This window comes from Peromyscus eremicus, chromosome 17 (genome assembly GCF_949786415.1).
Source record: "Peromyscus eremicus chromosome 17, PerEre_H2_v1, whole genome shotgun sequence".
In the NCBI taxonomy this organism is placed as follows: Eukaryota; Metazoa; Chordata; class Mammalia; order Rodentia; family Cricetidae; genus Peromyscus; species Peromyscus eremicus.
In genome coordinates, this window is record NC_081433.1 from 49,467,442 (window position 1) to 49,755,799 (window position 288,358).

General features: G+C 40.4%; 2 protein-coding genes and 1 long non-coding RNA gene across 12 annotated transcripts; 1 reads left to right on the plus strand and 2 right to left on the minus strand.

The window, feature by feature from the left end:
• Positions 1-2,073: 2,073 nt before the first annotated feature.
• On the minus strand, positions 2,074-95,894 carry Clcn3 (chloride voltage-gated channel 3). Of its 6 annotated transcripts, none has more exons than XM_059244965.1 (14): positions 95,778-95,894; positions 70,735-70,910; positions 33,923-34,080; positions 30,311-30,410; positions 28,403-28,590; positions 25,950-26,072; positions 24,635-24,841; positions 21,915-21,995; positions 20,276-20,821; positions 18,445-18,631; positions 13,361-13,759; positions 8,548-8,764; positions 3,918-3,993; positions 2,074-2,304 (listed from the first exon to the last, which is right to left on the minus strand). In XM_059244965.1, exons 2-14 carry the CDS (start codon positions 70,892-70,894, stop codon positions 2,146-2,148), a joined length of 2,601 nt encoding a protein of 866 aa, XP_059100948.1. In that variant the 5' UTR covers positions 70,895-70,910; positions 95,778-95,894; the 3' UTR covers positions 2,074-2,145. The 6 variants fall into 6 exon arrangements, with proteins under 6 accessions (XP_059100948.1, XP_059100947.1, XP_059100951.1 ...); XM_059244964.1 differs by lacking the exon at positions 95,778-95,894 and adding an exon at positions 82,802-83,328; XM_059244968.1 differs by lacking the exons at positions 70,735-70,910; positions 95,778-95,894 and adding an exon at positions 82,802-83,328.
• Positions 95,895-102,202: 6,308 nt separating this feature from the next.
• On the plus strand, positions 102,203-226,442 carry Nek1 (NIMA related kinase 1). 5 transcript variants are annotated; one of them, XM_059244859.1, is made up of 33 exons: positions 102,203-102,349; positions 102,737-102,833; positions 107,217-107,314; positions 111,693-111,776; positions 113,622-113,689; positions 113,810-113,896; positions 114,733-114,787; positions 116,676-116,876; positions 120,750-120,810; positions 125,042-125,193; positions 133,537-133,596; positions 134,070-134,129; positions 134,211-134,258; positions 134,413-134,487; positions 141,044-141,207; positions 154,913-155,015; positions 170,692-170,775; positions 171,213-171,296; positions 172,080-172,157; positions 172,828-172,923; positions 180,841-180,969; positions 183,659-183,724; positions 183,798-184,026; positions 195,813-195,965; positions 198,670-198,834; positions 202,234-202,354; positions 203,607-203,695; positions 204,562-204,800; positions 216,962-217,113; positions 220,479-220,687; positions 221,293-221,423; positions 221,990-222,122; positions 226,368-226,442. In XM_059244859.1, exons 1-33 carry the CDS (start codon positions 102,233-102,235, stop codon positions 226,379-226,381), a joined length of 3,702 nt encoding a protein of 1,233 aa, XP_059100842.1. In that variant the 5' UTR covers positions 102,203-102,232; the 3' UTR covers positions 226,382-226,442. The 5 variants fall into 5 exon arrangements, with proteins under 5 accessions (XP_059100842.1, XP_059100844.1, XP_059100843.1 ...); XM_059244861.1 differs by lacking the exon at positions 170,692-170,775; XM_059244860.1 differs by lacking the exon at positions 134,413-134,487.
• Positions 223,851-224,968, minus strand: LOC131894569 (uncharacterized). The gene is made up of 2 exons (XR_009374950.1): positions 224,900-224,968; positions 223,851-224,039 (listed from the first exon to the last, which is right to left on the minus strand). It is a non-coding gene; the product is annotated as an uncharacterized LOC131894569 (long non-coding RNA).
• Positions 226,443-288,358: the final 61,916 nt, after the last annotated feature.

Consider the following 288,358-nt stretch of genomic DNA (forward strand, 5'->3'; position numbering starts at 1 on the left):
GTGAATGCTCTACTATGTATCCTGAAATGTCAATCTCTGAAGTAAGATGGGTCATGAGAGCAGAATCTGAAAAGGAAATGTGGAAAATAGTCATGTTCAGTTTCACTGGGTGAAGCGGCCAAGAAACTGGCCTCTCCTTTGAAGACTTGGAACCCAGAAAGAATGGGAGGAGTCCCCATCGGCCATGCGAAGGAGTGGTACCCCAGCAGTGCCGTGCACACTGCAAATACACTTGGAGATCTCTGGAACTATCATTAAAAATGAGTTTACTCTTTATCCAAAGAACAATGACGGCGCTATGAAAAACCTTGAAATCTGCCAATGGAAGTAAAAATATTGTTGGCAGACAGCACAGCTGAGAAACCCTAAAATCTGGTGAACTCTGGATCATTCTAATATGGCTTCCTGATCTTTAAAGTTGTCAAGACCATACAGATCCAACATGATCTCACAGATATTAAAAATGGCTCATTGCCAGTTGTTTCAGAAAATGTCTGTCTGCACAAACGCATCTGCCTTTCAAAATGCATACTCAGATATCTGGGCCTGTCTAGTGAGTGAACTGACTTTGCCAGTAGTGAATTAAGACCATGATTAAAACGGGCATTTCCAATAACAATTCCAAATACTCTGAGGTATCCTATAATTAATCCTGCAAAACTGTGCACCATAGCTATTCACATAAATCATCACTGAACACTTCAGGTAAGGTTCTGACCTACTCAGTGATTCAAAGGTTATACTCAGATTATGATTATTGTTCTCATTTTTGTTTGATTTTTCTTTTTAAAAGGTTTGGTTTTAATCTAGTAGTCATTTATGGTATTTTCACCTTTCTAGTTTGTGAACCGGAAAGACCAGGTCAGAGGGCATAACCCAGGAGATGGCAGTGAGAACTCAGAAGGTACTGTGCGCACTGTGGATCACAGAGCAGTGACCACCTCTTCTTCAACCCTTGTGCCCACTGTAAACTTCCTTCATACCTCCATATTTGTAAGTCAGAATTAGTCTATTAAAAAAATCACATTAAAAAGGTAAAATTATTTAAGTGCAATATTAACTGATCTGTATTTTATAAATTTTAATCCATAAAAATATAAATAAGAATGGTAAATTTTTAAGAAAAGAAATATACATTTAGTGCAAGTTATGAATTACATTTCATCTCCAGTGTCAGCAGTGAAACATCCTGAAATAAAAGAATCATCTAATTTCAAGAAAAAAGTTCCAGTGTTTAACATGCAGTTGATACCGGGTACAGCTAAACAGAGTCCTCCCTTCTCTTCACTGTCGCAGCAGCAGCATTTGTTTCAGTTTGCTAAACAGCACTTTTATGTCATAGTTGTAATTTAGAAATAGAAAATTGCATAAGACTAGGTCACATTATCCATAAAGTCTGAGAGGAAAAAATAAAACTGATTAGAGTCAAGTTTCTTTGTGTTTGATTCTGAACCACACATCACACAAGCTGGGGGATTTCATTCACATCTCAAGATTTTACCTGCTTGGCCAGCGGTGGTGTGTGTGTGCACGTTTCCAAGCCTTTAGTGATGGTACAAACTACATGGTTAATGGCACAAGAAACATTCCCTTCTTGTGATGAAACCTCAGGAAAATCACAGTACATCTCAATATGAGAAAGGACTGCTTCAAAAGGACAACAATTTAAAGAGGTTTTGTTACAGCTCAGAAAAGGGGAGGGGGGGAGGAGGAGAGAAGCTCTTTTGGAATGTAGAAAGGTAATGCTTAACTATACATTTCATGAGTTCAACAGAACAGTTCTGATATAAAAGGGCAAGACCTTGCAGTCTTAATAGATGGCTCAATTCAAAGTAATCCCTCCAGAAACAGGGACTGATAATGTGTCTCTGTGGTGCTGAAGTACAGCCAGAGGCTTGAGGATTCCAGTGAAGGCTCCATGAAGGCTCAGGCCTGCACGCTCACTGCATAGCCTCAGTGAATGCAGCCAGTGCAGAACAAGAGATGAATTACTGCTCCAGTCAGTCAGGGAAGTACCTCACTCCTTTGCCTTCTCCCTCCCCTTAGGTCTCCCAGCATTATCTGCAAACCGGGTTGCAAAAGCTCCGCTTGTATTTCCTTTCCTTTTTTTTTTTAAAGAAGAAAAAAGTGGACGAGTCCCTCATATTAAAGAATTGTGCTATTCAACAAACGAACTTCCTCTTCTGTCTCCTCTCTCTCCTCATCTACAGAACTCAGTTGAACATTATTGAAGCGGGGTCTTGGTTTGCCGTCTGGGCCATATGACGGAGGATATCTTTTTTTGTTATAATGCCAAGGAGGCGCCTGAAAAGGATAAACAGAAAAGATCTATTAAACTAAAAGGGGAAAGAAAACAGGAGCTAAATCTATAGATAAGTTCTTTTTGTTGACAGGAACAGAAAGCCAAGCAAGCAGACTGATTATGCATTTTAAAGTGTTTTACTGGTAAAGACAATGAAATTACCCAGCAACCGTCCTGTGACATAAAAAGTACTGTGGTCACTCAGGTGTGAGGACCTTCCCACTGGGACTGAGGACTTCAAGCCTCACTGAAGCAGAGCTATTTTAATTCAAGAATGCCAACAAGTAACAAAAACTGGAAAGATGTATGAACAGGAAATAATTCTGATCCAGTTTGAAAAAGGAACCCATTCCCATTATATTAGGAAATAATTTAAAACTTCAACATTTTGTAGAAACAAAAATTGTAAGAGAATTTTCAGATTACCCAGTTGTATGCAGAATATTCATGAAAGCACATACAATTGAGATGAAATATATAAGCAACAGTCAATACAAAGCTTCACCTCCCAAACTTCAGAATGCAAGAATAAAACTATAGCACAACCCAGGTTTCTGAAAGCATACTTATGTTCTCTGTTTAATTTTGTGCTCCCCCAAAAGAAGATACAGTGCTTTTATGAAAGTCTTGGGTGTTAATGCTTACATTAAAAAGGTGAAAAATCAAGAGGCAATCCTAAAAGAGTATTACAGAGAAGCAGGAAGCAGAATGAATGAGTAGCTACGATACTGAGGTTAGTAGTTTTAAAAAGGATGCATGAAACACTTGTGAAATATTAGCATACAACAGGAATACATACTCAGTTGTGTACTTAAACAAATGGGGACAGGGTTCATATAAGTAGGACAACTGCGGGGCAAAATAATTTAAGGCAGTAATTGTTAAAGCCGGACAACTGGTTATGCATAAATCAAAATTTATCTGCAATCAATCACACCACTAAGATATAAAGCCCGTTAACACATAAGCTACTTAATGACAGTCTAGAAACATACAAAAGGGGCACATACATGACCTAGGTACAATACACTAATGAAATGGCAGGACACACATTCTACCTCTGAACATATGCAAGGGGTAGCAGAAAAAGAACTAATGCTATGAACACAGATATATATACACAGTGTGCTCTGGTTAGTGTGCCCATTAAAAAATTAATGGTCAGCATTTCTACTTGCTAAGCTCAGTTAAAGTCACAAAAGAGCTTAGATTTCCCACAACACTACCACAGATGAGGAAGCATAAACGAGGGTGAAGGGCTGGGGGTGACAGCACAGGCATTTTTTTAGCCAGTCAGGAGTCTTCTGAGACGGGTGAATCCACTAAGGTAGACAGACTTTCCATGTTTAAGCATGCCCAATAATGTCTCCTCATTCAAGCAGCAGACTCTGCAGTTGTTACAGTTTACCTAATTCTGACGACTGTCACCTGCGGCTTCCTCTCTAAGAATGGGGTTTAGACAGTCTATCTATTTCTCTCACAGACATCTGCTGAGAGACGGGTGACTGACAGCATGGTGGGGCTGCTGTTCAGCAGGTGTGGGAGAACTGAACATTCACAAGTTTCATGCCTCCTGACTTAAGGTGTCTAGTGAGGAGAGCTGACAGCTAATCACCAAGGGCTCCACGTGCTGCTTTAGTTGCTCGAGATGCTCTAAAATGTTCTTCTTTGTGATGATCCCCAAGACAATCCTGAAACAGATTATTATGCTAATAACTGTGAGAAATTAAATTGAAAGAGGTTCCAATCATAATGATAAAGAATGAGAGGAGATAAAACATAAACCATAAGAATGCTTCTCATGAACTTGAGATAAAAATAAGATTTAAAAATCTAGGTTCCATTTTCAAACATTCTAACTTCGAAAGTGACATAATACTGTTTCTAATGGTGGGGTTTATTTTTTAAAAATCAAAATAATGAAAGTATAACTAAAATTTTAACTATGAAGATGGCCCAAACTAAAAGTACAAAGTAAAAGTACTAAAAGAAACTTAATGATACACAGCTACGGACCTCTAAACTTGGGAGGTGGCTTTCGGTGTTCTCTCCTTGGATGAACACGTTTTTCAGTTTCTAAGAGCTATCTGATCTGCCTTAGCATTGTGTGTATGAGGGACGGGGGGGGGGGGGGGGGGGGGGGGGGGGTGAGGGGCGGGGGTGAGGGGCGGGGGTGAGGGACGGGGGTGTTGGTGGAAGTGGCTGAGTTTGAATGCCCTAAGAAAACTTAAATCTACTATATTTTTACTATTTATTTGGAATTCCAATTCAGGAAGAGCACATGTAAACACTACTGACCTCATTTTCAGGAACTAAATCCCATTTCTTATAATATGGTAATAAAACATGAGTAGAGGTCAAAATGACTTTTAATGTATAGTTTTCTAAATAATTATTTCTCAGTTTACAGTTATCACATCTTACAAAGTGATTTTCATAAATTCTCATAAGGATACCTGAAACTAGACTACTTTTAATTATTAAATATTTTGATACTCATTTTACAACAAATAAATGAATTTGACTGTAATATGTAGTGATATAAATTCCAAAAGCCCATCTTAAATGTCTTTAGAATAATCAGGCATTTCCTGGTGATCTATCTGCTTTAGGTAACTTTCCTGTTAAGCTGCCTTAGAAATTCTGATTTCTTTTGTTTTTTTTTTTTTTTTTGGTTTTTTTTTTTTTTTTTGGTTTTTCAAGACAGGGTTTCTCTGTGTAGCTTTGCGCCTTTCCTGGGACTCACTTGGTAGCCCAGGCTGGCCTCAAACTCACAGAGATCCGCCTGGCTCTGCCTCCCGAGTGCTGGGATTAAAGGCGTGCGCCACCACCGCCCGGCTTCTGATTTCTTTTGTTGTTGTTGTTGTTGTTGTTTTGGGTTTTTTTTTGTTTTGTTTTGAGACAGGGTTTCTCTGTGTAGTCTTGGCTGTCCTGGATCTCTCTCTGTAGACCAGGATGACCTCGAACTCACAGATAGTCCCCTGCCTCTGCCTCCTGAGTGCTGGGATTAAAGGTGTGCACCACCACCACCCAGCCTGATTTCTTAAAGAGGGTCAGTACAGGACTTGAAAGCAGTCTGGTTTACAGATATCTCCCTCATAAAACAGTAGTGGCTGGTGTTGGAAGGGCAAGAAGGGCGGACAAACTTAAAAGCAAAACCAGGTTCATGTATTCACATTCTTTAAAACACTGTAGTGGAGTTTTAGATTATGGGAACAACCTCTCCAAGAGGCTCAAAAACTGTGCTGCATAAAATGAGTATTTGATCACTAGAGAAATTAGGAAAATATTTGAGGGTTCTTTCTTTTTTTTTAGTAGGGTTCTTTCTTTTTTTTTTAGCTTTGGGTGGTGGTGGTGAATATGTGCAAAGTGAACATTGTATACATGTATGAAAATGTAATCCATGATTTTGTACAATTACTATACGCTAATAAAAAGTTTTTTTAAGCTATAAGCTCAATAGGTTTTTATGGTGGCACTTAATTAAATACAATAACATCAGTGTGACTCCTGTGCATGCTTTGTTTATCCAGTTAAGTAGAATGATTCGTTTCAGTTTATCACAGTAAGCTCAGTCACTGTGGCAAATGAGGAGAGGGGCACTTCTGCAAGGACCAGCGGCCACCTTGGGACTCCAACACCCGCAGACAGACAGAGTACAGGACTTTTAGGAAGGCAGAGCACACCGCTCCTCTGTAAAGACCTGAGAACAGGAAGCCAGTTTCGGGGTCACTCTGAGTTTTAAAGGGTGAAAGGAATATCAATGCAAAACGTTTGTTTAAGAACAATCTGATGTTTCATTTTGAGCTCACAAATAATGATGTGAAAATTAACAGGTCAGAAACTGACATTTCCCCAAGTGTATTCCAAGAAACAGTAATCCCAAGAGCGCAACAAAAAAAAAAAAGTTGGCATTCGCAGGCAAGCCAGGTAAGCTATGATTCCATTACTGAGAGTTGGGGGAATCAAAAAACATCAACATCTTCAAAGTCCTGAGAAGTTCCAAAGTAAACCTCAGCTGTAATTTAATTCAGTACTTCTCAAACTGAGTCAGTCACAAAAAATTCTAGCAACTTCTAGCAGCTGTTTGTTTTGTGAACTCATGGATTCTGAGAAGTTCTGTTACTATAAAATGTGAGACAGCACTGAGCTGATACCATAGTTCAGATCCGTTCTCATTGCTTCTCTGTTCTTTTTCCCTCTTGCACCTATGGCCCCAAGTCTGCTGCATTTTCCTTCCCCCCAATAACTGTTTTTCACTGCAAAGGTACTACATGAAGCTGGAAAACACACGGCTACCTAGAACTGTATGGTCTTTACTTTCAAACATGCTGCCTTTTCTTAGTTTTAACCACTGAACTTTGAGACTAAAACACCCTCCTGCTTAAGAGTTCACAGGCAATAAAGTCAAGCGTTTCCCCTCCATATGATCTTTTTTCTTTCTGAATACTTATTTTCTGTGAAGAAATAAGGAAAATATGCTCAAGGCTGTGAAACATGACCCCCCCTGGAAGAAGAAAGCTCCTCACTTTATATATATATGCCAGCGGCAGCGGCAAATAAAATTGTATGTAACTAATTCTTGTCCCCCTAAAAAGCTAATTTATTCCTCAAGTATTTTCCTTTCTAGTCTCTATACTGCCAAAATCCTGTCAATTAAGCAGTAAGGTGAAATATGAAAATTAACCTACACAGCAGGGCTTTGTGGTCACAGCTATTCACTGCTTACAGAATAGCACTGGGATTTGTCAGTACAGAAGAGAACCTAGGTCAGGCACAGAGAAATCAAAGCCAACAGTAGCTATGAAAACTTACTTTAGTTTCCAACTGAGTCATATGACTCAAAGGGCCCAAGATGAAGCTTTGTGAAAAGATACACTGTTTAACCAATATTTATTAAGTCTAAAACAATGAAGTTTGGTAAATTAGACAATAGTAAACAAAACTGTAGACCATAGTATTTTATGAAACACATCTTTGATATATTTATATTATATTCCAGAAGCTAAACACCCACCATGGCTCTAATGTTGCCACTTTCTGCTTCACTTGTGTTTTAAATAGAAGTATAAATATCTATGATACTGCTATTCCTAAGCCAAAATGGTCTACTGTGTCACCCAGAAAATGTTTTTAGAGATGAAAAGATCGGGAAGAACAGTAGCAGAAGTCTGGGTTTCTGTGAGCTGATATGCTAACATGAACAAGACACGTGTCAAATACAACCCCTCTTACTGCAGAGCTGCAGAATTACGTGAAAAAGTATGAAGGTATTCAGTAAATTACCTTTGTTTTTTTATGCCCCCTTTCTCTAAAGAGTGGTCGTGTTCTGTTAACCACATGTTTTATACAAATTCTTAAAAAGATAAAATTTGTTGTGATTGTCTGATGTGTTTGGGACAGTATTTAATCAGCTTCACGCTATTCAGGGTGAGCCTTCAGTCCATAACAAATCTAGAAAACCATCTGTTTCCTTTTCCTAGCATTTCTGATACATGACTTCACAGGAAATAATATTCTAAGAATTCTAACAGTTACCAGCAGGGAGGCGCATGCCTGTAATCTCAGTGCTCATGAGGTTCACAAGGATCACAAACTCCAGCTGCCTCCAGCTACAGTGAGGCCCTGTCTCCGCAACAGCAAAAATAATTAAATACAAAAATTTAAAATTCTACTAAGAAAAATAACATAATGGAAATAAAAGGCTCTAAATATATGAATGTTTGTATGCCATTAGCAGTTCAGTTTATGGGTCAGATCTGTTTTGGCGAAGGTAGGGGGAAAAAAAAGAAAAAGAAAAACAGTATCATTGAGGATTTTCAGTTAAACCACAAATTTTCATATGTTACTTCATTAATGATAAATACTGGCTCAAACAGCATATAGCAAACTATCTAGAAAAAGATATACAACAAACCTATCCACTAGAAATGAAACACAAAAAGAAAATGGTTCTGCAATGCTCCCTGAAGGCTGAGCCCAGTATCCCCAGGAAAGAGACAGCTGAAGTTCACCAAGCTCTTCACTGCGCTCCAACTCTGAAATACAGTATCCTTGACAACGAGCACAGAGCTGACATCCTCCTTACTCTCAGGCAAGTGTGGAGCTTGACTGATCCTCAAGTTATTACAAACTAAGTCAGACAGTCCCACTGGGACCTGACTCACACTCTGCCCTGAAAAGGTTCCACTAATAAGGACCAGTAATTGCAGTGAGTGAACTGATGTCTGTTGAGCTAAACTTACCCGTTGTGAGTTACAAGGCACTGCCTCAGACCCAGCTTTCGGAAGATGTCCACCACAATCTCCATTGGGGTGTGGTCTGTTACTGTAAAAGGGCTCATATCAAGAATGCTTCTCAGCTTTAACGGCCGAGGACTTTCTGCTGGAAGAGATGGGGTGTGCTGTGCAAAGCACACCCGAGAACTGCCAACAATACCTTCTTGTTTTTTCCTGGCACTTTCTGAAAAGGAGATAGAGAAGAGCAAACATTTTCAATGGATAGATTTTCTTTTCTTACATGCAGCTCTGCTCATTTGGCATTAACAACAGTAAGTGTGTTCCATGATTTCTGGTCCCTTTCCTTTTCCTGTCCTTCTATTTAAAAGAGAATTAACTGATAAGCCATTTGGGAGTTTTTCCTATCTGCCTGAAATGGAACCTGACAATAATTTTCTATAATCATATCATGCTGTGATTTTCTTTAATGGCACTGAACTGTTTTTAACTGTGGAGACAGGAAGCATGTTTGAAATAATGAATTTTATTTAAAACCTGTACACATCACAAAAGCTGTTTACTACAAAATCTGTCATCAGATGAGGCCCGCCTGTACTGAATGGGACTTAGTTCTGCACTGGAGACAGGATTAAAACGTTCACTCTTGCTGTCTCTGCTCTGCACTCCACCACTGCGAATGGGCTGGCTCTTCCTAACTACAATTACACTCCCGAGACAGGGTTTCTCTGTGGAGTCATGACTGTCCTGGAACTAGCTCTGGAGACTAGACCAGGCTAGCCTCAAACTCACAGAGATCTGCCAGCCTCTGGGGTTAAAGGTGTGTGCCATCATGCCCTACTGGGCTGTGTTATTTATCAATTTCTATCAATTTCTCCTCCCCTCCAATGTTCTCTGTCCAGCTGCCTGTTTCTTCTCCCACCTTTGAGAGTGCAAGACAGAAAGTAGAAGAGGCCACACACAGGAAAACAGAAACCCATAACATAGGCAAAATGTGCAAATGAAAGTCATCCAGCTTTATGCTTGGTTTCTGAGTAAATATTCACTGAAAACTATGTGTGTATAAATATGGCATTAGTTATAGTGAAAATATTTTGCATATCAATTTGGCTACAAAAATATTTAAGCCAAAATAATAAACACCAGTCTGACTGGAGAGAAGGGAGTATTACTGCTTCTAAATGAAAGCTTTTGTGCTTTTTAGTCTTTCTGACCACTGAACCTGTATTTAGCAGTGCTAGAAACATCTTGACTACCAGGGCACTAAGTGAGATCCTAAGGGCTCGTGGATAGGCCACCTGAAAAGTATGGTCATGGTATGGAAAAGACATCCATTAGTGAGCAACATAGACGGTTTTTGAAAAATGCTTACTAAGTTGCTTTCAGCCCATAAAAATGCAACATGTGCATGACAACTGAATGTACAGTATGAACAGTAATAGTATATAGCCTTAATGGATACACAGAATAAAATGATGGAAAATGTGACATCAACAATATCAAAAAGAGGAGTATGAAGAAAGGCTTCCTCCAGCAGCTGATGGGAGGGGATGCAGAGACCCATAGCCAAACATTAGGCAGAACTCAGGGAACCCCACAGAAGAGGTGAAGGTTGTAGGAGCCAGAGGGATCTAGGACACTAGCAGAACACAGCCCAGAGAATCAACTAAGCAGGGCTCGCAGAGACTAAAGCAACAATCACAGAGCCTGCATGGGTCTGTGCTAGGTCCTCTGTCTATATATTGAAATTGTTTAGCTCGGGGTTTTGCGGAACTCCTAAAGTGGGAGTGGGGGTATCTCTGACTCTTTTGCCTGCTCTTGGACCCTTTTCCTCCTACTGAGTTGCCTTGTCCAGCCTTGAAATGAGGGTTTGTGTCTAGTCTTAATGTAACTTATGCCGTGTTTGGTGGATATCCCTGTGAGGCCTACTCTCTGAAGTGAAAGGGAGGAGGAGTGGATCTGGAGGAGGGGGGAGTAGAGAAAACTTTGGTTGGGATATATTGTATGAGAGAAGGATAAATATAAAGAAAAAAAGAGTGTGAAGAGTAAAAGTTTTTACATGCATCTAAGTTATCAGAAGTAGACAATCCAATTTAGCATACTGTAATGGGGTGTACATATCATTTAAAACTGCAGTATAAAAAGTAAAAGTGTCTTAAAGAACTGTAGCTACAATACTAACAATGTGATATGTTAAATAAACAACAACAAATATATCACCAATGAAAATAACTAACTACTCAAACATTTAAATGTGGTGATACATTTTAGGAAAGTGTCTCTCATGTTCAGAGACTGGAACTTCTGAGTTAATAATACACTGGAGGTCACTTAAGCCTGTGTAATTAAGCTGATTTCCTGTTGTGTACTCAGCCTATTTGCTGAAATCCTCTTTAAGAGAACAACGTAACAAACAACCTTACTTGCCTTGGATTCCCCATGAAATCTTAGCTTTTAAAAGCTGAGCTAATCGATAGCTTTACTCTTAAATTACATACTTTTCCATGCTCCTGACCCAGAGTGACATATGCTTGTATGTGTGTACTGTGGTAATTGCTGAAAACAGCAAACAATTCAAAAGCGACTCTATATAGGCAAATATTTGCCATAAATGCTGGGAACAGATATTACTTGATAACAGTACATTTGCAGTTAGGCTTGCTTTTCTGAGTGCTTCTAGGTCAGGTGAAGTAAATAACTTAATCCGCTGTGAAACTCTTAACGATTTCTATAAAGTATCCCTCAACCCTTTCCCACGCCATGTTTTCTGTGCTGTTCAATAAACATAGAACAAAGGCCTTTGTTAGGGACACTGACACAGAGACAGATCTACAGCAACACATAGCAAGACGGGCAGTTAGACACAGAACAGAATTCAGGCAGACACAGATATATATACATACACAGATGACAGACAGCCCAGAAACTGTAAGCTACAGACAGACTGAAGACACAGGGAGACAAGTAGATATCGCAACCATGACCTTGCTCTTTGTCAAACTAATCCAAGTTTGAGATTTTACTCCTTAATACGACACCAAAGCATTCTGGTGCCTCTGTTTATGACTACACAGTTTTATTTTGTTTTTGTTTTTACTTATTGCAGTGCTGGGGAGCAAACCTAGAGCCTGGTGCTAGACACGTTTGCCAACTGAGCTGCATCCTTATCTAAAATGCTCGATTGTAATATATATATTATATATATATTCTTTGGACTGTTCCTCTGAAGTGAACATCCAGCCCCTTTGCCTTCAATGTGTCATTTTAAGAAATGGCATTCTTCATTGTGGGAGTGGAGGGAGGATGATCAAGAGTTAAAAATCATCCTCAGCCACATACAGATTACTGAGGCCAGCCTGGCTAAAAGAGACTCTGTCTAAACCTCCTGCACCCCAAATAAAAAACTGTCACTTCCACTTTTAATTTTCATTTGAAACTTAAAGAGATTTTTAGTCCTCACCATGAAATAAGCATGTGCGGCGACAGATTATCAAGCAGCTTAACATTCCACAATGCAGTTATCAAAACATGACACTAACATTAGTTTCTATTTGTCAATGAAAAGAATGTTTAAGATAATGACTAGTATATGAATGCAGAATTTACTTTAAGGAGCATCATGTATTAGACATATAATGTGCCGTGATATCTGCTAAGTTGTTTCATTTTTAAAATTATTTTAATGTCATTCATTCCCAGGCCTTTTAAGTAAAAAACAACAGATTTCATTTTCTTTTTCTCCTTTCTTTTTAAAGACAACTTCAAACATGCATTCCCTTTCTGCTTCCACCTCCAAAGTAACAGGATGACAGGTGTGTGCCAGGCCAGATTTCGGTTCCAATGCCACCCAGAAGACTTTTAAAAGAGTTTCAACACTTTCCTTTTCATGATTTTAAATAATCTGAGACTTCTCATTTGGATTTAATATTCTAAAAACTTGTTCTCTGATTAATTCTCTATTAAGAAGGAGAACACATCTATTTGGTATTTCAAAGATCGTATTTTGTAGAGCACAAACAAATTTATCCTTCAATAATGTATAATTATGTATACATATAATAATACATTGTGTAATAACACACACACACACAGAGAAATATACTTACTGTACAGGATTTTGTCAAGTAAAATATTTTAAAAATTACAGAAGTACACACTGGCAAATATTTAAGATGTGTTCAAAAGTCATCTTGTGACTTAACATTTCTGATGCCACGATCTTGGTATTTCATGTATCCAAAGTACCATATTCCCTTAAACTAACATTATTTCCTATGCAATAGTCTCTGTGAAGTGACCAAAGTTTAAAACAATATCTATCTGCAGTCAGTAGGAATATGAGTTATTGAAAAGTTTAGCATTGTTTTGTCTTCAAACCTGACCATTTTCCTTTACCTTTCTATATTAATTCCACAACTGCTCACCTTTTCCCTTTTCTCTGGCTGGCCACTAGCAACCCTAGAGAATGGGAAGGGTGATGACAAAGGCCGGAAAAGACAAGTGTTTGGACATCTCTACCTCAAGGTACTGCCCAGAAAACTAGGGGCAGCAATTCAATGGTCTAATGAGTCTCCTCTCTCACCTTTGCATCACAGGCAAGAGCTGCTGACAAAGACTAAAATTCTCACTGGCCTTACCCCACAGAGCAGAAAAACAATCACTGAAGCATAACCCCTTTCCTGGAGAACACAGACTGTAAAGCACAGAAATGAACACCACTTGCCCCTGGAAACCAAACCAATTAAACGCCAATGCTTTCTCCCCTCCCATAAATTTATTACAGCCAAGGTGTAATTCATGACGGTGTTTGCAGAAACCATACCTATTGCAATTGTCAGGTCTCTTCTGAGGGCAAATCCCACTAATCGCTGAGATTCTTTTGACATTATAACAGGAAAGCCATTGTAGCTGGTTTCATTAATCATGTTTTCTATGTCATCTACTGTCATATTGTCCTGTGTCAAAACAGCTAAGGGAGGATCACTTCTTCGAGGTCTCATGACGTCAGCAGCCAGGGTTGTATGAGTGAATTCTTCTTTTGCATCCAGGAAAGGGTACCCATTTAGTCGGATATGTGCTTCATAAATGCCTTCCCTACCAAAGGCATCGCCAACCCATTTACTGGTCATCACTGCAGCCATAAGAGGAACGATATATTCCAAGCCTCCAGTGAGTTCAAAAACAATAACCACCAGGGAGACAGTCATTCTTGTCACACCACCTGAAAGAAATAAACACCACTGGTCAGGGAAGACAAACTCCTCCCAGCACCTCACTAGAGTCTTCCACTAGGCAGGTGAACATGGAATAAAGCCAGACCCTGACCAGTGAAAAGCTTATCCCCAAAAACAACTGCTCTTAGGATAAAACCATTACTTCTAATGTGATCTAGAGAGATACCAACCAGTTACAGCACAGAAGATGATTAAAGCAACATTCCTAAACCTTTTATAGACAAACCAACCAACCAACCAACCAACCAACCAACCACAGTTGACCAAGAAAGACAACTTAGTCATTTTGATTTACTACTGCAGCAAAGTTAAATTTCCCTCTCATAAAAGCTTACTATAGCCTCTTAAATATAAATAAGTACATCGTGGCTCTTTCTTGCTCGATTACCAATTTATAAATTAAACATATAGGTAGAATACTAAATAAATGTATTTCCTCTATGTCTTTTCAAAATGTGTAAAATATTTGGAAGCCTTGATATTTACTAACAATGTAAGTGATATTGTCGGGTAGAAACTTCTTCTGTTCTGGGGCTGGGGGCAGGGTTCTAACACAGTGGGAGAGTTCTTGCCTAGCAGGTACAAGGACCTGGGTTTGAGGCCATTATCCCAAGGAGGAGGGATGGAGGAGAAAGGGAGGGAAACACATCCATTCATTTCCTCGGAAAATCATTGTCGGCTGTGAACTCTGACATGCCAGCCTAATCTATTCCCACTTACTGGAGCCTTTCCGTGTTTCTGTCATGCACACCACACCTCACTGCTTGCTTTGTCAACTATAAAAAGAATTTCAAGTGGCTGTCAAAGAAAACAACACACACTTGAAATCCAAACGTCTCTTCCTCACTAAGAGGGGTCATTTCAGCTTCCCCGATCCCACATTTCTGCACATATTCTTCCTGACAGTCTAGGTGATTGTTTTCGGAACCTTAATTATATTGCACTACCTTGACTATCACCTCTACAGATCTGAATTCTTCTGTAAAATACCTACCTATGAGTCCTTTTCTCAGGATTCTCACTGTTACCAACCTAGTCCAGGACCCAAATTATTCTTTCATTAAAAAAACTAAAACAAAACAAACAAATGGCAGGTTCTTTTAAATTTACTTTTAATACTTATTATGTATAACCGTTTGCCCACATATTATATCTGTGCGAAGCCAGCAGAGGCCGTCTGCTACCCTGGAACCGGAGTTACAGACATTCAGAACCGCATGTGGGGTCCTTTGGAAAAGCAGCCATGCTCTTAACTGACAGCCATCTCTCCAGCCCTGTGCTCTCATTTTAATACACTTTCTCTTTCCTCCTTGACTCGTAGACCCCGTTACTTTCAACCTACTTCCTATGCCACGTAGTACTTTTTGTCTTATTCTGCAGCCTAGGCTGGCCTCACACTGGCAACCTCACATGTCCACTGGGGGACAGTCACTCACTGGCAACCCTCAAATGTCCGCTGGGGGACAGTCATGAACTGGCAACACTCACATGTCCGCTGGGGGACAGTCTTGAACTGGCAACCCTCACATGTCCGCTGGGGTGACAGTCACTCACTGGCAACCCTCACATGTCCGCTGGGGGACAGTCATGAACTGGCAACCCTCATATGTCCGCTGGGGGACAGTCACTCACTGGCAACCCTCACATGTCCGCTGGGCTGACAGTCATGAACTGGCAACACTCACATGTCCGCTGGGTGACAGTCACTCACTGGCAACCCTCATATGTCCGCTGGGGGACAGTCATGAACTGGCAACACTCACATGTCCGCTGGGGGACAGTCATGAACTGGCAACACTCTGGGGGACAGTCATGCACAGCCACAGTGGCTTTAGCATCATTTCCATCATGCTGTTCTTTTGGTCAAAAGACTTAATAGCATGGGCCAGCTGGATGGCTTGGCAAGTAAAGGCACTGGATGCCAAGCCTGATGACCCGAGTTCAATCCCCACCAAGACCCACACGGAAGTAGAGAACTGATTTTCATAAACTGTCCACTGACCTCCACATACAAATGTGACACTTATTCTGAAACCCCTCAAAGTAAATAAATAAATATAATTAAAAAAACTGACTAGTTCACAAACCTGTCAGTTCATTTCGCTTTTTTGTTTCTTAACCTAAAAAAGGAAGGATCTACTTACTATGCATTATGTATCTACATTATGTCAGCATGTCTCAGTCAGTTTATAAAGACTTTTTCTTGTCTTTAATGACTTATTTTACCCGGAACCATGCTAACATCCATATGTGCATGTTATGTCATACAATCCTCAAAATAATAATGAACAAGCTAGTATTTCCATTTCATAGATGAGAAAAGTAAATTATCAAAGAACTAAAGGAACATTTCCAAAGTCATTCAGCCAAAATGGCAAATCCAGAACTCTGCAACCAATCTGAACAATTTCAAATATAAATTCATCCTGATATAAACTCAGATACTAATCTTTTTATAGTCTACTTCTTACCAATTCAACTTGTTTCCCAAAATATACAAAATGTACTACATAATAGTTACAATTCTTCAAAGCATGAATTCCAAGTATGTTTTCAGATGAATTTATCTTTGCATAAGATTCTTCCTAGCCTATCAGATTACTCTAAAAACACCTCAGAGAGTAAGTCTATGGCTCTGACTTACAGGACTATTATGGAGGTCTATGAGAAAGAGCTACAAGACAGTAATGAAAGTATAGAAGACCGTGCGTGCATGTGTGTGTGTGTGGTACATGCATGTGGGTGCACAGGCGGGGCCACAGGAGGACACCTGCTGTTACAGAAGACCGTGCGTGCATGTGTGTGTGTGGTACATGCATGTGGGTGCACAGGCGGGGCCACAGGAGGACACCTGCTGTTACAGAAGACCGTGCGTGCATGTGTGTGTGTGGTACATGCATGTGGGTGCACAGGCGGGGCCACAGGAGGACACCTGCTGTTTTCCTCCACTGCTCTCGGCCTTATTCCTTTAGAGAAGGGCCTCACACTGAGCTGAAAGGTCTCCCCAGCCAGTGAGCTCCCAGGATCCACCTATCTCTACCCTCTAATGCTGGGTTACAGAAATGCACAGCCAAGCCTGGCTTATGGGATGGGAGCTGGGGATTAGAACTCAGGTCCTCATGCTTGCATATCAAATGTTCTTTCTCACTGAACCACCTTGCCATCCCTCTATTACATCTTTATCTGAGGTATCAGCATGATTGCAGATACAGATACAGATCCCAAAAGTCTGTATGATTCTTCATATAACAGCTTTAAAAAACATGAATATGACTTGAACTCATTCACGTTTAAACATGGTTTTAGGAATTGAGAACTAGACAGATCTGTCTGATTGAAAAACGACCTTAAAGTTAATTGCCAGAAAAAAAATTAGATGCCAAGAGCCGTGGGTTTTTAATTGTCATTAGTGAGCTCACACTTTAAATGGAAAGAAGACATGCCCAAAAGAAAGAACTGGGGACTCATAGTCTTCAAAGACAGCTGCCTCAAAGACGAAAGCTTTCAAAGGATGAAGGTGACCTGTACAAACTCTCAATTAAAATTTAACTTAAGGGCGGTGGTGGCGCACACCTTTAATCCCAGCACTCGGGAGGCAGAGGCAGGCGGATCTCTGTGAGTTCGAGGCCAGCCTGGTCTCCAAAGCGAGTTCCAGGAAAGGCACAAAGCTACACAGAGAAACTCGGTCTTGAAAAACAAAAACAAACAAAAAAATAACTTGAAAACAGTAAAACTGCAATCCTCCCTCCTCGAACACTGAACCCTCTGTTCCCTCTAAGTCCTTCACTGCACTCTCTCAGGCCATGGACAGCGGGCTCACTGTTGTCTTCTCAGTGTTGGGGGTATCAGCCAGAGGCCGGCCCACATTTCACTCTTCTCTTATCATTCATTATACCTAGTGCAACACTAAAAAGAATGTGGAAGAAAGAAACGCTACTTGGATGAAAATGATTTTGTTATTTAATTTCACCTAGTATTACACTTCTGAAGATTTTGAGTCACTGAGCAAAAACAAAGTCAAATACCTACTATTACTAAATACTACACCAAAGTTTGGTAGAAATTTTAAATATAAAACCAAACAATTTTTTCATGTCAAAGAAAATAATAAATAGATTCTTGCAGATTTAGAGTCATTATTTTGCTTTTATTTCACTAAAATGAATAGTTACTATTTCTTACTTTTCTACAAATGTACCTTAGATGCTAGAAGGCTGAAAAATAAATCTTTTATTCAGGCTGATAAATTACTACAGAGTTTAAAGTGAAACTATTCTGAAGCTTCATTATAATGCTGATTTTAGGAACAGCAACTGCTATCAATGGTTACAGATAGGCTCAGGTCCTTAATAGTGAAAAAACTAACAGGCTCCTTGAACAGGTTTCAGATTAAGCCTACGTTGTTCCAAGATGGTCTCTGTCATAAAGCACTATGTGATATTACAAATATGCTATTATTAAATTTTTACATTAAACAAATGTTCTCAGACAAGTAAAACAAAATCCAGTACTACATAAGAATATTAGTGCTTCATCTCTTTTAAAATTATCCCTTCCTTCTATCACACATCCTTTCTCCCTGGCAACCAAATAAACAAGTCTCCACTGATGCTGGCTCTTTTCCTCCTCGGACTTGCAAATATCCATAAACAAGGAAACACGGTCACATTACCTAAGCACGCAGCAGCACCAACCATGGCATAAAGCCCAGGCGTGATGCAGTCGGCCCCAACCTCACACCATTCCTTGAAGATAAACCAGTCGTGGTGATAGTAGGCAAGCTGCTCCACAGCAATCCCCACGATTCTCCCTGCAATTGCTCCAATGGCCATGCTGGGGATAAACAAGCCTGATGGAACCTGGGACAGGAAGGAACACAGCTCTAATCACGTGACTGAAACTATACCCTATGGATTTGCTGCTAAGAATTGGCTCCCTTCATATGCTAATGAAATTCTAAAACCCTAGTATAAATTCAACCACAGTAAAATCCTGCTAAATGAAACAGTTCGTTAGTAATTCTCTGAATTCAGTAACAATGTAATAAAGTGAATTCTCTAAGCCAAAGAGAAAATAACTCACACTTTACTTATCCTTTATCATTAGTTAGTCTCTAACAAATTTTCAGTAGTCCGTAGTAAAAAGAAAACAAGAGACTAGTGTTTCCTGTAAATCTGTTCACTGTGCAGCAATAAGCTTCCAGTCTGACCTTCCCTTATACTTTTACAAACGGTAGAGACAGCAGATGCTATTTCTCAAGTGCTACAGCCTAAGTCAGGCAATGTTTCCAGAGCCCCCAATACTCTGAATGGAGTATACACGTGAATCAACTAAAAAGAGAAAAATCTTTGCTGGCAGAAATTCTTTCTTAGAAGTTAAGGAAAGTAGACACTGGCATGTACTGAGCTAATTAAAGGGATATACAATGCAAAGGATTAAAGCACATTTCACAATCTTCAGTTATAATCTGTCAGCCTGAGCCTAGGACTTAGCAAGGGCCTGCCATCTGCCTCCAACTTCCTCAGTGTTGGCCAGCTACAGCCACTGAGAATACTGGGTATAACTCTACTGATAGTAATGACACGGGGATTTATGAAAAACACCAAACACTCTAGTGGTCCTTTTAACTAACTCTGCTAAGAAAAAGAAGAATAAAACTGTAAGTTTTATTTTGTGATTTTGATAATTCAATGGCCTGAAAAGCAATCTTAAAACTTCCAGCCTTCCAATCTCACAGAAGTGAAGCTGTTACTCCACATGAGCTCAGTTTGTGAAAGTATGTCATCCCTGCTGAGTGTCAACTGCTACAGGAACCTCAGGTGTCGTGATCTGAAGCTTGTCTATGGCAAGCTGACATTCGCTTCTCTGTGTCTGCATCAGTGAGAAAGCTGTGAGTCCAGGAGAAGTGATGTTCCAGGGCACAGGATTTTAGATGCTTGATGGATAGCCACAGGATTTATAGCTCTAGCAATTTGATTCTGAGACCACAGTGTCCATTTAAGCTAACATACTACAGTTGTATAGAAAGTAGAATAATAGCTTCTCCTGAATGTATGAACATGTTACATGCCAAGGAAAAATTAAGGTTGCAGAGAATTAAGATTGTCAGCCAATTGACTTTTAAAACAAGAGGTTACCCTGGTATTATCTGAGTGGATTAAAAGTAATCCTGGGGGGGGGGGGGGTTTCATGTGAAATCAGGATTTATATTTCTAAGAGTTAAACAAGAGAGAGTAGCCAGCCAGCCATGGCTCTAAAAATGCAAGAAAGGGAACACAAGCCAAGGAGTGTATGCAGCCTCCAGAACATGGAAAATGCAGAAAAACAAACTCAGGCCACCGTCTCCAGAAGTCACCAGAAACCTCTGGATTTCAGACCAATGAGGGCTTTTCAGATTCTACTCTCAGAATTGTAATCATTTGGATAAAATTTCATTTCTCATTACACATAAATATTTTGGACATCTCTAAATTATTCCAGTATCATCTCACATGAGTACTTACCTTGATACCAAAAGTGAATACTGTCATTATTATTTTAAATATGAGTGCTAGACACAACTGCCAGATAGCTGAATACACTCCAACGCCTGCTGGACGGTCAGGAATATCGTCAACAATTTTACTGGCATTCATGTCATTTCTGTAGTCACAAAGAGAAGAGGATTCCAACGGGCCACAATCTGTAAACAGCTCTTTAATCAGTTCACTGGTGTTGAGCCTGGTGTAGGGATTGGGGAAGGCTATCACAGCAGTAATGGCAGCAACAATAATGACTTCGAGAACGGGGTACTTTCCAAACTTGGTGGACTTGCGTCGACGACACCAGGCAATATTTGCCCTAATAAAAAAGGCTCCCCAAAGCCCTCCAAACACCCCTAGGAGAATAAAAGGGAACAGTTCAAAAAGGTACCAGGGTGTATGATACTCCACATAAAAAAGGACCAGACGGCTGTTCCCAAATGGATTGATGGATCTCAAAACGAATGCAGCCACCAAAGCAGCAAAAAATGATCTCCATAAAGTTTTCAGAGGAAAATAATAGCTAACCTAAAAAACAGAAAGAAAAATTAATGCTATCATTTCTGATTTATTATAACAAGTATAAACTTCACTCTAGCTAGCTCAAATTTTGTTGCAGCTTGAATTTACATGATTTGCCCTAATTAAAAAAAATGATGCTTTTTCTTTGATTATAACTACAAATTCACAATAACTGATTCTGAATGTCTAATAATCATTTAGAATACCAAGAACTGTTTTTCAAACAGTTTTTAAAATATCTAATTTAATCATGTCAGCTAAAAAATGAATATCCCCTTAGGAACTCTTGTTAATTCATTAAAATGCAGTTGATTTGTCTCTTCTCTAAAACCAAAAGAAAAAATTTTACAGTCAAGCACTGGCATATTTTTATGTAAAATATGAAAAAAGGAGAACCAATGAGCAAACAAAACAATATATTCCACCAAAGCAATAAAATTATTTCCTTAAACATCAGTAACTGTTAAAGAAATAACCATATAAATTTTAAACAAGCAAATCATAAAACTTTAACTAAAAGTCAGCTTATAAAGTGATTTAAAATAGTAAAATAAAAATATGGACTATAATTTAGCCAGAGATATGTAGGTTTTAGTGGCTTCCATTAAGTAGAATTCTTATTTTGCTCGTTGTAAGATGTCAACAAAGCTCAGCTAGAACAATCACTAACATTCACACAGGAATAACAGGTTAAAGCAGGCAGCTTTAACTCGCAGAGATAGCTCAGCAGTCAAGTGTACACATACTGCTCTACGGAGAACCTCCATGCAGAGGCTCACAACCGTCCAGTCCTCCAGCTCCAGGGGAGTTGACACCCTCTTCTGACTTCTGTGGCCACCTGCACTCACATGAATACACCCACACACAGATGCATACAAGTCATTTAAAACAAATCCTTTTTTGAAAAATTAAAACACAATTTTCCGTAGTTGTGGGTTTTGTATAAAATATTACTTTTTATGTGAGAACTACTTTAAAACTTTCTAAAAATAAAGTCAAAACTTAAATTCTATTACACCAGCTATAAAAATTAAAAGCACACCAAGATACAATTTTAAATGTAATTCTGTCATTTTCAATGCTATGTTTTTGTACATACCTCCTCCAAACTAAAAAGAACTCCTCCAATGGGCGCACCAAAGGCCACAGAGACGCCTGCGGCGGAGGCAGCAGACAGGACCTACAAAGAGAACATGGTTTGGTTCTAGTCCCCTGATCAACCCAGACATAGCAGACAGACTTCATACTCCACGCTATTCCAAACGCCTTTTCTGATCCCAACCTACATGACCTCCTTGTGAAGCAAAGGGCAAGTATTCATTTCTTCTAAAAAGTTATTCTTTCTTTTCTGCTTTAATTTAAAACTCATTTGCACTCTTTCTACTCAGTTAAAACATTAACACCAAACATACAAATATGAGTGTATTGTAAAGAGAAGGAAATGGGGCTGGAGAGATGGCTCAGAGGTTAAGAGCACCGACTGCTCTTCCAGAGGTCCTGAGTTCAATTCCCAGCACCCACATGGTGGCTCACAACCATCTGTAATGAGATCTGGCACCCTCTTACTGTGTACATAATAAATAAATAAAATCTTTAAAAAAAAAAAAAAAAAAGAGAAGGAAATGAATACCGGCAACCTTCAACACTGAAGTTTTACCAACAGGGAAGAGAGGAACACGTGGAATGGGTAAATGTTTATTTATTTTTAAGTAGGCTATCATTTCTCCAGATTTTGGAGCTAACTGCTTTACCCTTAGTAATTACTCTAAACTTTGTGAAAGACATCAAACGTTTCTCTGTATTTTACTATCCAAAGCATTCTGAACATCCCGCCACACTTGGTATCGCTCTAAGCATGTTCCAAAGGCATCATTTTAAATACAAACAGCAGCCCCTTTGAGTCACTAAACAGTGAAGACAGTTCTAAGGAAGAAGGGACCCACACACATTCTTGGGCCCCCGGGGCACTTCCCTTGGGGCACTTATTGCTGACTCTCCACCTGCAGGAAATCAGCTACACTGTTGTTTCTTTGGAAATGGACTGAATTATTATTCTTAAGAATCTTTATCCTGGGGCTGGTGAAATGGCTCAGAGGTTAACAGCACTGGCTGCTCTTCTAGAGGTCCTGAGTTCAATTCCCAGCAACCATATGGTGGCGCACAACCATCTGTAATGAGATCTGGTGCCCTCTTCTGTGTGCAGGGATACACACAGAACACTGTATACATAATAAATAAATAAATAAAAATCTTTAAAAAAAAAAAAAAAGAATCTCTATCCCTTTTACTACTTTGATCCAGTAAATACCCGAGGGTACCCTAAGCGCTTGCTCAACTCATCCCAGTTTACACTTCTGTAAAGAGCATGGATTGTATCAAGCTGCAAGGCAGAAGTCCTAACTGCACAGGGCAGCTGTGCAACCATGGTAAATGTCTCAACCTCTCTGGGGCTCCCTGTTCTTTTCTCTGGAACGATCATGATAATGTCACTCAGTGAATATATATAAAGTGCTGAGAATGCCACCTAAGTCTCCATAATCCAGGATTTGGATATTTCACTTTTAACATACCTAGATATGCGCATACAATTATAGCAATAACATAGTAGATTAAAACATAAAAACGGTTTTTGGAATCAGAGAAAAATAAATTCAGATTCTGCTATTAACTCTATGCTACCTTGAGCACATCTGCCAGCTTTTTTCTTTTTAGAGGAGACCACACCTGACTTCCCAAGCCAGAACATGCAATAGTGTCAAAAACCAAGTGAATACAAACAGCAAAGGTATCTGAGAAATCAGCTGAAACCAAAGGGGCTCTGGCTAGTCTGACTGAACCAGCAGTGGCCGTCAATTTCAGAAGAGTACAAATTAGGAAAGGACAAAGACAGACGGGCTTCACCCAAGTTTCCATCTGAATCCACAGTTAGTCCGAGCGAGTTTCACAGATCTCGACACGGACGTCATACATGGAGCTTACGTAACACCACTGCCCTGTTACGGAGCTGCAGACATTACATGACACCACTGCTCTGTTACGGAGCTGCAGACATTACATGACACCACTGCCCTGTTACGGAGTTGCAGACATTACGTGACACCACTGCTCTGTTACGGAGCTGCAGACATTATGTGACACCACTGCCCTGTTATGGAGCTGCAGACATTACATGACACCACTGCCCTGTTACGGAGCTGCAGACATTACATGACACCACTGCCCTGTTACGGAGCTGCAGACATTACGTGACACCACTGCCCTGTTACGGAGCTGCAGACATTACGTGACACCACTGCCCTGTTACGGAGCTGCAGACATTACGTGACACCACTGCTCTGTTACGGAGCTGCAGACATTACGTGACACCACTGCTCTGTTACAGAGCTGCAGACATTACGTGACACCACTGCTCTCTTATGGAGCTGCAGACATTACGTGACACCACTGCTCTCTTATGGAGCTGCAGACATTACGTGACACCACTGCTCTGTTACGGAGCTGCAGACATTACATGACACCACTGCCCTGTTACGGAGCTGCAGACATTACGTGACACCACTGCTCTGTTACGGAGCTGCAGACATTACATGACACCACTGCTCTGTTACGGAGCTGCAGACATTACGTGACACCACTGCTCTGTTACGGAGCTGCAGACATTACGTGACACCACTGCTCTGTTACGGAGCTGCAGACATTACGTGACACCACTGCTCTCTTATGGAGCTGCAGACATTACGTGACACCACTGCTCTCTTATGGAGCTGCAGACATTACGTGACACCACTGCCCTGTTACGGAGTGGCAGACACCACTTACCTCTCTCTTTTTAGCTTCATTTGTGCTGTACTTTGGAAAGAGGTAGGAAAAGATGTTTCCACAGCAACAGGCAACGTGGACCAGGGGGCCTTCTTTCCCTAAACTCAGCCCTGATGCCACAGCCAGCACTAATGTGATGGTTTTAATCATTAAAGTCCACTTTCCCAAGTAACCTCGGATGATGAATCCACTCAGAATTGTTTTAATCTACAAAGGAAGGATGGAGGCAGTTTAAATTCCTTTAGGAAACATGAGAATTTAACTAGCTAAAACAATCTCATGTTTCACTCACCAAACTACCCACCAAACTTTGGCAAACTATAAAATATTTCGTAATTTAAAAAAACTTTATTTTTACACATATGATAAAGCTGCATCATGTAATTATATATGTAACCAAAGATAAGTGGCAACCCTATCTCAGGAACAAATAAAAATACTAGGTCATGATAAAGTAAATGCAGGGCCGTAGTGATACGTAATCAAAGGCCAATTTGAAATTTTCTGTTGTAGGAATAAACACAAAGTATTTAGATACATCTGTCCATCATGAATGAAGACATTATGCCTTCTCATCACACAGTAGTCACGTGGATGTTCTTACCTACCACAGAGGATGAGTGATAACCAAAACTGTAGGCACTGATTCCTTATTAAGGATATTTACCTACACAGCCTTTAAAAATCACAGTTCATTTCTAAAATATGTTAGAAGAAAACTTCATTTTTAAAAAGTAAAAAGGAGAATTAAATTCAAGCTTAAGTGTTACTCTTTTAAATTACGACTGATGAAACAAAAAATAAGTGTGTATACTACTGATCTACTATGGTCAAATTCTGTTCTTAAAATATAAAATGACCAAATTACGAATTATCAGCTTATTTAATATAGCCAACAGTTATAGAAAGGGAAGGATACATTACAATTAGAGTCGAACAGCAAAATATCAACTAATCCATCAAAGAACTGCAGGCCATAAAACATTTCTGATATTTTTGTTGTTTAAACTTAATTTTCTTATTTATGTGCTATATATTAGTGGTTGAGAGACGTGTGTGTGTGTGTGTGTGTGTGTGTGTGTGTGTGTGTGTGTGTGAGAGAGAGAGAGAGAGAGAGAGAGAGAGAGAGAGAGAGAGAGAGAGAGAGAGAGATTATCAACCTCTATATTACAGGCTAAACCATCTCTCGAGCCCCCAGCTTAAACTTTTTAAAAAAATTTTTATATTAAAAAATACTCTATTTTCTAAAAAAATACAACTCCTAAAGATAAAAGGCAGCATACAATTTCCATGCAATGAATATTATATGGCTTACCTCTGGAATTCCAGAGCCACAGGCATACGGAGCAAATACTTTCACCAAAGAAACTGCAAGAAAGGCAAAACTCAAAGCCCAAAAGATGTACATGATGTAGTTCATGATATAAGATCCCGGGCCCTAAAAAGCAAAACCAGCATGGAGTATGAAGATGAGTTTGACAATGTACCACTAATTCAAGTGCCTGTCACATAAGAAACTTCTGTGAAAGTTATCACTGCTGTTATTAGTATTTTTGGATCTGGATGCACCCAGGCTGAGCTCAAACTTCTAGGCTCAAAAAATGCCCTTGCCTAAGCTTCCTAGATAGCTGGGACTACAAGTACATGCCACCACACACACAACTGGGTAAAAGTTCTAACAGTCTCTTGGTTTATTTCCACAATGATAAAAGCTTTATGTGAACAAGGAACTGAATAGAATCCAAAAGCTAACCACTATCCATGCTAAGAAGCCTTAGTCCCATTTGGTAAACTTCCAACTTTTCCTGATTTCTAAGGTCTTGTTACAGAGACACAGGCACTGACCCATGCCTACCCACAAATGTTTTAGAAATCGGTGGTGGAGGTAACTTGTGCTGGCACTTGGATTTTTCCTTTATTTGTCTGCTTGTTTGTTTAATGTGTCCGTGTGTTTGGCTGTGTGGTTTACTGAAGCACAAGCACGCAGAAGTCCACAGAGTACTGAAAAGGACAGGGGGATTCTCTGGAAATGGAGTTAGAGCTATGAGCTTCTATGTGGTGCTGAAAATGAACTCTGGTCCTCTGCAAGACCAGTGGCCACTCTTAACCACTGAAGCATCTCTCCAGCCCCAGCACTAAGATTTCATTCTGTTTCAACTCTCCCGAAGATCGTTAAACTGACTTTAATTAAGCAAGGTAAGAAACAAAAACCACATGAAATATAATACCAAAAAATATTCTTTTTACCTAAACTTTGGCTATAATGAAAGTTTTTAAAATATATCCATGTGAAAATATAAATATCTGTATTTTAAAATATATTCATATGTAAATATATAAATATTGAATCTTATCCAAATTTAAGCTTTATTACAGAACATCACTGTAACTATATAATTAAATATTGAACTACTGCAAAGAAAAACATAGGACCTTCTACCATCTGCAAACATATAAGCCTAGTTCCAGTCTAAGGCCTGCTAACCCTTTTTGTTTGGGAGGCACATTTCCTGGCAAATGGAGATCATCTCAGAAAACTCTTCACTGTACATAATACAGAGGTCAATGGACAGTGGGGAGCCCAGCACCACTGGATACATCTATACCATAGTTCCTGCATCTATGGCTCAGGGGACAGGGGGCAGAAAGATTTTAAGGACCAAAACACCAGAAAGTCTACCTTAAACAGTATCTCCTAGAAAAGGGCAGCATAATCAAGGCCAGAACAATGGCAGTATTAACAGACCCATGAATGCGGAAGAGGGGCAATTTCACAGGACCCTACCCCTAGACAAAGAACTACACGAAGAACCAATGGCAGGCAGCTAGGGAAGAAGAATTAGCCTCTTCCAAGGATGAGCCCCCTTGTTAGCTAACCAACACAAGATGGTCAGCCCCTGCAAACAGACAAACAAACCAAAACCAGCAGCTCAGCAGGATGTATTTACTTGTTCATGCGCACACGCGCGCACACACACACACACACAAAATGTAACAATAAGAGACAGAGACTATCAATTTAAGAGTAAGAGGGGCACAGGAGGAGTTGGAAGGACAGTACCCAGGAGGGGATGGAGGGAGGAAAGAGAAGGGGAAAAGGATGTACTTCTATTTCAATTAAAAATCTATCTGGCCAGGCGGTGGTGACGCACGCCTTTAATCCCAGCACTTGGGAGGCAGAGCCAGGCGGATCTCTGTGAGTTCGAGGCCAGCCTAGGCTACCAAGTGAGTTCCAGGAGAGGCGCAAAGCTACACAGAGAAACCCTGTCTCGAAAAACCAAAAAAAAAAAAAAAAAAAAAAAAAATCTATCTTAAAAAACAAACAAAAAAAAGGCTGAAAAATTTAAAAATGTATGAATTTCTTTAAAGTATTCCAACCTAGAAAGGCTGATTTTATAAATTATAAAATATATCTTGCACTTCCATAATTTGTATGTTCCAATCTTAGAGACATGTTAATCTACTTCATTAACTTTACACAGCTCCTCTGCACTAAATATACTTCTCTGCCACAACTTGCAATAAATCTCTATCATAATCCATGTGACTCATGATTATGCATTAAATAACACAAAAGCTGCTTGAAACAATATGCCTTTGTTCTCACTGTATTTAAAGATTTTCCATTCCTCTCTGCTAAATACAGACTTTGTCTTTTTCTCCTTTGGTGCGGGTTATAATCACCTAATGTGTGGTTAATTCTGTAACTAGAGGAAGTGGATATACTTATCTACATCAACAGCTAACTCATCTTGAGCAAAGACTTACCTCTGCTTGACCTATGATTAACTCTGCCCATGTTTTCCACTGTGGACACTTATCCCTCTCTTCGAATGTCGTTTCATTGGACCCCCAACAACACTGTTCGTGGTTGTACCACAACGCGCTGAGGCAAATGCCCTCCTTTAGGTCAGTCATCCAGTCAGCAGCAATGTCTATTAATCCAGCCAGTGCTCCTGTAAGAGTGCATTGGAAAGGTCCAAATGTAAGTCTATTTAGGGAGCACTGAAACTATCTAGTGAAGAGATTAATAAAAAGCAAAAATCTTCCTATAAGCAAAGGGTCAATTAGGAACTATTACCTAAATTTAAGACTTAAAAATTTAAATACATGTTCTTTTATTTAAAATCAAATACAATCTTAAAAACTGTAAATAGCTCTATTTTAAAATAAAATTGATACTCTTTGGAATTAAAACCGACACATCATTAAAATTAATTGCAATTTTAAAAAGAGAAAAGGTTATTTTAAAAACACTAAACACCTTGAAAAGACAGCTACTTGACAGGAGCTTCACAACTCTGGCAAATGAAATCGGGACATTTAATTAGCATGTTTCCATCCCAAACTTAATCAGTAGACTTATGAACGAATGATATAGACCTCATTAGAATTTAATGCTCACAGCTAAGCGTGGTGGCACACACCTTTACTATCAGCACTTGGGAGGGAAAGTGACTCTCTGTGAGTTTGAGGCCCACCTTTGTCTACATATCAAATTCCAGTATAGCCAGAGTTACCTGGTGAGACTGTCCCAAAACAAAAACATAATAAAATAAAATGTTCATTAAATATAATTAAGGAAGTTCACATCATTCACTGAATTACTTCATAATAAATTTATTTTTTAATTAACAGAAAGCTATACATATGAAGGTTATCTTACTGACAGAATACCAAAAATATATAAAGTTATGCTAAAATCTAGATTACTTTTATCACAAGAAATCAATGGGTCACACAGACATGGGGTTTTTTTAAAAATATATATTTATTTTATTTTATGTTGATGGGTATTTTGCCTACGTGTGTGTGTGTGTGTGTGTGTGTGTGTGTGTGTGTGTCACATGCATGCCTGGTGCCATGGATCCTCTGGAACTGGAGTTACAGACAGTTGTGAGATGCCATGTGGGTGCTAGGAATTGAATCTGGGTCCTCTAGAGAAGCACTCAGTGCTTCTAACCCCTGAGCTATTTCTCCAGCCCCAGAACACAAAATTCTTATGCATGCCAGTCATCAATACTTTTTTCTATTCTCCACAAATACCTTACTTTTTCATGTTTTCTGCCGTACATGACAGAAGCTAGGAATGATTAAAACTATCCCTAGAGGTACTCAGACCATCAGCTGCTTTGTTCCACTCCACTCTCTGGGGACTTGGTGGCCACACTGGGCAGTGCAGTGCTAGAATAACAGACCATGAAGCGGGCCAAGCCACCTATGGCTCTGAGGGTGCAGCCAAGCCACTTCCGTCCCCTTGTGCTTTAGTCCCTCATCTGTAACATGGTTAGGACGGCATTAATGATGGAGATTGCCATGAGGCTTAAATATATGCAGAGCTGCTAGAATACTGCATGAGAACAAGTATTAGCTATTAATTATGTATTAAAGTACAAGATTTCATTCATCTAAACCATTTATTTTCACCGATATGGAAACTGAGTCAGCCAAGTTGGTGAGACAAAGTGCCAGAGCCAAAATTAGACTCAGAAACCTCTGTCTCCTGGTCTTATACATAACTTTTGTTTTTTGTTTTTCAAGAGAAGCAAACACTCTAAAAAAAAAAAAAAAAAAAAAAAAAAAATCTACTGTACCTAAAAATCGAGGAGAGGAAGAAAGTGTTACTCAGTTAACTTAAAAACAATAGTAAAGGTTGGTGGTAAACGTTTTCCTTACCTGATGCCAGTCCTGTCAGTGTGACTACAAGCCATCCTGACCAGGCGTCATACAGACTCTTTGTCATTTCCCATGCTGATTCTTTTTTTTTACTGTTGATCTGAAATTAAAAATATTTGTTTCATTTTTAAAATGTATTTCTACAGTTCTTGAGTCTACATTTCTCCAGGTATCACAACACAGAAAGTGCCTTGTAAACTAAATAATGACGTTGTTTATTTTAATCCTAAAAGCTAGAGGATAAACACCATTCAGAGATCTGTATTTTAAATAGGAACCTCTGGATTTGAGTGTGAGGGGCCCATAAGCCACATGGAAGTCTGACCTCAGCTGTTTCAAACTCCATCAAATCAAGCCGTAACTGCTCCACAGATGGCTTGCACATCAGAAGTTGGGTAACCTAGCGGGAAACGGCTGGCTTCAGGAGCCAAGTAAAATGCTCATGAATGTCATAGGAGTCACATGGGCAGAGACACCCCCAAAGTTACAGAACTAGGAAGACACAGGTGCAGAGCTTCAATCCCACTTGTAACAGCCTAAGACTCTTCCTTCACCATGCGAGCCAGAAGAAAAGTGTCCTCAACTGACTGAGGAGGAGCAGTTAGACATTACCAAGGAGGAAAGCTGTTACAAATCTCCCCTCATACCTGTCTTCCCAAGAATGGTTTTCTAAGCCCATCCCTAGCTAGTTTCTTTAGTTCTACTCAACTTAGCTTTAAGAAGCTCTGTTGTCCGTCCAGGACTTCACCACTCAACTATCCTCTAGGAGAACTACAGCTGGAATTCAATGGCCTCATCTATTTCAGATGGATCATCTATTCAAAAGCCACAAGGACCAATTGAAAAAACACAGTAGCCGGGCAGTGGTGGCGCACGCCTTTAATCCCAGCACTTAGGAGGCAGAAGCAGGCAGATCTCTGTGAGTTCAAGGCCAGCCTGGGCTACAGAGTGAGTTCCAGGAAAGGTGCAAAGCTACAGAGAGAAACCCTGTCTCGAAAAACCAAACAAACAAACAAACAAACAAAAAAACCACAGTAATTCTATGGTGAATGAGGAAATTATACTCCTTTCATAATAGAAGATTCCAAACACTTTTAGAATTGGAGGTAGGGTATGCCTTAAAAACAGTCACTAAGTTCCATTTTGGATTTCCTTAATAAAAATAAACATATTTTTAAAAGATAATATTAAATCATTTTCAGACAGAGTCTGTCATTCTTCTTGTTCCTCTGTTTGCATACAACAGTCATCTAATAAACACTTGCTAGGGTACTTTCAGTATAGAAACACTGTATGTGCATTGCCAATCAAAAAAATATAGAAATCACCTAAATGCTTACTAACATAGTATTGGTCAAATAAGCTGTAATGCATATAAAGACTTTTCTAAAGAAATCACTGGTGATACCTGTCACTTTGTAAAGCAAATTAAAAACAATGTAAAGTATTTTTACTCAGTGGTAGTTTTCTGATACTTATATTATGATACTACCTAATAAAAATTATCAATATGGGCTAGATAAAAAAAAGTTTCTCAAAGAAAAATTCACAGGCAACCTAAAAGGCCCATGAAACCCCCTGAAGTTTTACAAGAAAAACTATTTCCAGCGTAGTAAGATTTTACATGCTGGGGCTGGAGAGATGGCTCAGCGGTTAAGAACACTGGCTGCTCTTCCAGAGGACCCAGGTTCAATTTCCAGCACCCACACAACAGCGCACAACTATCTATAACTCCAGTTCCAGGGGATCTGATATCCTTACACCAATGCACATAAAATAAAATAAAATAAATTATTTTTTTTAAAAAAAAAAAAGAAGATTGTATGTGCCATGAGTTAAGTTCCCAGGACAAAACCCAACCAACCAACCACTGTCCACATCTGACAATATACATAGATCAGCAAAGTATTATTTTCCAAATGATAATTTCATGTGAAGAAAGTATATCCTCCAAGTTCAAGGTGAAGCAATGGATTTGAATGTAACAAAAGGCAGTGCTGATTAAGACAGCTTCAGAATGCACACAATAGCTAATCTTTTAGAAACTAGTACTTATTTTATTCTACCAGAAAATAGCTATGATAATCTAAAATGGCTATTGAAATAGTCATCGTTTTTCAAACTACAATTGTGTGAGGCTAGATTTTCTTTTTATTCTTTAAGCAAATAAACCTTAACATTAGAATGCAAAAGCAGATATAAAAACCCATCAGTCTTTTATTAAGCCAGGAAATCAAGAGGGTTAAAAAAAAAAGCACTCTGCAAATACTTTTTTATTTTAGAAAATGTATTACTTTAATATAATATAGTTAGGTTTACAAATAATGGGCTTGTAGTCATAATTTTTAAGTGAATGAGTATTTTTAAATGTTCTAAATTTTAGTACTTAACAGAGAACTATTAACTCATATAAACAAAAGTTTCTTGAGGCTCCTCAATACTTTTTCTAGTTCAAAGGACATTTTAAAAATAGCTGGACGAGAGCAGTGAGTTCATGTGCTTCTTTTCAGTTCTGCCCTCAGGTCAAAAGCATCTGAACAATCCGAACTTTCATACAGAGCACAATCTATTGCAAGCTCAGGCTTCACATAAAAACAGACACCAATACAAAAAATTACAACTAATTTGTATAAACTTATTTTGATAGTAAATTTCAGATACCAAACACATGAATGAATGAACGAACGAATGAATGAATGAATGAGAGGCTTTGACAATTTGGAATTTTAATATAAAAGAAATTTTCTTTCTCTTTTTTAAAAACTGTGTTTTAGATTAGACCAGTTTATATTCACTGTACTGTGGGATTCGGGGGATGGGGTTGTTTTGTTTGAGACAGGGGCTCCTGCTCCTCAGTTTCTTGGTTACTTGAATTATAGGCATGCACTACCATGCCTCAGTTTTATTTATGTTTTTCCTTTAAAAAATCAGGGGCTAGAGAGATGGCTTGGCAGTTAAGAGCACTGGCTGCTCTTCTGGGGGGCTCAGGTTCAATTCCCAGCACCCACATGGCAGCTCACACCTGTCTGTGACTCCAGTTCCAGAGAATCTGGTGCCCTCACAGAGACATACATGCAGGCAAGACACTAATGTACATGAAATAAAAGCAAATCATTAAAAAACAAAACAAAAAACCCAGTGGCTTGTTATGCACACAAAAAACTTTATCCAGGATCCAATTTGAGAAATATTTCAGCATTTAGTCCTGGGAAAGGGAATGTTAAGTAACAGCAAAATCCTCCAGAATCATTCTTTTTCTCAGTACATTGCCTTCCTTTTGCATTAGGCTTATGCAACAAGGTCCTTTCTGCTTTAGCTGCTGAGATGCTGAAAGCAAGTATCTTGGTGTCCTCACCCAACTCCTATGCAGCACTTCTCCCTTCCCTTCACATCTTGTCAACTGTATTTCCTTGTTTTTAAACCACCTCAAATCCTGCCCAGAAAAATACAGGGTATAAAGAGCTAAAGAGACAAACCAAGACAAAGGGGGGAAATGCATCATGTATGACATGTCAAATATATTTTAATGTGTATCATTTTGGTGAACTGAGATCACTGGCAGAAACATAATTTTAAATAGTCCATTTCGCACTATTTTTATAAAATACTTACACGTCTGTGCCTTTCTCTGTCTTTACACTTCTCTCGAACCCAGTCAATAGTATGGAAATCATCATATGTACCAACACCTGGGATCGGTTCGTCCAAAAGATCCAGCAAGTGTGTAGAGCTATTAATGCTGCCTCCATTTGTCATTGTATAATGAGTTCCTGCAGAACAAAAGAGGAAGAGATGATTTTAACAGTGAATTTTCCAACTTCCTTACAAACTGGTAACACAAAATCACTGAAAAGTAGAGGAAATGTTGATCATCCAAAATTTATTTCTAATTTTGGATAAATTAAAGTATAAAGGATACTCATGACCTTATAGTAACAAGCAGCCCAATGGTCATCTGGTACTCTGGCTAAGAGAATTTTGTGTGAACCACTACCATTTACTGCCGACAAAATAAACTCCAGTTAGAAGACTACTTGTGGAGACTGATAAACAGAAAATACTTTTCATCTGGTAAAATGAAAGAGTTGTTTTCCAGCAGGAAAGAAAACTCTCAGAATTGTGAAGGTCTGTGTTGTTGTTTGTTGTTTTACGTCTTAACAGGATTTTCTTTCCTTCACAGACTATATACATTTCTGTCTCCCATGTTCACTGAATCGGTTTTGTCATCAAGCTGGTTCCTTCATTAGGGTTAAATAAATCTCTGACATATATTTACTACATATTTTACATGTGTAAACAAATTTAAAAAAACAACTGGAGAACTGAAGAAATGCAGATAACTTTTAAATATGAAAATAAGTTCATTCTAACACATAAAATGAATGCAAATTTTTAAGTATGTAAATGCACTGAGCTGTCAGTTATGTAAAAAGAGGCCTTGACAAAAAGTTCCTAATTTAAATATAAGCCCTTTGGAAAGACAAATGAGAATGCCCTCACAGGCTCATCTATCTGCATACTTCGTCCCCATTAGAAGAACTGTTTGGAAGGATTAGGTGTGTCCTTGTTGGAGTAGCTGAGTGTGTTGGAAGAGATGTGTCTGGAGATGGGCTCTCAAGAGTTCAAAAGCCCAGCCAAGCCCAGTCTCTCTCTGCCTGCTACCTATGATCTCTCAGCTCTCAGCTACTGCTCCAGCCATGACTGTCTGCTTCCCACCATGATAATGAACTAATCCTAAGAAACTGTGAGCAAACCCCAATTAAATGCTTTCTCTCGTAAGAGTTGTCTTGGTCATGATGTCTCTTCACAGCAGTAGAACAGTAACTAAGACAAACCACAAGTTCACTATTAGGAATTTTTCTTTAAGCTTCTATCTGCACAGTCTCTGAGTAAATTAAAAATTATTCAGTGTGGGTAAAATTTCCTAAAACTTGTTACAGAAAAAAAAAAAAAAAAAAGAAACCAAAACCATGAATGCCAGAGTACTTATAATCTGATACAAAAGTCGGCAACAGTTAGAGGGCAAGTATTTGTGGCATGGAAGCCACACAGTTCCAGCTACTTAACTCTGCCACAGTACCACAAAATAAAGTACAGAAACACACACCAGTGGATGAACATGAAAGCATTCTAAAAAAAAGTTTAAGAAACAAGTGAAAATTTGTCTTTAAAAAAAAATAATGAGATGAAGGGTAGGATCTGTCACACTAGCCACAGTTTGGCAACCTCTAATCTACAGACCTTGTGCCAAAAATAAATATAAAATAAATTAAAACAAAAAATAAAAATGAGACCTATTTCTTTTTCCCTGACTTTTAAGGACTAAGCAAATTTTCTAGATGACCTTGCTTTGCTGTCTTTTTGTTTTAAACTGACTTTTATGTAAAGAGATAATCACAAACATATCAAATAAATTATCACATAGCAACACTGGAAACAGAAGTCTTCCCCAAACAGTAGGTAACACATCTGGATGTCAGCAAGAGGTTCTCCTACATACACTGGGTAGGGGAAGTAAGAGGACAAGGAGCTCCCACGCCAACCCAAGAACCTCAGCACTGTTAAGACATAAGCCAACAAAATACACCATTTCCTCATCATTCAAATGCCCTAGAAACAAGGTATGAAAATGGGACTATCTACTTCCTTTTCCTTAACAGGATTTTCTCATCCCCCTATTGAACACACTTGAACGTTTGCATTGGGAAGGTGTAACATGTCTACAAAGAGAATAGCACATTGATTTAGGTGTTCTGGCAGAAGTGCTCCAAGAATAAAAAACTAACTGGTATTGGCAGACAGTTTAAAGATACAATCTCTGCACTGCAATGTTCAAAATGGGAACACTCAAATCTAAGCTTTACATTCTTCTGTTTTGACAGAAACTACTTCAAAGGCTAAACATTTTCAAAAGAAAAGCCATTTATCAAATTATAAATGCATGTGCTATCTCAACAAATGTAAGAATGTCTACTTTGCTTTCTTTTGGTTTTTTTTGTGTTTGTTTGTTTGTTTTGTTTTGAAACAGGGTTACTTTGTGTAACCCTGGGTGTCCTGGAACTTGTTTTGTAAACCAGGCTGGCCTCAAACTAACAGAAATCTACCTGCCTCTGCCTCCCAAGTGCTGGGATTAAAGGTGTGAGCCACCACCAACTGGGTTTCTACTTTGCTTTCTATATGGTAACATTAAAACTGGTAAATTAAAAATATTTTTGGAGGGCAGTATCAAGAGCCCCTATGTGCAGTATTTTGTGGTATTTTAGGCAAAAACAAAGAAAGTAACTCTCACAAGAAAAAAAAATACACCCAAATTAAGGAAATTTTGCACAATAAAAGTTTGTTTGTATTCCCTAAAATGTTGAAATTAGCTGGATGTAGTGGTGGATCTCTGTGAATTTGAGGTCTTTATAGGAAGTTCCAGGATAGTCCGGATACACAGAAAGAGCTTGTCTCAAACACACACCCCCAAAATGTCAAAATTATAAAAGATAATGAGCAATGAATTGTCTTACGATTAAAAGACATGACAACTAACTGTAAGATGTGCTCTAGGATTAGATCATGAACCAGAAAAATATAGTATGGACACTGGCCTGCTGGAAAAGATGTAGATTATTATAAAAATGCCAATTCTGATTTTTAAAAATTGTAATATAATTACATACACATGTACTTTTTGTTCATTTTTCAAGACAGGGTTTCTCCGTATAGCCCTGGCTGTCCTAGATCTAGCTCTGTAGACCAGGCTGGCCCCGATGCAAAAGTGAGATAAACAGAAACCAATTACATGTGTATTAAATCTTTTAATAAGCAACAGACTGAACAACTTTATCTTTCAACATCATTTTACACATGAAGTAGACAAGTTTTAGGCATTATCCAAACACAAACTGAAGTTCTCTTACACTGAGGGTAAACTTCTTTTATACTAAAACAATTTCAAGAGTTGGTTAATATAGAAATGATAGCATGGCTTTTCTAAAACTGATATATACAAATAAGCTCTGGAAAATAAAGAGGTCTTCAAGGTTAAGAGTTGCTTCCTTGATTATGCATTTCTTTGTCTTCAGCAAAAAAAACAAAAAAAAAAGCCTCTCACAATTGGATTTTATTAACCTAAACTCACAGGATGCCAGTTCTCAATGCAAATGCTGCCGTCATTTGCTCATCTTTAAAGACAGTAATGTAGATGTAGGAGAATACCTTTTAAAACTACGAATGAAGTCCTGTGACCTTATTTCCTTATCCTGTCCACATACTTTCCCTGACCATCGGAGACATACATTACCAGGGAAAAGAGTAGAACAGTATTATTGGGGCTGGAGAAATGGCTCAGCAGTGAGAATCACTCACTGCTCTTGCAGAGAACCCAGGTTCAGTTCCCAGTACCCACGCAGAAGCTCAGAGCCATCTGTAATTCCAGGTCCAGGGTTTATGATGCTCTCTTCTGGCTTCCACAGGCTTTGCATACACATGGTACACATACATACATGCATGCAAAACACTCATACATATAAAATAAGAATTTTTATTCAATATTACTTCCAAGTTTCAAATTAATAATTCTGAAAGCCATACAAAGGAGATAGTCATAAAAGCAAATACTTTGAGCACAAGAGATGATTTTCTAGATTTCAACAGTCTATAAGGAAAATAAATGGCTAGAATTTCTGCAAGAAGTCATATGAAGAGCCCATCTTGCTCTATTACTTGAGATGTGCTGTGGGAAGTGTGGGAGAGAACCAATTATCCAGGAGAGTCATAACAGACCAGTGGTTGGCTTCAGCCTTTTCCATTTCCTGTAAGTGAAATATATAGACCGTACTTACTTACAAGTTGGCCATATCTGTTTTAGGTGAGTTTTTCATTCACACTTTCTGAAAGTTATATCATTAAATGGACACACGCATCATTTTTGATGAGCTGTTTAATATATTTTCTATGATGCACTATAACTTAAACATCTTAATCACTTGACCATTGCAAACAGTATCTGAATTATTATGTATATTCTTGGTCATCTTTTCCAATTGATTTCAACTTTCCCTTGTCCCCTTTTTCAAAGCCCAATTTCAAATATTTATTTTTAGTAACTAGGTATATCTTCAAACTTAAAATGATTAAATAATCAAGTAATTATCCTCATCAAAAGGACATTATTTGTGCAAAAGGCCCATATTAATATTGTCCATTTGGTGTCCCTTTACTTCTCTTCTGGTAACATACCTTAAGCTTTTTAAAGAAAACTTCTACCCTATGAAGTCTGCAGTCTTGATTTGGGGTTCTATCAAATCCATGCCTCAGTCAAGAAAAAAGGAGTGGAGCTCGCCTACCAAGCATGGGGCACTGGGTCTGAACTCTCTGAAGGACAGCGGGGAGGGAGAGAATGGAAGAAGGGAGGGTCCACCAAAACTAGCTGCTGGATATATAAAGTTCAAGCATACCAGTACAAAAAAACGAAACCAATTCATTTGAACAGCTAAACCTTCAAAAGGATGAAGCTGGCTCCTGCTACTTGGATTCCAAGATATTACATTATATTAAAGTTCGTTAGATCTCAAATTTAAGACCAATCCCCCCACGACCCTGCAATACACACACACACACACACACACACACACACACACACTTCTCTGGAGGTTTGACCACCAATATTTGCCTGCCAATCTAATGTCTGTTTATAATTACCTACCAGTTAAAATTCAGTAATAAAAAAGTCTGGACAAATATTTTCCTTCAGAGGAGCCTGAAAAAGAAATTCCATGACCTTCATATACTTTGATGGTAGAAGGTTTCAAATTCTAGCTTTGCTACCTATTAGCTTTGTGATCCAGCAAACATTGCTTATTAACCTCTTAGCCCATAGGTCCATTCTGTCACCTACTTTTAGCTTAGAGGCCAGTATGTAGACCAGAAGCAGATAAGTAATAAGAAAGATTAACATTTGACAGACAAAAGGAAATAAAACAAAGATGCAACTTTTAATTTTGTTCAAATGTTTTGGTGTCTAAGACTTCACTATATTGTATTATACTTTGATATTCATCTAATATGAGGGGAAAAAAGTATCTTCTACATTTTAGCAAGGAATCCTTCAACTTTAGAGGTGGTGAGGGGAGTCTCATATTTTTAACTAATCATAATTATGCTAACATATATACAAAAACAAATCGCTTACAAGTATGATCAACAACATAATTAGCGGTGATTTCACAGTTCAAATACCAGTAACCCTGAAAGACTTCCCTTAGCTAATGAACTGCAGACTGACCGGCAAGTGACTTCACCAATTAACTGTACTAAGAAGGCTTTTCAGCTTCATTTCACTCTTCTGTGGCCATAGACCTGTAAAACACTCCGACACCACGGAAATAAAATGCACTATTTACTAATTATCTGTAACCTAAACACTGATTTGTAGAAAATAAGTCTAACTGTTCATTGAAGAAATATATTTCCAATAGAGAAAGAAAAATCTTTTCAACAAGTGACGCTGAGGATAGCTACCCATGCAGAAGAATGAAACTAGACCCCACCTCACACACCCGCACGCACACGCACACGCACACACGCGCACGCACACGCACACGCACACACGCACACACGAACAAAAACTCAAATTAATCCAAAAACAAAAATTAAGATTAGCTAAAAGTGTAAAACCCTTAGAAGAAACCATAAGTCTTGTGACCCTGAGATAGGCAATTAGATGTAATACTAATAAAGCATGCGAAAAATGAGAAAGTGTATCAAGTGGACCAGTTAAAATTAAAATAACTTTTCCATGGAAAGGCTAGACTCTATTAAGTAGCTCAGAGCTGAAAACAGAAAAAAAAAAAAAAAAAAAAAAAAACAACCTACTAGCACTTGTTGAATACATATAGTGCAACAGACATTGTTCTTAGTACAGTTCATCCAATACAATAATATTGAAAAGTAAGGATAACCTCCCCCCCCCCTTTTTTTTGGTTTTTAGAGACAGGGTTTCTCTGTGTAGCTTTGGAACCTGTCCTGGAACTTGCTCTGTAGACCAGGCTGGCCTCAAACTCACAGAGATCCACCTGCCTCTGCTTCCCAAGTGCTGGGATTAAAGGCGGGAACTACCACCACCTGGCCTCCATTTTATGAATTTGAAAACAAGAATAGAATACTGTATGAAATAAGATCAAGGTTACAATGTAAGTAAGTAGTGGAATATGCACTTTTATTCCAAAGTCGCTGCCACTGTATTAACAGGATAAAACAAAAAATCATTTCATGATTGGTATACTTATATATTTTAGGGTAAGTGGACACCTTTGTCAAGAGTAGGTTCAGAATGATTAGTCAATGATTAATTCCCACGCAAACGTGCATATGCACTTAGCCCATTGACAACTGGTCCGATCCTATCCATAACAACCACTATGGGAACTCTGCCTTTACATCCAGGCTCCAGATCACTTTTACTGCATTGCTTAAAATACTACAATAAAGTCCTATGGGCTGAAGGGATGCCTCAGTGATTAGAACGCCTATATCACAAGCAAAAGGACCAGTGTCTGGATATCTCGAACCCACATAAATGCCAGGTAAGCCTGGCAACCAGCTCGGAATTTCAGCCTTGGAGACAAGAAATCACAAAAGCAAGGGGGCTAGAAAGACGAGCCCTACTTGCTTGCTGTTAGTGCAGAGTCTAACTGTTAGATCCAAATAAAGTTTGGGTCAAATAAAGTTTTCCTCAGCTAACAAGGTAAAGAATGATCAAGGGAGATTGCTAATATCAACCTCTGACCTCCATACTCACATAGACACACGTGTATGCATGTGCACGCACAGGCGCACACAGGCAGGATAAAAGAGAAAATGTTGTACTCAGTCATGGACAATGTTTTGCTCTCAGAATACACATTCCAATCTGCTGTGATAACGCATGCCCAATTCCACCCTCATGCCTTTACTTACACAAATTAAAACATGCCTCTAGGTAAATACGTAGAAGCTAGTTTTTAAGACCTTTTGACTGCAGCCTACAGCATTCCACACTGACACAGCTTACAGATACACACCTAAATAAAATCGAAGTTAATAAATGATACTATTTAGTAAGTTGTGATTTTTCACTTTTTGTTTTATCTTTTAAAAAATACTTGCCAATTTCATGACCAACATTTTAAACATGAAAATTTACACAAAAGTCGAGAATAATAAATATCAAGATTGTCTACTTTTCCATAAATTAAAGATCTTTAACCTCCTGCTAGCTCTCACTGTATAGTTGTTAAACAGTATTAAATGAAAAAATTACAAACTGCTACATCTTACTTACACTGGATTCAGTAATCAATTCCATAGTTATATAAACAGCAACCTAATTTTTTCTCACTAATAAACACTCAAATGAGATTCTTTCACAAAAAAGTAAACATACCATTGCTTAATAAGATTGTCATTTATTTCCTCTGGGCCAATTTCCAAAGTTATGAAGGAGAACTTGGCATTCCCACTGACATTACATATTGCTCTCACAGCAGACAAGCGTAAAGCATAGATGCTGAACATTACGGACAAAGGCGGGCAGACATCCATGTTTAAGTATTCCCTGCCACAGTCACTGCTGTCTTGAGAGCAGCAGGTCCAGCCACGCATGTTCTCTCCCTCTGGGAGCGTATTGATAAGGAATGGTCATCCTGGTAAGGGAGGAGAGGGTAAATGTAGCTTGATAACAGAGGTCCCTGAGTTTTGTAAATTAAAGGGGCAGTGCCAAGGGCTGTCAATGTGACTCAGTTGGTAGTATGTACAAATCCTAAATTTGATCCCCAGCACTGCATAAACTGGACATGGTGGTATACGCCTGTAATCCCAGTGCTTGGGAGGTAAGAGGCAGGAGGATCAGACATTCAAAGTCATCTTCAACTACATACTAAGTTCCAGGCTAGACTGGACCACATGAAACTGCTTCAGAAAGCAAAAAGGAGGGGCGGGGGCAATGCCCAGCATGGAGCTCTGCAGTCAGTAAGGGTCAGTTAGATGGGGGCTAGATCAATGACAGTATAAATGAAATACAGAAGATAGCGCTCTGAAAATCTGTTCAGGCATCAAGTCACATTTAAGTACTGAAACCGCAACACAGACTCTAAACACAGAAGCTAACACAGACTCCAAAGAGAAGGCATACAATTAGCCAGTGTCAGTGCAGAGCCCCGGCCTACTCCAATGTACTGTTTAGTTCTCTATCGTGTACCACCTCAATAGCAAAGACAGCACCTTCGACAGACAAGGTAGATGAAAGTTCCTATGCCTACTGGAAGCAGGTTAAACATGCATTTCTGATCTCTGCATAGACAATGATCTGTAGACAGCATCAGAACAAATAATAAAATCTGCAAAAGAGAAGCTGAAGTAAATTTTGGTCTGAGTTATAAAGGAAAGACCACACACACACACACACACACACACACACACACACACCTAAAAATTAAACACATATTAATTAAAAGTCAAAAATAAAATTTGAAAGTATAATTTAGGCCACTAGTCTCCTATGGAGGTAATAAGGTAGAAACCTCAACACAAGAAAAATGCCAAAATTACAAATTTAGTGAATGTGGTAAGAAGTCTGCTCACATCCTGAAAGATGAATATAAAAAGCATTTCTGATGTAGGATAAGCCATGAGATTATTTAAAATGAAGAACCACAGTAAAGTGTCTGTTGGTTACTTTTAGAAAATAGAGCTAGAAATAGTGAGATCAGGATTTTTTTTTTAATTGAAAATGTGAATACTATGGGCAATATACATCTGACAACAGGACCTTGTTTATAACAGTGCTTGAAATCAAACAACAGTGTAAAACAAAGCATCATGAATATCAAGTAATTTTCTTTTTTTTTTTTAACCAGAGCCTACAGGATGCCCTTTTGACAACAATATATTTTAACGCCTGGATTTTAAAAGTTGTACAAAAAGTGGAGAACTACTATGTTTTCCGGAGAGAGGAAAAGCAAACACATTCACCGAGTGTGACAGGGTAGGGAAAAAGCTTTAAACACATCATCACGTTCTGATGCAACAGAACCAATCATCATCTGACTGGCTCTGTACCAACAGCGTTTATTCATTCTAGACTCCACCACAAATGCCTGGCAAATCCCCTGGTTCCTCAGAAAATGGCCTACTTAGTAACACCTGCCAAAAGCAGACTTGTCTCTTCCTCTCCTAAAGAGCCATAGAACACTCAGTCTAACAGCAGTTACAAGAAATTAACATCCTTGGCGATTTGTTTTCAATATCAAAGCCTTAAGGGCCCACTAGACTCAAGCGCAGATCATTTGAGACTTGTACACGTGAGAAGAAGAATGTCTTATGATGGAAAGGACCAAATGCTCTGAATCAAATTCTGTAAGTTTTAGCTATTAATAATACTATCGTAGCTACCCTCAGTCTCCACAGTACCTAGTCATAATTTATATGAATGCAAGAGCTTCCTAAGTAATTCAAATAAAACAAGAGGCAGTCAACTATTTTTAAAGGCTTCTAACATGGAGTAAGTGGAATATTAACCCTGTCCCCTCCAGCCCCACAGAAAGTCCAGGGGCTGGTGAGACGGCTCAGTGCACTGAAAACTGCTGCCAAGCCTGACACCAGAATTTTGAGTCCCGTGACCACATGGCGGAAAGAAGAACTGATTTCCACAAGTGCCTCCACACACATGCCATGGCACATGTGACCACCGGCCTCCTAACACACACAAATAAAAGAAACGTAATACATACAGCTTTTAAAGTCACGATCACGAAAAGGCATTAGTAGATGAAAGGCATTCAACCCCCAAATGACTTAAACTTCATAAAAAAACTGAGAAAGCCAACCTAGTGAATAAAACTAGTACAAATAAAGTTTCTTTTCTTCCTGAAAAAAAAAAAGTAAGAAAGAGACCAATTATGAAAACCTGGTTGTTTCTACGTAGCATATTTACTTCCAAAGATGGCTATTTCTAAAATATCATTTTCATTTCTAATCAATAATATATAAATGATTTCTATCTTGAGTCTACTTGTTCTTCTAGCCACTACAATATGCACTTAAGTAAAAAATCTTCATTATTTTATTTTTATTCATTATTCATTTATTTTATTCATATTATTTTATTTATTTATGCTATTCATTTTTATCCCACCTTGAAAAGTGGTGATTAAGTCCAATTACCAACAGAGCTAATTCCTAGCTCCAGCTTTACTAAACATATGCATGCTTACTTTATCAACACCCTCTACAATTTTATACTTCAAATTTTGCCTCCTTCCTCCTTACCAGCCCAAAGATCTGCTTCTAATTATTGCATTTTGTCCTCATGGGAAAGCTGATTCCCTCTTCTTGATTTAAGTTACTTTCCTATGTCCATGTTACCAGTCCCTTTGTACTGATCTATGGTTTCAAAGGGTCATAAATTACAGAAAACAAACACCTTCTCGACCATAGACACTAGAACACTACAGTATGTTCTTAAAGTAAGACTAATATCCAGCGGGTTTATACTGCAAACACGCACTGCTTCCCCAAACCCTCAGCTCACGTCAACAGAGGAAGTCTCATCCAGAGTCAGAGTGACATGTGAGCTTCTAAGAGGGGTTCAGGCCTTCAGGATTATCCTCGGAAACTAAGGACAGGTCACAGAACTTTTTATTTTCTTTTTATCTCCTGGTAATATCTGTATGTCTAGTTTCGTGTAAGTTTTGACATTTCTTATTTCTTGTGGGTTTTACAGACAGTCTGTAAATTAGTCCTGCCAAAGACTACCAAGCCTAACATCCTTCTAGTTTATCATTACTAACAAATGGATGCTGTCATCACTCAGAGAAGTACGGCCTGTCTGATTTTACCATTTAAATATTGATTAGCAAATACTATGACATTTGAATAATCACTGTTCAATGAGATTATTACTAGAAAACTGATGATGGGAACAAAGAGAAAGGAAAAAGAAAAACAACGACCTCAGAGAGTAAAAAGACTAGAAAAAATCAATCTTTGTACTTTTAGTTATATTTCCTCACATGTTCTAACATTACATATATGAATACACATGTGGAAATGGTATATGGAAAGCAACTCATAAAGGAAAGCACAACATATGGGTCATGATCTTGAAACAGTTTTTTCTCAAAATATATAAAAAGCAACCTTTTACTAAGCACAGAATTCTATAGAAAAATGTCGCAACTGTTCAGAATTTAATTGTTGTTTTGCAGGTACAATATAACCAGCAAGTATCTGTTGAATGCATTATAATTCCTAAATTCTATGGAACTTAAAATCAGGATACAAAATGCACTTCAAATTTTCCTTATTTACCTTGTAAACATTAATAAAAGTTGGGATTAAACCATAAAGTCTATAACATCAAGCAAATAATTCAAACTAGTATGGTTCATATATGGAGTCACCTAGCTAAAGAATGTTTCTTGAATTTCATTTATTTCTAGAACAACAAATGCCAGCTAGTCTTTTTTAAAAAATAATCAATTTAAGAAAATGAGCAAAGGAGCAGTTTAATTAACTAACACCTAATTAGTTTTAAGGAGACCAAGGCAGAGCCTGCCAAAAGATTAACACCATTACATTGAGTGCTCATCTGTTCTCAAACTACTGGCTTACATTCTAGATGTATAAAAAGAACTCTAAATTGTTCTATCCTATCAAGTTGTACAAGATATGGGAGATGATATATAGTATGTCAATTAGCTAAGACATTAAATGAAAAAACATGCTAAATCAAAACATGCTCTTTCCTGCTATTTTTAAATGTTATAAAATGCAGCTAAGAGCTTTACTATTACTCTTTGGTGCAAAGTCTACCCGGTAATTGGCAGCAGCCAAACAGAATGGTATATGGCACTTGATTTCCCTGTGTAAACTAAAGAAAATGCAAGTTTCCAGAGGAAGAAAAACACTACTTTGCAGGTGCCAGCCACCCACCAGGACCTTAGCTAGCTGTAAAAGCAGCTTATTTTTGGAGTTAAACAGAACGGATTTTCACGCAGAAGATGGAGTCGGAGCCCTGTGTGATCTGAAGCAGCGCTAATCTGCAGAGAGCAAACAATCAGGGAGGCCCCAGCCCTGCTGGGAAGGCTGCATTCTCCCACACCAACGAGGCAGGGCAACTAAGCAGCAGCACACTGCAGCAAGAGGACAACAGACAGCCTGTTCCCAGAACCGCCCCGCCGCCACAGCCGCCGCCGCCGCCGCATGCACGGCAGCCAAGGGAGGATTCAGAGCAAGGGGATGCTCTTACCTCTTTTATGTAATTCCCTCAAGGGAATAGTGTCTCCTCCCCCGTCATAAGGCAAATAGGGATCGGAAGAATCATCCATGATCAGAATTTTTTTTTAAAGAAGAAAAAAAAGAAGAAGCAAACAAGAGAAGCTTGCTAGATTAAAAAGACGGTGGCATTTTTCCTCCCCCAACTATAGCAGGCAAGGGAGATGCCATATTTGATGAGGTTGGAACTGTATAGTTCGACTGGCTGAAGCAACTGGGTTCTTCCACAGGGGATGACGTCATCAAAGGGAAATTATTGCAGCCTGGTTGCTAGTGGCTACAATCTAGCCCGGCTTAGAGGCAGCACAGCCTTCTTAATCAGGTCCTGCTGTGCGCCACGATGACTGTGTGCCACGATGACTAAGCGCCAAGTCTAACAGACGAAACTGGTTTGGGAAATTTAAAGCGCTCACAACGTAGTTTTAATAGTAAGACGCGAGAGACGTTTATTGTTATTTTAAGAAAATATACGACTTGAAAAGGTAATTCTAAATGCAAACAATGACCCTTTTCATGTCGAATGTAGGGAAACAAATCAACACTAAAAAGGCTGGTTTATAAATGTACTAATTCATACATAAATTCATGAGTCATAACAGTGCAAACTAAAACATACCAACAAGTTTCTCCGAAGTCTTGGCTTTAAGATTATGCTTAATTTTCTTTTAATCCTTTTATAGAAAATTTAAATGCTGAGTCACTGAGTTGAATGAATGGTGTTTTATCTCCTTTACTAATCCCCTCCAGCAGCCTCCTGTTCCCTTCTTTCAAAGCCCAGCCAGGAAGACACTCTAGTTTAGGAAAAAGGTGAAAACTTACCAGTATACTAATAACTCTTACATGTACAAATTATGCAAAAAAGACATTATGTAGCAGACTATTTGGGTACTATTTTCTATCTTACAGAAGACTGTGTACTTAAGAAAGACTTTTAGTAGTAAAATGTGTATCAAAGTTAGCTCCTCCCACTGTCTCTCTGCTAGAAAATTTCAAGTGTAGGAATGTAACTTTTTGTTGTTAAAATGGCCATACCAAACGTAACTAGTGCTCATGTGTGACAGGGGTTCAAGTTTTACAGATTCTTCTAGGACGCACAGACGAGAGCATTCTTCTAAAATGCCTCATATGTAGTACACTTGTTAAATAAAAGGGTGATATCCACCATGAAAATTGTCTATGGAACTTGGGCATGAGGGTCTATAAACGGATTTTCCTCGGTCTTGAATGAGACGACCTCTAAGATCCAACTCTGTGTATCTGAAAACGGCATGTAAGAAAGGGACAATGTTTATTCATTTAGCCTGCTCTGTTTTCAGTTATTCTGGAGTCTGTTCTCTCCCAAGTTTGTTAAGTTAAATAGGTTTCTATATTTCAAAAGCTCAAAACTCAAACAGCTTACAAAAGTCCACAGGGAATTTGGAAGTCACGACTCCAGGAAAAGAATCCAGACCACAACTCATATGGCAGGGTATTCTATTTATTTAACCCTGATGTGAGCGATCAGCATTTAACAGGAATGGATGTGGTACTTTTTTTTTCTGTGCATTTCAAATTCTCTTTGAAAATTCTATTTTCGCGTAACGTCAATTCGGTCACTTGCTGTTCTTTGGTATGATACATACTGCAGAGCACTCAGAAATCATTTCCCCTGTAGGAGACCATTTTCTTCCCCACCTTAACAGAACATGAGAACCTTCCTATGAACCTCCCTGCCATTTGTGCTCACTCTGAACTTGCTCACAAAGAATGAAGAGGACAGCACTAGAGGAGGAGTATCGGACAGATCCGTGAAACGCTGACAAGGTCAAGGAAATGGTGCAGCCATGCTGACTTACTTTTCCTGCATGCTGAACAGGCGCTCTACCACTAGGCTGCATCCCTGCCTCTTCATTAGACTTTTTTAAATGAATATATTACTTTTATGATAATGAATGTGAAGGGTTTTATTTTATTTCAAAAGCAAATGTTTCATGCATAACAGGATGCACAGAAGACACTTTCTCTTCAGACACATTTGAAAACAGTAGGCACTAAACGTTAGTTGACAGCAGCCCTCTTCCCTAATAAGGAGGTGGAAAGGCACAGCCGAGCTTTCAGAAAGGCAATCCCTTAAAGCCACACAGAGATGGCGGCAAAGTTACCCACCACTAAACAAAGAAACATAGCGTCTAAGAAGTCAACCCTACAACAAACTAAACTACAAACCAGTTCTGTACTATTCCTACCTCATAAAGTTGGGACTGCTCGCCTAGGCAAACACACTCTCCAGTCTCACCTCAGAAGAGGACAAGGTACACCAGAAGGTGAGGCGGAAGGACTGTGACCAGGAAATTAAAATGAATTACAATCAGGGTGTGGTGGAAGCCAGGGCAGCAGAGAGCAAAGTCCAGAATTCTTAAACACAGCATGCAGGAAAGGCTCAAAGGGGAGACTCTGAGAACCAAAATCACCAACCAACCGGGTAGGAGCACACGCAGGACTTGCAAACCCCTGTCTAGTCAAGCACATCCTTGATTCCAACCTCAACCGCATGGAAGTCTGGATAGATCAGACTATGTATATTGTGATATCATGATGGTCCAGCCTGCTGGTCACAAATAACACTAATGATCCAAGAAAACTACCATCTTTTTGTTACATTTCAAACAGAGGACAAACAGCTGAGGTGCCTTTTTAACATATCAAAGCTGGAGCTGGCCCAGAGGTTCTCCCAGCATCCCTCAGTCCCTAGGGTAACAAGGTGTGACTGTCGTTCCCCACCCTCCACCCGAACTCTCCTGGCCTTCCCCTAGAGGCTCCTCCCTATACAGTCCAGGCATTTTGGTGACCCCAACCCCTTTCCCTTTTGTACTTTGGCCTCCTGGCTGCTGCACCTGGTTCCCCTCTCTCTTCCCCTCCCCCACATGTCCCAGCTCAGACTGGTCATGTCCACTCTGGACTTCCCAGAGATCCCTGCCTCTGGCTATGCTCTCCCACATATCTACAATAAACTTTCTCCTCCACCATACCTAGGAGCAGTCATGTCCTTTTCTTTTTATTCCTTTTTTTCATGTACTTTAAAAGACATATTATTTCAACAAATTAACAAGCATACATTCTCTCGCTCCCTCTCATGCCAGGTATTGAACGCTTACAAAAACGACTTTTCCTGAGTGACAGTGCAAGCTGAACACACTGAAATTATACACTGTCTACACTCGGATTATAATGCAACGATACTATAAAATTGCTTAGAAATAGAACCAGAAGCCAGACAGTGGTGACGCACGCCTTTAATCCCAGCACTTGGGAGGCAGAGGCAGGCGGATCTCTGTGAGTTCGAGGCCAGCCTGGTCCACAGAGCAAGATCCAGGACAGGCACCAAAACTACATGGAGAAATCCTGTCTCAAAAAAAACAAAAAAAGGCCGGGCGGTGGTGGCGCACGCCTTTAATCCCAGCACTCGGGAGGCAGAGCCAGGCGGATCTCTGTGAGTTCGAGGCCAGCCTGGGCTACCAAGTGAGTTCCAGGAAAGGCGCAAAGCTACACAGAGAAATCCTGTCTCAAAAAACAAAAAAAAAAAACAAAAAAAAACAAACAAAAAAAAAGTTCTCTTATATGTTCGAAATTATGAATTACACTTCTAAGTAACTCAAGGGCTACAGTAAATACCATCGTAGAAGTTAAAATGAAAATTAATGGTGATAACCAAAGATAACAGCATAAAGATTCAATAGTATCTATAGAGAAATTTATAGCCTTAAATATACTCAATTGAAATAGAAAACCAAAGAGCTAACCATTTACAGAAAGTAGAAGATAAAAGCAAGTCGAGAATCAGAAAACAAAAAGACAAACTGACTTGTTGGAAAGATTGATTGTTCAATCTATGATGACACAATTAGTTACGGAAGGAAGGAGGAGGAAGGGGAATGGGAAACAGGAGACAAAGAGTAAGAAAGGTGGGGCGAGAGACTGAAAAGCAAGGAACTAAAAGACGACACTACTACCCACTATGGGGGGAAATAAACCAAAGATACAGAAACAAGTGAGTCTGGAAAGACTTCCTCCTATACATAGGCCCTTCATCTCTACGAAAGCACAACACAAGAGTGGTGTTTAAAACTGGCTATCACTGCCATTAATGCTAGGGCAACTGGCTAGCTGCATGTTACAATAAATAAATGCACAAATACATACATCTTAAACACACATGCACACCATCATTCAGGTCTAAAGGTAAAAAGGTAAACAAAGCTCTTATAAAAATAATAGAGGAGAAATATCTTTATGACTTGAAAGTATAAACATTTTTCTCAAAATACAAGAACATGAATCATATAGGGGAAAATATCACATAGGACCCCATTACAATTAAACATCTGTTCCTAACATGACAATACCCATGCAGTAGAAAGCATGTACAACACCTTTATCCATTTAAGAGTTTGTATTGATAAAAAAAAAAAAATCTCTAAAATAGATAGGACAGTAGCGGGGAAAGGGCAAATAACCTGTTCTGTACTCAAAAAGGTTCCAAACAGCTACTATACATGCAAAGATCCCTAACCCCTTTGGCCACCAAGAAAATGCACATTACAATCACAACCTAAAATAAATAGTGTCTGGCACTAGCAAGTGGTTGGTGAAAGTGCAGCAATGGAAGCACACCTTGAACCACACCTATGGCAAATGTAACCTGCAATCAGTTCACGCCTAGAACATGAGATTGGTGCACAGATGTACGCATAATTCTGAAAGTAACAGTTTGTAACCACCAAAACCATAAAGATTCATCAAAAATTAAATGTGTTGAATTGTAGTAAATATAGAAAAAGAATGATCTCACTGTGTGGAGTAAAATCACAAATAGCTACTACCATCAACACATGAATGATTCTGGAAAACCATACCATAGGAAAGGAAGAAATAAAGGCATATGAAACAAATCATTCCATTTTTAACTTTCAAAAACAGGCAATATTAGGTTGTAATCTTAAGGATGGGTATACTTCAATGATCAAATCCCAAAGTGAATTAAGAAAGGGGACTAGGGAAGGAAAGCTCCCTCTGAACAGGAAGAGGTAGTGATCACACAGTCCAAGCATGAGCTTCTGGAAGAGGCTCTACTCTGTTTCTTTACCTGGGTGGACTGCAAGACCTTTGCCTTGTAATGACACAGAAAGCTCTATAGTTACAATGTATGCATTCTCTAAGTGTTTTGTGTCACAATTCAAGTCTCAGAGTTAGAAATGCATCCTAAATAGCTCTAGTTCTACTAACATCTAATGTGGATTTCAATCCTCCCCCTAACCAAATTCTTTTAGGGTAACATTACTTACCATTTCAAATAACAAGTGTATAAGTGGCTTCACTGACTTCCATACTTCTAAGCATTGCTTATAAGAAATTACCATTGTCCATAAATCTCCCAAGCAGTTCCTATGTAACCCTGCTCACTCAGTGGGGAAAAGTTAATTTGTTATGTCTGTTCCTTCACGTCCTCTAACAATGGGGTAGAGCAAGTGTAACACAGTACTCGTTGACTTACACTTTTTTGGACCTCTTAAAAATCTTACTGTTTTTGCAGGGTTAAGGCAACATTTGCAGATGGGATTTTAGGTACAAGTAGCCAGGTTGTATACTGTAATAAAAAACAAACTCACTTCTTTCCAGTGATACCAATTCAGTATTTTTAGGATTTCATTGATACTTTAGGCTTATTTTATCTAGGCAGGCACCAACAGATCAATATCATGTTCTTTTTCCTAGTACATTTAAAACATTCCAAATCACAGCACTGCATCATCAATTTAACATATTCTAATGCTCCCTAACTGTATCGCCTTACTGTTCCATAAAGGCACACATTTGGGCAGTCCTTTACTTCCCCTCACATTAAGAAGGCTGCTCTGACTAAACAGCCTGGGGATGCGGGTGCAGACAAGGTTGACCCCGGGGACTGGCAACAGAGCGAAGCTATCAAATGCACGAAGAACATGACCTCGCTTACAACACACCAGATGAACTTTGGAACAGTTTATTTCTAAAAATAATTCTGAGTAGACCATTTGAAAGCACCTGGATTTTCTCCAACAGGCAGCCATTAAATATAGTTACTAGAGTTGCTTTAGGGCAAAGCCCAGGGTCTGGGAGTCCCAAAGAAACAGGCTTGGTCACTGTGCTGCCTAATTTTATGTCACTTGACACACGAAAAAATACCTCCATGAGGCTGGGCTATAGGCAAGCATGTAGTACATTTTCTTAATTAGTGGTTGATGTGGGAGGGCTCAACTCATTGTGAGTGGTGCCACCCCTGGGCTAGTGGTCCTAGATAAGAAAGCAGGCTGAGCAAGCCATGGGCAACAAACCAATAAGCAGCATTCCTCCATGGGCTCTACATCAGCTCCTGCCTCCGGGTCCGGCCCTGTGTGAGTGCCTACTCTCACTGCTTTTAATGAACTGTTCTATAAAACTGAGAGAAATCAACCCTTTCCTCCAAGTTGCTTTGGTCATGGTGTTTCATCACAGCAACAGTCCCCTAACTACCTATCACAACAAGCCAATTAAAGAGAGAAGTGGTGGTGAGAAGCAGGAAGAGAGATTTGACAATGCTAAATGCTGTAGGGATCCCACACCTCTGGCAGCCAGGAGCATCTGCACTCACATGCACATACAACACATACATATAATGAAAAGCAAAAAGAAGTTTCTGTATTAGTCAGGGTTTTCTCGAGTCACAGAACTTATAGAATGAATACATTCATATATATAAATTGTAGAATGTGTGTGTATATAATATGGGAATGAACACACACACACACACACACACACACACACATTCCCATACTGGAGTGACTTATGGGCTGCAGTCCAACAGTGACTAGCTATGAATAAAAAGTCCAAGGATCCAGAAGTTGCTCAGTCCCATGAGGCTGGGTGTCTCAGCTGGTCTTCTGTATGTGATGAATCCCAAACAAGTAGATTCCAACGCCAGTGCAGAATGGATGGGGGTGACAAGGTGAGGGCAAGCAGGGAAGAGCAAACACACCACTTCCTTCTTCCACTGCCCTTCCAGTGAAGGTGTGGTCCAGATTAAAGGTGTGCCTTCAACCTCAAGATCCAGATCAAAGGCATGTTGTCTTCTTGCCTCAAGATTGGGATCATAAGTGTGCCCTTCATTTCTGGATTTATAGTTCATTCCAGATATAAAAAACTGACAACCAAGAACAGCTATCAGTATATAAGCCAGCCTTTACTAAAGATTCTCAATGCATGGCTAGTGAGTTTATGTTGCCCAATTTGACATTAGCATTTGATATGGTGCTGAACATCTCACTTAGTAGAAGAGTACCAGCAAGTCTATTGATAGACATCAAGTAAAATGATACAGTTAAAAGCAGCTTGCCAACTCTCAAAGTCAGCATGCATAAACAATCTTTAAAATGCTGTAGCCAAATACAAAGATTCTAACTCAGAATTTCTTCCTTGGATTTCTGAGCAACACCACAACTTCCTACTATAAAAATTTCCTTTGCTCTTCAACACGGACACTGTACTAAATGGCTACTCTTGGATTACTGTGTCCGAGTTTTCTACCTGAGGTGACAGCAAACACAGACTTTCACTACTATTCATGAAAGCAACCAACTCCAACTCCTAGCATTTCAACTTTCATATTCCAGCAACAATCGCTTCAACAGTGTCTTTCTTTTTTTTCATGTAATATATTTTGGTCATAATTCCTCCTCCCCTAATTCTTCCCAGATCTTCCCTATCTCACCACATACCCAAATTCTTTCTCAATGTATCTCTGTCTGTTTCTCTCTCTCTCTCTCTCTCTCTCTCTCTCTCTCTCTCTCTCTCTCTCTCTCTCTCTCTCTCCCAAAAATAAAGCCAAAAGCCCATAAAAATACATAGAGGAGTCCATTTTGTGTTGGCCAACTACTACTGGGCATGGGGCCCGCCCTGGAGTGTGGTTGATATATCCATTGACTCTCCATCGGGAAAAAGTGATTCTTCCCTTTCCTAGCAGGTGTCAACTGCAAACAGCTGGTATTCTACCATCCCTTTTAACACACTATACCAGGTCATGTCCTTCTTAGTACCTTTACCTTGTACTTCTCCCCATGCCGCAGCAGACTCCTTATATCACTGCCTAGCTTTAGTACCCTCAGTGAGTTCCTATCACTTTCAGGGGAAATCCCATGCTAAGTTGCAGGATCTTGGTTTTACTTTGCTACTTCTTCCATCTCAGGCTAGCCCTTTCTAGATGTTCTCTCTCTGCTCTCCAGACATTGTTCCTCCCTGGAGCTTGGAGCTATAAGGCTCCAGCACCAGCTGACTCTGTCTCCAAGTGCACACACACACTCACGCTCCCGTCCCTCAGTCCACGGCTCCTTTCTTTCACTTGCCTTAACTGTAGTGTTCTTCAGTTTTAACCTCAAACGACAGACGTGTCATTGGTTCTACCACTTACATGTTCTCACGTTCATCATCCCTAGATAGCACATCCTCTGTCCCTAGACAGCAACAACCTCAAAAGAAGACCCACAGCATTCCCACTCACTCCGCTAGCCTACGCACTGCTCATCTTGGCATCTGGTCCATAAAGTAGCCTAATAATTATTTGTAGACTGGAAAACACACAGTTAAAATTAAGTCTATAAAATAGAGTCTATATGTATGTAAAATTATTCCAACATAATTATGTCTGCATGGTCATGGAAACAAGTTAAATCTAAAAATAAAAAAATTAAAAAATTAAAAAAAAAACGGTCAAAACCAAAGATGATAACCAAGCTAGGTGCTTTGCATTTCAACTGTCAGGTCCAAAGGAAATAAACTCCAATTCCCCAAACACTAAAAGGCAGTCTATATATCCAGAAATGAGCTCAAACTGAACTATAGGATTTCTGGTAGTTAGATAAAGGACAGCATTCCTCAAGAACTTGGGAAACCAGTTCCCATCTGCCAAAAGGAGTCATTTTCCTTAGCCTTCCCTCTGGCAGGACTTAGGGCTCTCACTGACATACACCTGTGGCTGTATATCAACACCCATGTCAGCCTCCAGGCTCTGTCAGGATCATAAGTTACTTGTTAAACATCCCAAAGCCCCTCCCCAAATAGCCTCCCCTCCCCGACTCCCCAGCCACTCACTCTCTTAATAACCCACTATCCTCACTATTCTCTGCTCTTACTCTGATTGACTCTCTTGTTCATTCTCTCTCTCCTCCCCCAACTCACTCTCTCCCCCCCCCTCTGTCTCTCTCTCCTCCCCTTTTTAATTACATAATATTTTTATTGCTTACTCAGGAATTTCACATCACTCCCTAGTCATATCCACCTTCCAGTCCTCCCCACCTTTGTGACCTCCCCCTCAAAAAAAGAGCAATGAAGAAGGAAAAAGTCCAATCTGTGTTGTTCATTTAGTCACTGGAGCATGGGCAAACTCAGTGGTCAGCCCTTAGAGAAAACTGAGTCCTTCCGCGCCGCACCCCCACTAGAAGCCGTCCGTCACTGTGGAGAGCGTCCTTACCACACTTTCCAAGAGTTCTCTTCGCTCACCTTCTGTCTAAGCTGTTACTTTCTCGGGGATGGGGGGGGGGGGGGGTCACAGAAGCCGTCTCCGCCACTCCTTCTGAACTGTGAGTCTGCAGCCTCTCTATCTGGGTAGCTAGCCATCGACTTCCACTACTCTCTCCAACTCCCGCTTCCCTAGCCCTGGCCACATTCAGTCTGCTTCCTCTCTGCTCTGGACTCTTCCAGGTGCCCCTGGCTGTTCTGGATCTCCTATCTACAATAAAAACCTTCGTCATATCATGGAGTGGTCATGCTGGCAGTTTCATTATGTGCCCCCTTGCATACATCTTGTCCCATTTGGGGAACCAGAATTTCCTTTGGACCTGATATCAATCTTATATTTTTCTTAATTTCTCATATTCTCTACAAGCTTATTTAGATTTTATATTTAAAAGTTAACTATTTCCAACCATGGGGGGGGAGCATGAAGGATAGGGATATTGAGACAGGTTTTCACTTTTGCTCTAGCTAGACTGAACCTGGGTCTGCAAGCACATGCCATCATGTCTGTTAATTCTTCTGTGTGTGTGTGTGTGTGTGTGTGTGTGTGTGTGTGTGTGTGTGTATGTATATTATGTATGTATGTATGTATCTATCTATCTATCTATCTATCTTTGCAGTACTGGGACTTGAACCTAGGGACCTGGACATGCAAGGTAAGCACTCTACCACTAAACTATATCCCCAGCCTTTTCCAATCTATCTTTAAAAGTAAACTTTATTTCAGAATAGAAAGATCCTGAGTACTTCTTACTCATTTTCTCAACTGTTAATGTTTTTATATTTCCATGGTATATTAGAATATTTTCTCTACATGTCGTCTTTGTATTCTAGAGTCCAGTCAGGGTACCATACTTCACTTGGTTATCGTCTTTAGTTTTTGACCATTTTCAGATATGACTTGTTTCCGTGACCTTTACTGGTTAGGTATCCTGGAAAGTGTCTCCTATTCTTTACCTATTATTTTTTGTGGAGAATAGATTTGGGTTATCGATCTTTGGAAAGAATACAAGGATGACATCTTCAGGGGTATATCAATCTTAACTCATTGGTGACATTAATGTTTATCATTTGAATAACAACATTTGCCAAGGTTCTCCACTAAAACATTTCTTTTTCTACCTACTCCTGACTCTATTCTTTGGAACTGTCATTAAGTCAAGGCCACTTTCAAGGAAGAAAGATGTTGGAATTAAGCTCCTTCTCCATAAAGTTGCAAAGCTACATAAATTTTTGGAATTCTTCCTCAAGCTACACTTGTCTCTGCCCCCACCCCATTATTTATATCATTTATAGCACTTATGTGGGCTCACTTCATACTTAGAACAATAATCCACATTCTTGCCCTTGTGGTTCCTCTGATTCTCGCTCTGCCCAGTAGGAGCTCTTTCAGGTTCCTCTGACATGATCCCAATAGGTTTTAAAAGTATTTTCTTGTTTCTGACACTTGTAAGGTACTCCAGGCTCATTTTATATTTTCCCATACAAGTCCCAGAACCAACATTTTCCCCCACAGCAATCCAAATCATTATTAAATCTTTAAGTGAATCATAAAATACTTTTATTGAGTCCAGGATAAGCTATCGGAATATCATGACATAATCTATTTGATGGCTGGGATGTGTAAACTTTGGATACCCATGCCAAAATTGCCACAACGGATTTTCAGGTATAATAAAACACTTCTACAATTTCTTCTACCATAGTCTTTTTTTTCTTCCTAAACTAGTCTAAACCACATATAGGGGCACATGCTCTTAATCCCAGCATTAAAGGAGTAGAGGCAGATGGATCTCTGCGATTTCAAAGTGAGCCTGGTCTACATACTGAGTTAAGGCCATCCAGGACTACAGAGAGACCCTGTCTCAAAACAAACAAATACAACTAGTCTGAATTGAGTAGGCAGTCTAGATATTTTTCTCCTCATTTTTCAGATAAGGAAATTGAGAAGCAGGAGGGATAATCACTGACAGCGTCAAAAACCTCTTAATATAGCTATGCTCTGCTTCCCACCAAGGTCTCAATTCTGTCACTTTTCTCCTGATTGCCACTATCATTCTGGTGGGTTCTTGTGCAATGCAGTTATGACAGTGTAAGAATTACTGCCTCCCATTTGACTGAACAGTCTATCCATTTCTATAGGTAACTAGTTAAACCAAACTTTCCTCTATAAATTCATGATTCCAAATAAAAAGGAAAAAAGGCTCCTAAAAACTATAAAATATGAACAGCTAATGTACTAAATAGATGGCTGTTGAACAAAACTGCATTAAGGAGCTCCTCCTACATGCATACCTGTAGTGGGTGGCTGTTTGAGCCATGCCTTGAAGCACCCCCAGTGAGGTAGCAGGTAGCTGTTACACCTGCCTATGACCTTGAAGTACACACCCCTGGGGCGTGGCCAAGGGGACCCTTAAGACCTGGGATGCACATCCTGGGGCTCTCTCTTCGGTGCTTCAGGGCACGGCTCAAGCAGCCACCCACTACACATACCAATATTAGATAGTATAAGGAAAGGATAAATAGTCAGCATGTATGGTTGCCCATGATAAATTTATATATTCTTTTTTTTTTTTTTTTTTTTGGTTTTCGAGACAGGGTTTCTCTGTGTAGCTTTGCGCCTTTCCTGGAACTCACTTGGTAGTCCAGGCTGGCCTCGAACTCACAGAGATCCGCCTGGCTCTGCCTCCCGAGTGCTGGGATTAAAGGCGTGCGCCACCACCGCCCGGTAAATTGATATATTCTTGCCCATGAAGTTTGGAAATATGAGGAGGATCGGGAGTTCAAGGCCAGCCTCAGGTACATAGTGATTTCAAGACTAGCCTGAGCAACAAGAGACTCAAAAACCAAACAAGACAAAAAAGTCAATTAAATGCATCATGCATCAGTCTTAAGAGATTTATGTGAAGACCATAAACTACTTATAAACCAAAAGGAACAAGTAGGATGATGTCACTGAAAAAATAAAAAAATAAACACTTGCATACTGGAGTAGGACTAGCAATGACCAGCACAAACAAGGATGAGGAAAGCAGACACTTCAGAGGCAATGTAAACAGCTACCTTTTTAATTCTGTAGCTAAATTATTACTATTTGAAAACCCTAAAACACATAAAGAAAATGTAGTCAAATTCCACAGGCAAGATAAAAACAATTATTTTCAGCTATTTTTTTCCAGCCTTGTATATATAACTAAGAGAACTGGAATATTATAGAGAGTTGACACATAAAAACCTTGCTGTAGTCAGCCAGTGGCGTACGCCTTTAATCCCAGCATGCAGGAGACAGACGGGAATCTCTGTGAGTTCCAGGACAGCCAGGGCTACACAGAGAAACCCTGTCTCGGGAAACAAACAAACAAAAAACCTTGCCTGCAATTTTTAACAGATGGTAAGTCACTTTATTTAGCAACCCAGTATGCTTCTGGCTGCTAGTTTATCTTGAAATTCATTGTGTCAAGTAGGGTCCTTAGACCCTGGAGATCTGTAAGATCTCTTACAAAATGTCTGTAAAGTTAAAACCATTAATACTAACACACTTATCAAAATTATACTGCTACTGTAAAAAAAAATCAATATATATTTACTGAAACAACATAAACTCATTTACTTACAGTTTTAGATAGATACCAAAAGTCCAAGATCAAAGTGTCAGCTGGAATGCATTCCTCCTGTACGTTCTAAGAATAAAATCTGTTTCCTTGCTTTCTCCAGCTTCTAAAGCCTCCTCGGTTCCTTGATCATGGTCTCTTCTCGTATCATGCCAAAGTCTCAGCTTTCTCTCAAGTCTCCTGCCAATGACCCATCCACCTGCCTTCCTCTTTTAAAAACCTTTGTGATTACGTTGGCACCACCCAGTTATTCCAGGCTAATCTTCCTATCTCGAGATCTCCGACTCGATCACAAGTCCCTTTCATCTGCTGTAAGACATTTACAGGTGCCGGAACTAGGGTAAGGAGAGTGTGGGAAGGTGTGGGAGGGGCCATTACTCAGTCAATAGACACTTTCTTTTTCCTTGTACTGACCTTTGCATACACAGTTACAAGAGGAGCAAGAAACCACCATCTACACAAATCAAAGCTGTCACACCAACATGTACTAAACACCCTTGTGCTTCTCACAACTGTGTCCTTGTAAAAACACAAACGCCTGTTTTCCTTACAGATGAATGCCTGACAAATAATACTCACTTTATTAAATCACAACTCTTAGCCATATGCTCTATTTACTATTCCATGTGTGGAAACAGAAAATATATCCCTCTGCCACCCTTACTGTTCTTCCAGAGGCCCACCTGGGAAAGGATACTTGAGCTAATATTTGAGCTGGAAGGTAAACTTATTTCACAAACCCCAATTTGAAAGAACACCACTATAGTTGTTTAGAACTCAGAATCTGGCAGGCATTTTCTCTACAGAAGTCAGGTGAGCCTACCTCTTCAAGTCAAACAAACAGCAGTACTGTTACCAATAATAAATCCACTTTTAGGCAATAATAAAAACTGAACCTGTGATCCAGAGAACTTCCCAACAGTTCAAGACTGTCTCTCTGACACCTGTGGCTTCTTGATTGTGTGCACAAAGATGCAGAGAGATCACCATTGTTAGGGATTTAAATGTGTGCCCCCCAGCCCAAATTTGTATCTTAAAGGCTTTACCGCTTATCTTAGAAAATGACTGTATTTGGAGATAAGGTCCAAATTAACCTTTGAAAGAGTAATTAAGGCTAAACAAAGTTATTACTTTGGGCTCTAATTAGGGGCGCCTGGTCTCTTATGACGTGGATACACTGAGAAGAAAAATAATACAAAGACATGGGAAGGGCAGACAGCTATACACAAACAAGGACTCCTAAGAAATCAATCTGTAGCGCTAGAAAAGTGAGAAAGTGTGTGGCTTAAGGTACTCAGCCTGTAGTAGTTTTGTAAGGCTGTAACAGCAAAATGATGCATTAATAAGTACAATTTCCAAATTATTTATGTGTAATACTATAACATGTATGTGAGTAGACAATCCATTAAAAGTGCAAGGTGGACAAATGGATTAAATTTTACAGAGCACAAAGTATTCATTAATATGGTTTCAACACTGCAATTAGCCATTAAGAAAGTAACACTTGTCACATTCTAGTATAATATCAAAAAAGAATATCCACAATGACCTACAAGAAGATACTAAATTATGTTCTTTCCTAACTATGTATTTTCTAAGATGGATTTTCAGCATGTCATAATAAACACATTTGAGAATCTGTCTTTTACTAAGCAAAACATTAGGATATTTTTAATGCAAATCAATGCTGCTCTTCTCATTAAGTTTATTTGGAAATATATTTTTCATTAATATCAAAATACATTTTACATTTACATTTTAAATGAACTAAAGTTTTTACATTCTTCTTTAATTCATAATGGCAAATATTAATAATTAACTTTTTGAGGGGTTTTCAAGACAAGTTTCTCTGTTTAGTCCTAGCTGTCCTGGAACTCACTTTGTAGATCAGACTGGCCTCAAACTCAATCTGCCTGCCTCTGCCTCCCAAGTGCTGGGATTAAAGGTGTGCATCACCATCACCTGGCTAATAACTTACATTTTTAACAGATGCTACTAACTAGGTGTGGTGGGACATGCTTATCACCCAGCATCTGTGAAGCGAGCTCCAGGTCAGCGGGGCTACATTGTAACATTCTGTCTCACAAACATAAGGGCTGGGAAGCTATATCACATGGTAGATGCACAGGTCAGGACTCCTAATTATTTTCTTAATAGTATAACAGAAAGGGATCTGGGGAAGAAAAAAAAAGTGTCTACTTAAAACACATACTAAGAAGAAATATATCTCAATGATAGGTATTTTGTGAATTCCTGGATGAATTATTTATTTCACTTTTCTAAGGCGTCCATGGCCACTATTTTTTATAAAACTAACCATAGTTTAAATTACTGTGATTTGTCATACATATAGCATACACACCTGCCTTTTTCTCAGTGCTCCTTGAATGTCTCCTGACAGACACAAAATTCTTCCTTTTTAAAAGATTTATTTTTATTTTATGTGTGAGTGTTTTGTAGCATCTATGTGTCACATGCATGTAATGCCCACAGAGGCCAGAAGAGGACACCAGATGCCCTGGAACTGGAGTTATTGACAACCAGGAGCCAAATTTGAGTGTTGCGATCCAAACCCAGGACTAAAAGCAGCAAATGCTCTGAACCGCTGAGCCATCTCTTCAGCCCTACAAATTTCTTCTTTATGAAGAATTCTGATCTTGTGTAAGAACAATTTTTATGAATGGAACCTCTAGTGACCTCCATTTAGTCTCGTACTGTATTGAGCTTTACTGTTTCTTTTCTCTCTCTCTCTCTCTCTCTCTCTCTCTCTCTCTCTCTCTCTCTCTTTGGTTCCTCAAGACAGGGTTTCTCTGTGCAGTTTTGGTGCCTGTCCTGGATCTTGCTCTGTGGACCAGGCTGGCCTTGAACTCACAGAGATCCACCTGGCTCTGCCTCCCAAGTGCTGGGATTAAAGGCATGCGCCACCAGCACTTCACTATTTCTAAATGAAAGCTAACTGAATATAAATAATTCTAAGCCTAAAACCACACAAAAAATATCTCTGCATGAAATAATCACTGATGAATTCCTAAAACGTTATCTATACTGTCTATAGACATCTATCCCAAGAAAGTCTAAAGTGAGCTTGTGAATCCTGTCAGACTATTATAAATAATGCCTATATAGATGGAAGACTCTTACCCAAAATGTTAGGGACCAAGGTGTTCAAAATTTGTTTTTTTTGTTGTTGTTTGTTTAAGGATTTGGGGATAGTCATATATACATAATGAGATTCCATGGGGTGAGTCTAAACCCAAAACTCATTTATATGACATTTTGGGGCCATTACCATTTCATCATGGATAGAAGAGGAGCCTATAAGGTGCCACTCCTCCCTGAGGAATTAATGACAGTTAATGGTTGCTGGGGGAAGGTGCCATTTTCTCTAGTGGTGTAGTTATCTGTTATCTACAGTAATAACCTCCCACTCCTGTTCATGTAAGCAACCCTAATTAAATTAGTCATACAAGAAGCAGAAATCAAAGTTGGAGGAAGACTATTTGGGAGAGAAGGGTGTAGAATATTATTTTGAGATGTTACATTTGTTTTCTGTGGAACATTTGTTTAATAATGCAAAGATTGTTGCATTCTTTTATGTAGCATTTGTTTAACTCTGTGAAGCTGTGTTACTTTGCCTGCCTAAAACACTTGATAGTTTAATAAAGAGCTAAATGGCTAATAGCGAGGCAGGAGAGGGATAGGCAGGGCTGGCAGGCAGAGAGAATAAATGAGAAATCTGGGGAGAGAGAAGAAAAATCGAGAGAGAGGGAGAGGAGGATGCTAGGGTCAGCTACACAGCTAGCCACCACAGAGTAAGAGTGAAAGTAAGACATACAGAAGAAAAGGAAAAAGCCCAGAGGCAAAAGGTAGATGGCGTAATTTAAGTTAAGGACAGCTGGCTAGAAACAAGCCAAGCTAAGGCTGGGCATTTATAATTAAGATAAGCCTCCGTGTATGACTTATTTGGGAGCTGGGTGGCAGGCCCCCAAAAGAGCAACGAACAACAGAAGGTTTTCATGGTGGGGGAGGGGGAAGTAAGAGGAAAATGACTAAAATTATAAACATCCTGACATTTTCAAATAATGTACTTTTTAAAGTACATTGGTGGGCTGGAGAGATGGCTCAGCGGTTAAGTGCACTGGCTGCTCTCCCAAAGGACCCAGTTTGATTTCCAACACCCACGTGGCAGCTCGTAACTGTCTGTATATAACTCTAGTCCCTGGGGATCTGACTGACTCCCTCTTCTGGCCAGCTCAGGCACCAGGGATGCACATGATACACAGACATACATGCTGGCAAAACACTAATACACACAATAGAATAAAATGGGATATTTTTTTAAACGTTAAGTATGTTGGTAACATCTATTTCCTGGTCTCCTTCCTATTTTGTCACCTCAGGTGGCTTTCCTTTTGCTTCATTCTTGTATAATACTTAAGTTAATTACCGAATTCTATGTATCTTTTTATGAGCTACTTTGCTTCTTCTGTTGGAATAAAGTAGACCACTTTATTTCTCACTATACAAAAGAAATCTGCACTATGATTTTTACCCAGTAAGATCTAAAGGCCTGGATAACATGAGCCTACTTCTCAGATACCACAGTTTCACGATGTTGATGCCATGCTGGATCTGTAGGACTAAGGCTGGCATTTGTGTCCTCATCCTAAAGCGTGTTCTATGGGCCACCCAGTTTCCTGAATGGCCACACTGCATCTACTTTACCGAGCATTCCTTCTGAAATTTCTCATGGAGGAAGATTTAAGAATAGTCCACTCAAAAAGAATACAAGGTGGTGGCACATGTCTTTAATCCCAGCACTTGGAAGGCAGGCAGGCAGATCTCTCTGAGTTCAAGGTTAGCCTGTTGTACAGAGTAAGTTCCAGGACAGCCAGGGCTACACAGAGAAACCCTGTGTCAAAAACAAAAACAAAAAAACAAAAAACAAACAAACAAAAAAACCACACCCACACAAAAATAAATACAATGTAAAAAAAAGTATAAACATCTTTAATGAAGCTGAACCTAATGCTAGATATTTGAATGCTAATCTCTTTTAATAGCTCAGAACCTCCGAGCCTAATATCACAAATCATTTTTTAGCTCTAAAGCTCATGTACTGATAGAGAGATACAGCATCCCTAATCCAAACATTCAAAATCCAATGTGCTATAAAGTCTGCAGCTTTCTGAACCAACAGAACAGGAACAGGAAATTCTCCACCTGACTTCATGCCGGTCACAGCCAGGCACAGGCAAGGCACAGGCATACTGCAAATTCTGTACAAACTATCTTCAGGCTCTGTGTAAAGAAAGTCTGTGTTTAAATGAGTCCCCTGCCCAAGAAATTTCATGTTATGTATGTGCAAATACTGCCCCCCAAAGTTATAAAAAAAATCTGAAACGTGGTTCTAAGCATTTCAAGTAAAGGAAATTCAACCTGTATTTGAGAAATGAATAATACCTGTATTCCAATCCCAGATACCATATGTCCCAAAGTGTCAACAATTGAAGCATTTGTGTTTTAGTGTTTCTGAAAAATTTTCAAGAGTTTTCTATACAAAAGAAATTAAGACATTCAGTCTTAGACAATCTAAAAACTTCAAAGATTCCTTGAAACTGCCAGGCAAACATTTCAGACAAAATATATGCCAGACAAAAATATATGCAGGCTCGTATTTTAAACAGCATAATTACATTAGCAACACAGCCTAACTTTTTGGCCTTTTATTCACATTAGTACTAATACTAATTAATAGTCATCATTCTTAATAATACTTCTACTTCTGATAACTACGTATTCTAAAGTACTTAGTATTTACTTTTAGTAGACTTTATTTTTGAGATTAGTAAATATATTTCTTAAAGGATTTATAAACTATAAGCTATAAAAAAAAAAAAAAAAGCCAGCTATCTCACGGGGAGTGTCCAAGCAATTTCTCTCGTATAACTTAAAGCCTATTCCATATCTAGGTCTACATCCTTTTCATCAGAAATATTGGAAATGTAACTGGTGTCTTGCTTGAATGCTCTCATAAAGGGAATCTGCTTATATTTGGATGAAAGAGTTTAGCATATCCAAGCAAAAAAACACAGGAGAAAACAGAAACAGCCACTCATAACTGATTCTCTATCATTAACCAGCTACTCTTTTAATAACCCAATTTATATCACTCACTCCTACTGCTGGTCCTCCATGTATTACTTTGTTGTGGAATATTAGTTTAAGATGTGTTACATTCATTTATGCTGTGGAATATTTGTTTATGATGCAAAGATGTACTGCATTCTTTTATGTTGCATCTGTTTACCTCTGTGAAGCTGTGTTACTTCACCTGTCTAAAACACCTGATTGGTCTAACATAACCTGAATGACCAATAGCTAGGCCGGAAAGGGATAGGTGGGGCTGCCAGACAGAGAGAATACATAGGAGGAGAAATCTAGTCTCTAGAGAAAAGCGGGGAGGAGCAAGAAAAGAAGGAGAGGAGGATGCCAGGGGCCAGCCACACAGCCAGCCATGGAGTAAGAAAGAAGAAAGATATATAGAAGAAAGGCAAAAAGTCCAGAGGCAAAATGTAGTAAAGAAACACGGAATAATTTAAGTTAGAAAAGCTGGCTAGAAACAAGCCAAGCTAAGGCCAGGCATTCATAAGTAAGAATAAGTCTCTGTGTATTTATTTGGGAGCTGGGTGGTGGGCCCCCAAAGAATTAAAAAAGAAAAATTAAAAAAAGCAGTATTACAAATTCAAAAGGTATATTAAAATAAAATTCATTGAGACTGGTGGGTAAAGGAACTTATTAACAAGCCTGATGACCTCAGTTAGATTCCCTCTAACCTACATGGAGAGAACTGCCTCCAAGTTATCCTGACTTCCTCCTGTACAACATGCTATGCATACACACATACACAAAAAACACATGTAATAAAAAGCATTTAAAAGAAAATAAATTCATTTTTGAGACACAGTATTTAGAATATCAAACTTAAAAATATATAATTAACTTTGAGAACAAAATCTATACAGAAAACACCAGTGTCTGCTTCCCCTAAGGCCATTCCAACTTCTTCCTTGCTAATACAGCCTTAATTTCATTTGGTTGGTAATCACAGTGACATCACTCCCATTGCCAGTGGTGGTCTGGGTTAGGGTATGTTGTCAAGTTCTAGTCAGTCACATACAAAGAAGAATACTGGTGGGTTTAGTTGGAGGAAAATTAGAAGGTCATATTTTTGCACCCTTGATCTCCCTTTCTACTTAATTCTCTTTTTCAGAAGTTGGAGTAAAGGCATCACCAGCCCTTGCTGACAGTGGAAAGATGGGACGTGCTGGATCCGTCCTCCTGTTCCTTCTACTTCCTGAGTTAATTTTACACCCCGCATAAAAAAAACAAAACAAAAACCAAAGGGCTAAGAGAGGAGAAAGAAATGTTGTTCATGTCACTTGACTTTTTCAAATTATGAATGCATATATTCTAGTTCATAACTGTCAGTAAATGTCACTTTTAAATTAGGTAGAAAAAAATCAGTGATTATAAGAAAGCAACTGGCTAATAATGCAAGTACTGTCTTTTTAAATCAAAGAACATCCCAGGGAGGCGGCCTGGAGGTGTTACTATTCTGAAAAGCAATGAAACAAAGAGGTAAACACAAGAGTCTCCGCTGTTCTTGTCTTGTGCTGTTTCTAGACTCACAGACAGAAACTGCGAAGCCCACGAGATGACAGTGCAAGGGCTGAAACCTCAGACTCTGAAGTACAAAGCACCACAGCCATGAGAATCTGAACCGACAGATTCCTGGAGCAAAGAGACAGGGCGCTTCACTCCAGGCCACTCTACTCCTAAAGAGCTGACGATTCCCAAACAAGATAAAGACAATAGGAGTCATTGTAACAAAAAGTGAGCACTGGTGCCTACACCTGAACACTTCCGTAAATACAGCAGCTTCCTACAAAGAAACCTCAGGAGCAATGCTCTAAGAATGAAACAATTCTAAGAGACCAGCTAACGGAAAGCTAAAGCCATGTTGTAAATTCTCTGGCCAGATCCTATATTGCTGGTCTGCTGGAGAAAAATACGAAAGTACTCTGGGGCAGATATTGCCAGCAATTCCACTATTATTTGTATATAGTATCGAGTACTCAGCTAACAATTACAGGAGCTAAAGCCAAAAAAGATCCAGAAAGAGAAAAAAAAGGAGGCAACAGAAAAGGAACCAAAGATGACTCAGGCACTGAAGTCCTCAGACACAGATGTCAAGAAATGTGATTAATATGCCCAAAGGGCTCATAGTAACATGAAGACTCTCTCAGAACACCAAATACACAAATAAACCAGGATTCAGAGTAGAAATAACAATACATCACTGTAATACAAATGGCTATACTCCAGAACTCCAAATCACTGACACTACCAAATGCTGAAGAGAAGGTAGGCAACAGGAACTCTCAGTCAAAATGACAGACACTTTGGAAGACAGTTTGGCAGCTTCCTATAATATTAACTGTACCTTTACTGTAAGATTCAGCTATAATGCACCAAAAATATTTACTCCAGTTAAGTGACATATTCACATGAAAATGAAAAAATAAATAAAAAGATGGAAAATACAGAAGAGCCTGAGCATCACAGTGAGAAACTACCACATACAACTGAAATCCTAACAGAATAGAAATGATGTTTGTGATGGCTCATCTTGGTTATCAACTTGACACAGCTGGGAAGAGGGACCCTCAATTGTGGAGCTGCCTCCATCAGATTGGCCTGTGGGCATGTCTGCGGGGCATTTTCTTGATTAAAACTGACACAGGATGGACCAGCTCACTGTGGGTGGTGTAAAAGTGGCTGAATGAGAGCCTGGGGAGGGTAAACCAATATGCAGCACTCCTCCATGGTCTCTGCTTCTCTTCCTGCTTCAGCTCTGCCCTGGCTTCCCTACAGGATAGACTGTAACCTTTAAGATGGAATAAACTCTTTTCTCGACAACTTGTTTGATCGGCATTTTGTTAATGTAACAGAAAGCAAAGTAGAACAGAGGTAAACTATAAAAACTGTCTGAGGATGAGAAGAAATCAAGTCACACTAATTTTTAATTAATTAATTAATAATAACTAATCAAGTTATAAGTTTCTCTAATAACTCCCTCCACCAGAGAAAAGAACACTGGAGCATGTCCTGCTTAAGGAAATGTAACTACAAAACACAGACATACGCTGAGGGTCACTGGAAATAGGGCAAGTACTTCAGAACCGTAAGGGGGCACAAAGCCCAGGACGCACCCACAGAAATACATGGTACACAGAGATAACACTCACTGCAGGTCAGACCCTAGCACTAGTACTGTTTCTCACTGTGATGCTTGCTCAGGCTTTCCTGTATTTTCCATCTTTTACTTTATTGTTTTCATTTTCATGTCAATATTTCACCAAACTGGAGTAAATACTTTGGGCATTATTGCTGAATCTTACAGCTAATAGTATAGGAAACTGCCAAACTGTCTTCCAAAGTGTCTGTCATTTTGATTGAGAGTTCAAGTTGCCTGCCTTGGTACTGGACCAAGCAGTTATGGATATGGGAAAAAACAAATTTGAATTCTTACTCACATTACACACAATTAGATGCAAGCAGATTCTAGAACTAAATGTGAATGACACAAGAAGAAAACAGAATACTATCTTTGATCCCCTGAAGTATCTGAAATCTTTATTTTTAAGTAACAGTTTGGCTATGTAAATCAGGCTAGCCTCCAAGTCTCTATCCTCGCTCAATATCTGAGATTACATGTGTGTACCATCAGACTCAGTTAAGAAGAACAATTAATAAGAACACAGAAAGTAAGAACAACAAAGAAAAATACTAACTAGATTTCATTAGAATCAATGACTTCCCCAGAAGATCCTACTAAGAAAATGAAAAGACACACTTCAGAGTAAGACAAAACATTTCCAATAAATGTATCTGACAAATCATAATATATAACAGGCTTCTATAAAATAAACAGATTGATCTGGCACTTCTGGAGGCAACCTAAAAAGCCAAGTCAACATCTATAAATGCATTTCAACTCCCAAGTCATCAAATACAAACGCAAAATGAGAGACTTCTGCATACACAGAACAGTTAAGATGTTTAAAACTAATCATCCTTTGGTATTTGGTTTGGGTAAAGATGTACAATTAAATTTTCACACACAACAGACAGAGATAAGCATACCACAATGCTGGAGTATTTCAGATAGCACCTGATGATGCTGACGCATGCATACTCTAGATTTAAGCATTCCACACTAAGTATAACTCATGATGAGTTAGATTACTTCACTAAAACACATGCACTTACATATTTTAGCAGTACTAATAACAATGGCTAAAATCTACAATGAAATATATAGAATACCAACACTGCAGAGTATGTACACATGGAAAACTACACAGCAATGGAAATAATCACTGCCATATGCAACAACACAATTAAAAAAACTAGAGAGAAGAGCTAACACATTATGCCCCCACTTACATAAAATGCAAATAGCCACTAAACCAATCTAAATGGAAATCAAATAATAGTTATCTTTTAAGGTAAGGAGAAAGGATTCTAGGTAATGCTTTGTTTCTTAACTAAAGGGAAATTATATAACTTGTTTATTTTGCAGACATTCATCAGTTTTCACGAGCACCATGCAATGACTGCATACCTCTCTGAATTATACTTAAATTTAAAATTAAAAGTTTATTTCAATGTTGGAGACTTTGGAGGTCCTAAAAATATTTTAGGATAATACTATGAATAAGGCCACTGAGATGTATACTTTCCAATGGTTAAGTTTAAGTTCTGTGAATCTACCTTGGCTTTAAAAAGTTACCCCAAATGTTAGTCTCAAAAAAAAAAATCAAAATCAAAGTATATTTACGGGCAGATATTCATGACCACAGTTCTCAGCTGTCATGCTGCACTTACCGACTGCTGTGTCACCGTCTAACAAATTGTCATCCTCAGAAGTCTGAAAGTCCATAATAGCACCTGCCCCGTCTAGGAGCTCCTCATCGCTACTCGCGCTTGTTATGCTGTTGTAGCTGTTTCTATAGTAGCCTCTATGGAACAGCTGCTCAGACTCCATGGAGCTGTCGGGTTATCTGGAAAAAAGGGGAAAATGGCTTCAACATTTTCCCAACACTGAACAAAAAGCATGGACTCTAACATCGCAAAAGGAAAGCTGTGATCTTTGTAGGAAAAAATACTAAGTTCATCCGACCTAACAATGGCTCCCTCTCTTATGCTAAGTGGTGAGGGATGGTTCAATTCTTCTCACTATGCTGCTGTCAAAAAGAAAGGAAAACTCCTTCAAGCAGTACTGTTAAACAATCTTCAGATCCTCTAAGTTTCAATGTATCAAGCACAGAGCTGGCTTACAGTGTGCAGCTTCCTGCACAGGATGGGGAAGAACCACAGTATGCAATCAATCACTCGGGTATGCACGGACTGGACAGGGCTATGCAGGGAACAGGCCCACAGGGAAGGCACCCAATGGCTGAAATTCCAAGTCCACTGGATTTTACCTCAGACAAGTGTTACCTAACTTTTAAAATTAACATTCTAACTTAAAATTTTTTAAATTAACTTGAAATATTCACATATTTGGAGCCCAGAGTCAAACACTAACCAAAGAAAAACTGAAAATAATTAAAATTTTTCATTTTTTCAAAACAGCTAAAACTAAATTATTGTTTTCATTCTTTATATACCAAAAATATTACTCATACTTTTTTTTTTCCTGAGACAGGATTTCTCTGTGTAACAGCTTCTGGCTGTCCTGGAACTCACTCTGTAGACCAGGCTGGCCTCGAACTCACAGATATCTGCCTGCCACTGCCTCCCGAGTGCTGGGATTAAAGGTGTGCGCCACCACCGCCCGGCTCATTTTTGTAATACATCTACTCCCGTGCTCACTATCAAGATGCGGATTTATAAGTATGTTGACATGCATTGGACTCAACAACCATAGAAGCAGCCAAACTAGAAAGGCTTGTAAAGCCAGGCTGATCAGAAAGTCGCAGCAGGTACAAACAGAACATGAAGGAATCAAAGCTCCCTTCTTAGGCAATCGCGCCTCCTTGGTACTTTTCTTTCTGCGCATGAAAAACAAGCGTAACAGTGTCTTAACAAAGGCATTCAGAAACTACACTTCTGTTTTAGAAAATCAAACACTACTAAACAATAGCTATCTTTTTAAAACTAAATGACGATATAATTCCCTTAAAGATTCCTTCAAAAAAGGTGCTCATCTCTATTCTCAGCACCTAGCAATGACTCGAACAGAACACAAGCAATAAATACCAAGCTTCCTGCTCAGCTGAGCTCAAAGAGAAATGTGTTCAGTTTTCAACACATACACACCCTTTGAACGACAGCAGGCTGGCCTTGAAAAAAGCAAACTTTGAAATAAATGACAAAGACATATTTGCTGTTCTGCAACTTTATAAATGTTTTATTATTTCCTCTACCCAAAATGCCCTATTGTAATATACTAAGAGTGTTAATGTATTACTTAACAAGTTTGTATAGTAGAGGGTGGTAGCTTGCAAGCATATTTCCTACAGTTATGAAGACCAGACTCCCAGAGATCAAGTCTAGTGTGCTGTAATAAATTTCTAATGACCTCCGCACAAGCACCTTGTCTGCCTCTAACTTGATCTTGACCTTTGTACTGCAGCCAGCCATAAAAAAAAAAAAGGCTGCCTAGTAATCTCTCCCTACTCCGAGTATTAAAATACTTTAATTATTGTCACACTTCTTAACAAAGCAGAAAAGCCCCAGGTTGGCAGTCCCAGCCTAGGTCCCAGATTCACTTGCAGTGAGAACTTCTTTGAGACTCTAACCACTGAGCTTGCTCTCTCAGTCCCAGCCGGGCCTTCCCTGCCTCCTGGCCTTCAGTAGGCCTTTGATCTGGAACACACCCTCTCCTTTTCATCTAACTTTGCTACTCATTCTTCAGATCTCACATCAAATATCCATTAATTAGCTAGGCATCTGGCACATTCTTGTAGCCTCAGCTACTCAGGAACCTGAAGCAGGATTATCCAGAATTCAAAGCCAACCTCAGGAACTTATACTGTCTCAAAACATCAACAACTAGCAAACAGAAGTACTCCTCTAGTTGGTAAACACATCTCTCTAGCACTCTCATGACACTTTCCAAAAGGACATGTGTTAAATATGAGCCAATAATAAGGTTTGGGAGCTAAGATTCTCTCCACTTAACAGAGGAGAAATCTGAGACACAAAACGTTTAAATAACTTAACCAAAGCCATGCAGGTAGTTTTTTTTTTTAAAAAAAAAACAAAAAAACAAAAACAAAAACATAAAAGTCTACCCTAGTACCTGAGTCAAGTTTTGCCTATATCAAATTTTCCTATTAGTTCTTACAGCTCCCATTGTATAGCACTGACCACAGCTTTATGAGACTTTATTCATTTACTGATCTTCTAATCTATTTACTGATCTTCTAATCTAGAATGTATCTTGAGGCCTAGAATTGTTCTATTTTTGTTTTTCATTACACAGCCAATCGTTAGCAAAGTATGCAGCATATATATTAGGTACTCAATTTGAGTACTGTTTGGGTTTTTTTGTAAGATAGTCTCATTCTGTAGCCCAGGATGGTCTACCACATAACAAAAATATTTAATTTTGATGAAGTTCAATTCATCAGTTTTCTTCTATAAATATTACTTTCATTGTTAAAACATATAAATACTTGCTAGACCTATTTCCCAAAGACCCCTCAAGCAAGTAACTTAAGGGAGCTTTATGGTTCTCAGTCAACTTTTGTTTCTCCTAGAAAGGTATCTGGGCAGAGCTGAAGGTAATGGCTAAGCTCCAAAGGTGTGTCAGTCAGCTACGTGTCTGACTGCTAAGTTAAACAGAGAGGAAGTAGGTCACAGTGTGGAGAAAGCAGCACATGAAAACTCTGTGTCAGCAACCAGAAAGGACCAAAAGTCTCCAGAGGAACGATGGTGGAAAGCCTAGCCACCTGGAGGGAAGACACAGTCCATCTACATCTTTTCTAAAGCTTTACTAGCAAGACATGGACTACCTTTCCACCACTTCCTGGTCAGAGAGGCCCCAGGGCTCCAGGACACAGGCTACTGCCAACTGCCCTTGGTTACCCAACATGACTACGAGATCCTACTGCTGAAGACAGCATATTCTCTGAATCCCAATCTGACCGGGAAACTGCCCCCCTGGTAATTAGCTTTCACAGTGCTGGAAGGTGCTAAGAAAGTTACTGAGGCAGAGAAGACATCCATGGTCTCACCCAGCACTGGACCCCTCCCGCTGCAAAACCAACCTGCCAGGCAAACGTGCCCACTAGTGCAACAGTGGTATGATTTTTTTTTCTTCTTGAGACAGGGTTTCTCTGTGTAGTCCTGGCTGTCCTGGAACTCAATCTGTAGCCCAGGCTGGCCTCAAACATCAGAGATCCACCTGCCTCTGCCTCCTGGAGTCCTGGGATTAAAGGTGTGCACTGGCAATGGTATGACTTTTGAGGGCTAACCAAGCACTTTCTGATTAGATCTGGGACCTCCTCTGACAGAGGAAATCTCCTATCTGGTATTGAGTCCTTCCAGGGAAGTCAAAGGCCCAAGGGCAGAACCTGCTATTCTTATTTTGACAGTTGTGCTGTCAAATGGCCTTCAAGACATTTACGTTTATAGCCACACATGCTTCTTCTTGCAGGGGGCAGCAATCAATGGAGACAGGCAAAACTGAGTGCTGGGATGGGGGACTGAGTACTTAGCCCTCAACTGGACAGCTACATTAAACACACACACACACACACACACACACACACACACACACACCACACCACACCACCAAGGAAACATCAAAGATGAGGCAGAAATAATTTAAGAGCTGGAGGATGGGGAGGAGTGCGAGGAAATGCTTTCTTCTCTATAAGACATGCTAGCACACTCATGAACTCACAGGAGCTGTGATTACTTGCATATGACCTGTACGAGATCACAGAAGCCAAAATCTACCCAGTATAGATGAGATAGATGATCTCCAGGCCTCCTCCCTCACTAAGGAACTGTGGGCAGTAGGTGTGAATAGTTGCTGGGAGAAAGAGAACCATTTTGAGAGGATGTAGCCACTGGTAGATTTGTGCCATACTCCAGGAGATGGCCCCTCACCACACACATATGGGCAACACTAAGTGGACTCAGGGAGAGACAGAGATAAATCAGACAGATAAGACAGACAGACAGATAGACAGACAGACAGACAGATCCATCAACCAACCAAATGGGAGTAAAAAAAAAGAAGACAGACAGACATGAGGTTGGGAGGAACATTGGAAGGGACGTGGAGGGTGTCAGAAGGGTTAAATGAGGATAGGTATGATTATATTTTACTATATATTTTATATATAATATGTATACAAAAATTTCAAAAACAAAAAACTTTTATGTTTATACTAGGTCTCACATTAAAATGTGAATTATTTTATTGATTTCAAAATAGCCATTTAATCACAAATATTTATAGAACAGCTAAAAAGTATCAGAAGTTGATATAACTATAAATGCAATTTTACTGTATACCATATTTTTACAGGCCTCAGAGAGTTTAGTAAAATTCAGCATACAGTAAATACTATCTTCACAAGGAGATATAGAATTTTCTTATATAGCTGACCTGTATTCCTATAGTAAAAAGCAGAACCCAACCAACAGCACAACTTAACAGAACTCAGAGAAAAAGACTACATCTCACCATGGTAGATGACATGAAGCTCCCTGTGGTAGTTTGATTGTAATTGGCCCCCATAAGCTCATAGGGAATGGCACTATTAGGAGGTGTGGTCTTGTTGGAGGAAGTGTGTCACTATGGGGCAGGCTATGAGGTCTTCTATGCTCAACACACTGCCTATTATCTTAGACCACTTCCTGCTGCCTGCACAAGATGTAGAACTCTCAGCTGCCTTTCCAGCATGATGTCTGCCTGTGTGCCACCAGGTCCCACCATGATGATAATCGATAGAACTTCTGAACTGTAGGCCACCCCAATTAAGTGTTTTCCTTTATAAGAGTTTCAATGGTCATAGTGTCTCTTCTCATCAATAGAAACCCTAAATAAGACACTCTCCTCCCCCCACCACACCTCTCTCCTCTCTCCTCTCTCCTCTCTCCTCTCTTCTCTCTCCCCCCTCCCCCCTCCTCTCCCCGCCCCCTCCCCTCCTCTCTCCTCCCCTCCCCTCCCCCTCCCTCCCTCCCTCCTCTCTCCTCTTTCTCTCTCTCTCTCTCTCTCTCTCTCTCTCTCTCTCTCTCTCTCTCTCTCTCTCTCTCGATAGTCTTGTCAAAAAAAGTAAGTAGGATGGGGGTGGGGGGCCTTTGGTTACCTGAGGAAAAAAGTGGCATGAACTGAACCACCAAGCTGAGACAAGAGAAAGCATTTATAGGTAGGCATATGAACTTCTAGTTGTGGGAAAGGCTTGATGGTCAGTATGTTTGGAAAATCTACCATACAATATATCCTGTATTAGCTAACAGTGTTTTTAAAAAGTTCTTGGGAAAACCTATATGAACATTTACTTGATAAACAAAATCTATGAAATGTTTCTCAAATTTATTCTGTCAAGGAATGAGTCTTCCACACCATGCAACACTTGTAACAGTCTATGGTACCAGAACCTTAGAATACACGTAGAGGGGGCTGGAGAGATGCTCTTCCAGAGGACCCAGGTTCAATTCCCAGCACCCACATGGCAGCTCATAACTATGTGTACTCCAGTTCCAAGGGATCCGACACCCTCACACAGACAAATGTGCACATAAATAAAATCTTTTTCTTAAAGAGTACGTGTAGAGATGCTGACCCAGTGCAGAAGACACTGACGGAGCTCATGACAGGCTACAGAAGAGCTGCAACGAGAAACCACCCGACCACGAGGGAACGAGCGTGCCTGACTCAATGGCAGCACAAAGGGTGGAGCAATGCCACCATACCACGTTGGCTTCTGAGAAGAGTGAGTAACAGCCAGGTAAGCAGGGCAGCACCAAGGAAAACCTGAACACGGGGACAACACTTGGAAAAAGTTCTGCTGCTACTTCAATACCAAATTATAAATCCACTTGTGGGTGAAATTCAGGGCAGAGTCTAGCACAGTCCAGGCCCTGAGCTCAATCCCAGCACAGAACATATTAGCCACAATAAAGAATTTTAAACCATAGTAAAAACTGGAAAGTGTAGTAGAATATTATTTTAAGGTGTGTTACTTTTGTTTGTTACTGTTGTAGCCCACTAGGTTTCCTGTAGTGGGTAGCTGTTCCAGCTTTGACCTGGAAGTACTACCCCTAATGAGGCTTCTGGTAACTGCCACGCCTACCTATGACCTGCCCCTCAGGCAGGGCCAAGATGGGAGCCCTTAAGACCCAAGATCCGGATGTGCCAGCTCTCTTGGTTCCTGGTGATCCTGGATGCTGGATGGTAGACCAAGCAGAGTTCTCCAGAGAACACCACACTTCACTTCTCCCGGATCCTGTAACCAACCCCTTTACTGGCTGTAAGTTACCCCAAAATAAACCTCCTTTTTAACTACGTGGAGTTGCCTTAATAAATCCCCCAATAGTTTCCTAGTGTCTGTACCCAGCAGGACTGCATAAGAGGTTGACTGGACCACAGGCCTGGGTATCAGGTGTTTGTAAGAGTCTAACTAGCAAGGGGGAGGTCTTTTGCTCCACCCCCTGGCATTGTTATAAACAGACCTTTGGAATAAAGTTCTGGGCCGGTGGATAAGGATCCAGGCCCACCCGAGGCTATTCTGTGTTTTCTCTCTGTTTCTCTCACTTCTATTTCTAACTAAGTCTCTTATCCCTCATTCCTCAAGAGTTCCTGGGGTAAATAATGGTGAGGGCTGGTCCCCTACATTACATTTGTTTAATTCTGTGAAGCTGTGTTACTGTGCCTGTGTAAAACACCCGATGGTCTAATAGAGAACTGAACGGCCAATAGCAAGGCAGGAGAAAGGATAAACAGGGCTGGCAGGCAGAGAGAATATATAGAGGGGAAATCTGGGAGAAGGGGAGCTAGGAGCCAGAGAAGGAGGAAGACTCTAGGGGCCAGCCATCCAGCTACACAGCAAGCCATGGAGTAAGAGTAAGATTTACAGAAATAAAAGAATGGAAAAAGCCCAGCGGCAAAAGGTAGATGGAATAAGTTAAGGAACGCTGGCAAGAAATAAGCCAAGCTAAGGCCGGCATTAATAAGTAAGAATAAGCCTCTGTGGGAATTATTTGGGAGCTGGGTGGTAAGTTCCCCCCAAAAAAGAGTAAAAAAAAAATCAACAACAGGAAAGAATGCCTTTTAAGGTGTCACACAGAAGAAAGATCAATAAATCTGGAAATATTGAGAACTGGGAGGAAATGAAGCCAGAGCTCTAAAGTTTGTGTTTCTTTCTCCACACTGAAAAGATTTCACTCCTAGAAGTAGGAAGGTCAGTGAAAGGAGGATGCTGAAGAACAGAGAGAGGAGTAGGCAGACATGTTCACAGGTCACCAACCCAGGACATCTGAACAGAAACCTGGACACCAGGCAGCAGATCCACTGGGATCTCCTCCGGGAGGACACACCGCATTTTTTCCATCTGATTTCACACTGAGGGGAAAATCTTTTCTCCTTTTTCTATCAAGTGATTACAAAGCAAAGTGGGGAAGACATAACAAACTGAAATGAAGCGAAACTAATTATTAATCAATATTAGTTATTAATAAGCAAAATAATTAACCTTTACTTCCAAGTCAATAGAAAGTGGAAATTAGATGTAAAACACATTATTTAGTAAACAGTTTGAAACACATCAAACTGAAGAATCACTGAAGGTGACATTTATACACTAAAGTACAATTAAAATGTATATACATCAGAAGAAATTTAATAATTTGAATTAACTCAGAACTATTCTAATAAGTAATCGTTTTCTAATTTTATTAGTTTGATAGTTTCATCTATTTATATAATGAAGTTTAGTTGTTCTGAGGCCCCATTTCATTTTCTCTCCTCTATCTGGAGCCCCTCTTCTTAAGAAAATGTAAAAGATTTAAAATTGTAATGCATACATATGTGTGTGTTTATGTATGTATGTATGTATGTATAATATATATTACAATTTTTCCTATACATATATATAATTTTGTGTACTTATACATATTTTATATATAATACACACATACATACAAATATGCAATCTTTTGTGGGAAATTCAGGTCTAAAATAATCAGAAAGCTCACTATACAACAGAAATTCAATGTAATCTATTGAGAATATCAGCATTGGGTAGGGTTCAATTTAAAATAAGTACCCAAAGTAAAAGTAACCTCTCAAATTATTTTTATATAATTATTTTTCTTAGTCAGGTGTGGTGGTACATGAATTTAATGCCAGCACTCAGGAGGCAGAAGCAGGCAGATCTCTGTGAATCTGAGACCAGCCTGCTCTATACAGTGAGTTGTGGGCCAGCTAGTCCTATATACCTTCTCTAAAACAAAGATAAAAATGGAATATTTATCTTCTTTCAAATACAGTAACTTACGGCAGATACAGGCACAGCAAACATCTAAAGGCTGCATTATGGTTACTGATTTCTATCAGAAAAATAAACAAAATTCTAACTACTCCTTTTTTATAACAAAAATGCAAAAATGTTATTCTGTATAAGTCAAGTTTCAGTATATTATTAGAGTCCACCTACTTCTAAGAGCAGTGTAAGACATCACAGTAAAACACACACACACACACACACACACACACGGGGCTGGACAGATGGCTCAGCAGTTATGAATACTAGCTGTTCTTCTAGAGGTCCTGAGTTCAATTCCCAACACTCACATGGCGGCTCACAACTGTCTGACCTATAATGGAATCCGATGCAGATGTACATGCAAAGCACCCATATTCATAAATTATAGAAATAAATTTTTATAAAGCTAAAAAGTTTTAAAAACACAGTAGGATTTGTTGTAACGGGTGGGGGACAAAAGAGCAAGAATAAATTGAGGAGGGGGTTACTGATTGGATCCACTGGGTTATGAAGATAGAATTTATCACATTCCAAGATAAGACAATAATCTAACTAGTTTCTCCCAAAAGTAACATTACTTGGTATTTTTTAATCATCTTTACTGTTTACCTAGCATGTCAAAATTGCACCTTATATATTTTAGTTTAAAAAAAAACCCAAATAATTAGCTCCCTGAAGAATATTTCTTAAAGTTATAAATTATTTTAAGTTAAATACTAAGTGTCTATCAACAGATATAGTAAACAAGCACAGAAAAACACTGCATGATCTCACTTATATGTGGAAAAGAAGAGTAGAAATGGCGGTTCTCAGGGCTGGAAAGATGGCTTAGCCGTTAAGAGCACTGACTACTCTTCCAGAGGACCTGGGTTCAATTCCCAGCACCCACAGGGCAGCTCACAACTGTCTGTAATTCCAGTTCCAGGGGACCCTCACACAGACATACACAGGCAAAACACCAATGCACATACAATAAAAATAAATCAAATCAATTATTAAAAAAGAAAGAAGGAAAGAAAAAAGAAATGGCAGTTCTCAAGGGCTGGAAGGCTGGAAGGCTGGAAGTGGGGGCGGGGCTGGTCAAAGGGTACAAGGTTCAGCTACCTAGGCAATTAGTGACCTACTGTACAGTGCAGTGAGCAGAGCTACACATGACGAGCTGCATGCCTTTAAACTGCTACCTCAAACACAAGTGTTTCTACTACATACGAGAAAGACAAGCTGATCTATGTGGGTATGACTTAATGTTTCCACATTGCACACTTTTATCAAAGTACCACTTTGTACCTCAAATATATACACATAAGTACAATTTGAAAATTAAAGCAAACAAGCATCGAGAAAAGGGAAAATTAAGCACTGCAGAATTTTTAAAAGGCAGCAGGGGAAAAAAATCCACAAATTAAGGCTCATAATAAGAAGGGGGAAAAAAAACCAATAATCCAATTTAGAAGCTGCTATGGAAGGCTGAGGCTTTAAAACCAGTTTTCACGACTTCCACCACTCTCCTAAGAATGGGGAGAACTGGTTTACTTGGTTCCCTCCCAGCTGGGGCAAATTTCCCAGTTCCAGCAATGTGTGAGGCGGTGGGGGGTCTTCCTTCACTCTATTCTTAACTGAGGAACACTTATCTTTAGGAATCAAATGGAACTGTAGCTGCAAGGCTTATAAACAAATAAGAATGTGCACATGAAGACTGACATACAAGTTTATTGAAGTGGTAGGACTGGATGCTTTTCTTTTTAAAAACAACACATTAGAGTTTCTGCGATTCTCCATCCCTTTTATAAATTATAAATGAATGGACCTGCGGTGCCATGTCTCTCACACCGCCTTCCTCTGTCGAGTGTCACCTGGTAGAGCTTGCAGGACACTGCAGCCACTGAGGATCAAAGCATGAGCTCTGGAGCGACACTGCCCAGCTTCGGTCTCAGTTCTGACACACTGCTGTGGGGCCTTAGGAATGATAACTAAATGCTTTCTCAAATTTCCACACCTATTGAATGGATACAGTGAATGCATCTACTTTGTGTGATTGGTGAAAACTTGAGTGGGGTGTGTGTGTGTGTGTGTGTGTGTGTGTGTGTGTGTGACACACAGACCCTAAACTACAGAAGGTCCTCAGTTATGTGCATTATATCATATATATAGGTGGTGTCTTCTGACAGTTTTGACTACAAAGCAAGTTACAAATTACACAAAGCAGCGATTGTGGTCAAACCCCACAGGATACAGCTTTGATATATGACCCACCACAGAGATCAAATCTGGCTTCCTGAGAGGTCTGAAAATTATTACCAACATGTCACAACAGGAAACAGAAAGCCTATCACCAACATGACCTGGACAATTACCATTTTTCTACTGCAAACCCAAAACCTTAACAAATCTGTTCTTCTGAACGATATATATTCAAAACCAGGTTGTTGATTCCTTAAAGGCTTCATGAAGTACATAAGACAGCATTATTTCCAAGCAATGACTAAGTTATTCATGCTGACTTCTTAAAATAATTGGAGCTGCCAGTCAAAGTCTTTGAAGTAGCTGAGGGAGAGGAAGGGGTGGGGGTTGAAAGCTATCTGTAACAAATTCTGCCAACACCATATAAACATTTATAAGCTTATTCAATTTGAGAAAATACTCATAGTCATACACCTGATTTTAAAGCCATACAAGATAGGAGAGCAGAAGCAGCAGCACCTTTCAAGACTGGTTAACAACATACACATAAGCATTGGACTTCCTCTTTATACTCCTGAACTGAAATCCTGTTTTTTAGTAACAAAGGCATGTAAAACTGATCCAAAGAAAATAATCATCGAAATTTCTCACGGGCGAAAAGTACATCTACAAAGTGTCAATTATATTATAAGCTACAGTGGTCCTGCAGGAACTCTGAATACATGTGCTCAAAAAAGTTTGCAGAACTGAATTTTTGAATTCTATACACACACTCACACAGAGAGAGCTATTAAAAGGCATGGTCACCATTGGTCCAACTGTCATAAACAGTCATTGTTTCCAAAGGAAATAGAAATCTGGGCCTAGAATTAGAATACACCTGATGAATATGTAATGAACTTCCTTGTGCTCTAATTTTAAAACGCCATACTTTAAATAAAGCATACCGTAAGAGAAGCTCTCCAAAGCAACTTCTGGTCCAACAAGTTTACTACCAACACGCAAATATTTACACACACACACACGATTTGATGTACGTAAGTCTAAAGATAGAAAAACTAAATTTGGGCAAACTCTGTAAGTTCAAGATTAATCCTGTCCTGGCACCTAGTTCCAATTCTTACAGGTCCTTCGATGGTTCCTGGAGGAAATGGGGGCGATTTTAATGGGCTGGACACCAGGTAGGTAGGTACCACACTGTGCAAAGAGACGGGGACGCCAGAACCTGGCCGAGGCGTGACACCTGCCTGCTGGCGACTCACCTCGCAGCGCAGAGGCATAGCAAGTCGGGCGGCTGCTGGCTGCGCTGCCGGCGGACCCCGCATCTGCTTGAGATCGCGCGCCAGCCGCCCCGGGAGCTTCACCGGGACACGGCTGCCGGGTGCCCAGCCCGGCGGACTTCCCTGCTCCCCGGGCTAGGAGGGGAGGTGACGTAAATGCAAGCCAGGTGGGACTGGCGGAGGCTGGTTTCGGGGGGTTGCAGTTCAATCCTCCGGCTCTAGCGGGGCCCTCGAGCCCAACCTGCCTCTGCCGGGACTTGAGTCTCCAGCCTAGCTCACTGCGCTCCGGAGCAGGACGACAACTGCCTCGGCGGCGCTCCACGTCGGGGAGGACAGCAGCCGCGGGGCTCCGCCAGACCTCCGCCCACTCCAGCCTCCTCCTCCTCCTCCTCCAGACAGCCGGCCCGCCCGGAGCGCGCCCGCACTGAGCAAAGGAGGCTCTGCGATCCGGACCCGACCGGCCCTGACCCGGCTGAACTGGAGGGGAAGCGGCAGGAGAGTCGGAGCCCGGACAGGTGCGTCGCTCGCTCGCTCGCTCGCGCGCGCGCGCGCGTGACGTCACCGCGCTGCCGTGAACGGCCGTTCGGCGTCCGGCCGTCCCAGCACTTCCTCCCACGGCCGCCCTGGGAGGCACGTCGGCGCGTCGGCGCCTATTGGTCGGGATGGAACGGAGGCTGAGATGGGCGTGGCCGCGAGAAGACCCGCTGGGCGTGGCCGCGAGAAGACCCCCCCCTCCTGGGCGTGGCCGCGAGAAGACACCCCCCTCCTGGGCGTGGCCACGAGAAGACCTCCCCCCTGGGCGAGCCTGGGTACCCGCTTGGGGCGGCCGCAGAGGACGTCTGGTTGTGCAGGTTGTTCACGTCACTCACGTCTTCGCTTTGGCCCCGCCGGCAGCCCCCGGTGGAGAAGGCGCTTTCGGAAGCGAACGGTCCCCGGCATCGTGGCGAAGCCTGGCTTCCTTCCACTCGGCCCTGCCCGGACCGAGAGAAGCCTTGGCAGGCTGAAACCCCCGTGTGACCCCGCGCCAAATGCTGCGGGACCTGCGGTGGTGTGTGCCACCGTGTCACCTAGCCTTACACACCGTCGCACGATATACGCTGAACAAAAATACAAAAGGGGGAAAATCCTTATAAATCCAAATTTAGACTCACGCATTTCAAAAAAAAAAAAAAAAAAGTAATTCTTGGAAGAATCTTAAGGTACCTCTTGGTCTTACATATTAGGTTCCTGTCGTGTGTCACAATACAGAGGAAACCTGTTCCCTTTGCTCAAGGAGCTGTACTGTGACTCAAGCAGGAAGATGCATAAACGCCTGGCCTTTGCCAGATCTTGCCCAACAGCCTAGTGAACAAAAAGATGCAGAGTTTGTAACTGAGCGGGATCTGTGGGAGCAATATGGGTGTCGCCACTGGGTGGCAGAATTAAGACGTGTGATGGTTGAGTATCTCGTGTGTTTGGTATGTTAGGAAAATCAGTGTCCTCATATTTACTGCTTCTAAATATTAGGTGTGACTTGGGCTTTCACTGCAGGCATGTAGCCTAGTTATTTTGGGGGGAAGCATCTAGATTTTTATTAGACTACTCATAGCCATCCAATCAATCATGTGTTTTCTATAAATATGGCATAATCCTCCTGTACTGTTTTCTTTCATGGAAGATTACTCTTTTAAGTAGACAAGAAAATTCTACTTGTACATTTGCTTTTCTGTAATACGTTATACACTAACTTATGAGAAGGTTTATTTGAAACTTTGTCGGGGGAGGGCTTCATTGGCATACCGGAAGCACTGCATTCTACCTCCAGGTTGACAAAATAAAGTACTTGATTTCTGGCATACGTTCAACCACACTAGTCCTCACAGAAATTATTTTAACTGTTTCCAGGTTGGACTTAAGCCTTTCTGTATGCAATCCTTAAAAGTGTGAGGCTCAGTGAGAAGTACCGCATTGGACAATATATTTAAACAATGAGCTGTGTGGTAGCATTGTCACCAAACAATAGGTTACACCTAAAAATCACTTTCTTAGTGATTCCTCTGAGATTTTTGTCATTAAATCTCTTCTTTCATAGACTTGAGTGGAAAGGGAAGGCCATCCCTGGCACAATGGAGGGTAAGTGCTGTGACATGGATACTTGCAGCGTGAATGATCTTCTTAGAGCAGCGGTAATTCCCAATAAGGAGTTTTTATAGACTTTCCAATCTTCCTAGACCTTTAGTGGGAGTGTGTGCTAGTACCCTCCTGTTGTGCAGGTAGGTGTATTATATAAGAGTTCTAGAGGATAAAATCTGACCCAGGTCTCACTGTTTAAAATCAAGGTTGGCTAGGTTGTTTTCTTCTAGAGACCCTAGGGAAGAGTCAACCTTAGTGCTTTTTGTAGTTATTAGAAATCACTTGAGTTTCTTGGCTCATTTACTCCTCCATCTTCAAAGCCTTCAATGATAGGTAGAGTCCTCCTCTAACCTAATTTATTGACTAATTCTAGGGCTTAGACAAACATGGATGTCTTTTGGGGGACTGAATAGCCTGCCTGCTGTGGAATACTTAATTCAGCCCTTTACAGCATAAGGCCTTAGTATCCATGCTAGTATACTGGAAGGATTTGGAGACACAGAGCAGTAAGTTGTCCGCATGAGGTCAGTTTCTCTTGAAACTGGGTTTTGCTGTTGTTAGGACTGTGCTTAAGCAGTAATAACCAAACCTTATTAATATTCAGATTGGCTTTTCCCTTCCCTTACCAGCCATCTAGTTGGTTTGGGCCTCTAGGAAAGGAAAAGATGAACTCACAGTAAAAATGATTTCCACCACATGTAGTACAACCTGTTCACTAGTCTTGCTGGTACCTTGGCCAAAAGAAAGATAAAGTAATAGTGCCCATGACTTGTGAAATGGCCAAGGCTTTCCCATTGTTAGTTTTCCTGCTTTGAGAGTGACAGGTTGTGTTTTCTAAAAATCTGGCAAAAGAGGCCAAAAAGAGCACTGGGAAGCATATCTGATTCCTCTAGATTCTTCCTTTTCTCCTGCTATAGACTCTCCTTGCCCAGGCATTGTGATGCATGTCTGTAATCCCCAGTGCTGGGAATATATTAGAGTTCTAAAGGAAATGTCATCCTCTAGATAGGCCAGGCAGGCAGATACAAGCAGTATCAGGGAAGTAGTCACAAATGGCCTTTTTCTGTCCTTTGTCTTTTATCCCTAACATGAGTCAAGTTATCTTGAGCAGCTTTGCATGCTTGGTTACTTATGAGGCCTGTGAGTAGCAAATAATTTTCCAGTTTCATATAATTCTGCCTTGTATGTCAACAACATTTTCAAGACAGATATAAAATGATTTTCACATTTTGTGCTACTAAAGGCTCAGTATTTCTATGGTACATGATGGTATGTACCTATGACCTAAGCACTTGGGAAGCAGAGACAAGAGGATTGCTACAGGTTTCAGGGCAGCCTGGTCTATGTATAGTGAATATAGTGAATTCTAGGTCAACCAAGGATAGACAGTGCTATGGAATAATTCTCTTGTACCTTGTAAAGATTTGTCACTCGAATTAGTTTAGTAAAATGATGACTGGCCAGTAGCCAGGCAGGAAGTATAGACAGGGTGACCAAACTAAGGATGATGGGAAGGAGAAGAGTCAGGCATCACCAGCCAGATGCAGAGGGAGCAGGAGATAAGCAAGACATGCTAATAAAGGTAACTCCATGTGGCAAACAATAAATAGAAGTATGGGTTAATTTAAGTGTAAGAGTTAGCTAGTAACAAGCCTGAGCTATTGCCCGAGCATTTATAAGTAATATTAATCTCAGAATCAATTATTTGGGAAGAGGCTGTTAGGTATTTGTGAACCGGCATGTGGGGAAGAAATGTTCAAATACAAGACAGGGAGAGCCTACCTCAACTAACTAAATAACTAAATGAAATATTTAAAAATAAAATGAAAAAGAACACATTAATACTGAATTGTGTAACAGTATTAAGCATCTTTTCTATTGTTTCTGCTGCACTGTGTACTTCAGGACATCTGTCCTAAAAGCTTCCAGCCTGTTGTACTGTCACTGCCTCCCATCTCGCAGGATGAGTGCTGAGATGACAGAAGCATGCCACCACACCTGGGTTCTCAGCCTCAAACTCATTAAGTCGCAGTGATTACTTTTACCCACTCACCCACCTTGCTGGTCATATTATTGCTTTCCATAAATGTTTGTTTCAAGAAGGCTCTTCCCTTCTGAAGGGTTTTATGCTCTCACAAGGCTGGATTATTTCCATAGCAAGTTGTTGTAAAGCAAGGCCAAGTCTCATGTTTTGTCTCCATGCACCCACTTACATTTCTGTTCTTCTTCCATGTTGTGATGCAGTTTCTGTGTTATGACTAGCTAAATAAATTTTCCTTTATAAGTTGCCCACTGTCAGATATTCATTCCATAACACCAAGGGAAGATGGACCAAGACAGAGACCAAAAAAGATACTAGGGAGAAACATAGAAATAAATGCTTAGGACAGCTTTAGTGGCTGGAGCTGCAAAGAGGCAGCCCAACCCTGGAGGGCGTGGTATCCCGGACACCTCTTGCTGTTTAGCATAACTCTGCCCTGGAGCTGTTTAGCACAGCTCTGATGGCTGGAGCTGCAAAGAAGCAGCGCAACCCTGGAAGGGAAATTTTCTGACTGCTCAGGAGAGTTGTGCCTAGAACTGCTTCAGCAGGGAAGGGTATCCTGACTGTTGAGGAAATCAGGCCTGGAACTACTTCAGCAAGGAATGGTATCCTGACTGTTCAGGTAAGTCAGGCATGGAGCTGCCAGGATCTCTGCGTGGAAGGGTATCCTGACTATTCAGGAGTCAAGCTATACCTGGTATGATGGAGGATGGTCTCCCTACAGGATATAGCAATCCTGCTCCTCTCCTGGAAAGCAGCTGCAGCTGAGCTTTGCTCAGCCCCTACTTAAGGGGACTGCCTAACAGAGCTCTGCTTCTCCAGCCTAAGAAATTGCAAAAATGTAGCAATGTTCTCTGGCTCAAAAGAAAAGTGTTACTTTTTCAGTTCTTTCAGCTCCTTCTTGCTCTGTCCACTGAGGGACATCTCAGCGAGGGTCTTCTGTTCAGCTCCTCCTTGCTCTATCCACTGAGGGATGTCTCAGCAAGGGTTTTCTCTACACCAGTGAATGAAGATCTTCACACCCAAAACTCTTTTGAGAAATATTTATTTGGGAAGGAGGAGTCCAGAAGAGTAGCTGCCTCTACCAGGGTGGCCAGAACAGCTCTTTTTTTTTTTTTAACTGACCAGGCAGGGCAGTTTACATAAGATGTCTTGGGGGTGGAGTCAACCAGGGGTTGACTTGGAGCCCAGGGTTCTACTGTCCTGCTCTGTGATTGGTTGGTTTCACATGTCAGTTGGCCAGGGGCAGAGATGGTTCTGATTTGAGCCAAACTGTGTTTCTTTCACTGGCCTTACTTAGTTTTTAAACACTAATTCTAAGGCCAGGGCACATTTCTTTCACTGACTCTGATTCTAGGGACCAAGAATGTTATTTTGACACTAGTTTCAGAGTCAGGGCATGTTTCCTTGGTTCATTTCTTTGGCTCAGGTCCCAAACCCATGATGTGTTTCTTTCTCTGGTCCTGGGCCCCAAATTCTACAGTCCTGCTCTGTGATTGGTTGGATTCACAAATCACATGGCCAGGGGCAGAGATGGCTCTAATTTGAGCCAAACTATGTTTCTTTCACTGGTCTTATCTGAGTCATCTTTTCCTAGTTCTGGGCTCCAGGGTCAGGGTGGGTTTTTTTAGCCAGCCCCCTTTCCCTACAGTAATTACAGAAAATAATTTCAGATGGATTAAGGCTATTAAAGCAAATAAAATTTAGGTTATTTGGATAACTGGGGATTGAGAATCTGCATGGCAAGAGAGGAAACAGATGGACAGGACTAATCATATGCAATTTAAAATATTTTCTACATAGTCCAAGACACCATAAAGAAAAAGTCTTAGTGAGACCAGCAGAAACATTTGTTTACGGTATGGCAAATGGCTAATTTCTTTATTTCATAAATAGCTTATATAAACTGATTATATATCAGTTATATATGGCACATGTGTGGATATCAGGGGGAAACTTGTGGGAGTCATTCTCTTCTTCCACCATATAGGTACTTGGGATTGACTTCAGGTCATCAGTGGTGGCAGAAGGTACTTTTCCTTGCTGAGCCAACTCACCAGCCCTAAAGTAGCCTGCAGCAGCACAGCCCATGAAAGGCAACCCCCGGCAAAAATGCAAAATGTATACAAAATCAAGAGAAATACACAGAAACTCTGAGTCCACATCTAGGCACCTTTTCTTATAAAAAGGTAACCAAAAATATTGAACATAATTTCCAAATATGAGTGACATTGTTTTTTCCTCACTTAAATTTTGCCTCTCTGTATGCTTTTCTTCCTTTTCTTCCTTCCTTCCCTCCTTCCTTTCTTCCTTCCTTCCTTTCACCAAAAACATGGCTTGACAAGACGGTGTGTTTCGGTGAGAAGGCCCCTCAGTGTTGTGTTCTTTTGGTCCCTTTGGCAGTTAATCATTGGGACCCCCACTTCTTTCCTTCTTTTGTGTTGTCTGTCATGTTTGTCTGCCCATCCCATTAGAAATGCACATTTTTTTTTCCCATTTCAGTTTACCTGGCACCTCCACATAAGGACTGACCTCCCAGGAGGTAGAACCAAGGCTCAGCTCTGATTGCTGTTCCTTGTCCAGAGACACTGTGTGGGCATACAGTCATGGCCTAAAAAACCACAAAGGTCCCCCACTAAGCACAGGATATAAGGGTCCAATACAAATTTTCACCCTGTTGAAAAGATGGGTAATTTTTCATCACCCCCGCCAATTTCCTGTCAGATATCTCTACGATATCCAATGATAAGACAGTCAGTTTGGGCCCCAAGATAACTGTCAATTTGGGCCCTGAGAAATCTGTCAAGGAGAACATAACTGTCAGTTTGTGCTGTGGGATGTTGTATGCTGTGAATTTGTGTTGCTCTGATTGGTTGATAAAATGCTGATTGGCCATTAGCCAGGCAGGAAGTATAGGTGGGATAAGCAGACAAGGAAAATTCTGAGAAGAGGAAGGCTGAGTCAGGAGACACCAGCCCATCATCCAGGGAGCAGCATGTAATGGCACACAGGTAAAGCCACAGAACATGTGGTGACATATAGATTAACAGAAATAGGTAGTTTAAGTGTAAGAGCTAGTCAGTAGTAAGCCTGAGCTAATGGCTGAGCAGTTTTTAATTACTATAAGCCTCTGTGTGTTTACTTGGGTCTGAGCAGCTGCAGACCGGGTGAAACAAGGCAAAACTTCAGCTACAAGTTTGGACCCCAAGATATCTATCAAGGAGAACATAGCTGTCAGTTTGGGCCCCATGAAATCTGTCAAGGAGAACATAACTGTCAGTTTGCGTCCTGTAAAATCTGTCAAGGTAAATATAGTTGTTAATAGGGGGCTTCCCGAAATCTGTCAAGGAGAATGTAGCTGTCAGTTTGGGTCCCGCCAAATCTGTCCCAGACAAGGCAGCTGTCATTCAGTCATGTGCTGTTACCCCTCTGCTCCACCACCACCGCTGGCAGCTACCCCTCCACCACAGTATTCTTGCAGCAATCTACCCAATACCAGCCTGCCTCCGGAGGTGGCTACTCTTCTGTGGTGCCAGATGTCTTACAACACTCACAGCCTGTACCACCGTCAGTCCGTAGGCCCACGGAAGCTTTCCCAGTCAATGAGGGCCTAAACGCCTAAGACCAGCCCTGCATTCCCACCCCCATCGCTGATCTCTCCCTCATCAGGAAAGCAGCCAATGAGTCAGGCCCAGACTCCCCCTACTTTCAGCAGATCCTTGCTCAGTGGTCCATGCAGTTACAAACTTATTTTGATTGGTACCATTTGCTTAAAGCTCTGTTGGAGCCTGCAGTCTTTCTCAGTTGGAAATCAGCCTATGAGGATCAGGCAGAATCCCAGGCCCAGACGAACATCTTACTTAATGTCCAGGTGACCTATGATATGCTCACAGGGCATGGGGAATATGTCCATCCTGTGCACCAGGCACAGATTGGCTTGAATGTCTATTTTCAACAGGTCTCAGACCTGGCCCTCAAGGCCCTACAAGGGGCTCAGCCCAGCCTACAAGCACTAAATGTCTCTGCCAAGGAACATATCCCTGCCCCTGGTGAGATGAAGAGATCCTATCTCCCTCCAATGGCAGCTGACAGCTGTAGCATGAGTCTTAAAAGTTCTTATTAATAAAATCAAACCTGAGCCAGGTATTGGGGTGAAATGCTGGATGGTCAGAGAGACAGAACAAGCCACAGCTAACCTCACCTGGCCAACTTCTCAGCTGGTCTTGTTTCCTCAGACTGGAAGCCTCTGTGTCCTCATATCCGAATGAACTGTGCTGCTAGAAGTCTGAATGCTTAACCAGCCAAAATGCTTAACCAGCCAAATGCTTCTAGTTTCTGGTCTCCACGCCTTATATATCTTTCTGTTTTTGCCATCACTCCCTGGGATTAAAGGCTGGCTTTCTGGGATTAAAGGCATGAGTCACCATGCTTGGCTGTATCCTTGAACACATGGATTTCTGCCTCTGGAATGCTAGGATTAAAGGAGTATGCTACCACTGCCTAACTTCTATGTTTAATATTGTGGTTGTTCTGTCTCTGACCCCAGATAAGTTTATTAGCATGCACAATATTTGGGGGAATACAATACCACAGACAGCCCCCCTGCTAATCCATGGGAGAGGGTATGCTTGTGTTTTTCCTCAGAGTGACACTATGCCAATATGGTTCCCAGCAAGAGATGTGTCAATATGTATACTGTTAGATCAGCCTGCTTCCACCAAGGAGAAAATCACCCAGGATGGGTTATGTATATATTCCCTTTTCTTGCTCTTATTGCCCCTCTTAAGGCTGAAGACTTGTGGAGCCTTGGTTTTCCTCATTTTGTATGATGCCTTTTGAGATGAGGAGCATTAGTTTAGCAGGCCAGGAGCTAGCTAAATATATTAAGGGCCCATGGTCAGCTAAGTTTCTATATTATCCATTACAGCTAACACATGAAATTTTCCAATTTAAATCAGACAAGAGCACAGGTTATGGCCTTTGACTCTTTATTTTTTGAAAAGGTTTGGCATTATATAAAGAGGCTGTTAGATTCCCTCCTGGATTTCACTTTTGTTTTGATTGGAGGGGTGGTTCTTTTGATCTTGCTCCTTTTTTAAGTGTGTTCTACAGCACATCCAACAATAACAGGTGGCCCCTAAGGCTACTCTATAGGTATTAATGGCTCTTAGACATCCAACTCATAGGCCTCCACAGGAGCTTATGCATGCCTGGCTTTCTGAACTTCAAAAGGCTACTGTCTGACACTCCCCACCCTGGGTGACTCCCTTATGGATGGATGCTCTTCGAGGGCTGGTAGTCAAAGATGGGTAAGAGCTTGTTTGGCAAGACAACCTAAGACAGGCACAGTCCAGTTGCTGAGCCCCCCTGAGGTGGAGTCAACAAGGCATAGCAAAGAACTCCAACTCCCACTGAGTGCCCATGTAATAAAATTAAAGGGTGGATATGTAGTAGGACAGGCCCACAGTGTTGAGGAAATTGGCTCAGACCAGTTGCCAAGGCATGAACATAGCATACTCCTTAAGAGCCAACCTGGAGTCTGCCTGAAGGCCTAGCAACAAGAGCTGTCAGAGTTCCTGGTCACTGTCAGAGATCCTGATTGTGCCTAGTCTGCCTGAGAACCTAGCAACAGTCACTGTCAGTGTTCCTGATCGATGTTAGAGTTCCTGATTGTGCCCAGCCAATGAGCGATGACCACACAGACTGGGTGCTGGGAGGAGGGTATATAAGGCCTTCCCTATTATTGAATACATGAGTTCATTATTTGCTTTCAAAGGACTCCTGGTGTCTGTGTTATTGACATAGTGCCTTCTCCAAGCAACACAACACATCTATATCATGGGAATATTTTGCAAGTATATTTGTGTGTGGCACATGTGTTTGAATCTATGGGCACACGTGCAAGGGGTGTACATGTTCACATGTGGAGGCATGAAGTTGACATTATCTTCCTCAATTGCCCTCTGCTTTATCAAGGCAGGGTCTTTCACTGATTATGGACTTCACTGGTTCTGGCCAATTTAGCTAGCCAGAATGTCCAATGAATCTCCTGTCTTTGCTTCCTGAATGCCTGGGGTACAGGCATCCAACAAGCCTATCCAATCTTTTTACATGGGTTCTAGAGATCTGAACTCCAGTCCTCATGTTCATAGAAAACTCTTTATCCCCTTAGGCACTTCCTCAGTCTGCTGCTCATGGGATCCTTATATTGACAGGAATTTGGTGTTCTCTAGGGAGATGTTCAGGATCTACTGTTAAATTATTTATCCAAGTTGTATATAATATGTGTACAATATATCATAAAATGCATACTACATGAGTATTCTTTATAAGTAGAAGTGTAAGTGAGTTCAGAAACTATTCATATTGTTTGTGCACAGAAGTGAGCACTGAGGATGGAGGTTAAAACCTTTATTTTTGTACACTTAAGACTACTAGATTGTTCCCAGGAGCAAAACTACTTTTGTTTAGAAGGAATATCCAATGGAATTCTTAAGAATCAAAAATATTTATGCTATAAAAATGAAACATTAACTAGTATAGGCGTATATAAACCAAAAAGGGAAACCACCAGATATTGGTGAGGGTGGGGGTGGGGGTGGGGGGAAAGTAGTTAGTCACCTAGATGTTCAGCAGGTCTGGGAAGCTTAGTTGTTTGGCAAATGGTCTATAGTATTTGGGCACTCAAGAATTTCATAGCAGAAGACAGCTGAAATATTATAAACTGGATAACACCAAATATTTCATAATAAATGGCTTGCCTTTTGACAGACCCTTGGCCAGTCAAAGTATAGCTTTAATACACAGCTGAATCTCTATAATCTTTCAGCCCGCAAGAGGCAACCTCTGTGAGAGGGTTGTTTGACACCCCCCCTCAGGGGTCATGACCCATATATTGAGAACCATTGTTCTAAAGAATTATCTTCAGACATATCTGACCATTCATTCTTCATGCAGGCATTAAAAATGAATTTGCTTAGATTAGCAGTTGGAACTGTCTCCCTGTCACTTTGCTAGACAGTGTTGTGTGGGTAGAACTGGAATTGTACTTTAGACAGCAAAATTCCTGCTAGCTGAGGTTGGATGGGGCTAAAGATTAGAAGTAAAAGAGAGAGAGAGAGAGAGAGAGAGAGAGAGAGAGAGAGAGAAGAGAGAGAGAGAGAGGAAAAATAGTCTTTTGTAGCTGCATGAAAATTGAAGCGCTGAATGTCAACATTTATTTTTCTAGTGTACTATCTTGGGTGGTCACCATCTGGCAAAGAAGCCCCAAATCTATCCTTTCCCAAGTTAGAAATAATTACCAACTCCTGAACCTATTAAAGTTGTCTTGAGTGTGTAGGGTGGGGAAGGATGGGAAAAAATGGAAAGAGGTCTGGCAGTCTGTCCAGTCTCTCAACTCTATCTGCATACAACACACGAACACCAAGCTCAACATTCAGCAACTGTGATAATATACAAAGACACAATCTTCTTCCTGTTCAAGTATGGACTCTCTAACAGTTCCAGATTATCCTAGGAGGTACTAAGTACTGAGTAAAGCTACTCAGGATGACACTCAGTGTGTTCTCACCTGTTTCTGAAAGGTTTTTAGTCTATTGTACACCACCAGTCCCTTCAGTATAAAATTTAAACACACAGTAGATGTAAAGGTGTAGAAAACTGTATCATTGATTTGTATTTGAAAAATTAAAGACAAAAATGATTCCTTTTATTAATTGCACAAAGTAGCTTAAAGACATATTATTATTATTATTTGTTTTGTTTTTGAGACAGGGTTTCTCTGTGTAGTTTTGGTGCCTGTCCTGGATTTCCCTCTGTATACCAGGTGTGCCTTGAACTTACTGAGATCCTCCTGCCTCTGCCTCCAAAGTGTTGGATTTAAGGCACTGCTGCCCGGCTCAAAATAACTTTTTAAAGGCTTTGTATTTAAAAGAAAATTATTTGTGTAAATATGGCATCCTCAGTTAAGTAATGAGCACTCAAATTAAAGTGCCGTATCTGTGTACCGTGTGTGGGAAAGTTATGAATATGCTCTATTCAGTCTGAGATTCCTGCGCGAACTTCCCGCCTTCACTCAGCCCACTTCTTTCCAGTTTACATTCTTCTTCCCACACTCATCTCTCACACCCTCCTTCTGTATCACAGACTCCCTCCCTTCTTGGAGTGGCCACCCTGAAGCTCCGCCCCTCCCCCTCGCCCCGCCCCCTGTCCGCACCTCCCTGCTAGCATCTTTTCAGCCTTCTTAAGTCTGGGGGTAGCCTTGTCCTGGTGGCCCTAGCACTCTCCGATGGCCCCGCCCCTCCCCGATGCCCCGCCCGAGTTCCTTCGCTCCTCCCCGATCCCGCCCTACCCCCTAGCCACGCCCAATTCGTTTCACCACGCCCCCAATCCTTCCTTCCTAGCTTGCGCCTACCCTCTCGCTCCGCCCTCTGCCCCGGCTCCTCTCTCCTCTAGGCCCGCCCCTTTGACTCCCCCCTACCCGCTTACATTTACCCCCCTCCCACCAACTCCTCCACGGCGGCTGGCCCGATCCCACTCGCCTGCCTATTCCGTAACCCCGCCCTTCCCCGAAACCCCGCCCCTACCATCCCCGCTAGTTCCGCCCCGCCCTGCAGGTACCGCCCCGTTGGCTTTCGTCCGGCTAGCCCCGCCCCACCGCGCCTCCCGGCTCCTCCCCTGCAGCACCGCTCCGAGGCGGCTCCTGCGCGCTGACGTCACACGCCGGCGACAGTGACGCGCGGGCGGTTCCTCTCTCCACGGCGTTAGCCCCGGGGTTTTGGGGCGGCAACGTGCGGAGTCCTTTACCTTGAGCCGGTGCAGTTGCCCGCAGCCGGGAATCCAGGGTCACTGTGGCGAGGCGGGAGGACGCGGGCGGCAGGTAGCCTCCCAGTCCCGCACGCCGCGGCTCCGCGCCTGGCCGAGCCACCTCGACCCGGGAAGTTGGGGGCGGTACCCCGGCACTCCCCCTGTGCGGCTGCCGCCGCCGCCGCCGTTTCCAAGGGGTCAGAAACCGCTGTGTTTGTTTCGTCCGCGTAGCCAGGACCCGTGGCCCGGGCGCTGTGCCTGGCCCGCCTGACGCGTCAGTCAGAGACCCGTGCCCGGTGTAGGAGTCGCAGTCTGGGCTGCTGGGGAAGACAGACTTGTTTTCTCTTCCAGCAAGTCATTTTTCAAAATGCACCGTGCTGCCCCTGCCTCAAGTCCCCTAGGAAGACACTGCCGCATCTAGACCGGTGCTTATGGTCGCCACTGTTATTCCGACTCAATTCCCAGTGTCATTGAGGTGAGTGGCTCGTGGCGGGGAGCAGTGATAGGCGGAATGGTGAACTCAACTGGGAGCGAGGAGACCTGGAGGGGTACTCAGTGGAGGGCGTGCGTGGATGATGCTCACCCAAGTGTTTGCACGTGAAGCACCTTCATCTCATTAAAATGTTAACGGGGAGGACCTGTGTGTGGCTCGAAGCAGTTCTTTGATATCATAAAATGACAGAGCAATCACAGTGGGTGATAAGCAGTTATTTAATAGTTTAGATGCCTTTGATCTTACCTATATATTTTAATGAGAAAAATGAATAACAGCTAACCCTAAATAATAACCCTAAAACAATGTATCGCTCCTCTTTTCATGATTTGACACAGTTTCCGTGTGTAAAGTATTAAAAGTTTTACTACTTTAATAATTCAATGTAACTTTGGGGAGGGGTCCTGGGGATTGGATACAGGACTTTATTTTTGTTAGGCTGGTGAGCTGCCAACTGCGTTATATGCCTCGGGCAATTTTTTATTCTCTCCTGTAAGATCTCCGAGAAGCAGAAATATTTTTATTGCTACATAAATCACATCGGAAATGTTTGTGAAGGCTTAAAAGCCCTACTCTGTCTAACCTTTAGTGATGGGCTTTTCTTACAATTCAGCAAGTAGAGATGATGGGCCACAGCCAAACACAAAGAGTAGTTACTTGTTTCTAGTTTCAAGGATCTAGATGTCTACATTTAAAATGGTCTCTTCTGGTGAAACCTGAGTAATCTATTTTCTGGAAAAACTGGTTTTTACACAGAAAAAAAGTCTGTTAGAAATCTGATAAAGGCTGTGGAACTTAACCACAGAAGTTCTTTTGAGGTCGTATTAATAATACATTGACATTGTATTCCAAGTAGGTTTTACACTCTATTCTGTTTTCGTTTTTAAATCATGGACATGATGATAGCTTTTCGTGCATATAAAGTTTTTCTTTGTATGTTGGTAGTTTCTACTACAAACTCCTTGGATATTGTCTGGATATATTTACCGAGGAGAAAACACATACTGTGAAAAAAAAAAATAGTAGCAATCCCCAATTTTGCTTTCTAATTTATTCTCAGTAATGAAAAATAGAGAATTTTGCTCTCTGAGAGGTACACTCACCCTTTTCTGCAGTTCAGGTTGTTTCTGTTGTTTTGGAAGAACCGCGTGTATAGATTGTGCCTGCAGGCAGAACCAGACAATGTCTTGGCATCTGTGTATAGATTGTGCCTGCAGGCAGAAGCAGACAATGTCTTGGCATCTGTTGTCATCTGTTCCTAATGTTTCCTTCCCTCTGGAATAACCTGCCTATCAAATATCTGAAACAAGTAATGCTTAATGCCTGTCAGTGTGTGTTTGATTGATGCAGTACTCTCAATCCATGTACTCTGACAGTTTTCATATGTGGTTCATAGTATTGTGTCAAACATAGTTTATTTGTAATAGTTCTTAGAAAAATGGAAAGGAAGATACCTAATTTGACTAGAGTTGAAGTATATTTTTCTGGAGCATAATTGACATACTTAAAAAACAACATGATATTGTAGCAAAACTTTAAATGTTAAGGTGAAAAGTTTGAAAATGGGGAATTGTTCAAGTCCCCCTCTCCCTGCCCCCCCCCCCCACCGCCCCCAGTGCTAAGGATCGGTCCCAGGGCCTGGTGCATAATAGGCAGGTGCTTCTGCAGCCAAGCTATATGCTCATTCCTGTTCAGATATTTGAGTAGGGCCAGCAAGATGGACCAGCAGGTAAAGGCCCTTGCCACCAAACCTGAGGACCTTAGTTCAGTCTCCATGACCTACCTATATGTGGAAGAAAAGAGCCAACCCCCACAAGTTGTCTTCTTAGTGTACACACACACACACACACACGTTCTCTCTCCCTCTCCTTACCTCCATCCCCCTTCCCTCTCTCTCCTCTCTTTCTCTCAATACATACTTTTAAAAATTAAAGGAGGTAAAATTGATCTGCTCAGTATTCTTCCTACTTGTATCGGTATACACAGCTGATTAAATTTAATTTTGTTGTTTTGACTAGCTAATAAATTCTTATGGTTCAAAATTCAGACAGTACAAAAGATTGAAGAATTCTCAACTGTTCGTTTCCCTTCTTTGGAAGCAATATTACTAGTTTTGTGTGTGTGTGTGTCCTTACAAAATTACTTCTTATATAAATACTTCTGTGTGTGCATACATAGATATGTATATAAATAAATGTAAACATGAATATATACATATTTATTTCCTTTTGCCACACAAATAGTGTTTGTTAGTGTACAGATCTAGACATATCTTGGAAAAGGGACTCTCAATTGAAAGATTGCCTCAGTCAGATTGCCCTGTGGACATGTATGTGAGCATTTTCTTGATTAATGATTGGTGTGGGATAATGCAGCCTGCTGTGGGTAGTGCCACCCTTAGGCAGTTGGTCCTGGGTTGTGTAAGACAGCCAGCTGATTCAGGTGGTATATTTTATTATTATATTTTCTTTCATTTCATATGAAATTGTTTCCTAGTATAATAAATTAGTTGTAAAGTCTCACGGCTATGAAGTAGGTAGCTTATGTTTTCCTTCTGATGTACATTTCAGAGAAGGAGGGCTTGCATGTATTCTGAAACTTATTAACCATGAACCTTGATTGCTCAGAAAGGTATCTGTGTTTATCGTTGTTTGATGGCAATTGGAATTATCTCTCTTCACTTTTCTTCTTACCAAGGGCAGTAGATTGGCTTTACTGAATTAGGACCACAGTGCTCAGGATGTGGATGGCAGTAGAATGAAATACTAGGGACATTAATAGGTATAGATGTAATTCTGAACGGTTTTGTTAAATAAGAAACACAGAGCCAAATGCAGAGTTAAAAGCCCAGAGATCAGAGAGCAGTAGCCAAGAGCTGAGACCACCTTCTTACCACTTGCTGCCGTCCTTCCCCTGAGAAAGAGACCTACTTCCTGTGTGTCTGTATTTTTATTGCCTTTCTGTTCTGCCTTCTCATTCGTTGTAAACCCAACCACATGACCTCCTCGTCACTGCCTGTCTATACAGACCTCCAGGTCTCTATGGTTGGTATTGAGATTAAAGGCGTGTGTCTCCATGCTGGTGGTGTCCTTGAACACACAGAGATCTGCCTGTCATGTGATTGGAATTAAGGGCGTGTGCTACCACTGCCAGACTTCTGCTAAATGGCTGGCTATTAGCTCTGACCCCCAGGCACTTTTATTTATTGACATACAAATAAAATCACATTTCAGCACAAATAAAATATCACCATAAATAGGTTCTGCCGTCTTGCTATTGTTGTATCCAGAGTCCCCCCAAAGACCACCAAGAGACCAAATCTGATGCAAAAGTGAGTCTTTTTACTGTTGCGAGTTAATTCGGGCCTCTCTGTCCGTCTAATGTAGCAGTAGAGTAGGAGAGACCCCAGTAGCAATGGGGCAGGGTTTTTATATGGGGTAAAGCAAGGGGGAGGGGTCTTGGGGGGGGTCTACAGACTGCATAGGAACAGACTCAGGATTGGTTTATTCAAGTGGCAATCATGTTAGTAACTTTTAATTGGCTAGGGTTAGTTGGGGGGTTACAGTTTTCCATTTTTGGGCAGGCCTGGATAAGTCCCAGGTTTTGTCCTTGAGCAGGTAGGTATGGAGGGTGGCTGGCCTAGCATGTACTGACTGTGAGGGCTGGCTCCATGGCCAAGGCTCCGTGCATCCTATCTCCCTGTTCCTTCTGGCAGGGGCATCACTGATTGTCTTTTCTTCATGGCCCTCCTAGAAACTGCTTGCTCAAGTCTCAGGAAACTGAAATTGAGGCCTGATCTCTCAGAGAAGACTGAGCAGCCTGTTAGGGCATCTGCTTGGTCCTTTTAGTATAGTCCCTAGAAAGGACCTGGCAATTAAATTTGGAGGAGGAGCCATGTGGGAGCCCGTTTTCAGGTTCCTCTCGGCTTTACCTAGCAGGTCCTCATAGAGAGGATGATTAGGACCATGGGCCTGAGTGCAGGTGTTTGAGATGGTCTGCACTTGCCTGTGCTGGGGGGAGGTCTTTTGCTTCACCCCTTGGCATCTCTATAATTACCCTGGGGCAGAGACAGTCAGGGCCCTTTGGAATAGGTTCCAGGCTTTCTGGAGGCTATCCTTTATTTTCTATCTGTTTATCTCCACAATCTAAATCCTTCTATCTATTATTTCCTGCTGCTCTCACTCAAGAAAACTCTGGGGGACTGTGGGGTTGGTGGGTAAATGCCCCGCAGAGCCAAACTGACAAATTTTACTTTTTCCTTTCGGCAAAAAGTCACAAAACAATGACGGTTATCAAATAACCTCATTATGTAGTTATTATTTAATGTAATTTTATTTCATGGAATTGAGTCTTCTAAGGTGAATTTATCATGATTTGCTCTCTAAGTGGTGTAGTAATATGATACATTGAGCTTCCGTGGAGATAACATTAAATTGTGGCTGGCTCCCAGCTACCCATTACACTATGCTGTTGCTTCCATTGTAGACCATGTTTGGAATGACTTTTCCTTTCTACCTCACTATTGATGGCTGGAGTTTTATGATAATGTTTTAATTCTTATTCCTCTTAAGGTTACTGAAAGCATTATCATTATAGAAATTGAAATGGGAGCTGATTATTAGTTTTTTTTTTTAAAGTTGCGGAAGGTTCTTTTCACAAAATTTCATTGGCTATAATTATCAATTTTATTACAGGCTGGATTTGAACATTTATAGTTTTCAGAACTATAATATGAATTCAGTAATTTAAGAAAATTGAATCTCTTTTAGAAAAATTAAAAAATTTAGTATTGGTGGAGGAGATGGAAACAGCAGTTTATTAATATGATGAACTGTGGCAGAAATGTTAAGTTTCCTGAAAACTCACTTCCTAGAAGGGAATCATACATTGGAAACATGGTTGCTATGAATGGAAACAAAGTGCCACTTGGCTGGATAAAGCATTAGTGTCCGATTAAAACAGTGAATTTGTGTATGTCTACAGAAGAGGAGTTGTGCCCCAGCTGTGCTGATCTCGGCTTTTATGGCTTTCACATGCTTCCTTCCTTAAGATTTCATTACCTAGTGTTTTTTTTTTTTTTTTTCTGGCTTATCTAAAATTACAGTTGTTAAAGGTACTGTCTTAGTCACGGTTCTCTAGAGAAACAGAGCTAATAGAGTGGGTCTGTATATATCAAAGGGGGATTTATTAGAGTGCCTTACAGACCGTGGTCTGGCTAATCTAACAGTGGCTGTCACCAGATGGAAAGGCAAAGAATCTGGTAGTTGTTCTGAACACACGCTGGTTTTCAGTCCTGAAGAAGTAGGTTCTAAAGCCAGTGAGGGAGTGCTTCAGCAGCAGGACAGATGAACTTGCCAGCAAGAGTGAAGGCAAGCAGGCAAAGAGCAAAAGCTCCGTCTTCCACGTCCTTTATGTGGACTGTCACCAAAAGGTGTAGCCCAGATTTTAGGATGGGTCTTCTGATAAGTACAGAATTTTACCTGGAATTACTGAATTGTTGAAACAACTTTGAGAAATTGTGTCTTACTAAGCTTATATTCTTATTAAAGTAATAAAATAATGCTACTAATTCATGTAGAAAAAAGATTGCCTTTGTGTGCCTGTGTTGTAAATAGGTTCAGTATTAGATGTTTCAAAGCATTCTAATAAAAGTGAAACATCACTATTTCTTGTTTGTTTTGTTGTAAGTGTAAAATTTATTTGACTTTCAGTCAAGATGTTATATCCCCCCCCCCCCCAAACAGGGTTTCTCTGAGTAGCTTTGCGCCTGTCCTGGATCTCACGCTGTAGAACAGGCTGGCCTCGAACTCACAGAGATCTGCCTGGCTTGCCTCCCAAGTGCTGGGATTAAAGGCGGGCACCACCACAGCCCGGTTTAGATATCTTTTTGTTAAGACTTGCTTAATCTCTGTTAACTTTCTTTGTGTTTAGCTAACCTATAAAAATGCCTTAAGAAAGAACCATGGAGAAGTATGTTAGACTACAGAAGATTGGAGAAGGCTCATTTGGAAAAGCTGTTCTTGTTAAATCCACAGAGGACAGCAGGCATTATGTTATCAAGGAAATTAACATCTCAAGGGTAAGTATATTTTTACTTCAGTTGCACAAGTAATAATTTGGTTACCATAGGACTTTTTATTAGAGAAATGCATAACCTAATGAGAAAGAGTGCTATAATCCCACCAAGGACCACCGATTTCAGAGGAATCTGAGTGTCCATTCAGATTTTTTCCACTATGTTCCTGTACTTGCTTGTAGAAGCATATATTTATGGTGCTGTAACATGCTGTGGATTGGGTACCCTGAGAGGGTTTCACTTCTGGATTCAGTTCATTCCTTTTCCACTCACTGCTATAGTTTTAATTAATTTATTATGATTATTGTACTGGATTAGCACCATTTTTAACCACTCTCGTAGTGATGGACTTTTAACTTTATTGGTGGTTTTACTGTTTCCTCCGTTAAGATGTCCGGTAAAGAGCGGCAAGAATCAAGGAGAGAAGTTGCGGTGTTGGCAAACATGAAGCATCCAAACATTGTCCAGTATAAAGAGTCATTCGAAGGTCAGACGAGCATTTTGCAGACTTTTAGAATAAGCTAAGACACTTATGAATTTTGGGCGTTTTCCTGGTAAGGAATTATTTTGTATATGTATCTTTAGGGAAAAATGTTCCTTTTTGTTGTTGTTTAATAGATATGCTTGTAAGTATCAGTTTGATTCTAGGATAGTATTGATACCAGACTATCCCATCGTAGCTTAATATTGGTTCATTGTCATTAGCAGTTACTTAAAAAGAAGCACTATAGTACAGAAATTTGGAGTGGGCAAAATTATTAATAATTAACATTTTAAACTTAAAGCTCCATATAAGTATTCCTACCACTAAAACTGAGAAAGTGTTCTGATCTTGATTTTTTTCAAGCATTTCCTCCTCTTTTGACAATTTCATACACGTATGTAGTTTAATAATATTTCACACACACCCCATTGCTCTCCTCTTCCCAGCACTCCTTCCTACTTTGATATCTTCTCTTGTTAATTACCCACTGCCTTTCATTAGGGTTGCTTGCACGTACACAGATGTGGGGCACTTTCTGAATCTGGGGCAGTTTACCAGTGCTGACAGTCCTGAGGAAAACGGACTCCTTCCCCAGTAGCCTTTCACTGCTGTATCTATCTCCTCACCTAGGGGTGGGCCCTCACGGCCCCTCCCCATCTTCACCTAGAAGTAATCTGAGTGATTCAAATGTACTTCATTTTAAAGCAATACGTGCTCACAATAAAAGTTCAAAAGGTATAGGCAGGCATGACGACAAGTTCTCAGTTCCTCTAACCTCACCCTCATTGGAACTCCCTAGGAAGCAGGGTGGCTGACAACCCTGTGTGTATTCTTAGCCTGTTTTCTGTGCCTACACGACACATGCTGTGTCAGGGAAACACAGTGCTTGTTTTTTCCTTCTGCTCTTGCACACAGTGCTGAAGACTTCTGTAACTCAAAAGGTGTGGGAGTCTCTCCAGTAGCAAACAAGCAGCTCTACAGTGGACAGCAGCTAGAAACCCTCTCCTCCAGTTCCCATCAGACGCTGTACCTGCAGGTAGCGTCGTGTTGCCCAGACTGGAGACACTGTCCACACGTTCCCTATTTCAGACCCAGCAGCAAGTGCAGACCTGTGAATTCCTGCCAAATAAGCTACAAATGGACATTCCCTGACCTCCTTTCAGATCCAGTTAACTTGCTACAGCAGCTCACAGAACTCCAGGCAACACTGTACTTAAATTTATAATTAAGACATACATACATACGTACATACACATGTGTATGTCTTTTTTTGTTTTTGGAGACAGGATTTCTCTGTGTAACAGCCCTAGCTATCCTGGAACTCACTCTGTAGATCAGGCTGCCCTCGGACTCACAGAGATCCACCTGCCTCTGCCTCCCAAGTGCTGGGATTAAAGGCATGCGCCACCACCGCTCGGCACATGTATGTCTTTTGTAATGAACACAAATCCACACCCCAAGCTGGTAGAAAACAGTAATTAAAATATCTGGGGCTTTTTGGCTTCTGAACTTAGCTGTGGTGAAGGAAAGGGCGCCAGAAATAGCCAGGCAGTGTGCTTGTACTGAGTGTTCTAATTCATGGCCCCTTAATGTTTCTGTCATGCCCTTCGTTATTGTGATTGTCTTTGTCACTTCGCTTACCTGCTTTTTGTGCTTTGTTTTGCTTCAACCTCAAGCAGTTTCTAAGGTAGTAGTTTTGGGTTTTAGGTGGTCTTTAAAAACCTGTAAGTGGCCGGGCGGTGGTGGCGCACGCCTTTAATCCCAGCACTCGGGAGGCAGAGCCAGGCGGATCTCTGTGAGTTCAAGGCCAGCCTGGTCTACAAAGCGAGTTCCAGGAAAGGCGCAAAGCTACACAGAGAAACCCTGTCTTGAAAAACCAAAAAAAAAAAAAAAAAAAAACCTGTAAGTGTATTAGTGATAAAGGGGTTTTTATGTATCTGTAGTCTTATACAAAGTAATCTGACAAACAGGTGGTAATAATGTTAGGAGAATACAAAACAGATTATTACTTCTCTAACAGAGGAAGCACTTCTCTGTTAATTATATATTTAAGTATTGATTTACTACTGGGTATGGTGACACACACCTGCAGTACTAGTACTAGGGAGGTAGAATCAGGAGCACTTGTGAGTTTGAGGCCAGCCTGGGAAACACATGGAGACCTTGACAAGCAAGCATGCAAGCAGGGGGTAGATGGATGGGAGGAAAGAGAGGGAGGAGAGAACAAATGATTATTTTGCCTCTGGTAGAGATCTGAGTAGCAGAACATATAACTGATTCATGACCTAAATCCCCAACATTTCTCCAGTTTCTTTGTGTTCTATGTAACCTCCCATCGTCTCACCTCCCCGTCCCCATGTCCAGTGCTGGAGATCAAACACAGGGCTTTGTGTGTTCTGAGTAAACTCTTCCACCAAGTTATAGCTCCAGCTTTGACACAGGATCTTGCCATGGAGTTCAGATTAGGTTCAAACCTGCAAATCTTCCTTTTTCACCTTCCTGGCACCACACGTGGCTAAACAAAACACAGAAGGTTTGCTTTCAACTATCTTTGAAATACCACCTTTCTTTTTTGGAATTAACTATCTGTAGCATGAATCTTAAAAGATCTTATTAATAGAAACAAACCTGGAGCAGGTATTAGGGTAAATGCTGAAAGATCAGAGAAGCAGAACAGGCCACAGCTTCCTCACCTCGCCAGTTCCTCAGCTGATCCTGTTTCCTCAGACTGAAAGCCCCTGAGTCCTCATTCAAATGGATCTCAGCTGAACTGCTGCTAAAAGCCTGAAAGCTTAACCAGGCTCTAGTTCCTGGTCCTCAAGCCTTATATACCTTTCTGCTTTCTGTCATCACTTCTGGGATTAAAGGCTCACTTCCTGGGATTAAAGGCGTGAGTCACCATTCCTGGATGTTTCCAGTGTGACTTTAAACTCACAGAGATCCGAATGGATCTCTGCCTCCCAAGTGATAGGATTAAAGGCCACCATTTTCTGGCCTCTATATTTAGTGGCTGTTCTGTACTCTGACCCCAGATAAGTTTCTTAGTGTGCAGAAAATTTTGGGGACCACATATCACCACAACTATCGTTACTGCTCTTTGTTTCCTCCCAGAAATAGTCCGAAGTATTAATAAGTGTATAAATGAGGACATACTGTATGCAACTTGTGGATTCTATAGAGGTTTTTTTCTTCATATTGTCATTTTTAAGGTTTATTTCTATTTTATGTGTTTTTGCCTGTATGTATCTAAGTGCACCATGTACATGTTTGGTGCTCTAGGAGATCAGAAGGCAGCATCAGATCCCATGGAACTGGAATTATCAGTGATTGTGAGCCACTGTGTGGGTGTGGGAAACAAACTCAGGTCCTCATTGAGTGCTCTTAGCCACTGAGTCATCTCTCCAGCCCCATTTTATTTTGTCATTTCGAGCATGTATTAGATGATCTTTGCATCTCAGTCATAGTTATACAGATTCTTAATTAGTTTAATTCAGGTAAGTTTCTAGTTCTAAGGGTGTATTATAAACTGTATATCAGAAGAGCATATAAGAACCCTCATTAAGAATGCCCCCTCAAAGTGAGAGAAATGAGCGTTTTTAGAAATTTGGCCCCTGTACACATCATAAGGACACAAGAAGTAGGAACACCACTCTTCCAGGTGTGATGGCCTCCTTAGTGAGTCATGGTTCAGCAGATGTTACAAATCCTATTGATCACTCTTCCTTGCATGAAAAAAAGTTGGTAGTGGAAAGATGACTTGAAAGAGACACCGAAGATCCTTTCTCTGTGCATAAAGATATAAAGGTATAAAAATACAAAGTGATTGTGGCAGTGTCCCATCTTCACGTTTATTCACATACATGAGCAGTTTGTTTCAGAAGAATAAAAGAAACCCCTGGGGGCTTGGGGAGGAAGCTGTGCCTTACTCACTGTTGAACCTTCAGCTCATTATATCATTTATTGTTGTGTTTAATGAACAATTAATTCAAGTGAATAATTCAAAACTGAAAACTAGTGATCATTTCAATTCTAAGATATTCTGAAAGTTGGTGGGAAAACATTTTATATGTAATATTTAAGAAAATTGAGCAAAAGTATATTGTTCTGCATTTTATTTATGTTCTGGAAATATTAAGGTATGAACACCATTTTCTACTCAGATGGTGTATTCTTGGTAGAAAAATGGTCAATGATGGAGTTGCCTAAAACTTAAGTCATTGTACAACCTGTATAGGCAGAGTTCCTAGACTTTGTGCCCTAATTCTTTTGAAGATGGTCCACTCTATTGTTTAGCTGCTGCTTTTTAGCAAATCTTTAAGTACCTTAATTTAACTGTGCTTTTGATGCAACATTTTAAAAATGGAATTTGATGTTTATCTTTTGTAGAAAATGGCTCTCTCTACATAGTAATGGATTACTGTGAAGGAGGAGATCTGTTTAAACGAATAAATGCTCAGAAAGGCGCTTTGTTTCAAGAAGATCAGGTGGGTTAGCACAGAGGAACTTGATTCTTACTCCACTTCCAAGAAGCAACTCAAAGTGTGATTTCCTATGTATTTATTTGGGGGGGCGGGGTGGGAAACAGAGCACAGGATAGAGTCTCATGTAGCCGAGGCTGGCCTGAAACTTCTGATCACCTTGACGTTACCACTTCAGTGCTAGAACTGTAGACATGTGCCACCACACCTAGGTATGTGTATTCATTTTTAACTGTGGGTGCTAGTTGTAATTGCTAGGGCAGGCTGCTCTTAGGCCCAATATTTTAGTCCCATCTCTAATTAGCTGCCATCTTTATTTAGTTCCCTATCTTATTTCCTATCTATAATAGATTCTTGCATGTATAGTATAAGCTACATCCCACATGCATATGTATGTGTGCATATATATGTTAATAATTAATAATTAGGTTATAATAATGATAGTTAGGTTACATACATCTGTGTGTACATATATATGCATGTATGTAACCTAATTATTCATTATAACTGGTTAATTATTCTGTGTCCTGCCAATCTGTCTTATTGCTGCGAGATCATATCTTCCAAAAAATACAGCCTGGCTGAATAACTCTAGCTCTGGAAGCCTTGCATTTGCAGCTGCGTGAAATCTAATTTGACTCCCAGAGTCTCTGAAGTATGGCCCACCTAACCTAAGCAGCCCCATTTTTAGGTGTTTTGTAAACCTGTCTACTCCTTGACATTTATTTTAGCAGGTATTTTTTGAGCATGAACTTTGTTTTGTTGAGCCTTGTATTTGTACATCTGTCTCCTCTTTGTTGTATTTTATCATGATTATTTTCATAACATCTTCCCTCAACTGTCTTTTATTATTTTAAGTTCAGCTCAAGTCCCAACTTCTTTAAATTTTTCATTATTGGTTTTCTTTGGTCTTTTCTTTTTTTTTTTTTTTTTTTTTTTTTGGTTTTTCAAGACAGGGTTTCTCTGTGTAGCTTTGCGCCTTTCCTGGAACTCACTTGGTAGCCCAGGGTGGCCTCGAACTCACAGAGATCCGCCTGCCTCTGCCTCCCGAGTGCTGGGATTAAAGGCGTGCGCCACCACCGCCCGGCCTTCTTTGGTCTTTTCTGTCTTTAAATTCCTGCTGCCTTTCTCTTTACCACCCAGTCCCATTTTATATGCATGTTTTTGCATAGGAGGAGGGAGGGTTAGATTGGTTCTTTTAAATCTTATGACTTTTCCCCCTATGTAATAGATAAGAAATCTAACAGAAGTTAAGTAACTTACCTCCAGTAATATAGTTGGCTTTTGAACCTACTTCTGTTTAACTTCAAAGTCATACTATGAAGAACTCAGAAGTGGAAAGGCTTCTTTCCCTACTGTTCTGTCCCGAAGGTTGATACTTAGTTATTCACCTTGTTGGCTCTTTCATCCTCTCCAGGCTGAGTTGTTCTTCTGAGCTTTAAGACTGGCACATCACTGCTTTGGAATTTCTGAGTTACTTTGCTTATCTCTCTAAGTCTTTATAGCCCAAATCCAGCCCACTGTCTTTGTTTGTAAATGAAATTTTATTACAGCATAATTAAATCTGTTTGCAAATAACTTATGATTGCTTTATTACTGTGGTGAGAAAGTTAAGAGAAAGACCATATGGCTATTAAGCCTAAGCTTTGTATTCTGTACTCTCTTAACTCTCTTAACCCCTTTCTCTTTTTTTTTTTTTTTTTATTTGTTGTTTGTTTTGTTTTTTGAGACAGGATTTCTCTGTGTAGCCCTGGCTGTCCTGGAACTCACTCTGTAGACCATGATGGCCTTGAATCCAGAGATTCTCTTGCCTCTGCCTTGTGAGTGCTGGGATCAAAATTGTATGCCACCACCCAGCTTTTCTTACTGTTTACAGAATAATAAATTTGCGGACCCCTAATTTATGTGCTCTTTTTGCAAAGCTGATTGCTGCACATATCGTACAGCATTGACAAAATGATCAGGCATGGGAAACAAGGTAACCGAAGAACTCTGTACAGTGAGGTGACAAGACTCCGGATCGTTCCCTTTCTACTCCCAGTTCCCCAGCAGTAGGACTCCACTTAGCCTACTCGTTGTCTGTCCTTTTCCTGACCCTCCTGGGTTGTTCTTGTACTGATCTCTTTATTTAGATGCACATTTCATTCCGGGTATTTGTGAGTCTCTACCACTGTATGTACTCTGGAAGTCATTTTTCTACTCAAAATCCCTTATGTCACTATGGAAAGGCATTTCCAATTTTATGCTCTTTTCACTCAGTAAATATCTAAAAAATAATTAACTGACAGGGTTCTTTAGTTTTAGTGTTTGCTTTTACTGTTTTGGAAATAGGCTTTTTACCATGTGCCTCTCCTGGAACTAATGAGCCTTCTGCTGCCACCTCGAGTGAGGAGAATGTTTTGTTAGGGAAATTACTTTACAATTAATTTTCTATGACTTAAAATGTACTATCTGTTCCTTTAAAAATACTAAGAATGAGTGGAACAAGTAAAGCTTGTTACCCATTATTCTGCAGTCCACTTCTCTAGTGTTAAACCCTGTTTACTGGTCTCATTCTCTTCCGTTATTCTGTCTTTCTTGTACTCACACAGGCACACACTATAAGCAAAAATGCATGAGTGATACAGTTCAGATGTGACATAAGCATGTGCTTTTTTAAAAGTGGGAGTGCAGCATACATACTGTTCTGCAACTTTCTGTGTTCAGTTAACAGTGGTTAGTTCCATACATAGCGGTTCTTCCTCCTCAGAGGCTGCATAGTACAGGCTGGCATAATATATTTTATCAATCCCCTTAATGGGCATGTAGATTGCTTAATAAACAGTACTAAACCATACACCCCTTGTATACAGATTTGGCATTTCTGATACTATATCTGGAATAAATTTGAAATTGCAGTTACTAATTTGAGAGTCGTGTGAATTTTAAATTTTTGTGTTTTATCAAATGACTTACCACCTCCTCACAAATGAGGTATGAAAATAAGGTATGCATTATACCACATTCTGAGGAATCTTATGCATTATTTCAAGTTAAAATGGTCCCTTCCTTAGTTACTATTTTAATTTGAAAAGGTAGTATTTCTTGTGTGTTTATTGTCCTTTGTGCCATTTGTCTTTCCAGTCTCTGTCATCCCGTGTTCTAGTCACCAGCATTTTCCCAGGGATGTGAGGAATTTGAGAGTTAGCAACCTATCAATTATGCTCAAGCGTTTTCTCAAATTGTTAATAAGCTTGGCTATATATTTTGCTATGAAGATGTTTTAAATTTTATATAGCAGAGTTACCTTGGGACTTTGGAGAGGGTGTATTTTTTGTGTTCTGTTTTGAAAATCATGTATCAGTCAAAAAATTATTAAAATTGACCTATGTTTTATTTTATCGTTATATGTTAATGATGCTGTCTTATTGTAATTATATTGGTGTGGAGTGAGGTAGAAATTAAGTTGTTTTACATCTAAATTACAATTCCAGAGACTGTTTATATGTGGTGAATATGAATAGAGGTATTTTGGTAGATACATTCTAAATTTCTATCTTAATAATTTTCTTTTTGTAATTTTTATTTATATTGAAAAAATACAGAGAAAAGATAAACTGCAGCTAAAGTTTTTCCTGCCTGTCCCACAGTCAGGACAAATCTCTCTCACCTGCCAGCCCCACAGCCGCTCAACCGGACCAAGTAAACACAGAGACTTATATTGGTTACAAACTGTATGGCCGTGGCAGGCTTCTTGCTAACTGTTCTTTTTTTTTTTTTTTTTTGGTTTTTCGAGACGACAGGGTTTCTCTGTGTAGCTTTGCGCCTTTCCTGGAACTCACTTGGTAGCCCAGGCTGGCCTCGAACTCACAGAGATCTGCCTGGCTCTGCCTCCCGAGTGCTGGGATTAAAGGCGTGCGCCACCACTGCCCGGCTTGCTAACTGTTCTTACAGCTTAAATTAATCCATTTCCATTAATCTATACCTTGCCACATGGCTCGTGGCTTACCGGCATCTTCACATGCTGTCTCTCATCATGGTGGCTGGCAGTGTCTCTCTGACTCAGCCTTCCACTTCCCAGCTTTATTCTCCTCCTTGCCCCGCCTATACTTCCTGCCTAGCCAACGGCCAATCAGTGTTTTATTGATTAATCAGCAACACATTTGCCATACATCCCACAGCAATAAACTTGACAAACCTACCCACCTATCACCAGTCTATCAGAAAGTATGAATTATTTATATTTTTCATTCAGGTTTCTCCCCATATTGTGCCGTGTGTAACAGATTTAGTATGTGTTATACCTGTTTCTCTTGTCAGTTGGCTTGATACCCACTAGTGTTTGTGTCTGTAAAGTACAAAGAAATTGGAGCCCAAGTGTTCTGAATGTGATGTTTCTCTCTAGATTTTGGACTGGTTTGTACAGATCTGTTTGGCTTTGAAGCATGTACATGATAGAAAAATTCTTCACCGAGATATAAAGTCACAGGTATGCTCTTTATACTCTGTCACTAATAGCCAACCCCCCCACCTTTTTTAAAAGCCCAGGGTCTCACAGTTTTGTTGACGTTAGCCTGAAGCTCTATGTAGCCCGAGCTGTGGTCCTCAGACCCTAGCATCCCGAGGGCTGGGATTAGAGGTGTGAACCTGCATCACTTCCCCTGACTGGAAACAGCCGCCTCTGTCCTTCCGCCCTTCCTGTCCACTCCGACCCTTGATGTCCCCCGTGCATTCCCTGTGGTAGCTCCTCCATCTCTGTGCTCTCTGCTCTCTTGATTGACGCCTTCGTTGGGATAGAATAAATCAAAGAAAGGTGCGGGGAAGTTAATTTTGTTTTGAGATTTTGCATGTTTGTAGTTGACTTTATTCCCTTTTCTCTAATTAATGAAAATTTGGGTATAAATTTCTGGATAGGAGATTGTTTTCCCACAAAATTGTAAGATACATTTCATTTGTTTTTTGGTATCAAGGATTGACATTCAGAAATTTAAAGCCCACGGTACAGGAACAGAACTGACACCTGCAAGTTGTCCTCTGACCTTCAGGGAGATGCTACAGCAAATGCAGACACGCACGCACAGACGCGCGCGTGCGCACACACAGTGTCACTCTCTAAGTGTACAGTTTACTGATTTTAGTATATGTATAGAGTTTTTTCTCTTCAGAGGAGTACCACATGCCCATTCCCAGTCATACCTGTTCCTCCTCCATATAGACCGTGGTAACCACTGGTCTTCTTTCTGTCTGTATATCTATATTCAGTATATTTAAATGAAACTCAGATAATATGTGCTTTTAGGTATTAAAACTGGATTATTTGCCTGGTGGGGTATTCCACACATTAATCCCAGCACTCGAGAGGCAAAGGTGTGTGAATTTCTGTGAGTTCTAGGCCATCCTGGTCTACATAGTGAATCTCAAGCCAGCTAAGGCTACATAGTGAGACCCTGTCTGAAAAGCAACAACAAGGTGGATTATTTGTCACTTTTGGAGTTGGGTATTGAGATGTGTCTCAATATAGGCTTTTGAACCTAACATACAGCTATGGGTGACCTGGACTTTAGATCTCTTTTCTATGCTTCCTTAGTGCCAGGATTAGGGAAGCATGTTCCACCATGGCAGCCTGATTATTTGACTTTTTTTTTGTACAGTTGATTTGTAAATTCTTTTTTTTTCTTCATAAAATAAATTTTTTTTCAAATATATACCAGTTTTCAAGTACAGATAATTTTCCCTTCATTCTGTTGTTATCTATTCATTTTCTTTTATTAAAAGGTCTATTTGCATTGTGTATGTGTGTGTGTGTGTGTGTGTGTGCGCGCTCGAGTGTGCGCACACCTGCTAAGAAATGCAAGTGGAGGTTAGAGGACAGCTTTCAGGAACCGGTTCTCTTTCACCACGAGGATCCTGGTGGTTAGATTCAAGTTGCCGGGCTTGGCAGCAGCCACCTTAACCAGTTGAGCGATCTCACTGGCCCACATTTAGTTTATTGACAGTGTCGTGTGGTGCACAATTTTCTTAGTTTCAAGAAAGTCCAAATTTTTTTTCTTTTTGGTTTTTGTTTCATGTTATATCTAAGAAGTAGTTGCCTCAAAAGCATGACAATTTATTCCTGTCTATAGTTCCAGTTCTTAGAGTCTATAATTCATTTTGAGTTACTTTTGCATATGGTAAGATAGGCAGGAAGCTACATTTATTCTTTTTCATGGCGATATCCAGTTATTCTAGAATAATTTTTAATTGGATTAATTTTTCTGAAAAACATTGACTCATAGAAGTAACTGGACTGAAATGATATTTCTGTGTGTTCTCTCTCTCTCTCTCCTTCTCTTAGAACATATTTCTAACCAAAGATGGGACAGTGCAGCTTGGAGACTTTGGAATTGCTCGAGTTCTTAATAGGTAACAACAGCTTTAAGCATTGTTTTGATATAATGTCGTCAAATTGAATCTGGTATAGTGTATATGTAATAAATTATAATATCTCTGTCTTAAGCTTCTTTAACAATTTTATTGTTCTAGTACTGTAGAGCTGGCTCGAACTTGCATAGGGACTCCATACTACCTGTCTCCTGAAATCTGTGAAAACAAGCCTTATAATAATAAAAGGTATTTAAAATGATACTCCACACATGATATATTTGATTTAAATCTTTCTGTCACACTCTATTTAGTAGCCTTGAGAATACTATTCTAAAATCAGTAATGTGTGTGTAACCGTGTATCTTTAGATTGTTAGCATATGTAGAAGCACTCTTTCTTGCTGGGAGAACTTGGCAAAGAATCACTTTGTTGTTTATCATAGTTAGGGACAGAGTGCTCTCTTTGGTCCTTGTCTTTGTCATAGTCATCTCCTATGGAACTATAGCTAATAGTATAGAATGCATGCTAGGTTCTCAATAAAGAAACCAAGTTCAGAGGGAGATGGACTACCATCCTTGAATGCCTCAGCCTGCTAGTCATCTAAGCTGCTTGCTTGTAGATTATGTGCCACCTTATTGAGGACAGTCCCATAATTGAATAACAGTGACCTTTTCCTCTCTTTTCCAACTGAAGGGTCCCAACCAAGAAACACTGTGTAGTTTGCTGTCATAATTGATTATAGTAAATTAATATTTTTCATTTTGTAATATTTTTAAAGTTGAGTAAAGTATGTTGAATTATGCAAAATAAAAATAAATGGAATGAATTTTTTTTGCCATTCTTTTAAATATTAAATTTCCTTAATGAAATTTTGAAGTACTTGCTTAGGCAGCCCTTATTTTTGTAATTTGAGATAGCTGCTTTTATTATCTAGTTCGAAATTTTGAGGTTAAAAAAATGCTTTATATAGAGCACATATTTTCCCCATGTTTTCCATGCTTTTTTTTTTTTTTTTTTTTTTTCTAAAATGAAAAAAAAATATTCTGATATTAAGGAGAAATTTCTCACTTTTGTCTTCCCAGTGACATCTGGGCTTTGGGCTGTGTCCTTTATGAGTTGTGTACACTTAAACACGCAGTAAGTAAAAGTTCTGATGTCTCCAGGGCTGTGGAATCTTCCGGATAATGCTTACAGAGTAGAGGTTTTATTTTCTGAAATAGACTGATTTAGACTTACTACATATTTGTTCTTTCTATATTTTGTGCTCTTTCCCCCCAACAAACATTGTTTCTCATGCAACAAACAGATCTCACTCCCCTTCGTGTAAATTCATTTACTGTGAATTTGATGTTTTTCCCTAATACTTTTATTAGTTTCCTTCTAGCAAGGTCTTTGAGAACACCCATATTTATCTGGGTGTGATGGAAAAGCCTGTAATTCCAGCATTTGGGAGGCTGAGCACAGAAGAATTTCAAGTTCAAGGCCAGTCTGGACTAGATAGCAAGATTTTGTCTGAAAAACAAAACAAAAAATTAAGTTAAAAGCATCCAAATTTTTTGAGTTTGTTATTGGGAGTTGAAGAATTTTAGTTTTTGTAACAACCAGAGTGTTGTTTTTATTAAAAATAAACTGCCAACATAGAAAAGAAAAACAATTAAACATTTTTGTTTAGTGTATTCTTCAAGGGCTCTGTGTGTGTGTGTGTGTGTGTGTGTACTTGATAATGGGAGTACGCACACGCGCTGTGGGTGTTAGGTTGGAGGTACCCAGTGTGGCCCAGGCTTAGTGTCTGGTGTCTCTCCTTGATTGCTCTCCATCTTTTCTTCCTGAGACAGGTTTACAGAACCTGCTCATCATTTTGGCTAGGTTGGCTTTAGGGAGCTTTAGGGATCCATCTGCTTCTACCCACAGCTCACCCTAGTGGAGAGCACAGAGCCATCTGTCTTTTACATGTGTTCTGGGGTTCTGAACTTACATCTTCGTGCTTACACAGCAGGCATTTTACCAACTGAGTATCTCCCTAGCCTCTTACCAAGTATTTCTGTCACATTAAGTACCCTTACTTTATTTACAATTTTCACCATTGGCATAGTTTTGAAATAGTATGAAATATATTAAAAAGGAAGAATTTTTGTCAAAATATATTGAATCTTAACAACTTCATTTGTATACCCTCTTTTTTTAGTCTGTTTCTCTCACTGATTAAACAGTACTGTATTTTCAAACTTCAGAAAATACATAAATTTGTAAAGCAGTAAATAAGTACCACAAGCAGTTCTAACAAGAAACAACTGCTTATATTTGTTGTTTCCTCCAAGCTTTGCTCTAATTTAATTTATAAATTGAAATACTCATCTCCAAGAATTTGCTTATATTATATGGGCAACTTTATAGCCTGTCTTTTTTTTTTAATACTGTCTTTTATTATTGCTTGTTGAGGTACTTTTACATTTATATGGATGTGCATGCATATATGAAAGTGTACTGCATTTATATGAATGCACATATCATTGGAGGTCAGATGAATGTGTCTGAAGGCTTCCCTGAGCTAACTGATGTGGATGCCCAGAACCAAACTGAGGTTCTCTGGAAGAGCAGAAAGCCCTGGACATGGCCCAAATGCTTTTCTCTCAGTAGTTATTTTTTTCTTCAAGTTGTTAGAGCAGAGGCAGAGGAAGCCAGGTCTTAAAATGAAAATCACTAGGTTATTATTATTAACTATTATTTTAATTGTTATGTATTGTCAAATCTTTATTAATATTTATACCTCTCCTCTTGGCATGTTGCATAAACAGTTAGATTTTACTCTTACGGCAATTATACTTTTTTTTTTTTTTTTAAAGACAGCCTTTTGAAATTACAGGTAATTAGGTAAAGTTTGCAGAAAGTGTGCTGATTGCATTACCTGGGAGAGGATTATATTTCTATTCTGTATTAGTGGGAAAGGAACTATTGCTCATTACTGATAATTCTCATTTCAGTTTCTTTGTTTTTTATACATGTGCATCTATTTTCTGGATTTTAGTTTGAAGCTGGAAACATGAAAAACCTGGTACTGAAGATAATATCTGGATCCTTTCCTCCTGTGTCTCTGCATTATTCCTATGATCTCCGCAGTTTGCTTTCTCAGCTATTTAAAAGGAATCCTAGGGATAGACCATCAGTAAACTCCATATTGGAGAAAGGTTTTATAGCTAAACGGATCGAGAAGTTTCTCTCACCTGAGGTATGTGTCAATGTTAGCCCGAAAGTTAAACAGTCTGGTGCCTAACAGAAGGGCTGTAGCAGTCACTACAGTGCCTAGGCTGAGATGTCTTTCCCAGACTACATTGGTGCTTCTTTCCATACCCTTGGTTTCTAACTGAAATCATCAAACTTTTTCGTGCTTCACTCTTCTTACGTGTAAGCTGTGAGCTAAGAGATATAGCCATATTGTGGGGTGGCTGTGAGAATTAAATAATAATGTGCATACGGCGTTCAAGGTCTAGCACATACATGTTCAAAGTAATTACTATATATTACCACCACTATTATAGTAGATAAATATAATAGCAGCATAATTTACATGATTATGACTGTATTTGACAAAAGGGTTGGAAACCATGGTTCTATGGGCGTGTATAAGTGAATATACCATATTTTCCTCTAGTGTTCAAATATAGGTACAAAACAAATACTTGTGGAGATAATTGAATTTAATATGACAGGTTTTATAAAAAAAATTTGTCAAGTCAAATGGCATTAATTACTCAAAAATGTGATCATCTGAATTTGAAATTATTTTACTTTTCATGTTTATTGTGGCCTTTATTAATTTAATCAGCGTTAAATTCTTTTGTAAATAAGATATGTAGCAAAACATAACCCTATTGTTTATATATGCTTCTAGTTTAACAGGATATTCCTTAAAACAAATGCTCTTCAGAAAACAAGAGATGCACATTTAAATAGTAATACTAAAAGAATGCATTAGTAAGTCAGAAGGCTAACTCAGCTTGGAGCTTAAAAGATACTTGTATAAAACACAGCAACAATCTCTGAAATGTGGTGCTTTACAAGACTTCTTTGTTAAAAATCATTATTTCAAAGGCTGTTTAGCTGCAATGTACTGTTATTTTTTGGCAGCCTCCAGATAAGAAATAAAGACTTCATTTAATCTTGTTGAAGCGACCTCCAACTTGCAGATGTCGTTAGAACATATTCTCAAGGCTGAAACACTGGAATTCACCTTCCTGGCTATGAAAGGGGCATTGTTAGAGCCTCAGTTACCAAACATAATATGCAAAAGGGAGGCAGATTATGATGAATAACAAGTAGAGTATTTCACATTACTTGTTGGGTATGTGTAGCCCCCATTCCTTACTGGTATTTAAGCACTACTCGAATTTATGAAAACTTGAATATTATGCTCCTAAGATACATTTTCTATGTATCACTTGTTCAGCATTCAGATGAGGTGCTTTGTGCTAGTCTTTAAGGCTATAACTTTGAAACAATTCATGAGCTTTAACATCTGAGCTATTTCTTTTAGTATCATTATAATGATCTATATTGTACAAATTTACGTTTTCTTACCATGTTGCTGCAAACCTATGAGTCTTCTCCCTCAGCCTTGTGAATTCCTGGGTTATGGGGCAACTTCATTTTTGAAACCGTTGTACTTTCAAAATTAAAAATTACTAGGGCCCAGTCCTTATCCTTGTATCCTGATAGATTTTCATTAGGAGTACAGTCTCTGTCTAGTGGAGCTCTCTGTGAGGATGAAAGTCTTCTGTATCTGAATAGTCCAACATTACAGCTTCTGGTCACCTACTGAATACTTAGAATGTGACTAGTGTGACTGAAGAACTAAATTTTAAGTTTTTAATGGTAAGTGAGGTTTTAATTCAGGTAGCCACATACTGGTAATGACTCTTAAATTGGACAGCTTTCCCATAATATCCCAGAATCTTCTTGAATTCTGTATGTATTATCTTTAAATTCATCTGAACATTTATAGAGAACAGAAAGATCCATATTTGAAGAACTGAAGAAATTATTCAATTTGAGGGCAAGTTGAAGGGTGTTTTATGATCATTGAATCAGGCCTAGCATACAGTCCTACAGTCTCAGCTATTTAAGAACTCTTGAGGCAGGAAGCTCTCAAGTTCAAGGCAGCCTGGACAACATAATGAGTCCCTGTCTCAAAATAAAAAGCTTTAAAAATGAAGAAGTGACATTGGCGTGCCATATAGAGGACTCAGGATTTAGGTCACTGATAAAGTGCTTCCCCAGCATGTGCAAAGCTGGAGTCAATGCCCATTTTCACAGGAAATGGGACAGATCCCTCTATTTTTCTGAGAAACATAAAGGAAAAGAATGCCTGATTTGCCCTGAATTGACTTTGAACCAGACTTGTGCTCGTGTTTATCTTCTATTGCACTAGTTCATAAATGCAGCACCCACAATCTCCTGAAGGACTTTGGTGGGTTCGTTCATTACCATCTCTGTTGGGGATACTCATTTGTACACTGTGAAGATGTCTTTGTCAAGGCACCTTGGTTTGATAAAGAGCTGAATGGCCAACAGCTAGGCGGGAGAGGATAGGTGAGACTTCTAGGAGGAGAGAGAGGAAGAGGAGGAATCTAGGCATGAGGATTTTTCCAGCAGACTCAGAACAAGTTGGACATACATACTGAGGAAAGGTAAAAGCCACATGGCAGAACGTAGATTAATTAAGCAAGTTAATTTGAGTTATAAGAGCTAGTTGAGGACAAGCCTAACTTAAAGGCCAAGCTTTCATAATTAATAAGCAGTCTCTGTGTTATCTGGGGACTGGCCATCCAAAGATAGTCCGACAAGAAAGCTTGTTACGCTCCTCTGTTTCAGTAATTGAGGCATATCCATAGAATTCAGGTGTTGTTAACACCAGGTAGTATTGGTGGTGGTGTTCTGAGACTTTGAGTGCTGCTGCCATAGGGGATCTATAGAGAAACCATCTCAGATTGGAGATTTGTGCCTACTGGATGTCTTGTCTACTGTTGAATATTCTTTCCACTCTGCCTTACTTCTCTAGAAAAAAATGATAAAATTCACTTGGCATTTTGATCTCCACCAATAAGATAAAAATAAACTCTATTTGAGGTAAATCTTGGTTGATATCATAGTTTTACACTGGAAAAAATTAGTTAAAAGAGAAAATTACTTGTGGAAAATATAAATACTTGTTTCATGAAATATAAATGTTGAAGATTCAGAAATGGAATGTTTAATGTTTAAAGAGACACTGTAAAAGTATTTATCCAGTGACGTGTTTGCAGATGAGTATGCACTCATTGCAGGTGGGAAGGTGATTGACAGTAAACTTAGAATAATGGTGTTTCCAGGAGAGTGTCTTGGGAGTGACTCTTGAATGGTTTTGACATAAATGAGGGCTGTGGATGCATATAGACTACGTTGATCCCTCCATAGATGTTTTGTTAAGTTACTAAGAGATGGAAAAGGCCAATAACCCATGTGCTGTGTATTAGTCTAGCTTGAGAATGAAAGACTAGAGAAGTCATAAAAATATGTGAGTAAGATTAGCAGGGGTAACCAGCCGGCGGTGGTGCACGCCTTTAATCCCAGCACTCAGGGAGGCAGAGCCAGGCAGATCTCTTGAGTTCTAGGCCAGCCTCGTCTACAGAGCAAGTTCAGGACAGCCAGGACTACACAGAGAAACCCTGTCTCAAAAAAAACAAAAAAAGGAAAAAAAAAATTACCAGGGGTGTAGATGGGTAGCAAGAGGAGAATCTGCTGGTTGGATTACTGGATTTTAATTATTCAGTTTATTAACATCTTTATGACTGGAAGAAAAAATACATTGTGATTGATGGGTCATTTTTCTTTGCTTAGAAAACTGACTTGTTTTTGTTTGGTTTGCTTTTTCGAGACAGAATTTCACTATGTAGCCTTGGCTGTCCTGGAACTCACTCTGTGGACCAGGCTGCCCTCCAACTCAGAGATCTACCTGCCTCTGCCTCCAGAGTGCTGGGACTAAGGTGTGCACCACTACACTTCAGAGGTGATATCTTTTTAACATTGTTGTTTTTCTCTCTCTCTCTCTCTCTTTCAATCTAAGCTTATTGCAGAAGAATTTTGTCTAAAAACATTTTCAAAGTTTGGACCACAGCCTATACCAGGTAAATTATGTGTGACATGAAAATTTTCATCTGTTTGCAATACTCAAGATTATATATACTACAAATAAATACAGATAGAGAAAATAAATTGGGATGGTTATAGACTAAATTTAATCTAAAGGAAATAAATGTTAAAGCTCTTACATTTAGTTATACATAATAAATCACTGGCAAAGTTTCTATTTTCTGTCTTACTTAGATGAACTCATACTTGAAAATTTATCAAAGCTTAGTTGATGTTTTGAGAGTATTGTCTAGAATGTTATCAAATGCCCCACTAAGGTGTAGATCTTTATGTAAAACATTTTTCTTTGAGAAATGTTTTATACTTAAAATTTTTTTAAAGTGAATTATTAGGAGGGCAACTATTTTACTAAAGGTAGGCTTCATTTCAATTTTATCCATTGACAATAGAATATTTATAGTATTGTGTATGTTTCATTTGTTATGCATGCGCACACATCTTTTGTTCCTGCATAAATTTCTCTCCTTTCACTCTATTTTGGAACAGTACAAAACATGGTGCTCTACATTTTGAATTTGGATAAATTGATAAAACAAATAACATATTATAAAAACAACTCACGTAAACTGGAAATGGTACAGCAGTGTGTACTCAGGAAGGCCAGCTGTATTTAGATTTTCCCCTCTCAAGTGCTAGGGATTAAACCCAGGACTTAAATGGTGATCATCACATTCTTTATACTTAGTAAGCCTGTGTTGGAATTAGGAAGGAAAAAGTTGTTGTATAAGGAACTGGATAAATGAAATAGTCAGTAATATAGGAGTGAAATAAGAACGGTGTTACAGATGGGCTTGCAAATGCTTTGTGGGTTCCACCACCTTAATTAAGCTAGATGTGTCCTTGACATGGAAGCTGAGAAGTGATAAGGTGAGGTGGGAACAATTCATGTCTTTCTCTTGAGAACATTCATCTCTAGGCCTGGTGCCTCCAGTCCTTTTTTCTGGTGTACATAGCACTTCCTTTTGTTTTTTGTTTATTCAGTTTGTTTGTTTGGTTTTTTGTTTTGTTTTGTTTTGTTTTTAATGCAGGGGGAATCTTTTTTCTATAGGCAGATTGGCTTTGAACTCACAGAGATCCAATTGCCTCTGAGGTTAAAGATGTGCACTGAGCTCTTTTATTGTTTTGATAAAATTAGCCAAGCTACAGAATTGTGACTTCTTAAAGCTCTGTTCATATGGTTGAATTCCTCATACTTCCTATTTTATGGATTAAGATGTTTTGGAAAAACTTTACCCTCTCATAGAGTATCACATTATTATCAATATAAATTGCTTCTGAATCTCTACCATGACACCCAATGACTAATAATATTTTCTGTCTTAGGGTTTCCTACTACTGTGATAAAACACAATAACCAAACAACCTAGGGAAGAAAGGATTTATTTCCCTTATATTTCCACATTACAGTCGACCCTCTAATGAGGAAGGGCAGGAACTAAAGCAGAGCTGGAGCCTGGAGGCAGGAATTAATGCAGAAGGCATGAAGGCTTGCTGCCTATTGGCTTGTTCTCCGTAGCTTATGTAAGCTACTTTCTTATAGTTCTCAGTACCACTCGCCCAGAGGTGTCTTGGCCCACAGTAAGCTGGGCCCTCCCACATCAATCAAGAAAATGAAATAGAGGCTTGCCCACAGCCCAGTATAGTGGGAGCATTTTCTCAGTTGAGGTTCCCTTTCCCAAAATGACTCCAGCCTGTGTCAAGTTGGCATAAAACTAGCCAGCACAGTTTGATAAGAGTTGACTAAATTATATGAATAATGTGTGTTTATAAGGATTTTTTAAAAGAAAAATTACTTCAATTTTAATATATACTTTCATATTTGGTATATTTTTCTTGTCATAGCATATGCACAATGAGTTTGAGAATATAAACAGTTTTTTGTATACAATATAATATAGTGAACATTTTCAAATAATTTTTTCTTTGAGTTTAATGGTAGCTTTTCATTGTGAACTACTATTTAATATTTTTATTTTCCTCCTAAAAATGAATACTTTTTGTAAGGGATTGCTTTAAATTGTGTTAGCACATGACAAAAATCCTGAGTTAGAGAGTGGTATGGAAGCAAGAAAGCTGCTCCTCAGGCTATGGGGGACAACCAGAAGTGACCGTACAGAGGAGGGAAATGGAAGAGAAAGGGTTGGGGAAGGGGTAGGGATATACAGACTATTTGACTTGCAATATTATTTTTTTTTATTGAAGTTGAGGGGTGTTTTGTTAAGTTATTAAGCTCTTTGACAGTTTCGTACATGTATGTAATGCATCCTATAATTCTCATACTGTACAATTTATTCAGATAACTCGATTTTTTTAGCATATTCACAGATAGCTGCTACTGTGCTCCATAGGTGCATGTGTGCGTGCGTGCGTGCGTTGTAGAATATTATTGTTTATGCTCTGGAACGTTTATTTATTTATGCAAAGATGTGTTTGATTAAATAAAACTCACCTGTGGTCAGGAGGCTGAATCAGCAACTAGCTGACAGGAAGTGGTAGGGAGGAACCAGGGAAAATGGGTTTATAAGGAGGGGCTAGGAGAAGCATGAGGGCTTTTTGGAGGATGTGAGCAAGGAGAGGAGGTCAGCCTTTCTAAAGAGCATAATTCCACCTTAACCTTTGAATCTTGAGTTCTTTAGAGGGACAGAGGTTTAGTTAAGTTCTCTTTGTAGCTTTGCAAAAGTTGGAGCTGGAGGGAACAGAATTCCTTCAGGCTATGGGCCCTTGTGGCCTGAGTAGCGGCAGAGTTATAGTTGCTGATTTGGACAGCTGTGGCTTAAAAGGCAGCAACAATTTTAAAAAAGGACAGTTGGCACCCAACATGGGGTGCTGTGAGGTGGGTGGTGGTTTGAGCCATGCCCTGAAGCACTGCCCCTAGTAAGGTAGCAGGTAGCTGTTATACCTGCCTGTGATCTTGAGGTACAAGCCCCTGGGTGTGGTGGTAGTGGGGTGCACATATGTGGCTCTCTTCACTTTGCTACCTTGTGGTTTTGGATGCTGGTATGGAGCAGGGCAGAGCTCGCCAGAGAACCACGTTGGACATTGCCTCACTCTTCCAAAATCCTGCGAGAAATTCCTTTGTTCTGTCTTGTGAGTTAACCCCCTAATAAATTCCTTTGATCATTAAATAGACTCTATGGATTAATCCCAATAGCACCAGTCTGTTGTTGGTTGGTCTTTTGGTCTTTTTGCTCTTTTGGGGGGAGCCTGCCACCCAACTCTCAAATAATTCACACACACGGAGGCTTATTCTTAATGAATGCCCGGCCTTAGCTTGGCTTAGTTTCTTGCCAGCTTTTCTTAACTTAAATTATCCCATCTACCTTTTGCCTCTGGGCTTTTTCTGTTCTCTTCTGTAAATCTTACTCTTACTCCATAGCTTGTTGTGTAGCTGGGTGGCTGGCCCCTAGAGTCTTCCTCCTCCTCTGGCTATTTCTTCTTTCACTCCTCCGTCTCTTTTTTTTCTCTCTTGCCAGATTTCTCTCTCCCTATATCCTCTCTGCCTGCCAGCCCCGCCTATCCTTTCTCCTGCCTTGCTATTGGCCAGTTCTTTACTAGACCATCAGGTGTTTTACACAGGCACAGTAACACAGCTTCATGGAGTTAAACAAATGTAACATAAGCAAAAGTTACACACCTTAAAATAATATTCTACAACGTGTGTGTGTGTGTGTGTGTGTCCATGTGAAAGGATACTTGTATGGGCACATATGTGAACCTGAATGTATGCCAAAGAACAACTTCAGCTGTCATCCTCAGAAATATCTTTCGCTGGCATAGAGCTAACCATTAGGTAATACTGGCTGGCCAGCAAGCCCCAGGGATCTGCTTGTCTCTTGCTTCCCCATTGAGGAGTTTATAATTGCATACCACCACTCTGATGTTTTTATGTGGATGTTAGGGACCAACTCAGTCCTCATGCTCGTGAGCCAAGCACTTACCTTTGGAGCTACCTTCTCAAAACTAGGAGATTCTTCTTTTTGTGTGTATTTTACAAGTGCTATTATCTTGGAATTAGTCTTATTTCTTTAATTAAAAAAAAGATACTTTCAATGTAAAGTACTTGAAGTGTTGATATTTATTAATGGATGGAAAAAACATTTGATTAAAAGTTTGTAAGGTTATCAATGAAAGTACCATTCTTGAAGATTTTTGGAATTAAAAATTCAGTATAAAGAACTACTGAAAAAGAATTGTCTTTTCATGCAGGTAAAAGACCAGCATCAGGGCACAGCTCCATTTCTCTTGTCCCTGCTCAGAAAATCACAAAGCCTGCTGCTAAATACGGAGTGCCTTTAACACATAAGAAGTATGGAGATAAAAAGTTACTTGAGAGAAAATCACCCCCCAAACATAAACAGGTAAGATCATTTTACAAACTGATTACTATCAAGTTCAGTTTGACCCCATGTAATAACAGCTCCATGAGTCACCTTGACACTCAGATTAGTCTTTGTTTCCTTACTAAGGAATGTTGCTCTGCGTCCTCCATCCTCTCTAACTTAGGAGCCTTACAGAAGCAGTGGACAGCCATTAAGTAGATACATTGAGTAAACCAGTATAATACAAAAGTTAGCATTATAAATGAAGTCCTCCTTGAAACACTCAATTGTTTGCATAGAAGTAAGTGATTTTGTAAGAAGTACCTGTGATATTGTTGCTAAAACACCAGGAAATTTGTGTATTTCAGAACTCACAGTCAAATCAAAATCTTAGAACTATATAAAGAATATGATCATATATGTGACAGGTTCCCATTTCAGACTAAAAAAAATTATGACCTAAAGCACTGAGTTACTTGACTGGTATCATGGTATTAGTTGCAGGACATTGACACTTTTTATTTGGAATTTGAATATGGAAATTTTAATGTAAATCATTATTAGCTAATTTTAGGAATTAACCATTAAATGGGTATTGAGGAATATTGTGTAGGAATGGCAGATACAGGAATCAGCTGCCACTACTAGTACTAAGAGAATATTCAAAGAACAAAAATTTAATTCAGGGAAGTTAATTCAGATCTTATTTGGGTAGGGCATAGCTATAAACCTATTTGTAATGACATCCGTCCACTGAGTTCCCACAGTCTGGCACTGGTAAAGAGGAAGCTATCTACCACAGAATGGAAGGCTGTCTGGATGTCAGTAAAGTGTACTAAGAAGCCACCTAGGTAGCTGACTCTGAGAAGCCTCCTGGAAAGCAGGCGGAATATGACTAGTGCTGCTGAGCTTTCTGGGGAGCTGCCTGGACACCAGCAGAACTCTGTAGGAAGCTGTCTTTGGAGTACTGCTGAAATTCAGATGGAACCTGGCAGGATATAGGCACAACGTCTGCAAAGTGCCTGCAGGGGTGAGTGCTACCGTACTGTGTGCCTGCATGCTGCAAGCGGAAAGGAAGCACTGGGCGGAAAGAGATGCTCTTTCCTTCCTTTTGTGCTGTCGCTCCTCCATCGACTGCTAATGTGTTCATGAGCAAAGGAAATGGCTCCCTGCCCAGTTGTACTAGCGGAAGCAGGGCTGTGCACAGGGCAGTGTGACTGGCATGTGGCTTTATCATTTGTTGACTCCATTTCTTCAGCAGTCAACACCGTCCTATCTTTTTCTCTCTCTGGTCATCGTAGGAAACGTAGGACTGAAGACTCTCCCTAGTTTTTGGCCTTTAAATCTCCTATGTCTCTGTCTCTGATCATACCCTAATCTTCCCACCTCAACATTTTTGGTAGTTTCTGTTTTGTTTTGAGATGAGGTTTCTCTGTATATCCCTGGCTGTCCTGGGACTCACTTTGTAGACAACCTGACCTAGAACTCACAGAGATCTGCCTGCCTCTGCCTCTCAGGAACCCGGGAACTCACTATTTTGACTAAGTTAACTGGGCAAGAGTTCCTGTGGCTGCAGATAAACACCAGAAAGGCTGGCTTCTATGTGACTGCTGTGGACCCATGAAGACCAGACTTAGGTCTTCATGCTCACAGTGGGCACCTTCCCCCCTGAGTGTTTGCCCATCCAGAGATTTTATTGTTAATGCTTTACAGTAACTTTTATAGAGTAGTACATAAAACAACTTTGAAATAGATTATTTGCATACGTACCTAATTTGGGTGATGACAATTGACTTTTAGCGAAGCAGATTGGTACTTGAACTTACTTTAGTGTAATCATGATGTCATTTTTTTCCATCAAGTATTTTGAAAATTTGAAATTGACTTAGTGTGCTTTTAACAACTATGAAGAATAAAAGAAGAAAGAAACACATTTCTGGTATCCAAACAGTATATTTCTTTAACTAAATTTTGTGGTTTTTTATTTGTGATCATCATGATTATATATTTTATTGATATGAAATCAGTTGACTTCATTGCTGTAAATAAGCTTTTTAAAAAATATATGTTCTGGGCTGGAGAGATGATTCAGAGGTTAAGAGCCCTGACTGCTCTTCCAAAGGTCCTGAGTTCAATTCCCAGCAACCACATGGTGGCTCACAACCATCTATAATGAGATCTGGTGACCTCTTCTGGCATGCATGCAGGCAGAACACTGTATACATACTAAATAAATAAATCTTTATTTTTTTAAATATTTTTATTTTATAATTAACTTAATTTCGAATATCAGCAACGGATTCCCCCATCCTCCCTCCTCCCACCCTCCAGCCCTCTCCCCAACCCACCCCTCATTCCCACCTCCTCCAAGGCAAGGACTCCCCTGGGGAGTCAGTCCAGCCTGGTAGACTCAGCCGAGGCAGGTCCAGTCCCCTCCTCCCTACACCAAGGCTGAGCAAAGTGTCTCCAGGCTCCAAAAAGCCAGCCCATGCACCAAGGACAGGTCCCAGCTCCACTGCCTGGGGGCCTCTCAAACAGTTCAAGCTAATAAAGTGTCTCGCTTATCCAGAGGCCTGGTCCAGTTCCATGGGGGCTCCTCAGCCATTGGTTCACAGTTCATGCATTTCCACTAGTTTGGCTATTTGTCCCTGTGCTTTTTCCAGTCATGGTCCAATATCTTTCGCTCATACAATCCCTCCTCTCTCTCACCAATTGGACTCCTGGAGCTCCACCTGGGTCTCGGCCATGGATCTCTGCATCCGCTTCCATCAGACACTGGATGAGAGTTCTATCATGACAGCCAGGGTGTTTGGCTGTCTGATCACCAGAGCAGGTCAGCTCAGGCACTCTCTCGACCATTGCCAGTAGTCTACAGTGGAGGTATCTTTGTGGATTTCTGGGGACCTCTCTAGCATCTGCTTCTTTCTATTCCCCTGGGGTCTTAAGCAATCTACAGATTCAATGCAATCCCCATCAAAATCCCAACACAATTCTTCACAGACCTGGAAAGAACAATATTCAATTTCATATGGAAAAACAAAAAACCCAGGATAGCCAAAAGAATCCTGTACAATAAAACAACCTCTGGAGGCATCATGATTCCTGACCTCAAGCTCTACTATGGAGTTACAGTAATAAAAACAGCTTGGTACTGGCATAAAAACCGACATGTGAACCAATGGAACCGAACTGAAGACCCTGACATTAATCCACACACCTATGAACATACGATTTTCGACAAAGAAGCCAAAACTATACAATGGAAAAAAGAAAGCATCTTCAACAAATGGTGCTGGCACAACTGGATGTCAACATGTAGAAGACTGAAAATAGATCCATATCTGTCACTGTGCACAAAACTTAAGTCCAAGTGGATCAAAGACCTCAACATAAATCCAGTTACTCTGAACCTGATAGAAGAGAAAGTAGGAAGTAGTCTTGAAGGCATTGGCACAGGAGATCACTTCCTAAATATAACACCAGTAGCACAGACACTGAGAGAAACAATCAATGGGACCTCTTGAAACTGAGAAGCTTTTGTAGGGCAAAGGACACGGTTAACAAGACAAAGTGACAGCCTACAGAATGGGAAAAGATCTTCACCAACCCCACATCTGACAGAGGGCTGATATCCAGAACATATAAAGAATTCAAGAAATTAGACATCAAAATACCCAACAATCCAATTAAAAAATTGGCTATAGCCGGGCGGTGGTGGCGCACGCCTTTAATCCCAGCACTCGGGAGGCAGAGCCAGGTGGATCTCTGTGAGTTCGAGGCCAGCCTGGGCTACCAAGTGAGTTCCAGGAAAGGCGCAAAACTACACAGAGAAACCCTGCCTCGAAAAACCGGAAAAAAAAAAATTGGCTATAGAGCTAAACAGAGAATTCTCAACAGAAGAATCTCAAATGGCTGAAAGACATTTAAGGAATTGCTCAACATCCTTAGTCATCAGGGAAATGCAAATCAAAAGGATTCAGATACCATCTTACACCCGTCAGAATGGCTAAGATCAAAAACACTGAAGACAGCTTATGTTAGAGAAGATGTGGAGCAAGGGGAACACTCCTCCACTGTTGGTGGGAATGCAAACTTGTATAGCCACTTTGGAAATCAATATGGTGCTTTCTTAGAAAATTGGGAATCAACCTCCCTCAAGACCCAGCTATACCACTCTTGGGCATATACCCAAGCAATGCTCAATCATACCACAAGGACACATGCTCAACTATGTTCATAGCAGCATTATTTGTAATAGCCAGAACCTGGAAACAACCTAGATGCCCTTCAGCTGAAGAATGGATAAATAAATTGTGGTACATATACACAATGGAGTACTACTCAGCAGAGAAAAACAATGATATCATGAGGTTTGCAGGCAAATGGATGGAACTAGAAAAAAAATCATCTGAGTGAGGTAACCCAGACTCAGAAAGACAAACATGGTATGTACTCACTCATAGGTAGATACTAGATATAAAGCAAAGGATAACCAGACTGCAACTCACAACTCCAGGGAGGCTACCTAGTAAAGAAGACCCTAAGAAAGACACAGGGACTGCCCAATGACAGAGAAATGGATGAGATCTACATGAGCAAACTGGGGGTGGGGGGGGGGTAATGGAGGGAAAGGGTGGGGGAAAGAGAGCTTAGGGGAGCAGGAGGTCCCAGCTCGATCAGGAGCAGAGTGGGAGAACGGAGAGGGAGATACCATGATGAATAAATAGATTTTTTTTTTTAAAAAGTATATGTTCCATACCAAAATTTCTTTACATTTTCATTTCTTCTAATTAGATTTTTTAAAATGTTAATTTGTAGATAATTTTCAAGACATGTAGTCATTCCAAATGGTGTTTATATTTGCAACCCATGTTTAACAATTCTAATATAGACATGCATAACTTGTCTGATTTCTTGGGGCTAAAACTAATGTTGGCCATGGGGTAAGAGGGCAAACATACTTATCTTTGTGCAACTAGGTAGATATCACATAGAATAATCACAAAAAGGAATACACACTTAGGTGAACTTGCAAAAATAGTGTTTTGTCGATTGGTCACACACTATTCTTTGAGAATGAAGGAAATGGTGAGCTGAATTAATGACATTGTGGAAGGTCCCTTACTTTTGACTAGGACTGAAAAGAAACCCAGTGTATAATCAGTGTCTTTGTATAGCTGACGGAATCACATAATATGTTTTCTTCATTTTCAGTTAATAGTCGATATAAATGAACTGCATGCTCTGGGAATTTCGGATTCCCACTGTCGATATCCAGATGATAGACTCCACCTCTCGTAGTCTGAGTAACGGAAAAGTGGCTCAGATGATAGATACAGGCTTTTAGGCCATAGGCAAGGTCATTGCACTTGGAATGTGCCATAACTTATTTTTAAAACACTTAACCTAACGCAAATTCACTGTTCAACAGAGTGCACACACTTAAAGTGGTAAAAATGATTTTATAAGGTACATTTTATGACAATAAAAGAAAATTATGAAAATTTCAAACATTGATAGAAAAAAGTAAAGGCATAGCAATCAAATAGGTAGAAATTATCAAAGCCATAACTAGGGAATGGAGTAAAAAGAAACCCCAGTTCTGGAGCGGTTTAGGTTTTTGAAGCAGGGTTTCACTGTCTCCTCAACTCTGCTGGAATGCTTGCTCTTTCTTTGCTCCCGAAGAGCTGAGAAAGTGTTGGCTAGAACCCTGGCTGAGATATTAAATAAATGCTTGTTGTTTCCTTGAATGATTCATTTTTAAATTAAAGACCGTTCCCCCAAGAAGTATAAAGCATCTTTTATATTCAAATTTACAATAGTTTATGTGTGTTTTAAATTTTTCAGCTTGAGAATGGTCACTAATATATATTATAATATATCCTAATATAATAATATCATGTTTATTCAGATAAATTTAAGATAGTGCGTGTTGTGGTTTTGTTGTTTCTGTTGGTAGGTTTTTTAATTGTTGTTTTTCTTGAAGGCTGCTGGTCCTATACCACCACCAGAGGGAGCTCCGGGAACACGTTTTAGTGTTTGGGCTCATTTTTGTTTTGCTTGTTTTTTGAGTGACAGAAAACGAAACAATTTCCTTAGTACAGTGTTTCTGTTTATCTCTTCGGTATAGTAATAACATTCTGAAAATACTCAGACTCTCTCAGAGGAACAGCTGGAATTTTTATTCCATAAATACTTGAATAGTCTCTATGTAAGGTGATAGAGAAGATCAAGAGGAGTATAGTCTTTGCTTCCATGTAACTTACGTCTTAAACATCCTCCTCTTGGACTAAGGCTGCTTCCTTGGGCTGAGCCTCACTCAGCAGGTGAAGGAAGGTGCTTTCAGCAAAAGCTGACGACCTGCCTTTGCTCGCTGCAGCCCACATAATGGGGGAAGGAGGGCCTCAACCCCACTGTTGTCCTCTGTGCTCCACAGAAGCCTGTGTACATCATAGACACAGTAACAGGTCAAATTAGTAAGCGAGGCATTCATACCACAGAGCTCTTACTACGTCAGTTCTTCTCCCTTTTTCCTTCAGTCTCTCAGGGTGTCCTTGAACTTATTTTCCTGAAAGTTAGAATTGTAGATGTGCACCACTAGTTCATTAACATTAATACTATTTAATCGTTTGATTTTTGTGGTATACAAATTTTGAAGCTAGTGCTAATAGCTACATAGAGTTTAGCTGTGGAGGGTGTCAAAATAAAGAATAAATAAGTAGAATATTTACTAAAATTAAACATGTCTTTTTTAGCTATATAGTATTAACATATACCATAAAGGAAAACTGATAGTTGTAACTGAATTAAAAAACAGCAGCTATAATAAACATGATATACCAAGAATTTATCTGAGATTATGTGGACAGTGAGAATGTTAAAGGAAATATTCTTAGCCTTTGAAGGAGCAGAAATTAAGAGAGATGGACAATCCATGTGAGAACCTGAGTTTTCTACGTTCTTTGGTGGAATATAAATTGGTGCAGCCTTTGGGGAGGTCATAGTTCTCAAAATATAAATTATGTTACTCTTTAATTCCACTTCTTTTTTAAAAATTGCTCTTCTAGGAGACTTGAGTATGACACAAGGAGGTATATATATAAAAGTTCCTTACAGCATATAGAATAGGAAAATTTAAGTTTTAAACTTAAGATTTTAAAATCAACCCAAAATCTATCCCCAGAATAATGGTTAAATAAATTAATTCTAGACTATTTCCTTGTTAATTTATTACCACATTGTGGTGAATTATTACCATAATGTGGAATTGTCAAGACACATTATTAAAAATACTTTGCGGGCTGGAGAGATGGCTCAGCGGTTAAGAACACTGGTTGTTCTTCCAGAGGTCCTGAGTTCCACATGGTGGCTCACAGCCATCTATAATGAGATCTGGTGCCCTCTTCTGACCTGCAGGCATACATGCAGGCAGAACACTGTATACATAATAAAATAAATCTTTAAAAAAAAAAAAAAAACTTTGCTTTCAAATAACACATTTTATAAAAAATGTAAAAGCTAAAATTATGAGTATATATATTTATATATGTATGTATATATGTGAGATTGTAAAACTGTCTAGAAGGATGCTCATGAAAATATCGATACTGATTATCTCCAAGAGTGAAGCAGCTACGAATTTTTATTGAGTTTTATGTAGTGAACATATATTGTATAATTTATTTTTTAAAAAAATATATTTATTTTTGGGCTTTCAAAGTGATGTTTCATTGTAGTATTAGAATGTTTAAAATTAGCATTCCTTGGTGGACTAGCTCATGAGGCCCCATCCCTAGTTGAGGAAATACTAGCAGGTTGATGGCTGCTGGAGGAGGGAGTCACTTTTCTTTGGGTATGTGCCCCTAGTATGTTGCTGATGCTTCATGGGGTAGCCCCACACCTATTCATATATGGACATTTGGACTCAGTTATAAAAAGCGAAAAGGACAGGAAATTGAGAGAAGTGTGTGTTTTGAGGGGGGCATCCAGGAGGAGTTGGTGGGGAGAAGTGTACATGATCAAAATCATGGTTGGGGGTGGGATCAAAGACATGTTGGAGATGAGAATTGGGGGGTGTACATGATTAAAATATACTATATACATTAATGAAATTCTCATTAAGTACAAATACTTTAAAAATACGTGTGTGAAGACAAACTAGTTGGTGATAAGGAACTCCATTCCGTGTTTGAGTGTCATGTTCCAGGTTGTTTAGGAAGGGGCGTATCAAAGAGTAGTGTCTTTCCAAATCTAATCCATTTGAAAGAGTTATGACTATATTGGCTTTACCTTTTCTTTCTTTAAACTTCCATAGAATGTTTTTGTAATTTCCAAAGAGTCTCTTAAATCTATATCTAATTTGTAGCTTTACTTTTTGTTTAGGCCCATCAAATTCCAGTGAAGAAAATGAATTCTGGAGAAGAAAGAAGGAAGATGTTTGAGGTATAAAGATATATATCTGCTTATTTTAAAGCTTTACAAAACAGTTCCTATGACAACAGCAGAAGCCACTAACGTTATAGAGCAGTGGTTCTCCACCTTCCTGACTCTGTGACCCTTTAATACAGTTTCTTGTGCTGACCCCCACCATAAAATTCTTTGTTACTTCATAACTGTAATGTTGCTACTGTTATGAATTGTAATGTAAATATCTATGTTTTCTGATGGTCTTAGGCATACCCTATAAAAAGGCCGTTTAACCCCAGTGGTCATGACCTACAAATTGAGAACCCCTGTTGTAGAGCCTCTGAAGTTTTCTGCCTTGTCTCTCTGAAACACATACTCAAGCATCTTTGTTTTGTTCAGTCTTTAATTCTCCTCATCTCTTTGGGTATACCTCTCTTGTTGATACACTTGCTTCATGAAAAAATAAACAAGTAGAAATTGTTGATACAAGTGTTCTCCTTTTGTTTAAGGAAGCCGCAAAAAAAAGAAGGTTGGAGTTTATTGAGAAAGAGAAGAAGCACAGGGATCAGGTAGCTTTTGGTCTTGTTCTTCTCGGTTTGCCTAGGTGCAGATGTAAGACCTGGCTCTGAGAGTGTGTCTGATTGTTACAGATTAGTTTCATGAAGGCCGAGCAGGTGAAGAGGCAAGAGAAGCAGCGGGTAAGAGGAGCCTCCATCCCCACAGTGCACTTCTCCCTCCCCACACATGATTGTAAAGAAAGTACACTGATTGAATTTTATTGCTAAATGTATTCTATGTGTTTTATATTAAGTAGTTGAAATGGTATTTTGTTTATTTCTTTTCCCCTGAAAGTTGGAGAGAATAAATAGGGCCAGGGAACAAGGATGGAGGAATGTTTTAAGGGCTGGTGGAAGCGGTGAAGTAAAGGTAGGCATTTGATACCAATGGAGCTACACTCCTCTTGTCTGTCTCCAGTTTCATCTCATTCTCTAAAGTCTGTATACCTAGCTGCATTGCTTTCTTGGCATACCGATAATGTTTATCTAGCATTCTGATTTATTCCTTACCTCTGTGTATTTGATAGCTATTAATTAGTTAATATGTGATTTCTTACCTCTGTGTATTTGATAGCTAATTAATTAATATGTGACATTTATAAAAGTTAAAACTTTCATGTGAAGGCTGTAATACAGTTCCTTTCAGGGGAATCTCACAAATTAAATACAAAATCAGATATGCTCATTAGAATTTTTTATGTAACCTTGAAAATTAGGTTCCCAGAAGATTTTAATTGGTCACTGCTAGACTCTCCAGGATACCGGTACCCACCCCCTACCATGCTCTCCCTGCCCTACTTAAGCTGAAGAGCAGAACTAATTTCCTAAGTGTGTGTTGCCTGCTGATCCTCATGTCTTTGCACTGGTTCTTTTCTCCTCCTCTTTTCCGCTCGCACCTCTGCTGCATTCACTCACCTGGATAACCAATTGCCTGAACAGCCATTTACCTAGATTCTTGAGTTCACACATTCCCTTTGAGCAAGTCTGACTCTGTACCTTGGCAAGTTAACTTTTCTGAGTTTATTTTCAGTGCCTAGAGCTTTTCTCCAAGGGCTCAGATCGGAATGTCTTTGCCCATCTTTGTTCTGTCTTCTACTTCCCCTACTCGTTTTGAAAAGTACCAGCCTATACTTAGACTGGTAAGCGGAATCCTGAAACAGCCACTGGGATCCCTTCCCTAGTGTGTCTGTCACCTTGTGTTCTCTCCCCTTGAGCTGTAAGTAGCACTTGTTATTGAGTAGTCAGGGAAGGGAGAAGACGTGTAGGGAAATAAATCTACCACCCCCGACCTGGAAGGGAGCAAACATGGGCATGGCAAGAAAGTGTGGATGACTTCTGGATTACAACAGTGATCTCTAGCCAACAGCTAAGGGGAAATGAACTCCCTAGAACCAGTGAGCTCTGAGATCCTGAGCCTCACATATGAATGTAGCCCTGGCTGACAGCTAAATATACCTGCCTTAAATCATATACCTATCTGAATCAGGGAACCCAGGAGATGATAAAGAGATATTGTTTTCAGCTGCTTAGTTTGTGATCTTTTTTTTTTTTTGCACAGCAATAGGAAGTGGGTGCACTTCATTTGTATTATCATTTTTATTTGGACAGTGAGCCAGCTGTTGCTCAGCTTTCGATTAAACTGTCAGTTCACTTGTCTGCTCCCATTAGCCTCTCCGTGTTGAAACAGACAGTAGGTGGCTGTCAAAATGACTTACTTCCCAATCTTGTCTCTTCTCTCAAAGTTATGATGTGGTCAAAATGTGTTTTGTTTGTTTCACCTAGATGGATATACTGTCTTCAATTTGTGTTGTTTTTCTCTCTTTTGAGGTGTTCTTCATATTACATATCAATAATTCATAAGAATCTTTTTTCCCAAGTCAGTACTAAAGTAAACATTACATAGTATTTTAAGTAATTCAGTTTTCTATGAGTAGCACTTATTACTTCCTGATCAATAAGAAATAACTAAGAATTTGGTCCTTGGTTAAAAATTAGCTGACCCCGTATTTAACTGTGGGCTCAGGAGTCTTGTCCAACGTTTTTTGTACCAAATTCACCATCAGTATTGAGATTTTGATGGTTGCTTCCTTACTCCTTTAAAAATAATTTTTTTAGATTTATTTTGTTTTTATGTGTGTGTGTGTTTTGCCTGCATGTATGTATGTACATGCATGGACCTCATGCGTGCTGTTGGCCACAGAGATCTGAAGAGGGTGTCACATCCTCTGTAGCTGGAGTTACAGTTGTTTATGAGCCACCATGTGGGGGCTGGACCAAACACAGGGTTTCTGCAAGAGCAGCAAGTTCTAACTGAGTGAGTGAATTCTCCAGCCCCATTTTCCATACTCCTTGACAAAAACATAGTGAAATATTTTCATCTCCACCTCAGCCAGCTGAGCCCCTGCTGTGTTCCCATAATGCCTGCTGCGCCACTGTGGCGCTTTTTTTTTTTTTTTTTTTAAATTTTATTTTTTGGTTTTTTCGAGATAGGGTTTCTCTGTGTAGCTTTGCGCCTTTCCTGGAACTCACTTGGTAGCCCAGGCTGGCCTCGAACTCACAGAGATCCGCCTGGCTCTGCCTCCCGAATGCTGGGATTAAAGGTGTGCGCCACCACCGCCCGGCCGCTTTTTTTTTTTTTTTTTTTTTTAATGTGCATTGGTGTTTTGCCATGGGTGTCAGGACCCCTGGAACTGGAATTAGAGACAGTTGTGAGCTGCCATGTGGGTGCTGGGAATTGAACCCCGGTCCTCTGGAAGAACAGTCAATACTCTTAACCACTGAGTCATCCCTCCAGCTCTGGCACTATGGCTCTTATAAGATGATAAATTTTTGTTTGTTTGTTTTTTGGTTTTTCAAGACAAGGTTTCTCTGTGTATCCTTGACTGTCCTGGAACTCACTGTGTAGACCAGGCCGGCCTCAAACTTAGAGATCGGCCTGCCTCTACCTCCCTAGTGCTTGGATTAAAGGAGTACACCCCACTGCCTGGCAAGATGATGAATTTTATAAATCTTGTTTGGTAATGTAACAGCATTTTTGAATAGTTAGGTACTATGTCTTTAATAATGTTTATTTCACTTTATAGAATTCTATAATGCTTCCACAATAAAGAGTAAATTCTGTTAGTGTCTGTACCCATTCCTAAGTTTAAAATATTTACTATGTCAGGCCGTTTGATTCTGCACAGTTGCTAAGGACCTGGAGTTACAGTGTAATGTGAATCAAATTAAGGAAATTCCTAAAGGAGAGATGAATGAAAACCAAAAATTAAGATAATTCAAAATTAGTAATTTTATTATATATAGACATTGATACTCAAAAGTACAAATATCTGACTTTATTGGACAATTGCAAAATCCAAGACGACTTGGCTGCTTGTGGCTTTTTTGTTTATTTAGTTTTGGAGTAGTTTTGTTTTGTCTTGTTCTGTTTGAGGAAGGGTTTCATGTAACCCAGCCTGGCCTTCCTTAAAGTTACTACTAGAGAACATTATGAGAAGCAGGAGGATTAAGATTGATGATAGACTGTCTCCCCTAGAAATGGCTGCATAAGTAAGGCCAGAACAATGGCACTATCAATGTACAAAGTAATGCAGAAGGAGAGAAATTTTGTGGGGTCTCACCCCAAGACGGAACTACAGGCAACTAATGACTGCTGGAAGAAGGAGAATTAGCTTCTCCCAGAGATTAACTCTCTTATTGGTTGCTCAGTGCAGAGAGGTCAGCCCTGAAACAATATGCACACACACAGCAGAAGCAGAATGCAAACATGTGTATACACACACACACACACACACACACAAACACACACGCAAGTGTTCGTTCACCACCCCTCTCCCAAAACAATGAAGAAAAAGAAGCTTTGGAGAGGAATTGGGGCTGGAGGGGAGGAAAGTGATGTAGTTCTATTTTAATTACAAACTTTTTTTTTTTAAAAGAAAATTAGCACTAGAAAAGTAAAATAAATGTTTCCTTTAAGAAGAGTCAAGGTAGAATCGTGCAAATCCATGCCATAGCAATAGAAAGCAGTTAAGTGGTTTTTCATTGACTGAAGGAGCATGAGGGATCTATCCTGGAGTGATTGTGATTGTGGCAGTGGCTACATGAATAAGCACATTCATCAGTGCTTATCACAAACTAGTACTGGAGAGGTTGCTCCAGTGTGTAAAGGTACTCACCACCAATCCTCATGACCTGAGTTGGGTCCCTAGGATTCACATAGTGGAAGGAGAAACCTGACTCCTGTGTGTTGTCCTCTGAGCTCTGCACGTGCTCCATACCTCACAGACACACAGATGTCTAAAGACAAAATGTTAAAAATACTCATCAACCTGTGCTTGTAATCAGTCAACTTTATTGTGTATAAGCTGTGCTTCAGGAAAGCTGATTGTTGGATTGTGTATCAGCATTCTAACACAGTGTTTTGACATTTTGCATAGGCATCTTCAGAGATACTTACCTACTTTCACTATATTAGAAAGAAACATTAGAATTATTTAAAGTCAAGATCTTACCATTGAGCTGAGTATCAGTTTTGTAGAAGATGTGATCACATTTTAACAGAATTCTGACTTTTTTTTAAAAGATTTATTTATTATGTATACAGTGTTCTGCCTGCATGTGAGCCTGTCTGTGAGAAGAGAGCACCAGATCTCATTATATAGATGATTGTGAGCCACCATGTGGTTGTTGGGAATTAAACTCAGAACCTCTAGAAGAGAAGTGCTCTTAAACTCTAAGCCATCTCTCCAACCCGAATTCTGACTCTTGTTTTTTTTTTTCTCGAGCCAGGGTTTCTCTGTGTAGTTTTGGTGCCTGTTCTGGATCTCGCTTTGTAGACCAGGCTGGCCTCAAACTCACAGAGATCCGCCTGTCTCTGCCTCCCGAGTGCTGGGATTAAAGGCGTGCACCACCGCCACCTGGCCCGAATTCTGACTCTTAAAGTGACTGTTTTTAAATTTTTATTTTTACATCTGTGTATGTGCATGCAGGGGTGAGTTTGTGGGTATAGACCCAAAGAAGGTATCAGATTTCCTGGAGCTGGAGTGACAGGTAGTTCTAAGCCACTGATACGAATGGGTGCTGGGAACCACACTCTGGTCCTCTGGAAGAGTAGCATACCCTCTTACCCCCTGAGCCATCTCCCCAGCCCCTTAAAGAACAAATTTTGAAATGTATGGGGTATTTGAGAAGACCTCTGTGATGGAGCCATTTAATTATCTTTCTGATTTCTATCAACTTTTATCCTGTTATTTTAATGTCTTTTATTCTTTTGAACTGATTTTTAAAATATACTTTCTCATAAAATTTTATGTATGGTATCAAAATGTTAAGACAAATCTCCTCTCATTGGAATTCCTGGAAGCTTCTTTTATTGGATTCTAATGTTAGTTTTGGTTTTTTGGTGTGTGTGGGGGGAGCGGGAGGGCGGGCAGCGCATGTTGAGACAGGGTTTCTCTGCATAGCCCTAGCTGTCCCAGAACTTACTTTGTAGATCAGTCTGGTCTCGAACTCAAAGATCTGCCTGCTTCAGCCTTCAGAGTATTGGGATTAAAGGTGTGCACCAACACCGCCTAACTGTTCTAATATTAGTAGTTTTAAAAGGCCACCATTCATCTTTTCTCTCTTGATTTCAGTACTGTTAGACTCTACATGTGAGATCATTTGATTTTTCTCTTTTCAGTGAACTTCTTCCAAATTTCTATAGTCTTACACTTTTCATTTGCATTCATCTCTTAACCATTTCCAACAGCTTTCTTTACTGTGAGTTCTTCTGTCTTGAGTCCTTAGAGTTTTACCTTTATCAGTTGGTCATTTCTGCAGAAAATCCACAAGTCTGTTCAGCACTTACCTTTCCATTGACTCCTTTTCTTCTTGTTTTTCTGCCTTGCTGTCACCCAGCAGCCCTCTAACCAGCTTTTCTGGTTTTGTCTGCATTTCTGCTTCTGTGTGTAGTATCGACTTACTGACCTTAAAATGTTTCAGTGCACTGGAAGGTTTAGAAATGCTTTCTGTTGTTCATTTCATGACTTCGTTCTTCCAGGCCCAATAGTGCTTTGCTCTAACCCTTTCTTTCCGGTGTTTAATGCCCTGCTGTCTTCCTTATAACTGTGTTTGTAGTCTTCCTTCCCTCCTCTCCCTACTACAGCATGCACACAAAGCACATGCGTGTTTCATGTTAGTTACCTGACTCTTTCCCCTTTTTTTTTTTTAACAGTATTGTCCATGCTAGGTTATTTAATATCTTTCTCCAGGACTTTAAAATAAAATAGATTTTTACCTATGGCCATTATTTTTTCCTGGTTTGTGAATCTCCTTACTTCAGAGGGCAACTACTTCATTTGTTCATTCACCATATGACTGGAATGCTGCTTTACTTTTGGTTTTTTTCCAACTTGTTTGAAAACTATTAAGAGCAAATATGTTTTTCCTCTTTTATATGCATATGAAATATATTTAAGTCATGTATTTATCTTCATATCTTCTTGGTGAATAGACTTGGAGTGTATCAAAAGTCACATTTTGTTAAATAAGTTTTTTAACTGTGATATAAACAAATTCTGCTTGACTTCTAAACCATACATTTAAACTTCATAGAACTGAATCATATAAAATGTAGGATATAAACATGTTTCAAAAGCTTCATAATTAAGTTTAGGTTTTCCCATATTTTTATGAGGTTAGTGACATCTTAATGTTTTTGTTTGTCACATTGTTATTTACTGTCAGCAAGACTACTCCGAGAACACTGATTGCTTATGTAGGAAAACATTTTACTTTTGGCTATGTCTTTATTAGTATGTCATAACTAGGTAATCACTATTTTTAAAGTTAAGTGTTGAAAGTGACTTTTTCTTTAAGGATGGCTCAGGCCTCTTAGGTCCTATGCGATAAACCTGGCGTGTAAGAGCTCTTTGTTTAATTCCCAGACTCCCTTTTTTGGCAGTGGAGGGGCTGTCTCTCCATCTCCTTGCTCTTCTCGAGGGCAGTACGAACATTACCACGCCATTTTCGATCAAATGCAGCGACTAAGAGCAGAAGATAACGAAGCGAGATGGAGAGGAGGCATCTATGGTCGGCGGCTTCCAGAAAGGTATGGCTGTGCTCTGTGAAGTTACTTGTGCATTGCTTCAGAGAAGCTAATGGAAGTTACTGTGAGTGTTTATCTGCAGAGGCATTCCACCTGGAGTTCGTCCAGGATTTCCCAGTGGGGCTGCAGGTCACCACCATTTCCCTGATGCCCATGCTATTAGAACAACTGTGAAGACTGGAGGTCGTGTCTAAACAAGCCAATGCAAACAGCTTGGACTGTGATGATCCGTGCATTTGTCCTGTGTGTAATTGTGTCTTTATCTACACTTGTCGATGATTTTTCCAATGTTTACACAGAACATTGTTTGCTCCCTAGATATTATAAATCTTCAAGTGCAAATTTGACCCTTGATTACATTATGACAAATGTGTAACTCTTCAATTCAGCCTGATTATTGTGGCTTATTTTAATGCTGAGACAGAACATACTGTTTAAAGGAACATGTGATAACTGTCTGCCAACATATGGCTGTAATAATTTCATCCACTTGCTTTGAGTAACTCACAGCATAAATTTAACTAGAATCACACTTTTTATAAAGCTCCAAAGCTTATTTATTTTTCTCATTTCCACTTTTCTCTTTGTTGTCCTAAAATGTTTCCTCTTCACATCGCTCTCTTTGACTGGACTCCTGGAGCTCGGCCTGGTGCTCGGTTGTGGATCTCTGCATCTGCTTCCATCAGTTACTGGATGAAGGCTCTATGATGACAGTTAGGGTATTCACCAATCTGATTACCAGGGTAGGCCAATTCAGGCACCCTCACCACTGTTACTAGTAGTCTAATCTGGGGTCGTCCTTGTGGATTCCTGGGAATTTCCCTGGCACTCAGTTTCTCCCTTACCCCATAATCTCTCTATCAAGACATCTCTTTCATTGCTCTCCCACTCCATCCCTCCCCCAGCTTGACCATCCCATTCCCTCATGTTCTCATCCCCCATCCCCTCCCCTTTATTGCCCCCCTCAACCCCAATTTACTCATGGGGATCTCTTGTTTCCCCTTCCGAAGGTGATCTGTACATCCCTTTTAGAGTCCACCTTGTTTCCTAGCTTCTCTGGAGCTGTGGGTTGTAGCCTGATTATCCTTTGCTTTATGTCTAGTATCCACTTATGAGTGATTACCTACCATGTTTGTCTTTCTGAGTCTGGGTTACCTCACTCAGGATAATATTTTCTAGTTCCATCTAATGAGATGATCATGTGGTTTTGTTCTTTCAGTTTGTTTATATGATGGATTACACTGACAGATTTTCATATGTTGAACCATCTCTGGATCTCTGGGATGAAACCTACTTGATCATGATGGATTTTTTTTTTTATTGTGTTCTTGGATTTGGTTTGCCAATATTTTATTGAGTATTTTTGCATCAATGTTCATGAGAGAGATTGGTCTGTAATTCTCTTTCTTTGTTGCATGTTTGTGTGGATTGAGTATCGGGGTAACTGTAGCCTCATAGAAAGAGTTTGGCAATGTTCCTTCTTTTTCTATTGTATGGAACAATTTGAGGAGTTTTAGTGTTAGCTCTTCTTTGAAATTCTGGTAGAATTCTTCATTGAAACCATCTGGCCCTGGACTTTTTTGATTGGGAGACTTTTAATGAGTGCTTCTATTTCCATAGGAGTTATAGGTTTATTTAAATTGTTTATCTGGTCTTGATTTAATTTGGGTATATGGTACCTCTCCAGAAAATTGTCCATTTCTTTTAGATTTTCCAATTTTGTGGAATATAGGTTTTTGAAGTATGACCTAATGATTCTCTGGTTTTCTTCATTGTCTGTTGTTAGTCTCCTTTTTCATTTCTGATTTTGTTAATTTGTATATTCTCTGCTCTTTAGTTTGGATAAGGGTTTGTCTTATCTTGTTGATTTTCTTAAAGAACCAACTCTTTGTTTCATTGATTCTTTGTACTGTTCTCTTTGTTTCTATTTCATTGATTTCAGCCCTCAATTTGATTATTTCCTGTCATCTATTCCTCCTGGGAGACCTTGCTTCTTCTTGTTCTAGAGCTTTCAGGTGTGCTGTTAAGTCAATAGTGTGAGATTTCTCCCAACTTTTTTATGTGGGCATTTAGAGCTATGAACTTTCCTTTTATGACACCTTCCTGCTTTCATAGTGTCCCATAAGTTTGGGTATGCTGTACATTCATTATCATTGAATTCTAGGAAATCTTTAATTTTTTTATTTCTTCCTTGACCCAGTGGTGATTCAGTTGAGCATTATTCAGTTTCCATGAGATTGTAGGCTTTCTGTACTTTGTGGTGGCGTTGAAATCTAACTTTAAGCCATGGTGATCTGATAAGATACAGGAGGTATTCCAATCTTTTTGTATCTTTTGAGATTTGCTTTGTGACTGAGTATGTAGTCAATTTTAGAGAAAGTTCCATGGGGTGCTGAGAAGAAGGTATATTCTCTTATGTTTGGGTGGAATGTCTATAGATGTTTATTAAGTCCATTTGAGTCATAATGTCTGTTAGTTCCCTTATTTCTCTGTTAAGTTTCTGTCTGTCAGACCTGTCCATTGATGAAAGTGGGTAGTTGAAGTCTCCCACTATTAGTGTGTGGGGTTTGATGTGCAATTTAAGCTTGTGGGTACTCTTGTATTTGGGGCATAAATGTTCAGAATTGACAGTTTTGATGGATTTTTCCTGTGATGAATATGTAATATCCTTCCCAATCTCTTTTGATTAATTTTAGTTTGAAGTCTATTTCATTAGGTATTAGGATAGCTACACCAGCTTGCTTCTTAAGTTCGTTTGACTGGAAGGACTTTTGCCAACCCTTTACTCTGAGGTAGTGTCTGTCTTTGAAGTTGAGGTATGTTTCTTTTATGTACCAGAAGGATGGATTCTGTTTTCATATCCATTCAGTTAGCCTGTGTCTTTTTATAGGAGAATTGAGTCCATTGATATTAAGGGATATTAATGACCAGTGATTGTTAATTCCTGTTACTTTTTGGTGGTAATGTTGTGTGTTTCCCTTCTTTGGTATTTGTTGGTGTGGGATTATCTATTGCCTGTGTTTTCATGGGTGCATCTAACTTCCTTGGGTTGGATTTTTCCTTCTAGTGATTTCTGTAGGGCTGGATTTATGGATAGATATTGTTTAAATCTGGTTTTATCATGGAATATTTTGTTTACTCTGTCTATGGCGATTGAGAGTTTTGCTGGGTATAATAGTCTCGACTGGCTTCCGTGGTCTCTTAGTGTCTGCATAACGTCTGACCAGGAACTTCTGGCTTTCAGAGTCTCCAATGAGAAGTCAGGTGTTATTCTGCTGGGTCTGCCTTTATATGTTATGTGGCCTTTTTCCTTTGCAGCTCTTAATATATATATTTTTTTATTCTGTATGTTTAGTGGTTTGATTATTATGTGACAAGGAGACTTCTTTTTTGGGGAGTGAGCCAATTTCATCTCCAAAGCCAGCTTGGTATATTTGGGGATTTGGGCATAGCATTTCTTACTACTTCCTGCTGGAGGGCGGCGCTGTATCTTATGGGGACACAAAGAAAATTTTAGGCTTATGGGGTAGTCCGTGAGGCTGTATTGTTTGAGCCAGTTGCCTCGAAACTGTTCTGGATGTTGGATCATCTGGGCCATGGTGTCATTGGAGACCTTTCGGGGGTCTTGGCTGGTCAAACCTGATGTATCTTAATCTGGAACAAATCCACAGCCTCTGGTTTTCTGTGGAAACAAAAGCAGAGCCTCTTTTCCAAAACAACATATCCTTATATCCAAAATTTGAAGTTAAGGTACCTTTAAAATTTACATTTTGGCATAACTCAACAGCTTTTACAATCAAATGTTTTTCTTCAGTTACGAATATCAAAGAGAACATAATCCAGATTCCTGTGTGATAGCCATCTTTACGTGGCTTATTTTTTATATTAATTTTACTGTCTCTTTAAAGACTTTATTTTTTAATACTATTTGTTTATATAACTGTATATATTCCTTTTTTTCTCTCTTTCAAGCCTACATACATTTTTACATACATTGTAAACTATTTCATCTGAATTTGTCTTATTATTGTGAACCTATTGCTTTAAACTGCAGCATTCTAATACTGAAATGGCACTGTGGCTGCTGGCTCCACCCACTTCAGCTTCCCAACATGGTGGTGGTACGTTTTCCGCCAGCTCTGGGAGCCATCAACTCTCAGAAATAGTGGGTCTATGCTCCTATCAAAGCAGCATGTAGCCCAGAAATGTTTTTTTGTTTTGTACTAGCAAAGGCTAAATCCACCGCACAGCTTAATGTGCCACTTACAGAGGCCTCATTCCCACCATACTGCAGGTTGAATGCGCACGCCAGGAACCCACCATAGTAGATAGTAGCTCAAACACACAGGCTGCTGCTAACTTTAAAGAGACAACTAGGAACTGTTTTTATCTCCGTTTTAGAATCTTTTTACTCAGGTTTTAGGTGGAAACTCTTGCCCCACGTTGGGCGCCATTTGTAGCTGGAGAATTTCTTTCCAGCTCCCACCAAGTCCCACCAGTCCTGGAGCCCACTTATAAAATAAACACACAGACTCTTATATTATTTAAACTGCTCGGCCATTAGCTCAGGCCTACCATTGTCTAGCTCTTACTCTTATACTAAGCCCATTTCTGTTCATCTATATGTTGTCACGTGTTCCGTGGCTTTACCTGTTGCCTCTACATGATGCTCCCTGAACGGCAGCTGGTGTCTCCTCCTCTCTGCCTTCCTCTCCTTTTGCTCTCACCTCTCTGCTAGTCCCGCCTATACTTCCTGTCTGGCTACTGGCCAATCAGTGTTTTATTTATACAGAGCAATATCCACAGCAAGTTTATTTGGTGTTCTGTAAGCTTATTGTATCTTCATAGACATTTCCTCTTTTAGGTTGGGAAAGTTTTCTTCTATGATTTTGTTGAATATATTCTCTGTACTTTTGAGCTGGTATTTTTCTCCTTCTATCCCTATTATTCTTAGGTTTTGTCTTTTCATGGTGTCTCAGATTCCTGGATGTTTTATGTTATGACTTTGTTGGCTTTATTGTTTTCTTTGACTAATGAATCTATTTCTTCTATCATATCTTCAATGCCAGAGATTCTCTCTTCCATCTCTTGCATTCTATTGGTTATTCTTGCATCTGTAGTTCCTGTTCATTTACTCAGATTTTCCCATTTCCAGAATTCCCTCGGTTTGTGTCTTCTTTATTGCCTCAAGTCCTGAACTATTTCCTTCACCTGTTTGATTGATATTTCTTGGTTTTCTTGACTTTCTTTAAGGGATTTATAGATTTCTTCCAATTTTTTGTTTGAAATCTTTTCCTTAATTTCTTTAAAGGAATTTTTCTTTTCCTCTTTAAAGGCCTCTATCCTCCTTAAAGTCATTTTTAAGGTCTTTTTCTTCTGCTTCTTCTACATTGGGATGTTCAGGTCTTGCTGATGTAGAACCACTAGGTTCTGGTGGTGCCATATTGCTCTTTATGTTGTTGGATATATTCTTGCACTGGCGTCTACCCATCTCTTCCTCCAATTGGTACAAATGGTGTCTGTGTCTCAGGGAGCCACTCTCGGTCCAGTCGGAGCTCTTGGTCCAATTGGAGCTGGAGGAATCTGTGTCTCAGGGAGCACCTCTTGGTCCAGTCAGAGCTTGTGGAGTCAGCAGTTGTGGTCTTGGAGGATGGGTGGGTTTGGGGAGTTGGTTGAGGCTTGTAGGTTACAGAGTCTGGTGGGGAATGGTGGTAGTCAGGCCTGCCTGCAGGAGTCCTGCCTACTGGCCTGCAACTGGGGCTGCAGTGGGTGGGAGTATGAGGGGCACTGGTTCTGCCCCTGGACCTAAAGCCTAGAGGCTGGGGTGATCTGCTAGGATAACAAAGACTCACTCCTCTGTTGTTTTTTTTTAGGAGTTGAATAGGTTAATATTTTACATTTCGGTCTCTGATACATTTTGAATTGCTTTTGTGAAGGAAATAAGATTTGTATCTAGGTTTAATTTACTTTTGCATGTGGATATCCAGTTGTTCCATATTTCTTAAAAAGACAAATCATGGCTTTCTTCAATTACCTGTGTTTTTTGGTCATAAAGATCAATTGGCTGTGTGTCGCTTACTTTGAGCCCTGTACTGTGTTCCTGATTTATTTGTCTATCCTGTAACCAGTAACCACATTGTATTTATTGCAGATGTTGTAGAGTAAATCTTAAAATCAGGTTATTTCATTACGCTAGCTTTCATCTTTCAGGACTGAGTAGCTTATTCTGGTTATTTCTTCTCCATTATAAATTTTAGATCAATTTGTTCATAGTGACAAATTTAACTTGCTGGGATTTTAACTCAGATTGTGTTGAATAAACAGATAAGTATGGGAAGAGTTGACATGTTGATATTATGAAATCTTCCTATTATGTCTGGAATATTCCTCGGTTCTTTGGTATCTTTTAGCATACTATTAGTGTTTTCTTTGTATCGCTCTTTGTGTGTTATTAACTTTGTGTCTACTATTTCATTTTAGGAGTTGCTATTGTAAATGGTAATGTACTAATATCAACTTTCACTTGTTCATTGCTGATGCATAGGCAAGCAGTTGGCTGATGTGTGCTGATCTTGTATCAGGTGGTACCTTTGCTGTGATCTCTCACTAAGTTCAGAAATTGGTTTTCTTCCCTCCTTAGACAGTCATGTCATCTGTGAACAAAATCTATTTCTTCTTTCTCAGTATGTGCATTTTTTCTCTCCTACATTAGGTAGTACTTTGTTGTGATATTAGATAGTTCCCCAATATGTTAACAAACAGTGGCAAGAAACAAACATTCTGATACATGCTTCGCATCACTAAGTATTATGCTAACTGACTGGACATGGTGGCACACAACTTTTATCCTAGCGTTTTGGAGGTATAGGCAGGTGAATCTCTTGCATTTAAGGTCAGCCTGGTCTACATAGCAAGTTCCGGGCCAACCAGGGTATATCTTTTTTTATTGAGAATTTTTGTGTTTATGAGCAATATTTCTTTACTATTTTAGGGTCTCTGGAATTATACCAATGTTCTTTTTTTATATTAGACATTAATAATTTGTGTCTCATCTCTCTTACTCCTCACCTTGTTGGTGACTTATCGAATTATTTCATCCTTTCCAATAACCAGTTTTTGGGATTACAGTTTTGTAATCTGTTGATTTGCTTTGTTTGTTAGTGTCGTGGTCCCATGAGACATCCCTTGAACTTCTGATCCTTTTGCCTCTACCGCCTGAGTCCTGGGATTGCAGGCATGTGCCATCACACCCAATTACAACTTTAATTATTATTTTCCTTCTACTTCCTATATTTAGTGGCTTTTCTCACTGTAATGTCCTAAATTAAAAATGATGGTTGATTTTAGATCTTTTATAATATTTATATTCAGTGCTACACATTTCCCAATAAACATGACTTTCTCCATTTCCTTTATGTTCTCTCTATGTGTATACTTATATTTAAGGTGGGTTTTTTTATAGTCTGTAATTAATGGGGTTTTCTTTTTGACACCTCCATTTCTGACAGTCTCTATTGTTTGTATTTAAAGGAATTATTGATATATTCTGGTCAGTGTGTACCATATTTGTTATGTTTCTTCAACCATGCCATGTTTCTTTCTTCCCTGTTTTTGAGTTCTATATTTTCCCTGCTTTTTGTGGTTTAAATTGAGCATTTATGTGATCCCATTCTTAGTATGTCAATTACATGCTTCCTTTGTAAACTTTTCCTTAGAGGATGGATGTCTTAGATTTTGCAGTAGACATGTAAAACAAACCTAAGTCCTCTTTTACATTATGTTTATGCCTTATAACCTCACAGTGTTTCTAATTCCTCCCTGCCATCCATTTTATTATTCCTGTCATTTGTGTCACATCTAGGTGTGCATGGATATACATAGACACATGTAATAGACCACTACGTCAGTGCTGTTACTGTAAACAAGCTCGTATCTGCTAGATTAAAGTTAGTAAAATGACTGCATCTGCACTTCCTCCTTCCCTGATGCTGCTGCTTTCTTTTACTTCTCTCAGGAGAACTTGGATAACATTTCTGTAAAGCAGGTGGAATGACAACGGATTTCTTCAGCTTTTGTCTGAGAAAGCCTTTACCTCACTTCTTGTTAGAATAATATTAGCATATAGAGGTTAAGATGGGTATTTTTTTTCTTTCACCACTTACATATTTCCCTCACTTTCTTGTTTGCTTCCTTTTGGGGAGAAGTGGATTGTAATTCTTATCTGCTCTTCTGTATGTATATGTTTTCTTCTTTCAAGACTTTGTCTTTGATTTCCCGAAGCTTGGCTGTGGTAGAGTTTTCCTTGTTCTCAGTTCCCTGGATCTTTGGTTTGATGTTTGGCACAAATTCAGGGAAGTCAGAGCCGGTATTGTTTTAACGGCATGTATGTTGCCCTTTGTAATTGTTCCACAGTTCTTGTATGTTCTGTTTGTTTGTTTTGATCTTTTCTTTGTCTTTCCATTTGGAAATGTCTTTTACCATACCCTCAGGATTAGAGATTCTTTAGCCTTGTCCAGTCCATTACTGAGCCCCTCAGAGGCGTTCTGTGTTTCCACTGTAGTGTATTTGGATTTGTGCATTTCGTTTGTTTTTTTTTTCTCATAATTTCATGCTTCTGCTTACATTATCATCTGTTCTTGCATGTTATCTACTTTTTCTTTTTCCATTAAAAATGTGCTTTTAGGAGAGGCAAGGCAGTAAGACAGGCTTTTCCTATGTTTGTCCATCTGTACCCTTCTTCTCTTACCTAGAATACCTTTGCCTCTGTCAACTTGGAGCACCTAGAACCTAGTTATTATTGTGGCCTTGGTATAGGTTGCCTAACTTACTAGTTCTGTAAAATAGAAAATAAAAATTAAATGTGAAACCTAATTGAGGATAATTTTGTCATAGAAGCTGACTTTTTAAAAACAAATATTAGCCTAAACCCCAGCCTTTGAATAGTATACTGTGAAAAACTTAGGATTGTATCATCTTAGACCAGTGGTTCTCAACCTGCCTAATGCTGCAACCCTTGAATATAGTTCCACATGTTGTGGTGACCCCCAACCTTGAAATTGTTTTTGCTACTACTTCATAACTGTAATTTTGCTACTGTTATGAATCATAATGTAAATATCTGATAGGCAGGATATCTGATATATGACCCCCCATGAAAGAATTGGTCGACCCTCCAAGGGGTTTCCACCCACAGGTTGAGAACCACTTCCTTAGGCTGTAGATCATACTTTTGAGGGCTGGAGAGAGAGCTCAGTTGGTAAATATATGTTAGATAAACTTCATTCCTATTTTGGTATAGGGACGCTTGCTCCTGAGTTACATTGTAATGAACTAACTTTATATAGTAAGCAGTTTCCTTTAAACAGGAACACAGAAACAGTTATAAATTATTCTGTTGACAAATGTGACAGACCTGCAGGAATTTAACTCTGTATTTTCCCTTGGATCAGTGGCTCAGCATTCATTAATTCAGTAGGACATAAACTATCGATAATGGTTGACTATATTAGTAATTCAGTCATCACCAACGCTGTGAAACAGATAGTAGTAGTCTTTTACAGATCAAGAATTTGAGGCAACACATAATTCAGTTTTTAAAAGTTACATATTAGTGAAAACAGAGTTGAAACTGAATTCTTCTTATTTGCTTGTGCTTTCTTTATGATATTTTTCTCTGCCTTCCTTACCAGTGACATTGGCTAGTCTGACTGTTCTTACATCTATGTCTTAATGGCACAGCTATTAGCCTCTTAACTATTGGGACCTCAAGCAGTGTACAGCTACATTTTAAGAAATGATTTGGCGCCTCTTCACATTTGTGTTTTTCTACTGCTTCACTTTTCCACATCCTCTCCTCTGTGTTCCATTCCACCAGGTATCCTTAAATAGAAAGGAAACTTAGTGAATACTCTTGTTTTCTCATCCCTATTAGCTTTCTGTCACTGGACTGTTCCGTCTGGAAACAGTGAATCATTTTTCTTGTACTTTCTTTGTTATCTAGAGTATTGCCTATTTTTATGGGGCTTTTCACCTCTTGAAGTATTTGTAATTATCTTTCAAAAAATTTAAAATCCTCTTTAGTAATAAATTTGAGTCATGAATGTAATGTATGATGTTCCCACCAATATCTTGCTGCTACTTCATGTATTTACAAAAAGAAAAGGAAAGAAAATTACCTGCCCCTTTTGCTGAGGGAATTAACAGGTTTGTCTTAGAATAACTGTTTCCCAATGAAAGAACACCACAATTGTTCTCCTTCCCGGTCAATACCATATTTGTGTTGATGTCCTTATTCCTGTTCTAACACAATTCTTAGCCCATTTTAACATCTTTGTATGTTGTTATCCTAGTCTCTAGTTTCCTGTTATATATCTCTGAGTTGTACATGTATAGTTCTTTAGTTGTTAATGTAGGACAATGCTTTCCTGATACTAAGTGTTGTACAGTATGTTTGCTTTTTTTTTTTTTTTTTTTTTTTGAGACAGAGTGACTTAGTCAGTGTTCCATTGCTGTAAAGAGACACCATGACCATGCCAACTCTTAGAAAGGAAAACATTGAATTCGGGCTGGATTATAGTTTCAGAGGTTTAGTCCATTAATATCTTGGTGGGAAGCATGGCAGCATGCCCGCAGACCTGGTGCTGGAGAAGGAACTGAGAGTTCTACATCCTGATCCACAGGCAGCAGGAAGAGAGAGAGCCACTGGGCCTGGCTTGGACTTCTGAAACCTCAAAGTCCACCCCAGTGACACACTTCCTCCAAGGCTATATGTCCTAATCCTTTCAAATAGTGCCACTCTCTATGAGCCTATGGGGGCCATTTTCATTCAGACCACCACACAGGGGTCTCTACGTAACCCTGGCTGTCTTGAAACTCACTATGTAGATCAGGCTGTTCTTGAACTCACAGAAATAGGCCTGCCTCTGCTTCCTGAGTGCTGGGTTTAAAGGCATACGCCACCACGCCTGGCCATTTCATCTGAATTCTTAATAGAGTTTAATGAAGAGAATGAATAATAAGTAAATTATTTTCTCCTTATCCCCGTGAGCCTTCTACAATAGATAGTTTGTGTCCACAGTTTAGCAGATTTACTACTTAAAAGAATGGCAAAAATAAGAATCTGAGCTCCAATACATAAGAATGTGTATTATAGATTATTCAGGGCATATGTGAAGTAGAAAAAGGTAATATGTGTAGAAAATAAGTGTGGTGTCTAGGTTTTTAACATAAGTCACAGAATTACTCAACTCTGATTGACTTTTATCAGTTAAACTTTGTTTCCTGGAACTCTGTTTTAGTCATTGTTGTAGTTAGGGTAACCATTGCTGTGATGAACACCATGACCAAAGCAACTTGGGGAGGAAAGGGTTTGTTCATCTTACACTTCCACATCACATACAGTTCATCATCAAAGGAAGGTAGGGCAGGAACCTGGAGGCAGGAGCTGATGCAGAAGCCACGGAGGATGCTGCTTACTTGCTTTATCCCCATGACTTGCTCAGTCTGCTTTCTTACAGACCCCAGGACCACCTGTCCAGGGATGACACCACCCACAGTGGGTTGGGCCCTCCCTCATCAATCACTAATTAGAAAATGCCTTACAACCTGATCTTATGGAGGCATTTTCTCAGTTGAAGCTCCCTCCTCTGTGTTGATTCTATCTTGTATCAAGTTGACATAAAAGCAGCCAGTACAGTCATCTTTACATCTTCAGAGGTTGGTATATTATGACAAATAGTTGATACTAAATAATTCTTTGTTTAATAAGTCAGAAGAAAAGAGAAATCATGTTTAAATAATCATTAAAGATTTTAAGTGTGTATTTGAAAGCAACCAGTCATATAAACCAGCTTAATTAAACCAACTAAGGAAATAGCTGTTGAGTGAAGCTGCACTTTTAAAATATGTTAAGCAGATAGTATCATGTATACATAAGCAGTGTGATTATGTATACATAATCAAGGCTGCTATACATATGATCATGGTTTTTTGTGAGGTACTGTGCAATAATTCTAATAGTGTATGCTAGTTGGCGTGTTATGCTAGCAAACACTGCACAGATCTTGTTTTGGAATGGCAAATTACCACACGTTTTACTTCTATGAAGGTTGAAGTCAGTGCGATCATGATGCAAAGCAGAGAGATTGGAGGCAGGTGGTGGTGTATGCTTCCAGGACCATCAAAAGGAACCTTCCCAAGTAGCCGTCCATTTCAGATGACATGTCTGAGCATGATGCTTGGTACTCTGTCTACCCTCCCTGAGCTCAGGCTTACGTAAACAGGGAAGTAGAAGAGCAGGTTGCCGGCTTACCTAGATATATGCAGAGGCATGCTGAATTCAGACCAGATGCCTGTAATTGATCTCAGTTTTATAGTGTGTTATAGTATGTCTGCGAGAGGATAGCATATGTGCACTTCAGAGGTATGAACTAATCTCTTGTTATTACAAACCTACTCCAGCCAGCAGTGCTTGGGTTTCAGGAATGTCATGTGGAACTACAGTAACCATCTGGAATAGCTGAACATCGTAGTAATTGGCTCTTAAACCAGTGACAGATATTACCTAATCCTAGAAAATTCCTGGGATGGAAGTTCTAAAGAATTTCTTTTAAATAATATGTAAGGTAAAGGACTTTAGACTACTATCATTCATGGGGATATAATACAGTAAATTTTAAATTTTTCTTTTCAAAGATTTGTTTTTAAGTGTGTGTATGCATAAGTGCTGGTGCTCGTAGAAGCCATGAGTGTTAGATTCCTGGAGTTGGAATTACTGGTGCTTTTGAGCCATCTCACATGGGTGCTGGGAATGGAACTTAGGTCTTCTATAAAAGTAGCAAGTGCTCTTAGTCTCTGAGCCATCTCTCCAGCACCAGATTTTAAGTTTTTACAGCTAAATTTCTTATTTAAAATATTTTTATGTTTCAGTTGTTGCTTTTAAAAAGTTGAAGAAATGATTATTTGTAGAACAAAAGTTGGACATTTAAAAATGTTATTGGGAAACTAAGAATATAACTTAGTTATTTTCAAAAAGGAAAAAAAAGCTGCAGGAAGTTGGTGTGCCGTACGAGCGAGCCAGGGTCTAAGTGGACCCAGACAGTAACTTGCCCGCCGACTTCTTACTCTTCTCCAAATGTAACCACACTTGATGGTGTGCTGTCACTTTCCTGACTGCTGGGGCTGCCTTATTTGCTTGAGTATTTGTTCCTGCCTACCATATTTATCACGATAACTGACATGTAGTAGATGTTAGGTACATGTTTATCACTTTTAATTTGCTGTCTACCCTCAGCATATTTACATTCTTTCATAATTGTCAGCAAAAGATGCCAAAATATTAAAATGAGAAAGAGTAAAGCCAATAACTGCTATTACTTTTTTCCTAACATCCATTCATCCATTTTACTGTAAATAAAGTGCATCATATAAATATAAAATGAGTCTTGTCAAGATTTTGAAGTAGTTAAGATTTTACTTATTTAAAAATAGTAAATAATGTGATTAAAACAACAGAGACCAATACACACACACACACACACACACACACACACACACACACACACACGCACACAAATCTCTTCTTTACAGAGAAAGTGTTTATTTTGTTTCTGCTTTCATGTTCTACAAGGAAAAAAAGAAAATAATAAGTATAATTTTAATTTGGAATTTAATGCTCAAAATGGCTGACTCTGTGATTTGTCCAAAATAGGCAAAAAGGACAGCTCGCTGTAGAGAGAGCTAAGCAAGTGGAAGAATTCCTCCAGCGGAAACGAGAAGCTATGCAGAATAAAGCCCGAGCTGAAGGACATGTGGTATGGTATTTTTTTCTTGAGATTTTGAACATATCAGTATTCAAAGTTAAGGCCTGGAATGTGTGTAAGTGCAAGTAAAAAGAATTATGATGTAGCCGTCTATTTATAGTAAAAGAGATTGAAGGCGTTCAGAATAATGTACAGATTATGTTTTCATATATCGTGTTTATTAACCTGTTCTCTGATATCCTTTATTGGTATCTTTTATGACAAAGGTGAAATTACATCATTATTTTACATTTTGTTCTTTAGAAAGGGTGGAAATAGGTAGGTATTCATATTAGAGAAAAAAGTTCTTAAATTGCTAGATTTTTTTTCCTCACACATTTTTTGTTTTAAATACTTTTAAGTAGCAAAGAATTTTAGAAGAAAAAAAAGAGAACTAAGCATTTCAGTGCAGATATATAAAACTGTATTTGTTGAAAAGCATATTAGAAATAAAACTACTTTAAAACATCCAGTTAAGTCAATTACAAAATTAAGTCATTTATCTAAGAAAATATTAAGTTCTGTGGTAATCATCTAAGTAGTTGAAATTCTCCGTAGTTCTTAGTTGTAGTGTGCCGCAAACATTTTTTGATCTTGTGCTCATAAAGCAACTGAGGATTGCTTCTGTCTGTTCATCTCCCCATGGAGCCTCCTGTTCATGCAGGATATGTTTCAAGCTATTTTGTTAGACTTATCACACATGTATTAAAGGCTCATAATTGGTAACTTTGCAAGTTTATTAAGTTATTCAACATAAGATTTTTTCCTTTGAGGTTATATTATAAAAAAATAGTTACAGGTTTAATTGGCCACTATTTATGTTTTAAACTCACATTCTCCAATTACTTTCTTAGTATCTGGAATGAATCTGTATTTGTGACCCTTCTCTAGATGGGAAAAGATAATTTCTTGCCTTCTCCCTATTAATAGCATCTGAAATAATTTTGATTGCTTTTTTTTTTAAGGGCTTTTAAACTGCTGTATCTAGGCTGGCCTCTAACTCAGGATCCTCCTGCCCAGGCTGGAGGGATAGCTCAGCCATTAAAGGCTAGGCTCACCACCAAAAATATAAGATCCTCATGCCCAGCTGAGTGCTGGGATTATAGGTATGCACCAGCATTCCTGGCTCTGGTTGCAGATTATTATTTAAAATAGTTACTGGAACAGGAACTGGAGATGGCTCTGCAGTTAAGAGTGCTTGCTGCTCCCGCGGAGGCTCCGGGTTAGAGTCTCAGCACCACGTCAAGTGGCTTACAACCACCTGGGGACCCAGGGGATACCCTCTTCTGGCCTCTTGAGTGCCTGCGTTCACTTGTACATACACAGACAGATACACATACTCATAATTTAAAGTAAAATTTAAAGAATCTTAAAAAGTGATAATTACTAGAACTATCAAGATTTAATGACTTTTTCCCTTACTGTTTTTTCTTAATCCTCTGACTATCATCAGTTTATTTGCTTAATGTTAGAGAATTTCCTCTTGTATTTTGTTTAAAAAGACACTTTGCAAAATTTGTTGAGAAAATGCCTTTATTTTTTCCTTACACTTTAGCAATAATTTATGGTGATTTTAACCTGCATTTGTAGGTCTGAGAAAACATTTTGCCTAATTTTTTGTCTTTTCATGTATATGTATGTATGATGTATTCACATGGGTATAGGGGCACATGTGTGTCTGGGTGTAGGTGGGGGCTGAAGTTATCAGGCATCTTCTTTGATAACTCTTCTGCTTTATTCTTTGAGGCAGGATCTCAGTCAAACCCAGAGCTTACCAGTATGTCTAGTCTTGGCAGCCAGCTTGCTCCAGGCAGTCTCCATTCCCCAGTCTCCATTTCCAGGCTGCCATTCCAGGCAGGCTGCCACGCCCACCTGCCATTGACTGGGAATGTAGGAGTCAAACTGGTTCTCTTGCCTGTGTGGCACGTGCTGTGACGATTGAGCCATCTCCTCCACCCTGAGTTTGCCTTTGTTTCTGACAGACATCTCTGCTGGGGTGTTCTAGAGATTGGGAGCTGTGTATCTTCTGACATGCCTGATTTCTGACAAGAAGCTATCATTCTTTATCTTTTCTCACGTATATTATATGCCTTTTCCTCTTTGACTCAGGGAAGCTTTTTTCTTTGTGCCTAGAAGCAGTTTGATTATTAGATAACTCCTGAGTTTTCTTCCTGTTCATTAGTTTCCCGGGTGTGTAGGTTCAAATTTTCAGCCACTGTTTCTTCAAAAAAATTCTTCCCTTTTTTTAGAATATAGTTTACATATTAGACTGCTTGTGACTTCCTACCATGCATTGGTGCTCTCTTTCTTTTTCTCTGTGTTTGATTCTGGGTGGTTTCTATTGCTGTGTCGTGTCCTGGAGGACATTAATCTTCTGCTGTGTATTCTGCTGGTAATCTCATCCAGACCTGATACTTTTCATCTCATGTTTTTGCTTTGTTTTTGCATTGCTAGAGATAAACCCAGGGCTTCTTGTATATAGGCTATTACTGTACTACTGTTCTCTACCTCAGTTGACATACTATATTTTTAAAAATCTCTTAATATTGACTTGTTTTTATAGTTTTAGTTTATGTCTTTATAAGCACTGTTTCTACCTTGAAAATATAGAATGTCATTATAATAGCTGTTTTAATTTTGTCATCTACGAATTCTGTCTTCTCTGCTATTTCTGAGTCTCCATTGATTAAAGTTTTCTTATTTGAAAAATCTTTTCCTATTTTTAATATGCCTTATAATTTGTAATACCATGTCAAGTACTGTGTACTTTATCTTTAAGTCTTTTCTAGTCTTTAAACATTTGGGGGATTATTTAATTATTTAGGAGTAATTTGAGTCACTGAAGGCTGGCTCTCAAGGTTCCCGAGGCTGTAAGGAACAGTGTTTTCCCCCATGCTAACTTGCCCTGTGCTGTGCAGGAGCCTGGCAGTACCTCTGCTGGGTACATGCCTTACTGCTTCCGAGGACTTTCTAATGGCTGCTGGAAACATGAAACATCTGCGTTCTGATTAAGCTGCTGGCATTATTAGCTGTTGGCTACTCAGTGAGAGACTCTGAAGAACCTCTCCATCTTCTGTACAGATTTCTCTTCTCTGCTGTCTAACGGCAAATTCCAGTAGCCTTTAGCTTGCTGGTCTCCAAATAGTGTCTCCTCCGCTAGGAGGGACCTTCCAGCTCTGCTCGGGTTTCCTCTCTTGTGCTGCTGCCTAGAAGCTCAGGCCAGACATGAGTGGGGCAATTATTGGGCTCGGGCTTACCTCCCTTGCCCCCCCTCTCACAAGGATCTACCCCATGCTGCCTGTTATCCAGTATTTGAAAACCATGTTTTCTTGTATTTACTGAAACTTTAAAAAAATTTTTTTAGTGTAGGTTTAACCACATTGTTCTGTCATGGCTATAAACAAGTCTTGGATTTAAAAAAAAGTTTTATTTCTCAGAATTTTATACATGTATACAATAAAATACTGTATCCATCCCCCATTACCCCTCTATTTCCCCTAAATCTCCCTAACACACACACACACACACACACACACACACACACACACACACACACACACCCCTTTGTCTTTTTTTTTTTTTGTGACCCACTAAGTCCTGCTAGTGTTTGCCCGTATATGCATGAGTGTGGGGCCCTCTAGTGGAACATGGGAAACCTATCAGTAGTCATATATCCTCAATGAAGAATGAGTCGCCCTTCACCAGCAGCAACTACATTACCAGTAGCTCCTCACTGTGGGGTAGGGCCTGGAGATAAGTACTTCATTTGTAGCTGGCTTGATTTTACAAAGGTCTTTCACAGGTAACCACAGTGGCTGTGAGTTTGTGAATTCTACAGCCACATCATCCAGGACAGTGGTGCTCAACCTTTCTAGTGCTGCGGCCCTTTAATATAGTTCCTCAGGTCGAGGTGACCCCCAACCATAACATTATTTTCATTGCTACTTCATAGCTGTAGTGTTACTACTGTTATGAATCACAATGAAAATATCTGTGTTTTCCGGTGGTTGTAGGCCACCCCGGTGAAAGGATCATTTGACCCCCAAAGGGACCGTGACACACGGGTTGAGAGCTGCTGTTGTGAAGACAGATTTCACAGCTCTTTCCCCATCCTCAGACTCTTTCCATTCTCTCCACTGCCTCTTCTGTGATATTCCCTGAGCCAGTAGGCCATTCTTTTTTCTGCTGTTTTCATTAATTGACTTTTAATTAAAATTTTCATATAATGTATTTTATCATGATTTTCTCCTCCCCACCTCCTGACCGACCCCATTTTAGGTTCTCTGTCCATCTGTCTGTCTACATCTTTCAAAAAAACAAAAAACTTGTTATACCATGAGGAAGTAGACATTTGAAGGGTTTGTTTACGTGCTCACTTGTTTATTTCCCATGGTACTGTGGCAATTCTGCTCGGCCATCTGCCTTCAGTGTTGCTAATGAGACATGATGTTTTAGACACACTCCCTTTAAGCAGCTGTTTCTCTGATAACTCGTAGGACTGTTCTGAAGTTTCACTTGATTATTTTTCAGTTGTTTGGTCTTGTTTTATTTTTCATTGACTTGACACAGGTTCTCACTGGTACATGTAGCTCTCAGTATATCTGTTCACCTTCCATTCAGAGGATAGTCTCCCTGATTATCTCCCTGAGTAATGTTTTTCTAAATACTTCACCTTTCCAGGAAAACTGCTCTCAACTGAGATTCTAACCTTTGTGTTTAATGTCCTTTCTTTTGTTCTTCTGTTCGAGCCTTTCCCCTCTTCTGCTTTGTTTTCCCAGGCTTCTTAGGCTTGATTTCCCAGCTCACTGATGTATTAGCTCTCTCCTCATCTGCTCAGTTTGTTTTCACTCCAGAACTTTGTGCGTGTGTTTGTTGAGTCTAATTTATTTTCCCTTTAAGCTTCTTTGTGGTGGTCTCATTTCCCTGCTGTTTCTGTTGTCACCTTATTTTTGGTGCATACTGGCTGTGCTGTCTTGGTTCCTTCAGCTTACCTCGTTAGCAGTCAGATGGTATCGGCAGTCCTCGATGCTCATTGTTATAACAGTGTGTGCACTAGAGCTGTTACCTTTCCTGTGAACACTCTCCAGGGACAGCAGAACGAGTGGGACTACTGCTGGAGGTGACCCTCTCACTGTACCCAGTCTTACTTGCCATGGAGCATGCTCACACCCTCTGTCACCACAGTCTTCCTGACACACTTTTCCTTCTGTAGGTGTCATACTCGAAGCCAATGCCATCCTCTTTCCTTATCACTGAATTCCTTTGTCTTTGCAGTACCAGTCTAAATCCTTGCTTGATTTTGAATGCCTAATGCTAATATGTGCTCCATAAAGGGTCAACCTTTCTCTGTCCCCAGTACCGCCCACAAACAAAAGCAAATTTGCAGCATTAGGAAGGGGATCTGTGTTGTTCAAGGCCTCTGGTTTCTGCTACACTATAGACACTGGGCCCTCACTGGGACTTCTCTTGTGTATCATGTTGTTGCTCTGTGTCATGGAGATCCTGCAGCTTTGGATCTGCAGGACCGGCCCCTTCACGTGCTCCAGCAGATCATAGAGGAGGTAGATGTTGCTGTGGGCCAACTCATACAGCCCCAGGCCTGGGTAGTAGCTGGATTGGTCAGCACACCAGCTCTTCCTCATTCTCACCACCAGGGTGAGCTCTCCAGCACTTCCCTGGCTAGCTCTCCCACTGCAGCAAGCACCAAGGGGTGGGGCCAGTTCTCCTGCTCTGGGGCAGGCTCACAGGCACCGGGACCACCAGGGCCAGCCCTACTGTGTTGCCCAGGAAAATTGCAGAGACTGCTCTCCTGAGTGCCGCAGCCCATTAGGGGGCAGGGCTAGCTCTCCCTGCTCTCATGACTTCAGGGCCAGCTCTCCCACCTGCCACAGGTAGTGAGGGGTTAGGGGGCCATGTCTCCCTAGTTGAGTATAATTTATCTCTGTAATTATTTGTAACCAAGTGTTGTACAAGAATATGCACACTAGTGTATTAGGCAGAATTATTCAGCAAAACATACAGAAACATTAGAGTATATATTTATGTAAGAGAGGATTTAATAGATTGATTTACAGTCACAAAAGCAGAAAAGTTCCTGTATGGGAGTTTTTGGGCTGGGGAAGCTGATAATGACACAGTCTAGGAAGCCAGAACCATCTAGACATAAGATGTTAATACTCTAGTCCCCAGTCTCTGGCAGAGACCTGAAAGTCCCATGGAAAATGAACTGGTTCAGGTCCAAAGGCTGAGGAACCTGGAGTCTTGATGTCCAAAGCAAAAGGAGTAAAACATGCCTGCTTCAGAGGAAGAGCCAGGGAAATAGGTTGAGTGGTTCCCCTCCCTTTCTTGGCGGTCTTTAGAGTTCTCCCTTGGCTCATCATTTTAGACTCCATTTGGGGATGATGGATGAGATGAGGTAAAGGAGAAATGGTATAAACTTTATTTGTTGTTGTTGTTTTGTTTGTTTGTTTGTTTTTCAAGACAGGGTTTAACTGTGTATCCCTGGCTGTCCAGGAACTGACTCCATAGACACAGCAGTCCACCTGCTTCTGCCTCCCAAGTGCTGGGACTAAAGGTGTGCACCACTACTGCCCAGCTAGACTATTTTTTAATTTTTTTACATTTTTATTTTAAATTGTGTGTGTGTGTGTGTGTGTGTGTGTGTGTGTGTGTGTGTGTGTGTGTATGTAGAGGTCAGAGGCCGACTTTGTAGAGTCAGTTCTTTCCACCTTACCTAGATTTCAGGAATTGAACCCAGGTTGTCAAGCTTGTGTAACAAGCATCTTTCCTCACTGAGTCACCTCACCAGCCTGATTGTTTGTGTTGCAGCGTTAGGCTCCCAGGAAAATAGACATTTATGGAGATTTCCAGTCGTCGTCGTCGTCGTCATCGTCGTCGTATTCTGCCTCCACAGGTGCACAGCCTTCCTCATTACCAACAGTCCGCACCTGGTGGTCCATTTGTTAGAACTGAGAAACCTACACTGACACGTTGTAACCATCAAAGTCTGCCTTTAGGTTAGGGTTCACCTTTGGGTTGTACATTTGGTAGGTCTGCACAGACAGGAAGTGGTACATGACCACTTTCACTGCCTTCAGAGGAGCTGCCTGTGAGGAGCCGCAAGGATTTCATGTAAGAGCATACTACACAGACTCTCCACACAAGAGTTTCTTTTTAAATTGACTTATAATGTAATCATAATAACATTTGCCAGTGTTAAGTATGTCCTGATGAGTAATTGACATATACATGTAATCATGTGTGTATTGCTTTATCATGTTACCAAACGTTTCTGCCATTTCTCAAGTTTCCTTATGCCCCTTTAGTTGATCACTTCCCTACCACTGATCTGCTTCCATTCAGTATGGTGCAGAACTTGTTTTTTAGACATTTACTGAAAATTCTGAGTCATATAGTACTAAGGTTCAAGGTGTGTGCCACCATATCTAGCCATATTAGTTTTCATTCCTGAGTTACGGTCTTTTGTATGGCTATCCTACAGTTTGAGTATCCATTCCTCTGTAGGTAGAGGGACATTTGCGTTGTTTCTAGTAATATAATATGGTCATTAGTATACTCGGTTATACACATGCCCAGATAATTGACTCTCCTCCCTCCTTTCGGAGCCTGTTTTCTGGGTTGGCATGCCTTATTATGTGTAGCTGAGCTGATATCTGTGATTACACCTTTAGACGTCACTGGAGAAAATCAAAGCTCATGTTTGAACCATTTATGGTTTTCACTTTCAGCATTTTGTTATCTTTGATGCCATACTGTCATTATTTGGGGCCCTTATCATACTAATTAGGTCCTCTCTTTTTAGCAGTCCTTTAATCACACCTTCCTATAACCTCTAATTAGGTTTCTGTTTCTCCCATCATTAACTCCTCAAATGAATGAAGCTTTATGTGTTTCTAGTTCCTTATCTATTATTTTAACTCTGTAAACAGTTTATTACCACACCACCATATTGAAAGAAGTCACTAATGTCCATCCTCTGAAATATGTGCTTTTCTATATTGGTTTTGTTTGTTTGTTTCTTTTTGTGGTGCGGGAGTTTGAACCTAGGACTTCTCATGAACTAAATAAGTGATAGACTATTGCATTGCCAGCCCAACCGAACCATTTGTGATCCTCATCTTACTTGACCTTCCTGTCATCTGAACATGACTGTAAACTTTCTTCCTTGACTTCTGCAATTTACCCTGAACTCCTCCTCCTCAATTTCTTAGCATGTTCTTTGTGTAATTGTTATTTTCTTCTTCAATCTTTATGTGTTAATGCTCTTTGGGACTGTGTCCTTAATTGTTTCTTTTTTCCCTCTCTTTCCTTTTTTTGTTTTTTGTTTTCAAGACAAGGTTTCTCTGTGCAGCCTTGGCTGTCCTGGAACTCCCTCTGAAGCCAGGCTGGCCTCGACCTGACAGAGATCCACCTGCCTCTGCCTTCCAAGTGCTGGGATTAAAGACGTGCGCCACCACGGCCTGGTCTTAACTGTTTCTTTCTCTAAGTGTTGTGGGATGATCTCACTGACAGTTCTACAGGCACTTGTGTGTACATACATGTGTAAATCAGCCCACTTCCCAGCTTCTGATATTGCTCTAGCTGCGTTCTGCATTCGTTTCTCCATACTGCATTGGCGTTTGTTTTTCTTTTATTTTCTTATAATTTACTTATGTGTGCCTGTGTGTGTATGTCGTCATGCATGTCAGCGCCCTTGGAGGATCCTCTAGGAATAGTTATAGGTGATTTTGAGGCACCTGACATAGAGTCTGAGAACCAAACTCCAGTCTTCAGCAAGAGCAAACACCCTTAACCATCTCCCCAGCTCCAGCACTTCATTTTTTGACATTTACTTTTAAAATTACCATACAATAAGAGTGACTTTATCTTCAGTTTTATGAATTTTAACACATATATAAATGCATGTAGACAAGTTACAAAAAAACTTCGTCATGCTCCAAATTATTTTTGTTAATTTTCTTTTTTTTTGTTTGTTTGTTTAAAGATGTATTTGTGTGTGAGCTTAATCAGGGTTGTCTGTGTAGCCACGGGTTTGTTTACTGTTTGTTACTGCTCACTGGAGTGTGGTGAGCTCATCAGTGGTGCACAGCTGAAGACGTCTGCCCCTCCTCAGAATTCATCAGTCGTGTGTTCAGCAGGCCTTAACTTTGTATTCCTTTTCTTTTTCATGTAATAAGTTACCATGATTTAGTCACTTTTAACAACACACAGTTATTGACTCGTGGTTTCTGTGAGTTGGGTCTCAGCACAGTTTAGCTAATGTCTTCTACTCTCACAAGGCAATAAGGAGGTCAGTGGGACTGCGTCCTTATCTGAAGACTCGGTAGGGAGGGGTTACTCCCAGGCTCATTGAGGTTGGTGAGAAAATTAATCTCTCTGTGCTCATGGAATGAGGGCCCCCGCTGCGTGCTGCCATCTTAGTGGGGGTTTTATTGTTGTGAAGAGACACCGTGACCACAGCAACTATTGGAATGGAAAACATTTCGTTGGGGGCTGGCTTACATTTCAGAGATTTAGTCCGTTATTGTCATGGTGGGAAGCATGGTGGCACACAGGCAGACATGGTACTGGAGAGGTAGTTAGAGTTCTACATCAGGATCAGCACGTAGCAGGCAGGCAGCAGGAAGAGAGAGCAACACTGGGCCTGGCTTGGGCTTCCGAAACCCCGAAGCCCTGCCCCAGTGACACACTTCCTCCTACAAAGCCATCTACTCCAGCAAGACCACACTTCCCAATAGTGCCACTCCCTGTGAGCCCGTGGGGGCCATTTTCATTCAAACCATCACACTGCCTGTCAACTAGAAGTTCCTCTTCCCTTGCAGAGGCCATTCATAGTCTCGGAGATCAACCCACGTGCCTTTCCAACATGTCTGTTATGTTCTCAAGCAACTACAGTCTATGAAGAAAGTATCCTTCCAAGACAGAATGACACATAATGTGACAATTACAGGCTCTCCATTAGTCTTTTCATAGTCTAGTGGTTAGAAGCACATCATACTCAGAGGAAGGGACTGTACTGCACACATGAGTTTATGAACCACATTCTTACTGTTTGACTTTGTTTTCTTTTTGAAGATCACTTTATTTGATAGCAATATAACCATTGCAGTTTCATTTTTATTTAAGTATTTCTGTAGTGTTTCTACTTCTGTCCTTTATTTTTAAGGTACCTGAATGATTGAGGGTGAGACATATTGTAATGAATATATACTTGATTCATTTGTTTTTTTAAAAAACTTAACAAATGACCTCTGTCTTTTAATGGTCTATTTTTTTTTTTTCTGGTTTTTCGAGGCAGGGTTTCTCTGTGTAGTTTTGCGCCTTTCCTGGAACTCACTTGGTAGCCCAGGCTGGCCTTGAACTCACAGAGATCCGCCTGGCTCTGCCTCCCGAGTGATAGGATTAAAGGTGTGCGCCACCACCGCCCGGCTTAATGGTCTATTTACATAATTGTATAATAATAATATTCAATGACAGATTTTTTTTGTTTGTTTTGTTTTTTGAGACAGGGTGTCTTTGTGTCTTTTTGGCGCCTGTCTTGTATCTCGCTCTGTAGACCAGGCTGGCCTCGAATTCACAGAGATCCTCCTGCTTGTGCCTCCTGAGTGCTGGGATTAAAGGCGTGTGCCACCACCACCCGGTGACAATATAATTTTTATATGTTTGGATTAGTTATGTTTTATCATTTTATGTTTACTTTCTTTATTTTTGTTCTTCTGATTCTTGCTGCCTTTATCTTATCTGGGTACTTTTTTAATATTCCATTTTAATCAATCATATCATTTTGATTATATCTTTGTCCAACTTTTCAGTAGTGATTGCCTCAGTGACTAAGAATGCATACCCTCATTTTTCACAATCTGTTTATAAATTATGTTTTATGTGTTAGTTCAGTAGTATGATGGTTAACTTTAGTTGTCAACTTGACACAACTTAGAGTCACCTGGGAAGAGAGTCTGAATGAGGTATTGTCTGCATTGGGTTGGCCTGTGGGCATGGCTCTGGGAGATTATCTTATGTTAATTGATGTGGGAAGACCCAGCCCACTGTGGACAACATTGTTCCCTAGGCAGTAGGAAGTCTTGACCTCTGTGAGTCTAGGAATTAAACTAAGCAGTAAGAAAATGAGCATGAATGTACTTCTCTCTCTGCTCTTGACTGTGGCTGTGACTTGACTTGCTACTTCAAGCTTCTGCCGCTGTGAGTTCTGTGCAGTGATGGACTGTAACCCGGAATTATAAGCTGGAATAAGCTTTGTCTGCTAAGTTCCTTTTCATTGGGGTATTTTATTACAGTAACAGAAATGAAGGTAGAACGAGTGGGAATGGAAAAATGCTGCCACCATAGTGGTTCCTTTACCTTCTCCTTGAAACCAGGAATATTAGTATATTAGTTGGTGTGTCTCTGTGTGTATGTATGTGTGTTACTGGATATTGAACCCAAAAATTGCTGAACAAACACTATCACTGAGCTATACTTCCAGCCCTTGATTATTCCTTTCTATTATCTAATTTAAGAACTAAGAGAAAGGGAGCATTTACCATAATTATTGTTCCCTTCCATCCAATTTTCCAAGCTTCTTATATCCCTTCTGTCCAAATAATTCCTTCTTATTTATTTACTTATATTACATGTTTCCTTTTTCTTTTCTTTAATTGCTTCATGGCCTTCTGGCTAAGATCACATGTACTTTTGTTTATTTGTTTTACAGTGCTAAGATTCAAACTTGGCATTACAAACATGTAAGCCAAGGGCTGTACCACTTAACTACAGCCTCAACCCTAAAAAATTCCTTATTATTATTTATTATTATTATTATAAAGAGCTTGTAAATTTAAAAAAATCGCTTAGCAAAATCAACCAGACTAAAAGTCTGTCAGCCACAAAAAAAAAACCAGAGCCAAAAAGAAGCAATTCCTCTAGCAATGCTTTGTTAATTGGTAGCGTTTTAATGAAATGGCCCCTTGTTGTATAGACAGGGAAGCTGGTCCTGAGGGAGGCTTCCCAGAGAGCCTGAATCTCAGTCATGGACCACTGTGGAACCAGCAGTCCCTGCAGATCAGCTCTTCTAACCAGAAATCTTCTTCATCTTTCTTTTATAACAAGATGCCTTCAGGTGGTCTTCATTTGCTGAGTGGTGTCATTTATGAATCCAATATTCTGGGTGACAGTTTACTTATTTGAAAAATTGTGTCATCAACTCCTTTTTTTTTTTTTTTTTTGGTTTTTCGAGACAGGGTTTCTCTGTATAGGTTTGCGCCTTTCCTGGAACTCGCTTGGTAGCCCAGGATGGCCTCGAACTCACAAAGATCCGCCTGACTCTGCCTCCTGAGTGCTGGGATTAAAGGCGTGTGCCGCCGCCGCCGCCGCCGCCGCCGCCGCCGCCGCCGCCACCACCACCACCACCACCACCACCACCACCACCACCACCACCACCACCCGGCCATCAACTCCTTTTTATTCTATGTAGTTTTAAATGAGATATCTTCACCTGTTGAAAATTTTCTTCTGTAGTTAGTATTTCTCTGGATACTTTGAATGTTTTACTTTTAGCTCTTACTTTTCAGCAGTATTGGGTTTTCTTTGGGTAGGGATGGGTTTTTAGGTTCAGTCACTTTATTGTTTTGATATCCATGCAATTCTGAAATATCAGCATTATAAAACATAATTTTTTTGAAGTATGAGCATTATAATATATTATTTAACTGTCATATTTGTAGATAGTTTTACATGAGATTTAGATGGTTTTCCAACATTATTGCCATTATTTCATGAAAAAGTCTTCAGTCTTTGGCAAGATCTTTAGTTTGGTTTGTTGTATTTTGATATGTTTGGTTTTTTGGCTAGTGGAGGGCTCGAGATCCAATCTAGGATTTTGTACATGCAAGGCAAGCACGATGCCATCACACTCCATCTTCAGCCCTGTCAGTGGATTTGAAATAGGTTTGCATTGTACCATTAGATGTGTAGAACACTGAACTTCTGAGAGATGACCAGTCGAGACCTGGATGTGATGCTTGTGAAGAGATGGAATGTTAGGGATGGAGGGCTCTCGGGAGACTAATTTCACAGTAGTTAGTAATGCCATTAATTTTTGTTTTATTGGTGCGACAGTTTTCAATCTCAGTTCAACATGACGACTGCGAGGTCTCCACTTAACAGTTTCACTTACATATACTACTGTATAGTATTGGTACTATTTAAGGTTAACCTTGATTCTTCAGGAAATAATACTAACATCAGTGATTTAAAGTTGTACCTAATAAATATTTCTCCACTAGTGCTAATACCCATGATAAGCTTAAATAATTTGAAAATGTAAATATATTTACACTGGCTTTTTATTTTTGTGTATGAATGTAGGCATGTACAGATCATGATCAGAGGACACTTGAAGTAGTTGGTTCTCACCTGCTACTTGGATGAGGCAGGCCTCTCTTTTCTTTGTTTTCTATAATTAAACATTGTTTCTATAAGAGCAGAAAAGTGTTGTATCCAATGAAAACACTGCATCTCATAGTCCTGAATTTGGAGGCCAGGTTTCAGGAAGCACTGGTGTTGAGGGAGTAACAGTGCACACTGTACTTGTGTATTCAGAACCAAGGTTTCAGGGACATTGCAGCATGTGATGTGGATGAGATTTTGAATTAAACATTGGTCATATGTGTTAGAAAATACTACAAAAGGGCATGTCTAACCTTCTAACTTGTCTGGACCACGTTGTTATCTACAAAGTTAACACTTGAAAGCTATGCAATATATTTTACAAAAGAAATTGCAGAAAAATCTCAGTCTCATGATTTTGTTTTGGGCTGTATTTATAACTATCCCACTCTCCTTTAACTCTGTGGAAAACTGTGTACCTTTTAAAAAATGAGCTCACATATATACTATGACACATAATAGGTTAGAGGGAGTACCAACCTCATACCTTACTACTGTAGAAACTCAGGCAGAAGAATCCTTTAAGCCTTGACTCTGAAAGTCAGCCTTGGCAATATAGTAAGACCCTGCCTCCAAAAGCAACAATAGCAAATGCCCCATGACATAGCCTTTTTCTCTCGAACCACACAATGTAGAATTTATGAGATTGACATTTGAGGACGTGGAACTTAACGTGGAACAAAACTACCTCAAACACTTTCTGAATGTGACTTTCCCATTCTTTTTACAACATGGCTTTATTCTTAGCCCAGTTGTTGATTATGATCAGTCACTAGAGTCAACAAGCTAAAAGTTATCTTTGCCTTTTACTGTCTACCAAAGGCAAACGTTACCAGTTCTCTTTCCTAGCTATTACTGAGCCCTTCGGTTTCTGCCTTACCTTAGGCATTTCTTCTTTTGACTTCTGAATCTCCAGAGCCATTTCCTAATTTATACTCCCTCTGGTCTCACATGGATCCCTTGTTTATTCGTGCGTGTGTGCGTGTGTGTGTATGTGCACATGCATGTGCACACACATACTCACATTATCCTGGGCCTCCTTGTAGTGCCAGACAAGCGCTCTACCATAGAGCTACATCACCCACCCCCATCTCTCTATTCTTATGTGTTAGTGAATATGAGGAGGGACTGAAAATATAATTGTAAGTGAAAAAAATTAGAATTGTAGAAATGTTCATTTCTATAAAAACATGCTCATATGCATCGATACATATGAATAAAAGGATATTTGGGGGGATAATTCCATTAAAATTTAAAGTTCTAAAATATTAGCTTTATAAATGTTTAATGATTTCTTTATTTTTTTAAATTTTCCATAGTGAACCTCCTATATTTATGAGAGAATACACATATATCTGTAAATGAAGTAAGTTCAATCAAAAGTAATTTGTGAAAAAAATTGTTCAAAGCCTCCATTTTAATCATTTATAACACTACTGGTGACTTAGAAAAATTTAAGCTATACTAGAATTAGAAGTCAGATTTGTAGAAGGTTAAAAATATGATTGACAGTCAGGAAAATGGAGATAATGAGTATAAAAGTACATTCACCACACACTGATACAAGATAATAGATGGGGAGAGTGGATTAAGAGCTCTTTAAGTTTGGAGAAACTTTAAACATGATTGTAGGTTGAAGGAAGAGAAAGTAGATAATTAGATAATCTGGTCGTTTTGCTGAAGCATGTGAATAATTTCTAGTAAGGTAATTCCATGTTATCAATAAGCTGTATTTGGAAATGAGTCAGTCTGTGCCTAGGGCTAATCATCTGTAGTATTCTAACAGGGCATACCTGAGAGCAGAGTATGGTTTAAGTCTGATAACTAATGTACAACACATTTTTGAAATCAGCAGTGAATATAAAAGTTTGTATGTATTGTGTACTATGCACATAGACGTCTAAAAATGGATTGGGTCTTTTTAAAGGCAAAAAAAATATAGTACTTTGGGTTTTAATGAGGAAAACATCCTTAAAAACCTCTTTAGTGACTCTAAAGACATATGCAGTCTCTGTTTTAAATAATTATACTGGAGTTTAATGACTTCTGTTCTCACGGAATTTACATGGTGGTATGGCTGTAGGAAGTGCCAGAGCTGCTTAGTGTAGTATCTAGATGTGGCCAGTATTATCCAAAAGAAAGAAGTGGCATGTGGATGTGCCTAGGTGGAAGGGCAGTGTAGCCCCACTCATTCTTTAAACTTAGTACATTAAATGACAAACAGGGAATCCTGCAAAACCTGGCATCTCTGTATGGAGGCAGGCCCAGCTCTTCAAGAGGAGGGAAGCCAAGGAACAATGAGGAAGAGGTATGCTTTCCGCATGCTCAGTACCTCCGCCACGCAGCCATTTTTAGTTCATCGCCTTCTTTTCTTGCATGGTTTAAATGCTTAACAGTTTTTTTAAGATTTTGTGAGTCTATAGGAACCTGTTAATATATTTTGACTGACATGCTGTGTCATAATTTTGCCCCATAACTGTTACTCAGTCTTCTGAGTTTCAATTTCTTTTCTTTTGATATAATTTAAAAATTTGTAATTATAACACATTTCTTTCTTTGCAGAAAAATTGCTTTAAATTAAATACTTGAAAGCTAATATTTCATTTTCATTAACCAAATTTCAGAACTTTTGTTTCTTGTATTCAGATTAACACTTTTCTATAAGTTAAGGTTTTTTAGCAGTAAAGATGTTCACAGTTTTCCTTTTAAGTGAATGGTTTTTTGTTGTTGTTGTTCCTATTTTAGGTTTATCTGGCAAGACTGAGGCAAATAAGACTACAGAATTTCAATGAGCGCCAACAGATTAAAGCCAGACTTCGTGGTGAGAATGTAGGTAAAAATAAATTTTTCAAAAAGTAATTAAGTAATAGATTAAGCTTAAACATGCCATGTCCATAATGCTAAAAGGTAAAACTGTTAAAAGAAAATGAAGGTCAAAGGCCAGGAAACTATCTGTAGCAATGAAGTAAGTTTTAAGTACATGATTTCAAATTGGTGTACCTGAAAGTTTTCCTGTGTCCCGCCCAGTCCTGCAGCCGCTCAGACCCAAGTAAACACATAGAGGCTTATATCAATTATGAGTTGCATGGCCGTGGCCTATGGCTCAATTTTCTTGCTAGCTAGCTCTTATAACTAAACTCAGCCCATTTCTATTAATCTATATGTCGCCACGTGTTCCATGGCTTTACCTGTGTGCCATTACATGCTGCTCCCTGGATGGCAGGATGGCATCTCCCCTGCCTTTCCTTTTACCTTTCACTATCTCCCTTGGGTTTTCCTGCCTGGCTCCATCCTGCCCTGCCATAGGCCAAATGGCTTTATTTATCAACCAATCAGAGCAACACATATTCACAGTGTATAGAAAGACATCCCACAGCAAATTGGTAAGCTCATTTGTTCCATAGGGATTTTAATAGAGAATATACCTGATGTCCCTAAAGGACTAAAGACCACTCGACAGCGCTCTTTACTGTCTTGATCCGGAGGGCTCAGCTGCATCTCTGGGGAGAACGGACAGTGTCCAGTGGTTTCATTTCACATGTGTCAGTGCAGGCGGAGGTGGCACTGAGCTTGGCTGCTGTTTGCTAAGTGGTGTGTTGACAATTGTTCTAGAAAGAAGCTAATGGTACCAAAGGACAAGAACCAACAGAAGAAGCTGACTTGAAGCTCAGAAAGATGGAGTCACTTAAGGTATAGACGAAATTATATAACTTATTAGGAAAATGAAAGCTGAGAGAGAGAAGTTTGTTCTTAATCTTTTTTATATAGATGGATCATTTTCTTATCTTTCTTCAACTTTTGATTTCCCCTTTATCTGTCACCTCACCATTTCTGGAAAATAGCATTTTTCTTCTGTATACAACATTTATGAAGAGTAATTATGTGAAATTATGATGTGAATACATAAAACTGTGACACATATAATTCTGTAAAAGAAACAGCCAGAGTGGGCTTACTCCTGTAATCGCAACATTCGGTGGGCTGAGGCAGGAGGATTGTTATGAATTCGAGGCCAGGCTGGATATATATAGATATAGATATAGATCACAAGACACTGTCTCAAATGAAATCTGCAAGTTTCTCTGAAGATGAATGGAATTATGTATAACAATTGTCTTAAATGTTTACATTTTAATTTCCGTTCCAGTGTATTAGACTTACTTTCACTTGGCAGCTATCCGCTGATCCTCTGTTGTCCAAGGTTAGAGGGGTACAGAATGAGTGTACATTTTCGTTCAAGAACCACACACATACTTCTCTGTTGGCTTCAAAGTCAGTGTCGTTTTAGAGCCGGGTTGGAGGATGGTTTCCATAGGCTGTCCTCCTGATAACTAACTGTGTTAATGGTTTTCATTTTCAGGCCCAAACAAATGCACGAGCTGCTGTACTGAAAGAGCAGCTGGAGCGGAAAAGAAAGGAAGCCTATGAGAGGGAAAAGAGAGTGTGGGAAGAGCATGTAAGACTTTCGTACTTAACTCTTCTTGAATTCATGTCCTTGGGCTCTTAATGAGGAGGCAGTCGCCTTCCAGTTTGTAAATCTTGTAGCACTGAGGATCAAACCTAGGGCCTTGTATGTGATAGGCAAGTGCTCCATGACGAAGCTGTAGCAGCGCTTTTTTCTGATTTTTATTCACTCTCCTTTCTCCCTCTCCCTCCCTCTCTCCTTGTCTTTCCCTCTCCCTTCTAGCCCTATCCCCAACCAGCATCCTTTGCCTTCCAAATTGAAGGTTAATCTGCTACTGATTTATACTGCTACCTCAAGATCTTTTAAATGACTCTCTAGCCTATGTGCAAAAAAGCTGTGTCATTCTGTGTGGAATCCCCTCTGCTCTTCTGCCTAAAAGAGGCCATTCCTCCCGTGTGGATGATTCTAGGTTTAGAATGTACTTTATTTCCTCGTAGGACTCTGCCTGCATTGGGGCTGTACTCTCCTGTTCACAGTTCTGGTTCTTTTCCTTTGTTCATATATCCTTGTTTTTTCTGTTAGGTTGGTTTTTGTTGTTTTAATCCTGTTGGAATTTTTATAGGTATAATATTATTAAACGTATGAGTTGAATTTAAGAAGCGATGTGTTTATCGAGTTTTATCCAGGAACATGTTAATTTTATGTGTCTATTCATTATTTTATATCCTAATTTTTGTATTAAAAATTTTTATTATAAAAGTTACTTGTAGATCATTTCTAATTTTATTGTTTTCTATCTCTAACAGAATATTACTCGTATTTGGAGAAATGGTAGATTTTTGCCTATGTTTTAGGTCATAGTTAAGTTTCCTGTTTTATAATTTTCATTTAATTTTGTGAGATTTTACAATGCAATCTTGTCATGATATGTTGCAACAGCTCCTAGAGTTTATTATTTACAGTATGCCAGCAGTTGTAACTACTGTGCATGTACTGTTTTTCTTTAATTTTGACTACTTTACACAGTGGAGAAAATACTTACATTGCAGTCACATTTACAGTTTCGGTTAGAACCTGAACTGACCGTGGGTTCTTACACATTTTTTTCTTTGCTTTCTCTACAGTGGGCCTTTTGTTATTATTGTGTTAATTGTTGAATTAGCTAGAATCTCTCAGACAGTGATGAGTAATAATAGGGATGCTTTGTTCTTGTCCTTAGCAGAAACGATCCAATATAGCACTGTGTGCTATAGTAGGAAAAAGTAATAGTTTTATGTCTCACTTAGCCAATTTTTTTCAAGGATCATGAATCAAAGAGTCAGAACTCTAGAGCTCAGAAATGAGACTAAGAATTTCTCAGTAAGTTCTCTTTTATTTATATCCAATGTAATTTGGAAGTCAGCCTGGGCAACAAGCACACACACACACACACACACACACACACACACACACACACAGTAGGTAGTATGTCAGTCTCAAATCAACACACATATATGCTGTGGGATGGTCTGTATGTCAAGTGTGTTGCTGATTGGTCAATAAATAAATCACTGATTAGCCAGTGGCCAGGCAGGAAGTATAGGCAGGACAAGGAGGAGAATAAAGCTGGGAAGTGGAAGGCTGAGTCAGAGACACTGCCAGCCGCCACGATGACAAACAGCATGTGAAGATGCCGGTAAGCCACGAGCCATGTGGCAAGGTATAGATTTATAGAAATGGATTAATTTAAGCTGTAAGAACAGTTAGCAAGAAGCCTGCCATGGCCATACCGTTTGTAACCATTATAAGTCTCTGTGTTTACTTGGTCGGGTCTGAGCGGCTGTGGGACTGGCAGATGAGAGAGATTTGTCCTGACTGTGGGCCAGGCAGGAAAACTCTAGCTACACATATATGTGTGTATGTATGTATGTGTATATACACATACACATCTGACTTATGAAACTTCAAGTCAATGTTTTAGCCCTATTGAAAATTTTATATTTAAAACTGAATGAGTTTTGTAAACCTACGCTTAGAAGGAAGTAAATATTCTAGACTTAGCCATGTGATCAATTTCATTTTAAAAATTGACTTTTTTTTGGTTTTTAAGACTTTATGGGTTTTGTCTTCTATAAAACTTTGTGGGGTTTTTTTTTTTTGTTTGTTTGTTTGTTTTATTGCTGCCTGGGGGCCAGTCTCCAGCAGCACATGGGAATCCACTGAGTCAGTATATTAAACCTTTTTTATCTGAGGGCGTTAAGGGAAAATGACACTTGCATACTCTCTTAATGGTTTCCTTTTTCTGTTCTTCTAAATTCTTTTTCTCTTTTCTTATCTCTACCGAGAAATGTCCCTTCTGTCTCTCTTGATATTTTTCTTCTAACTCTATCTTTATTCTTGATGTTTTCCTTCTCTCTTAATGTTTTCCTCCTAATTCTCTCATTCTTGATGTTTTCCTTTTCCTTCTATCTTTATTCTTCCTTATTTCTCATTCTTGATGTTTTTCTTCTCCTTCTATTTTTTTTTTTCCCTTACAGCTTATAGACCCAAGCAAACTATTTTAGGCAATATAGAAATTCCAATGTGGTTACATTCTGTTTTTCAAGTGAGTGATTACAATGAATGCAAGTAAAAAACAGCATGTTTTCTATATCCTTTAACACAGTTAAGCATTTTATATATTACAGGTGAAAAACAAATTATCCCCAAGAACCCAAGCAACTTGTCATAGATTAGCAGAGTAAGCAAGCAAGGTGTTCTTCTCAGCCATTTCTTTTACTGGCAGGCTGTGTTTTGCAGTTACAAAGGAAGGACCAATCATTTTATTATTTATCTATCTTGAAAGGTAATCTTATAAGGAACCTTAAAAGAATCACAAACTTAAACTTTTATACATGAAAAACAATCAGTCAGCTCTACTTTAAATCTTTAGGTCGCATACTCACTCGTCAATAGTTTTTTACATCAGGAGATTGAGGACAGAAATGGATGTAAGGAATTAATCATCACCTTTGGTCATCAACCAATCCTAGCAAGAAAGGCACATCAGCTAATGATAATTGGGCTGTTTGTTCTTGTTCTTTGACCTTAAAGAGTTCTTCATTCAACAATGTGCCTTTCTGAAACTTTAGATTGTTTTCTTGGGGTTTTTCACCTTAAAGCTATTTAACAAAAACATCTTAGTCTAACTTTATTTTCAAAGCTTTGTTTCAGCTATGATTCACTCTGAAACCTGTGAACACATCTCCCCTCATTAAGGTTAAAACAGTTTAAGCTAGGTGGGCTACTTGGACTCAGTTGTTTTTCTTAATCATTAACATAAGTCACAGTCTATATGGCTCCTCAATAGAAACTCATGTGTTCTAGCTGTGTGAAACTTCCTTGTTTTATTTTTAATTATCAAAACTCTATTTAAACTAACATCATTATTATTATCAGTTAGACAGTACAGCTTAAGAAGAAATCATCTTCATAATAATCCACAGGTAAAAATGCCCAGTAGAACAGTATGTTTTCATGAGATAATCACACTACATTACAGGCAGTGGGGATCTCCCCACACCCATTCACACCATGCCAGATACCACAGGAAAATGACAGCAGCAACATGTGAAGGCACAGCAGAAGCAAAATACATCCCGAAGTCTGTGGTCTCAGGGCCTTGCCTATCAGAGATTTATCCCTCAGGGTTTTTTTTCCTGGTGGGCCAGTCCCCTGAGGTCCCTTGCCATCTGCTGCTCATCTGACATGGCCACCAGCAGTTTTGTTTTGTTTTGTTGTTTTAAACCTATCTCACTTTTAAGAATTTCATATATGAGTACTATATTTACACTTTCACTCTATAGCCTCCGCCTTCCAGTTCCTCCTAATAAACACACCCTATCAAACGCATGACCTTGTTTTCTTTAATTATTATTATTGCACACACATACAGACACTCACATACAAGCTACTGAATCCATTTAGTGTTCCTCATATGTATGTACTTAGGGCTGACTACATAGGATTGGCTAGCCTATCAGGACTTATCCCTGGAGCAGACTGATAAAACTTGTTTTAGAGTTCAGGGTTTTTTTATTTTTTATTTCCCATTTGATAGCTTTCTGAATTGAGGGATCAATGAAATGTTTTCTCCTTTGATAGTCCAGGTACATTATTATATTGTGTCACATCATTTTAGGAGTGTGTCTGTTTTAATTTAGGAATGACCCCCTTGAGCTCTTCCATCACATAAGCACGGCTTGTATTGAATCTGATTCTCTGGTGTCAGACCCTGTATAACTGGGCAGTCTGAACTTAGATGCTTGTCTGTTACTTTAGGCTTCTCTCAAGGTTGAGTTTAATACAGAAATACTTTACTAATTACACATTATAGCTTCCTTGAAAATACTGAGACCAAGATAAGGAATTTTCGCACTCAAGTTTTTTGCCATCTTGATCTTAGAACAAAGCTAAGAATTGCATGACAGTTTGGGTTTTACTTTGTTTTGGAGACAGGCTCTCATAGCCCCGGCTATCTTACTATGTAGCTAAGGATGACCTTGAATGTTTTATCTTCTTTTCTCTAACTACTGAGTGCTAGAATTTGAGTCATGTACCACCAAGCCGGGTTTATGCAGTACTCGGGATGGAACCCAGGGCTTTGTGTTAGACAAATGCTAGACACCCTAATTGAGCTCTGACATCAGCCCTCCCTAGGGCACCTGAGACCATGTGCCTACATTTTCAGAGAGTCGCACTAGTATCTTAATTATATAATCGTTATGTTTATGTACATAGGAATTATGTGGATAAGAAAAACTTAATTTTTAGGGTTCTGAGTATCAAGTCCTTTCTTATATTAGACATATATTCTACCATTGAGCTAATCCTGGTCTGAAAGGTCTTTTTAACAAGTATAGATAAATGTAGACGGGGATGGCTTACATGGCAAAGTTCCTGCTATCGAAAGCTAAGGGACTGAATTCAGGTCCATAGCACTGATGTAAAAGCCAGGCAAGGCAGTGCACTGCTGTTATTGCAGTACTAGGGAGATGAGACAGGAAGATCCTTGGGATACTGAGCACCTACTCTAGAACAGATGTGCAGGATGTCAGTTAGAGAGCATACCTCCTAAAATAAGTTGGAGAATGACTGAGGAAGGCACATGACAACAATCTTCGGCCTCCATACATACACAAAAATAATTATGGCCAAATGGGGTATAATTTGTTGAGACACTGAGAGCATGGGTTTTTCTTTATGGGATTTCCTTTATGCCCTGTTTATAGGTGCCTGCCCAATAATTTAAAAAATGACTTTTAAGATAATCTTTAAAATCATGAATTAAAATGAACTGTTAGTTGAGAAGGACATTTGATGCTATCCTTTCCTTAGTGAAATTGTTTCAAGACATATGGTAACTTCTACTTAATTATTCATACAACTATATTACTTTTTGATCTTTTTGAATCTTAGTTTTCTTTGAATTTATAATGTAAAGCATTTGACTTGTGGATCACTGTTTCTTTTCTGTTCTAAAATGTCCAATGCACTGCCTAAACTTTAAACTCTGATTATACACAGATGGCTTTTTGTTTGATTTCTGTATTCTAAAGATCAGAAACTTGTTTTCTGCAAGTTAATTCATCAGTAATTCAATCTAAGCTTTTGGTACTTAAGCTAAATGACCTTATTTGATAAAGGTTAAATCAATAATTGTGTGCTTCACACTACTTATTTCATTTGATCTCTTCAGAGAAGAGAAAGTGAGCATCACTCTTTTGTTAGAGGAAAAAAGTTGAGTCTTAGAGTCCAAGAAGTAGTGAAAACTCACAACACTGCTAAGTTTGCGTTTGAGGCAGAGTGTAGAAGTGTCTGACTGATTCGGAAGGGCTGCTGAGGCTCCAGGGGCTGGGGAGGCTGCTCTCCTCGGCACCTCCCTCATCTGGCTTGCACAGTCAGTTCTTGCTCTGTTGTTGTTTCATTCTACTTCAGACCATTTAGTGTTTCTCAGTAACACAGAGATTGAGCTATTTCCCCTTCCACTAGAGTTTGCAACCCTTTAGGAGAGAACACTGAGCCTTCCTCATTCTGGGTGTTCACTGTCTGGATGGGGTTTGGTACAGATAGGAACATAATGCAGCTTTCAGTTTGTTAGTAGATGTTGTCTACTGAATTTGTTTACTCATAAAAGAATCATATTAGACTCATGTATTGAAATACTAGAAAGCAATTCTTCAAGAGAATTAACACAAGAGTCTAAAAATGTCACTGTTGTTCTCAACAGCAGTACTTCTAAGCACTTCCTTAACTTTAACTTTGATTGATTGGTGTCTGCTCCAGTTTTTATGAAATCACTTAATTTTTAAATGACTTTTAATATATTCTAAAAAATGCTGATGTTGTGCCAGACAATTTTAGAACTTATTCCTATTTCCATAGAATTTGAAAGCTTTGAATATACATTCTTGTGGTTTTTTTTTTTTTTTTTTTTTTTTTTTTTTTTTTGGTTTTTCGAGACAGAGTTTCTCTGTGTAGCTTTGCGCCTTTCCTGGAACTACTTGGTAGCCCAGGCTGGCCTCGAACTCACAGAGATCCACCTGGCTCTGCCTCCCAAGTGCTAGGATTAAAGGCATGCGCCACCACCGCCCGGCTGAATATACATTCTTGTACTAACAAAACAGTTTCAAATATTTTAGCTTGGCTGTTATGAGTTCTGAATACTTTAAAAATTTATTTCAAATCTTGAAATCAGTATGATTAATATTATTGGCCTGTAGTTAAGTCAATTGTGCCATTGTTTAAACAAAAAGATACTGGTATAAAAAATCTGGAAGCCTAAATATTAGAATTACCACTTTATGCATAGCTCAGTAAATACTACCTGAAATGTATACTTACTGAAAGTCTTAGTGATTAAGAAAGAAAAGAAGTAGCTCCATGCTACCAACAGCACACCTAATTCCACTGCTTCTTTATTTAAAAGTTCACTGTCTTGGGAGTTGGAAATATGGCTCAGGAGTGCTCTTGTGGAACACCTGAGTACAGATCCCAGCTCCCGTGTCAGGCAGCTCTCAACCTCTGAAACACTAGCTGCAGGAGAACCTCTGGGGTCACCTGTAACTCAGATGCACATTCACTGTGTGCACACACATTCACACAATTAATAATATGTTCTTAAGCTCACAATCTTTACGTTGATTAGAGTCTCAATGGCTAGTGCATGATAACTACAAACGTATATTGATATAATGTAATAAGTAAATTTTACTTTGTGGATCTGTCACTCACCCATTATTATTCATGTTGATACTTTTATAATAAGTGCCTGGTGTTGAAAGATGGGTTTTGGGGCTCTAAGAAAACATTACAAAATTGCAAGACATTTCAGAAGCATTTCTTTCTGAAATGTAAAATTAATAAACTACTTTTACATCAAACATTGTATTAGATTAAAATAAAGTAAATGTTTTATAAGACATTTACAGATTGCTTTTGTGTGTATTTATTATTTTTATGGATATATGTTTATGCTTGTGTGAGATTATGTGCACAAGTGTGTGAAGGAGTCCATGGAGGCCAAAAAGGGGCATTGGATCTCCTGGAACTGGAGTTAACAATGGTTGTGAGCTACTGTATTGGTGCTGGGAACTCAACATAGGTTCTCTGCATGAGAAGTAAGTACTCTTAACTACTGAGCATTCCTCCTGATCCTAGAAGACTTTTGGGGGGAATCATTTTATGAGATTGCTAGTGCAATGGTAGCCAGTCTTATTTAGGAGTGTTTGATAGACACATGGCTGTATTTACATAAACAACTGTAGGATTTTCTTGTTCACAGCAGCAAGCCTACACATACACTCAGTATATATCATAGTGTCCAACCCAGTGAGTCATTAAGGAATGAGAAATTATCTGTACTATACATAAAAGAGATCTTGGGGCTTTTTCTTTCTCCATGAAAATATGAAATCCCTTGTATTTAGCTGTGTATTTTGTCTCCTGCAGTTGGTCGTGAGGGTAAGGAGCTCAGATGTTTCTCTACCTTTGGAGCATCAAGAAACAGGAGGTTCTCCATCAAAGCAGCAGATGCAACCTGTTATTTCTGTGACTTCAGCTTTGAAAGAAGTAGGCCTGGTAAGTTTCCTAAAATTCAGAATTTCTCAAAGACTAAAGATTATTGTAAGTCAAAATAAATGTAACAAATTGGCATTAGTTCCTAATGTCTCCTTGTTGTTTTTCTAGAGAAAAATTATCTTCTTGAATTGGGGGGGGGGGGCGCGCTTCATCTGAATATTGGAACTTTTCTGCCCATAGATTTTTATCTAGAACTCTATCATGGATAAATATACCTTGAGCACTTTGCTTCTGAGGAGTCCCTGTATACAAAGTCAAATCAGTTTCAGATCCTGAGTGTTTAGGAGCAAAAGTCATGTTGTTGCTGATGGTACTGCACAGACCTGTACACGTGGCATTTGTAGTACTGAATGATGTTTTATGCTGTTAAACCATACAATGACAATTTACACAGCATGTCATTCTGTTAGGTACTGTAACTAATCTAGAGATGATTCGTGGTCTATGGAGGAGATATGTATGTTATATGCACTTACCATTTTAGACATGAGAATTGAGCACCTGTGGGTTTTGACAAGGGAGTAGAGAGAGCGTAGAACCAGTGTCTCACAGATGCATGTGTATAGGAGTGGGGGGCATTGTGCTGAAATGATTCTTTTCTACTTTAAAACAATTACTGACAGACTGGGAAGATGGCTCAGTGGGGAAAGGTGCTTGCCACAATGCCTGGCAATCTGAGTTTGATCCCTGAGACCGCCCCACGTGATAGGAGGAGAGAACGACTCCCACAGACTTTACCTGACTTCCTTGTAGTTGAAGCAGACCCAGCAGCAAGCCTACACATACACTCAATAAATGGAGTAAAAACATGTGAAAGCAACTACTGAAAATAATGTGGCAGACAGTTTTAGACCCTTGCCAGCGTGATTAGCAAGTTTTTTAAGAATAATATCTCTGTAGTACTTAAAGTAACTAACTCTAGGAACAAACTAACTATTTGAAATTTTGTAACATGGTAAATGAGGTTCAGTGTACTTAGTTTTTTTTAACCTTCTACTTCTGAGTCTCTGTATGCCACACAGATAAAACAAACAAAAATATGTGAACAAGTAAGTTTAAACTTGCAAGTGTGCACCAGGTTCCCTGTTAAAAAGACTGTTTTGGGTGAAAGGGCTCAGAATGTGGAGTGCCTGCCTGGACTTAAATGGCCCTGAAAACAGTCTGCTGAGCCCTACAGCTTAATAACCCTGTTTTCCTAACCCAGTAGCGACTGTCTGTGACTTGTATTTTTTGAGATTCATTAGATTTTTTTCATACTGCAGAGGTTATTGATTACTACACAGATTTCTTGCAGCTTTTGTGTTTATCTTGAAAATAAGGCAAAGTATGAAACTATCTTGCTCACTCTTCAGAGCCTGTGTAAGAGTCTTTTGTTCTCCCAGTAGGTTTCTCTCTTTCTGATAATGACTTTGCATGTGCCACATTGTTTACAGCAACTTTAGATTCCATTGTGTGGTTGCCTTCCTGGTACCCAGTCTCACATCTCAAGTAGCTGTTCATCTCTCTGACTGCTTTCCTGGGTAAAATCCTCCTTGTCTCATTTACATGTGTTACTTTAAATCTGATCACTATATTCTTTCATATTTTTCAAACATTATAAAATTTGAGATAATCCATGTGACTAAATGGTTTTTCTTACTGTGTTGTATTTATAGAAACTGCTTATTTAAAACTTTGAAGATTATTTAGCCACACTGTCATAACCTTCATAACAACTAATCTTTTCCTTTTCAAATAGTTTTAAATATTAAGTTTTTAAAAATATCTTTATTATACTAATCAGAAGCAAAATTTACATTATTAATGACACAAATGAATAGAAATCTGTTCTTGCTAACCTCTTTCCATAGAAAAGAAAGCTAGTTGTCAATTATGTTTAATGCTTTGGCTGTGTGTGTGTGTGTGTGTGTGTGTGTGTGTGTGTGTGTGTGTGTGTGTATGTACATAGAGATGGTTTCAAAATAACTCATCTGAATTCCTTAATCTACCAAAACATCCCTGCGACTAAGAATTTAGCTCAGTTAGTAGAACACTTGCATGAGGCAAGCTTGGTCCCCAGGCTGATTTCTTTTTATAGGTATTTATTTTATGTCTATGGCTGTTTGGCCCGCATGTATCTCTGTGCACAACGTGCATGCTTGGTGCCCTAGAGGCCAGAAGAGGGTGTTGGATCTTTTAGAATTGGAGTTACAATTGGTTGTGAGCCACCTTGTGGGTTTTGGGAATCACGCCCAGGTCCTTTGCAGGAGTAGCCAATGCTCTTAAGCACTGAGCCATCTCTCTAGCCCCAAGAACCATATTTTTTTAAAAAGCAAAAAATAACAACCCTTTTCCTAGCTCTAATAAACAAAGTATATGAATTTTCTTTTTATATATATATATATATATCTGTCATTGACTTTAAATGATCAAAAATTAGATACCAAAGAGGATATTATTAGCAGTAATCCACAAACATGACAAATGACTGAGAATTGACCTTTACATATATTAAGTTTATTAACTGATTGATAGTGTTTAAGTGTTTATCATTACTGATAAAAAAGCGATGTTAACATTGTACAGGAATGAGAGAAGTTTACAGGGGTCAGCTGAATGAAAAACTAAAAGTAACAAAAATACCAGTGGTTTTAGCATAGAGTTCTAAAATGGTTTTATCTCTTTCTCTTCAACCATCTTGTGTTTAAAGGACGGAAGTTTAACTGATACCCAAGAAACTTCAGAAGAAATGCAAAAGAGCAACAGTGCTATTTCAGTAAGTACAGTTTTCAAAGATTCTTTCAGACGTTTTATTTAATGATCTGCTTACTACACTGTAACTGTTTCAGAGTAAGCGAGAAATACTGCGTAGGCTAAATGAAAATCTTAAAGCTCAAGAAGATGAAAAGGAAAAGCATCCTCACTCTGATTCTTGTGAGATCGCTGGTCATAAAGATGCCAAAGAGTATGAGAAAGAAAATGCTATTTCCTCTGATCGTAAGAAGTGGGAGGTTGGAGGCCAGCTTGTGATTCCTCTGGATGAAGTGACACTGGATTCATCCTTCTCTGCAGGTGAGAGTATGTATGAGCATATCCATGTCCTGTCTTGGTTTAGCACTCACATAAACTTATATCCTGGCCATCCGAAGCAACCAGCATGTGGACGGGTTGAGAGAGGTAGAAGAATTCTGTGCATCTTCCTCATGGGCATAAAATATCTTCTAGTAAAATATAAAAAACATGAAAAATGCTTTGGCCTTTACAGTAGCAAGGATTTTTATATAAGAGTATAGTAAGAGGAGAACTAAGGAGATGTATTTACATTGTACTGTTTGAACCCTTTACACCATGTTAATTGGTTATGTTCTTGGTTCTGGTTGGAGTGAAGGGGGTTCCTGGTGGGTGAGACAGTGTCTCACTGTTATCCAGGACTGTCCTTAAACTCATAGTCTTCTTTCCTCTGTCTTCCCAGTGCTTAAATTACAGGCGTGTGTTGCCTGGCTCCCCCGCTTTAGGTTTTTTTGAGATAAAATCTTCCTATATATATATACCAGGCTGGCCTTGAACTCATAGTCCTCTTGCCTCTGCCTCTGAATGCTGGGTACATGCCATCATGCCCAACTCTAGCAGTAATTCCTAATGACAACAAGAGCAATAAAAGCTCAGAAAGGTCCCTTAGACGTTATGGTTTACCTAGCAAGAATTCCCAAGCACACACTGTGTTCTTATCTTACAATGAAGTAAGCGAGAAATACAATGAAGTATATGTTCTTTTTAGTTCACACTCGAAATAGGCAAGTGTGGCTATGAACAATGATCATTTTAACTGATTTTGAGTTGTACAGAAGCCCAATAATTCTTCATTGAGTATCTGCTGTATGCCAACCTCTCTGTAGCAGTAGAAACACGATGAAGTTAAGGCATAGTCCCTCTTCAGGAGGATAGGATGTAGTGGAAAGGGTTGCAAGTAGAAAGGCAGTTATAATTGATAACACACTAATAATAATGGGCCATTCTGAGAATACTTCAAATGGAAGAACTGAGTCTTTGGAAGCCAAGGAAGTAGTAAATGTGATGCGCTTGGTCAGAGCCCAGCCAAGGGTTTAGACAGAGAACAACCAGGACTCCAGGGTAAGAGGTTTTGTCTCATCATGTCTCACCGTGTAGCCCTGTCTTTGAGCTCATGATTGTCTTGCCTCTGTCTTCCAAGTGCTGGAATAATAGGTGTGTACCACCGTCCCTAACTCCCAGCTCTTGTGAAGGGAACTTGATATAACTCAACATGGATGGCTAAAACTCAATTTTCATGACAAGAAAATCAAACAAGGACCCCTGTCAGGGCTGCACAAATCCTTATTGTGAAGGGTTCTACATGTGACTCCAAGAAATAGTATAGATTTATTAGTATGGAAGGGAGAGTTTTGAATTGGGTCTTGCTGGTGGTTAATGTAGAAGCTCAACTGATCAAAGAACAGAGAATACATGGAAGTGCCGAGCTCAGCCACAAATAGAGTATCTATAACATGCACTATAACATACACACACGGGGTGGGGGTGCTAGAGAGCACACAAGCATGCAGGAATTATCATGGAAGAGGGGTGGGAAGACCGGAAGAGCCGGAAGTGGAGGAGGACTGGATGGAACAGTGTCTTCTGGGCTGACAGGAGCACTCATAGTAGCTGTGGTTGTCTAGAGAAGATCAAGCCGGTTAGCATTCTAGCATGGAGGGGGAGGCAGTTTATGGCATTCCGTTTCTACCTAACTGTATTTCAGTTTTGTTCATGGCTTCTGGGGGATGGAGAGTCGGTTTTCTTTCCGCCTGTTGTTATCTCTGTCTTCCTTCATTGATGGCCCTGTACCCAGGGGTGTATAGACAACACAAATTTAACTTAGTGGGTTATTTTTTTAAGGACATAAAATGAGGTGGGAGGAAAGAAAGGCATATCTGAGTGGAGTTGAGGATGAATATGATCAAAATACATTGTATGAAATTCTCAAAGAATAAAAAAATTTAAGTAAATGGAGGTCAGCAAATGTGTTCTCTACATAAGAAGATAGTAAATATTTACATTTTGCAATCCTTATGGTATCTGTTATAGTAAATTTTAACACCTCTAGAACAAAACATCAGTTCATCTGAACATGGCTTTATTTATTTATTGTACAGTTTTTATTTATAAACGTTGGAATTTGAGTTTTGTGTAATTACTTTAATATATTCAGTTTCTTTTCTTGGAAGAAAGCTTATGATTACTTCCTGCAGCATTTTTATAATAGCTGCTTTTAAATCATTCTTATGTAATTCCAACATCTGGGTTAACATTGTGTTGACTGTTTTTTGTAACAGCTGAGATTTTGTATTTCTTTGTATGTCAAATAATTTCTAACTATGTCTTCATCTTGAATATTGCCTAATGAGGCTTGGAGTCTTGCTTAAATCCCACAGAGAATGTTGATACAGTTGCGTTAGCAGGACGTGACCGGGGTCAGGTTAGCTGTGAGTTCTTCCGTGTTCTCCTGTGGTTCACGGTTCAGGTGTTAGCTCATTTTTCACAGCCTGTCAATGCTGTTTGGATCTTAGCATGTATTCCACCTCCTAGTGTGGGACCTGGACAGGAATCTGTGAGTTCCATTTCCAAAGTCTTTGTTAAGCTACACAAGAACAGATCCACGTGTGCATGTAGGAACAGTAATCTGAAGTACTAATAAATCTCGTGACAAGATCACGCCCTTGAATCTTGTGCTCTGTCACCTGGTGTTTTCTGGTTTCTGAGGACTCTTATCATCTAGCCAGGACGCTGGGATTTGGGGATTTAGGTCTGTTTTTGCACCTAGAGCCATGTAACCAAACAGAGAAATGTAGCTTTGCCTTACCAGTCTCTCAATGCCACTCTTCTGAGAGAAGCAGCAGCTGCGTCTCCCCAGTTCTGTCTTCTGTTGGCTGCCATTCTCTCTTTTTTTTTCTTTTTTCTTTTTTTTTTTTTTTTTTTTTTGGTTTTTCGAGACAGGGTTTCTCTGTGTAGCTTTGCGCCTTTCCTGGAACTCACTTGGTAGCCCAGGCTGGCCTCGAACTCACAGAGATCCGCCTGGCTCTGCCTCCCGAGTGCTGGGATTAAAGGCGTGCGCCACCAACGCCCGGCTTTTGGCTGCCATTCTCAACCACTCCTGCACCCTGCACCCGACCAGGACCCAGAAAAAGGTGAAATCAAGGGATTCTTTCCTTGTCTGTTGCTCAGGGCAGACCAAGAGAGCTATGTCCTGGAGTGCTGGCTTGGCAGCCTGTGCCCACTTGCGAGGTTCTGGCAGACACTGGGTACTTCACAGGCTTGTACGCTTTCATTGTTTTGTCTCTTCTACAAAGCAGCCGTTTTTCCTGTCATAACTCCAGTTTAGAGGATCAAACTCCCTCTTTTATTTTATTTATTTATTTATTTATTTTGGCTTTTCGAGACAGGGTTTTTCTGTGTTGCCTTGGCTGTCCTGGAACTCACTCTGTAGACCAGGCTGGCCTCCAGCTCACAGAGATCCACCTGCCTCTGCCTCCTGAGTGCTGGGATTAAAGGCGTCCGCCACCACCTCCTGGTTCAAACTCCTGATTTTGACCTCTCCAGCACCTTCTCCAACACCAGGCATGCACATGATGATATAAGAGACAAAACACTCATACACATAAAATATAAATATATTTTTATTTTTGTTTTTTGAATTTAAAACATAATTACATTGTTTTCCTCCTTCCCCTGTCCAACCCTTCCCATTTACACCCCACCCTCCTCCCAAATATAAATGTTTAGAATATAAAGATGTTACTTCTGGGTTAGCGTTCTGGATAACTCTTTTATCTTCCTGTGTTCAAAAAAATGCACCCTTATAACTTCTCTCAGGAATCGCGGCCTTCATTGTCTCCTTACCGTCTTCTCTCAGGAATCACGGCCTTCATTGTCTCCTTACCGTCTTCTCTCAAGAGTCACGGCCTTCATTTTTGTTCCCCTGTACATACATGACTTTTGCGTGATTGATATAACATTTTATCTCTTTTTTCAAAAATTGTGTATGATTTTATGTGTATGGGTGTTTTTCCTGCATATGTGTCTGTGCACCACGTACATCTTGGTGCCCACAGACAGCAGAAGAGGATGTCAAATCCCCTAGAACTGGTTACAGACCATTGTAAATTGCCATGTGGGTGCTGGGAGTCAGGCCCGGGTCCTCTGGAAAAGCTCCCAGTGCTCTTAACTCCTGAGCTACTCCCCAGCCTGTTGATTATTTATTTCTCTTTATTTCTGGTTTTGAATGGTATGATTGTGAAGTATCTTAGTATAGTTTTCTTCCTGCTTCCTCTCCTTGGACTCACTGAAATGTAGATGTAACGTTCTTATTAAATAACAAACACAGAGCCAAATGCAGAGTTAAAAGCCCAAGAGGTCAGAGCAGTAGCTAAGAGCTGAGACCAAGACCGCCTTCTTATCACCCGCTGCTGTCCTCCCCTTCCCAAAGAGACCTACTTCCTGTGTGTCTTTTTATTGACTTTCTGTTCTGCCTTCTCATTGGTTGTAAACCCAACCACATGACCTCCTCGTCACTGCCTGTCTATACAGACCTCCAGGTTTATGGTTGGTATTGAGATTAAAGGCGTGTGTCTCCAAGCTGACTATGTCCTTGAACACACAGACTCTGCCTGCCATGTGATGGGATTAAGGGCGTGTGCCACCACTGCCCAGATTCTGCTATGGCTTGCTATTAGCTCTGACCCCCAGGCAACTTTATTTATTAACATACAAATAAAATCACATTTCAGCACAAATAAAATATCACCATACTGAAATTCTTCTATGTAAGCTTATAGCTTTTGTCAAATTTGGAAAATTTCATCACATATTTTTTAACATAATTTCTTCATTGATTCTTTGGAAATTTCACATCATGCACCCTTATTTCACTCACCCCTGCAGTGCCTCCCCCAAAAAAATTAAAAAAAAATTAAAACAAGCAAATAAACAAAAACAAAACAAAAAAAACTTCTTTGCTCCTCCATCTTTTCCACCTCTCTGGCACCTCTTCATTTGTCCTGGTGGCACTGGGAGCATGTGTCACATAGATACCCATTTTGTCCAGTCAGCATCACTAGCAAATGTTCCTACCAGTAAGTCATTGGTCTGGTTCACTGGATCCTCCCCAAAATTCCTCTCAGGTATGCTGAGTCCAGTCTGAGTCCTGGAGATCCTGCAGGTATCATTCCACAGGTCCAGTCCCTTCATGAGCTTCTGCAAGTCCTAGATGGGGTAGATGTTAGAGTGGGCCAACCCAAGGCCTGGCTGTGGGCCTGAGCTGTCAGTCCAGGCCACTAGGGCTGCCCCCTCAGATGAGGGGCAGAGCCAGCTCCCCTAAGCCCATGCCATCAGTTCTGTTGGGGCCAGCTCTTTTGCTGCAGTGTCCAAACATTTTTTAAACATTCTTCCTCCTTTCCAGTTTCAGGCTAATAAGAGACCCTGTCTCAACAGCAGCAACATACAAAACCAGGTTGGATAGCAATACGTGAGAAACAACAGCTGAGGCTGTCCTTTGGCTTACACACGGTGCACACATACACACTTGCACGCACGTGAAAAGCATAGGAATATATAGAACAGTAGGAGAACTGATTTGACTCAAAAGGAAGAACAGAATATTTCTGGAAGAAAGATGACAAATTGAGGACTATATTTTATGTTATGTCTGTCATTGAAGCGGCATTGTGAGCTTGAGGAAATTAGTCATCATTGTACCAAAGGAATACATAAAATCCGTTTAAAAAGTAAGTGGAAGGCGAGGAAGTAGAAAAAAAATGTAGATCTTTTCTAGGAAGTGAAATGGAAAGGGTAGGTGGGGTCACTGGATAGGGTTGTAGAGACATTGTAACCTTCTAAAAAGACTTGAAATTAATTCTCACAATTATGAGGACAGCGTATACCATGTCACTCTGCTGTCCTCAAACTGCTGGTTTCCATCACAGTTAGAATACAGCCCGCAGCCCCTTCCTACCCAGAACACTGGGCTCTCCCCCGTTCCTCATGCCACTCTGCCCATCTCCTTTACCTGTCTCTCTGTGGACTGCTCATTTTGCACCACCCCTTACACGTCTGCACTTTTCTTTCCACAGCGCTCATGCCTCCCTCTTCTCGGGGCTTTATATGATGTTTATTCCTCCCCCCACCCCCCCACCCCGTCCTAATTCATGAGCAGTCACTCATTTGTGGAAGTTCTCTTAATAACACGTTCTAAGAACGTGTCTGCTTTTGATTCTAATTCCTCTCCTTCTGTCCTTGCTCGCCTTACTTTTTCCTATCGGCGAACAAAACTTGTCAGTCACTGAAGACCCTCCTATTGGTAAATTCAACCTTATTGTATAGAGCTCTGTACATTCTGATAGACATACATCTTTTTCTTCCCTCAGTGAACAGTAAACCTCATTCGTTTTTAATTTTTTATTAGAATTTAAAGTAATGAATTTCCTTGTGGGATTTTTAGTTTATTTTCATTGATAATCATCCTGTGTGTTTTTTTTTCCTTTGCTTAAGTATATTGTACTTCCTTTTAACATATAAGCTTTTTAGCTAAGCTTGTCTGACATGTACCACATGTTGTGGGCTTTCTGTGCATATAGCTCAAATTTTATACAGTAAAATAGTCAATAAATAAAATGGCACACAAATCCTGTTGAGACGTCTGAGGTAGGAGGCTATAGATGACTTGGCTTCTGGATTAGAGATACTCAACCCGTGGTTCGAGACTCTTTGGGGGTCAAGTGACCATTTCACTGGGTCACCTAAGACCGTTGAAAAACCCAGATATTTACATTATGATTCATAACAGCAAAATTACAGCTATGAAGAAGCAGCAGAAATAATTTTATGGTTGGGGGTCATCAGAACATGGGGTATTAAAAAGTTACTTGCAGCATTAGAAAGGTTGAGAACCTCTGCTCTGGAGTAATAGACCACTGCCAGTAGGAAAGACTGGGTGGGGGGCAAAAGTGAGAAATACACATAAGCTTCCTAGAAAATGATTTTAGAAGGAATTTATTTTGTCGTTCCTTTGTTTCTTTGTTTGTTTTGGACAGGGTTATATAGACCTGTCTGACATGGAACTCACCAAGGAGCTCCTGTCTCAGAACTTCTGAGTCCTGGGGTTCCAGGTGTATACCACCATGCTCAGCTTGTCCTATTTCTTAAGAAAGTAAGGAAGACTGGTCACAAGTAAACCAAAAACACCAGGACTGGGTGGTCAGTTCTGTTTCTGCTTTAGACCTGGGGCAGTAGTTTCCTAGAATCTCGAGTGATCGTATAGGCCTATCTCTAGTGAACATGAGAGGCAATTCTTCCTGTTACCAGGCAATTGCTCACACTAGCTTGTTGTTTGTATATTTTGCATTATTTATCGTGTGCAGTTTTTATTATTTTTATTCTAGATTTTAAGTGTGTTTTATGGACCTTATTATAGTACTACATTAAAATTCTCTTCATTTATGTTGTTATAATATCCCATTGTACTGTCATACATAAGTTCCTAGAATTTCATTATGAGAAATTTCAAATGTGTAGAAAAATTTAAAGAATTTTACAGTGGCTGTTATAAACTATCCATTTATATTATACCATTAGTACTTTACTGTTCATTGTCAATATCTATGCTCTATTCATCAGTCTCATTTTTGACATGACTCAGACATTTGTATACTTTCCTGTATGTTTCTCACAGCATAGAGTCATCATCGGAATTGAGTATTTATTTAGAAGTTTTTTCTCCTTTTATGTTGCTTATGGATAATGATATGTACACATTGTAATTGTACATTTGCTGAGTTCCAGCAAATGTGTGGACCTACTTACTCTTAACTACTAATAGTACATAGAGCATCACCATCATCCCAAGAAGTGTCACAGGCCTTCCTCAATCAGACTTTGACCTTTGTCTTCCAGAGACTACTTTGTCTGAAATTTCCCCACCTTAGATTAGTCATTCTGCTTCTAGAATGCCATAGGAGCCAACCCTAAGAGCTTTGCGTTCTTTTGTTTCTGGCTTCTTTGATTTAGGCTTTTTGAGAGGCATCTGTGTTGTGATCTTTAATTTTTTATTATAAAGAATTCTTTATTGGTGTAGTCATTTCTACATTCTTTTGCTCAATGCTAAATTGGTATCTTTCCCATACTCAGCCTGTCTATGCATTTATATTGAATGTGGGTTTGCTTTTTTTAATTCACTCTTAACACCTAATTAGTATTTTATACTATTTACATTCTACATAATTTAAATATACCACTTTGCTTTATTTTCTGTTTTTCCATTTGTGATATTTTTCTCTATTTCCTCTTGCTTTCTTAGCTACAGTTCATTACTCTGAAAACTCAGTATTTGATTTAGAGTTAACAGTATATACTCTTATGAAATCTATTTCCAACTGTTTTCAGTACTTAACCTATAGCAGCATTTTAACAGTCTTGCACTTATTTCCTTTCTACCTTTGTGTTGTTATTGTGGTGGGTGAGGTAATTGCTTTGCTTGTATTTATTGTATAAAATTCATAATCTGTTCTAGGTATTAGTTCTTAGGGAGACTTAAGCAGTAAGTGAAAAGGTTCTATGTGTCTACTTCGTATTTGCCATTTCTAGTGCTCTTTCCGTTCTGTGATGAGCAAATTTCCATCTGGCACTGTTTCTCTGCATGTTGGATCCCCTTTAAGTTATAAGCTGTGCTATAATATCACTTACGTTAAGTTCTTTCAACTTGTATATGTCTGTAAAAGTTTATTATGACTGCCTTCAGCAAATATTTGTTAATGAGCTATGAACTTCTAGGCTGATACTTTTTTCTTTCCTACTTTAACACACTGCTCCACTATTTAGTTTACACTGCTCACAACGGGAAGTCGTCTGTAACTTAGTCTCAGCCGTTCCTCTGTATGCAGTGTGCCATTGTCCTCTTGCTACTTCTCAGACGTTTTCCTGAAGCCCTGGTTTCAGTGAGTTTGGTGGTGACACACCTTGTTGTCACATCCTTTTGCTAGTGTTTCTTGGGTTTGTGAGTCATAGCTGTCACCAGTTTGGGGAAATTCTTGGCCATTATTTTTCCTATTTTCTTTTGGTCTTCCTTCCTACAAGTCTAGCACCAATCTGGTTTTTTTCTTCTTCTTCTTCTTCTTCTTCTTCTTTTGGTGATGGTTCAAACCCAGAGTCTCTGCATGCTAGGCAAGTCCTCTACAGCGGAACTACATACCAGCCCAACTTTTCTTACTGTCACCCCCATGGCCGGAACTCAGCTATAATAATCACTATAAATGGCCTTCTCCAGTGATAATCTCATCATCTCTGTCATTTGGACATTAGTTATGATTGGTTGGCCATATTGTGCTTGATTATTTTTGCTTAGGGACAAAACCCTGAATTTTAATTTGTGAAGTTCATGTATTTTTTTATATTTCTATAACTATTCTTGTGCCTTGTTCTGGGATACAGTTTAGTTAGTTATGAATATCTTGATCCTTTTAGGCCTTCTTCCTAAGCTCTGTGAAGTGGAATAAAGCAGTGTTTAGTCTATGGCTAATCTTTCCCCTTTACTGAATCAACAACCTTTCTGAACAATCTGCCTAATGGCTTGTGAACTACAAGTATCCCTGTTCTCGCTGACGGAGATAGGAACTATTTCTGGCTCTTCGTGAACCCCAAGTCTTCCTCCTCCACCTCCTTTTGGGTGGTCTCCTCTCGAGCCTGCAGTGGTTTCCTTACACATGATGTGCAGACTGGTGATCCACTAAAGACGTGCAGCAGCGTTGTGAAGTCTGACTTTCTCTGTGTATATCACATACTAGCCACTCTGTTCTCTTAGGCTCCAAGTTCCGTCCCTTCAGCTCAGACTGGCCACAAACCCAGCAATTTTTCTTCCCATGCTTTAAAGGGACTGATTTTTTTAAATGGGCATTCAGTTTTTCCATTTTCATTTGTTCCAGAAATTTTCTTTTCTGTTGTATTGCTTGGCCCTTTTTATCAGATATCAAATAACTTTACTTTCCAAGTCTTACTCCTGTTTTTTTTTTAAATCTATACTGTTCTAACCACTCCCCCCACACACACACTCCCGCCTCCCCCCCCCCCCCCCCCCCCCCCCCGCCAGTGACGTTAGACTTTAACAGATAGCTCTGTATCTAAGGTTCTTTGACTTCAGTGCTTGAAGCCCTAAGCTTGAGGCTGGCTGTTCTTGCAGAAAAGTTGTTTCCAGATTCAAAACTTAATTCCAAGTTCACCACCTCTTTAAATTAAAAGTTGATTATAAAGAACTTGCAAATAAAAACATCATATAGCGAAATTAGTTCGACCCAAAGTCTGTACATCTCAACTAACTTCTCTACAGTTAGAACAGCCATTCTAAAGCTGTGGGACTTCACATTGGATGTTACCCTCCCACTTATCAGTTATATTTGTTTATACTTATCCACCAGAAAAAAATTTCATTACAAAGATTCGATTATACAAATTACAAACAAGTAGATTTATGTCCTCTTTCACTTTCGTGTCTCTTTACCTCAGCCAGGCTTCTGAAACTTAAGTCCCTCATGCCAATCATGTCGATGGTACAAAACTGAATATTACTTACTGATTTGCATGAGTTTTTGTAACTTGGAGTCTGTTTGCTGTTCCTCTTTCTGCTACACCCTAGTCCTAATAAAGCATCTTTCCAGCAGTATCTTAGCCAAGGTTCTGTATAGGTACAGAACCTATAGAGTGAATTGAATTACAAGAGGGTTTGTTAGATTGGCTTACATGACACAATTAGGGTCTTCCAGAAATGGCCAGCTCACATCTGAGAGGCCAGAAATCCAGTAGTTGCTCATCCCATTTGGCTGGAGGCTTCAACAGTCCCAGTCTGGCATGAAATATCTGGAGGCTTTCTGGAGAGACACATGTCTGTAGTTGATATTGGAAGTCCAAAGAAGCTGGGTTCTGGAGTCCATGAAAGAGTGCAGGAAAAGTAGCATCTGCGACAGCAGAGGAGATGAGCTTGCCAAGAGAGTGAAGGCAAGCAGGCAAAAAGGCAAGCTTCGTGGACCTCCTTCTGTCTGGTCTGTCACCAGAAGGTGCTGCCCACACTGAGGGTACATCTTCCCACTTCAAATAACCTTTACAGGTGTGCCCCTGTGACCTGACTTTCAGCTGATTCCAGGTCTAGTTAAGTTGACAACCGAGATTAAACATCATAGTTTAAAAAAAAAAAAACCAAAAACTTATGTAGGCTAAAATTAAAAGACCATATTAACATACACCATGTAATGTATCATATGTATTACTCTTAACCATATTAATCTTATTTTTATTTATTTTATGTGTATGGGTGTTTTACCTGGATGTATAGTATGTCTGTGCATCAGTTGGTACCTGCTGTCTGCAGAGGCTGGAAGAGGACATCAGATCCACTGACATTGGAGTTACGGATGTTTGTGAACTACCCTGTGGGTGCTAGGAAGTGAACCTGGGTCCTCTGGATGGGCAACGAGTGCTCTTCATCGCTGAGCCATGTCCCTATGTTTTATTACCAAATATTCTAATGACTTAACTCTAATATTTTTGCTTTTCTAAATTTTATTTAAATTATTTATCCAGAATTATTTGTAAAAAGGAAGTATTAGTTGTTTGCTTATGATATAAGCTCAAATACAGGCAGAGTTTTCTTAGACTATTTTCTACCTTTTAGCCCATATGTATATTTGTCTTGTGATTTATTTTTATAATAGCTTTTAGCATGAAACAGTTGGTTGGATAATAGAAATTGAATCTACCAAACAATGAATTATTCCATCTTTGAGAATTATTTCTCTGTATTTCTTTCCTCACAGAACATTCTGTGGGAGAGGTGATTAAGTTAGATTCTAATGGCTCTCCAAGAAAAGTCTGGGGGAAAAGCCCTACGGATTCTGTGCTGAAGATACTAGGAGAAGCAGAGCTCCAGCTCCAGACAGAACTACTAGAAAACACAGCCTTTGAAAGTGGTAAGTCCAAGAAGTAATACTATGAAAAATTAGTGGGTTAAGATGTCTCCATTTTCTTGTATGGAATTATTTTACCTTCTGGGGGTTGGCTGTTCTAAATGGGAATGAGTTCTGATCTCATCAAACCTGGATGAAATCTAAAGAATAGGAAATCTGGATGAGGGAGCTGCAAAAGTTCAAGCAGGTTTTCTGTGAGGGAAAATGTTGAAACAATTTACTAATATGCATGGTGTGTCTTTGAAGAGATGTAGGAATTAAATTGAATAGAAGAAATGTAAGTATGTGTAACATCATCCTGGGACTGGGAGGCAGTGCTGGCCCAAGACAGAAAGGAAGGATTCCGGATCTCTGAATCTTAGGTGTTTGAGTGTTGTAGCAGCACCTGAGGAAGAGCAACTGTGTATCAGAAGCCTTCCCCCTGGACAGCTTGTTCACAAGACAGGGAGTGGATGGAACTGTGTCCAGACATGAGCAGTGCTTAGGCATGCGTGTTACCTTTTGCATTCTTTTCTCTCTGTTGCTCCTCAAGGTTTAGTGTAGACTCATATCTAACACATATGAAAAATGGACGTAGGACATGAGGATATTGACATGTTCTGTAGTGTCAGCTAGATGCTGAGAAGTAGACTATGAAAAGAGCCTGTGCACGTTACTAACAGGCAAGAGGAGTTGTTAGTTCTTATTAAGGGTGAACAGTGTCCTCTCTGCCTTCCCATTTCAAGGTCTTACTGTTGGACCCCAAAGTTTAGGGTCTCGAGTGGGCATCCCAAGAACCCAGACTCCAGTCTAGTTGATGCAATAGCAAGAGGTGTTTATTGAAGCGACTGCACAGACGGGCAAACTCTGCTCCTAAGAGCAAGAGTTGCATCTTACTGCAGCCACATGGGGGCTTTTTTTTTTTTTTTTTTTTGGTTTTTCGAGACAGGGTTTCTCTGTGTAGCTTTGCGCCTCTCCTGGAACTCACTTGGTAGTCCAGGCTGGCCTCGAACTCACAGAGATCCGCCTGGCTCTGCCTCCCGAGTGCTGGGATTAAAGGCGTGCGCCACCACCGCCCGGCCACATGGGGGCTTTTAAAGGAAAAACCCACAAAAGCCATAAGATTACAATTCCCATACAATTTCGTTTCACAAGATCATGGTCTGATCACAGAGTGGGTACAGTCACGTCGCATGTACATTCTTCCTGAAACCTCAAGGGGGGTATCAGGGTGGGAGTGGAGTTTACACACAGGTCACAGTGGTCCTTCCTGGAACACTTGCAACTCTCCCAGTCACAGTTGAGCACATCTCTTAACAGAAATCTTTTTACATTGTTACATTGTTGCAGGGGTGATTGAGTAGTGGCTGAGTCAGGTTGCCCTTGGAACTAGTTTTCTTTTTAGTTCCTTATTCTCCTGGGGCTTGGGGGGTGTAAGCCTGAAGGGTTAGGGTCTTTCATTACCACTTTCACATCGCCACACTCAGAAATGAGTACCTTCAGAGGACACTTCAACCATCTATATCTAAACCATAAAAAAGTAATGAATTGAGATAGAGGTCACTTGACATTGATTTCTATTTTTCTCCAATCATGTCAACCAGGCATGTGAGGAAATTGAGTGTATTTAGGATTTTCCACTTGGGTACAATGAAGTGAGTTCAATGAGGTTAGGATGTATGCAAAGGAATAATTCTAATGATGACTTTTAGAAGGATGTAAGTGGGGATGATGGAGAAAGTGTGGCAGGGTCAGTCATTAAACGTACTTGCAAAATCAAACTTTTTTGAGATTATAATTACAATATTCCCCCCCCCCATTTTTCTCCCTTCAAGCCTTCCCAATATACCCTCCTTTTTTTCCTCCAAATCCATGAAAAATCAAATTTTTACAAAGCTAGAATAGGGCCAGGTAAGATGGTCCACGCCTTTAATCCCAGCACTCTCTGAGTTCAAGGCCAGCCTGATCTGCATAGGGAATTCCAGGCCAGCAAGGGCTACATAGTGAGACCTAGTCTATAAAAGCTATAGTAGAGGGAGATGAATAAAAACAGCACTAAAAATTAGAGATGGGAATTCCTAAAATTGGAGTTTTTGAGGAGCCATAATTTATAAGGTCTCTAATATATGACTTATTGAAAAGCTGAGTTAATGATGTAATTCAGAGGTCTATATATTAGCAGGATTATTTATTGTATATATAAAATCATCTACCTATGACAAAATTGATTTGGGGGAGTTAGTACACTGGCTGGTATAAATGTTCAACACAGGGATGATGAGAGTAGATAACTACAGTCAGTTGTTCTATGATAAATCTGTTCTTTCCTGGAAACAGCTACAGTGTGCAGAGTTTGTAGCAAATTAGAAGTAAATATTATAGGGAAAACTACATATGAAAAACAAAGCTATGTGAAAAACAAATAATTGAAAAAGTTGGTTAATAATTTTAAAAATTCGATTCTGATACAGGTGTGTTAATTTTTCCCCCAAAGGAAAAGAATGCAAATTGTGTTAACCACCCTGGAAGTCATTATGAAATGAAATTTGGCTGTCACATTATCTTAACTCATTTATTAGTTTTTGGTGTGTAAGAGAGCTTCACCAGTAACCACCTGTTGCAACAATCTAGGTTTTTGTTTTTCTTTTTGCTTTTTCTCCAACTGTCATTGCAAGTAACTTCAAAACCCTTTGAGAAGAGTAGACTTTTCATTGTTTTGCTTCTACAGAGATTCATCCTGAAGGGGAAAACTACAAATCCTTACTCACTGGAGAAGAGAAACCAGAATGTATTTCAAAAGAAATAAACCCGTCAGCTACTGTTGATTCTGTTGAAACAAAAAGCCCAAAGTTTAGTGAGATGCCTCCACCAGTGTTGGATGGAAATGTGGAAGGTATGTTGAAATGCATTCAAATGAGCTCAATTTTGTTTGATACTGAAATTATCAAAGAAATCATCAAACTGTGTGTGTATGTTTGAGTAATCATCTCAAATTAGGCTTGCTGTTTTTAGGAACTGTCTCTTTTTTTCTTCCTGTTTTGGTTTTCAAGACCAAGAGTCTTCAAGGGTTTCATTATGTGGGTCAGGCTGGTCTCCTAGAACTCAGAGTCCCACTCTTGCTGCTGCTGTTCTAGAGCTACAGGCACATACAATCATGTGCACTAGTGACTGGCCATTCTACTCCATTATTTTATGGATCAGGGATCGAGTCAAGATGGGCTTGTGATTTTCCTAATACATCATGTCTTTGCCTAAGAGATCAGGTGGTGGGACACTCAGCTGTCAGTGAGACTACCTAATGGCTTTTCTGTCTCTTGAAAGGTACCCCTCAAAGGCTGAGTGAGATAGTCCCCTCTCCCCTATTAAGGAGCCTGTCCCATTCTGGATTCTTCCTACCTTTTAAAAAAGCTTTTCTTTCTTTATGGACGTAGGTGTTTGGCCTGCATGTGTGTCTGGGGCCTGCTAAGCCAGAAGACGATGATGCAGCTGAAGTTTGAGGTGGTTGTGAGTCACCATGTGGGTGCTGGGAACCGGACCTGGGTCCTCTGGAAAACAACCAGTGCTGTGAACTGTTGCGCCGTCTCTCCAGCACTGTTTTTCCATCTTATGTGATTCATGCTCTGGTGGAGGTTCTGAGGTGAGGGACGTAGGATTCAGCTGGGAGAGGGACAAGTTGTACAGAACCCACAGCCATCTCGGGTGCTATGGTAAAAGCCGTGTATGTTATTTCAGGTTAACCAGAGAACTGAACTGGGACCGTTAGCACTTCTATTGGTCAGAGCTGTCACAACCCCAGAGTCAATTCAAGTAGAAAACTAGGCCTGCCTCTCAAAGGGAAGAGTGTTAAAGAATCTGCAACCATCTTTAACCCACCAGTTTGCTCATTAACTAAAAATTAACTATATTCCTTTCACATACAGATTGACATTTTAGTCTCAAAAAATTGCCATGGAGCTTTACTGAGCTAAGTAAACTTCTTTCGTGATGCTTTGACTTCCAGATACCAACCAGAGGCTGTCAATTTTCTTTTCTTTCTTTCTTTCTTTTTTTTTTTTTCTCAAAACAGGGTTTCTCCTGTGTAGCTTTGCGCCTTTCCTGGAACTCATTTGGTAGCCCAGGCTGGCCTCGAACTCACAGAGATCCGCCTGACTCTGCCTCCCGAGTGCTGGGATTAAAGGTGTGCGCCACCACCGCCCGTTGGTATTGGAAGTAATTAAGTTTTGAATTACAGTGAAGTCTCATGAATGGCATTAACATCCTTCTAAGAGGAGGCTGGTGAGCTAGCCTTTTGTTTTATACCATGCTAGAAATACAGGAAGAAAAAGGCTGCCAGTGTGCCTGGAAGACAACCTTTCTCCAGAACTGACCAGTGCTGCCATCCTGATGCTAGATTCTCTGACCCGCCACCACCGCCCGGCCTCCAGGAAATAAATTTTTGTTCAAATATTCATTATTGTAGCCCAAACAAGACAGCATGTTGTGCCCTTCTTAAAAATTAAGAGTAGAAAATTTAAGAAGAAATAAAGTCAACTAGTAGGATGTGTATGCATATAGTGGAGACTGTATAGCCTAGTTTGGAGGTTGGCGAACTTAACGATTCCTGCGGAGAGTTGTAGAGTAAATATTTTAGGCTTTGTGAAAAGCATGGTCACAATTTGAGTCTATAGGATGGAATACGTTGGTTTTAATACAGCTGAAGATCACTAGGGAATTGTTAGGTCTCTGACCTGCCCCTTTAAGAAGCGGATCTCTCTAAGCAGTCCAGCCCACAGCCTGAAGAAACCAGGTGTTGCTCCGCTGCAGTTCTTTCTCTGGGACAGAGAGTTAAGAAGCCATCTGTACTGTGGTTTTACCACCCCTGATTTATAGTGCTGCACTGTACCTGGCTCCTCTGTGCTCCCTGTCAGTGGGCTATGTTGAACAAAAAATCATGTGATACCAGCCCCTGAAAGGATAAAAAAGTCATATATTTTCCTTTGTTTGGAGGATTTCCCCAAAGTTGACCCCCGCCTGCCATCCTGTCCACGACAGCTGTCTCCCTCTTACTTTAAGCTGTACCTCTTATTGAAACTCCTTTCTAGGTTCTACAGGGAAAGCTCTCTTCCCTAAGGCCACCTCCTTCCTGTTGTCTGATAGAAGGTGCTGTTCCTTTTTAATCCTTCCCTACCTCAAAGCACGATCGTGTTTCCCATTATCTTGAGGCCTTCTCTCCCAATACAACTCATCCCAAAGGAAGAGTGGTATCAGCTTCTTTCTAGAAACAACCAACCCATTTGCCACCTCCTCTTCCCCATTTAACAAGAACAGAATTACAGATCAAAAAAACGTTCTTCCTCCTTAGCACTTACCTTGTATGAATGACCCAAACATTCATGTTAGCAACAGATAAAAATTATTAGAATTTGTATGTCTCTTATCTTTCACAATGGGACAGATCATTAGAAATTTTAAAATAGACAAGAAAAGCATGTCTGAATTCCATGAAAAAGTGGACATGGTGTTGAATTAAGTAAGATAGTATATGATCTCAGACAGGAACAAGAGACGCCTCAATGGGGCTGGAGAGAGGGCTCAGCAGTTAAGCACTTGCTGCGCAGTCATGCAGCCACACAACATGTCTGCCGTCCTGCAAGCGCTCCTGACTTCACCTCTAGCCTCTGCACATATTCACACACACACCTTGCATATATGCATCCACTCATGCAGACATAAACATGCACATATTAATAAGTAAGCAAGTGAGTAAATAGAATCACTTTAAAGACTGCCAGAGAAACAGAGATAGTTCCCTAGCTACGAATTATTTGAGAGTATAGGCAAATTGATTTAGCATACTCTAGTTCTTCTCGAGGCCATTGTGAAAGTCCAGGTAATCGTATTGGTTTTCTTTTGTGGTTGTTGGAAGATAGATTTTAAAGATTAAAGTTTTCTTACTATTCATTAATAATACAGGCTATTTTCCCTTACTTGTAATAACAGGTGTCTTTATTCTTTAGTTTTCATACCTTCAAGTGAATTTACATATTACTATAATTTTAATTGAACATATATTTTATATAATGATAAGGAGTATTGTGCACAGCACACAGTATTTTTGTTATAACAAAAGGTGAAAGAACTAGTCTTTCGTTTCAGAAATGACTATGCTATAGAACTAGAACAAAAAGCTTAAAACAGTTGGTTTTTATATAATTAGCATTAGTTAAACTAATTGCAGTGATAACGTATAGAAAGTTCATTCAGTCTGTTCTCGGCAAACTTTCCTCTGACATCTCCTGATTTTGCTTTGAAGATCCTGATGATTTGGAAACGGAAGTTCTACAAGAGCCAAGTAGCACAACCCCAGATGGGAGTTTGTCCCGTGTGGTTAATGACGTGTGGATTAGTGAGAAAGAAGCAGCTAAGGAGACTGAGTATGTTGTCCCTTCCTTTCCTTTTCAAAGCCAAGTCCTTTAGTAAGCTCTTTAATAAGTAATGCTGGAATAAACTAACACTCTAGTTTAATAACTTCATATTGCAATGCCCTAGAAAGTCATTTGATTTCTTAATAGGTATTAACATGGGTAAGAAATCAAAAACTATATGAAGATAAACAATAAATGTCTTGCCAGCCTATATTTCCATTCCACCAATTTCTGATCTTTCTTTGCAGATAATTTTTAGTATGTATAAGCAAACTACAGTCTTCATCCCATTCCAAATACAGTTCCTAATATATACAATGCTTCCTGCCTTTTTGTTTTTTTTTAAATTTTGTTTGTGTGTCTTTGCAAGTGTATGCTTACATGTGTGTGCACAAGTACTATATGGAGGCACGAAGGCACATTGGGTCCCTTGGGAGTTGGACCTCTAGTATTTATGAGATGGCCTGTGTGAGTGCGCTAGGATCCAAACTCTGGTCCTCATTAAAGAGCAAGTGCTCTTAGCCACTGAGCCATCTCTCCGTGCTCACTTTGTTTTTATACAAGCCAGTAGTCTTGGGGCCAGGGAAGATGGCTCAGCAGTTAAAGAGGGCTTACTGTTCTTGTAGAAGACCTGGGTTTGGTTCCCAGCACATACATGCCAACTCAGACCCCTGTAACTCTAGATGTAGGGCATCTGATGCCCTCTTCTGCCTTTCAAGGACTCTTATGCACATGTGAAGCACACACATACATACATATAAAATAAATACTTTTTAAAAAGTTTGTAGTCTGGGAAATCTTCTCACATTAATACGTGAACGTTCTCTATCCTATATTCTATTATATGGATATAAGACAACTCAATAACCTACTGCTTGATGAGTATTTATTAATACTGTATGTTGTGATGCTACAATGAGTAATATTTTACATCAAGTATTTTTGCAAAAGTAGGTGTGTATTTTTTGAAACAGGTGTAATTTTTAGATAAATTGTAATTTAGTCATTCTTCAGAGATTTGACCAATATAAGCTTTCTGAATGAATGAGTGGTCATTAACTAATGATTAATAATTGGGTGAGAAGTAGAAAACATACTGTGCTTACAAGAGAAAGGATTATATGAAAATTAGAAAAATACATGGACAAGGGAGTTCAGGATGCTAGTAGACGTGGGTTTCATTTTCTTTACATAAGGGAACTTTTCTTTGTGATGAACTGTGGCATTTGTTTATTTTGTTTGGTTTTCCTGTCTGTGGCAGATTGGAAGATAACGTTGCCATGCAGCAGAGTGAAGTTTGTGAAGATAGAATTAGGGGAAACGTGGACCAGTCTTGTGAGGATCATATAGGTAAGCTCCACTGTATTAGTCGAATTCTTTCTGGAAGGCTTCTTAACACCAGCCTGTCTAATTTGGGCACCATATTTAAGAGCATTTCTTATAAGTCACCATAATTCTATTTTAAAAATAGGCCTAGAGAACAGGAACCTGTAATAGCCAGCCCGGTATTGTGGTAATATAAGCAGTTAACTTTTCAGTTATATTGTTGAAAATGAAAAGACTTATTGCCAAAACAAAACCAGTATGCTAAGGGCACTGAATAAACTTGTTTCTTTTTAAAATACTATTGGTTAAAATATAAGACAATATGAACAATTTTTTTTATTTTATAGAGACAAACTGAAAAATTGATTTCCTAAACTATATTTTTTATGTTTCTTTAAATTTCTATATTTTAAAACTTCCAATATAATGAAAATATATATTAAATTAAATCATTAAAGTAAACATTATATCTCCTTAAAAGTTATTTATAAGGTAGTATACAGTATACTTATATGTATACCTTAATTTTTATTTTCCTGGTATGAATTTTTTTATGGAATTCATTTTTTAATTAAAAAATATTGTATATGTCTGAGTGTTTTGCCTGCATATAAATAATAATTGTTCCACGTGTAGTCTTGGTACCTACAGAAGCCAGAAGAGCATGTTAGATTCCCTGGAACTGTAGTTACATGGTTATGAGCTGCTATGTGCGTCCTGGGAGCCAAACCCAGGTCCCCTGCAAGAACAGCAAGTGCTTTTAACACTAAGCCATCTCTCCAGCCCGTTGGGTGGGATTTGTGTTAAATATTTTATGATAGTTGTTGATATTTTCAGAATTTTAAGTGCTATTATATAGATTTATGATATGATCTCTTTTTATTCCACAGAACCTGCAGTAGATGATTCTCGGCAGTCTGGATGTGATGTAGAGAAGTCAGTACAACCAGAACCGTTTTTCCAGAAAGTGGTTCAATCTGAGCACATGAGCTCAGTTCAGTCAATTCATTGTTCACCAGAAGAATCAACTTCCCTTCGATCTCGCTCTGATTCACCGCCAAAAACTAGAACCAAGAATTCCTTACTGATTGGGCTTTCGACGGGTCTGTTTGATGCAAACAACCCAAAGGTAAGTGTGATCTCGGATGGACCGTGCTCTCTCCACTGATAGCATGGCTTGATTGCCAGTGCTGGGTTTTCATAGATTCAAAATCCAGACAAGTATGAATACACGCAAACAAAAGCAGCAAAAAGCCCCTATTTTATTGGCTAGAGTTCTTTTTAATGGTACTAACAAACAGCTATGGAGCTATGGTTGCTCTCCCAATAAACATTCTACTTGGGGAATAAGACAGAGTTTATAGCAGGCACTCGGAGTTGCTGGTCTGAGGAATTGTTTACCCAACTACCCATTCAGTGTTACCACATCCAGGTCCCACATCAACACACAGATACCTCAAGTGAAAGAATGTGGCTGGTTTCTGCAGCCTTGGTGTTCCTGTGATTCTGTTGAGGGGTGGGGGAGAAGTGTAAGTCCCTTCCTGATAGTTCCTTGGACTCCTGTACACCACGGTGGTGGCCTTTGTGGTTTTCACTCTTTTATGGGCAGCTTTATTTTACAAATAGGACTATGTGGTGCAGAGTGGAGACAGCTTCCATCTGGATTCTCTTAGTTTCCCTGCCTGCTTCCCTGCAAAGCTCTCCTCTGGCTTAGTAAAGTCATTCACCTACTTTACTTATATGTAATTTTTATATATGCATACCAACCAAAATATGTCATGTATATTGTTTGTGTAGTTATTTTATTGTATATATTGCAGTATTACAAATATTGTTTTAATATTATTAAAAAATAAGTCATTTTATTAAATATTCCTTCATTATCTTGAATGACCAAATACTGCATTAAGTTGCTATATCATTTTTATTATTTGTTTTTGAGATTATAGTTCTATCATTTTCTCCTTCCTTTTCCTTCTTCCATACCCTCCCCTATACCCCTCCTTGCTTTAGTTCAAATTCATGACCTCTTTTTCCATTAATTGTTGTTAACATGCATATATGTATATGCATATATATTCCTTAGTATAGCCTGCCCAGTCTGTCTGTTACTTATATGTGTGTTTCAGGGCTAACCATTTGGTACTGCATCACTAATCGGTGTGCTCTTCCCTGGTGAAGACTATTTATCTCACTCTCAGTATTCCTTAGTTGCCTGTAGTTCTTTGTGTAAGGTTGAGGCAGAGTGGGCTTTGCCATACCTGTTGTTGTCCTTGTTCAGCTCATGTTTAGGCTGTCATATTGTAAGACTTTATGGGTGTAGCTTCTAACATTATTGCTAGGAGATACTATCTTAGAGCAAACTCCTGATCCTCTGGCTCTTACACCTTTTCTGCCCCTTCTTCTGCAATGTTCTCTGAGCATTAGCTGAAGGAGTTGTGTTGTAGGTGTATCCATTGAAACAGGGCTCCAGAACTCTGCACTGTGGTTGGTTGTGGTTTTCTGTGTTGGTCTTGTTCTGTTGCAAAGAGAAGCTTCCTTGATGGAAAGTGAGGAGTATACTTACACTCTTTGAGTATCAGGACAGACATTTAGAATATAGTTAGATAGAAATTATCCTGGGTTAGTAAAGTGGAGGTTGTAGGTTCTTCTCCAAGATCCATGACTTCACTAGCCATGAGTAATTGGCTAGGTTTCCAGTTCCAGGTATGATCTTCCTCTTGTTGAGTGGGTCTGAAGTCTAATTAGAGAGCTGTTGGCTACTGCCAAGGTCTGTGTCCCACTGCTGTACCCTTAAGGTTATAGTGCTATGCTGGGCAGTGTGGTTCATAGGCATTATAGCTGGGAAGGACTGTTGGTTTTTTCCCCTACTTTGGGAGATTGCATGGAACCTTCTGGTTCCATGAAAGCTAGTCATCAGAGTAGGTCTTCAGGTCAGTTCCAGCTCAGGGACATCTGGGCCCTGCACCTGAAGTGCATGGTGTCTTTAGCGATAGTGGCCTTCCACCTCAGAAAGGGCAATCAAGGGCTATAGCCTGTAATGTTTTGGGAGTCAGTCTCTTGGAGAACCCTGACCTGGCATGGGAATTTTTGTTAGATTATTTTTGTATCACATTTTTAACAGTATATTTCTATCATTGAACCTCTATTTTTTTAATCCTATAATTATTTTTGTAAAATAAATTTCTACAAGTGAAAATTCAAAATTTATAATGCTTGACTTACTTCTCTTTAGGAAATAGTTTTGTGGCTAGGGAATTGCTCAGTCAGTAAAGTGTAAGCTTAAAGGCCTGCGTTTGAACTCCCAGCACCATGTAAAGCCAGACAGGGTAGTGCCCAGCTGAAATCCCAGTGTTGTGGAGGCAGAGCAGGAGGATCGCTGGGGGTGCTGTCCAGCCAACCCAATCAAATTGCTGAGCTCCTCGTTTAGTGAGAGATCATGTCTCAGAAAATAAGGTAGAGAGAAGTTGAAAAAGACACCTGACGTAGACCTCTGGTCTACACACACACCTACACACAAATAGTTTTTGTGCTCTCAATGCCTCAAAAATGAATGAAGAATATCTGTTTCTCCATGTGCTAAATAGAACCCACTATTATAATTTACTTAAAATTATCTCTTTAATGAAAAATTAATAGTATTTGTTTAATTCATATTTTTATATCTGAAATTGAATATGTTTATCTATTTGCTCCTATATCTAATTGAATTGCTAGAATTCTTCAATCTTTAACTGTGTTTCAAAATAAATCATTTTGTTTTTCAATTTAATTTTCTAGTTGAATGTGCTTTTATTGGTGAAGTATTTATGTTTCTCTTAAACTTGGAAATGTTAAATTCTGTTGCTTACTCTAAATAGCAGACATTAGAAGATTTAAACGCTTGCATGGCAGGCGCTTTACCAACTGAACCGTTTCCCTAAGCCCCCACGTGCTTTCTACAGAGCTGTCAGTAGCCCGAGCTTCTGAACTTACAGTGTGTGATGGTTTTGAGTATAGGTTTCCTCTTAAAACCTCAGGTGAGCTTGAAGACTCTTATTGAAGTACTTATTCTGGGAGATTTTAGCCATAATGCAGATTTCATGTAGATTTCAGTGAGAGAAGAGGCAGGAAGGAAAACAGAAACATAGCAGTCCATGGCCATTTCAGATAAGAACAAAAGTTTTCACGCCTATTCTGAGATCAGCAAAGTCATCAAAGTCATCACTGGGCCAGTGTAGTAAATAGTCAGATTCATAATGGTAGTCAAAACCTCATAACTGAACCATAAAGATAAAAATTATAAGTAATCCATTAAACTAAAATGGTGTGATCTAACTTCTTATAAAGATTGTTGCTGCTGAATCATGTCTTTTTAGGTTAAGTTAAATTACTTCTCCTTTTTTAATAGTCTTCTCTTACCCACTTCCCTTCTCAAGGGCTTTGCTCCATTGCTTTTCTGCTCCGGCCCAAGTCATCTTCCTCTGTAGTGGATCATTTCTTCATTGGTTTAGTAAAATGCAAGCCAGGCTTGACCACATGTCCTTTTGACTTACTGTCTGTTTCTCTGCTATTTTTCATGTCTCAACATCGTAAATATATTGTAGTCTCTACACGTGCATTCACTTCAAGTACATTCTGTATGGCTTTCGACCGTTCTTCCACTAAACGGCTCTTGTCAAGATGGCAGCTGGTAGTACATTGCCATTTCCCGAACCCGTTCTCTCCTTTCTCCATGCTGCTGCTTTTCAGCAAAATTGTTTCTGCACTTTGCTTGACATCATGCTCTCCAGGTTTCTCTATGAACTGTTGATGACCCTTGCAGTCTCCTTTGGTAGTAGCTCCTATGCTACAGATCTGTTTTTTAAAGTGTATTCTTCAGCTGTCAAGTGAAATAAATGTTCTGTGTCAATTAAATCAAATAAGTTGATAGTGTTGTTCAAGGCTCCTATATCTTCACTGATTTCTTTTGTATCCTGAGCTGTCAATTGCTAAATGAAGGTTGAAATTTTTACCTATACTTGTACTGTTTCCTCTCGATTGTGTCAATTTTTTATTCTATGTATTGTAGAGTTCTGCTATTGAATGAATAAAAATCTAGTATTGTTTTGTCTTCTGGATGAATTGATATGTTACTGTTATGACATGTCCTTTGATAGTGATATGTAAGACTTCAAAGCTTTGCCAGTTTTCTTTGTACTTATTTATTAAGCACTCAGGAAGAATGGTGAAATTGCCATTCAGTTGCATTTAAATCAAGAATTCTTATGGCTTCTTGAACCCACTCCTTTATCAGTATGAAGTGAATCTTGTTATCTCTAGTCATCTCCTGATCTGAAGTCTGCATTGTCTGGCTTTAATACAGTCATTTCCACCTGGCGGTGGTGGCGCACGCCTTTAATCCCAGCACTCGGGAGGCAGAGCCAGGCGGATCTCTGTGAGTTCGAGGCCAGCCTGGACTACCAAGTGAGTTCCAGGAAAGGCGCAAAGCTACACGGAGAAACCCTGTCTCAAAAAAAAAAAAAAAAAATACAGTCATTTCCTGTTTCTTATGTTTAGCCTTTGTACTGTATATAAATGTATATTTACATCCCTAACTACTTTCATTTGATATTTAAAGTAGATTTTTCATAATTGGTAAGAGTCCAGTTTTGCTTTTTAAAAATATTTATGCGCGCGTGTGTGTGTGTGTGTGTGTGTGTGTGTGTGTGTGTGTGCGCGCGCGTGCATATTTGTGTGACTGCACATGTGGAAGCCAAAGGACCAAGTGCTTCATGATTTCACTCTTTTGGTACTTCTGTGGGCAAGAAACCATTACTATCCCTACTTTACATGTGAGAACCTAAGGCACTTAAATTATACAACTCTAAGACTTTAGCTAGAATATCAAGTCAGCAGTCTGACTCCTTAGTATTTTAATTATGTGCACATATGTGTATGTATACATTTTTATTATATCTTTGTGTGTGGAGAGGCATACGTGTGTGCCATGTGCACAACTGGAAGTAAGAGGATAACTTGTAAGAGTTGGTTTTTTTTCTCCCACCTGGGTCCTGGAGACTGAACTTGTGTTGTCCCGTTTGGTAGTAACCACGTATATCCATTGACTCATCTCATTGGCTCATATGTATACTTTTTAAAGGGAGGGATTATTTATCTTGACTCATGGTTTCAGTCCACTATGGCAGGGAGGGCCATATGTCTGCTGTTTACCTACTGACTATTTGCTTATCAAATATTTATCATTCATTATATTCTAAGCCATGGGCTATAAATATGAGTGTGTGTGTGTGTGTGTGTGTGTGTGTGTGTGTGTGTGTGTGTGTGTAGATTTGTAAATAAGGTTCTCAACCTGAACGGGATAATACTCTAGTGGAAGATAAAAAATAAGTAAGATGAATTGTATGAATTATAAAATAAATAAAAAGGTAACTTTGGATGTTAAATTACTGTACTCAAGTTCAATTACAAAGGGTGTAATTCTCACCCTCTTGGCACTAGCTGTGTTTCAGTAAGTATCAGATGCCATCACCGAGGAGGGTGAGTTTACAGGACCTCTCAGTAGCTGCAGGAGTCTCTAAGACAGTAATTGTGCACTTTGAGTGACCTCAAAGGGCATTCCTATAGGTAATAATATACAGTTTTATTTCAGTGACCTCAAAGGGCATTCCTATAGGTAATAATACACAGTTTTCAAAGCTCTGAGGAAGACTTTTGACATTTCTACTGTAAAGAAGGGGCAAATAGCCGGGCGGTGGTGGCGCACGCCTTTAATCCCAGCACTTGGGAGGCAGAGCCAGGCGGATCTCTGTGAGTTCGAGGCCAGCCTGGGCTACCAAGTGAGTTCCAGGAGAGGCGCAAAGCTACACAGAGAAACCTTGTCTCGAAAAACCAAAAAAAAAAAAAAAAAAAAAAAGAAGGGGCAAATTTTTGAGGAAGCAGGTTGCGTTTAACCTGATTTAAACATTATACAGGATGTGCAGTCAAAACATTACATGATACCTGTTAATATGTACAATCTTTATCTTTTTATGTGTCAATAGAATCAATTTAAGAAAATAGAACTAGTTACAAATAATCTGAAAAAATAAAATGAAATACATTCTTGATTGTGCTTCTTCATCTTTGAATATCCAATACATACAAAAAAATAGTTTCTGGAAGTCATTATTATAAAACTATAGGAATATACTGAGAATATTCCCATCTAGGAATTTATTCACCTGTGATAGTTACTTATGCAAGATCTGTTCATACAGAAAGATTTGTCTTCAGTTTATGCTAGTATTCCTTTGAGGCCTCACCCTGTTTTGTACACAGTGTGAAAAATTCTCCAGAAAACTTTATGTATTTAGCTTGAGAATGCTGTCACAGATGTTGTCTGCCACATCTGCCTCTTTCAGGTTCCTAAACCGAGTGAAGTAAATCATTAGCATCAAGTCAATCAATGCATATCGAGCTGTAGTGTATGCTAGGTGCTGTGTTTATAGTAATGATACAATGTTTGTAGCCAGGAGAGGGAGTAAATGAGTGAAAAACATTTGTAGTAATTCCTATAATGGAGAAGTGAAAATGGATAGTGTACCAGTAAAGAAGAAATGTTTAAGTCTACATCAGGGTTAGGAAAGGAAGGTTTCTGGTGCAGAAGTTTGAAAGGTCTGGGCCTTCAAAAACATTTAAAGCAAAGCAAGTTGGCAGTCATGGAGCAGCACCATGTGATTGAGGTAGTGGGGCCTCTGAAGGAGGTGAGGCTGGAGCGAAGACTCACCAGGTAAGAACACTAGCTGCTCTTCCCTGGTTCAATTCCCAGAACCCACATGGTAGCTCACTGTCTGTAACTGCAGTCCCAGGGAATCCAGTGCTCTCTTCTGACCTTTGTAGGTACTGTACGCATGTGGTACAAGGACAGACAGATGTGCAGACAAGCACTCACACTTTAAAACAACAACAACAAAACAACCTTTGTTAAAATCTCAAAGTGTGAAGAAAGGATATCAGTCATTCTTGTTCCTGATCAATAGTTTTCAAATGTGTGGCTTAGTCAGAGCTTTTCAGGGAGAGAGTGTTGTTTGGGTTTCTGGTGTGGGAGGGGGATTTGTTTTGTTTCCACATCAGGAACACAGTGTTTGAAGAGATCAAAGTATTGTTGGCCAGGATTATCCCTGTCTCCTTACCTGGTTCCTGTCCTCTGCCGCTTAGCTTCCTTAGACATTTCTTCAGAGGCCTAAGATTCAGGAAATCATACTAAAGCATTCATTTAATGTACTTTAAATAGGTCCTGTTGCGAAAAGCAAATGTAGTACTAGTTAACTGAATTGTACGGTTATGCACCCACACAGACAGGGATTAGTGGGTTAGTTGATGATTGTAAGACAGGCAATGAGAGTAATGCTCTCATGGCCACTGCCCGTCAGTGGGGATGTGATGGCCTGAAACCAGCATAAGTCCCGGAAGTCTGTTCTCCTTTTACACTACTTATACGATACTTCAGACGAGTTGAAGATTATACCCCAATACATAAATTAGGTTTAAGACTGTGCATTATACACCAGCAAGCCATTAGCAACTGTTACAATAGTCATTAACGTTAATTAAGTAAAAGATTCATCTATGTCATAGTCAAGGTGAAATGAGAGTTATGAACCATACCGTATTTCTGAGGCTAGAAAATATGCATTTCTTGTTATTTCCTCTGGAAAAGATTTCTCTTCTGGAGGTTTCTTTGTGCAGTGTCTCATTTTCTCCCCAGCCTGGCCTCAGGCTTTCCACACTTCTCTGTCTATGCCTGCCAAGTGCGTGTGTACACCACCACACCCAGCTGGCTCCTTTAGGTTGGTAATAAGTGATGGCTTCAAGTCTGTTTCTTCTGCAAACAGAGAAGCAGATTTCCTAAGGTAATTAAATGCAATGGTTTGGGAAAAAATGTGGGCATAACAGTAAGTGGAGATTCTCAACAGTAAATTTCAAAAAGTCTAAATAAAATAAAGTTGTGGTTTTCTCACACTCTTCCCTTTGCAAGTTACAGAATCTGGATTACCAGAGGAACAAAGCCTTTGTCTTTGTAACAGCCCATTTTGCAGTGTGGCTCACAACAGTGGTTACTCTGTGTGGTCCTGCAAGGGAATGTGTGTGTGTGTGTGTGTGTGTGTGTGTGTGTGTGTGTGTGTGTGTTTGTATGTATATGGTTGGTTGACAGAAGGTCTGTGTAACTTAGATAGCAAGTGAGGAAGTGATATAGTTAATAACTATGATAGAAATGGACTAATTTCACCAAGACTCCAGCCTGGACAAGTGACTAGTCACATGGTTGAAGGTGGAGGAATTTCTAGTCAAACTTCTTTATAGAAGGGTTTTGTCATTTGCCAGTGATTGATTGTGTTCTAACAATAGAGTGAGTATTCATTCTAAAAACGTTTTGACACAGGCATGACTTTATGGACTATTAGAGATAGAGTCTGGCCTCACCACTACTCCAGTATATCTGGACAGAGTTCAGGAAGATACACGTTTGGCGTGCACAGTTGACCTGGCTGTTTCCTGGGGTGTTTGAATCACTTTGTGTCTCCTCCTCTGCTATTAGAAATACTAGCAGTGCTCTCAAAGAACGTCAGTCGTGAGTCCCGATGCCTTCCCTTTGTGATTAACTGCTCCTGTGAATACTTGGTCAAATACAGTTGTAAACACTAAAAGACAAGTGTCTAGCATTGGTAGGTAGCATCCAGTTACACTGTGAGGAGACTGACAGTGCAGTGTATCTTTTTGGCTCTCTAACAGAAGGAAGTACCAAGTTGCTACCTTGCCCATGCCTAGTTTGTGGGGAAAGACCATAGTTTTGGAGTAATCCGCAGTATTCTTAATTTTCTCTTGTTACTAGAACATTCTAACTCACTAAAATTCAAGCAAATATAGATTAGGATTAGAAAACAGCCACTCACTGTTCCCACTTATCTCTTGAGAGGTAATTCAGCCTACTTTGATTTCATAAAGATGGCTAATAAATGTATAATACCAATTGTCCATATAGGATAGTCAACTTTGCCAGCCATGTGTACAGTGTCCTCAACAGTGTCCCAGCAGCTTTAGTGTAATAATCTCCTGCTCATGATCACCCAGGCAGGAAACCTGCTTTCATAGTGCACTTAGAGAGGAAAGCCTAAACTTTGTATTTGTAATGACTGTTAAGGAAAATTATTGGTGTATTTCTTCCCGTGAATTTTCTAAAATACTAACGTTTTCAGGGTTAATTCATTCCATGAGAACTAAAGGAATGCAGTAGACAACTGTGTCTTAACTCTTCAAATTTTCAGCCTTAAGATGGCATAAGTGGGGGAGAGGGGAGATGGCCTAAGAGTCAGTCAGATGACAACCACAGCGTCAGTTCTGTTTCTGGTACAGCCAGCTGGGAAGTCTGACTGTGATTCTGCCGCAGCGCCCAGCCCTTGAGTCCGCCTTGGAGTGGGCAGCCTGAGCTTCCTGACCCACGGGAGCTTCATCCCTTTGAGCCCCAGTTTCAGGACTCTCTGAGTTAGACCTGCTTTTTCCCTGAGTGCATGCCAATCCTTTTACTCTGGGATTCATCTCAAATAATAGATGTTATCTGGTTTTTCTAATACAGTGAGCAGCTAGTTGTAAGAGCTGTTTTGAGGGAGCAGTGTTGAAGTATTTATGGTAGTAATCAGACTGAACAAAACGTGCCTGTAATGAACGACATCGTAGTATAACTAGAGGATTGTTAATTTGTACTTTATATTAAGACTTGTACCGATTAAAAGAATCCTTTGATGCAGCACGTGATGTGAAGTTACTAATAGGACCAGCACCTAATCATTCACTGTCTCGTGGTTCCCTTAGTTTGAAGGGGAAAAGGTAATTGATACTAAAAAGGAAAGGAGACACTGTTTCTGAAATGTAAGGTTCCCTGAAGCATTGCTCTTGCTTGAATTTATAACGGTGCCAGATACTCCCTGGGATGAAGAGTTGAGGGGAACCCATACCTGAAGTAAGCTCTCAAGCAAGGCTGTGGATTGCCTGGATTTTCAGGATTGTTTTCAGTTGGTTCTAAGACAATAAAATATACTTTAAGCAATATGAAAAACCAGGAGAATCAAAACCGAGAAATGAAGGGATCTAGGGCTATACCTCCGGGGTGTAATCTGGGCATAATATGCTCACGGCCTTAGCACGAAAAATGAGAGCAGAAATGTTGTGATATAATGTTTTTACTGTGGATAAAGATGACGATCCATTTAAAACATAAAGTTAGTTGCAATGGCAGCACATAACCATAATTCCATGTGCTGCTGCAGAGGACAAGGCAGGACCATAGGTCAAGGCCAGCTCAGACAGCATTCCAACAGCTTCATGCAGTCTGTGGAGGAGCCACCAAGGAGTGCTGTGAGCACAAAGGCTTGTCCTACAGATACACCAGGAAATGAGTATCAACCTGAGATACTGTCCTGATGCATATCGAAGTTAATGTGCATAGTGGCACACACCTGTAACTGTAGAACTTGGCAGGCAGAAGCAGCGGGGTCACATCCTGGGCTAAGTATTGGGTGTGGGGAGTTATTTTAACTATTAAAAGGAATAAACTAAAAATGAGGTGTATTTCTTTGGATGAGCTAAAGTTTTCTCAGCCTAAATATGTGGCATTCTCAAGTATAAGTATGTAATTAATTTATTCTATTCGTTTTTTGGTGATTAGCAGTCAACCTGAGTAGATTATTACAAGCTGCCTACTTTACATACTGCTGGCTTATTGTACATGTGGCCCAAATCCTAGTAATTCCAATGCTGCATACGAGTGCACCTGCAGCCTCAGCACTGGTGGCAGTGGGAGTCACTCAGCTGCCTCAGCACTGCTGCTGCTGTTCAGTGCTTTAGCAAGCAGTATTTTTTATTTTTTTACCATTTTTACCAGTTTCACTAGTTTGTAACTGATAATCATTTCCCTTAATTGTTGTAATATGTAAACTATGTTCAGATAATAGGAATCTATCCATTATTATTCTGAAAAAGCTACACTAATAAGATTGACCAAATATGCAACTTTCCGTTAATATGTTAAGCACTATGTTTTCTTCAAAGCCTTCCCTCTCTCTGACACCGAGTTCTTTTCAGGGCCTAGTACTCAGATGCCACTCTCAGATTCCTTTAGAGACGTGTGTACAGTTATTTGTCTCCTATCCTGACTGTCATCACATCCTAATTGTTGAAAGGTTGGCGCATGGAGACCCTTCCTATTATTCCTGCTCTTGTCCAACACTGATTTACATTTTCAACACCTCCACTGTATGTGGTTTTCTTGGCATAGTTGGCTGAGTTCCTTCTTGGAGTTGTTACAAATGATTCAGAGCTTGTCCTTGCAGCCTTCCTTTTGAGTGTGAGAACCCCACTCAGCCCATTCTCGGGGAGGCAAAGTCAGGTTTGTGTTTACACAGATAAGGTCCCTGCTTTAACCCATGGAGCTAGCCAGCAGCTCCTGGGAGTAGGTGACAGGGCTTCGCCACAGTCTAATTCCCTTCAGTTTCAGCAAGTCTGCCCAGGCAGCGTTGACCCAGGAAGCGGGAGAACTGCGGGATGAGTGAGAAAGAACCCATGGGTACTTCTGGTGCCTGACTCCAGGCAATGGGTATCTCTGAAGAATCACTCCTACTCTTTAGAAGGTAGCCAACGTGAACTTCTGTGCTAAAGCCAGTCACTACTCACAAGTTTAGTTTTCTTGTTTAAAAAAAAAAAAAAAAAAAACTGAATTTTTAATTTAATTTTTTTGGGAATTTCTTACCTGAGTGCTCTGTTTGCATCATTTCCATCCCTCCATCTGCCCCTCCAACTCCTCCATGTATTACCATATCCTCAAATTCATGACCTCTTCTTCAAAAATTATTGGCATACACATATACATCTGTGTATTTGAGTCTATTTAGGGTTGCTTATGTGAGCCGGATTTTAAGAAAATTGGGTTCTACTGGGCGGTGGTGATGCATGCCTTTAATCCCAGCACTCAGGAGGTAGAGGCAGGCAGATCTGTGTGAGTTCAAGGCCAGCCTGGGCTACAGAGTGAGTTCCAGGAAAGGTGCAAAGCTACACAAGAGAAACTCTGTCTCATTAAAAGAAGGAGAAGAAGGAAAAGAAAGGAAGAAAGAAAGAGAAAGAAAATTAGGTTCTAACCTCAGGCAATTTGAATCCTTTCAATCTACATACATAATTTAAATATTGTAATTAGTAGTAGCTCGGATTGTTGTCCTTTTGCTTTTAATTCTCTTCCTCCTAATAAGCAGTCTGTCAACCTGTCTGTCAACCTGTCTGCAGATGCTGAGGACATGTTCACTTCCAGATCTGTCCAAGCTGTTCAGAACCCTGATGGATGTTCCCACTGTAGGAGACGTTCATCAAGACAGTCTTGAAATAGATGAGCTTGAAGATGAGCGCAGTAAAGAAGGGCCCTCTGATTCTGAGGACACGTGAGTATAACCATTAACAAATGCGAGTATCACTGTGACGTCCAGAGATCATGGCCTACAGCTGGCTTTTCATCAACCTTCAACTTCTTATAACTTGGTTAAATATAGTCAGCCTCTTAATAATGTATGTCTGCCTCTAAATAATTACTATCTCATTGGACTCTTACAAAAATTGTTTCTATTTGTGTTCAATGCCTTTTTTCCCATTGACATCTATCTAGTAGACTGATGTGACTATAGTAAGAAGTTACTAAATGGTGATTAAATAGTTAATTTTCACAGGATAAGGATTGTTGAATAGTGCAATCTCCATTATACTAGGATTGCAATGGGAAATTGGGAAGTATTAAATACCTGAAAGTTTCATATCTGTCTTGTGATATGTTTGATTTTAGGACATATCAGTGGTGAGGTAGACTGGTTTGTTTGCTTTTTCTTTTTTCTTTTTTTATTTAAAAATTTTGTTTTCATTTTACATACCAACCACAGTTCTAGACTGTAGCTGGAGAGTTTGCTCTCCGGGTCCTGCCAAACCCCAGCCGTCCGAAAGCCCACTCATAAAATAAACACACAGATGCTTATATTATTTAAACTGTTTGGACTAATGGCTCAGGCTTCTAGCTATCTAGTTCTTACATCTTAAATTAATCCATTTCTATAAATCTATACCTTGCCACGTGGCTCATGGCTTACCGGTGTCTTTACATGCTGCTTGTCATGGCGGCGGCTGGCAGTGTCCCTCCCACTTAGCCTTCCGCTTCCCAGAGTTCTCTCTCCTTGTCCTGCCTATACTTCCTGCCTGGCCACTGGCCAATCAGTGTTTTATTTATACAGAACAATATCCACAGCACTAGACTGGTTATTTTATTTGTGTGATATATGTAGGAGTGGGAGACAGGGTAACTGTGGGTGTGGGTGTGGGTGTGGGTATGGGTGGGTGGGTGGGTGTGGGTGTGGGTGTGTGTGGTGTGTGTGATGTGTTGTATGTTGCATGTAACTTCATTGCTTTCACAAAATTCCTTTCTTGTGATTCTTGGGGATTATAGAACTCAGAAAGGAAATGTGCCGATATTTCTGAAAGTTATGGGAAGTGTTGGCCAAGCCTCCGACAAGAATCGTTCTTGACCTCTTCAGTTTTAGCCTTCCAAGCACTTCAGACAAGTATCATACTTGAGGGGGTGGTACAACCTAAGTATCCTGTAATGAAGTGCTAGGAAAAGTGCAGGGGAGGAGTCTAGTGCTGGGGGTGCAGGGCTGTAGCTCAGTAGAGGAGCTTAGCATGTGTCAGGATTGCTGCATCTGACGTTGTTACTTTTCAAGTTCCAAACTGCCCCTTCTCATGAGTCTTCACAGAGACCTATGGGTTGTTACTAGACACCTGATGGTTTGAAGGACGTCACTTTCGTCCCCTGTTTTAACAGACTTACTGGTGAACACAACATTCAGCACCTGGTGGTTGCGAAGTGCTAGGTAGTAGATTTTGTGGAGGGTCTCCCTGGAATAGAAGTAGAATGAATAGTTTTTAAGTGAGCCAACCGCTGTAACTAAATTATTCCTAAAGTACTATTCTGTACTGTTGTTTGTCATTGAAAACTTATTTTTGTTCCATATCTTTCTCAAGGTTTTATAATGGGAAAGCCAACTAAAAACTAAGCCTGGGGTCAGATTTCAAATGACATGACACAGATTTTTTTTAAGTGCTGATTTAATAAAATATTGAATCTTCTCAGTTTTTCTTATGGTGACAGTCAGGCCAGCCTCACTGTTAACTCCCGTATGCCTTGGCCATTATTTACTCGAGCTAACAAGTAGGTTACCAGCAGGTCAGTATCATCATCAGATGGTCATTGCATCAAAGGTTACATGAGTTAGACTTGTCATTAAACACCAAGTCAAAAGACTGTCTCTTGTTCTGACCAGGTCCTTTTCTGTAGCTTCCACAAAGTCCAATCTCTAGTTAGTATACCTAAGTATCAAAGAAAAGTATTTCTGTGTAAATGATTATTTTCATTTCCCACTAATGTAAATTGTCTTCAAGACCTCACTTAGTATTTGTATTTGGTAGTTGAGTGTAAACTTTTGGAGAGGTCATCCTCAGCTCTGTACCTAACTTAAGCTGCATTTCTAGTGGATGAAACCCTCTGCCTAGGAACATCCCTCAGCAGATGTCTTCACACATCCAGACTCTCACAGAACTCTTAGTCTGCAGGATGTCCTCAGAGACCAGCCTTGAGTATGCGTCTCAGTTACTGTAGAATGCTCAAGGACAGAGGTTAGTCCTGTTTGCTGTTCATTGATAAGGCCTGGAGCCATGTCAGACTCTGATTTACAGTTTTCATGTCTCTAACATGAATTTAAAAATAGGATGAAACTGCTTTGTAAACTCATGTGCTATATAAATATAAGGTCTTACTGTATAGACTCTTTTTTTCCACATTTTAAATCTCAAAAATAGAATTTATATGCTGCCCAGTGCTTTGAAAACAGGATTCTCCTATTAGGATTATAGTAGTTGACTTATTCTTGGGAAAATCTACTTATTTTAGAAATGTTTTCAAGAATATGCACAAAAGATGTTTCTGGTGACTATTATATTCACTGTATCATCATCATATTAGCCTAAACCAAAATACAGATACTATGTAAGACCTTGACTACTTGTCTCTACAAGTTCAAATACATTCACAAGGAAAATTTTGCATATAGTACACAGCTAGTATCCACATGAAGATTGGGATGAACTTTCTTTTCAAAATCACATGTTTTTCAAAATTTCTTTTTTTTCTTTCTTTCTGTTTTGTTTTGTTTTAGACAGGGTTTCTCTGTGTAGTTTTGGTGCCTGTCTTGGATCTCGCTCTGTAGACCAGGCTGGCCTCAAACTCACAGAGATCCGTCTGGCTCTGCCTCCCAAGTGCTGGGATTAAAGGCATGCGCCACTACCACCCGGCTCAAAATTTCTTTTAAACACTTGAATATTAATTAATTTTTAGAAAACAAATGATAAACATCTTTGCCTTCTTAAATTGTCCAACTATGACTGGGACACAGAGACACAGAGCATTATTTCAAATTTTAGGCAGTGACTGATGCTATTAGGTACATGATTCTCCTTGGCAAATCAGGACCAATTTAAGCAAATCATCTTCTAGTTTATGAGTTGCAGAATATCCCTCGTGTTCTATATTTCTCAGTTGTATTCATCCTCACTTTCTTAATTAAAACTCTATAGGCTTATTCAGACTTCTTTTTATCTCCAGTTAGTACTTTTAAGTGGGAGAGAATGCATATGCATGTGTGGAGTTGAAGCACCATTTCAAAATAAGTTAAAGTTTAGGGAACGTTCAGTGTAATTCTTTAAATTCCAGCGTGTTTGGAGAAACTGACACAGATTTACAAGAGCTTCAGGCCTCAATGGAGCAGCTACTTAGAGAGCAGCCTGGCGATGAATACAGTGAGGAGGAGGAGTCGGTCTTAAAAAGCAGCGAGGTGGAGCAGGCGGCAAGGGGGACAGATGCCGCGGACGAGGACGACAACCCCAGCAGTGAAAGCGCCCTCAATGAGGAGTGGCACTCAGGTGTGTGCTGGCTTGCGGGCCTCTCTCTCTGTGCTCAGACGGTTCAGGCAGGAGGTCTCAGCTTTAAAGCTGAAGTGGGATTCCGTCTTCTGTCGTGTGTTCACTGTGTGTTTCTCACAAGTGTACAACCGCTTTTCACGTCTTCCTGTTGAGTTACCGCAGTGACTTGCGAAGCATGTTTACTCTGCTGTTTGCTCTCCGTTTCCTGACTTGTTTTCCAATGATAAAGATACCAACTTAGTTTTAGGGTGCTGCTTGGCTCGTCTCTGTTCTGCATGTCTTTTCATGTTACGTTCCTGTATCATAGGTTTGGTTGCTTCAGTTCAGACCATAGAAATATGCTTTTTCCATGTGTTTCCAAACTAACATTTAATAGTGATGTTTCTGGGAATCTTTCTTTGTAACATGATGTACTATTTATGTCTTTAAAAGAAGCAATTCTCAAAGTAAGATGCTTGGCTAAGACAGCTTTTAATATGTTTTGATGGGCAGATACCATAGTGATGACTGCTTGTGTTGAAGGGAGACGAATATAGGAAGCCATAATTCACTTATCATTGATGATAGTCACTTTTAATCATAAAGTTTCTTTTTGGGTTTTTTAGATAATAGTGATGCTGAGACCACTAGTGAATGTGAATATGACAGTCTCTTTAACCATTTGGAGGAACTAAGACTTCACCTGGAGCAAGAAATGGGCTTTGAAAAGTTCTTTGAGGTTTATGAGAAAGTAAAGGTGCGTAACTTTAATTGTATCATTTCTTCCTGTCTTCCCTCCTACCCCTCCCAAATTCACGGCCTCTTCTTTAACCATTGCTAGTATATATACATATAAAGGAATACACAGATGTATCATGTGGAGCCAGGCTTCCCATGATGATTTGTTCTCTGCACTTCAACTAGTTTTAGCCTTCTGCAGTGATCTCATGCTAGTGTAAAGATAAACTCTCTGTTGAGGGGTGAGACCTGCAGTCTACTGTGGGTGTAATGGTAAGTGTTTAGATGTAGTTAGGAATCGTGCTGGTTTAGGAAAATAGCAGTAGTGGGTTTTCTTCTAAATTCCCTGACCTCACCAGCTGCTTAGAGTGGCTAGGCTTACAGTACCCGGCATGATTCCCCCTCCCACATTGAAGGCCTTGAGTCTAATTAGACAGCGCTTGGTTACCACCCAGACGTAATGCCACCATTGTACCATGAGGGAGAGCTTGCTGGGCTGCCATTGTTGTGGTTCCTAGGCTGTTACTGGTTGCCTCTCTTCTTTAGCAGTTTCCATATTAACTTGCATTTGGTAATTTGCCATAGGCTATTCATGAGGATGAAGATGAAAATATTGAAATTTGTTCAACAATAGTTGAGAATATTTTGGGCAATGAGCATCAGCATCTCTACGCCAAGATTCTGCATTTAGTCATGGCAGATGGAGCCTATCAGGAAGGTAAAGTTTTCTCGTGTCTTCATATTTTAAACATATGTGAGAAAAAACCAAGGTGACAGATGTAAGATAAGGATGTAAGATAAGGCACTCCCATCACATGGGCTTTGAAGCGATCTGTGCTGGACCTGTCTCACACTTTGAAGCAGCTATACAATGTACTCTGCCCTGTCACAGCATTTTGTATCCTTAAGTTCTTTAAGTCACTGTTCTTAGTTTGTACGTAACATTTGAGTTAATTTCTAACGCCTTATTTGTTTGTTTGTTTGATGGTTTATTGGGTGTGTGTGAGCATTTTGTCTGCATGTGTACATGTGCACCTTTTATGTACATTGCTCACAAAAGCCAGATGAGGGTATCAATCCCCTGGAACTGGCATTACACATGGTTCTGAGCCACCATGTTAGTGCTGGCAATTGAACCTGGGTTTTCTGCAATAGCAACTAGTGCTCTTATCCACTGAGCCATCTCTCCAACCCTTAAATAAAAATTTTTAAAGCTCCTAATTGAAAACTCAACAGCTCTAGAAATTACAATAATTCTCATCGATGACATACCATTAAACTTCTTTACAGAGGAAGAAAATGTAAAATTCTGAACATGAATTAATTTCTAACATGGTTGCCAAAACAAATATATTTAAAGATTTAATTCATAGACAAAAATTTAGGATTTGAAATGTTGATGTTTAATTTTAACAATGTAATTTTTCTTAAAATCTATTTATATTCCCTCTTATTAAAAGTAATTAAGATAATTTTTAAAAAATATATCCAGGTACAAAATAAAAATCAGTTTTAAAAATATTTGAGAAAGCAGCATATTAGATAAATAAGCACAAAACAAGAGATGCAGTAAAACTATGATAATGTTCAGAAGGTCTCCATTCTGGACACTGGAAAAACTTGACAAAGAAGCAGGACCCTGACCAGTAGTGTCAGAGTCCACAGGGCAGAGCACACTTAGCTCTTTAGAGGGCAGCAGTCTGTGGTGTGGAGACCGTTCTCAGTGGTCTGTGTCTTGATTTAGTTCTTGTTTGAGACAAGGCCCTGCTGTGTACTCTAGGATAGCCTCTAACACATGCACCCTGCACCCTCTTGCCTTTTCCTCGACCACCATGCCTGGATAGCTATCATATAGTTCCTTAAAATTCAGTTTAATCGACCACCATGCCTGGATAGCTATCATATAGTTCCTTAAAATTCAGTTTAATCGACCACCATGCCTGGATAGCTATCCTTAAAATTCAGTTTAATACTGGTTTCTTTAGGGGAGGAAAGGTTTATCTCTCCCTGGCACAACAGAATCCAAAGGTCTATAGATCTCAGTACAGTCTGAAGTGCTAAGACTTTGAAAATATCCTTCAAATGTATTACTGTAAAATAGGTGTTTTATTTTCTAAAATGATAAAGGATGACTTGATCATTAAGATGAGAGTCTCTAATTTAACCACTGTCTGGAACTTACCGGTTCCCAATTCCGTGGAGATCTTGCACTCCAGCTGTACTTTACTGAAATGAGAAATAGCCTGTACATTTTACAGCATTTGTATTTCCTTGGTTATTTTTCATATCATTGTGTAAGCTAACGGCACAAGGCCAGAGAATGATCCTATTTCAGTGAATCTGTGGCAAGATGTAGCCAGTTCTCTACTCATTCAGACTGGTCCTTCAGGAAGCTCTCCACAAGTCTTGTTTCAATGGAGCTTTTCACAGGAGTCGGCAGCAGTAGTGTTCCTTGACAAGTGTCTGAAAAGCTTTTATTTTGCTTTGCCCCTTCAGTGGAGAGCTGTAACAATCAACTGAGCCACAGGTAGGATTGGCATAGCTGGGTTAGTGTCCCTCAAGGAACACGATCAGTTTTGCTGTAGTGTGTGGTGGAAACATGTGAAACCACAAAATTCACTGTCCGAGAGCCAGCCTGGAGAGAAAATGTAAAGCAGCTTTAAAGCCAAGTGCCTGCCTTTACAAAGAGCAAAAGACAAGATAGAACACCCTAGCCACCTTTACGAACTTCTTAGTGTGTCCTATAGCATGTTTTAACTTACTAATACAGCCCCTGAATGAACATATGTAAAATACATTATCTGAGTAAAAGCTAACATGCTATGTTAAACATTAGACGGTTAAGTGCTATACAGTGATTGGGTTTAGAATAATGGGATCCCTTCTTGTATGGAGCAAATGGATCTCAAAGCAAGCTGTCTTATATATAGTTGTGTTTTAGATATCTAGGAGATAATAAAATCATGTCATATACATGGGGTTTACACACTTTTATTCTCTAGGGCAAAATTTGATCTAGCTCATTCAAAATGATGAGAAACCAGTAAGGGACATATTAAAAAAATTCTCTTTAAAAGACTATCTCAAAAAATGAGGTGAAGAAATTGAGGAAAACACCCCAACATCAATCAGCTGGTGGTCTATGCTATGCCCACATAGATAGTGTACCTGCACACCTGCCTGCTCACACATGTATACCCACACCGCAAACAAGATTTTCACTTTTTAAAATGATCAACTAATCTCGTTTCTGTTTAATTTCCCTGAAAATTGTCATCCTCAAAACTGACCTGACCATTCAGCTCCCTTGATACTGTTACAGTGCAGCTTTTGTGAGCACTCTTGGTAAAATTAACACTAACCCATGTGAAACTGCTTTCCAGAGTCAGAGGTCAAGGAGAGGTAGTAATTTTATAAGTTATTTAGAACTGTTTCTAGGAGTTCCTTCCCAAGGAGAGTTGAATGAATGTGGCCAATGGTAGACTGGCAGATTACCAAGTCCTCCCGTTAGCATCAGCAGACCAAGCATGTGATTTCTTGAGTATGCCTTCCCTTCACATCCGTTCTAGATGGAATGTTAGATTGTGTTTATGGAATGGAATTCTATACAGTTATTCAAATGAATGAAGCAAATCTTCAGCTCTGAATATGCATATGCCCACAAACCTAAGTTAAATAAAGCATATGTGATGTTGTTTATATCACATCTAAAATAATCTTATTTACTTTTTCATATGTTTAAGAACAGTGAAAAAGTATAAGCAAGAAGAATATACATTAATTTGGGTATGCTGAAACATGTCCCTAGAAAAGAAGAAAAGGCCACAGAAAGTGGGAAAGTGTACAGCCTGTAATATGCTTTTGCTTAAATATCAAAATCAGTAGGGCCAAAAGTTAACTCTGCTAATGCTAGTTGTGTTCATTGCTTTCCCAATTATCTGAAGCAATTTATAGCTGTAAATGTGAGTAAATTATAGTAGAGTGCAGTGTGTGACATTGGAAACAGTGAAAATAAACTTGAGTTGCATGAAGTCCTGATGAGTGGCGGTGTTAGGGTGGGTCCTAAAGGAGAAGACATCAAAGCCGGGTTTTCAATCAACGGCAGTTTGTCAGGACTCAGTTTGCACACTCCTGTAGGGAAGGATGCAGACACTGCAGTAGGGGAGTGAGTGAAGGTCGGTGACTAACACTGGGAGAGGTTAGATATCTTCACATCTGCTGATCGTGAAAAGCATTACAGACATACCGAGCAGTGAGGGAGTCATAGAAAGTGGGTGTGACCGTGCGGTGTTTGACATGATGGCGGGATTCACTGGGTGTAAACGAGTGCTGTCTGGCAGTGCTGCCAATCAGTGTGCTTGACTCACTCAGCAGTGCTCGTTAAGAATAAACATTCTTGTGGGTTATGTAAGAATGGTTCATTTCATGATGCCATGCTCATAAAATGGGATGGTGTGCAGACATTGACGCTCACATGGAATACATACATTGTGTGCTGTATAGTATTTTACTGTGAGGTTTTCTCCACGTAGAAAAGTTGAAAACTTTAGAGAGATCCTGGCATACCCACCACAGAGACTCTCCTGTGAGCGTTTATGATCTTGCTTTTTCAACTACTGGTGCTTCTCTGTCCATCTGCCCATTTGTGTCTTACGTGGAGAACTCGAGTCTCAAGTCTGCGCCTTGGTCTAATTCTCATCGAGTTATTTGTGCCTCAGAAGGCGATCTGAGGATTTATACATAATTAACTGTAACACCAGTTGTCTTTGATATCAAATTGTTACTTCCACCTTCTTTCTTTGTAACCCTGCCTGGATGTTGTACAATGAATTTGCACTATTATAATAAAATTACATTTAAAACTGAACTAATGATCTCCTTTAGAGAGGAAAATGTTTTTTAAAAAAACTAGATACTGCTTGAATTAAAATGAAGTGAATTAATTTTTTTCTCTTTTCTACAGACAATGATGAATAATCCTCAGGACATTATTTATATTCAACTATATGAAAACATTTGAACTTGACTCATAATACAAGCTTCCTGGGAAGTAGAGATTATTTATGAGAAATACCAGATTTAAGATGGGCATGCTTATTGCACGAAAAAACTGAGAAGTGTGGTTTTTTTCCTTATATTTTATCGACTTTATTTTTTTTTTTTTTTTTTTGGATTCTTTAGCCAACTTCGATAGAATGTATATGTCTTTAAATTATCTCACCAAAGCATTGACTCAGAACTGGAATTAGCAGTGTTGAAATTTACCACGAAATAAGGAACTATTTTAGCAACCATCGTTTTGTGGAAGAGGTTGCCTGTATCATAAAAGGCCTGCCTTTGGGGTTTCATTTCAATTTCAGCATGACTTTTTTTTCTGTCTAGGATTTTTCATCCTGGCTAGTAGTTCTGCATTAAATAATCCTTGTCAAGGGCTCTATGCAAATCTCTACATTTGGAAGATGAAATTTTAGCCTTGAAGTTTGTATTCTCAAGTCATTTTTCAACTACTGAATCTCCTGAGCTAGGTCAGTGGAAACAATCCTAAAAGTCATTGAAAGATTTGATTATGAAGGAATAGCCAAGTTACATTTCCTGATACTTAAAAGTTTCTTAATTTCTTCTGTTTCTTTTCATAGATCAGAAGTAGTGTATCTAAAAATCAGGCTATAAATTTAAACTTGGACCTAGCATATGGCATAAAATTGCCGTTTGGTTTCTAACCCTTCTCATATATGTGCCTCGGTGTCACCTGTGTTAAAAAGGAGAAAGGAACTTTGTTCATTTGGCACCCTGACAATTTGGTAACTACTGTGGGGAAATGTTTGCCTCTTATTTTCAGTATGAGGATTTAACCAGGTCATTACAATGATGGTCACATAGTTTCAGTTATGTGAAACTATATAGAGAAACAGTTATAGTTTCAGAATATGCCACGTATACATGGCTTCATTGTCTACAGTCTGAATGCTCTTAATAATAATAGTAGAAATGTGTGCTTCTCTACCAGTCAGCCTGTCATCTGAAACGTGGACTCTTACCTTGCCGCACTATTAGTACTGTATTGACTTTATTATGTATATTATTTCTAACATCCAAAACTAAATAGTTGATTTTTATATTTTTATTTTATACTATTAAATTTGTATTATGTACCTGAAGCATATGATCAGTTGTCTTTATTAGCACTGTTATCAATATCTGTGTGTAGCTAGAGTTTTCCTGCCTGGCCCACAGTCAGGACAAATCTCTCTCACCTGCCAGTCCCACAGCCGCTCAGACCCGACCAAGTAAACACAGAGACTTATATTGCTTACAAACTGTATGGCCGTGGCAGGCTTCTTGCTATCTACTTCTTCTATCATGAATTAACCCATTTCTATTAATCTATACCTTGCCACGTGGCTCGTGGCTTACCGGCATCTTCACATGCTGTTTGTCATCGTGGCGGCTGGCAGTGTCTCTCTGACTCAGCCTTCCACTTCCCAGCTTTATTCTCCTCCTTGTCCCGCCCGTACTTCCTGCCTAGCCAATGGCCAATCAGTGTTTTATTTACTAACCAATCAGAGCAACACATTTGCCATACAGAACATCCCACAGCATCTGTGTTGTCTTAAGGTCAACTCACAACAGCAGGAATGTGTGCAGAGGAAGAGATTGTATCTGGAGATATGGTGCCAGGCAGTTGATAGGGCTGAGCTTGGCTTGAAAGTTACCTTAATTTGTAAGAGCCCTTGGCAACCTAAGGACCTCCTAACAGGCCCTGCCTCCTAAGTCACACCTTCTCCTCACTACCATCCTGGGAACCAAACTTTTTTTGTTTTGTTTTGGTTTTTGGTTTTTGGTTTTTCGAGACAGGGTTTCTCTGTGTAGCTTTGCGCCTTTCCTGGAACTCACTTGGTAGCCCAGGCTGGCCTCGAACTCACAGAGATCCGCCCGGGTCTGCCTCCTGAGTGCTGGGATTAAAGGCGTGTGCCACCACCGCCCGGCTGGGAACCAAACTTTTATCACATGAACCTTTGGACAGTCAGACCATCTTCAACCCGGAGCATATACTTAGAAAACAGGGCCAGAAAACAGTGGTTCTGAGCACTGTCTGTGATGAAATGAAAGAAAGCAGATTTACCTTTAACAGCTCCACTAGATGAAATACTGAACAGATGGTGTTCTCACTATGAGAACTAGTGAGTAACAAACAGTAAGACTAATGCTACAACAGAGATGGGCTGCAAACAGTAAGTGCTGTGGTTCCTCAACCACAGGAGTAAACAGGACGGGCATGGAGAGGTTGGAGCCAAACAAAACCAGGGGTCTCCATTCATCTGTCGGATGTATTGAACTCACAGATCAAAATACGATTTATTACATTAAAAAGTTTTAAACAGTTCAATGACTTAAGCCTCTACCTTGAAACGGAAGTGAATTCAGAAAGGAAATTATTTTTTCTAAATGACAGAAACCAATCCAGTGTAAACACAAATTAGAGAATCCAAGGGGTAGTTATTTAATGATACCAATAATACTGACTGATAAATCTGTAGCTAGACTAAAAAGTACTTAAGACATAATTAGAAATATCTGCAATGAAGATGATTCATTGTATCTGACAGTCATCTAATGAATTATAAGGAAATGTGAACAGTTCATGCCAAAATAATTAAAAATGTCTTTTTCTTGAACAAACCTTACCTGTGCTGGGTTGCCATAACAGACAAGAGAGTGACTTCAACTACAGAAACCCATTGTCTCAGTATCCTAGGAGCTGCAAGTCCAAGGTCATGATTTCTAGTGTGGGCTGTCATTGGTTGGTAGGATTTCCTCCTGAGGCAGTGGAGGTGAGCTCCACTGTGTCACTAGTCCCGTAGCATCCAGGCCCATTCTTACGACCTCACTTAACTTTAATTGCTTGCTTGGCAGCCCCATGTTCATTAACACTTCTTGCTGATTAGGACTTCAACAAGAATGTGTTTGGGGGGGAGGGGGGTTCACAAATATTTAATCCATAACATTGTCCAAGCTCACACAAAACCTTTGTCTAATAACTCGTAGCCTTATATCTAATTGTGAAAGTGAAATTTGGTTTAAAGCTTTCCACAAATAAGCCATTGGGTCCAGATGGATTGAGCGATAAGTTCTATCAAGCACTTCTGGAAGAAACAGTACCAATTCTGCACAAGCTGTTCTGAAATACTGGAATGCAGGGGAAATTGTCCCTCTTCAGAGAGCACAACCTGTTCCCCAAGTGGGAGGGGAAAAATGGGTGGAGGCAGAATGTGAGGGGAGAGAACTAAGGAGTCATCCTTCCTAAACCATGATGGAAAAGTTGCACATTAGCAAATCAAGCTCAACAACAGATCAAAAAGCAATGGCTTGTAACCAAGTGGAATGTGTGCCTGGAATACAGGATTAATTTAATATTTGAAAAACCATGAAAGTCTTTATGTCATCAGACTACAGGGGAAAATATCTCGACATGGAATAAAAGCAGCTACGAGAGAATTGAGTATCCATTCCCATATAGTTTCTACAGACGGAACAGAAGAATAAAGGCCATTAAAAACAACAGACCTGCAGTTGGTGTGCTTAAAGTTTCCTCCCTAAAGGGAAAAACATGGATTTCTGCTTGCTTCATTTTCCAGTGTCCTGGAGATAACACCACAGTAGCGAACAATAATTGGAACACCTACAGAGTACAAAGAAAGGACAATGTTCACAAATGACATGGTAGGCGGGACATACAAAAACAATCCTCAGGGGTCTACATAGCTGCTACAGGAACTAGAGAGAGCTAAGCACATTCCACTGGAGACATAGCTCGGTTGGTAGAGTGCTTGCCTGGCATGCACAGAACTTCTGGAACCAAATGAAAACTGGGCCTTTAATCCCAATGCATAGGAAGTAGAGGCAGGAGAATCAAAAGTTTAAGGTCATCCTCTACTATAGAGCAAGTTTGAGGCCAGCCTGGACTCAATGAAATCCTGTCTCCAAAAAAAAAGGTACCATTTATATTAGCATAAAAAATTATGAAATACTTAGCAATAAATTTGACAAGCTGAGTATATATGTATGCATATGTATATATACAGTATACAAACTATGCTGGCAGCTAAAACATTGCTCAGAAAAATTAGTATAAACTAAACTGATTAAAAGTACAAACTACAAAAGTAAATTTGACCTCACGAAAATAACACCCATACTTTTCCAAAGATTCTTTCTCAGAAATGGAAAAGTCCAGAACAAGCTAGATGTTTGCAGAGCATGTGCCTGACAAAGATACCATGTATAGTGAAGAAAGAAAATGTAACAGTAAGATGACCCAATTTGAAAATGGGAAAAAGAAGTCATACACATTCAAAGACTTGAGGATAAACTCATGAGACAGTCCATCGTAGTTCAACACTAAAATTAGTTGGATAAACTCATGAGACAGTCCATCGTAGTTCAACACTAAAATTAGTTGGAACCTAACTCCTGAAAAGGCCTACATGCTGAAGGCTTGGTCTCTAGCCTGGGACACTTACTGCAGGTGGTGGAGCCTTGAGGAGACTAGACCTAGTCAAAGGAAGTTTGGTTGCTGATGGCGTGCCCTTGAAGGGGTTACCAAATTCTCTGTCTTCTAATATACCTGTCAGCTGCAAGAGCCCCCTCGATAGACACAGAAACTGTAGGTAGTACTGGACAGTGTAATATAGAGACTATTTTTCTCTTTTTGTGTTTATGATAAAAATTTAACTCATAAAATTCTTAATTTCTTGTTCCTGTAATAAAATACCTGGACAAAAACAACAGACAAAACAGTTTGTTTTGTACAGTTCGAGAGGGGCCCAGTCTCATGGCTGAGAAGGCATGATGGCAGGAGGCTGGCTGGTCACATTGCACGTACACACAGGAGTGAGTGTGGGCTATATTCTCAAAGTCTACCCCTCGTGACTCACTTCCTACAGCAAGCCCACCTCCTAAAGGTTCTACAACCTTCCAGATAGCTCCACTGACTGAGGATGTGATCAAGCACACGAGCCCATGGCGGACCTCTCGCCATTCAAACCACAGTGATAAATTGACCTCTGAGATTAACAGTAACAGCGCACTCTAATGAGTAAGTATGAGAATGTGTTGCAATGACATGAAATGGTGTAATATACAGTGAAATGGGTGAAGTAACACCGTGACAGAGCACTAGGCTGCCATTGGCTTTCTGACAGTGTGTCAGAAGGCAGGCCTCTGCTTTCAGTGATCCTGGACCATGGAGCCATGATGTCAATGGTTACATGTTAGCAGCAGATAATGGTTGAGGGTCCTTAATAGTGGACGTTTTGCCAAATGCTTTGAAAGAACACTAGGGAAGCAGCTTTCTCTTGACTTGGAAAATGTCACTTCAGTGTCTGTAATGCCTCTGTGATCATGCAGGTAACCAGTGCTGCATTCCACCCACTGATCATGTTCCATTATTCCTTCCTTTAATGTCTAGGCAATTCAAAACACTTAGGAAATTTTCAGTGGTGTTCACATTGCTGATTCTGCTTCATATTCTCCATTCTCCTCTTCCTCTGGAGATGCACCAATTCTTCCAATTCCTCACTTGCTGGCTCTTGATGGCCTTCACTATGTCCTCTCTTCCTCTTCATCCATCATGTGGGCAAATCCTTCTCCACGACTTATCCTATAGGAATGATTTTTCTAACTTCCATTGAATCCCAGGAAGCCCTTAAAAATCATTCACTCCCTAAGTCTTCCTAGCAGACATTTACAGTTGCTGGCTTCTGTTCTCCCTTTAGAGCTTTGATGAATGGTATGCATCAGCAGTAGTCGACCATATTCAGCACTGCATTATGTCTGGAGTCTGCATCAAATGTTCATCTAAAGTGACCAAATACTAGGTGGGTGTATGTGGCCTTGATCAGGTTTCCGAAGCAATGGGGTGGCATTTGGGAAGTATAACTACAACCTCTACTTGTTCCCTCCTAAACACAGAACCCAGCCAGCCAACCTGAACCAAGTTAAGAGAGCACCAAGAGGGAGCTGAGAATTACACAGTTCAGCTCCGTGAAGGTGTGCCAAAAACTCACTCCAAGAGATTGATTAGTGCTGTTGGCAGTTTGGGCCAGAAAAAGCCTTTTTTTTTTTTTTTTTGTAGTAGGCAGCTGACTTTAGTTTCATGCCTACTGGTGTGATAAAATACCCTAACAAAAGCAACTTAAAGGCAAAAGGGTTTGTTTGGCTCATAGTTCTAGAAGTAACAATGCTGTCCATAACAGCAGGGAAGGCATGATAGGAGCATGTAGCCAGCCCAGTCACAATGCATCAGCAGTGTGGAATCAGAACAGTAAGCAAGGCCAGTGATAGGAGTATGTATTCAGCCCAGTCACAGTGCATCAGCAGTGTGGAATCAGAACAGTAAGCAAGACCAGTGATAGGAGTATGTATTCAGCCCAGTCACAGTGCATCAGCAGTGTGGAATCAGAACAGTAAGCAAGGCCAGGCTATAAAACCTGAAATCCCACTCCCAGTGACATACTCCCTCCAGCAAGTTTCCAACTTCTAAAGGTTCTGAACACAACCTTTCCAAATAGCACCTCCAGCTAGGACCAAGTGCCCAAACACATGAGCCTATGAGGGACATTGCACACTCAAACCATAACAAGCTGTGAATTCAGAGACCCATACCTGATCAAAGTACTAAGTAGATGTCACAGTTGAATGCTCAGCCCTATAAAGGATGTCTGCATCACTCCTTCCAAGGCTGAGGGAACATCCAGAAAGGGAGTGGAAAGAATGTGGGACCTGGAGTAAGGAGTGGAGTGTGATAGAATACTGTCTTCTAGGCATGACATGGCCATTGCACTCTTGGACTCCCAGCAGTTGTGATAACCTGCACAAGACTCAGCCTATCAGCGTTCCATCAGGAGCTGAGAGGGGCCCATGAGTCCCTGCTCTCCTTGAGGATCTATAGTAGGTAATGGATGCTGGGGAAAGAGACATTTTCTCAGCTGTGTAGCTGCTGCTAAGTTGTCTGTACATGTGTGTGTAAATAACTCCGTACACATACTCCTGTAGGCAAACCTACTGAAACTCATTTGGATCACACACACACATACATACAAACAACAACAACAAAAACCCATGAAAGTAGGAGTGCTACTAGTAGGTGCTACTAGCTGGGAAGAAAAAGGATCAGCAGCAATGGGGAGACACAAGAGGGTAATGGGGAATGACTATGACTTGTACATGATCAAAACATATAAAATTAATATATGCTAATAAAATACATTTTAAAAAAATATCACCCCACTCTTCTATAACAAATACACTCAGGTTGGCGGGTGCATTGTCCATCAATAATAGATATCTAATCCCAACCCTTCCAGCTTCTGAATGAAACACTGGAACCAGTCCATAAGCAAGATGGCTGTCACCAACACTTTCTAGATATGTTGCCAAAACACAGAGAACTTTCCATCCTGTTTATAGAGTAAGCATAGCTCTATCATATGCTCCGTAGCATCACTGTAGCTGGAGAATTTTTTTCCAGCTCCCATCGCCAAGTCCCGCCAGTCCCGGAGCCCATTTATAAAATAAACACACAGACTCTTACATTATTTAAACTGCTTGGCCATTAGCTCAGGCCTATCATTGTCTAGCTCTCACTCTTATATTCAGCCCATTTCTATTAATCTTTACTTTGCCACGTGGCTCATGGCTTACCGGTACTTTACATCTTCCTTGTCCTGGCGGTGGCTCCAGCCGGTCTCTCTTTCCTTCCTCCTTCCTCAATTCTCCTCTCTCCTTGTCCCGCCTATACTTCCTGCCTGGTCACTGGCCAATCAGTGCTTTATTTATGTAGAGCAATATCCACAGCACATCACCACATGGTATGAGAGTTTATCTGCTCTTCCACAATTATGGGACCAGTGCTACCTCTGCATTTATGTGCATGTAGATTTTAATGGGCATTATCTTCCCAAACCAGTTTAAACACCTACATGAGGTTATGTTCTTTCTTTTTAGTCTGCTGAAATGCAGTGGCAGCTTATTTGTTGGAGGTTACAGCCTCTCCAGTGATTATTTGTGCCCAGAGTGATGGTTAATGATGCCCACCTCCCTGGGTTCTGGAATCACCATGGGGCATTGCCTGAAGGATTTTCTAGATTAAGTGATGTGGAAAACTGATTCTAAGTACTAGACTAAATGTGGTGGTTTGAAGGAGAATGGCCCCCATAGACTCCATATGAATACTTGATCCCCAGTTGGTAGAACTGTTTGGGAAGGATTAGGAAACATGCCCTTGTCAGAAGAGGCATGTCACTGCGGGGTGAGCTTGAAGGTTTCAAAACCCCGTGCCATTCCCGGTTCACTCACTCCCTGCCCCGTGGTGGTTGTCTTAACATGTAAGCTCTCAGCTACTGCCATGTCTGCCTACTGGCTTCCATGCTTCCTACCGTAGTGGTCATGGACTCACCCTCTAAAACTGTAAGGCCAATGAACTCTTTCTTCTCTAAGTTGCCTTGGGTCACAGTGTCTGCACAGCAATGGAAAAGTCACTAAAACACTGAAGGAAGAAAAGAGAGCAAGCTGAGCAGCCACATTGATCCTCTGCTTCCTGACTGTGGGTGCAATGCGAGCAGCTGTCACAACGTTTATCTGCCCTGCCTTCACGGCCACGATAGACTGTACCCTCAAAGTTGAGCTAAAATGAACCCGTTCTTTCTTACATTGCTTTGTTGTTTGGACACAGCAAGGAAATGGGTAATTAATTCAGTATAGAGCTGTTATTTTTTTTTTAATATTTTTCCCCACAAGAACAGAGGACCTTTCTAATTTTCATTGAATTAACTCACAATTGCACATCTATCTGGGGTTCTATGTTAAGACCTTTCAAAATCTCAGACAGCTATTTGGAAATATGAAATACTATTATTAGCTATAGTCACCTCATTGTGCGATTGAACCCTGAGATTTATTTCTCCTATTTAACTGCAATTTTGTGCCTGTTAACCAATCTCTCCCCATCTCACCACCCACTTGTCTTCCCACACTCTGTGTCTCCAATAGTTTTCATATTTTTCAGCCCAAACGTATGTCTAATTTTGTACACTGTCCCTTGCAGTGAGATAGTTGCTATCTCATTTTGAGGCACTCCTTGCTTTAGCAAGTCTTTGTGCTCTCTGGAACAAAGCAGTGCCACCCATAAAAGCATGCTTTTTGTTCATGTTTTCCACTCAAAAATTTAATGCTTTTTTTTTTTTTTTTGCATCTTAACTGACCACTTAGAAAGCACTGTGGGCATAATAATGGAGTTTGAGATACAAAAGAAAAAGTAACATGGATTTATTTTTCTTCTTCAGTTTCACACATAGAAGATTCATTCTGACCACAGATCTTAGCAACTACAGTAGAGAGCTTTTTCTTTCTTCTTATTAAGTCAAGGAATTGTATTATTTCATTTCAAGCAAGCACTTAAGCTGGGGACATGGCTCAGAAAGAGACCACTTGTCTAGCGTGCCCTAGGTTCAATAATCACTACCATAAAAATAATTATTAAAAGAAGCTCTTCATGGCTTCTCTTGGGCATATTCAAAACTCCCACCCTTGTGGTTTGGGACAATTATAAAACCACTTGTTACTTAAGCACAAACATTTCAATACAGTGAAATCAGTTTGATAACCTACATAATTACCAAGTGACTAATGGGCAAATAGCATGTATAGAGTGGATACAGTGTACAGAAGGCTGAGTCACATCCCAGGAAGGACAGGGTGGGATACACTAGGTTTTGTTATACTATTTAGAATGATGTGACATTTGAAACCTAGGAATTATTTATTTTGGGAATTTTCTGTTTAATATTTTCAGGCCTTGGCTGACCATAGATAAGTAAAAGAAGAGGCCATGGATAAAAGAGTAAAATATAGCATTATTCATTAGTGAAATTCAAATGAAAATTACAGTGACTACATACTTTTCAAAGCGTAGCTTCTTTGAAAAAAATTTAATATATTTTATTTAGAATTGCAGTGGTCAGAGGCAGATGCCTCTGAGTTCCTGTGGAGGTCAGAGGACAACTTACAAGAGTTAGATCTCTCCTTTCACGAGGTGGCTTTCTAGGGTTAGAACTCAGATCTTCAGGCTTGGAGGCAAGTGCTCTTACCCACTGAGCCATCTCGCCAGCCTTAAAATATGTGCCTGTTCTTACTTGACACTCGTACAATCCATCTTCTCCATGGTGGCTTTACAAATAATATATTATGAAGCGGTAAGGAGGAAAATGAAATTAATGAAAAGGAGAAAGAAGGCAAGAGAAGTGATGAGAGAAGTGAGGGAAATCGAGGTCAGAAATGGGGCTGTAAAGAGTGCTTGCTGCTTTTGCAGAGGTTCAGTTGTCAGAACCCACATCAGGCGGCTGACGACCACCTGAAACTCCAGTTTTAAGGGATCCAACACTCTCGTCTGACCTTTGCAAGCACTTGCTTACACACACACACACACACACACACACACACACACACACACTAAAATAAAATTAAAATAATGAAATAAGTCTTAAAAGGGGAAAATACAATTCTGAGTATCCAAAGTACTCAGAGCAAAAGGAGCAGTGCTAGAGATATCATAATATATGACTTGAAACAATACCACAGAGCCATACTGACAAATGCATGTTACTAGCACAGAAACAAATATGAAGACCACTGAAACGAAACAAAATGTCCAAATGTCCAGAAGTAAGTCCGTGTAGCTTTAGACATATAACTCTTGGCAAAGGTGACAAAACTATGCATTGGGAAACAGCCTTTTCAAAAAATTATGCTGGGAAAACTGGCTAGCCATATGTGTAATTCTAAAACCAGATCACAACACATCCTGAACAAAACATCTCAGTATCTCCGTCAATAATAGCAAGAATTAAACACAGAATTACGCTAAATTCAAAAGCTTCTGTACAGCCAAAGAAACAATGACCAGAGTAAAAAAAGACAGAATGGGGGGGGGGGGGCTGGAGAGATGGCTCAAAGGTTAAGAGCACTGGCTGTTCTTCCAGAGGTCATGAGTTCAATTCTCAGCAACCACATAGCGGCTCACAGCCATCCATAATGAGATCTGGTGCCCTCTTCTGACCTGCAGGTGTATATGCAGACAGAACACTGTATACATAATAAATAAATAAATCTTAAAAAAGAAAAGAGAATGGAATCCCAAAGGCTTAAATAACAAGGGGAAAACAATACAATCAATAATTGGGAAGACAAATAAATACTTGTCTAATGAAATACAAATGGCCACTGAAAACATAATCAAATCTGTAGCTGTCAAGAAAATATGAATAAATCAAACTACATTGAGGTCCTATCTTACTGCATTTAGCATCATTATCAACACAGCAAAACAAGACCCAGCAAATGTTGGCAAGGATGTGGAGGGAACAAACCCCTATACACTTTTGGCAGTAATATAAATTAGACCACCTAATGTGGATATCAGTATGAAGGTTCCTCAAAATATTAACAGAACTTCAATGATTCAGCTATGCCATTCCTGAGTTGATACTCAAAGGAGCCATTGACACCATGCCCTAGGGAAATCTATACACCCATGGTTGTCCCTTCACCCTCTACAGTGGCCTGGATGTGGCACAGCCCAGGTGCCTATCAGTAGATGAACGGATAATTAAAATGCAAATATACACAATGGAGTTTTAGCCACAAAGAAAAGTGAAATTGTTTGTTTGAAGGAATATGGGTGGACCTGGAGATCTGTCGGAGTCCAGCTCCAACCTGTGGGGTTCCTGTGGGGAGGAGAGAGGAATGAGGAAGTATTAGATAGAAATATAGACAGAGATGACAAGAAAGACAGAGACACAGCATAGCTTCAGGAGGGCCCTGGGTCAATACACAGCTGCCGAGAGTTTTATTCTAATGGGCTTTTTATACACTGCCAAGGGAAGAGGCAGAAGACCTCCCCTTTTCAGGATCAAAGAACAATGTACAGCCAAGTGCAGACTCTTCAAAACACCTGGTAACCATGCCCTTGGCCAAATCTTATTATGCAGCCCTGATGGGTAAAGCAAGCTCAGATTCTCTGATCTTGAGTAAAGCCTTACTAGGGAGCCTCTGTGGGCCCCACAGAGATCATAATATGAAGCAAAAAAAAGCCAACGTCAAATATCACACGTGTCCCCTCACACATGGAGTCAGGAGGAGGAAGGACAGGAAAGTCACAAAGAGGCCACTATGTCTGTGGAAGGAAAGAGAAAAGGGATTAGAAAGAGTAGTGAATGGGATGAATAGGACCAAAATACATTGTCTACATGCTGTCTTGAAACTCTTCACTTTGTAGAGCATATCCTAATCAAATATCTAAGCTCCAAAGGAATAAAATTATGGTAACAAAGTAATAGAGATATTACTTTGGTAATAGCTAGAAAGTAAGACATCTAATGGGGGTGATCTATCAATTAAATGCTCCACCTTGGGAGGAATACCAAGTGTCTGCCTAGAACCCTAGAAATTTCCTTTTCCATGGAATTAAATGTGTCAGTGCCAGACTGTTGTTCTGAGAGCTGCTACTGAGGTAGGTACACAGGATATTTTGTGAATACAGGATGAATAGTTTCTCCATGGATGGTGGTAGGTGGATGATTGGAGAGCATGATGGAGGGAGGTGGTAACTACCCACCTGAGTTCCTCAACACACATCTGGAGACAAGGATTCATGTGAAAGTGGTTATGAAGAAGGTTCCCATTTGAGGTAGATGGTTGGGATGATGACAGATGCAGAAGCTCAAGTTTCAGGGAAGGGTCGCCTTTTAACCTGATGTTCAAGCGACCTCTGTCAAATCAACCACACTCGGGGCAAGGGGTTGTGGCATCTCTACCCCAATATTTGTCCAGGTCTGGTTAGTTGCCAGCTCCAGAAATAAATTTCCATTAGCTCAAGGGCAGTTAATTGGTCAAAGAGGTCACAGGGTTGAAAGTTGAAAGCAGAGGGAGACAGAAGCCTAGAACACATGCACAAGCATTTAGAAGTGTGTTTTCTATGCGTGTGGTATGTGTTTGTGCACATGTGTGTAGGGGTGTGCATGCGGGCACTTGGAGGCCAAAGGTTGATGACAGGTATCTGGGCTGTCACTCTCCACGATACATTTTGAGACATGGTCTCTCAGTGAACCTGATGCTCACTGACTGGGTGAACTGGTTGTCCAGGGAGATCCAGGGATCTGCCTGTCCCCGTCCCCTCCCCCTGAACCCCAGGCATACAAAGGCACAATGCCATGCCCGGCTGCCGCTTTACATGGGTTCTGGGGAGTGAAGCCCAGGTCCTTGTGCTTCTAAGTAAACACACTTGCCAACTGAACCATCGCCTCAACCTCAAAAATGATCCTTTGAAAAAAGGGAAAACTTCCTTACAAAAACACGATTAGCATACCAGAGACCACATTTGATCTTTTGGAATTAGTTTAAAAAAATAATGTCATCCATGCCTGGTGGAACATGCCTCTGATCAGGAGGCAGAGGCAGGAGGATCCCTGTGAGTTTAACGCCCACCAAGGATACATGATAAGATCCTGTCTCAAAAATAACAACAAACAAAAAAGAATAATTTCAAGCGAATAGTGATATAAATGATATATGTAAGTAAGGTATAAAACATCATTGATGTGGGAGGGAGGGCAGAAGGGAGATGGGGGGATGAGAGGGGAGGAGGGAGGGGAAACTGGGATGTAAAATAAGTAAATGTATAAGTGAATTAATAAGTCTTGATGTAGTATAAAGATGGCTGATGGTTGGTACATTCTGGTTTCCATATTTTACATCTCACCATATCATGTGGCCATTTTGGACTTCGACACTCTCCATGTCCAAGTTCTCCTATGACCCCAGGAGAGTGCTAGTCCCTCCCTTTTTCTAGGGGCCCCTCAGTGCTTTATCCATACTGTAAACTTTGCAGTTCTTACATTTCATAAGGTTTTTAATGATAGTTTTAGTGTTTTATTTTACTTATTTCTATGTACTTTTTTTGTGGGGGAGGGCCAAGAGTAGGGATGTGTACCACACGGATGCAGGTGACTGCAGATGCCGGAAGAGGTCATCCTGTCCCCTGGAACTGGAGTTATAAACTGTTGTGTGCTGCACAGATACGGGTGTAAGGACAGCAAGCACTCTCTCCAGGCCCTAAGAAGGTTTTGATTTGACATTTCTTCCCTAACGGCTTAGTGCAGTTAGCCCACAGACGTCTTATTCAACTTTGCATCTCTAGCATCTGGCCCAGTGCCTGGGTCATAGTGGGTATTTGATCAATGCTCATTAAATAGATGAATAAAGAAATCCTTTATAGCCTTGGAAATTCTGGAAAAGAAAATTTATCTGCAGTATAAGGTTTGTGTCTTTTATTAATTAGGCAAAAAGCAATCAAAATGATAAGTTCCTCCAAACATGCCAATAAAAGTTACTGAGCCTCATCAGATAACTTTTCCATTTGGCACAGAAAGTTTCTCGCCCCAAAAAATGGAAACTTAAAGCTTCAGTTGAAAAAGGCATTCTTGATTGAGAGCTCTTGATTAAAAGGAGCTCGTAAATGAAAAACAATACTATTTTCCTAAGGGCCAAGCTCCCTTTATCTTGCGTGGTTTCGGTTCACGCTTCAGCAAACGGCACCTTTTGGCAGTCACGGCTCCTTGCTCGGCCAAATGCAGTACCCATCCGTGACTCCTCCGGAGATGCCCTTCCTAACTTCCTGACGTCACTCGGAAAGAGATCGGCTGCCAATCAGCAGCATCTGCTGGTCGCCATGATTGCCTCTGAGCCCAGTGATCACAAAGACTTTTACTAGGGAATTGAACTATTCTTTTTTTTTTTTTTTTTTTTTTTTTCTTGAGAGCACAAAAGTGCTTCTTAGCACACTGAAACTTGGGACAGTTGCCATCAAACGACTTTAAATTAAAAGTGACCTATAAATAGAAAAGCAGGGGTGGGGTCAGCTGCCGGTTATCTCAAGATTGGACGTGGAAGCCTTCCTTAGAATTAAGCTGCTTCTTTGCCTCTGATTCCCCCACAAGATGGCTGCTCTCCCTCTACTTAATACTTACTACTTCATCACACAAAAGTCAAGCCTGTCTCCCAGGCCCCTCTCTTCACATCGCCTTAGTTTTTCTCTGAATAGTCACAACCATTAATCTGGCCCCAAACAGGGTGCCACTCACAACCTCAAGGGGCCTTGTATATCTTGTTTTCTTTCTTAATTTTATTATTATTATTATTATTATTATTATTATTATTATTATTGCTGCTGCTGCTACTACTACTACTACTACTACTACTACTACTACTACTACTACTACTAGGAGAGGGAGGGGGGTTGTTGCAGGAGACAGAATCCCAGAGACTCATACAGTAGAAAAACACTCCAGCACTCAGCCCCATCCACAGCCCTCACGCCCTGTTCGTTACTTAAGCTCATGCTTCTGTCATCCAGTGACCTTGGAATGCCCTCTCTATCTAAGTAAATCTGTCAAGGATCTGCCTTTCTTAAGTTGTCCTAATGTTTCCCCAAGAGAGCAAGCCTGTAGCAAGTCTGTGGATTTCACGCCCTGTTGCGAACACACAGCTTGGGGTCCAGGGTTGAAGGGCCTCCAAATTGCAACATGAATGTTTTAGGTCATGTGCCTTTCTCCATTCCTTTGCTTGGGAATGATTTTCCAGCGCAGAGTTGATTTTAGCTTTGGAGATTTAAAATTAAAAATGAATCAGTGAATTCATTGTTTTAGTCAAAGGCCATGACAAAATACAATATAGTCTTTAAAATAAATGAGAAAACACAGAACGAAAGCTTAAGTTGTAAACCAGAAATTTGTAACAGACTGCTCACATTTATTTGAAATATACACTTATCTAATCAAAATATCACAAAGAGAAACACATCATTGAGCTGTTGGACAACAGACTATACTTAAGTATGTCAGCCCATGAGCTGTTTAAATGCTATGAAGAGTAGGAGGGGGTATACCTCCTATGTGTGTGGTTGAAAAATAAAATTAAAACAAAAGCAAAGCATTAAAGCACCTTGTCCATTTCCTTTAACAAAATGGTAGAGGATTTCCTTGCTCTTATTTTCATCCAAAGGCATATTCATCAAGATTTCTTATGTATCTTACTATTTTATGGATTTGATTATAAGTAGAAAATGGGTTTACTTGAAGAATATGAATGATGGGTCACAAAATCAAGTCTCCAGGATTCACACTTGAGAGATCATCAGAAAGACTTCCCAGCAGCCATAACTGCAGTCTAAACCACTGCAAAGAGTCATGGTGGGGGTAACGCTGCCTCTCTGAACTGTGGGTACATCTGGTCTCCTCCTCCTTCTAGCAGCTCTGGAGAAGCTGCCCTGCTGCTCTTGAAAGTGGGTGTTGGCTGTGTGCCTGCTACCAACAACAGATTCTCCGCAGTCCCTTTCCTTGTATTACTGCTAACAGCGCTGTGAGTTTGCCTCTCATTGGCTGCGCTTGTGTCATATGATCATTCTCTTGAGGCAAGGTGTTGTGTGACAAAACTTTTCCTGGGGAGACGCAACACACACGTCTACTCACTCCAGGTAGGGAGGCCACAACAGACCAAAGTACAGACACCACCAACGTCCAGCTTGGTGAACCATGAGTTTTATTGGGATTACTTACAGGAAGATGGGTGAGGGGTTTCTCACAGGAGAAGAAATGACTCCAGGACAGATGCATTACCAAAGCCCACCCCAGCATGGCGGACAGCTCACAAAGCTGGGAACCTGGAGCACACCTGTAGGCAGCTCAACAGGAGGGAGAGTGTGATTCAGTTTGTCTAAACCGCTTCTAGGCAGCACGACTGATTTCTGCTTCTTCCAGGCAGCTGGTCTGGTCTCCGAGTCTTCTTTGCAGCTCAGCTTCATTGCATCTGAGAGCTTCTCTCAGCTTGTTTATTATTATTATTGTTATTATTATTATCATTATTATCATTATTAATTAATAATAATAATAATTATTATTATTATCCTATCATAAAATACATCCTGATCACTGTTTCCACTCCCTCCACTCTTCTCGGTTCTCTTCCCCACCTCCCCTCTCCCCCAGATCCATTCCTTCTCCATTTATCTTTTAAAAAGAAGGGGCCTCCCGGTGGTATCAACCGAATATGACATAACAAGTTACAATAAGACTAGGCACGGGGTTGGGGATTTAGCTCAGTGGTAGAGCGCTTGCCTAGCAAGCACAAGGCCCCGGGTTCGGTCCTCAGCTCTGGAAAAAAAAAAAAAAAAGACAAAATAACAAAAAAGACTAGGCACAAACCCTTATATCAAGGCTGGACAAAGCAACCCAGTAGGAGAAAAAGGGTTCCAAGAGCAGGAAAAAGAGTCAGAGACACTCCCACTGTTATGAGTCCCACAAAAACACCAAGCTAAAAACCATAACATATTTGCAGAGGACAGTGCAGATCCATACAGGCTCAATGATTGCCTCTCTGGTTTTTGTAAGCTTCTGTGAGCCCTGAGTAGTGATTCTGTTGGCTGTGTTCTCCTGGTATCCTTGACCCCTCTGGGTCCTACAATTCTTCTTTCCCCTCTTCTGAGGGAAAGGACCTGATGGAAATCTAATATGGGCTCTCTCTGCACCTAATGTTTGGCTGTGGATCTCTGCATCTGCTCCTATCAGCTCCTGGAGGAAGCCTCTCTGATGACGACTGGACTAGGTGAGAGGGCCAGGCAAGTATCATAACAACTTGCCCTAATAACTCAGTTAAGAACCAGGCCTTGGTCCCTGCTTTTTGAAACCAAACAGACAGTTTCTGAGGAAGAGCCACGAACAAAGGACAATCCATCTCCAACATCCGCCACAGCAAGGACAAGGAGGCCTGGTACATGCAGTCCATGTGTGAGCTATAAACAGCTCAAGGTGATGATAACCCAATAAGCCTGGGACTTTGTCCTGGCCTGCCCCCAAATGGAAAATATAGCCCTGACCATCTCTTAACCAGCCCTACCCAATTAAAACATACTGATATGATTGCCACTTGCTTGAGCCAATCATATCTAAAATGATGTAACTGCCTTAGGACCTCCCCTTGGCTATGCTTAAAAAGAGCTCACAAGTCTCTCATAGGTTGCCTTTGTGTGGGATGACAGGCACCAGCATGCTGGAAAATAAACACTCTTGTTGATTGCATATGTGGATGGTGGTCTTTTGTGGGACTTCTCAAGGACCCTAACAATACGCACCTACCTATGAGTGTAGCAGAATACCACTAGGAATTATTTTATTGATTTTTTTTCTATCCTAGGTCTCTGGGCTGTCCAACCTTCAGTTCCTGGTTATCCAGGCAGTGTCTGGTATGGGGATCCCTTTGGTACTGTGAGCCTCAAACTAGAACAATCATTGGTTGGCCTCTCCCACAAGATCTGAGCCTCCATTGCTCACACAGATCTAGCAGGCAGGATAGATTGTAGGTTGAAGGTTTTGAGGCTGGGGTGGTGTCCCAGTCCTACCACTGGAAGTTGCCTGGTTACAGAGATGGCTGCTTAAGGCTCCACGTCCTCCATTTCTAGGAGACTCTCAGTTTTTATTGCCTACTCTGGCTGGGAGGGGCCTAGTGAATCTGGTCAGTTTCAGGGACTTCCTGGAGCTATTTTTAGTTGTTTACCTTACCACTTAAGGAGTTTCCCTGCAAGATGGAAACTTTCCAGTCTCAGAGGAAACAGTTACACAACACAAGGAAGACTAGAAAATGAGTGTGTATGGAATTCTCCCATCTTTTGTGTGACCTATGCTTTTCAGCCTTTTATAAGCAAAAAGGGGGGCTCTGTGCTTTTCCATACTCACCAGTGGAGAATTCACAGAGTAAGACATTTCAGTTAGATCCTAGACAAACATGTCCTTTTCTTTCCTATGCCTATATACTTTTTAAAGGATGCTTAATGAAAATACACAATAAGAACATGCATTTTGCCTCTCCATGTTGGGATCTAACACAAAGCCCTGTCAATCACCACAGACAGCTTCATTATTCCTTGAGTACAGGGAAAGCTTTGTTGATAATCTATAACCTATTTATATTTCACAGTCAGTGACACACCTTATATTAAATAATGTAGAAAGAGGAGAAAGACGGTTTCAACTTCATTGAAATAAATATATTCATGTGTTTAAAAGGGAAAGAGGTGCTATTCATCCTACACATTTCACAGAAAACTGTCAATCACCTAGAAAAATGCTGATCCATATAGAACCTTTGCGTTCTAGTAAAATGTGCACTCATAAAAACGAATCCCCAAACTATTTATTTCCTGATTATCATTCAGGTAAAAATTCAAATATGGCAATAATTTTATAATTCTGAGATATAGCTTTCTCTTGAGAGAATATTGTTTATTGTGATTTATAAACTCATTGTTTTAATGTTATGTAATTGTATAGACTTGCCTAAGTTTTGTATATAGTAGTTCAATAAGCAGGCCTTTTAGAATCGTAAGGATTCAAATGCATCATAAAGCTACGGTTACATTATAGATGTAATAACAATAAAAGCCATATGTATGAAACCTATATCTAAGGCTACTCGCTACTTTGAATAAAATAAAAACATGCTTCTTTAAAATCATAAAATGGGATTTCTTGAAAATTCTCCCCAGGACTGAGTACCAAGGTTGTGACTTCCTGTAAGCTATTGAAATTTCCAACCATGTCTCTATAACTTTTCCTAGGAAAAAAAAATTTATCAGAAACATTTAGTTCTCCATTATGAGCAAAACCACTGAATGAGAAACTCTAAAGGTCAAATCAGGAGTAGACAGGCCATTGGGATACATATTCTGGCCCCAGAACATGTGTTTTTCTCCTTGCAGATGGCAACAAAGATCAATAGATAAGACTGGCTATCATTCCTTACAGGTCTTATGATATACAACTCTAGAAATAATGGTCAGTGATGAGAATGGTTGAAACAGGTTTGGAGGCTACACCAGGCAGAATCCCCTATGAAGAATCTCAGCATTGCACCGTCCTCAGTCCATCTCACACCTCCATCTTTTAGGAAGCATGGCAGTCTCTGGGTTGGAATGCTATGACTCACATGCCAACAACATAAATAATGCCTTCTAGAATATTGCCTGTATTTTATTTAGAGTTGTTAAATTTTCCTAGGGGCATGGTGCCTCATAGTTCTCAATCTTGGTGGTAGAGTATTATCACCTGGGGAGAGTTAAAAATCACTGGTGTGATTTAATCAAACAGCATCTGACTGAGTTGGTCTCAGGTGTGGTCTGGGCATTATTAGGCTTTTAAAACATCCCTAGATAATTCTGGTGCTCTGTGAACTTTGGGGACTCCTGATCCAGTCCAGTGACTGCCACTCTCTTCTTCCACATCATTTCACACACACACACACAAAAAGCCAGACTTGGAAAGCTTGTGGCCTGCTCCTCATCACCAGCTGGTCAATGGCACTTAGCGCAAAACATCGATTTGCCCCATTTTCTTGAGACTTTGGACATCAGGATTCCCCTCGGATGAATCTGAGTGCTGGGAAGCCTCACTATTGAATCAAAATACCTCTGTCCATGTTGGTGCAGATAATTCCACTTTGTAGATGTTACAATTGATGTTCAGATAGATTTTGATAACAGGGTCACATATCATTCTTAAAATAAACAGTGAAAAGTATGGTTGCATGGTGGGGTAAATAGTTCCACCCTTGTGGCAATATGGAATCAGCAGGCTTCTTTTTATGCCAATTTATAATGGTATTCATATAAGAGAATTTTACTTATAGTAAGATCTCCTAAAAAACATAAAAATCTCTTGGGAAATATTCATTAGTAGGAGTGAAATCAGATCATGTGTAAAATGACTGTATATAAATAACTGCATTTGTCAGTCCTATTCTGGGAGTGGGAGGTAATTGCTGTTTCTCTGGGAAGGCTTGTTTGAGTGAGTACTGATCAGTCAGCCCACTGGCATTTAGAAGGCTGTTGGCAGAAGTTCCCCAGCAGCACCAGGTCTGTGGACAGAGCCTGACCCTGGAGGGAATGACTGGATTAACGGCAAGTGAGTACATTAAAAAGGGCCACCCTTGGACTGCCTGATTCACAGTGACAGGTGCTCTGAACTCTGAGGACCAAGTCAGATGTTTCACACAGTTACATATAACAACCTTTTGTCATTAATCTAACGATGATGGGAAATATGTCTCTGCATGTGACAACCATTTCCTCACCTCTTCAGGGTCCTTCCGATTGCTGTCTGCACATTTGATTCTCGTTCAACTGAAGCAAAAGCTTCCTGTCCATCTACCTACTGATGTGATGTGGGATGTCTTTCTATACACTGTGAATGCATGCTGTTCCCACTGGTTAATAAATAAAGCTGCTTTGGCCTGTGGCAAGGCTGGATAGAATCAGGCAGGAAATCCAAGCAGAGATACAAGAGAAAAAAGGCGGAGTCTAGGAGATGCCTTTCAGCTACCCAAGGCGCAAGATGCCAGCAGACCAGTAATGCCACGGCCACGTGTCAAAATGTAGACGAATAGAAATGGGTTAATTTAAGTTGTAAGAGCTAGTAATAAGTCTGAGCTATAGGCCAAACAGTTTGTAATTAATATTAAGCCTCTGAATGATTGTTTACAAGCAACTGCAAGACGAGGCAGGACAGAGAAAAGCCTCCGGCTACACTAATGGATTTTTCTAATACCCACCCTTCATGGTGAGTATCATTTATTTTAAACAGAGAGATCTGAAAACATGCCTATAAAAACCCACTACTCCATCCATTGTCTTCTGATCATCAAAATGAGAGAAAATAATGGTGTAAGAACTTTTGTGTTTCCACTGATGCTATTGATCTCAAGATTGTCCATGTCATTGTCCATTTCTAATTGCTATAATGGATACTACACAGACTGATTCATTTATAAAGAATAAAGGTTTATTTGGCTAGTGGTTTTGAAGTCTAAGAACTAGAACCTGTACCTAGTCAGGTCCCTATTGCTAGTGGGGACCTTGCAGAGTCTCAAATCATGTAAGAACATACTAGCTTGGTTCTCTATTCCTCTTCTAAGAAATCCACAGTTCTAGACTAGGGGTATAGCTCAGTGGAGTACCTGCCTGGCATGCTGAAGACCTTGTGTTTGACCCTTAGTATTATGAATCACAAAATAAATAGAAAAGGAAAGCCATGGCCCCCAATTGGATTATCCTCTTTTGACTTCATTTTACCTTAGTTATCTCTCCAAAGTCTCAACTCTAAATATCATAGTCTAAATATCCACCTTAACACAAATTTCAACATAAATTTTGGTGAGAACATTCAAGTCATAACAGTAACAAAATAAATGTGTTTATAAATTAAGTGTATAGATAGATAGATACATAAATTCTCTTTTTCTTTCTTAGCAAAGAATAAGGTTGTAAGGAAATAGACCAAATCAGTTAGTAATGATGGCTAATTTCCCCCAAATTCTTTGCTCCTGTACATTCTAAATATTTTATAATGAGGTATTTTATTTCTATTTATAAAAGAATATGTAGAATCTTTTTCCGTTAGGGGTATAATCATCCTGTCCTCTCCGTCTGAAGCAATCTAATTACCTAAGTGCTGATTTACCTTAAAGCCGACAGATGGCTTCCTCAGGACTCCGTTTCTTCACAGATTAAAAGGAGGTTTGGAGTAGCCAAGAAAACATATTTAAAGAGTCCTGGAAAGGTTTAGAAGACATCACCGGCTATAAACGGCACCCGGTGGTGGTGAAACTGTTCTGTGTCGTGACTGCTTCCACATTGGTGCCCTGACTCTGAACTTGTGCAGTGGTATTGCAAGATCGGGGGAAACTGCACAAGGCACCCACAGGGCTCCCTGTCAGTTCTTACAACTGTATGGGAATCTTTCATTATCTCAAAATAAAGCTTTACTTTTTTAATTCATATTACTTTCAGTGCTGGAGAGCAAACCCAGGACGTCACCTAGGCAGAGGCGCAAGTATTGTGCCATGAGCTGCAGCCCCAGCTTTCAGAAGTTTAATTTGGTTCCCTTCTAAGTATTTATGTGTATAACCACAGGCCTGGGCTGCTCTCAATCTTGGTCAAAGAAACTTCTCTTTGCAGAGGGCAACAGTCAGCACAGAAGTGAATAATTGTCGAAACTGATGAGACTGAGAGACTGAGTGCTCAGCCCTAAGGGGGGGCATCCTTATCAGCCACTCACCCCCACATTCTCACTCCTGCCAAGGCTGACAGACATCACAGGAGAGGAACCAGAATGTAAGGCCAGATGACGGGAAAGAATGATGTGGGATGTCATGTCTGGCCATGACATGGCTGTCACGCTTAGCAATTCATAGAGGTTTCACACAGAAGATCGAACAAGCCAAAAATTGACAGAGATGGGGAGGTGGTCTCTAGGCCCCACAACTTTGCCTTCAAGGAGGGAGCAGACTCTCCAAAACTGTCTTTTGACTTCCACATGCGGATTGTGGCAAGTGTGTGCTTTCACACACACAGAATAAACAGACATATCAATAAATATGAAATATGAATGATTTTAATTTCAACTACCTCTGAAGCTGTATTCTCTGCAAACAATCCTAAATACAAAACAGGTTATGTATACTAACTTCTTTAGTTCCATAACGTGTGTCCACGCATGTGTGTGTGCATGCATGAGTGCATGATAGAAAGCTCTCGCAAGCATGAAGATCTGAGTTCAGCTCCCAGAGACTAAGAAGAAATAAGCTGGGCATGGTGGGCATTGTGGGCATGGCGAGCATGGAGGGCACAGTGAGCATAATGGCCACAGTGGCCATGATGGCATGGAGGATGTGGTGGGCATGGAGGATAATGATGGGCATGGTTGTATGGTAGGCATATAGGGCAATGAGGAGACAGAGACAATCTAGGGCCTACTGGTCAACCAGCCTAGTTTTAGGATTTCAGGACAGTGAGAGACCCTGTCTCCAAAGAAAAAAATTAATTAAAAAAAAAAAAAAAGCTATTCCTCTTTCATTTGTTAGATGTAGTGTTGGCAGAAAGGCTTCACTGTTAATCTCTACCAAAGCCATTATGGAATCAAATATTTAACATCCCTCCTAGGTTTTTCTAGTTAAATTTTTGTTTCATTGTCTTTGGTATTTGCATTTGTCTTTTTTATGTCTCAAAATTACTTATTGAAATTACTGTAAACAACGGACTCAGTATTCTGTTCATTAAAAACGTGTCTTTTAGGAGAAAGAACACACCTGAAGAGTGTGAGGCAACTGCGTTTTTTGTCTGGACTAATTTTTCAGAGATGGGTGTCCAGTGAACACCCTTAGAAGCTAGATTATCTCTTTCAGATGTACAGGTGGTCATATTGCTGTCTGTTTAGAAACTGTTAGCTTTCCCAAGCTCAGGGTCACCTTTTGTAACATAACGCATGGTATGTGCTGGTATCACCCTGGCCTGTTGTGTCAGCCTGTAGGAATTGGATCACAGGGAACTCCAGGGGGAAATGTTTTCCTTCTCTTGTTTGAAATAACAACTTGTCTCTTCTCTCTGACCTGGAAGTCTCATGTCTCCTAACAGCATCCATCAAACTCTACCAGCCTAACTTACTATTCGGTGAGGGGGTAAGAGCTGACACTTCCAAGTTCTCAAAAGAATTTTGGTGACAGAGATGTGACTTTCTGCAGAAGGAAGGAGAGGAACCTTCTAAGCCAGCTAATGTGGTTTACAAGAAACATGTTGACTAAACTTCATAGTGAATAGTGCAATAAATGGTTTTCCTTTTATTACATGATTGCCTGTAAAATGGGAGAAACTGGTGAGTGGTTTCAGGTGGGTTCAAAGACAGCTGCCCAAATAGATAACCATCCTCTGGATGGGGGACTGACTTGCCAATCTGGCAATAGTCTTGGGTCCACTAACAATTTAATGACTGCTACCAAGGTTTGTCCTAGGTGGACAAAACATCCCCTCCCCCTTTTGCAATAAAAGTGTTGTGGAATATGGTCCATCAAACATGATGTTGGCCATTACCTTCTTAAACTCTCAGCAGCTGTGGTTATCTGCATGGGAACCATAAAATTGAGCCCCATCAACCTTTAATTGTGGAGTGAGGGAAGACTCACCAGACCCCACCACTCCTGAAGTTAAAAGCAGTTGAAAAGTGCTGGGAGGTAGAGACATTTTCTTTAGTGGCATAACTGTCCATAAATTGCCCACATCCCTGTAGGTAACCCCACCACCACCACCAAAGCCATGCTGCTGTAAGAAGCAGTTAAACTTGCTGCTTCATCACACCAGACTTGGTTGGAATCATTTCTTTGGTCTGTCGTCAGTGCCATATATGAGGTGGACAGATATTTGTCTCCCCGAAAAAAGTTCACAGAACAAGAAAGTATCATTGCCAAGCAAAGTAGAGTATTGTGAAAGCCAAAAACATTGGAAGTTCGTTGGCTTGAGTGGTGACACATGCCATTTACAACTACAAGCCAACACAAGTCCTTTAACAGACAAAGCCACTCTCTTTCTTCATCCCGAATCCTTCTCTGTGCTACTCCTGCCCCAACCACATTCAAGAGGAAAACAGAGAAGCTAAGGTCTTCCTGTACACAAGGGATGTTTAAAGCCCTGCTATCCTGCCAATATGAAGACTTGGATTTTTATGGCTCTGTCAAATATCAAATATAGATACTGCGGGGATTGGACAAGGTTTACAGTGGGCAACAGGGGACAAAAGTGATCTTATGCCAGGGCATTTGTGCCAATTGATTGTGCTGTTGTGAATTGCACTGCTAACATCTAACTGACAGTGATACTAATTGTTTTGCATGTTTGAACTGTCAATGTTCATTAAGTCCAGATGGAGAGCCACAGACTTGCGATTCTTGCCATAAGTTGACCTATTTGTCTATGGCAATGGAGGCCACATTGCATGATGAGTGACCTCTGTAAACACCTGGGAGATGACATTAACTGAGTGTGTAACCTCCTCCAGGAGCTACGTGATTCCGTGCCGCTGTTGGCACACTAGGTCAGAGTGTTCTTCTTGCATTATGAACATCTGGCTCTACCCATATCACTGCGGCTCTTCAAACAGCTGTGACAAGCTTGTGGCTTTCTAGAAAATTTGTAGTCTGGCAACGACATGCCTGTGGACCCTCTGCACTCTACAATCCCCAGCCATTTTGCCAGGGACCAGCCTCAGCAGTTTTGGGGGTCCGAAGGATGGGATACCTGGAAGGCACAATAATGACTCAGAGACAATGTTTGTGCAAGCTGACAGGTCACTTCGGGCTTCTGCAGTTGCTAAGTTTCTTTTGCTTCCCTGGCTTCTCTTAGCTTCTGCTTTTGCCCTGGTGACCTCAGTCTTTTATTATCATAAGAAAAGGGGGAACAGAAAGAAAAGGGGAAATCACCCAGTACAAAGTGTTCTCATGATTCCAAAAGTTATTCTTAGAAAATCACCAATATATTCTTTATCATCTTTTACTAAACACAGGAACTATCCCAGACTTAACACCAAAGCAAGCATAATCTATTTTTGTTATTAATGATTATACAATCTTCTGAGCACTTGACCCAAAGGCTAGCAACATGCAATTTCGAAAAAAAAGGTAAAAATAAGAACAGTGGTCAATGTAGCAGAGAGTCATTTCCTTCTCACACAGCCTGCTCCAACCTCAAGACCCCTGCAGCCACCTAAGTTCTTCCTCAGTCCTCTACAAACACCAAGCCCCATGACTGGTGGGACACAATGACCTCAGACAAGAAATCTGTCCCTGCAAGTCAGCAACTTCTGTCCTTCTATATCCAATAATTCCAAGGAAGACTTAATCTAATTTATAGAGCTTCTATGAAAGGAAGCTCACCTTTCTTGGCAGCTCTTTTCAATCTAGGAACCCAACAAAGCTTGTAGCAATCACTCCATCAATTGTCACATTATCTCCTTCAGGAGGAATAAAAAGTATCTGGATTAAAGTTGCCATCTCCCTTTCTTGGTGGAGGCCACTATTTTCCTCCTAGTCTAGGTTCCCACACTTTTAGTTTATCATTCCATCTATATGTTACTCCATCCACAGTCTTTAGCCAGTACCCCTTGGGGTCTCAAGTTTTACACAATGCCTTTGGAATATCCTCAGAAACTGAATTATTCATCATGACCAATTTAAGTCCAGTGTGTTGATACACATCATATCATGTGCAATAGTTGACCACACATTCGGTACAGTTTATCCAAGTCTAAAAAGCTTCCCCAGGCTGCACATTCTTTTCCACGAACTACATAACTACCTTAAGCCCAGGCTGAGTGATCATCTCTGTATAATTTCCTGTGAAATGTACTTCACTCCTTTCTTGTATCACAGAAATCACCATTGGTCTAAGAACACAGAACATGAAGATCAGATAGAAGAAAAAGACTAGTATTACAAGAAATACTTATATGGAGGAGGACATGACATGTGCACACCATAAAGCATGACCTTGGGACACGTAGGCATTTCTGCCTTGGCCCTCTAGAGGCATGCTAAGCAGAAGATCCGGAGGGGAACACACGGAGAGTTGATGGTCCACAATCTCGGGTCCCCTTTTCTCCAATCTCTGCTGGCAGCACATCAGTCATCTTATATGCCGTCCCCGGCACCATTTGACACTGACAGGGGATGGCTTCCTCAAAACCAAACTCAGCCATACACGTGACTTAACCCCCCTTACCTTGCCTGGCTTGCCACCTGACTCTTAGCTTGTCAGTGGATGTGACTGTCACCAGAAAGTGGTTGCCACTTGGTTGATTTCTAAATAGCATCTTGGAAACGGGAGGCATCTTTCTGTTTCAATTCAGTTTTGTTTTATTTTTTTTCCTTTTATTGAAAATAGATTCTTTTTCTCATATAATATATTCAGACTACAGTTTCCCCTCCTATCCTTCCCAGTTCCTCTCAACCTCCCCTCCTATCCAGACCCGACCCATTTGTGTTTTTCATTAGAAAACAGACAGGCTTCTAAGGGATGATGATAAAATAAAATAAACATAGTACAGTAAAATATGATAACATAAATCAAAAACTGACACATTGGAATTGTACAAAACAACCAGAAGGAAAAGAGCCCAAGAGAAGGCACAAGAAACAGAGACTTGCTCATTTAGTACACTCAGGAATCCCATAAAAACACTAAAATGGAAGCCATAATATATGCACAAAGGACCTATAGTGTAAAAAGAGAGAAGAAAAAAAATATATGAATACAATAAAATTAAAATTAAAAATAAGATATTTTTTAAAAAAGAAAGAAAAAATCTCTGATATAATATGAGGCAAGGAAACTCTAGAGATAGATGTCAATGGGTTTGTTTTCCTGTTGGCCATCTACTTCTGGGCCTGCAGGCTACCTTAAAAGTAGTTTGTTTTCCCAGTGAGACTTCCTTAAAGAAAACTAAGTTTGCTTTTGCAAATGGTTATCAATGGAGGTTGCCTCTGGGCTAGTGATGGGAGCATGTTTCGATGTCTCCTTTCACCTCTAGGACTGCGTTTGGTGCATACTCATGCAGGCCCTGTGCACGCTGCCTCAGTCTCTGTGAGTTCATATGTTCACCAGTCCTGTTGTGTCTAGAAGGCCTTGTTTCCTTGGTATCTTCTATCCCTTCTGGCTCTTACCCTCTTTCCTACTCCTCTTCTGCAGGGTTCCCTGAGAAGAGGGATTTGATGAAGACATCCCACTTAGGAATGAGTGTTCTAAGGTCTTTTGTCCTCTGCATAATGTCTGGCTGTGGGTCTCTGTATTTGTTCCCATCTGCTGCAGGAGGAAGCGTCTATGATGATGGCTGAACATGGCATTGATCATACACCACCAAGTATACCAAAATGTCATTAGGAGTCATGTTATTGCCATGTATGTTCCTCCAGTAGAACAGTAGTATTTGGCTTTACCCTAGTCCCTGGTCTATCTAGTCTTAGATTCTTGGTCACCTAAGCAGTTTGGGTATGAGTCCTGACTTGTGGAATGGGCCTAAATCAATTACTGGTTGGTTACTCCCACAAAATTATACTAGTATATCTTGCAAGCAGGTCACCATTGTAGATAAGATGGTTTGTGGCTGGGTTGGTGTTTGTTTCTCTTTGGTGGCATATACAGTACCTTTCTGTACCAAAGATGCTAGAACATCTTTGTGATGGCTCTATGTGGGCACTAGCTTGACTTCTCCATGTTCAATGAGTTGTATGGGTGTTGTTTAAGCCTTTAGTGTGTGGAGAGCAACTGATGGTCTTGGCAAGAGCCTGATTGCTTGGGGATTCCCATGGGCTCTGTCTCTCCCATCATTTGGTAATTTCATTTAGATGGTCTTCATATATGTATATGTTTTAGAAAGCTTCTACTGTATAATTTTATCTCTCTCCCCACCTTCCCTCCCTTATCACCCTCTTCTGTCCCACTCTCCTGTTCCAGTCCCCACCCCATCTATTCATAACTATTCTATTTCCCTTTCCTAGGGAGATCTATCTGCCCCCACCTCAACACCAGGCTGTTACTCTATAACCAGCCTCTGTGGGTCTATGGATTATGGGTTGGTTATCATTGACTTAACAGCTATTAGCCACACATAAGGTAATACATACTATTGTCTTTATGGGTCTGGGTTACTTCAGAATGATTTTTTTCTAGTTCCATCCATTCACCTACAAATCTTATGATTTTATTTTTTTAACAGCTAATATCCCATAAATGTACCACATTTTCTTCATCCTAAATCTACTGAGGGACATTTATGTTGTTTCCAATTTCTGGCTATTATGTACAGAGTGTCAGTGGGCATGGTCAAGCAGATATCTCTGTAGTAGGAAGAGGCATCCTTTGGGTATTTGCCCAAAAGTAGTACAGCTGGATCTTGAGGTAGATTGATTCTCATCTTCCTGAGGAACCATCACACTGATTTCCACAGTGGCTGTACAAGTTTGCACCCCTACCTGTAATGGATGACTGTTCCCTTTACTTCACATCCTTACCAGCATGAGCTGTCACTTGTGTTATTGATCTTAGCCATTGTGATGGGTATAAAATGAAATTTCAAAGTAGTTTTGATTTATAGTTCCCTGATGACTAAGGATGTTGAACATTTCTTCAAGTGTTTCTCAGCCATTTGAATTTCCCCTTTTGAGAATTCTCTGTTTAGATCTTTACCCTGTTTTTAATTGGGTTATTTGTTTTCTTAATATCTTGTTTTATGAGTTCTTTACATATTTTGGATATTAACACTCTATTGGATGGATGTGTAGTTGCTTAAAAAAAACTTTTTCCATTTTATAGGCTGACACTTCATCTGAAAGGCAGTGTCCTTTGCCATGCAGAAGCTTTTCAGTTTTATGAGGTTGTATTTCTTACTTTTTTATCTTAGTGCCTGCACTAATGCTATTCTGTCCAGAAAGTCTAATTCTGTGCCAGTGAGTTCAAGGCTACTCTCCACTTTCTCTTCTATCAGGTTCAGTGTAACTGACTTTATGTTGAGGTCTTTCATCCATTTGGAGTTGAGTTGATTTCTTTGTGTCTGCTGTTATGTCCCCTGTTCATCTCTAATTTTGTTAATTTGGATATTCTCTCCCTGCTTTTCAGTTTATTTGGATAAGGACTTATCTGCTGATTTTCTCAAAGAACCAACTCTTTGTTTCATTGATTCTTTGTATTTTTTTGTTTGCTTGTTTCTATTTTATTGATTTCAGTTTCAGTTTGATTATTTCCTGCTGTCTACCCCTTTGGGGTTTGGTTTCTTTTTGTTCTAGAGCTTACAGGTGTGCTGTTAAGTTACCAGCTTGAGATGTCTCCATTATTTTTTTATGTAGGCACTTAGTGCTATGAACTTGCCTCTTAGAGACACCTTCATTGTGTCCCATAAGTTTGGGTATGTTGTGTATTCATTTTCGTTCAGTTCTAGGAAATCCTTCATTTCTGTCTTAGTTTCATGTTTTCTTAGGATATATATTAATTATATATAATAATGATTTGTTATGACATGTATTGGTAGTATATTTTCATTATATCCACCTGCTACCTTCTTTTGTCCAACCCAGCCCCTTCTTCTTCCCAACTTTTCCCAGCTCTGTGTGTATGTGTTTGCGTGTGTATTTGAATGGTGTATATGTGTCGTGTATGTGCACATGTTGGGATTGTACATGCCTGTGCATGAACATAGAGACAAGAGGACTTCAAGTGTCCTGATCTATCACACTCTGACTTATTCCCTTGAGATGGGATCTCTCACTGAACCTGGAGCTAGGCTGGTGACCAGCATGTATACACACACGAACACACAAACACATACACACAACCCACAGAGAATCATTAGAGTCAGCAATTCTGCTTCTCTGGAAGCCCCAACGTCTTATAAGTTGGCAGGAGAATCTGTTTGTGGTCCATAGCTGCTCTTGGTGCCACTGAAAGAGCACCAGCCTTTTTAAGCAACTTTCTTTCCAGCAGGGCACCTTTGTATCAGGGACTGTACTAATGTGGAAGCCACGCCTTGACTACTTCCTTCTGGAAACTGACGTGCACAAAAGATAAAGCCATGAAAAGGGTCTCTGGTGCTTAAAAAAGCAAAACCTTAAGCTTTAGAGGCTTTCTGAGTTCACTGGCCAGGGTTCTAATTAGATGACAGCATTCAGGAACATTTCCTCTTGGGCAGTTGCTAATACTTTTGCTGTACCTGTAGCAATAACCACTAGTCAAAGACCAAACAGGAAAGCAACCCACCTGGATTTCTAGAGTGGACTCTGAGAGGTTATAGGATTAGTCTTGATCTAGGGATGGTACAAGGAAGTTAGGGTTGAGGCCAACGTTATAATTTTGTTCTGCCTTTAGAGTGCTGTGAAAAGTAGGTTTAATTAAAGCCTGTTTCAGACAAGTTGAATGGATTTGGTCTTGGCCTCTCTTAAATAATCAAAATGGTTGATGAAGTAAGATATTCGTGGGAAATTTACCAGAAGCTCAGGTAATTGGGTTGACCAGTGACCTTCAAAAAGATATCTGTAATGAAGTGTTTCTCTATCCCAGCCAGCTCCCAAATAATGACACAGAGACTTATTAATTATGAAAGCTCGGCCTATAGCTTAGACTTGTTCCTAACTAGCTCTTATTACTTAAATTACCCCATTTCTATTTTTTGCATTTTTTCTTTTTACTTATTGTGTCTTTCACATCATGCATCTCTATCTCATTCATTTCCCTGTCCCTTTGTATCCACCCTCTGCCCTTGCAACCTCCCCCAAAGATAAAAGAAAATAAAATTTAAGAGAAAAAAGAAGAAGAAAAAGAGAAGGAAAAAAATCAATCTCATCGTGGAAGCTGTAGTCATTCATGAATGATCCATATATATATCTTTACTTGTTCATTGCAGAGGGTCATTGATCTGGTTCAAGGCCTCTGGTTTCTGTTACACTATCAATGCTGGGCCCTCACTAGAACTCCTCCTGGTTATCCTGCTGTTGTCCTGTGTTGTGGAAATTCTGCAGCTTTGAGTCTGCAGGACTGGTCCATTCACGTGCTCCAGCAGATCACAGATGGGGTGGGTGTCGGGGTGGGCCAACACATAATCCTGGTTCTGGTTCTGGACCTGGGTAGTTGCAGGGTTGGTTAGCCCAGCAGCTCTTCCTTGTCCTCACCACCAGGGTGAGCTCTCCTGCATTGCCCTGGTGAGTTCACCCCATGCAGTGATCGGCAAGGGGCGGGGCCAGTTTTCCTGCCTTCATGTCCTCAGGATCCGCTCTCCAACGAGTACACCTTCAGGGTCAGCTCTACTGCGTCGTCCAGTAGAGGTGGAGGGGCCACTCTCCTGAGTGCTGCAGCTAATGAGGGGCAGGGACAGCTCTCCCACTCTTATGACCTCAGGGCCAGCTCTCCCACCTGCCTCAGGCATTGATGGGTGGGGGGCGGGGGAGCAGGGAGGAGCTCTCTCCGGACCATGCCACCACCTGACAGATGAGTAATGGGGAGCTCTCCCATGCTCAGAACATCGGGGTTGGCTCACCCACACCTCTGCCAATAGGGTTGGCTCTGTTGAGCTTCGCACCTGAGGTACAGGGCCTGCTCTCCAAAGTGTTGCAGCTGGTCGGGGACAGGGGCAGCTCTCCAGCCCTTACGACGGACATCAGGCCTGCTCTCCCCCTCCCATGCTGCCACACGACAGATGAGTAATGTAATCCACTTTCATTAATTTATGTTTTACCGTGTAGGTTTTTACCTTTCTTTCATTTTGTCTGTCCGACTCCCTCCATGCCTCGCTGGCATTTCCTGTGTGCCTAGAGTCTTCCTCTTCCTCCTCCTCCTCCTCCTCCTCCTCCTCCTCCTCCTCCTCCTCCTCCTTTCTCTGCCCGGAAGTCCCACCTATACCTCCTGCCTAACTATTGGCTGTTCAGCTTTTTATTACACCAATCACAGCAATGTATCTTCACACAGTGTACAACTCCAGAATGTGATCATAATTAGAAGGGGTGTGTGTGTGGGTGGGTCCTCTGCAGACTCATTATCTCAAGTGAGACCGTCATGAATTGTCTAGAGGGCCCCTAAATCCAACAAGATGTCCTTATGAGAGATACATGGAGGAGAGGTGTGAGAAAGAAGAGGAGGCGGCCATGTAAAGATGGAGGAAGAGGTTGAGACGATGCAGCTACAGACAAGGAAATACCTGGAACCCCCAGAATCTGGAAGGAGCAGGGAACAGGACCGAGCCCCGTGAATCTGCAAGTCAATAGCTCCGTTTGTTTTCAACATCCATCCACACTGGTATTTTATCAGGCAGTCTCAGGAAGCAAATGAAAAGAGTACTGGATAGTGACGGGAGGAACTTCCTCCAAGATACTGCATGCTCCTGACCCGCTTTCAAGCAAGCTGATAACTGCCCTCTGATATCTTTTCAAGGACAATTGTTTTGTGAACAGGCCTGGGAGATGAAGTGTTTCTCTGCAGAGCGAAGGGCATGTGAGGCTACTGTCTCTTTAAACGATATGGGGTTTCCTCACTGTGACTCCACAAAGACTTGCCCATGATCCAGCCATCCAGAGTCCCAGCGTGGATAGAGAAGGGCTCGTGAAATCCCACCCCTAGGGGAGGAACTGTTGGCAGCTGATGGCTGCTGTCAAAGAGAGTCAGTTTTCTTCAGGGATGCACCCCCAGGTAGGTTGCTCCAGCCCTGTGGGTGTCTCTAGACTCGTGCGCATGTGGGCTGCACGCAGAGGACCCAGTCGATTAAAAACACAAGACGTTTCAAGGATGAAGTGATGGGGAATAGCATGGCATTGGAAAGGAAAAGTGGGGATAGATTTGATCAAAACACGTTGTATGCATGTATGAAATTCTCAAATAACTTAATATAAATTTTTTTTTTTTTTTTTTTTGGTTTTTCGAGACAGGGTTTCTCTGTGTAGCTTTGAGCCTTTCCTGGAACTCACTTGGTAGCCCAGGCTGGCCTCGAACTCACAGAGATCCGCCTGGCTCTGCCTCCCGAGTGCTGGGATTAAAGGCGTGCGCCACCACCGCCCGGCTTAATATAAATATTTTTAAGGTGTGAGTTCTCTTAGCGCAGGCTCCTTCCCTGTAAATCTACTGTGTGTCTGCCATCCATATCCCTCCACCTTGTGGGAACTAGGGCTTTGGGAACGGACATAAACGTGTTAATACTGGGGAGCTATGGGTGTAGCCACGTCGTAGAATGCCTGCCTAGCACAGCAGGGGTTCAGCCCCCAGGCAGTTAGAGTGATTAATAAAGCACCTTTTGTCTCAGACCCAGAACTCTTCTGCTTTTTATCCATAAAACCACGGAGAGTGTCTTGTTAGAATGATGACTGTACCTTAAACCTCAGACTCGCCACAGTTAATAGCAGATATTACCCCTAAATCTTCTATAATGAGGCTATAAGTGTCACTTTAGCCCCCCCCCCACTTCTTGGAAATGCCTAATTTAATTCTATGCCTTCCCTACAATTCTCTAAAATTATATCAGCATTATTGGCGGAAGACGCGTATTGTCAAGAGATTGACCTGTTACGACGCTGCTTTACCTGTTCATCAGCGAGGAGGGAGAAGAAGGAAGAGGGAGAATTTTACGCCTGAAAAGCAGCCAAATAGGAGCAAAGATGTTGATGAACCTAAGAACAAGGGCAGCCTTTACTATCCTTAGAAAGTTATACGGAGGCAGGCATGCCTCGCTTAGAATGTATCATCCCTGCCTGTCACCTTGAATTAGATGTAGAGACCACTTGCTGACAGGTTTTCTTCAGGCGGTAGATGTAGACTCCAGCCTTCACCTCCCAGCCCCGCATGGCTGAGATAAGACACCAGACTAGAGTACACTGCACTCTGTGAAATAACTAATTGGTACCATTTGTGGTTAAACGTTGTTAATATATCATATCAACAATGCTGTCATCATTCACTACGAGGCAGAAGGAACCAGAGGAAAGCTTCAGCTAACAAGCCTGAGCCAGTCAGAGCAGGTCGTACGCAAAGTCACAAAGCTGTTCAAGTGTGTCTGTGGCACCGCCCACTCCTGTTCATGTTTGGGAACCTCTTCCTAGGGTCCCTGGGCTGCTTCCCAGCAGTCTCAGGCAGTCGTCAAGGTGCAAGCGTTCTGATCTTCCCCGAATCCCCACAGCATTCTCAATTACACCCGACTGAGAACTTCCCAACTGTCACTGGTGCAAACCAACTTTGGTCGTTTCTTGATCTCCAAGAGTCACTCAGAGAGAGCCCCAGAAGACCAACTGGCAACATCAGAGCCACATGTTAAATGCTGAAGGCTATGTCCTTGGAGGGATGGAGTTGAGAAACAGCTATTTCCCGTGTTAGTGAGGCTTTCACTGCTCTGACCAAATACTTGAGGAAACAACGGAAAGGAGGATTCCTTTTAGCTCACTTCTTCACAGGTTCCAGTCCTCAAGTCTTTAGCTCCGTTGATGGAGGCCCTGTGAGATGGAGTACACATACACACACACACACACACACACACACACACACACCCAGTGGCCAGGAGGCAGAGCAGGAGAAAGAAGGAGCCAGGTTTTAGTTAACAGCTCCCAAAGCACACCATGAGCGATCTGCTTCCTCTAGCGGGGCTCCACCCCCCGAGCGTTTCCAGCCTCTCCCCCAAATAATATCACCATCGGGGGACCAAGCGTTCAAGGTGTGAGCCTGTGACGGACATTTCATACGCAAATCGTAACATCTATGTTGTATCCCCTTGAGCTTCTGCGTCAAGAGCTGGGAGGGGGACGCACTGAAGAAGTAGGAAAGGGTGACAATCTTGCTACCACTGTCCTAGTTAGCTTTAGCCGTCAACTTGACATAACCTGGAGTCACCTGAGAAGGGAGTCTCAATTGAAGGCTTGCCTAGCACGGGTGTGTCTGTCTCTGGGGGTGTGTCTTGATGACTAACTGATGGGGGGTGGGGGTGGGCAATTCTGTGGATGACATCATCACTAGGCAGGCGGTCCTGGGCCTATAAGAAAGCTGGCTAAGCACGGATCTATGAGTGAGCAGCCAGCAGCGTTCCTCAATCGGTTCTGTTCCCAGGCACTACTTGAGTTCCTGCGCTGACTTCTTTCAATGATGGGCCGTGCCCTGAAACGGAAGCTGTGTACATCCTGTCCTTCCCTAAGCTGCTCTCGTTCAGAATGTCTTCCTACAGCAACAGAGGAGACAAAGAATTCTTCCCTTGGTTTGGGTATGGAGGGGTAGTAACCAGAGGGCAAGGTGGCCACTCCACACTCAAGAACTCTTCTTAGCCACACAAAGTATCACCTCCCTGAAGGACTCCTCTCAATATACTCATTCCGTGACTTCCTTTCCTGTGGGCATGTGGTTGAGGGGGAAGGGTACTTCTGGCATCCGGAAAGCCTTAAAGACAATGGCGTCTGGACTTGTGAATGCCGTCTTTGTCTGTCCCTCGGAAAACAGATAAACTTACCCACCGTTAATGAAAGAATTGACTATTGTGCTTATCAAGACTCTTCCAGTGAAGAGGAAACAAACCCCAATCAAAATAGCACAATTAAAAATAGATTGACTGACTCACTCAGCCAAAGTCCGGAGGGGCACGGAGTACACATCAGAGACCCAGGAACTGTAGCGATGCCAGCCAGCAGGTCCCTCTCTCTCTCTCTCTCTCTCTCTCTCTCTCTCTCTCTCTCTCTCTCTCAACTCGGGTTTTCTTTTCCAGCTGCCTCCTCTCTCACCACCTGTGATCAGCTTTTCTTTGAAGGGCACTAGAGTGCTCCTGGCTTCTGTCACCCTGGTTTGTAACTCGAAATGAGAGAAGCGATTCCTTCCAGGTACTCACATAGAGAGTCTACGGGAACTCTCAGTGTCAGCTCAGGTCACGTGACCTTTTAAGGGCCCACTTTCTGAGCTAAAAGTAGGCAGACTTGGGTCAGGTAACAACAAATTCTGTGCAGTGAGACCCTCACCACTTCTCCACAGGATAATGAAGGCTAAGCTCCCCCAGAGGTAAGGAGCGTGGGGAACAGAGGTCCTAGCCTGCCAGTAGATGGCCCAACCAAGGGCTTATACTGACTCGGGTCTGATAGGGCTGTTCCTTAGTGACACAGATCTGAATACATAGCCTAGATATAAAACCCCAAGGTCCACCCCAGGGACTCACTTCCTCCCCTGAGACTCCGCCTCTTCAAGGTTGCACAACTATCCAAAATAGTGACATCACCTGGCACCAAATGTTCAAACAGATGAGCCAATGTAGGACATTTTACATTCAAACCACAGCAGGCTGGGTGCTAGGTGTGTGCATACCTACCTGGTCAGAGCTACACTCAGGCAAATGACCTCTTCGTCCCTCTCTGGGCCTGCTGGATTCAGGCTGCCAATCTTCCTGCACTCTCAGCCTGCTTCAGATTGCTAGTCTTCTTGTATGAGTAGGAAGCACACTTTCAGAAGGCTCGTGTGTTGAAGACTTGGCCTCCTGTTAGAGGTGCTCCTGAGAGGCAGGAAGGAGTCCCTTAGACATGCCAAGGAGGCCGAGGCCCTTCACACGGTGATTACTATTGATTTTCATGTTGTGTGTCCTATCTAGTGGCAGTCATTGGAATAGGGGCAGCAAGTATGTGCTATGCATTCTGCCTCTCTCTGTTCATATCCTCCTAGTAGATGTAACTGATTAGTCAGTGTGTGGTCCTGCACACTGAGTAGAAAGGGCATCAGAATCATTCTCAATCAGCCTTTCCGGCAGGTAACCCCAGGCAACTGAAGTTAGAGTCGGTGTGTGAAATGAGGCTCGTTTGTATCGATAGATATAGTGCCTCAAACCTGTAGTTTCAACACGTGAAAGGCTTAGGCAGGTGAATTGCCATGAGTTGGAGGCCAGCTTGGTCTATGTAACAAGTTCCAGGCCAGCATGAACCGTAAAATGAGATCCTGTCTCAAAAAACAGCAGAAACACCAACATACAACATAATACACATACATACATACACACACACACACACACACACACACACACACACACACACACACACGGTGATAGTTTATTTGTGCTGAAATGTAGTGATATTTTATTTGTGCTTTAATAAATAAAGCTTGCCTGGAGATCAGAGGAAACAGCAAGCCATTTTAAGTAAACAAAGAAGTCAGGCAGGGGTAACATATGCCCTTAATCCTATCACTTAGCAGGCAGGATCTCTGTGTGCTCAAGGCCACACTAGGGAACAGAGCCAAGTGTGGTGACACAGGCCTTTAATCTCAGTACCAACCATAGAGATCTGGAGGTCTGTACAGACAGACAGAAAGTGACAGAGCTGGGCAGAAGAGGAAGCGAGGTAGCTGGACATAGAACAAATCAAATGGCAGAACAGCAAGGCATATGTGCATGGGTAGACAGGAAGTAGCTCACATTTGGAAGTTGCAGAGTTGCTGAGGTAAGGTTGGATGGTGGCTTTCCCTATTTCCCTGATCTCTCTAAGGCTTTCACCCCTATATTTGACTCCGTGTTTTTTTATTTAATAAGACAGTTTAGAAATTCGTCTACACACACACACACACACACACACACACACACACACACAAGCCAAAAGATAATACTGCAGGCTGAGATAAAACTGAGATTGTATGAAGAAGTAACACAAAACTGAACACAATCAAAATAGTTATTTTGGGTACTACAGGGTACTACAGAAAACCGACAATGTAGAGCATTGAATTTGAAAAGTAAAAGACAATTTAAGAGTCCCTGTAGAAGCACAGAGGCATGAGGGCCCAGGCAAATTGAAGCAAACAATGAATAGTCTTTAGGTAATAGATATCGATGCACACGCAGCTCCACATTGTTGTGTTAGCTCTACCAAATGCTTAGGTGGGTGATGGTGGCACTCCTTTAATCCCAGCACTCAGGAGGCAGAGGCCAGTGGATATCTGTGAGTTCAAGGCCAGCCTGGTCTACAAAGTGAGTTCCAGGATGTCAGAACTATATAACAAGACCCTGTCTGGAAAGAGAGAGAGAAAGAAAGAAAAAGAAACAAGGAAAAAGAAAGAAAAAAGAAAGGAGTCTTTAAAAGGTGAGACTTAGCATATCAGTTACTTTTCTGTTGTGATAAAGTCCCATGACCAAAGCAATTCATACAGTCCATCATGGCGGGGAGGCGGAGCATCCTCACCATGTTTGCCCTGTCTTAGAGAATACGTGAAAGGGAAATTTCTTCAACTCATCTGATGAAACTGTAAGTCAGGCAAGGGCAGCAATAGAAAGTAAAATTATGGACCAGTGTTACTAACAGACAGACCTAATTATACCAGAGTTAGTAAATCAAATTGTCAATGTGTTAATAACACAACACAGTGAATTTCAAGGAAACAAGAATATTTTATTATTCAACAAACATAACTCAAACCACATAGGTGGAAGAACACACCAGGAAAGCCTACCATCTGTTCCAAACTCATAAAAAAGGGACTTCAGTAAACTAAGATGGAAGGTAATTTCCTTAAACGGATAAAGACGAACAGTCAAAATCTATATCACACATGATACATAATGCTGAAATGCTATATATATATATATATATATATATATATATATATATATATATATATTTTTAAAGTTCTGGTCCGAGGCTTCACATGATGATACATTCCTGTGATGCCAGAACTCAGGAGGAGGAGGTTGAGGAGTTTGCAGTTAGCCTACCTAGGCTACACAGAAAGAACTTACCTCAAAAAACAAAACCAAAACCAAAACCTGAATATAAATACTATAAGCCTGATTTATAATCGGGCACAAAGAAGCATTAATATATGCATTCAGTGCGGCTCCAAAACCACAGCTACACAGTGAGGCATGCTAAAGACCAAAGGGATTATGACTCAAAATGAAGAAAGGAGCTGGGCTTGGTGACACATACCGGTAATCCCAGTTCTCTGAAGACCGAGGCAGGAGGATTACCAAAAGTTTGAGACCAGCCTGAGTTACAAAGCCAGTATCAGGACAGCCAGGGATACATTGCCTTGTCTAAAACAAAGGGAAACTAAAGGGTTATTTCTCCTAGACAATGCTGATTTCAACATAGAAAATGTAAGACAACCTGTAAGACATTGACAATTTATTAAACGTTTCATATGGCATAGATTGCTGTATTAGGGAATACACAATTCACACAAATTTAGAGACTTCTACAGCATTCCAGACTTTGGTCAACTTGTAGAGTATGACATGGTGAGCAGAAGAGATAAGGATCCTGCCTTCAAAGTTCACAATCTGGTGGAGGAGATAGGCCGTTAAAATGGTATCACACTGAGATTAGTGTCCCCACAGGGGGACCTGCAGGGCTCCAGGACTCTCTGATTTGGGGAAGATATAGGAAGAGGGTCCAACAGAGCTTCCCAAAGGACTTGGGACACCACTGAGGTTTGAAAGCTGAGAAGTGGTCATGCAAAGATCCCAAGGAAGAGTATGGCTGAATGAGTGCCACTTGGGGTGTGAGAGGTAGGGTGTGACTTGAGACAAGGAGAGCTTGAAGGCTTGAGAGGAGCAGAGAGGTGGGAGGCAGGCGGTGAAGGACCTTGAAAGCCTTGGTAAGTAGTTAAGAGTGCTAGCCCAAGGACCTGGCAAGCCATCTAAGCAGTTTATACTTTAGAAAAAACAGCCGTGTCTGCAATGTCGGGAGTGAGTGTGGAGAGCAGGAGCCAGGCTGACGCTGAGGAGACAGATGATGGGAGAGCAGAGAAATCTGTGAAGGGATGAAGATGGCCTGCGGAAGGCTGGGAGGAAGCAAGTGGGCGAGATCTTCTCAGACAATAGGGAGGGCCACAGGGCAGGGTCAATGGGATGCGTGAGAGAACAGTGATGGTCATATTGTACATGACACCAAAGACTGGGAGGAAATGCACCCGAATTGTTGAGATTCCCTCTTAGTTGTAAAATCGCACTTGCTTTTGTGTCCTTGTCTGTTTTTAAAAGTTTTCTATTAAGTAGAGTGCTTTCAGTATCAAGGAATAAATTACTGTTTTATTTCTCCGAACATTATTCCATAGAGCTCGGCTCTCAGTGAGAACAGCTTATTACGGCCCATGCTAACAGAACATTCTCTGGGGGGGAAAATGGTTCGCTCTTCATTGGCAGTTTCGGGTGGCAACTGGTAATCCCTGCGGACTTGGTGTTTTAGAAGCTTGCAGATCACATGAGAAGACAGGGAGAGCTCGGGCTTGGCAGAAGCGGGGACCTTCATTGCTAACACTAAGCAGGCTTGGGAAGCCCCTTAATCTCCTTGGAAATACCAACTATCACTCTCTCCGTGCCAAGTGGAATAAAGAATAATAAAGCGCTCCGCAAACGCACGCTGACGTCAGCAGTCACGTGGTACTGCCAGCCACGAAATACAGAAAAGCTCCTCCTTGGCATGTATGACCCTCAAGTCTTGCTCAAAACCAACCCTCCCCAGCTGTCTTTCCACGCGTCATTGTTCTTTGAAACACTCCCATCAGGGCTTGGAGAGATGACTCAGTCCTTGAGAGCACTTGATAACTCTTGCAAAAGACCCAAGTTCAGTTCCTGGCGCTCAAGTCAGGCTGCCCATATAAGGGTCTGTATTCGCAGATCCAGAAAGGTCGACACACCCTCTGGCCTCTGCAGGCACCTGCTCTGTATACACCAGAGACACACATATGTATGCATAATTAAAAATACAGTCTTTAAAAAAGCAACCTGCTTAGAAACTCCCGTGAGGTTTAATTTCAAATCTCACCCTGGCTGGATTTGTTAGGGGTCTAGGGCATGAGTGGGGCTTACCTTCTCCTGTGTCCCTGAGGAAGTTTCCAAAGAGGATTAACTGAGAGGGTAAAACTCGCCTGAAATACAGGCACCACCCCTGAACGCAAAGGGAAGCCCCCCAGAAAGCCAGGAGCACCGACCTCCCCAGTGTTCTGCTTACATGTCCCTCCAGACACGAACAAGCAGCCATACTTCCCTCACCGAAACAGGAGCCCACTAAACCTTTTCTCTTGTAAGGTGTTTCTCCACTGGTATTTGGTTACAGCAATAAGGAATAACTGGAATTCTCCTTCAATTGCAAGAGCTTCAATCTCCTTGCAATTCTCAGCAAGCCATACCCTTGATTATCGGCAAAGCAAGAGAGAGGGGCGGGGCATATTTCTAAGATGCATTTAGAAGACGCCTGATAAGCCTGCCCTGCCTGAAATTTTTTTTTTTTTTTTTTTGCTTTTTCGAGACAGGGTTTCTCTGTGTAGCTTTGCGCCTTTCCTGGAACTCGCTTTGGAGACCAGGCTGGCCTCGAACTCACAGAGATCCGCCTGCCTCTGCCTCCCGAGTGCTGGGATTAAGGGCGTGCGCCACCATCGCCGGCTGAATTGCACCCTCATCCGGGATAACTGTGACCTGTATTGTCTTCACCTTCAGGAACCTCAGACCTACTGGATCTGATAAAGCTCAATGAATTTTGGGTTCAGCCCCACGGGGCTCAGGTCTTAAACAAATCATCCCATAGGGGCTGTTTTCCATTAATCTGGTGATTTTATATTCTTTTAAAAAAGAAACAAAAATGAGCTTAATTTTGTTTTTTGTTTTGAGTACTAGGTATTGAATCTAGGGCCACCGCATGTTCGGTGAGCACTCCAACACTTATTTATTTATATCCCAAACTCTCTTAAAAAAAATAAAATAAGGAATTAAGTTGCTCCTCCTGCCTCCGCTTCCCAAGTATCTGGGATTACAAGCCTGTGCCGATAGGCTTGACTAAAATATATTATTTTCATTCATATGACCAACTTTTCGATGAGGCCTATGTAACACGTGTACCCCAATATATTGTGTACCCTAATAAACTTATCTGGGGATCAGAGGACAGAACCAGCCACTGGATTAGACTTACAGGCAAGACAATGGTGGCACACACACCTTTAATCCTAGCACTCAGGAGGCAGAGATCCGTCTGGATGTCTGTGAGTTCAAGACCACACTGGAAGCAGAGCCAGGCATGGTGGGACATGCCTTTAATCCCAGCACTTGAGATCTCATGCCTTTGCTACCAAGTATTTGGGAAGCACACTGGCCTTTAATTCCAGCACTAGGAAGGAAGGAAGATGGCAGGGCACAGAAAGGTGTGTAAGGTGAGTAAACAGGAAGTCTCGCTCTGGAGGCTGAGGAGTTGGTAAGGTGAGGTTGGCTGTGGCTTGTTTTATTCCCTCTGATCTTTCAGCTTTCACCCCAATATCTGGCTCTGGGTTTGTTTTTTTTTTTTTTTTTATTAAGACAGTTTAGCAATTCGTGTTACAGGCCTATATTGAAAATATACAGAAATACAGGCCTGTATTGGAAATCCTGATTACGTGTGCTTCTCTCCGGATGGGCTGTGAAATTCTCTCAAGAGTGTGAATATTGAAACTCTAAAGTGCAGCCATTCAGTCAGCATGAGCAATGCCCTAGATCTTCAGCATCTAGAGAATAAATTATCTCAGAAATAACTGCACCCTTTCATCACTTCCTCCTCTTGGCCCATTTTTTTTGAAGTTCAAAGTAGATTTTTCAGCCATGGACAGACGAAGCTTCGTGAGGAAAGGAGGGGTTTCAGAATGTAGACAATCAGAGAAACATCTACTCCCCCCCTCCCCCCCCCCCCAGGCTTTATCCCTTCCTGCCACAGGATGACAAACAATTTCAATGACTGTGTCCCCTGGGAAGTAGAGAATAAAAAGGCTAAGCACACACAACTTGAAAAGCCGTAATACAATCACCTTCTGCTCTTTCAAACACCCAGACTGTGAACAGGGCCTCAGAGCCTGCAGAGGCAGCTTCCTCTCTTGGGATAAGAAAGTGGCTGTAGCAATGGCTGACAACAACTTGCTTCAAAGGGCAGGGCTGAGATAAGGCCCAGTGGTGTCGCTAGACTCCAGCAGCCTATTATCAGAAGGTCTGTAACCTGAAGGTGCTGATTGCCTCTCAGAGCAGAAGCTTGAAAGCTGGACTTTGGGGCCAATAGAACGTTTTTCAACCAACCCTCGGACGATAAAAAACACCCCGTTGGCTTTATCCTAGCTCAGGGAAGTGGAATTCCATTGTCCAATTTCCCCAGGAATTCCTCCTGTGAGCCTTTGTGGAGCCTGTGCCATGGGGCACCGGATCAAGAACTTGGACCAGGAGTAGTCTACACAGGCCAGTGTGATACGAGAGAAACCCCACCAAGGAATCCAGGCTGATCACAATCTTTCTAGCAGAAGTGAAAACAGTCCTGTGACTTTCCCCCGCTCTGAGGTGGTATAGCTTTATCTCTGGGCAAAACAATTCCTTCCTTTATCGTTGTTTGGACAGCCCTGTGAAAACGGGTGAACAGAAATACGCCAACTGTTGGCATGGCCATATCTGTCTTATACTTTTTTTATATAAGGTCTTACACTCCCATGAAGCCTGGCCTGGCCCTAGGTGATGACCCTCTTATCCCAGCCTCCTCGGCACTGAGATTATAGGCCTGAACCACCACACTTAGATTTCTTTGCATACTTTCTGATGAGCTCCTTGAATGTTTAAGAAATCTTTTTTTTTTTTTTTATACATGGGTGTGGCTTGAAAGTAGCTCTTTTCCTAGAGGAAAAACTTCCAGGGTGGGCTGTAAATGAAAACAATGGACGTGTTATTTTTCCAGAGATGAGTCGAGTTTCGGTGTTTGGAGGACTTCATATAGAACTTTCGAGGCCCTCCAAGCTGTGTCTTCCTCTCACCTCTCCTTTTAGAGTCAAAAGGGTGAAGATCCTTGGACACTTGAGTGTAAAGAAATGAAATGAGATTCCTGAGAACTGGATGTCAGCGGGTCTTTAGGAGAGCCTAGGACACAGGACGAACATGTGCCCACCTGTTACATGCTCGAGGTCAGCGTGTCTTTAGGTCAGCGTAGGGCACAGGACGGACACGTACTCACCTGTCACATGCTCATGCCAGGAGTCCAGGCCACTTGGCTGCAAATTCAAGAGAGCATGTTGCTGGCCTAGAGCCAGAATCAGGAGCTGCAGAAATGTACTTTGGACTGCCTGGAAGGTTCAAGTCGATCCTGAAGCATGCTCATACTCCTGTAGAGTTCACATAATCCCTAGCTGATCTTGACTCACATGTCCATCAGCTCTCTAGTTGGTAAATATAGAAATAGTCCCATTTCCATAATCTAGTTTTTAATGGAAAACTGGGACAATGTCTACCTTCTCACGCCTCACTTACGGGTAGAATCTGATGGATTGTATTAATTTATGAGGTGAAAAACCATGTACACTCCTTCGTAGCTCCTTGGATGAGACGTTAAGTACAGGGATGACACTTTGCATGCATCGGAAGCATGGTGTGCAGATCCCTTGGTTTGACATCTTTCTATCTCACCACATCATCAAGGGCAGGACATTTGAAGCCTTCAGCAACAGAAGCAGATCTGTTGCTTACCAGCTCTGGGATGTCTGGTAAGCTATTGGCTTTCTTTGTGTGGATCAGTGTTGGGGATAATGGCACAGAGCTCCTCAGGTAACAATACCTGGTGCATAGCCAGGATATAGTAGGTTCTTTTGGTAACCCCAAAATTGACCCAATGATTCTGGAATATGTTACTCCAATGCATTCGTTAAGTGTGAGATAAAAACCATGGGCTGGAGAGATGACTCGGTAGTTAATTAAGATCTCTGACTGCAGGGGGGGGGGTCAAGGCCGTGATGGGGGAACCCACAGAGACAGCTGACCTGAGCTCCTGAGAGCTCATTGATTCTGTATCACCAGGTAGCGAGCCCGTATGGGACTGACCTAGGCCCTCTGCTTGTATGTGACAGTTGTGAAGTTTGGCCTGTTAGTGGGGTTCCTAGGAGTGGGATCAGGACCATTTTCCTTGCCACAACCCCATCCGTCCATAAATTTTCCTTTTCTCAGGAGATCCTTCCCTCCCCATTAGTCCTTTACTCTATGCATAACCTCTGTGGTTATATGCGTTGTAGCCTGCCTATCAAAGACTTAAGAACTGACATCCACATATAAGCAAATACTTATCATATTTATCTTTTGGGGTGTGGGTCACCTCACTCAAGCTGATTTTTTTCTAGTTTCATCTATTTACCTGTGAATGAGTAGTATTCCCTTGTATAAATAAATGTACCACATTTTCTTTATCCAACTATCCATTGATGGAGATCTAGGCTATTTCCAATTTCTGGCTATTATGAACAGAGCAGCAATGAACATATTAATGCAAGTGTCTCTGTAGTGGGATGTAGAATCTTTTGGGTATATTCCCCAAAGTGGTATAGGTGGATCTTGAAGTAGATCTATTCCCAGATTCCTGAGGAAATGCCACACTGATTTCCACAGTGGCTGTTCAAGTTTTCATTTCCACCAGCAGTGGAGGAGTGTTCCCCTTACCACACATCCCCACCAGCATGAACTGTCACTTGTTTTATTTCTGTTAGCCATTCTGACAGGTGGCTAATAATAATATGTTTCCTCTAACTGTGTACCATTCCTGCTGGCTCTTCCAGTTGCTGTGGGCAGATCCAAAGTGTTTCATTTATTTCATACTAGACCTCAAGCGACCAGAGTGCAGGATTTGGTTGTTCTTGTTACAGACGGTATCTCCTCGACAGTGCATAGTTTCTGGCATAACAGCCTTCAACAAATAATGTCTGTATATATTACAATTTATTTCTAACCTAAAATCCAGTCTCTTGGTTTATCACACCCACTTAATGAAAAAGTAGTAGGCACCTATAGAACACAGGGAACATGCACTTTGACATAAAACTATTTTCACACACATTGTACAAAGGTCAAGTGAGAAATGAAGGCAGTACATTAATTATCTTAATAATATTGAAAACATTACCTGGAGGCCGTCCTCATTTTATGATTATACTATTCATCTAAATTCCATTTTCTTCCCAGAAGGATATAGATACCTTTATAAAAACTAGCACATGGAATTGGATAGATGGCCCAGTGGTTTAGAGAACATTGTTCTTGCAGAGAACCTGAGTTCAATTTACTAGCATTCACATTGGGTAGCTCTCAAGGCTTGTAACTCCAGCTCCAGGGGACACAACAGCTTCCAAGACTACCTGTACTTACATGTGAATACACACACACACACCACACACACACACACACACACACACACAGAGAGAGAGAGAGACAGAGAGAGAGAGAGAGAATTATAAAAATATTAAACTAAAAACTAGCACATGTAAATGAGCCAGGTCAAAGTGCTGAGTTTAAGTGACTGAGTGCTTAACTATAGATGGCTATGTTAAGTCCCTCTATCCCCAAGGCTCAGGGAACATCCTGGGAGAAGGGTGGGATGAATATATGAACAGGAAAATACTTTGAGACCCTGTCTTCTGGACATGACGTGGCTGTGGCACATAGAAGCTCAGAGCAGCTGTGGTGACATCCACAAGACCTCCACAGGATCAAGCCAGTTAAAACTGCATGGTATGGTGGCACACATCTTTAATCCCAGCATTCAAGGCAGAGGCAGGCAGATCTCTGTGAGTTTTAAGCCAGCCTGGTTTATTATCATGAGTTCTAGGCCAGACAGAGGTACGTAGTGAGATCTTGTCTCAAACAACAACAAAACAAGGCATCAACAACAATAGGAACTTCAGAATGAGTGAGGGAACCCACGGCCCCACTCCTAGCTGAGGAGCTATTGGTTACTTTGGAAGGGAAGGAGAGCCACCTTTCTGTGGGTTTGTGTCCACTTACTTGTAGACTGGAGTGCCTCAGCGGATAGCCCCCATGCACATATAGGAAGAAAAATACAGGAAATTGGGAAGGAGATATACTGGGGTGTAGGGAGTGTTGAAGCAGAGACTAGGGGATGGGTAAGATCAAGATACATGGTGTACTTGGGTAAAATTTTTAAATAATAATTATTTTTAAATGAGCCAGGGCATGCTACCAAAAGAGAAATGTAACACCAACCCAACTACAAACCCTTTGATCTACAATGGTATCCTGTCAACAAGATGTGCTACAAAGCTTGTGGAAATAACCAAGTAATAACTGATTCGACTTAGGGGCCACTCCATAGATGGAACCCATACCCAACACTGCTTGAGTAACCAAGAACTTGAGACTAGATATCCCCAGAGACCTAGAGTAAAACAAAATACTACTGGTCTTTAAAAAAAAAAATAGTGATAAAATGACTCCTAATGACATTTTACTATTCTCATAGATCAGGGCCTACGATCTATCTATCTAGATCTTTGATGTATCGCTACTGTTCTCAGAGATCCGCCTGCCTCTGCCTCCCAAGTAATGGGTTTAAAGGTATGCACCACCACCACCACCTGGCTTATTATTACCTCTTAGAAACCTGTTCTGTTCTTTTCTAGGTGTGCTTGGTTTTTGTTGTTGTTTGGTTGGTTGGTTTGGTGTAGTGTGTTTTGTTTTGACATCCCAACCAAAGTTCCCCCCTTTCTCCTCTTCCCCGTTCCTCCCTTCTCCCCTCCCCATCCGCTCCTCCTCTGTCTCTCCTCAGTTACAGGTGGGCATCCCATGGATACCAGCCAACCATGGTCTGTCAAGTTGCAGTGAGACTAGAAGCCTGACCTTTTTGTAATGAGACTCAGAAAGGAGATGGGATCCGAATGACAGGAGAGGTAGGAAGGAACTGGAATGATGTGGCGGGGGGGTGGGGGGGGGGTGGGGGTGGGGGGGGACGACACACATGACGACGACACACGGGACACGGGACGGGACTGTAATCAGAATATATTCTGTGAGAAAAGAATATATTTTCAATAAAAGGGGGAAAATGAGCCAGGGATTCTTAGACATAACTGAACATAGGAATCTCTGGGATGGAATTGAAATTCAAATTTCCCAAGTCTCCCCTCTAGAGAGTTAATGATGTGTCTGTTAAAGGGTCTGGAACTAGAGCACTATCTTTTTGTTATTGTTTTTGCTTGCTTATTTGTTTGGTTTTTGAGGTAGGGACTTAACTATAGTCACATGGACTCAGTCTCCTCATCTGTCTCAGCCCCCCAAGCATTGGAGCTACAAGTGTGTGCCATAATATCTCTTAAATGGTTAGGAAGAAGCATCTTAAATGCATGTGAAGATTCTGCGGCAACACTTTCTTGATATAATAGTTTTAACTAAGTTTAAAGTAATTGAAGTGTTTTGAGAGGGTGAGAGAGAGGGAGAAGAGGGAGGAGGCAGGAGGGAGGGAGAGAAAGAAGAGATTGAGAGATTTCTACAAAGTTCATTAATGGAAAGGGGTAAGTGTACTAGCTCCCTGGGGTCAGAGATGTTTTCCTAACACTTAGCACTAAAAATATAATCCTTAATGGGAATTTACAGACATGATGCCTCTGTTATTCCTGGGGCTGCTTTCAAGGCGAGTGCAAAAAATGGATGTTTGCTGAGTGGGAGGTAGGCACCAGCGGGTCGGGTCCATCTTTAGGGGTTCATTGACAGGAGCAAGCATGAAGTCACACACATTCATGTCTGTCTGTCTATCTATCTATCTATCTATCTATCTATCTATCTATCTAGACACTGCACTAGATATTGATGAAACAGAGAGACAGGTGGGTCCTGCTTCTTCAAAGTTTACGGTTAAGAACTGTTAAGAAGAGCCAAAGGCTGAGCAGTCAGCTGCTGGACTATGGGCAGAGTTTAACCCAGTGGATGGGTACGGAGAGTCACCTGACACATGAGCAGGAAATGCCAAAAGATTCCCATTGAAATGGGAAGCCACACATTACACTAGGGTGAATGCCTCATGTGAGTCTTAGCTCACTGAATCAGGGACCTTACCTAGCAGGGGTCACACCAGGCCAAAGGGCCCAAATTAAGTGATGATGATGTCACCATCAGGTCCAGTGATGATGCCTGATTTTCTATATGATTTAGGTTCCAGCTTAGAATTTAAGAAAAAAAAATTAAATTTAACCCAAATTACTCTTACAAAACTCCTTATATTATGCATAAAATAATATATACATAAATATATCAAACATAGACTATGTGTGAATAAGTATAACATGTGCAAAACATAATTTTAAGAATTACTTTGTTACATCAGTGAAACTATTTCCCTCCCTTTCTCCACCGTTCAAGTACAAACGTTAGCCTCGCTCAAGTCGAATGCAGGTATGGTGATGAGATGGCAGCAATCCTCTCCACGGGATTTTTCTGTTTCTGGTTTCCCGGGAGTGGTACCTAGAGCCCTCTTCCAGACAATCAGAACACTAGCCGTCTGTGTATAAGACGGTGAAGCTGCCTCTGGTGGCCATGATGCAATAGGACCTACAGTCTCCGGCTCAGTACACTAACTTGAACTAAGGCAGGATTTCAAGGCCAGAGCTGCTGAACTCCTGGTGCTTCGCCCCCTCACATTCCCAGAATACTGTTGCATTTCACAACTCTGTAAGAGCCAGCTAGCCTTGGGTCTTTGCTGAGGCCTGGGGTGCTGGTCTCCTCTACGTCTCATTCCGGTAGGAAACAAAAGAATGAAAACGGTAATGCTCAGATATGAGAGCTGTGAGTGTAGCCTGAGTGTGTGACTCAGGGCAAGGATTTCCCACATTTACAAGGAGCGATCCCACAAATACAGATTTTTTTTTTTTGGTCAGAAACATCTATGGATCTACAGTAGGATTTAAATAAATGTGAAAATTAGAATTTAAATACATGTGAAAAATACTGTGAAACCCTGAGTTTGGGGAAAAAATGTCATAGCAAACGCCAGCTGTTTCCCACTAAGGACATGAGGAACTTCGGGAGTGACTTGTGTGGTGGTGACCAGCCCTGCTGTAGCAATGGGCCACCACAGCAAGTTAATCACAGAACATACTCCATTTTTCAATCCCAGCCTTTCTCCCGCTTGCTTTCACAGCTCATGGGGGAATCAGGTCCACACCCTTCTGACACCTGAAGCTCAGAAGCCCTTGTGGTAATGCCCCTCCTGCTTGGTGTTGACAACTCACAGTGACCCCCCCCCCCCTTTGCTGAACAGTAAAGACAGACAAGCTTCTTTAAAAGCAATTACCTGTGGATGGAATTCCCACAGCGCTGTCCCAAGTTGCCTGAAATTACTAAATGTGAAACTAAAGGTACTTTACCATCACCAAATAGTTACGTTGCTCTCCTGAATTCATCCTTCCTTCCTTTCTTTCTTTCTTTCTTTCTTTCTTTCTTTCTTTCTTTCTTTCTTTCCTTCTTTCTTTCTTTTATTCCTTCTTTTTTTTCCCTCCCCCCCCCTTCCTCTTCCTTCTTCTCCTTTTCTATTAAACCAATCTGCTGAGCCAATTTCCAGTTTCTGTATTTGGATATCTATGGTTCCTACACTGATGGACAAGTTTCCTGGCCAGTCTTTTTTTTTAAGATGTGTATGTGTGTGTGTGTGTGTGTGTGTGTGTGTGTGTGTGTGTGTGTTGCATATGGGTGCTTGCGAATGAACTGTATCCCTTGAAGCTGGAGTTACAGGCAGACTGGTGTGGGTACTTGGAATTGAACTCCAGTCCTTCAGAAGAGCAGTCCCCTGTACCGAGCTATTTCTCCAGGGCCTCTGGCCAGTCTTAAGATAGTAGTCTTGACACAAAATCAGTCCATCCTTACAGGAGTTGATCATGTTAGAGAAGGCATTTGGGGGTTCTGAAGATACAAACATTTCAAGAGGTCATTATTTCTCCAAAGGTTTTTTTTTTGGTTTTGTTTTGTTTTTTGTAAATAAAGTATGAACTCAGCCATTCCATGAAATAGTGAGCCCATAAGGACTTTGATAAACTTGGACATAAATACCAAATTAGATTGCATTTTCCTCAGAGCAGGCAGAACTCCTGGAGCAACATGGGCATGATGCAAGATTTTTTTGGACAGGAGTTACTGTGGTCCCACTTCGATGACAGAGAAGAAACCTGGATACAGATGAAACACTGAGTGTCCTTTGCTAGGTCCACCTCAAGGTCCTTTACATGTTGATTCACTGAAATTGTTGGCATATATGGCTCTATACCTTTGAAGAGCAGGAGACCAAGGCTAAAATAATTGATAACTTTCTCAAAGCTATATGTCTAACAGCTGCAGAGCCAGAATTCACATCTGGACTGTCTGATGTCACACTACCACACAGGAGCCTATCATCACAGGAGCACTATGAGAACATTTATAATCACTGTCATCATCTAATAAAACTCCCAGATTAAAAATGCATCCCTCTATCTGCGTGTAGACACACCGACATTTAGTGTTTGCTCTTCAGTGTTGTTATTGTTTTGGGTGGAGTTTTCGTTGTGGTGTTGGTATAGACAGCATAGTTTACTGCTGTAACCACGTAAAAGACACAGCTCAGTAACGTCAGTCCGTTCACACTGTTGGCAGACGTTAGCATCAGCCATTCTTAGCATCAGCCATTCTTCACTTCTCACACCTTCCCAGAGGAAAAAATCTATCCTCCAGATTTAGACTCCAGGGCCTATTCAGTTCACTTACACAGCACCCTCCCAGCTGCCAGGAATGAGGAAGGAAGATCACATTACCCAGAGGCCACATGACAAGGAAGTCCCAAGCTGCCTGACAGCCACAGGGCCAACAGAGCCACAGGCTGGACCCTCTGTGGCCAAGACACATCATCCTATCTTTCAGTAAGGCATAGCTCACCAAATGCTGGATGCATGGTCACTGGCATGGGGAAGGGAACAGGTGCCCCCAGCCTGGCCTCCTCTCTAACCACAGGGAACAGCAAATCCTGTCCTCCTTGGAAACGTTAACAAGGATGATAAATATTCTCAAGCATTTGAGTTATGCCGAGGGCATGTCTGAAAACCAGAAATAAACAAGAGGCTTTGAGTCAAGATGAGGTCATGGGGACAGTCTCACAATCCCCAGAAAACCTCAGGCTCATAGGATTTCAGGACCCTGTGTCCTCTCAGAAGCAGGTGGCATCATGGTCTGTCAGCAAAAGTGTGTGTGTGTGTGTGTGTGTGTGTGTGTGTGTGTGTGTGTGTGTGTATCTTAGTTTGTGTTTTGTGTAAGTGTATATTGTCCTTGCTCTAAACATTTTTCTTGTAGTGGAATGCAATCTTTATTGGAAAGTATTACCCCGTTTACAATAAGTTGTCCCTGACTCAATTATTTTCCTCTTTAATTTGCACATTCTTCAAGTGGATTCCAAGTACACACCAAGCCGTGGTGTGTGGCTGCTTTGTAGCTGCTACCACATTACAGCGGCCACAGGATTTCCTTTTTCTTTCTGTATTTCAGTTGTATAGTGGTATAACGTTCTGTGATGATGCTGAGTTCACATTATTCCCCTTTTCCAGTTTGATACTTCGGATCACTTTTCCAATATGCAAAGCATGGTTGTCCTTCATGAATTTCCATGGCTGGCACTGGAGTGGTGTGGAGCATGTCGAAGAGACTGTTCTCCACTCTGATCTCATTTAATTCTCCCTATAATCTGTTAGCTTCATTTAACCCAATGAAAAAAACCAAGGAAAGTAAAATTTTCAAATGTTAACTTGCTGTTATATCAAGAGACGTGGATATGTTCAAATTAGGGTTTTCCTCATTAGCCCAAATAGTTTTTGTTTTGTTTTGTTTTTTTGGTTTTTTCGAGACAGGGTTTCTCTGTGTAGCTTTGTGCCTTTCCTGGAACTCGCTTTGTAAACCAGGCTGGCCTTGAACTCACAGAGATCCGCCTGCCTCTGCCTCCCAAGTGCTGGGATTAAAGGTGTGCACCACCACCGCCCAGCCCAAATAGTTTTTTTTTTTTATTTTTTTTTTATTTTTCAAGACAGGGTTTCTCTGTGTAGCTTTGCACCTTTCCTGGAACTCACTTGGTAGCCCAGGCTGGCCTCGAACTCACAGAGATCCGCCTGGCTCTGCCTCCCGAGTGCTGGGATTAAAGGCGTGCACCACCACCGCCCGGCCCAAATAGTTTTTTAATAGATTTATTTTTAGACCAATTTTAGGTTCATACAAAAATTGAATGGAAAGTACAGAGATTTCCCATATACCCCTGCCTTCATTCAACCGTACACCTCCCCATTCTTAGCATTGCTCACCAGACTGGAATATTTGTTAGAAATCATGAGGTTGCATTGACATATTGCCACACAATACCCATAGCTTGCATTGGGCTCATTCTTGGAGTTTGCATGTTTAATGGCTATGGAAAATTTATAATAAAACATATCCATGATAATAGCAATGCTCAGAGTAATTTCATTGCCCGAATGATCCTCAATTCTCCACCTATTCATTCCTCCACCCTCCTAACCCTTGGTCACCACCAATTTTCTTACTGTCTTAATATTGATAGTTTTGCATTTTTCAGACTGTCATACACTTCAAGTTACACAGGGTGTGGACTTTCTAGCCTGATTTATTCGGTTGGTGGTATGCTTTAAGGCTTCTCTGCATATCTATTTTAAATGTTTGATTATCTTATATTTGTGTATATGTTTCTATGCACACATGTATATATGTGGGTGCCCACAGAGGTCAGAGGGTAATCACCTGAAGCTGGTGTTACAGGTTTTGAGTCACTGGGTGCTGGTGTTGGGAATTCCAATTCTGATCCTTTGATAAAGCAATCAGTGCTCTCAACCACTGAGCCATCTCTCCAGCCCGTTCTCTGGGGATTCCTATGTGTACTCTGGTTATTTGGTAGCTCATTTCTTTTAGTAGCTAAATGATATTTCCAGACAGTGGGGATCAGTTCATTTATCTATTCAACTGTTGAAAGACATCTTGATTTCTTACAAGCTTTGGCAATTAGGAATAAGGCTGGCCATTAGGTGCAAGGTTTTACGTGGAAATAGAATCTTATCTCCTTTGGGTAAATTTCAAGGAGCTCAGCTGCTGGGTTGTGTGGGTAAGAAACTGCCCAACTATCTTGGCTGTACCATTTTGCCTCCCCTCCAGCAGTGGATGAGAATTCCTGTGTGGGAATCTGCAGCCCAGTGTCACGGAGGCATTTTCTCAGTTAAGCCTCCCTCCTCTCAGATGGCTCGAGCTTGTGTCACGTTGACATAAAACTAGCCAGCACAGTGTGCATGAGCACATCTTGTTTTCAGTTCTTGCTTATTCTCTTCTGTAAAATGAGGTGTATTGGTTTTAGATCATAATGTTTAAGTCTTGTTAACCTTATGTCATATTATTTCAAACATGAGATATCAAGAAATGTAAATATTACTGAAGGGATTCCCTTTTTCTGTGAAGAGGTTATGATGTTTTTTTTTTAAATTGTATATAAAATGTATGTACTATATTAGGCAGGAACTTGACTTGCTGTTGTTTTGTTTTGTTTTGTTTTGGGGATCAAGTATGGATAAGGAGATCCCTACTGGTGTCAATTGACTGAGATATACTTATAATGGTTAATATTTTGGGTCAACTCTAGTAAGTTAAAATGAAAATTGTTTTCTGTGAGGGTGTTTCCATACTACATTATAAGGAATCCATGGGCACAATAAAGAAGATTGCCCTCTACAAGGTAGCTGGGCATCACCCAGTCTTCTGAAAGAACAGTAGAAGAAAGTGGGAGAAAGGAATCCCCTACCCCCTCCTGTTTTTCCCTGCTTTACTGATGGAGCAGGGCCATCTTACATCATCTCCTCCTGCCCTCAGACTGCAGCTTACATGATAGACTCAGACCTTTGGACTTGACGTAGATTATGCCACTTGTTTTCCTGGATCTTCAACTTGAGACCATTAGATTACAGGAATTCTCAACCTCTGTAATCCTAGGAGCCAATTCCCTAGAATAAATCACTTTTTGTACCTGTGGGTTCAATTTCTCTGCAAACTACTGGATTTGGAGTTTGATGTTTTGGCTACTCCAATAGGTGTGCATCTCACTGATGTTAATTTCCTTTCCTTGGTTGCATGTATTAGAGAGCATGTTTTCACACAATCATCTGTGCATATCCTTCAGTGAAGTGTCTACTAAGATCTGTGGTCTTTTAAGGATTTATTATTCTTAATTATTCATATGTGTGATCTTTGTGCTTAGAGCCTGCATAGGCCTGGCCGTACTCAGTAATGACTTCTGGTTCTGCCGAACTGGCTCTTCACTGCACTCTAGGAGCTTGTAGATGGAGTAGATGTTGGTGGGCCCAGACGGTCAAGTGCTGCTGGAGTGGAACCTCTTCTCTTGTGTATTTCTTAAATAGATCTTTAATACATTTTGTTTGATTTTATAGCTATTTCATTAGGGGATGCTAATGAATGATATTAAGTTTATTCAAACTTTGTTCATTATTGTTATGTAAAAGAGAGATTGGTGTTTATATATTAACTTTGAATCTGGAAACTTTGCTATAATTTCTTACTAGTTTCGAACTGATTTTCAGAATCCTTGTTTTGAGGGTTATCTACAGAGATGGTCATGTCATATGTGAACAATATAGTTCAAATTTTTTTCTTCCCAATTGGTACAGAACTCAGATCTTTTTCTTGTCTCACTGCACTTTCCATATTTCCACTGTGATGAAGAAGAGCAGTAATGAGAGGGAACGTACTTGCTTTGTTCTTGTTCTTAGTGTTGGAAAGATCCCTGTTTCTCACCATCAAGTATCATCCTAGCTGTGCACTTTAGATCGTCTATCAAACTGAGAATGTTCTCCTTTATTCCTGCTTACAGACACTGTGGTGATTGGGAGGGATTTTGTTGTTCTTGCTTTCAGACAGTGTCTCATATACAAGATTGCTCTTGGATGCCTAAACTTCTGCTCCTTGTCTCATGGGCTGCACACACACACACACACACACACACACACACACACACATACACACACACTCACATACACACACATAAACACACACACATACACACACATACACACACATAAACACACACACACACAGACCCCCCCCCCAACCCAAAACAAAACAAAAACACTGGAGCATGTTCTGTTCTGAAAGCTATACCAGGCCTTTGGCTGCTGCGATGAATACTGAGAGAACAACATAAGAAGAGGAATGATTTATTTGAGCTCATGGTCTCAGGGGTCTCAGTCCATATCTGGCTTTCTCCACTGCTCTGGAATTGTGGTGAAGCACATCATGGTGGCATGTGTGAGGTAGAATAAACGTGTTTGCCTTGTGGTGACCAGGAAAGGAGGAGCCAGGAAGGGCTGGAGACAAGTTGTCCTTCAAAGGCACACCAGCAGTGACCTACTTCCTCCAAAGGGTCCACTTCCTAATTTAGCCAAGAACCGAGCTTTTAACATACAAGTTGAGGGTGACGTTTCCACACAGAGGCTGTTAATCCATCTCATTTCTTTAGTAGGTAGAGGTCTGCTCACATTGTCTGACTTGAAGGAGCTGACGTCTGATATCTCAATATTGAAGAGGCTGAGGGAGGAGGATTCTTATAAGTTAGGCTGAAGATCACCTCTGGAGATACAGCAATGCTACAGATAAAAGAAACAAAAGACAAAATAAGAGTGTTTCTTCTTGTGTGACTTTTAGCATATGGCTTTCAATGATTGTCCCATTTGTTAGCAAATAGTCGTTCATAACATTTGTTGAGATAGAGTTTCCCCAAGTAGCTTAGGCTAGCCTCGAACTCCAGGTCTTTCTGCTTCAGTCTCCTGTGTTGGGATTACAGGTGTGCACTGCTACCACCTGGCTTTCCTTGCTTGTACGGTTTTAGTGTGTAATTGTGTGTGAGCATGCCTGAGCACATGTTGGCAGGTGCCCAAGGAGGTTGGGAGAGCGTGTCCGATCTCTTGGAGCTGGAGTTCATGTGTTGGTGAGCCTTAACAGTCCCCTTGTTGTACTTTGCATGTTCCTGTCATCTATGGTCATGTCTCTCCTCTGTCTCATTTCTATCATTAGTAATTTGTGTACTCTCAATTTTTTTAACTAGCCTGGTTAGAAGCTTAGCGATTTTATTGATCTTCCCACAGATAGACTACTTTCCCCCCTATTGATTTCTATATCGTGGATGTCTAATTAGTGCTTATTTTTTATTTACTCCTCTTACTTTGGATTCCGTTTGCTACTTGTTTTCTTAGCTTCCTAAAATAGAAGCTTCAGTAATTGATTTTGGATCTTTTTCTGTTCTCATGTCTGTCTGCAGCTCTGTAAAGCTTCCTCTAAGCTCTGCTTTTGCAGCTTCTCACAACTTTTGCTAAATGTGTTTTCATTTATTTCAAAGTATTTAAAATTTATGTCACTGGCTGGAGCGTATACTGCTCTTTCAGAGGACCCGAGTTTGGTTCTCTGCTCCCACACCAGACACTCATAGCTACCTGTTAACTCCAGCTCCAGGGCATCTGATGCCCTCTCCTGGCCTCCTTGGGTACCTACACTCATGTGCACATACCCCAACACATACACACACACACACACACACACACACACACACACACACACACACAAAACCAAATATTTAAAATGTAATGTTTTTTTTCTTGAGATTTCTTCTTTTGCCCATGTGTTATTTAGAAGTACATTGTTTAGCCTGTAAATATTGTGACATTTTTCTTTTTGTTACTGCTAGTGGTTGATATTATTGTGGTCTGAGAGTACACTTTGTGGGATTTCTAGCTGTAAAGTTTTGGAGATGTGTTTTATGGCCAGAATGTGTTTTGTTTTGGTGAGTGGCCCATATGCTTGAGAAGAATGTATATCTTCCTGCAGATAAAGATGTAGAACTCTCAGCTCCTTCTCCAGCACCATGTCTGCCCACATGCCACCACGTTACACCATGATGACAATGGGCTAAACCTCTGAAACTGTAAGCTAGCCCCAATGAAATGTTTTTCCTTTATAAGAGTTGTGGTCATGGTGTCTCTTCACAGCAATAGAAGCCCTAACTAAGACACTCATTTACTGCTCCTGGCAAATCTGTCCTTAACACCTCAGACTGTTGGGTGCAGACATATGCCTTCTTAGAAACTTGATTCTTCATCATTATGCATGTATTCTCTTTAGCCTCCATACCTGTTGTGGTTTGAATGTAAAACAGCAGAAGCAATTGGGCGGGGGGAGGGGGGAATGATGTAATCATAATGTTAAAAATGATTATTATTGAAAAAGCAGCCCAAAGGGCTAATGTGTGGAAAGCTTGGTCTGCAGCTGGTGCTGTGGCGAGGTGAATGCACACAACTGAATGTGCTAGAAGGTAGTCTCATTGGAGGAGGTACTCACTGAGAATATGTCTTTGAAGCATATGTCCCATCCCAGGGCCCCCTTTGACCCTCTGCTTCCTGGATGCCAGCAAGCAAACAGACTTCTCCCACCATGCCCTTCTACTGTGATGTCTTTGCCTTGTCAGGTTTGAAAGCAATGGTCTGAGATCCTGAGCTGGAATAAACCCTTCCCACTTCGTGTTAGGAAGCTTGTCGCTGAGATGGAAAACTGCCACTGTGACCTACCTTGTTTTGTAGTCTGTGTTATCTGAATTAATATAGTCCTTCCTGTTTTCCTTTGGCCAGTATTCAAGCCACCCTCTCTTCTTTCCCACCTCCTCCTTTTGAAAGAGGGTCTCAATATGTAGCCATTAAGATTCTCCCACCCCACCCTCCTGAGCCCTGAATTACAGGTAGATGCCATGACGCCCACTTTACCCAGCTACTACTACTTTACATGTGCTTTCTATTTTAATTGGTTTCTTGTAGAAAACATGTATCTGCATCTTGTTTTTTGATCCTTGTCAGTCTCTGTGTTTAACTGTCATATTTAGGTCATTAGTGTTTAATTATTCATTGATGCATTGGACTTAGTGTGCCTCCGATATTTCCTGGTGTTTTATTTGTGTCCTTGCTCATTATTCTCATTTTGTCTTTTTTTCCTGCTTTTTGTGGTTTTAATTGGTCATTTAGTGTCATTTCATTTTATCTTTTTCCTTAGCATATGCTATACTTTAAAAAATGTGGTTTTTGTTTCAAATTTGGCTACCCTTGAGTTTACAATATGCATTTAAAATGAATCCAAGCCCAGTCTTAAGTAATGCTCATTCATGCATAGTGAAAGGGCCTTATGAAACCACAGTGGTCATACATCCTCCTGGTCCTTCAATGCACTTACCTCTAAGCACACACGGACATATATAAGTGAAATAAAACTTTACTATGAAAGTTTTCCACAGTTGTCTGTTATACCAAGAAAGTAGAAGAAAAGTAAAAAGGTTCGATTTGGTCTTTACTCAGTCTTCCTTTTTAAAAGCATTCTTCCATTCTGTCCTGTGTGTGTGTGTGTGTGTGTGTGTGTGTGTGTGTGTGTGTGTGTTTGACCTGCATGAATGTACATGCACCATGTGTATACTTGGTTCCCACAGAGGCTGGAAGAGGGTTCAGAAACCCCTAGAATTGGAGTTACTGATGATTGTGAGCCATCATGTGGATGCTGGGAATCAAACCCAGGTCCTCTGCACCTCTGAAAGAGCAGCAACTGTTTTTAATCACTGAGCCTTCTCTCTCTAATCCCTCTTTGTTTTATTGTCTAGGTGTATGTGTGTGTGTGTGTGTATGTGTGTGTGTGTGTGTGTGTATGTGTGTGTGTGTATGTGTGTGTGTGTGTCTGTATGTGTGTGTGTCTGTGTGTGTGTATGTGTGTGTGTGTCTGTATGTGTGTGTGTGTGTGTGTGTGTGTGTGTGTGTGTGTAGAACTTCTTTTGATATGTCTTGTTAATTAACAGTGCTGCCAATGAATGGCTTTCTTCAAAATGTCTAAAGATGGGTCTCACGTAGCCCAGGCTGGCCTTAAACTCACTATGTAGTCAAGGATGACCTTATCCTCCAAGCGCTGTGATCACAGGCATGCATCACCACACCAGCTTTCTCTTTTTATTTTACTATTTTTGAATTTTTGAGACAAACTCTCACTATGTAGCTCTAGCTGTCCTGGAACTCACTATGTAGACCAGGCTGGCCCTAAACTCACAGAGCTCTGCCTACCCCTACGTCCTGACCTGCCTGGGATTAAAGGTGAGCACCACCATGCCTAGCTTTTACTTTTGAAGTGGCTCACTGCAGATAGAATTGTACCCAGAATGCGTTTCAGCCGACACATTCAATATTTCACTCTTTCCATCATTTCATGATTTCTGAGGAGACCTCAGGTATAATTCTAGTCTCTTCTGTAAACAGAGTGCTGCTCTCCCTTGCTGGCTTCTTGAAGAATTAAAAAGTAACAATTTCACATATTCTAAACTCTAAAAGCTATGCCCAGGTGCGGTTTTCCTGTTCGTTCTGGTTCGGCCGCTTCCTGCTTCCGGAGCTTCCCAGATCTGTAATTTGGGGTCTGACATTCATTTGGGGGAATTTCTCGGTCGTCGCTCCTCAATGACATCCTCTGATCCTTTCATTACTCTCTGTGTGTTCCTGTTGCGTGTGCATCACAGCCTTTGAAGTGTCCACATGCTCGCTCCCGGAGGTTCTGCTCTGATTTTCTCCCGAGCACGCCCATCCCCCTTTGCTTTTCAGTTTGGGATCTTTCAACGGAGGCATCCTCCAGCAGGGAGAGTCTCCCTTCTATGCTCAGTCTACTA

Excerpts from the sequence above, each read along its gene's own strand:
- Clcn3 (XM_059244965.1), bottom strand. The coding sequence starts at position 70,894 with ATGGAGTCTGAGCAGCTGTTCCATAGAGGCTACTATAGAAACAGCTAC. Across the intron at positions 28,591-30,310 it reads ACTGACAGGACTGGCATCAG|GAGCACTGGCTGGATTAATA; the intron begins GTAAGGAAAACG and ends GCACTCTTACAG. Across the intron at positions 3,994-8,547 it reads TGCCTTGTAACTCACAACGG|GATTGTCTTGGGGATCATCA; the intron begins GTAAGTTTAGCT and ends AATCTGTTTCAG.
- Nek1 (XM_059244859.1), top strand. The coding sequence starts at position 102,233 with ATGGAGAAGTATGTTAGACTACAGAAGATTGGAGAAGGCTCATTTGGA. Across the intron at positions 172,158-172,827 it reads GAAAGATGGAGTCACTTAAG|GCCCAAACAAATGCACGAGC; the intron begins GTATAGACGAAA and ends TTTCATTTTCAG. Across the intron at positions 217,114-220,478 it reads CCCTCTGATTCTGAGGACAC|CGTGTTTGGAGAAACTGACA; the intron begins GTGAGTATAACC and ends TTTAAATTCCAG.